Source organism: Meriones unguiculatus (assembly GCF_030254825.1).
Source record: "Meriones unguiculatus strain TT.TT164.6M chromosome 13 unlocalized genomic scaffold, Bangor_MerUng_6.1 Chr13_unordered_Scaffold_33, whole genome shotgun sequence".
Taxonomy (NCBI): Eukaryota; Metazoa; Chordata; class Mammalia; order Rodentia; family Muridae; genus Meriones; species Meriones unguiculatus.
In genome coordinates, this window is record NW_026843645.1 from 4,238,987 (window position 1) to 4,441,088 (window position 202,102).

The 202,102-nt window shown below is 39.9% G+C and overlaps 1 protein-coding gene across 1 annotated transcript; it reads right to left on the bottom strand.

The window, feature by feature from the left end:
• Positions 1–49,034: 49,034 nt before the first annotated feature.
• Positions 49,035–167,409, bottom strand: LOC132650778 (zinc finger protein ZFP2-like; the record flags this gene model as incomplete). The annotated part of the gene is made up of 3 exons (XM_060376098.1): positions 49,035–49,671; positions 154,063–154,073; positions 167,005–167,409. Coding segments are annotated over 3 exons (1,053 nt in total), but the record flags the coding sequence as incomplete, so codon positions are not given.
• Between the last annotated feature and the right edge of the window lie 34,693 nt (positions 167,410–202,102).

The following is a 202,102-nucleotide window of genomic DNA, read 5'->3' on the forward strand; positions in this document are numbered from 1 at the left end:
CTTACCACAGACATTCCCCACTAAGTTCATTGATACTCAAATAAACTTAATTGAAATATTACATCAGTAAAATATTGTCTTCTATCCAGATTATAAACCTGTTGTCATATAAGGATGGAAGAACATGAAATAATAATAATAATAATAATAATAAATACTATGTACAAATTTAAAATGATATAATGCTGTCTTTTTTTGGAATGTGTTAGTTCATTCTTAGGAGTAAAGATTTATTCATAACACTGTCTCAGATCTACAAGTGAATGTCAGAGAATTGTCTCAGTGGGAATAGTTGGTTGTTTCTAAGCCTGATGATTTGAGCTCAAATTCTAAGTAGCCAATAAAGTTTTCTAATATTTATATACTTGGGCCTTTGTATATACAAATTCACACACCAGTACATACATAAATAATTTTTAAACCTTTTGGCCAGTGAAAAAACTGGCCCTTATTTAGGTTTAAAAACACTCTTTGGGTTTCATGTCAAAAACTCATATATGGGATGTAAACAGATAGTAAATAGCAATAAGTTGTCCTCTCACTGGCACATACATACTCAAACATTTTTCAATGGATGAAATTAAAGCAAAGGAGAAAACCCACTTACTGACAACATCAGAAATGATTTTGCAATTGTAAATAAATATTTAATCTGAAGACTTATTACTGTTCATTAAAAGAAAAAATGTTACCTTTGTACATCTTATTTTATCCTTTCATTCCTTGATTCAAGAATAAGTAATTAAAAAAATATCTTAGCTTTGCTCAGAGGTGCATCCCTGTCATCCTAGACCTGGAAGTCCATGGCAACCTAATCTTTCTGAGATTATGGTCAGCTAGGTCCACAGAGTGATTTCTCTTTTCTGTTTGTTCGTTCATTTATTTTTTTGTTTTTTAGACAGAATTTTCTTCTGTAGTCTTGGCTGTCCTAGGCTTACTTTGTAGACCTGGCTTGCCTCAAATTCAGGTCTCTTCTTCCCTGAGTGCTGGGGTTACAGGTGTGTGCCACCATGCCCAGCTCCAAAGACTGAGTTCTAAAACAGGCATGGCTATGTAGAAATATCATGTATTTAAATGATTCCCCCAAAATGTACTCTGTATCTCAAATTATAGGGTTTTTTCCCCCTCAGGGATAGTGTCCACAGACCTGGGTCCTGGTACTGTTCCTGGTCCTGGTCCTCAGAGCCTAGGTCTTGGCCCAGCTGTGGCCCCAAAATTCTGCTCTCAAGCACTGGCCCTATTGGGCTTTTTTTTCTGGGGCTCAATCTATCCCAGTAGACCCCCTGCGCACCAACTACACACCTGGCACCATCTTTTATAGATGGATGCATGTGCCCAACTCGCAGGAAACTCTCGACAAAACAGGCTCCATACCCCTTGGCTCAGCCAGGACCACAGCCTAGGAATGGCTCCACCCACTGTGGGCAGATGGGAGGCCCCATCTCTGAATACAGCACTTAAGATGAGTAAGCAACACCCTTTTAATAATAATATGAAACCAACAACAATAACGCAAGAGTGAAAAACAGCAATTTAAAAATATACAAAATAAATGAATCTTTTCTCTAAGGGGAGCAGGTGCTGGGTGCAGCTCAACCAGTGATTGTACCAACTATATGTCTTCCTCGGGCAGCGAGGACAGAGGATTGGGTGCCCCCAAGTGCACCACAGTGGAGAGAAACAGTAGCTCATCCGCCAAGTCCACAAGGGCCTGTGTGTCCTCGGATGCTAAAGCCAGAGGTTGCATTGGTCCAGCTTCTGGCAAGACTGGGGGTCCCACAGCCATGGGATCCAAGAGCTCAGCTTCCTCTTGGGGCTTAGCATCTGCCCCCGAACCCAGGCTCCGTTTCTCCTGGGCCACCAAGGCCTCTTGCATGGGCAGCTCTGCAGTTGAGGCCCCAGGTAGCCCAGGATCTGAGCACAGAAAGGGGTGAGCCGTCATCCGGGATAGGGGAGCAGCCTGAAGGCACGCAGAATGGGATGAGCTAACCCAAGATGGCCTCTCCATGCCAGGGAAGGCACAGTCCCCTCTCCTACCTGCAGGACGGTCAAGTTGACAGGCGTCCTCCGCTGCTTAATTGGCCAGAGATTCAGGACACTTCCCCTGTGGGACACGGGGCTGGAATCAGCTGCTGTCTCACCAGGTGCCTCCCCAGGTCCTCATCCTCCTCCTAATCCTCCTCCTCCTTCTCGGGCTTCAGCTTATCCCAGGCTTATCCATTCCCCAGAGGATCTCCCCAGATTGGCAGTCCAACTCTGCAGTGGGCACGTGGATCCTGGCATAGTCCAGCAGCCTCCTCACGATGGCCAGGTCCGGGGCCCCAGAGAAATCCTGGGGCAATTTCTGTAGCCACTGAGAGAAGAACGAGAAGATGGCACTGTGGGTGAGAGAAGGGCAGAGGGTCACGGTGTCGGAAGCCTGGCCTCTCTTTGGGGCTGCGGGGGGGGGCATTGGTATCCCCCAGGGTCCTTCCTCTCCTGTTCCTCCCTCTGCTGCTCAAAACCCAGATGTCCAGTGGGAGACCTCTGTCCTCCACCAGCTGTCGAGGTTGCGGGGACAGTCCCTAGGGTGAGAACCCCAAAGCGAGGCTCCTGGCCATTACTGGTCCTCCACCCTGGCCGTCCCAAACCCCTTTCCCCGCTCATCTCCCCCTCGGCCTCAAGCCCACTCACATCGTTGTCTGCTTGTCCCCCTCACAGTTGGGCCTGAAGCATCTATACCTGTGACATTTCACGGGGGTGTCACCCCTAAGGCCCCGTGTCTCCAACCCACCGAGACACCCAGAAGGAACTATCAAAATCGTCCCAAGGAGGGGATTGAGGGTGCAGGGGCCTCCATTCATCTCAAACACCACAGATGGGGTCCAGAATCCTTTACACAAACAGGGAAAGGATGCTCAGGGTGTGAGAAAGGGTGGCGTGTGACACTCCCTGGGGAAGGGGAATAGCATCTGGTAGAGTCCCACCCTTGCCCAAATCGCCCATGCTCGGCCATATCATTTTAAAGGGCCAGGCCCGGGCCCAGGCTGCTGGGACTCAGTGGCCCCAGTTCTATGAGGACACAAGCCCTGGGAAACAGCATGAGGAGGTCTGTTTGGATCCCTGGGGGAGCCACTTGCCTGCCTTTTCAGAATCAATTCCAGAATCACCCCATTGGTCGCAAACTTTGGATAAAGGGCCAGAAAGAGCAGTGGGCAAATAGGGGATCATCTGCTCCACGAAGTTCATGCCATCTGAGCAATGGGAATACCGTGATGGAAGGCTCTCTTCCTTTCGCTCTGAGAAAGGACCAGGGCAGGAGGGAGGCTTGAAGTGTGCAAACCCCGAGGGGCACCAACGACCCCTTTCCCTACGCCGAAGCAGGCTTGAAAAGTGTTCCTCAGTGACCCAACAGGAACACTCTCCCAGGCCGCGACCGCGGTGGATGGGGAGTGGGAGTGGACCAGAAAGCTTCCCTGCTGCAGGACAGCCCTGGTTACCTTGGTCTCCCAGTGGGGAACAGGCCAGAAATGTGTCAGGGAGCACACCACATGTCTCCAGCAGCGGCACAGGCAACCACCGCTGTCTTCTCTGAGACCTGAGCCCGTGGAGGAAGCAGAACAGGAAGCACAGGAAGCAGAACAGACTCATCTCTCCAGCTCCTCTGGACCGGCTGGTCTGTCCAGGCTGCTGTTGCTGCTGCTCACCTCCCGTTACCTGGCAACCGGGGTTCCGAGTTCCATCCGGAACCTGGCTGAGGAAGCATGGTCACTTCCTGGAGTCACCCTGCCAGAGCCTCCCCTTCATGGGCTCTCCCTGGAGGCCACCAGCCCTGCAGGCTCTGCTGATCATCAACAGTTCCAGAGAGAAATGATGGAGCAGTTGCCTCCCGTCACCACTAGAGGGCATAGAGTCACATGAGAGGGTGCAAGGATGAAAATAACAGCAGCAGCAGAGAGGGATGGCTACCATCCTTTTTTAATCTTTTATTATTATTATTATTATCATCATCATCATCATCATCATCATCATCATCATCATCATCATCATCATCATAATCATTCCTTTCTTCTCCCCTAGTATACTAAAAATAAATTCACCTTTCATTTCATCTACTGAACTAAAATGTTCTCATCTCTCAGCCTTTGAATACGTATGTTCTTTATCTTTTCTGGGGTGTTAGGTACCTCTTGCTTTCCTTTAGGTTTCATAATGGAATTTATAGTGATGTATACATTTCTATGCATGGTCTATGGGTTTGTTTATGGTGGATTACCCCACAAGACTGTAAGCTTATAGAGAAAGAGTTGTGTTTACATCAATCATTATTGTGTGTTCAGGACTTAGCACAGTATTGGGTACCTACTTCACAATAACTATCTGTGGAAGGACAAATAACCTTTTAAAAAGTAAATTCCTTTAACAAAGTCTTCATAATCTGATAGTAATACAGAATTCCCACCTAAAGGATGGGAGCATGTAGCATTTTATTTGTTAATGCCAGCCATTGTGCCATCTGTAAAAACTTTTCCTGCAGTCTTTTTATCTTGTTCTGTTACTGCTGTTACTATGACAGCCTACTCTATGCCGGTTGCCTTCTCTGTGTTCTCTTTAATTTATCCCATAATGAGTTGCTTCCTTTAAGCTTTAGTGAGATTTAGCATCTGGCTTCATTATATCCAAAGACTATCTGTTTTTCCCTGTTTTGTACAGAAGGCAGGAATACAACTCAGAGGTAGAACATTTGCTTCACATATAGGAGGTAAGGAAGGAGGAGGAAGGGGAGGAGAAAAAAGAACAGGAGAATCAAAACATTGCTTTTCTTTATGCAGATGCACTTCCTTCAATACACTGGTTAACAGTCTTGTCTCTTCATTCCAAATAAGGTAGAAATTCCAGATACAGCAACAGTGATACTTATTTGGTGTTAGTTTTTAACCTGGTCCTTCTCCTGACATTTACCTGCTTTATATGTAGTTGGTTTTATGTATATGTTCATTTTCTGGGATGAATCAATTTTTTTCATTAGGTTTTATGAGAAGACATATAACAGAAATTGTCCTGAGCTTTGAATCCTACCATACTTATCCCTAGGAGGCCATATCTGCAAAGGTGATTATGTCCTCTCTGTGCATCATTTGATGTTATGACTTCAGGATGCATCTTGAACCTTGTTTTTAAGAGAACGTTGTAAACAAGCCTTAAGCTTTGCAGACATTTTGTGCCTCATGAAAAAAATTTCATCATAAAATGTTCTGTCTGAAAAGAGCATCTGAGATCATTGTACAATGCACTCAGTTATTTTCATTTTAGTCGTTAACATTATTAGTACTATTTACTGTTTTTCATTACTTTGTTAGAGACCCAAATATGATGACCCCGGTGTAAGGGACTGTGTATACACTGTTAACTAAGAAAATAAAACCACACATTCAAAACAAGTAAAACCTCCAAATATTGATAAGAATTGGGTTTAGATTTAGTGCCCAAAAATAATTCAGTTGAAATGTGGGAAAAACATTGAAACACCATTATTCAGCAAACGTTTAGAGTATATATGTAAATGTGATGAAAGGAATGTACACATAAACACAACTTAAAAATTCTTGGCACACGGTATATACTCACTCATATAGACATATAATATAGGATAAACCTACTAAAATCTGTACATCTAAAGAAACTAATCAAGAGGGAGGGTCCTGACTAAAACGCTTAATTCCTATCCTGTAAGGCAAAGAGGACAGACATCAGAAGAAGAAGAAAACAGGAAACAAGTTAGGAACCTGCCACAGAGGCCCTCTAAAAGGCTGTGCCCTGCAGACTATCAAAGAAGATACTGAGACTTATGGCCAACTGTTGGGCAGAGTGCATGGAATCTTATGAAAGGAGTGGGAAATAGTAAGATCTGGAGAGGACAGGAACTCCACAAGGAGAGCAACAGAATGAGAAAATTTGAACACTTGGGTCTTTCCAGAGAGTCATACTCCAACCAAGTACCATGCATAGAGATAACCTAGAACCCCTGCACAGATGTAGCCCGTGACAGTTAGTGTCCAAGTGGGTTACATAGTAATGGGAAGAGGGACTGCCTCTAACATAAACTGATTGGCCTGCTTTTTGATCACCACCCCATGTGGAGGAAGTAGCCTTACCAGGCCTCAAAGGAAGACAATGCAGCCACTCCTGATGAGATCTGATAGACTAAGATCAGAAGGAAGGAGGGGGGACCTCCCCTATCAGTGGATGTGGGGAGAGGCATGAGTGAAGAAAGGGAAAGGTAGGTGGGATTAGGAGGAGGGGCTTATGGGGGGATACAAAGTGAATAAAGTGTAATTAATAAAAGTTAAAAAATTAAAAATATTTAACACAAAAATTAAATAAATAATAATAATAAAAGAATTCTTGGGCACACACACAAAAGTTGGAAATTCATTAAGCAGGATTTTTTTTTTCCTTTTTGTTTTCTTGCCAGGAAAAGTTTGAACATGTCCCTCCCCTGTCCTCTTTTTATTCCCCTCCCCTCCCTATCCCTTCTCTGCTTTTCTTGCTCAGTGTTTGTTTACAAACATTGCATTTGAATGGATGCAATTCTTTGAAAGCATTGCCAAAAGGACCCCTGCAGCCTCACTTCTAAATCTTGAACCTCAAATGCATTCTAGCTATTTTTTTTCTTGCACTGGTGATTAAGTAAAGCAACTCATTTTCTGGGGGCGGAGGGATAGATACCCAGACATGGTGAATTCCTCATCTACCCCTCCCTTTACCCCATGCTTATGTCCTTTAGGACGTTGGGGAGCACATTGACAGAGGTTCCCCACCCATGCAAACCACAATCATACATGTGCTTTCTAAGATTTTCTAACAAAATTCTTTTAGTTGCTGGTATGAGACCTCAACTAAAAAAGAATTGGATTCATTCTCAGGTGACAATTTCATAAGTGCAGCCAGGCTAATAAGTGAGATGTCAAGGTACTCAGGTGGGTATTCTTGGCACAGTGCCAGTACACAGGCTCAGACCCAGGAGCTCAGTGGAGCCAAGCCTTCCCTATTTGAGTTCCGTTCACTTCCTTGTGAAAGCCACCTATGGCTCAAAAAAAGAAGGTTGTGGGATTGGGAGTGTAGCTCAGTTGATAAGAGGTGGAGCAGAAGGATCAGAAATTCAAGGTCATCTTATAGCTGTTTAGTTTAAGGCCAGGCTGGGCTACAGGGGATCCTAACCAAATAATAATAATAATAGTAATAACTACAATACTTTTCATCTAAGAACATTATTTGGCGGTCATTGTTCCAAGCCAGAGCTAACCTCAGGTCACTGACCTTCCTCATAGAGATAGCAAGGAGGCAACAAGGTCCAGCCCAGCAGGATTTTCTGCACACAGACCCCTCTCCAACTGAGCCTTCCTAGCCAAACCTGTGGAAATATGTGTTCCCACTGGTGACCAGAGGTGCCCCAGCTTGTAGTGCTGGGAGCATGAGGAAGGCAAAGTCACAATGGAGCACAGCTGTTTGATCACCGGACCACTGAGTCCATCACAAGCAAACAAAACCACAAAAGAACAACAAAGGAAAAAATGTACTGGGTACAATGCGCTCAAAGATAATGGAAGAAGAAAATACCAAAACTCAGAACAGTGGCCTGTCTCTCTATGGGCCCTCTATCATGTTCCATTAGTGGTGGCCTACCCCAAAATCAGGCTCCACCCATCTACACCAGAGTTTGGAACGGTGACCCATCTCAGCCAGAGCAGAGAATGGAGCAGCAACATATCTGTTAATCTCTACCAGACCAGAGGCCAAAGCACCAGCCAAACTCTGCCAGACCAGAGACCACAGCAGCAGCAAATCTCTATGAGATCAGAGTCCAGAGCAGGGGACACGCTCTGCCAGAACTGTGGTCAGAATATTGGATAAGCTCTGCCAGACCAGAGACCAGAGAACATTGGCAGAAGTGCCAAGCCTGGGGCTCCACATACTGTATCAATCCCTTGCCACCTCCTTGCCACTTTCACTGGAACCTGTGAAGCATGGCTCAAGCCTCCTGAAATGGAAAAGAATCAAGTCTAGGGGGATAGAAGGATTCTGTCCCATGTCCTCAGTCAGTCCCAGAGACAAAAAAAATGGCAGTGAGAGTCAAAACAGTTAAACAAGACACAGACTAGATCCTTGGCTTGTACAGCAGAAAAATACACAGAGCCAGACAGCAGATCCCACCACTCCTGCAGTGGAAAAAATGAAAGTAGGATATCAGTGAATCCCTGATGCAGGAGATACCTGCATTGTCCTTGTCCAAAGATCACAGAAAACTGGGTACTCTACCACTCTTTACAGATAGGGGCACATTCATCCTTTCTGAGGTTCAGAGAACAGAGAAAAGTGGATGCTCAACTCCCTTTACATATCTGACCCTTCAAGGGGGGTATAGAATATCTTCCAGGCCCCCTGTGACCCACAGTTTTCCAGAGCATCAGCTCTAACCTTTTTGACCACACAGATTACACATTTTACCTCAGGGCCCCCGAAAAGAAACTAGAGAAACACAGAGACAGACACAGACAGATACTGACAGAGTGCTTACTTACAGGCTGTTGTTCATCTCCATGTGTCGGGGGTGCTTGGGAGCCATGGTGATCCAATATGAGACCCCAAATATTATACCTAGATCTTAGGGTACCCAAAGATCATAAGGAGCTGGACCACATATGCAAGAGCAAAGATTTTTATTTGAACTTAAATAAAAATCTCCATCATCATCAACATAGTGGATCACAGAGGAGAGCCCTGAGCAGCTGCATGGTGGGGTTTTGATTGGGGTTTTAGGAAGAACCAGGAAGTTCCAGTTCAACAGTTACAGGATTAGGTGGCATTCAGCAAGGGCAAGTTTTTTACAAAGTGATTGGCTAGCTAACATAACTAACATTGAGCGTGCTATCTCTAGGCCTCAGGAATGTTAGGTATTTTCTGTGTCTTTGAATGTTCTACTACAAGGTTGGTAAGATGCTCAGCACAAATGCCCCACTTTGAGATGAGATACCTTCCCATCCTTGTGATTATCTTCAGGTTGTTCCTTGGGTAGGGAATCTTATGACCCTGTTTTTGGAATTGGTGACCCATGGCCTAGTTCCTGCTAACCTTAAGGTAGAGTCACTATTCTAGTGACCTTTAGGTGACCTTTTTTAGGCCTAGTTCCTGATGACTTTGGGGGGTGTCAGGTAGGTTCTCTCAGTTCTAAAAGATCCATTTGAATTTTGTAGGGGTTTATAAATGGTTTATGTCCTATGTCAGAGTGCACTCAAATATTAAACTGTGATATAGAAGAGTAGAACTGATGATGTGGAGGATTTACTATTGCTGAGAAACTAGCGGCACCAGTTAGAATTTAGCTGAGGGAAGACTGCCTGTAAAACAATCCACAGATAAGTATCCTGCTAACCTGGCCTATTAGAAAATAAGATCCTGAGATACACATGTTTGCTCACCAGGATTATCTAGAGATGTAGCAGGATGAGGTTTTCTAATCTGTAGTTTCCCAACATGTATTTATTATTTCATGAATGCAAATGAAAACAGACCAGATTTGTGGGTGTACAATTTGGGTCATATAACTTGACCTAGTGAATTTTGAATTTCAAATTAAGGGATTGTCCTATGCCCTTATGTACAATCCTCATTGACATAGTTCTGTCAGTTCAAATTTGAGACACAGGTAATTGGATAAAGCTGTGTCTGTCAGGTTACAGGTCTCAGCAGCTAATATTGTACACAGAGACAGCATCAAACAGTATCTTATTAATGGCTTTCCCTCTACAAGAGAATGGCCTGTGTTTTTCAAAGTCAGTATGCCTATGTGTATTTTTCAACTAATAGGTTAAGAGTACTCGCTGATCTTTCAGAGGTCACAAGTTTAATTCCCAACAACCACATGGTGGCTCACAACCATCTATAATGGGATCTGGTGCTCTCTCCTGGTGTGCAAGTGTACATGCATGCAGAATGTTGTATACATGATAAATAAATAATTTTTAAAAAGTCAGTTGTTGGTGTGATTAAATTTTATTTTGTTGATGCATCACTGTTCTATTCTCTTATTAGTTAATATTCTCTGATAATCCCTAGTCATTAAGAATTTTATTCCTTTTTCTTTAGTGCTTTGATATTTATGTTTAAAGTAATGTCTCCTGGAGATCAACCTTTCACATATTATGTAATTGAGACTTTCTTTGAACACAGAATGCTGCTCCTACTGACAGGTGCCTAGAACATAGTCCTGCAGCTCTTTTTAGGTGGGCCCTGTCTTGTGAATGTGAAGTAAAAGAGACCAGTGAATGAGTATCCACTGAACACCCTGAATTTGGAGGTGGGCATTTACAAATAAAGAGGAACCTGTGTAAGAACTGAGTTCACTGACCTACTTTGAAGAGGGTGTAGTCACAACACAGAAAGGGTGCAAGAGGAGGGAAGATGGCAATGCGTCAGGTAATCAATTGTGGATGGTTAATAAAAGTAAAAACTATATATTTGTGGGGGAATCATACAAAAAGGGAATAAAAAATATGGATTGGTTGCTGAACTTGTTTCTGGAAAGTAAATTTCTATAGTTGCACGAGTTCAAACAACACAGAAGTTCTGGACAAATTGCTGTGGTAGTATGTTTCCCCTCCCCCCATTTGAAAATGCACAACCTGAGAGAAAAGGTGTGAGTAATACTTTGTGTGCTCTAATATATACTTGAATTCCCTGAATAATATTGGACCATAAAGCCATTTTCAACTTTTAAATATAATTTTTGAGATTATAATGAAATTGCTTCAACCTTCTCATTCCTCTGTACTTTACATCTCAAATGCTGGGATGAATCGTTAAGGTGGCTACTTAACAATCAAAGCAGATGTGGCTGTCAGGTTCTCCCTGCATCCCTCAGTCCTTACCTGTTACAAGGTATGGGTGTCAAACACAGTTCTCTAGCCCAGGAGTTGAGCTGCCCTCCTACCTTCCTTATGTATTCTGTTTTGGTTACCTGGTCTTTTTCATTTATCATTTATCCTCCTGGACCTTTGTTCTGGCTCTCCACTTTCCTCTCTCTTCTCGTCTCACATAGCTCAGGGTTATGTCAACTCTAGATGGTCCCAAATTTCCCTGTGTCTGACTATGTTCTCTCTTCTATCTATAATAAACTTTCTTCTCCAACATTCCTAGGTACAGCCATTTCCTTTTTGTTTTATTTCTCATTTTCATTGAGCTCCCATTAATTACTCCTTGCTTCCAAATTCATGGCCATTTCTTTCTTTAATGGTTGTTACTGTTTGGTTTTGACTGCGGTTTTGCTGAAGGACTTCCCAAATATGAGGAAGAGATGACTGCACTGGACACTGATCGCGTAATGGGATGTGCAACATAAATGACCTGTATCTTGGAAGATGAACAGGTCCCCTGGGAGAATGGAAGATTGTATTTTAAAACATTTCCAAAATGAGGGTGTTGCAGGATAGTTGATCCCAGTGTGATCCCTTAGATTGTGAACTGTAAAAACCTGTGCTTTGTTTGGTGTGGGTGAGCTCTAACACAAACCTTAATTCCAAAAACTTACAATTTATTGTAAACAGGTGATTATAGCATGGTTCCATCAGCCCTAGAACATACGTTTAATTCAAAAGCTCTCTGTGCACAGAATGAAATAATGTTCACCCTAGATCAAGAGGCAAAGCAAGAAACCAGCTGACAGGGATTAAAGAGAAAGTGGAACTTTCAGCTGAAATGTATTTAAGACAGAGTGTAAAAGTGGAAGGAGTTTTAGCATGGTAGATTTTGGGCTTTTTGAGCTTTGAGCTAGAAAGCCTTTGGCCTAGGGTTCCTTTGGTCTATCCCCCCTGAGCTGTCATATGAGCTGGTGAGCTTTTGGGGCTTTTTCCTCTTGGAGGTGAAGTGAGTAGCAGGGTCAGATGGGTGCTTTCTCTGACTCTCTGCGCTAGCAAGTTTTAAAATCGAACAATTGGGATTTTCATTCTTTTATAACAACATTAGCATTCTGTGTGCCCATAGGGGATGGGGCAAAGCTAGAATGCCTCTGCTATCTGCATTTTTTTGATCTTTGATCCACTGGTAGAGGATCTACTACTCTCCTGAGACTCAGCTCTATTGTTCAAGCTAAGGAAGGACTCTGGGCCGGCCTAGCAGGCAGGAGCAACAGTGGGAGGTAGTTTATGAGTTTGTTCTGGGATTTTCCTCTGATGTAGCTCTAAAGAGCTGTGAGTGAGACCAGAGGCCATGTCATGCCATTGTCCCCAGGCAAGGAATAACAGGCTGCTGAGCTATCACAGCCTGATCTGCTTTGGCCAAGATGGACTGTGGTTCAGGCTGTGGTTTTGTTTGTCTCCATGTGGTGATCTTGTCAGAGACCTCTGACCCTTCCTGAGAGTTGATTGTCCAAAGAAGTGAGGATTTTGTGGCCTGGGCAGTATAAATTTGTGGTGCTTATAATATCAGGCATTGGTTTTGCAGTGGACAGATTGGAAAACTGAAGGTCTCATTTCTAGAAATGATGAATGCTGTATTCCTCACACACCTTTGTGTAACAAATTTTACAAGTCGTTTTGAAACTGGAAGAAAATAGGTGGTGGTGGTCATCTTTCAGCAATACTTGATTACGTTTTTTAAACCTTTGAACTGTCACCAGTCATAATGGCGTGGTTTAGGGAAATTCAATTCCAGGGTACAAAAGGAATTTCTGAGATGCAGAATTTTGTCAGGTGTGCCTGGTTTTAAATAAGTGGATAGGGCAGATTCCACATCTTGTTACATAATTCATGCAGCAGGAAACAGATACTAAATTATTCTCCAACATTTTTTTGTGTGTGAGTTTCAGAAAGGACTGGGCTGTGCCTTAACCCACAAGGGGACATGAGGGGCTGCAAGCCATAACCCATGTTTATGATCACCTCCATTTTCCAAAAGACTTCCAGAGCAAAAGGACTCTGTATAAAGGAGGTTAGCAGTAGCTGGGGGGTCATATATATAACAGATTAGGTGTCATTTTATGTTTGTCTCGTAACAATTGTGGAATCTGTGTTTAATTAATTTGTATTAGTTAGAAAAAAAATTTATCTCTGGTCCAGTGCACATTTTTCATACTAGAGTTTCCTTATGTCTTTTCATGTAAACTTGAATATAATTTAGGCTTCTTTTTTTGGCTTTTTCTCTCACCCCCTCATTCTTTCATAAACACTGTACACATTCTTGATTATTGAAGTTTGTGGTAAGTATAGAAGTCACATCATGCCAAAAGATTATGAGATTCGTGGCAATAGAATCATCACTTACTTTCCTGTTTTCCTCTGCTTCTTATCAGGTGGCTTTTCTGATATGAGATAGAGATTTTGGATTGTTCTTTAGCAATCACATAAAGACAATTTGCACTTATGTCTGTAGAAGGCAGAAGAGACCACATGAAGGTGAGTGATACCAGTTGGCCAGTTTACTCCTTCTCTTTTGACATTTTCTTTTGGTGATCTGTCATTTTCTTCAGAAGTTTCATGTGTCCAGTGGTCTCCATATTCTTTAGTTGGATGATTTTATTCTCCTGAAAAGATTAAATCAAAACCCTGCCCCATCCCTAATTCGGGGGTGAATGTTGTACCTTTTTAGGCATGTTATATCTTTTATAGGGCAAAATAACTTTTGAAAATAGAAAAAGTATAGTATCTTGATTAAAGTTAAAAAATCTTTGAAAGTTTACAAATATACCTTAAAGTGTATTTATTTCTAGATAATAAAGGGCATTCACTTTGATTTTCAGCCTGCCTATTACAAGCAGCTTTTAAATAAAATCACTGTAAATCCTATGTGCCTGCCTCTCCCTCCCACGTGGTATGTAAAAGTCATGTGCCTCCAAAATGCTGGGATTAGGGCTATGCTATAAACCACCAACACCCTGTCATTGTAACTCCTGAATTTAGAAAACAACTACTTAATAGAGAACTGCTTGTCTCTGCTGGGATTAAAGGCACTGTCTATCACCACGCTGCTCAAAAATTATATATTCACTCCAAATTATTCCATCTCAAACAAGATTATACCTTTGAATTTACTTCAAACATTTTAAACCTCTTAACTGTTTTTAATATGAAACAACAAAAGTATCCTTTTTTATTTAAGAAGAAAACGTTAGTCTTTATTAAGTTAATTCGGACTGAATTACCACACTGTTTGATGAACAGTTACCTCTGCTTATTTAGGAGATCTCTACTATTCAAATCTAATCATTATCAATTTTGATAGGATTCACCTTTCTTTTCCTGTGGAAACATTTGGTTTTACCAGTGAAGACACAGTTCAGTAGTTTCTAACTGTCTACTCCTTTTAGTTATGTTTACTTCTTTTTTTTCTAGAGTACTAAGGTGTGCTGTTAAGTTCCTACTAAGTGTTCTTTCTGAATATTTTTTCTGAATGTATTTAGTGCTATAAACTGTCTTCTGGTCAACACTTCCATTGTGTACTGTGAGTTTTGATATGTTGTGTATTCATTTCATTGACTTCTAGAAAGTCTTTAATTTCTTTATATCAGTCTTGATCCATTTTTTAATTCAGTAGAGAGCTGTTCAATTCCCATGAGTTTGTAAGCTTTCTCCTGTTTTTATTATCGATGATGTGCTGCTTTAAACCACAGTGGTCTCATAAGATGCAGGAGGTTATTTCTAGTTTCTTATATCTTTTGATACATCCACTGTTCAAGTATTTCATCAATTTTGGAGAACAGTATATGAGTTTCTGAGAAGAGGGAATAATCTTTTTGTTTGGGTGGAATGTTCTGTAAACATTATTTGGGTATATTTAGTTTTTGATGTTAGTTAGCTGGAATATTTCTCTGTTCAGTTTGGGCTGGAGGACCTGTCTTTGGTGTGAGTGGTGTACTGAAGTCTTCCCCTATCCGTTTATCAGGGCCAGGATGTGATGCAAGCTGCAGAAGTTTTTCTTTTATAAATTGGGTGCTCTTATGTTTGGGGCATAGATGTTAAGTATTGAAATGCTATCTTGCTGGATATCTTTGAATATGTATTGTACTTTGTCATCTTTTGATTAGTTTTTGTTTGAAGTCTGTTTTGTTAGATATTAAAATTGTTATACCAGCTTGATACTTCAGTCCATTAATTTGGAATATCTTTTTCCAACCCTTTACCTTCAGATACTGTCTATGATTGATGTGAAGCTGTTTTGGTTGTATTTAGCAGAAGGATGAATTCTGTTTTATTATCCATTTTGTGAACCTGTGTCTTCTTATTGGTGAATTTTGGTTAAAGGTATTAAGAGATATCAACAAACAGTGATTGTAAATCCCGGTATTTTGGTAGTGGTGTTAGTTGATTTAGCACCCTGTGTTGGGCTACATTTATAGATACATATGTTTAAATTTGACCTTATCATGAAGCATCTTATTTTCTCCATTTGCTGATTGAAAGTCTCTGGGCATGCTTAATAATTTGTGTTGGCTTCTGTAGTTTATTAAGAGTCAGAAGCACACTGTCTAAGCCCTTCAACTTCCAGCATCTTTACTGAGAATACAAGATTAATTTCAAAGGTCTGCCTTTATTTATTTCTTGGTTGTTTTTTGTTTGTCTATTTGATTGGTTGGTTAGTGTGGTCTGTTTTATTTTATTTTATTTTTTTTCTGTTGAAACTTTTCCAATCCTTTCCTTGTGCTATATGTATAGAGTTTTGATTAATCTCTGGTAAGAGTAATTTCTTTTCTGGTCCAGTCTCTTTGGTGTTTTGTATGCTTCTTTTGCCTTGATAAACATTTAGGTTAAGAAATTTTTCTTGTATGATTTTGTTGAAAATATCATGTGGACCTTTGATTTCATCCTTCTTCTGCTAATCTGATCATTAGCATGTTTTGTCTTTTCATAATGTCCCAGAGTTCCTGGATGTTTTGTGGTAGGGAACTTTTAGATTTAACATTTTCTTTGACACATGTAGCTATTTCATTTTTCTTTCTGTTTTTTATTTTCTATTATTTTATTTTATTTTCAGACAGGTTTGCTTTTTATAGGCTTTGCCTATGCTAAGCTCCCAAAATGATAGACTGTGATCTGACAGTACCAAACTAAATGAATAAACCCATTCATGAGCTGACATGCTTTTGGTTAGGGGATTTAGTCACAGCAACAAAGTGGCAAATTGGAACAAAAAATTACATGCAAAGACTAATTTCACTGCTGGACAGAACCTTGGAATGTTCTCTTTTTATGGAAAACATCATGATTTAAGATATCAAAAGCATTAGAAAACTGTATACAGAGCTTCATCAGCTGTTCTTGTAAGACCTAGAAAATCAGAGTGTTGAGAATAATGCAGACAGAGGAAGTCCATATCATAGGACAACAGACTCCATGGAAAATTAAGCTAGAGGTCATTTGTGTGATATTTAAACTGCAAATCATACTTACTCTATGTATGCCTTGAGAAATTGAGTAAGGCAGAATTAAAAAATAATAGGTTGGATTTCTTACTTGGAATACTAAATCTGTTGAATGGTTATTTTTAGTGAGACATTCAGGACCATGGTGAAAGAAAAAGACAAGTGGAGCAGAAATAAATGTAAAGTTTTTGGTTTGTTGAGAAAAGCATCACTAGGTAGGTTCAGATGGCAGTCGCATGCTGAAAAAGAGACAGTAATTTTCAAGGAGATTATCAACATCAAAGAAAAGGTCATAGGTCTGGATTTGAAATATGGTGTCCATACAGTAATACTCCTCACTGTTAATTCTTCTGTTAATGGAAAGAGTAGGCAGAGTGATTCCTTGTGTCAGGAAGGAACTTCATATAAAACCTGTTCCAAAAGTGGTCCAAGTGTGGTATGGTCCATCCCAATTTGTCCAACCCAATGTAGAATCCAACTTGACAGGCTCACCCATGTTGTGCTGGTTCTAAAAACAAAAAAATGCAAAATTTAAAGTAATAGATTCTTTCTTTGTAGCTTCAATTGAGCACAGTGCCAGCCATCTGCGTTTGGCAGAGTCAGATCCCCAGTGAAGATAATATAAAGGTTCATTGCATGAAGTGGTGAGGGTGAAGCCTGAGTTGCATCTTGACACTACAAGTTGTTGAGATACCTAAGTTAGGAGACACCTCCCATAGAGTGCTGCCTATAGGTAGTGGAAGTAACCAAACTGAGAGATGTATGAGATGTTGCAGGGATAGGACCATCTAAGCCTTTTGAAACAGCAACAGGATTTGTTGTTTTCCTTGCTGAACTTCTTTTCTTGGTCCAGTCTTCCCTCACTATATATGCATTCTCAATACTAGAATGGGAAGGGGTATTCTGTGCATCTATGTTGGAATGATGTAACTTACTTCTGATGTTACAAGATGTGGCACCCCAGAGATTCTCTTGTATATCAGAAGAGACTGTGAACATTTGAACAGTATATGAGCTATGGCAGAATTTTAGGATCATTGAAGTTAGACTACATTTTCATATGGAATGACAATAAGCCTATAGTGAATTTGGTCAGAACTTATTTGATTGAATCAAAAAAGCTCCCAGAGAAGATAATGTTTCTGTTTTTGACACTGAAGAAAAAGTTTCTTTGTAGCCTTGGCTGTCCTGAAAGTTGGTATGTAGACCAAAAAGGTTTTCAACTTACAGATATAACTCCAGGCTAGTGTTGGGCTTAAATTTAGTCCAACACGCCTGGCATCAACATCAATATCAACATTGGCTGCTGAGCCTTGTTTTTTTTTCTTTAATTTTAATTTTTTTTTAATTTTGTTTTTTTTATTTTAATTTTTAATTTTAATTTTTTTAATTTTGGTTTTTTTAATTTTGTTTTGTTTTGTATATGCAAGAATATGTTGTGCTGATTTTCATCCACATCTTACACTTGAAATTTGGCAGAGAGTATATTTAATTTCTTAGAATGGCATGTACTCATGACACTAACAGTGTTTGAGCTTTCTGAATTATTGAATTGCAGGTGTGTGACATTCTTTCTACCTGTTGTGTTTGTTTTTTTGACTTTATTTATTTATTTTATTCACACTTAACTTGTTTTAATTTAAATTTGTTTTTCTATAACTTATTTTCTGACATGAACTCAGCTCTTTGAACACCTCCTCCTGGGGGGTGCACCCTTTTGAGGGCACAGAGGAATATGGTGTAGCCATCCTTGATGAGACCTAATAAGCCTGGTTCAGATAGAAGGAAACGAGTTCCTCCCCTATCAGGAGAATATGGAAAAGGCATAGGGGGAGAAGAAAAAGAGTGGGTGAGACTGGGCAGAGATGAAGGAGGGGGCTACAGTGGGTATACAAAGTGAATAAATTGTAATAAATAAATAAATAAAATTTAAAAATAATTTATCCACTTAAGATCCCAATTTTAGCCCCCTCTCTTGTCTCTTCCTGGTTTCACCCCTCTGTTCCTCTTTCACCCTTATCCCATTTCTATTTCTCAGATAAGGGGAGCCCTCATCTCCTACCATCTGACTCCAGCTCATCAAGGCTCACTAGGACTGTTTGCATCCTCTTCCTTTGTGGTATAGCAGTGCCCCTTCTACCAGGGGAAAGTGATCAAAGAGCAGGCAACAGAGTCCATGTCAGAGCCAGCTCCTACTCTTCTTACTATGGATCCCCCATGAGACTGAGCTGTCTATCAGCTACATCTGAGCAGGGTAATGGTTCCTTTTCATGAATGGTCTTTGGTGGGTGCATCAATCTCTGCAAGTCCCCATGGGCCCAGATTTGTTGTCCTTGTTGGTCTTCTTATGTAAGTCCTGTCAGCTCTGTGTCTTTCTACTTTCTATCCCCCCACTCTTTCCTATGATTCCCTGTGCTCTACCCAAAGTTTAACTGTGAGTCTTAGCATCTGCTTCGAACCCCTGCTGGGTAGAGTCTTTCGGACAATATGTATGTTAGGCTCTCATCCTATTCCCTCTCCGCAGTCACTTCTGGTGATGATTCTATTTGCCCTTTTGAATAAGAATTGACCATCCTCCATAGGTTCCTCCTTTTTATTTAGCTCCTTTAGGTCTGCAGATTGTAGTATGTTTATCCTATAATATGGCCATTATCCATTTACAAATGAGTATATACTGTGCATGTCTTTCTGGTTTTGGAATAACTCACTTAGGATGGTCATTTCTAGTTCCATCACTTGCCTGAAAATTTCGTGGTTTCCTTTTTTTCTTTTTTAAATACCCGAGTAGCATTGCACTGTGTAAATGTACCACAATTTCTGTAAAACAATGGTTCGTTTGAGACATGTAGTTTGTTTCCCTATTCTGGCTATTATGAATATAGATGCTATGAACATAGTTGAGCAAATATCTTTGTTGAATGGTGGAGCATCTTTTTGATATATGCCCAGGAATGGTAGAGCTGGGTCTTGAAGTAACACTATTTCCAATTGTGTGAGAAAGCATCAGATTGATTTCTAAAGTGGTTGTATAAGTTTGCACTCCCACCAGCAATGGAGGAGTGTTCTTCTTTCTCCAAATTCTCATTAGCTTGCTTTCACTTCAGTATTTGACCTTAGCCATGATGGGTTTAAGATGGAATGTCATTTGCATTTCCATGATGACTACAGATATTGAGCATTTAATGTCCACCATTTGATATTCCTCTGTGGAGAAATCTCTGTTTAGTTCTGTACCCCGGTTTTAAATTGGATTATTTGGATTGTTGGAGTTTAATTTCTTGAGCTCTTTATATATATTGTTTATTAGCTCTTTCAGTTGTATGAAGGGTTGGTTAAGATCTTTTGTCAGTCGGTAGGCAGTCATTTTGTTCTATTGACAGAGTTCTTTGCTTCATAGAAGCTTTTTGTTTCATGAGATCCTATTCATTAATTCTTGATCTTAGAGCCAATGTTCTTGGTGTTCTGTTGAGGAAGTTACCTTTTATGCCAATGAGATCAAGACTCTTTCCCACTTTTTCTTCTAAGAGATTTAGTGTATCTGGTTTTATGTTGAGGTCTTTGAACAACTTGGACTGTAGTTTGATGCAGGGTGATAAATATGGATCTATTTTCATTTTTCTACATGTAGACTTCCAGTTAGACCAGCAACATTTGTTGAAGGTGCTGTCCTTTTTCCATTGCGTGGTTTTGGCTTCTTTGTCAAAAATCAAGTGTCCATAGGTGTGTGGGTTTATTTATGGGTCTTCACTTCAATTTCGTTCATCCACCATTCTGTTTTTATTTCAGTACTGTGCAGTTTTTTATTACTATTGATTTATATTAGAGCTTGAGATCAGGGATGGTGATACCTACTGAAGATCTGCTATAGTACAGGACTGTTTTAGCTATTCTGGCTTTTTTACTTTTCCATATGAAGCTGAGAATTTTTTTTTCAAATTCCTTAAGGAATTGTGTTGATATTTTGATGGAAATATCATTTAATCTATAGATTGTTTTTGGTATGATAACATTTTTTACTATGTTGATCCTTCTGACCCATCAGCATGAGAGATATTTCTATCTTCTTTTATCTTTTTCAATTTCTTTCTTCATAGGCTTAAAGTTTTTTTTTTTTTTTCATGCAGGTTTTTCACTTGCTTGTTGAGGATAACTCCAAGGTACATTACGTTTTTTTTTTCCTGCCTATTGTGAAGGGTGTTGTTCTCCTAATTCTTTCTCAGTCCATTCGTCTTTTGCATACAGGAGTGCTACTGATTTTTTTTTAGTTAACTTTATGTCCAACCACTTTGATAAAGTATTTTTCAACTTTAGGAGTTCCCTAAAGTAGAATATTTGGGGTCACTTTTATATACTGTCATATATGTGAACAGCAATACTTTGACTTCTTCCTTATCAATTTGTATCCCCTTGATCTCCTTTAGTTGTCTTATTGCCCTAGATAGGACTTTGAGTACTGTACTGAAGAGATTTGGAGAGAGTGTGTGGCCTTGTCTTGTCCTTGAGTTCAGTGGAATTGATTTAACTATCTTTCCATTTAGTTTGATGTTAGCTATAGGATTGCTGTATATTGTCTTTACTATTTTTAGATCTGTGCCTCTGTCCCCAGTCTCTCCAAGACTTTAAACAAGAATAACTGTTGGATATTGTCAAATGTTTTTTCAGCATCTAAGGAAATGATCCTGTTTTTTTTTTTCAATTTGTTTATATGACAGATTAAGATTCCCTATATTGAACTATCCCTGCATGCCTGGGATTAAGCCTACTTGGTAATGGTGGATGATATATTTGATATGTTCTTGGATTTGGTTTGCAATTATTTTATTGAGTATTTTTGCATCATTGTTCTTAAAAGAGATTGATCTGAAGTTCTCTTTCTTTTTGGGGGTCTTTGAGGATTTACCAAGGTGACTGTGGTCTTACAAAAGGAGTTTGGTCATGTTGCGTCCATTTCTATTTTGTGGAATAATTTGAAGAATATCGATATTGACTCTTCATTGACTGTCTTGTAGAATTCTGCTCTGAAATCATCTCACTCTTGGCTTTTTTGGTTGCAAGTATTTAGATGGCTGCTTCTATTCCCTTAGGCAGTAAAAGACTATTTAATATCCTTACCTGATTTTGATTCAACTTTGGTAAGTGGAATCTAACAAGAGAATTGTATATTTCATTTAGATTTTTAAATTTTGTGGCATATAGGTTTTTGACATAAGATCTAATGGTTCTTTGGATTTTCTCAGTGTCTGTTATCTCTCTCTCTCTTCCTTTCAGACTGTTGATTTGGATAGTGTCTTTCTGCCATTTACTTAGTTTGACTAAGAGTTTGTCTATGTATTTGATTTTCTCAAAGAACTAGCTCTTGGTTTTGTTGATTCATTGAATTATTCTCTTTGTTTCTAATTTATTGATTTCAGCCCTGAGTTTGGTTAGTCCTAGTAGTCTACTCCTGTTGAGTGGGTCTGCTTCTTTTTTTCTAGGGCTTTCAAGTGTGACATTCAGTTGCTTGTATGGAATGTCTCCAATAGCTTATCAAGGCCTTTAGTAGTATTAAAACTCCTCTTAGGACTGCTTTCATTGCATTTTGGGTATGATGTACCTTCATTTTTCATTGAATTGTAGGAAGTTCTTTCTGTATTTCTTCCCTGACCTAGATTTCATTGAGTAGAGAGTTGTTCAGTTCCCACATGTGTGTAGGCTTTTTGTTATTTCTGTTATTGTTGAGGTCCATCTTTAGTCCATCATGGTCTGATAGGATACAAAATATTATTTCAATCTTGTTGTATCTGTTGAGGCCTGGTTTGTGACCTACTGTATGTTCAGTTTTGGAGAAGGATCCGGGAGGTACTGAAAGAAGATAGATTCTTTTCTGTTTGGGTTAAAAAAATTCTCTAGATATCTGTTAGGTTCATTTGATTCATGACATCCATTAATGTCATTATTTCTCAGTTTAAGTCCTTTTCTATTGTTCTGTCCCTTGATGATAGTGACATATTGACCTCTCCCACTATTAATGTATGGTAATTGGTATGTTCTTTAAGCTTTATTAATGTTTCTTTTACAAATGTGGGTGTCTTTGTATTTGGGGCATTGTTGCTCAGAACACATATGCCATCTTGGTGGAATTTTCCTTTCATGAGTATGAAGTATCCTTCCTCATTTCTTATTTATTTATTATTTAGGAGCAATAACTGATATCGGGCAATATTTTCAAGGTTTGAAAGTATGTGTAACAGCATAGTTTTTTTAAAAAAAAACTTTCAACATTTTATTGTTTTCTTTTTTAATTTTTATTAATAATAGTTTATTCACTTTGTATCTCCCCTGTACCTCCCTCCTTCCTCCCCTCCCAATCCCACCCTCTACCTTTCCCACCTCTGTCCCTCTCCCAGTCCACTGATAAGGGAGGTCCTCCTCCCCTTCATTCTGATCCTAGTCTATCAGGTCTCATTAGGAGTGGCTGCATTGTCTTCTTCTGTGGCCTAGCAAAGCTGATCTTCCATTAAGGGGAGGTGATCAAAGAGAAGGGCAATGAGTTTCTGTCAGAGACAGTCCTTGTCCCATTACTATGAAGCCCACTTGGATACTGAACTGCCATACTGAACCTTTGTGCAGGAGATTCAGGCCATCTCCATGATCGGTCCTTGGCTGGAGTATCAGTTTCAAAAAAGACCCCTGTGTCCAGAATTTTTGGAACTGTTGCTGTCCTTGTGGAGCTAATTCTTTCATAAGATTCCCTGCACTCTGCCCAAAGTTTGGCTATGAGTCTCAGCATCTGCCTCGATACCCTGCAGGGTAGAGCCTTTCAAAGGCCCTCTGTGGTAGGCTCCTGTCCTGTTCCCTGTTTTCTCCCTCTTCTGATGACCATCCTTTTTGACTTTCTGCATGGGGTTTGAGCATCTTAGCCAGCATATTCCTTCCTGATTAACTTCCTTAGGTATACAGATTTTAGTGTTTTAATCCTATATTTTATATCTAATGTCCACTTATGAGTGATTATATACCCTGTGAGTCTTTCTGCTTCTGGGATACCTCACTCAGGATGATCTTTTCCACTTCCCACCATTTACCTGCAAATTTTATTTTTTCCTTGTTTTTCATTGCTGGGTAATATTCCATTGTATAGCTATACCACAATTTCTGTATCCATTCTTCAACTGAGGGGCAGCTGTGCGGTTTCCAGCTTCTGGCTATTACAAATAAAGCTACTACAAACATAGTTGAGCAGATGTCCTTGTTGTATACTTGAGCGCCTTTTGGATATATGCCTAGGAGTGGTACAGCTGGATCTTGAGGAAGCGCTATTCCTAACTGTCTGAGAAAGTGCCAGGTTGATTTGTACAGTGATTGTATAAGTTTACATTCCCACCAGCAATGAAGGAGGGTTCCTCTTTCTCCAAATCCTATCCAGCATGAGTTGTCACTTAAGTTATTCTTCTTAGTCATTTTGATGGGTGTAAGGTGAAATCTCAGGGTGGTTTTGATTTGCATTTCCCTGATGACTAAGAATGTTGAACATTTCTTTAAGTGTTTCTCTGCCATTCTATATTCCTCTACTGAGAATTATCTGTTTAGCACTGTACCCCATTTTTTAATTTGGGTTACTTGATTTGTTGGTGTTTAACTTCTTGAAATCTTTATAAATACTGGATATTAACCTTCTGTCAGATATAGGGTTGGTGAAGATCCTTTCCCAATCTGCAGGCAGTCATTTTGTTTTGACAACAGTTTCCTTTGACTTATAGAACTTTTTCCATTTCATGAGGTCCCATTTATTGATTGTTGCTCTTAGAGCCTGTACTGTTGAAGTTCTGTTCAGGAAGTTGTCTCCTGTTCCAATGACTTCAAGGCTCTTCCTCACTTTTTCTTCTAACAGGGTTAGTATGTCTGGTTTTATACTGAGGTCTTTGATCCACGTAAACTTTAGTTTTATGCAGAGTGATAAATATGGATCTATTTGCATTTTCCTACATGTAGACATCCATTTAGACCAGCAACTTTTGTTGAAGATGATATCTTTTTTCCATTGTATGGTTTTGGCATCTTTGTAAAAAATCAGAAGTCCATAGTGTGTGGGTGCATTTCTGGGACTTCTATCCGATTCTGTTGATCCACTAGTTGGTGTCTATGCAAGTACCATGCAGTTCTTACTCCTGTTGCTCTATAGTACAGCTTGAGATCAGGGATGGAGATACTCCCAGAAGATCTTTTATTATGGAAGATTGTTTTAGCAATTCTGGGTTTCTTGTTATTCCATATGAAGTTGGGAATTTTTCTTTCAAGGTCTGTAAAGAATTGTGTTGGTAATTTGATGGGAATTACATAAAATCTGTAAATTGCGTTTGGTAAGAGGACCATTTTTACTATGTTAATCCTGCCAAGCCATGAGCATGAGAGATCTTTCCATCTTCTGATATCTTCTTCTATTTCTTTCTTTAGAGACTTGAAATTTTTTTTATACAAGTCTTTGACTTGCTTGGTTAGGGTCACACCAAGGTACTTTATGTCCTTTTTGACTATTGTGAAGGGTGTTTTTTTTTACCTAATTTCGTTCTTAGCACTTTTGTCTTTTGTGTACAGGAGGGCTACTTATTTTTTGAGTTGATTTGTATCCAGCCACTTTGCTGAAAGTGTTTGTCAGATTTAGGAGTTCCCTGGTAGAATTTTTGGGGTCACTAAGATATACTAGCATATCATCTGCAAATAGTGATACTTTGATTTCTTTCTTTCCCATTTATATCCCCTTGATCTTCTTTAATTGTCTTATTACTCTAGCAAGGACTTTGAGAACTATGTTGAAGAGATATGGAGAGAGGGGCAGCCTTGCCTTGTCGCTGAATTCAGTGGGATTGCTTTAAATTTCTCTCCGTTTAGCTTGATGTTGGCTATAGGATTGCTGTATATCGCCCTTACTATGTTTAGTTATGTGCCCTGTATCCCTGATCTCTCCAATACTTTAAACATGAATGGATGCTGGATTTTTGCAAATGCTTTTTCAGCAACTAAGAAGATTATCATGAGTTTATTTTTCTTTCAATTTGTTAATATGGTAGATCATATGGATGGATTTTTGCATATTGAACCACCCCTGCACACCTGGCCTGAAGCCTACTTGGTTGTAGTGGATGATATCTTTGATGTGTTTTTGTATTGGGTTTGCAAAGTATTTTGTTGAGTATTTCTGCATCAATTATCATAAGGGAGATTGGCCTGAAATTGTCTTTATGCTGGGGTATCCAGGGCTGCTTGCTCCTGAATATCTGGGTTCTGGAGAAGCCATATTGCTTTGTCTTTTGTTGGTTGAGATTTTACACTGGCCTCTACCCATTGGGATATCCTAGGTGTTGCGTGTTAGTTTCTGGTACTTCCTGGAATCCTGTGGTGGGTCGAATCCCCTTGGCAGGAAGATGATTTTTCCCAAAGGATCTCTCCTCCGTTTTTTTAGGTATGGTCACTGAATGCCAGGTGTTTTTCAGGAATTGCCACAGCTCATCTCAGGCATACAGACCTGAGTAGTAATTGTTGCCTTTGTTAGTAAAAGGGGCTATCCTCTCACCCAGAGAAGTCCTGGAGACAGCTGCCCTGCCGATGGGTTTCTTGCTATAAATTTAGTGAGCTGCTGCTGTAACCTGGGTGCCTTGTGGTTTGGTCAGTTTAGTTAGGGAAAACTGGTTGTCCCTTGGAGCAGTATCTGGGGGTTGATCTTAGGGAACCCAACCTTCTTTAGGTCTATGTTTGGAGCTTTGTGCCCCAGTACCAAGTGGTAATCAGTGGCATGTGAGCAGCACTCTCATATGTGCAGCAGGAGGCTAGAGTCTGGAGCCTGTGGATAACCAGAAACTTTTCTGGAGCTAGGTGACCTGAGGTTGGGCCAGATATTTCCCCCAACTTTCAGTTTTCTCCAAACAGGAAGACCCAATCTGTACTGTTGTGTGTGTGTGTGTGTGTGTGTGTGTGTGTGTAGAGTGCATAGGCTCTTGTTTCAAGGGGTGGTTCCAAGGTGGTGACTGGACAGGAACCTGAGAACTTTTCCCGAGAACATTCCCGTATATGGTGGTGGTAGTGGGGGAGGGGTCATCTGAGTGCTGTAAGCTGGGACCTGCTGTTTCCCTCCCTGTGGGGATTTCTCCCAACAGGGAAACCCAGCCTCTATTTTCCTGGGACACACAGTTCTGTCTGTGATAGAGAGTCATGTGCGGGGGGGCTGGTGGCTAGAGCCCCACTCAGGGCTGGCTGCTGTGTGCCCACAGTTCTGCAGGATCTTTTCCAGGGATAGACTGGGTGAAATTCAGTCAGTCCCACTTGCTTCCTTCCCTGTAGGGTTTTCTTGAGACTGGGGCTCCCAGTCTCTGGCGCCCTGGGGTGCACAGTTCAGCCTGAGAAAGTGATCAGGACATGCTTCTTGGGTCTATTTGCTTAAAAACTTTACTCTTGCCACAACAGCCCAGGAAATTTTACAGGGATTAGCTGGGTACTCTGCAGTTGAACCCAATTGTTTTTCTCATCATTTGGGTTTGTTATCACCTGGTAAACACAGTCAATGGTGTGTGAAGGCCAACAGTTCCAACTATTTGTCACTGTGCAGTCTCTGCTACCCTGCTGAGCAGACACAGTGTGTGATCAGCTCTGCCATCTGGGATCTGTTTTTAATTTTTACTGAATATGAGTATTTTGGTTGTATGCATGAATATGAACATCTTGTGTGCCTGATCCTCACAGTAGTCCAAAGATGTGTTCAGAACTCATGAACTTATAGCAACTAATAGTAGTGGGTACCAGTTAAACACTGACAATTGAGCCCAATTATTTGCAAGAGCAGCAAGAGCTCCTCACTGCTGAGCCATCTCTCTTGCCTTATGTTGCTTATTTAAGAACATCATTTATATTGCTAATATTTCATCTTTCTGTTTTTAGCTGTTTAAACATGCATTCCCTTTTAGTAAAATCTTATTAAAGTTACAGTTTAAGCTAGGGCAGTGCAGATTTCTGGAAAATGAATACACAACTGGAGTGAATGTATAATTCCTTGTAGAAGCTTCAGTAAAGACCTCTCAGTTATTACAATATTTTGTGTTTGTTTGATTGACTTTTAGGGGAGGCTCTGTCTTACTTTATAGGTCTGGCTATTCTGGAACACTTTGCATAGAACATGCTGGCATCCAATTCAATAAGATGCACCTGCCTCTGCCTCCTAAGTGATGGAATTAAAGGCATGACAGAATACACCCAGCTTGTCCATCATTTTTCGTCGTTAGTAACTGTTCATAAATTTCTCTGATGTGTACTTAATACTGTTCATCTCTTAATTTCTCTCTCTGTGTCTCTGTCTCTCTCTTTCTATTTCGCTCTTTTCTCTTTGTTTGTCTTTGTCCCCATTAATTACCATGACTATTCCAAAGCTATATCCTATTCAAAAAGTTCAGATATGACACAGTTAAACTTTGTTATTGAGTTTTCTTTAAAATGACTTAGTGATAACTTCTTTTTTTAATAGAAAAGGTTTAATCTTTATTTTTAAATATAGACTATACATGATTTAGAAAGGAGAATATACAAAACAATGATCATATAGTAATCATGTGTTCTATGCCTTTTCTTTTCTCTGGTCACTCAAAATTTGATGTTATCAGCTATGATTATTGTTGCTTGCCACTCACATTATGTTTATCCATGTATTCACTGCAGTCCACTTTCCCTTCCACAAATATATGAGCTCCCCTTTTCAAATACTGATATGCCACATCTCTGATCCCTGGTCAAAACATGATATTCAGTGCCATGTTGTCTTTTGACTGATGTCACCCACCAGTTCACTGTCCCCTGATAGCCGCATCTCATTTGTTGCTAGATAAAATGTCATGATTTTGTTTTTTCCTTCCATCTGTCTTATGACAGGTCCTGTCCTACTCACCAACTGAGTAGTAACTGAAGATGATTCATAGATCAACCAAGAACCCAACTAATAGCTACTTCATACTCATGTCTTACAAACTAACGAAACACCTTTAACACAGGATTTCAAAGCACACCTTTGGATTTCCTTATAATCTAACCTTTAGGCTTTTTCTTTTTTTTGTTTTACCTTTAGGCTTTTTCTTCTCCCCTCCTTCATCTGATGCACAGAACCCAACTGTGTAACACTAGCACTTCTGTGTCAGAAAATAAATGGAAGAAGCACTAGAATTATATGACTATATTGCCAATGAAGCATAAATTTATATTGTTGCTACTCTTTCTGTTGTACAAACGTATGGCATATTTTAGAATTCCGTGACCTTCGATGATGTGCATGTGAAATTCAGCCAAGAAGAGTGGGCTTTTCTGGAATCTTCCCAGAAGCAACTCTACAAAGACGTGATGCTAGAGACTTGCAAAAACCTCACTGCTATAGGTAAGACTGGGAATTTTCTTCCACTTTTAAAATAAGGAGACAATTCTTCCTTTGTTATTGATCCTATTCTGTAATTCCAATTGAGAATGAGGAGGAATGAGGTGAATTAATCCGGCATGGTTCTCAGGGTCACAGAAGATAGTGATTTAAGTTTTCCTAAATAATGATGTGATATTTCCAATAATATATATTTTCTGGTACTATATTTTAGGGTACGATTGGGAAGACCATAATATTGAAGAACATTTTCAAAGTTCTACAAGTAATAAAAGGTAACTTTATGTGCAAGCTGATACATATATGAATCTTAAGAAATTTTAATGTGTCCTGGAAGTTTGTTTTTTTGGTTTGTTGGCGGCTTTTTATTTTCTGTTTTTGAAATTGTTTTTTTTTTTTGTGTGTAGCTGTGGCTTAACTTAGAATTGCTTGTTAGACCAGCCTGACCTCAAAATCACACAGATCTGCCTGATTCTGCCTCCACAAGTGCTAGGATTAAGGGCATGTACCAGCACACCTGGAAGTTTTAAAGAAAAGCAACAGTGTATAAACAGCACTGCTTTAAGTGTACTGATGATCATTAAAATCTCACAATTCCATGTACTTCAATGTCAGGTATCTGATTTGTATTTGCAAGGTACTCCCCTAAGATTGAAGAAAATAAATAATGTAACAGAAAATACCAATGGAATCATATGGACATTACAGCTACTGAGTTGAACTGCCAATCTGGTTATGTCATAGTACAACCAGTCTTACTCATATTCATACAGTAACATTGTAAAGTTTAGTGAAAGAATCAGCTTATGAAAGTCAAAATAATTGTTGTGGAGAAACCTTAATCCCTATATGACATGTCTATGATGAACAAAAAACAAACTGTGTTAATTCAATGTGGGAATCTTTTATTATTCTTGTAATTTAAATAGGTATATCATATATCACAATGTTTCTAAGACACATGAGCATAGGAATATTGAAAGAAGCAGTGTACCTGTCTTTCTCCAAGAACAATTGATTTTGTAGTAGTTTCCACTTTGAGTAGATTTTCTGAATGTGATAGATGGTTACTCTTAATTGGTTTTGCATCTTCACGGAGAATTCATCAGCAAACTCATACTGCTGAAAATACCTATGAATTTGGAACTTCTTCTGCTTTTTCTGCTCACTTCTTAAATGAAGTGTCATTCATATAGTACAAAAATTTGTGAATGGGATTGCTGTGGTAAAACTCTGAATTTTTACAATACTCTTCATATATTTGAGAAAAGCTCTTATAGAAAAATGATGCTATAAAATGAATCACATAACAAATGCTCTTAACATCACCGGGATCTTCAAAAATATCCATAATGAACGGGAATACCATGAATGTAAATAAAGTGATAAAACTTTAAAATTTGGTTCTTCTTTACCATTAGACTGAATTATAAAATTTATTCACATAGATAAATATATTTATTAGTGTAATTAAATGACTGTGGTAAATCATTCACATGTTCCAATTATCTTTGCAGGCATGAAAGCAGTCATACCAGAGAGAAACCCTTTAAGTGCACTCTATGTGGTAAAGCCTTCCCCTATACCACTGTTCTCATATGGCATAAAAGAACACACACAGGAGAGAAGCCTTATAAATGTAATCAGTGTGGTAAAACCTTTGCAAAAAACAGTCATGTTGTGTGGCATAAAAGAACACACACTGGAGAGAAACCTTATGAGTGTAACCAGTGTGGTAAAGCCTTTGCACAAAACAGTCATCTCATAATCCATAAAAGAACACACACTGGAGAGAAACCTTATGAATGTAATGAGTGTGGCAAAGCCTTTGCACAAAACAGTCATCTCATAAGCCATAAAAGAACACACACTGGAGAGAAACCTTATGAATGTAATGAGTGTGGCAAAGCCTTTGCAGAAAACAGTACTCTCTTAAGCCACAAAAGAACACACACTGGAGAGAAACCTTATGAGTGTAAGCAGTGTGGTAAAGCCTTTGCACAAAACAGTCATCTCTTAAGCCACAAAAGAACACACACTGGAGAGAAACGTTATGAATGTGACGAATGTGGTAAAGCCTTTGCACGAAACAGTAATCTCATAAGCCATAAAACAGTAATCTCATAAGCCATACTGGAAAGAAACCTTATAGATATACGCAATGTGATAAAGTGTTTGCACAGTAGAGTAGTCTCTGAAAACATGAAAAAAAAAAAACAATGGAGAGGAGCCTTGTGAGGGTAATTAGGGTGATAAAGCCTTTGCATTTAACAATCATCTCCTAAGACAACCACACATTCTGGAGGGAAACCACATGAATATACCTATGTGGCAAAGCCTTTGCACATAACATCTCCTAATACATAAAAGAACACATACTGGAAAGAAGCTGTCTGTCTGTAACCAATGTGAATAAAACTTTTGGATTTTAGAATCATCTTCACACTCATGAAAGCAATCCTAATGGAAAGAAATCCTGTGAGTGCTTTTAACATGGTGAAACCATTCCACATTTGTATAATCTTCATCATCATGAAAGGATTCATAATGGAGGAAAACTTATGAATGTGTTAAAATGGTGAGGCTTTTCACAAATCTAGAGTCATCATCATCATAAAAGAATCCTTACTGGAGAGGAATTCTGTGACTATAAGCAATATGGAAAGGCCTTTGTGTTCTTTGGTCTACTGAGATCCAACAGAACTGAAAAACTAGCTCAATGGAAATGACCTCCCTTTTCTAAAGGGTAAAGGGAATACGGGGAATAGGAATGGAGGGTAGTACTGGGGGAGAGAAAGGAGGGGGACTTCAATTGGATTTTAAAGTAAATAAACTTATTTTTAAAAAGAATACAATGAATGGTGAATATCAATTACCTGCAACAGTATTATATAATAAGGTGTTTATGGAAGACTTATTGATAATCCTGATTCTCAATATTTACTGTTTTCAATTGCCTCACTTTACACAAGAAACTTTGAGTCCAGTGGATGAATATGCAGGGAATGGTGAACTAACACCAACCAGGAAGTACTCTGAGAGTAACACAACAGTGGCAGCCTGTAGAAGTTTCTTTGTGTACACATACCTATTGTTCCAGGGGTTCTATTGAAAACCATCACAACTCAGACTGAATTTTGAGATGTGAGGGAGGAGGCTTTCTTTTCCACATATGACTCTGCTTCTGGCCTAGATGGGTAACCATGTCAATGGTGCGTTTTCTCTGCCTGACTTCATCTGGAGAGTATCTTTACACATGGACACCACCAATCAAATTTGATAGATGGCCTTTGACACAGATCCCTGATAATTCTCCCCTCCCTTCAAATATCGGATAATTTGGATCTGTGTCCTTGTTCTTATTCATATAATAGGAATGTGCTCTTTAATGCAAATCAAGCATCCTTGAATTGCCTAGCATTAAACAATTATCTACACCTATGCTTGGAGCATCCCAGGCACTCCCCAAGGGATATAAGCCTCTGTTTTCTGTTTTCTGGAATTAAAGTTGAACTTACTTTCTGAGGTGGTTCCCAGAGTGGCTGACCACAGTTATGCTTGCAGGCTTTCCAAGCTTTATGCTAATCATCTTCTGCCCATTTTGCCTTCCTGGGCTGGTGGGAAACAGCCCTAGAGGCAGCAAGAGAATCTCGATCTCTGAAATGCTTGTGATGAAATGTCTCAAACTTCATAGCATTTCAAATTTCACATGTTTCTGGATGTGAAATGGTCAATCAAACAGTGTCTTGGGGTGGGACTCTTTAAAATGAGTTATACTTAGTGTTTAGTTCATGGTAAGGTTGCAGGCAAGCTTCTTGGGATGAAATCTTCTGTGGTGAGTACAGTGGCCTATAAAAAGAAATAAGAGCAGAAATTTTATTTCTCTGTTTTTAATAGCTGAGCACTGTTCTGATAATGTATGGGTGGATGGCAGAGGAGAGGAACTCCCCTTTTGAGTGGTCTAGGGAAAGGAGATGGGGGAAGATGGAGGGAGGGTGAGACCAGTATGAGTTGAGGGATTGACCTTCAATCAGCATATATAATAAATAAATTGTGAAAAATAAAAACAATTAATGAAATGTAGTAAGAAAAACAAAAAAAAGCAAAAATTTGAGTCTAGTTTGGGTAACTGCCCTCCCTCAAAGAGAAGAAAGAAGATATATAGAAAGAAAAGAAAAACAGAATCTTTGTCTTTGTCACCTTTCTTCCCTGTGGGCTCACTTGAAGATCACTATCCAATGGAGACCATGCTTTTCTCTCTGAAGTTCATGTTACCATAGAAGTAGGATTCAAACCTGGAACTAATGGCAGAGGTTCCTAGTTAAAATACCAAATCAAATCTACCTGCTATTTTCTCCCAGCAATCCTTCACTCCTTCCATGTTATCTGGTCTTCCAGGCTAGTACAGCCCATGCAAAACCCTGAATTCTCCTTCCCAGGGCCTGAGATAACCTCACTCCCCCCCTTACCCATCTATAGGCAAACTATTTTGGCTTTCTGCCACTGTCAATAGCCATGCAGTAGCAACAGCAAAACAGCTGCAGAACTCATGGAATGTGGCTCCCCTGTTAGCATAATCATGATGAGTTTGTCTTGGAGAAGAATAATCCCAAAAACTGATTTTCCAGAGGACTTTGTGTTCTTATGTAGCATATCTCTGCTTGTTGCCCTTATGATGTCCATAATCCTTATAACATGAGTTGTATGAAAACTTTAAGAAGGCTTCTAGCTCTTCACTGGGAAATATCACTGACATTTAAAATTAACAATGCTTGATCTCTTTTCACATGTTAACTGGAGCAGATTAATGAATTAACCACTGTCCTTGAAAGGAGCCATAGATATAGATTGTTAGCAATGACCATTATACTTAAAAACAATTTGGAAAAATAGATTGTTTAACAAGGTCAGGGAAGATGTTTGGCTCTGATGTAAAAAATCTTAGAGAACAATTTAAAGTTAAGAAAAGTACACTATTAATAGTAAGCCATGGATGTTTTAAAGTTGATGAGCGGAAACAATAGCCCAAGGTAGCATTGGCTGTCTGGGCACCCTCAAACTGAGTTTAAAACTGAGACAGCAGTTGATTCCTCTACATTTGTTTTTCCCCTCAGCTTCTTGATATGATTTAATAAAAATGATTAATGAGTAGATGCACACCCCTTTAAGTTTTAAAATACAGGTGCCAATACCATGCCATTTTTTATTACTGTTGCGCTATAGTACTACTTGAGATCTCGGATAAAGATACCTCCAGAAACTCTTTTATTGTACAGGCACTTTTTAAATCAATTCTGTTTTTTTTTTTGTTTGTTTTGTTTTGTTTTGTTTTTTCCATATGAAACTGAGAATTGTTCTTTCAAGGTCTGTAATGAGTTGTGCTGGTATTTTGATTGGAATTGCATTGACTCTTTAGATTTCTTTTGGTAGAGTGACCATTTTTTCCTATGTTAATCCTACCAATCCTGCAGTACGGGAGATCTTCTGATATCTTCCTTGAAGTTCTTTTTTTCATGCAAATCATCCACTTGCTTGATTAGAGTCACACCAAGGTACTTTATGTTATTTGTGGCTTTTGTGAAGGAGTTTTGTTTCCATAATTTCCTTCTGAGCCCATTTGTCTTTTGTATACAGGAGGGCTTCAGATCTTTTTAAATTTAATTTTGTATCCAGCCATTTTGCCAAAGGTGTTTATCAGCTGTAGGAGTTCCCTGGTTGAATTTTTAGGGTTATTCATGTATACTCTCACATCATCTGCAACACATGCTGGACAGGATGTGGAGAAAAGGGAACCCTTATCCATTGCTGGTGGGAATATAAACTTGTACAACCACTTTGGTAATCAATCTGGTGCTTTATCAGAAAATTATGAATAGTGCCTTTTGCAAAGGGGTTTTGTTTCCCTAACTTTCTTCTGAGCCCATTTGTCTTCTGTATACAGGAGGGCTTCACGGTTTTTTAAATTTAATTTTGTATCTAGTCATTTTGCTGAAGTTGTTTATCAGCTGTAGGAGTTCCCTGGTTGAATTTTTAGTGTTATTCATGTGTACTATCACATAATCTGCAACACAAGCTGGACTGGATGTGGAGAAAAGTGAACCCTCCTCGATTGCTGGTGGGAATATAAACTTGTACAACCACTTTGGAAATCAATCTGGTGCTTAGAAAATTATGAATAGTGCTACTAGAATATTCAGTTATACCAACCCTGGGCATATATTCAGAAGATTATCAACCATACAACAAGGACATTTACTCAACTCTACTCATAACAGCTTTATTGACAATAGCCAGAATCTGGAAACAAATTAGATGTCCCCAAACCGAGGAATAGACACAGAAATTGTGGCACGTTTATACAATGCAATACTATTTAGCAATTAAAAACAAGGAAATCAGCAGGCAAATGGATGCAACTAGAAAAGATCACTCTGAGTGAGGTATCCAGAAATAGAAAGACACTCATGGTATATCCTCACTTATATGTGGATATTAGTCAAATAATGTAGGATTAAAATACTAAAAACTATAGTCCTAAAGGATCTAAACAACAGGAAGACCCCTAGTGAAGATGCTTAATCCTCATTTAGAAGGGCAAAAATGGGATAGACATCAGGAATGAGAGAAGACAGGGAACAGGGCAGGAACCTACCACAGAGGGCCTCTGAAAGAATCTACCTAGCAGGGTATTAAAGCAGATGATTAGACTCATAGCCAAACTTTGGGCAGAGAGCATGGACTAATATGGAGGATTCAGGAGATAGAAAGACCTGGATGAGAAGAGCCTGAAGAGCATATTCTGAGGTCTCTCACTGACTGTCTATTTTCTCTATGGGCCTCTGAATTTGTCTCCAGCAGATGCAGGATGACACTTTTTTGATGATGGCTGAACAAGATACTGGTCTATGAGTATAGCAGAATTGTGGCAAGGGTCATTTAATTACTTTTAGTAGAGCATAGTATTTGGTTTTTCCCTAGAACCATGGGCTATGTAATTTCTTTTTCTTGATCAATAAACCAGTGTCAGGTGTGGATTGCATCATGTGAAGTGTGCCTTAAGTCAAACTATAGATTGGTTATTTACTCCTACAACTGTTGCACTAATATTGTCTTACAGGTAGGACTTTATTATAGTTCAAAAGTTTGGTAGCTGGGTTAGTGTTTATATTTCTTTTCTTGTAGTTACAGAATACTTCCCATATCAAAGTTGCTAGAATGTAGGTGTGGAGGTTCTATGTAGGCACAAGCTCTATTTATCTATGTTCAATGTAAGTGTAAGTGTTGTCTCAAGCAATAGGATATTCCAGTCATTTTGTGGAGAGCAACCTATAGTCTTGACAAAAGCATGTATTGTTTTGGCATTACAATCACACTACTTTGGCCAATACCTCAGTTAAATATAAACCATTACCAGTACTGGATGCTTAATTTAGTGACAAGAGATTTCCAGTTGGGACTTTCTTCTTGTGTGGTGATTTCATTTATATTGGCTTCTTATATGTATATATTTTAGAAAGTATCTATTGCATTAGGTTTCCACTGCACCAAACAAATGACCCTTAATTTTACCTGTCTTTCCTCATGTTACCTTTTCATTGCCCTCTTCCTTTCCCAATCCCCTTCAATTCTATCTTTTTAGCCCACCTTCCATTTGTTCCAAGTATTTATTTCCCTTTCCTATGGAGAAATTTCTGCCTCCCCTAACCTCCAGTTCTTAATCTGTATGTATCCCCTGCAATATTATGTTCAGTTGCTTGCATATCATACATCTTGCAACTAATATATACGTAAAAAAAAATACATACCCTATTTCTCTTTTGAGGTCTAGGTTCTCTCACTCTCAGTTACCTGCAAATGTACATTTACCTTCATGTTTCATGATTTGATTTTTTAAATGTCTGAGTAATATTTGATTATGTAAATGCACTAGTACTATAACAAAACATAGAAATACACACTGGAAAGCTAGAAATACACACTGGAAAAACAGATAAAATCTTCATAAATGGTGCTGACCAAACTAGATGTATATATGTAGAAACAAAAAATAGGAGCTTATTTTCACTGAAAGTCACCTCCAAATGGATTAAAACCTCACCAAAGTTCATATACAGTTAAAGCCATGAAGTCAGCACAGCTATTTGACAAAGATCCAGCATAGCTGAGTTGCATGTTACAATAGCCTTCATGCTATCTTTCAGGCTTGGTCTTGATCTCCACTTGCTACATGCTTCGAGGGTTTTCAATACATGTACAACCTGAGGACATTGGAGCAATGGAAAATTTTTTAATGAATCATTTATGCCTTCAGCCTGGAGTACTGCTTCTAAGCTTCCCTAGAAAAATCCTGAGCATACTGCTACTCTAATTTTTAGGGGGAATATCAATTATCTGGCCCTACATGAATGTCTTCCTCATGGAAGTTGTAACTCACATAAAAATGGCAGAAAACTCCTTATGAGACTTCAGCTCCAAGATAGTCTTGCAAAATCTACCCTTGTGCTTCCTCAAGAAGAAAATAATCAGAACAACATACTCTTAAAATGGCAAAAAAAGTTTCTAGAGCTAGGAGAGTTGATAGTATTTGAGATTAAATACATTGTACTTCTGTGTCCACAGATGATTACTTGGCATATAAGAGTTATATATGTTAGGAGTTATATATGGTATGTTCTCAATGACTAGATAAAGATGTAAATGAATGGCTGGAGATATTTTCACATTACACTAGGGTCTATAATGATGGACAAAGAATATTTTATAAAAATCATTTTTAAAGTGAGGTATTAGGGCCTCCTTTTTCCAGAAATATCAGCTTTCACAGTATCACTGTGGTGTTATATGACCAAAATAATGAAAGAATACCTAGATTTAGCACATAAGTAAATTCTACAAAGATATGAGGTATAGACAATGCATTATGCCAGGAATTGAATAATAACTGTTGCTGCTTTGGCGTAAATTGTTTTTCTTGAGGCTGTCCATTAAAATATGATAATATACTTCTTGGGACAAAGCAATATGCCAAAGCTGGCTTGAAGATATTCTATCTACTGCCATTGAATCTGATAATGCTTCCAACCTGAGAATGGGCTTTCAGGCTATGGCAAATATGCCTTCAGATTCTCAAAAATATCAGGTTATGGGACTGATGAAGAAAAATGATAGTAAAAGATAAAGTTTATCAATGATGACTAAATTTATGACCAAGAGACAGTTAAATCACCTGTCTGGGGACAAAAAGGATATAATCTATGTTTTAGAACAATGTGAATCTATCTTTTATTATTAAAGCTATATAAATAAAGAAGTACTCTGACTACCAGTGAGTCGAGACTCTAAGTTTCTTTGGACAACCATGTCTGACTCATTTCTGCCCCACCTTATCCTTCCCTCCTCTATGGAAACTATCTACTGCTGGGGTTGGTCCCCAATCTTTCACAACAATCTTTCTTTTCTTTCACAGTAGGGTGAATACTCACAACTGAAGATCTAGAGCTACATGCTTCATAGTAGATAGGACATGTGATATCTGTTTTCTGGATCTGACTTACCTAAATCAATATCATCATTTATATTTCTATATACTTATGTGCATACCATTTCACTTATCTATATCAGCTGAAGGATATTTAGGCGTTCCCATTTTGTACCTATTGTGAACAGAACAGCAATGAGCAGCATGGTTGAGAAAATATTTTTGAAGGAATATGTTGAGTCCATTGTGCATATGTCAAGGAGAGTTATAAGTTGTTCATATGGCAGATTTATTTTTATCATTTTGATAATTCTACACACTGATTTCTGCTGTGGATGTACAATTTTGCAAGCTCCCTTTGCCAGAGATCCAGGTTTTTGCCTGTCCAACAGAAGATGTCAACTGTCAACCTAATTCCTGTTTCCTCCAGAAAAATAAAATACTAAGGGAAAATATATATAGTACCTGTATTATTCATCACAATTACTATTTTGTAATTAAAATTTGAATATTTATATTGCCCACAAATTAAAAAGTAACATGTATAACCTACTAAAATGTGTATTCTTTTATTTTTTAATTTTTTATTTAAATTTTATTAATTATACTTTATTCATTTTGTATCCCCCCGTAAGCCCCTCCCTCCTCCCCTCCTGATCCCACCCTCCCTCCCCTTTCTGCATGCATGCCCCTCCCCAAGTCCACTGATAGGGGAGGTCCTCCTCTCCTTTCTGATCTTAGTCTATTAGTTCTCATCAAAAGTGGCTGCATTGTCCTCTTCTGTGGCCTGGTAAGGCTGCTCCACCCTCAGGGGGAGGTGATCAAAGAGCAGGCCAAACAGATTATGTCAGAGGCAGCCCCTCTTCCCATTACTATGTAACCCACTTGGACACCATGGGCTACATCTGTGCAGGAGTTCTAGGTTATCTCCATGAATAGTCCTTGGTTGGAGTATGAGTCTCTGGGAGGTTCCATGTGTTCAAATTTTCTTGTTCTGTTGCTCTCTTTGTGGAGACCCTGTCCTCTCCAGCTCTTACTATTTCACACTGCTTACATAATATTCCCTGCACTATGCCCGACAGTTGGCCATCAGGCTCAGCATCTGCTTTGATAGTCTGCAGGGCAGAGGCTTTCAGAGGCCCTCAGTGGTAGGTTCCTAGTTTGTTTCCTGTTTTCTTCTTCTGGCTTTCAGAGGCCCTCTGTAGCAGGATCCTAGGTTGTTTCCTGATTTATTCTTTTTCTGATGTCCATCCTCTTTGCCTTTCAGGATGGGGATTGAGTGTTTTAGTTAGGGTCCTCTCTCTTGCTTAGTTTCTTTAGATGTACAGATTTTAGTGGGTTTCTCCTATGTTGTATGTCTATATGAGTGACTATATACCGTGTGTGTCTTTTTGCTTCTGGGACAACTCATTCAGGATGATCCAACCATTTACCTGCAAATTTCATGATTTCCTTATTTTTCATTGCTGAGTAATATTCCATTGAATAGATGTACCACCATTTCTGCATCCATTCTTCAGTTAAGGGGCATCTGGGCTGTTTCCAGCTTCTGACTATTACAAATAAAGCTGCTACAAACATGGTTGAGCAAATGTCCTTTTTGTGTACTTGAGCCTCTTTTGGATATATGCCAGGGAGCAGTATGGCTGGATCTTAAGGAAGCGCTATTCCTAGTTGTCTGAGAAAGTGCCAGATTGATTTCCAGAGTGGTTGTACAAGTTTACATTCCCACCAGCAGTGGAGAAGGGTTCCCCTTTCTCCACAACCTCTCCAGCATGTGTTGTCATTTGAGTTTTTGATCTTGGCCATTCTGATGGGTGTAAGGTGAAATCTCAGGGTTGTTTTGATTTGCATTTCCCTAATGGCTAATGAGGTTGAGCATTTCTTTAAATGCTTCTCTGCCATTCGATATTCCTCTACAGAGAGTTCTCTGTTTAGCTCTGTTCCCCATATTTTAAGTGGGTTACTTGGTTTGCTGCTTTTCAGCTTCTTTAGTTCTTTATATATACTGGATATGAGTCCTCTTTCAGATAAAGGGTTGGTGAAGATTCTTTCCCAATCTGTAGGAGGTCGCTTTGTTATGATGATGGTGTCCTTTGCTTTGCAGAAGCTTTTCAGTTTCATGAGGTCCCATTTATTGATTGTTGCTCTTAGACCCTATGCTGTTGGTGTTTTGTTCAGGAAATTGTCTCCTGTGCCAATGAGTTCTAGGGTATTCCCCACTTTTTTTTTCTAGCCGATTTAATATCTCTGGTTTTATGTTGAGGTCTTTGATCCACTTGGACTTCAGTTTTTTGCAGGGTGATAAGTTTGGATCTATTTTCATTTTTCTACATGTAGACATCCAGTTGGACCAGCACCATTTGTTGAAGATGCTATCTTTTTTCCATTGTATGGTTTTGGCATCTTTGTCAAATATCAGTTGTCCATAAGGGTGTGGGTTTATTTCTGGGTCTTCTGTTCAGCTCCATTGATCCACCATTCTGTTTCTATGCCAGTACCATGCAGGTTTTATAACTGTTGCTCTATAGTACAGCTTGAGATCAGGGATGGAGATACCTCCAGAAGATCTTTTATTGTAGAGGATTGTTTTAGCAATTCTGGGTTTGTTATTCCATACGAAGTTGAAAATTTTTCTTTCCAGGTCTGTAAAGAATTGTGTTGGCAATTTGATGGGAATTGCATTAAATCTATAGATTCCTTTTGGTAAGATAGCCATTTTTACAATGTTAATCCTGCCAAGCCATGAGCATGGGAGATCTTTCCATCTTCTCATATCTTCTTCTAGTTCTTTCTTCAGAGATTTGAATTTTTTTTCATACAAGTTTTTGACTTCCTTGGTTAGAGTTACTCCAAGGTACCTTATGTCATTTGTGGCTATTGTGAAGGGTGTTGTTTCCCTAATTTCTTTCTCAGCCCTTTTGTCTTTTGTATATAGGAGGGCTACTGATTTTTTTAGTTAATTTTGTATCCGGCCACTTTGCTGAAGGTGTTTATCAGCTGTAGGAGTTCCCTGGTAGAGTTTTTGGGGTCACTCACGTATACTATCATATCATCTGCAAATAGTGATAATTTGACTTCTTCCTTTCCAATTTGTATCCCCTTGATCTCCTTCAACTGTCTTATTGCTATAGCAAGGACTTCCAGAACTATGTTGAAGAGATATGGAGAGAGTGGGCAGCCTTGCCTTGTCCCTGAATTCAGTGGGAGTGCTTTATGTTTCTCTCCATTTAGCTTGATGTTGGCTATAGGTTTGCTGTATATTGCCTTAACTATGTTTAGATATGTGCCTTGTATCCCTGATCTCTCCAATACCTTAAACATGAATGGATGTTGGATTTTGTCAAAGGCTTTTTTAGCATCTAGGGAGATTATCATGTGGTTTTTTTCTTTCAGTTTGTTAATATGGTGGATCACATTGATGGATTTCCGTATATTGATCCACCCCTGCATACCTGGGATGAAGCCTACTTGGTCATGGTGGATGATATCTTTGATGTGTTCTTGGATTCAGTTTGCGAGTATTTTGTTGAGTATTTTTGCATCAATGTTCATAAGGGAGATTGGCCTGAAGTTCACTTTTTTGGTTAGGTTTTTGTGAGGTTTAGGTACCAAGGTGACTGTGGCTTCATAGAATGAGTTTGGTAATGTTGCTTCTGTTTTGATTTTGTGGAATAGTTTGAAGAGAACTGGAGTTAGCTCTTTTTTGAATGTCTGGTAGAATTCTGGGCTGAAACCATCAGGTCCTGGGCTTTTTTTGGATGGGAGACTTTCGATGACTGCTTCTATTTCCTTGGGGGATATGGGACTATTTAATTGATTTACCTGGTCCTCATTTAGCTTTGGTAAGTGGAATCGATCAAGAAAATTGTCCATTTCATTTAAATTTTCAAGTTTTGTTCCATATAGACTTTTGAAGTAAGTCCTAATGATTGCTTTCATTTCCTCAGTGTCTGTAGTTATGTCCCCCTTTTCATTTCTGATTTTGTTGATTTGGGTGGTGTCTCTCTGCCTTTTAGTTAGCCTGGCTAAGGGTTTGTCGATCTTGTTGATTTTCTCAAAGAACCAGCTCTTGGTTTCATTGATTCTTTAATTGTTCTATTTGTTTCCAATTGATTGATTTCAGCCCTGAGTTTGATTATTTCCAGCCATCTGCTCCTTCTTGGTGTGTCTGCTTCTTCTTTTTCTAGGGTTTTTAAGTGAGCCATTAAGTTGCTTGAATGAGCTGTCTCGAATTTCTTCTTGAAGGCACTTAGTGCTCTGAACTTTCCTCTTAGCACTGCCTTCATTGTGTCTCACAAGTTTGGGTATGTTGTGTCTTCATTTTCATTGATTTTTAGAAAGACTTTAATTTCTTTCTTTATTTCTTCCCTGACCCAGCTGTCATTTAGTAACAAGTTTTTCAGTTTCCATGTGTGTGTAGGGTTTTTGCTATTTCTGTTATTGTTGAGGTCCAGCTTTATTCCATGGTGATCAGACAAGATACAATGGATTATTTCAATCTTCTTGTATCTGTTGAGGCTTGCTTTGTGACCCACTATATGGTCTATTTTGGAGAAGGCTCCATGAGGTGCTGAGAAGAAGGTAAATTCTTTTGTGTTTGGGTGTAAAGTTCTGTGAATGTCTGTTAGGTCCATTTGATTCATGACCTCTGTCAGAGACATTGTTTCTTTGTTTAATTTCTGTTTTGTTGACCTGTCCTTTGTTGACAGTGGGGTGTTGAAGTCTCTCACTATTAATGTGTGGGGATCTATATGTGCTTGAAATTTTATCAATGTTTCTTTAACAAATGTGGGTGCTCTTGTATTTGGGGCATAGATGTTCAGGATTGTGATGTCTTCCTGGTGGAATTTTTTCTTGATGAGTATGAAGTGTCCTTCCCCATTGTTTTTATTAATTTTGGTTGAAAGTCTATTTTATCAGATATTAGAGTGGCTACTCTTGCTTGCTTCTTGGGTCCATTTGCTTGGAAAGTGGTCTTCCAACCCTTTACCCTCAGGTAATTTCTCTCTTTGTGCCTTAGGTGTGTTTCTTGTATGCAACAGATTGCTGGGTTTTGTTTACATATCCAACTGCCACAGAGGGCCTCTGAAAGCCTCTGCCCTGCAGACTATCAAAGCTGATGCTGAGCCTGATAGCCAACTGTCGGGCTGAGTGAATGGAATTTTATATAAGAAGTGGGAAATAGCAAGAGCTGGAGAGGACAGGAAGGAGAGCAACAGAACAAGAAAATCTGAACACAGGGAACTTCCCAGAGACTCATACTCCAACCAAGGACTATTCATGGAGATAACCTAGAACCCCTGTACAGATGTAGCCCATGGAAGTTAAGTGTCCAAGTGTGTTACATAGTAATGGGAAGAGGGACTGCCTCTGACACAATCTGATTGGCCTGCCCTTTGATCACCTCCCCCTGAGGGGGGAGCAGCCATACCAGGCCACAGAAGAAGACAATGCAGCCGTTCCTGATGTGATCTGATAGACTAAGATCAGAAGGAAGGAGAGGAGGACCTCCCCTATCAGTGGACTTGGGGAGGAGCATGCATGCAGATAGGGGAGGAAGGGTAGGATCGGGAGGGGAGGAGGGAGGGGCTCATGGGGGGATCCAAAATGAATAAAGTGTAATTAATAATAATAATAAAAAAGAAAGAAAAGTGTTCTGTCTATATTTTTAAGATCTCAATAAACAAAATGTTGTAATTTATGTAAGAGATATTAATTTATGTATATATTATTATTTATTCTTCCATCATTTTTTCTTCCAGTTTTTACCCTCTAGAGTTTTAAATAAATACTCTTTGCTCTTTTGAAAATTCAAGCCACTTTTTCATAAACTTTTTATATGCTTAACATGTCAAATTTTGATTTGTAATATGTTATGCTATATTATGATACCAGGAATATAAAACATACCACTGAATTTTATCAGGGGTATTTATTATAAATAGTATTACAGGAAAAGGAAAATGTGTAGAAATGAAATACTATTCTTTTCAGTTGTTGTTAGGAGACAGTTGCCTAAGTCCACTCATCCCAGGAAAAAAAAACACATTTTTATTGATTATTACAATTAATTCACTTTGTATACTGAATGTAGGCCCACCCCTCACCTTCTGCCTGTCACAACCTACCTCCTACTTCTCTCCCTATATCCCTTTCCTAGTCCACTTATAGGGGAAGTCCTCCTCCCCTATTATATTATACTAGCCTATGTTATCTAAACTGACTAGGAATGGCTGCACCCGCTTCTTCTATGGCCTGGCAAGGCTGCACCTCTCAGGAGTAGGTGATCAAAGAGCCAGCCACTGAGTTCATGTCAGAGAAAGCCCTTCCTACCCTTACTAGGAAATCCACATGGAGACTGAGATACTTATGGGCTACATCTGAACAGGGGCTCTAGTTGTTCTCCATGCATGGTCCTTGGTTGGAGCAGGAACCCCAGGGCCCATATTTATTTTTGCTCTTTTGGTCTCCTTGTGGAGTGCCTGGCCTATCCAGATCTTTATCTCCTGAATCTTCCAAATGATTCTGTGCTCTCTACCCAAAGTTTTGCTATCAGTCTAAGCATCTGCTTCAATACCCTCCTAGGTAGATTCTTTTAGAGGGCCTCTGTGCTAGGTTCCTGCCCTGTTCCCTGTCTTCTCACATTAACAATGTCTATCCCATTTGCCTTTCTGAATGAGGATTAAACATCTTCCCTGTGGTCCTCCCTGTTGGTTAGCTTCCTTAGGACTATAGATTTTCATATGCTTCATTCTATATTACATGACTAATATCCACTTAGAAGTGAGTATATACCATGTGTGTCTTTCTGAGTCTGATACCTCACTGAAGATGATCTTTCCTAGTTTTATCCATTTGCCTGCTGATTTCCTTGTTATTAAATACCGAGTAGTACTGCCCTGTGTAAATGTGCCACAATTTCTGTATCCACTCCTCAGTTGTGGGACATCATCTAGGTTGTTTCCAGATTCTGGCTATTATGAACAAAGCTGCTATGAGAATAGTTGAGCAAATGTCCTTGTTGTATGGTTCAGAATCTTCTGAATGTATGCCCAGGGGTTGTATAGCTGAATCTTGAAGTAGCATTATTCATAATTTTCTGAGAAAGCACCAGTCTGATTTCCAAAGTGGTTGTACAAGTTTACATTTCCATCAGCAATGGAGGAGGATTCCCTTTTCTCCATATCCAATCCAGCATGTGTTGCAGATGATGTGATAGTACAAATGAATAACCCTAAAAATTCAACCAGGGAACTCCTACAACTGATAAACACCTTCAGTACGGTGGCTGGATACAAAATTAAATAAAAATATATCTGAAGCCTTCCTGTATACAAAAGACAAAACTTTAAGGAAGATATCAGAAGATGGAAAGATCTCCCATGCTCCAAGATTGGTGGGATTAACATAGTAAAACATGGCCACTCTACCAAAAGAAATCTCCAGACTCAATGGAATTACAATCAAAATACCAACACAACTCTTTACAGACCTTGAAAGAACAATTCTCAGTTTCATATGGAAAACAAAAAACCCAGAATTGATAAAAAACATGCCTGTACAATAAGAGATTTCCTGGTGGTAATTTCATCATGGATCTCAAGTAGTACTATAGAGCAACAGTAATAAAAAGTGGCATGGCACTGGCACCTGTACTTTAAATCTTAAAGGGGTGTACATCTACTCATTAATTGTTTTTATTAAATCATCAAGAATCTGAGGGGAAAAAACAAATATAGGGGAATCTCAGTTTTAGAGATTCTCAGTTTTAGACCCAGTTTGAGAGTGCCCAGGCTGCCAATGCTACGTTGGACTATTGTTTCAGCTCAAACCTTAAAACATCCCTGGCTTTACTATTAATAGTGTACTTTTATTAACTGAAAATTGTTCTCTAAGATTTTTACACCAGAGACATCAGCAAAAACATCTTCCCTGACCTTGTTAAACAATCTATTTTTCCAAAATCTTTCTAAGTATAATTGTGATTGCTAACAATCTATATCCATGGTTCCTTTCAAAGGCAGTGGTTAATTCACTAATCTGCTCTAGTAAACATGTGAAAAGAGATCAAGCGTTGTTAATTTTAAATGCCAGTGATATTGCCCAGTGAAGGGCTAGAAGCCTCCTTATAGTTTTCATACACCTCATGTTTTGAGGAATATGGGCATCATAAGGACAACAAGCAGAGATATGCTACATAAGAACTCAAAGTCCTCAGGAAAGGCAGTTCTTGGGATTATGCTTCTCCAAGACAAACTCATCATGACTATGCTAACAGGAGAGCCATATTCCATGAATTCTACAGCTGTTCTGCTATTGTTCCTGCATGACTCTTGACAGGACCACGTAGCCAAAATAGTTTGCCTATATATGGGTGAGGGGGGAGTAAGGTTAGCTCAGGCCCTGGGAAGGAGAATTCAGGGTATTGCATGGGCTGTACTAGCCTGGATAACCAGATAACATGGAAGGAGTGAAGGATTGCTGGGAGAAAATGGCAGGTAGATGTGATTTGATGTGTTAACTAGGAACCTCTGCCATTAGTTCCAGGTTTGAATCCTACTTCTATGGTAACATAAACTTCATAGAGAAAAGCATAGTCTCCATTGGATAGTGATCTTCAAGTGAGCCCACAGAGAAGAAAAGTGACAAAGACAAAGATTCTGTTTTTCTTTTCTTTCTATATATCTTCTTTATTCTCTTTGAGGGAGGGCGGCTACCCAAACTAGACTCAAATTTTTGCTTTTTTGTTTTGTTTTACTTGCTATATTTTATTTTATTAATTGTTTTTATTTTTCACAATTTATTCATTATATATGCTGACTGAGGGTCATTCCCTCTACTTCTACTGGTCCCATCCTCCCTCCATATTCCCCCATTCCCTTTCTCTAGACCACTCAAAAGGGGAGTTTCTCTCCTCTGCCATCCACCCATACATTATCAGAACAGTACTCAGCTATTAAAAACAGAGAAATTAAATTTTCTGCTCTTATTTCTTTTCCATGGGCCACTGTACTCACCTCAGAAGATTTCATACCATGAAGCTTGCCTGCAACCTTACCTTGAACTAAACACTAAGTATAACTCATTTTAATGAGTCCCATCCCAAGATACTGTTTGATTGACCATCTCAAATCCAGAAACATGTGAAATTTGAAATGCTATGCAGTCTTAAATATTTTTTCACAGGCATTTCAGAGAATGTGATTCTCTTGCTGCCTGGAGGGCTGTTTCCCACCAGCCCAGGAAGGCATGAGGGGCACAAGATGAGTAGTATAAAGCTTGGAAAGCTCACGAGCATAACAATGGTTAGCCACTCTGGGAGCCACCTCAGAAAGTAAGTTCAACTTTAATTCCTGAAAACAGAACACAGTGGCTTATATCCCTTGGGGAGTACCTGGGATGCTCCAAGCATAGGTGTAGATAATTGTTTAATACTAGGAAATTCAAGAATGCTAGATTTGCATTAAACAGCACATTCCTATTATATGAATAAGAAGAACAGGAACACAGAACCAAATTATCCTATATTTGAAGGGAGGGGAGAGTTATCAGGGATCTGTGTCAAAGGCCATCTATCAAATTTGATTGGTGGTTTCCGTGTCTAAAGATACTCTCCAGATGAAGTCAGGCAGAGAAAACGCACCATTGACATGGTTACCCATCTAGGCCAGAAGCAGAGTCATACATGGAAAATAAAGCCTCCTCCCTCATATCTCAAAATTCAGTGTGGGTTGTGATGATTTTCAATAGAACCCCTGGAACAATAGGTATGTGTACACAAAGAACTTCTACAGGCTACCACTGTTGTGTTACTCTCAGAGAACTTCCTGGCTGGTGTTAGTTCAACATTCCCTACATATTCATCCACTGGACTAAAAGTTTCTTGTGTAAAGTGAGGCAATTGAAAACAGTAAATGTTGAGAATCAGGATTATCAATAAGTCTTCCATAAACACTTTATTATATAATACTGTTGCATTTAATTGATATTTACCATTCATTGTATTCTTTTTAAAAATAAGTTTATTTACTTTAAATTCCAATCATAGTCCCCCTCCCTTCTCTCCCCCAGAACTACCTTCCTTTCCTATTGCCCTTATTCCCTTTCCCCTCCAGAAATGGGAGGTCATTTCCATTGAGCTAGTTTTTCAGTTCTGTTGGATCTCATTGGACCAAAGAACACAAAGGTCTTTCTACATTGCTTATAGTCACAGAATTCCTCTCCAGTAAGGTAATTTTGATGATGATGATGACTCTAGATTTGTGCAAGGCCTCACCATTTTAACACATTCATAAGTTCTCGCCAGTATGAATCCTTTCATGAAGATGAAAATTATACAAATGTGGAATAGTTTCGCCTTGTTAAAAGCACTCATAGGCTTTTTGTCCATTAGGATTTCTTTCATGAGTTTGAAATTGATTATGAAGTGCAAAAGTTTATTCACATTGATTGCAGTCAGACAGCTTCTTTCCAGTATGTGTTCTTTTATTTATTAGGAGAAGTTATGTTCAAAGGCTTTGCCACATAGTTATATTCATATGGTTTCCCTCCACAATGTGTTGTTGTCTTAGGAGATGAATATTACATGCAAAGGCTTTATCACACTAATTACCCTCACCAGGCATCTCTCCACTGTGTGTCTTTTCTTGTTTGTGGATACCACTCTGCTGTTCAAAGGCTTTATCATACTGGGTATATTCATAAGGTTTCTTTATAATATGTGTTCTTTTATGGCTTATGACATGACTTTTTTGTGGAAAGGCTTTACTGCACTGGTTACATTCATAAGGTTTCTCTCCAGTGTGTGTTCTTTTATGTCTTAAGAGAGTACTGTTTTCTGCAAAGGCTTTACCACACTGGTTACATTCATAAGGTTTCTCTCCAGTATGTGTTCTTTTATGTCTTAAGAGAGTACTGTTTTCTGCAAAGGCTTTACCACACTGGTTACATTCATAAGGTTTCTCTCCAGTATGTGTTCTTTTATGGCTTATGAGATGACTTTTTTGTGCAAAGGCTTTACCACACTTGTCACATTCATAAGGTTTCTCTCCAGTGTGTGTTCTTTTATGTCTTATGAGATGACTGCTTTTTGCAAAGGCTTTACCACACTGGTTACATTCATAAGGTTTCTCTCCAGTGTGTGTTCTTTTATGGCTAAAGAGAGTAATGTTTTCTGCAAAGGCTTTACCACACTGGTTACATTCATAAGGTTTCTCTCCAGTGTGTGTTCTTTTATGTCTTAAGAGAGTACTGTTTTCTGCAAAGGCTTTACCACACTGGTTACATTCATAAGGTTTCTCTCCAGTATGTGTTTTTCTATGGCTTATGAGATGACTCTTTTGTGCAAACACTTTACCACATTGATTACATTTGAAAGGCTTCTCTCCAGTGTGTGCTCTTTTATGCCTTATGAGATCACTGGTATAGGAGAAGACTTTACCACATACAGTGCATTTAGAAGGTTTCTCTCCAGTACGACTGCTTGCATGCCTGCACAGATAATTACCACATGTGAAAGATTTACCACAATCAGTGCTTTACACTAATAAATATATTTATCTATATTAATTAATTTCATAATTTGATCTAATCGTAAAGGAGAATCAAATTTTAAAGTTTTATCATGTTATTTACATTAATGGTTTTTCCCTTTATTATGGGTATTTTTGAAGATCTCTGTGATGGTAAGAGCATTTGTTACGTGGTTCACTTTTATAGCTTCATTTTTCTATAAGAGTTATATATATATATATACATACATATATATTATTGTAAGAATACAGACCTTTACCACAGCAATCCCATTTGCATTGTTTTTACTGTATGAATGACACTTCCTTTGCAAAGTGAGCCACGAGAAGCAGAAGAAGTTCCAAATTCTTAGTATTCATAGGTATTTTCAGCAGTATTAGTTGCTGATGAATTCTCAGTGAAGTTGCAAAACCAATTAATAGTAACCGTTTATCACATTCAGAAAATCTACTCAAAGTGGGGACTACTACAAAATTAATTGTTCTTGGAGAAAGACAGGTACACTGCTTCTTTCAATATTCCTCTGCTCATGTGCCTTACAAACATTGTGACATATGATATACCTATTTAAATTACAAGAATAATAAAGGATTCCCTCACTGAATTAACACAGTTTGTTTTTTGTTAATCATAGACATGCCATATAGGGATTAAGGTTTCTCCACAACAATATTCTTGACTCTCATAAGCTGCTCCTTTCACTAAACTTTACAATATGACTGCATGAATATGAGTAACAGTGGTTGTTATTAGAAAGTTTTGGACACATACTGATCACCTATTCAATATGTATACCTCTTACAATATCTGAGTAGATAAAATGAGACTAAACAGATTGGCAGTTCAACTCAGTAGCTGTAATGTCTATATGATTTAAATGGTATTTTCTGTTACAACATTATTTTATTTTCTTCTATCTTAAGGAATGCCTTGCAAACACAAATCAGATACCTGACATTGAGGTAAATGGAATTGTGAGATCATAATGATGATCAGTATACTTAAAGCACTGCTGTTTTTACACTGTTGCTTTTCTTTAAAACCTACAGGACACAGCCAGGTGTGCTGCTACGTGCCTTTAATCCATGCATTCGTGGAGGCAGAAACAGGCAGGTATGTGTGATTTCGAGGTCAGGCTGGTTGAACAAGCAAGTCTAAGAAAGTCACAGATACCCAGAAAAAATTCTATTTCAAAAACAGAAAATAAAAAGCAGCCAATAAACAAACAAACAAACAAAAAAACACCAAACTTCCAGGACACATTAAAATTTAAGATTTATATCTGTATCAACATGCACATAAATTTACCTTTTATTACTTGTAGAACTTTGAAAATGTTCTTCAATATTATGGTCATCCCAATTGTAGCCTAAAATATAGTACCAGAAAATATATATTATTGGAAATATCATGTTATTATTAAGGCAAAACTTAAATCACTATCTTCTGTGACCCTTAGAACCATGCCTGTTTTATTTACCTCATTCCTCCTCATTCTCAATTGGAATTAAAGAAGAGGATCAATAACTAAGTAAGAGTTGTCTTTTTATTTTAAAAGTGAAAGAAAAATTGCAGTCTTACCTATAGCAGTGAGGTTTTCACAGGTCTCTAGCGTCACAACTTTGTAGAGTTGCTTCTGGGAAGGTTCCAGCAAGGCCCACTCTTCTTGGCTGAATTTCACATGGACATCATTAAATGTCACTGAATTCTAAAATATACCATACATTTGTAAAAAAGAAAGACTGGCAACAATATAAATTTATATTTCATTGGCAATATAATCATATAATTCTAATGCTTCTTCCATTTATTTTCTGACACAGAAGTGCTAGTGTTAGACAGTTGGGTGCTGTGCATCAGGTGAAGGATGGGAGAAGAAAAAGCCTAAAGGTTAGATTGTAAAGGAAAAAAAGGCTTGCTTTGAAAACCTGTGTTAAAGGTTTTGTATTGGTTTGTAAGACATTAATATGAAGTAGCCATTAGTTGGGTTCTTGAGTGATCTATGAATCATCTTCAGTTACTTGGGTGAGTAGGTCAGGACACTTTCATGAGACAGGTGGAAGGAAAAAACAGGCATATTTTATCTAGCAACAAATGATATGTGGCTATCAGGTGACAGTGAACAGATGGGTGGTGTCAGTCAAAAGACAACATGGCACTGGATATCATGTTTTGACCAGGGATCAGAGATGTGGCATACCAGTATATGAAAATGGGGGCTCATATATTTGTGGAAGGGAAATTGTACTACAGTGAACAGATGGATAAAAATAATGTGAGTGGCAAGCAACAATAATCATAGCTGATAACATCATATTTCTGAGTTCCCAGACAAAAGAAAAGGCATAGAACACATGATTATTCTTTGATCATTGTTTTGTTTATTCTCCTTTCTAAATCATGTATAGTCTATAGTTTAAAAATAAAGATTAAAACTTTTCTATTAAAACATAAGTGTTAATGTTATCACTAAGTCATTTTAGAAGAAAACTGAATAATGAAGTTTAACTATGTCATATCGGAACTCTTTTGAATAGGATATAGCTTTTGAATAGTCATGGTAATTAATGTGGACAAAGACAGACAGAAGAGAGAGAAATAGAAAGAGAGAGACAGAGAAACACAGAGAAATTAAGAGATGAGCAGTACTAAGTACACATCAGAGAAATTTATGAACAGTTACTAACTACAAAAATTATGGACAAGCTGGGTGTATTCTATTATGCCTTAATTCCATCACTCAGGAGGCAGACGCAAGTGTATCTTATTGAATTGGATGCCAGCATGATCTATGCAAAAAGTTCCAGGACAGCTAGACCTATATAGTAAGACAGAGCCTCCCCTAAAATTCAATCAAACAAACATAAAAGATTGAAAGAACTCAGAAGTCTTAACTGAAGCTTGTACAAGAAATTACACATCCACTCCAGTTGTGTATTCCTTTTCCAGAAATCTGCACTGCCCCAGCTTAAAATTTAACTCTAATAACATCTTACTAAAAGGGAATGCATGTTTAAACAGCTAAAAATAGAAAAATGAAAATATTAGCAATGTCAATGCTGATCATAAATAAGCAACATAAGGTAGAAGAGATGGCTCAGCAGTGAGGAGCTCTTGCTACTCCTCCAAATAAGTGGGCTCAATTGTCATTGTTTACCTGGAACCCACTACTATCAGTTCATGAGTTCTGAACACATCTTCAAACTATAGTGAAGATCAGGCACACAAGAGATGCATATTCCTGCATACATTCAAAATACTCATATTCAGTAAAAATTAAAAACAGATCCCAGCTGGAAGGGCTGAACTCACACTGTGTCTGATCAGCAGGGTAGCAGAGACTGCACAGTGACCAATAGTTGGAACTGTGGGCCTCCAAACACCACTGACTGTATTTACCAGGTGAAATGAGAAAAGCAATTGGGTTCAACCTCAGAGCACTCAGCTAATCCCTTGAAAATTTCTTGGGATGTTTTAGCAGGAATAAGGTTTTCAAGCAAATTGACCCAAGAAGCAAGCAGGAGTAACCATTCTAATATCTAATAAAACAGACTTTCACCAAAAATTAATTGAAAGAGATGAGAAAGGGGTAATCCAAGATGGCGGTGCTGGGATGACACTGTCTGAGGAGCAGGGCAGCAATATTGGTACAGTGACTAAGAGGCTGAACTCTAGACTCTAAAACAAAAGCAATTGTGTTTCCCAGGTGAGAGGAAACTCCACGGAGTGGGAATAAGTCGGGTCTACTCTCAGGTCACCCAGCAAGAACCCAGAAGAAACCCCAGGTCACACAGTCACTGGGTCACTTGACCAGAAGCACACTCTTGCATATCCTGATCACCTTCCCAGGCTGAACTGTGCACCCCAGGGCACAAGAGACTGGGAGTCCCAGTCTTGAGAAAACCCCAGAGAAGGAAGCAAGTAGGGCTGACCTCAGGTCAACCAGTCTATCCCTGGAAAAGTTCCTGCAGACCTGCAGGCACAAAGCAGCCAGCCCTGAGTGGGGCTCCAGCTGCCCACCCTAAAACTAACTCTCCATCACAGACAGAACTGTGTACCCCAGGGCACTAGAGGCTGGGTTTTCCTGTTGGGAGAAAACCCCACAGGGAGGGAAACAGCAGGTCCCAGCTTAGAGTACTCAGCTGACCCCCCACCACCACTAACACCACACATACGGGAATGTTCTCAGAAAAAGTTCTCAGGTTCCTCTCCAGTCACCAGCTTGGAGCCACCACTCGCAAGCAAGTGCCTACTCACTCCACACGCCCCCTCCCTAACAGTACAGACTGGCTTTTTCTGTTGAGAAAAAACCCAAAGGTGGCGGAAATATCTGGCCCTACCTCAGGACACCTAGCTCTAGAAAAGTTTCTGGTTATCCACAGGCTCCAGGCTCTAGCCTCCTGCTGCACACATGAGAGTAGTGCTCACATACCACTGATTACCACTTGGGTACTGGGGCAGAGAGCCCCAAACTCAGACCTCCAGAAGCCTGGGTTCCCTAAGATCAACCCCCAAATACTGCTCCAAGGGACAATGAGTTTTCCCTAATTAAACTGACCAAACCACAAGGCACCCAGGTTACAGCAGCAGCTCACTAAATTTACAGCAAGAGGGAAGCTGTCTCCAGGACTTCTCTGGATGAGAGGGTAGTTCCCTTTACTAATGAATACCACAATTACTACTCAGGTCTGCATGCCTGAGATGAGCTGTGGCAATTCCTGAAAAACACCTGCCATTCAGTGACCATACCTAAAAAATGGAGGAGAGCTCCTTTGGGAAAAAATCATCTTCCTGCCAAGGTGATTCCACCCACCACAGGATCCCAGGAAGTACCAGAAACTAACCCCCAACACCTAAGATAGCCTAATGGGTAGAGGCTAGCATAAAAGCTCAACCAACAAAAGACAGAGCAATATTGCATCCCTAGAACAAGTTATCCAGGAGCAAGCATCCCTGGAGCAAGCAGCCCTGGATAACCCAGCGTAAATGAAATTCAAGAAGATGACCTTACATCTGTGCTTATGAACAGGATAATAGAGGAAACAAATAAACTTCGTAAAGACCTAGATGCAGATAAAGTCAAACAGAATATTGCCATTTGCAAAGAAATAGAAGATGATAAAGACAAAGTGATTGTGGCTATCCTTAAAGAAATACAGGAAGTTGCAGCCAAACAATTTGTGGCCTTTAGAGAGGAAATACTTAAATCCCTGAAAGAAATTAAAGAAACAGAGGATTGTTCAAACAAACAGCTGAAGGAATTGAAGGAAAATAGTCAGAGAGGTGAAGGAAATCAATAAAATGGCTCAAGATCTGATGATAGAATTGGAAAAATTAAAGAAAACACAAATGGAGGAGATTGTGGAGAGAAAGAACTTAGGGAAGAAAACAGGAACTACAGAGTTAAGCATAATGAATAGACTATGAGAGGGAAGAAAGAATCTCAGGTGTGGAAGACACAATGGAAGAAATAGATGTAGCTATCAAAGAAAATGTTAAATCTAAAAAATTCCTGACATAGACCATCCAAGACAACATGAAAAGCAAAACCTAAAAATAATAGGAATAGAGGAAAAAGAAGATTCCCTCCTCCAAGGCCCAGAAAATATTTTCAACAAAATCATAGAAGAAAATTTCCCCAACTTAAAAGAGAGGTCTATAAGAATATAAGAGGCCTACAGAAAACCCAATAAATTAGACCAGAATAGAAAATCCTCCCACCACATAATAAATGGTAAGTATACAGAACAAAGAAAAAATACTAAAAGCTGCAAAGGAAAAAGGCCAAGTAACATATAATGGCAAACCCATTAGAATCACACCTGATTTCTCAACAGAGACTATGAAAGCCAGAAGGGCCTGAACAGATATCATGCAGACCCTAAGAGAACACAGTTGACCGCCCAGGCTACTATACCCAGCAAAAGTCTCAGTCATCATAGATGGAGCAAACAAGATATTTAATGACAAAAACAAATTTAAACAATACCTACGCACAAATCCAGAGGTACAGAAGCTCCTAGAAGGAAACCTACAACCCAGGAAAGCTAACTACATTCAGGAAAACACAGGAAATAAATAATGTCACTACAGCAAAACTAAAAGTAACCAAGCACACAAACACACTACCACAAGCAACATCAAAATAAATGGATCTAACAGCCACTGGTCATTAATTTCCCTCAACATCAATGGACTTAACACTCCAATAAAGACACAGACTAACAGAATGGATATGTAAACAAGACCCAACAATCTGTTGCATACAAGAAACACATCTAAGTCACAAAGATAGACATTGCCTGAGAGTAAAGAGCTGGAAGGAGGGTCCAAGCAAATGGACCCAAGAAACATGCAGGAGTTGCCATTCTAATGTCTAATAAAATAGACTTTAAGTATATGGAATCCATCAATGTAATCCACCATATAAACAAATTGAAAAAAAAAAAACAACCACAGAGGATCATTTTCTTAAATGGTGAAAAAACATTTGACAATATCCAACAGTTATTCTTGTTTAAAGTCTTGGAGAGACTGGGGACAAAGGCACATATCTAAAAATAGTAAAGACAGTGTAAAGAAACCCCATAGCTAACATCAAACTAAATGAAAAGAAAGTTAAATCAATTCCACTGAACTGAGGGACAAGACACGGCTACACACTCTCTCTCAATCTCTTCAATACAGTACTCAAAGTCCTATCTAGGACAATAAGACAACTAAAGGAGATCAAGGGGACACAAATTGTTAAGGAAGAAATCAAATATCACTATTCACAGATGATATGACAGTATACAAAAATGACCCCAAAAATTCTACTGTAGTGAACTCCTACAGTTGAAAAACACTTCAGCAAAGTGGCTGGATATAAAGTTAACTCAGAAAAAAATCAGTAGCACTCCTGTATCCAAATGACAAATGGACTGATAAAGAATTAGGAAAATAACACCCTTCACAATAGCCAGGAAAAAAAATATATTTTGATGTTATCCTCAACAAGCCAGTGAAAAACCTCTATGAAAAACAAAACAAAACAAAACAAAACAACTTCAAGTCTGTGAAGAAAGAAACTGAAAAAGATACCAGAAGATAGAAATATCTCTCATGCTCATGGATTAGTAGGGTCAACATAGTAAAAATTGCCATCCTATCAAAAACAATCTACAGATTCAATGATATTCCCATCAAAATATCAACACAATTCCTTAAGGAACTTGAAAAAACAATTCTCAGCTTCATATGGAAAAATAAACAAGCCAGAATAGCTAAAACAATCCTGTACAATAGGAGATCTTCAGTAGGTATAACCATCCCTGATCTCAAGCTCTACTATAAATTAATAGTAATAAAAACTGCACGGTACTGGAAAAAAAACAGAATGGTGGGTCAATGGAATTGAAGTGAAAACCCATAAATAAACCCATACACCTATGGACACTTGATATTTGACAAAGAAGTCAAAACCATGCAATGGAAAAAGGACAGCATCTTCAACAAAGTGGTGCTGTTCTAACTGGATGTCTACATCTGGAAAAATGAAACTAGATCCATATTTATCACCCTGCACTAAACTGCAGTCCAAGTTGTTCGAAGACCTCAACATAAAACCAGATACACTAAATCTCTTAGAAGAAAAAGTGGGAAAGATCCTCGATGTCATTGGCATAGAAGGTAATTTCCTCAACAGAACACCAAGAACACTTGCTCTAAGATCAAGAATTAATGAATAGGATCTCGTGAAACAAAAAGCTTCTATGAAGCAAAGAACTCTGTCAATAGAACAAATGACAGCCTACAGCCTGACAAAAGATCTTCACCAACCCTACATACAACAGAGAGGGCTAATAAACAAGATATATAAAAAGATCAAGAAATTTAACTCCAGCAATCCAAATAATCCACTTTAAATCTGGGGTACAGAACTAAACAGAGAATTCTCCACAGAGGAATATCAAATGGTGGAGATTAAATGCTCAATATCTGTAGTCATCATAGAAATGCAAATGACATTCCATCTTAATCCCATCATGGATAATGTCAAAAGCTGAAGTGACAGCAAGCTAGTGAGAATGTGGAGAAAGAGGAACACTCCTGCATTGCTAGTAGGAGTGCAAACTTATACAACCACTTTAGAAATCAATCTGATGCTTTCTCAGACAATTGAAAATAGTGTTACTTCAAGACCCAGCTCTACCATTCCTGGGAGTATATCAAAAAGATGCTCCACCATTCAACAAAGATATTTGCTCAACTATGTTCATAGCATCTATATTTATAATAGCCAGAATAGTGAAACAAACTACATGTCTCTCAACTGAACCACTGTTTTACAGAAATTGTGGTGCTTTTACACAATGGAATGCTATTTGGGTATTTTAAAAAAAGGAAACCATGAAATTTTCAGGCAAATGTATGGAACTACAAATGATCATCTTAAGTGAGTTATTCCAAAACCAGAAAGACATGCATGGTATGTACTCATTCATAAGTGGATAATGGCCATAATATAGGATAAACATACTACAATCCACAGACCTAAAGGAGCTAAATAAAAAGGAAGACCCTATGGAGGATGTTCGATTCATATTCAAAAGGGCAAATAGTACCTACACCAGAAGTGACTGAGGAGAGGGAACAGGATGAGAGCCTAACATACATATCCTTCAAAAAACTACCCAGCAGGGGATCAAAGCAGAGGCTAATACTCACAGCCAAACTTTGGGTAAAACACAAAGAATCATAGAAAAGACTAGGGGGTAGAAAGTAGAAAGAGCCAGATATGGCAGGACTGCCATAAGAAGACCAACAAGGACAACAAATCTGGGCTCATGGGGACTTGCAGAGATTGATGGACCCACCAAAGACCATTCATGAAGAGGAACCAGACCCCTGCTCAGTTATAGCTGATAGGCAGCTCAGTCTCATGTGGGATCCATAGTAAGAAGAGTAGGGGCTGGCTCTGACATGGACTCTGTTACCTGCTCTTTGATCACTCCCCCCTGGTAGAGGGGGCATTGCTACACCACAAAGGAAGAGAATGCAGGCAGTCTTAGTGAGCCTTGATAGGCTGGGGTCAGATGGTAGGAGAGGAGGGCTCCCCCTATCTGAGAATTGGAAATGGGATCAGGGTGAAAGAGGAACAGAGGGGTGAAACCAAGAAGAGACTAGGGAGGGGGCTAAAATTGGGATGTTAAGTGGATAAATTATTTTTAAATTTTATTTATTTATTTATTTATTACAGTTTATTCACTTTGTATACCCACTGTAGCCCCCTCCACCATCTCCTCCCTGTCCCAGCCATTCTCTTTCTCACCCTATGCCCCTTACATATTCTCCTGATAGCGGAGGAACTCGTCCCCTTCTGTCTGAACCTAGCTTATCAGGTCTCATCAAGGATGGCTGTAGTATATTCCTCTGTGGCCTCACAAGAGTGCACCCCCCAGCAGGAGGTGTTCAAAGAGCTGAGTTCATGTCAGAGAATAAATTATAGAAAAACAAATTTAAATTAAAATGAGTTAAGTTTGAATAAAATAAATAAATAAATAAAGTCTTAAAACACGAACACAACAGGTAGAAATAATGTCATACACATGAAATTCAATAACTCAGAAAGCTCAGACACTGTTAGTGTCATGAATACATGCCATCCTAAGAAATTAAATACTGTCTGCCAAATTTCAAATGCAAGATGTGGATGAAGATCAGCACAACAACCTATGCTTACATATACAAAACAAAAGAAACAAACAAAAAACCCAAAATGCTACATCCCAGGCTCAGCAGCCAATGTTGATGTTGATGTTGATGCCAGGCATGTTGTTCTAAATTTAAGCCCAACACTAAACTGGAGTTAGATCTGTAAGTTCAAAACCTTTTTGGTCTACATACCAACTTTCAGGACAGCCAAGGCTACAAAGAAACTTTCTTCAGTGTTAAAAACAGAAACATGATCTTCTCTGGGAGATTTTTTGATTCAATCAAATAAGTTCTGACCAAGTTTATTATAGGCTTATTGTCATCCCATGATGAAAATGTAGTCTAACTTCAATGATCTTAAAATTCGGCAATAGCTCATACACTGTTCAAATAAAAGTTCACAGTCTCTTCTAACACACAAGATAATCTCTTGGGTACCACATCTTGTAACATCAGAAGCAAGTTACATAATTCCAACATAGATGCACAGAATACCCCTTTCCCATTCTTGTAGAGAGGAATGTGTACATATTTTAGGAAGACTGGACCAAGGAAAGAAGATCAGCAAGGAAAACAATAAATCCTGATGCTGTTTGAAAGGCTTAGATGGTCCTATCCCTGAAACCTCTCATACATCCCCAAGATTGCTTAATTCCACTCCCTATAGGCAACACTATATGGTAGGTGTCTCCTAACTTAAGTTTCTCAACATCTTGTAGTGTCAAGGTGCAACTCAGTCTTCACCCTCACTGCTTCATGCAATGAAACTTTACAGTATCTTCACTGGTAATCTGACTCTGCTAAACACTGATGGCTGGCACCGGGCTGAACTGAAGCTACAAAGAAAGAATCTATTACCTTAAATTTTGCATCTTTCTTGTTTCTAGAACCAGCACAACATGGGTGAGCCTGTCAAGTTGGATTCTACATTGGGGTGGACAAATTGGGATGGACGGTGCCACATTTGGACCACTTTTGGAGCAGGTTTTATATGAAGTTCCTTTCTGGCACTAGGAAACACTTTGCCTACCCCTTCCATTAATAGAAGAATTAGCAGTGGGGAGTATTACTGTATGGACACCATCTTAGGCTTCAAATCCAGAACTAGGACCTTCTCTTTGATGATGATAACCTCCTTGAAATTTACTGTCTGTTTCAGCACGTGACTGCCATCTGAAACTACCTAATGATGCTTTTCTCAACAAACCAAAAACTATGTTTATTTCTGCTCCACTTGTCTCTTTCTTTCACTGTGGTCCTGAATGTCTCGCTAACAATAACCATTTAACAGATTTAGTATTCCAAGTAAGAAATGAAGCCTGATATTTTTTAATTCTAACTTACTCAATTGCTCAGGGCTTGGGCAGCATAAGTATGATTTTCAGTCAAAATATCACACAAATGTCCTCTAGCTTAATTTTTCATGGAGTCTATTGTCCACTGAAATCCTCCAACCTGAAATTACTCTGTCTGCATTACTCTCAACACTCTGATCTACTAGGTCCTACCAGAACAGTTGATGAAGCTCTGTATACAGCTTTCTAAAGCTTTTGCCATCTTAAATCCTGATGTTTTCCACATTCCTTAAAAAGAGAACACTCCTGATGCTCTTTAGGTGGATGACACCTAAATGAACATCAGTACAAAGTCCCAATTTATTTCTAATATCAGAGATTAGACCTCTACTCTTGCCTGATGCGTCTAAAACAAAAAGGGGGAACTGTAGAGAGCTGTGTAATGCTGCGCCTTAAAGATGGAGCTGGTTTCCACTTTCCACCTTCCCGGTCAGTGCTTTCTGTCATGAACAACTCCACATTTGGCTAAGGCTGAGGATCTGGCTTGCTTCCATGTATGTGGACCTATCGGCATTGCCCACGTGGCATGCTGGAGTTGGCTACCCAGAGGCTATTTAAGCTGTGGGCTGGCTTTCCCCAGGGTCAGATGATTGTTCAAGGTTCCTGAATAAACTGCATTGAAAAAAAAGAGAGAGAACATTCCAAGGTTTTGTCCAGCAGTGAAATCACTCTTCCCATATATATTTGTTCTAATTTCCTACTTTGTTCTGTGACTACATCCCCTAACCAAAAGACTGTCAGGTCATGAATGTGTTTATTCATTGAGTCTGGTACTGTCAGATCACAGTCCATCATTTTGGGAGCTTAGCATGGAAAGTCAAGCTTGAAGAAAATTAAGGCAAAAGCCATGGGCAAATGTTTTCTGGGTTGGTCTCTTGTTTAATCATTGTCTCATGCTCAGGTAGTTATCTTATGTGGGCCAGGCCTACTTGCTTAGGAATATTGCATCTCTCAGTAGAAGAGCCTTCCCACATCAACCATCTGTCAACACAACCTCTCACAGATATAGCACCCAGCTTCTCTGATGAGGGCATGCTGTTAATTGAGGCTCCCTAAGATGACTGTAGGCTTTGAAATCTTGACTATTGAAGCTAATAAGGATAAAGAGACAATATATGAGGAAGTTTTAAAAACTCAAAAGCAATGTGTTAATACTATCAGTCACTTACGTAGCAAAAATTGAGACATTGATGAGTGCAACTTGAAAACACAGATACACCAAGAAATGAGGAGAGGCAAGTCTTTAAGATCAATAAGAGTGAAGTAAAACTGTTTCTCTAAATTAAGTCTCCAAATCAACAAAAATTCAAGGAATTAAAACATAATATAAATTTTCAGAAGGCAAAAATATGTGAAGGTCTATGACTTTTGAGAGAAACATTATAGTTAGATTATAACTAATAAAATCACACAATATACATAGCATCCCTGCCAAAAGGAAACACAAAGATAGGCCTATAAATATAACACAGTCCTATAAGCAAATACAATAGGATTATAGTCAAAACCAAAATCAAAGAACTCACTGGCCATCACTCAACTTCTGCATTCCGGTTCTTTCCTTTGCCAACTATAAAAATGCATTGGAGGTTTAGGGATGTTCCAATTGAAGAGATTCCATTAAAGCATACAAATGTTTCAACATTAGAAAAACTAATTTTGACTACTAAAATTAACTCATATTTTTATGATAAAGAAAATGATGTCTGCTAGGATCACTCGAAAACCATATTGTATTCTATGACTCATGATTGGGTATATGTCTGCATCAGTGTGAGAATATATAACCTTTTAAAAGCCAAGTAGAAGAAAGCAGATTTTTAAAGAAACAGTGTGTTTGTATTATACACTTAAACACCACCTTTTGCACCAGTTGCTGTAATGACCAATATCATCTTCATGTACTTTGTTTCGAGATCTTTTTCTTGTGTTTTCAGCTATGTTTGTATATTCAGGATGTGCTGTGGTATGTGGTATGAATAAATTCCATAAAAAATCCAGGCAAATAATAATCAAGCAATTGGAGGAAACCAATAAATTCCTTAAATAAAGCCATGAAACAACAAACATTTGAGGGATATGAGGCTTTGCTGGATTAGGGTGAAGTCTGACATCTCTGGATAGCCACTTATTTCCATTCAGTCTGTGATGGTGAACTCTGTTTTCTCAGTGAAGGGCCTAAAAATCTGCCTCCTGATCTATATGACCATGGGTCATATAAAGAGCCTCACAGAGCCCTCAGGGTAGATTATTAGGCAAACCCTTTTCTGTGAAGAAAACTGCTCGAACAAACATCTGGGAATTCCTAGAAATGGATCATCCTGCTAAGGATCTTTGTCTTCAGCAGTGACTTTCAACTGTACTCAGAGATTTTTTTCCCACATATAGGATAATTGAGTACTGTGTTCTCCTTCTTGTGACAGGACCTTGCTACTTTATGGAAAATGAGGCATGGTAGCACTATATGTAAGTCAAGTATCCTTGACCCCTAAACCCCAGCAAATCATATATTTATCCTCAAAATCCTTCCCTTTGCACAAAGTTTATAAGTCCCTGACTTCAAATAAACAAGTTGCAGGTGCATGCATGCTGACTGGTTGTATGCCACCTGATACCATCAGCCTTCCATCATTGCCCCTGATATTCATCATTTATCTGCCTCTGGGCCTGCTCTCTGACCCACTGGGCCTAGGCCTCACTGGATCTGGGTCTCACCAGGCCTATTCTTGGTTGCAAGTCAACCAAACATGGACTTTCACCTGTAACTCTGAGGTGAAAGTCTTCAGAGCAAGGCACAGCAGCTTAACTGAGAATGGTAAGACTTTGGTATGGTCATAGGTTCTGGAACACCTGAATTTCCACTACCACTACTACAGGATAGCTGCCTGTAACAGTCAATAGAAATTTCATTCCTCACTCTGGCTTAGTGAACATGAGTGTTGCCCTAAAGTGGTCTAGCTGCACTTGAGAGAAATGGAACCACCATTCTCCATCTGGAAGCTGATCTCCAGGCCTCTCCCAAATGGAGAATGACAGAATGAAACACATTCTGGAAATATGGAAATAGAAGCAATAAAGAAAGCACAAACAACCTGGCCATGATGGTGCACACCATTGATCCCAGCACTTGAGTAGGCAGAGGCAGATAGATCTCTGTGACATTGAAATGGGCCTGGGCTAAAAAGCAAGTCCACCAGAGCCAATACTACACAGAGAATTCCAACTTCAAAAAAAAAAGAAATTTATTAAAAAAAAAAAAAAAACAGAAAGTTAGGGAATCCTGGAAATGAAAAATTTAAAGACTACAACAAGGAACTACAGAGGCAAGGTTCACACTCAAAACAGAGATCAAGAGAGAAATATATGCAGTGAAAACAAATAGAAGAAATGGAAGACAGCTGTGTTTGTACACTCCTTTAATACCAGAACTCAGGTAGGCAGAAACCAATGGACTGTTGGGAGTTCAAGGCCAGCCTGGTCTACAAAGTGACAGCAAAGGCTATAAAAACAAACCTGTCTGAAAATAAAATAAAACGACAGTAAAAAAGAATAGAAAAAAGACGAAATAGATACATGTGTCAAAGAAAATGTGAAATGTAAAAGTTCTCTACCACAAAACATCTAGGAACTCTGGGATATTATGAAAAGACAAAACATGCTCATGGTCAGATTAGCAGAAGAAGGATGAGATCGAAGGTAAAGAAGATATTTTCAGCAAAACCATATAAGAAAAAAAATTAACCTAAAGAAGAAGATGCCTATCAAGGCACAAGCAGCATACAAAACACCAAAGAGACCAGAAAAGAAAGTCCTCTTACCAGAATAATCAAAACTCTAAACATACAGCACAAGGAAAGAATATGAAAAGCTGCAACAGAAAAAAAAAATAAAACAGACCACACTAACCAACCAATCAAACAGACAAACCAAAACAAACAAAAAACAACCTAGAAATAAATAAAGGCAGATCTTTGAAATTAATCCTGTGTTCTCAGTAAAGATGCTAGAAGTTGAAAGGCTTAGACAGTGTGCTTCTGACTCTTAAAAAACTACAGAAGCCAAGACAAATTACTAACCATGCCCAGAAACTTTCAATCAGCAAATGGAGAAAATAAGATGTTTCATAAGGTCAAATTTAAACATATGTATCTATGAATGTAGCCCAACACAGGGTGCTAAAACAACCACCACCACCACCAAAATACCAGGATTTACAATCACTGTTTGTTGATATCTCTTAATACCATTGACCCAAATTCACCAATAAAGAGACACAGGCTCACAAAATGGATGATAAACAGAATCCACCCTTCATCTAAACACATCAAACACAGCTTCACATCAAGATAGACATTATCTCAAGGTAAAGTGTTGGAAAAGATATCCCAAATAAATGGACTAGAGTATAAAGCTCATATAGCAATTTTAATATCTAACAAAACAGACTTCAAAAGCAACTAATCAAAAGATGGCAAAGGAAATGACATTTTAACAAAAATCTAGCAATATAACATTTCAATACTTAACATCTATGGCCCAAACCTAAGATCACCTAAGTTATAAAAGAAACCCTTATGCAGCTTGCATCACATCCTGGCCCTCATAAGCCAATAGGGGAAGACTTCAATATATCACTTTCACCAATGGACAGGTCCTCCTGACCAAACGGAACAGAGAAATGCTCCAGATAACTAACATCAAAAAACTAAATATACCCAAATGATGTTTACAGAACATCCACCCAAGCACGAAAGATTATTCCCTCTTCTGAGCAACTCATATACTATGCTCCAAAATTGATGAAATACTTGAACAGTGGAAGTCTCAAAAGATATAAGAAAATTGCAATAAGTTCATGAAATGAATACATAACATATCAAAACTCGTAGTACATAACAGAAGTGTCGGCCAGAAGACAGTTCATAGCACTAAGTACATTCAGAAAAAGAAAAATCAGAGAGATCTCTACCCAGCAACTTAACAGCACACCTAAATACTGTAGAACAAAAAGAAGTAAACACAACTAAAAGGAGTAGATAGTGAGAAACTGTTGAACTGTGTCTTCACTGGTAAAACTGAATGTTTCTACAGGAAAAGAATGGTGGATCCTATCAAAATTGATAATGATTATATTTGAATAGTAGAGATCACCTGAATAAGCAGAGGTAACTTTTCATCAGACAGCTTGGTTATTGAGTCCAACCAAACTTATGAAGACTAGTGTTTTCTTCTTAAATAAAAAATATACTTTTGTTGTTTCATATTAAAAACAGTTAAGGGGTTTAAAATGTTTTAAGTAAATTCAAAGGTATAAACTTGTTTGCGTTGGAATACTTTGGAGTGAATATAAAATTTTTGAGCAGTGTGGGGATAGACAGTGCCTTTAATCCCAGCAGAGACAAGCAATTATCTATTAATTAGTTGTTTTCTAAATTCAGAAGTTACAATGACAGGGTGTTGGTGGTTCATAGCCTTAATCCCAGCATTTTGGAGGCACATGCCCTTTACATACCACCTGTGAGGCAGAGGCAGGCACATAGGATTTAAAGTGATTTTATTTAAAAGCTGCTTGTAATAGGCAGGCTGAAAATTAAAGTGAATGCCCTTTATTATCTAGAAATAAATACACTTTAAGGTATATTTGTAAACTTTCAAAGGTATTTTTTTAACTTTAATTGAGATACTATACTTTTTCTATTTTCAAAAAATCATTTGCCCTATAAAAGATATAACATGCCTAAAAAGGTACAACCCTCACCCCCAAATTAGGGATGGGGTATGGTTTTGATTTAATCTTCTCAGGAGAATAAAATCATCCAACTAAAGAATATGGAGACCACTGGACACATGAAACTTCTGAAGAAAATGACAGATCACCAAAAGAAAATGTCAAAAGCGAAGGAGTAAACTGGCCAACTGGTATCACTCACCTTCATGTTGTCTCTTCTGCCTTCTACAGACATAGTGCAAATTGTCTTTATGTGATTGCTAAAGAACAATCTAAAATCTCTATCTCATATCAGAAAAGCCACCTGGTAAGAAACAGAGGAAAACAGAAAAATAAGGGATGATTCTATTGTCATGAATCTCATAATCTTCTGGCATGATGTGACTTCTGTACTTACCACAAACTTCAATAATCAAGAATGTGTACAGTGTTTATGAAAGAATGAGGGGGTGAGAAAAAAAGTCAAAAACATAAGCCTAAAATAGAGACAAGTTTACATGAAAAGACCTAAGGAAACTCTAACATGAAAAATGTGCACTGCACCAGAGATACCTTTGATTTTCTAATTAATAAAAATTAAATAAACACAGATTTCACAACTGCTACAAGACAAACACAAAGTGACACCTAAATCTTTATATTTCTGACCCTCCAGCTACTACTAACCTCCTTTACAGAGAGTCCTTTTGCTCTGGAAGTCTCTTAGAAAATGGAGGTGATCTTAAGCTGGGCTATGGGTTGCAGTCCCTCATGTCCCCTTGTGGGTTCAGGCACATCCCAGCCCTTGCCAACAATCATACACAAAAAAATGATGGAGAATAATTTAGTTTCTGTTTCCTGCTGCATGATTTATGTCACAATATGTGTATCTTTCCTATCCACTTATTTAAAACCAGGCACACCTGACAAAATTCTGCATCTCAGAAATTCCTTTTGTACCGTGGATTTGAATTTCCCTAAATCATGCCATTGTGACTGGTGGTAGTTGAAAGGTTAAAAAAAATGTAATCAAGTATTGCTGAAAGATGACCATCACCCCTCTTTTCTTCCAGGTTCAAAACGAGTTGTAAAATTTGTTATGCAAATCTCTATGTGGAATACAACATTAATCATTTCTAGAAATGAGACCTTCAGTTTTCCAATCTGTCCACTGCAAAACTTATGCTTGCGTGTGTACACTAGATAGTGATATTATAAGCACCACAATTTTCTACTGCCCAGGCGGAAAAGTCCTCACTTCTCTGGACAATCAACACTCAGGAAGGGTCAGAGGCCAAGGGTCTCTGTCAAGATCACCACATGGAGACCAACAGAACCACAGCCTGAACCACAGTCCATCTCATTCAAAGCAGATCAGGCTGTGATAGCTCAGGAGCCTGCTATTCCTGGCCTGGGGACAATGGCCCCACACTCAGCATGACATGGCCTCTGGTCTCACTCACAGCTCTTTAGAGGTATATCAGAGGAAAATCCCAAAACAAACCCATAAATTACCTTCCACTATTGCTCCTGACTGCTAGGCCTACCCAGAATCCCTCATTAGCTTGAACAATACAGCTGAGTCTTAGGACAGTAGTAGCTCCTCTACCAGTGGATCAAAGATCAAATGATGCTGATAGCAGAGGCATTCTAGCTTTGCCCTAACCCCTATGGGCACACAGAATGCTAATGTTGTTATAAAAGAATGAAAATTCCAATTATTCTATTTTAAAACCTTCCAGTGAAGAGAGGCAGAGAAAGCACCCATCTGACCATCCTACTCACCTCAACTCCAAGAGTAAAAAGCCCCAAAAGCTCACCAGTTCAGATGACAGATCAGAGGAGATAGGCCAAAGGAACCCAAGGCCAAAGGCTTTCTAGCTCAAAGCTCAAAAAGCCCAAAATCTACTATGTTAAAACTCCTTCCACTTTTACACTCTTTCTTAAATACATTTCAGCTGAAAGTTCCACTTACTCTTTAATCCCTGTCAGCTGGCTTCTTGCTTTGCCTCTTAATCTAGGGTTAACATTATTAAATCCTGTGCACAGAGAGCTTTTGAATTAAAGGTATGTTCCAGGGCTGACGGAACCATACCATAATCACCTCTTTAGAATAAACAGAAAGTTGTTGGAATTAAGGTTTGTGTTAGGGCTCAACCATACCAAACAAAGCACAGGTTTTTACTGTTCACAATCTATGGGATCACACTGGGATCAAATATCCTGCAACATCCTCATCTTGGAAATGTTTTAAAATACAATCTTCTACTTTCCCAGGGCACCTGCTCATCTTCCAAGATACAGGTCATTTATGTTGCACATTCCATTACATGATCAGTGTCCAACGCAGTCATCTCTACCTCATATTTGGGAAGTCCTTCAGCCAAACTTTAGTCAAAGCCAAATAGTAACAACCATTAAAGAAACAAATGGCCATGAATTTGAAAGAAAGGAGTAGGTAATGAGAGCTCAATGAAAATGAGAAATAAAACAAAAAGGATATGGCTGTACCTAGGAATGTTGGAATAGAAAGTTTATTATAGATATATGAGAGAACATAGTCAGACACAGGAACATCTGGGACAGTCTAGGATTGACATGAACTTGAGCCATGTGAGAGGAGAAGAGAGCCAGATGAAAAGGGTGGGAAGGTAAATGATAAATGAAAAAGACCAGGTAACCAAAATGGTTGGAATACATAAGGAATGAGAGCTGGGAGGAGGGCAGCTCAACTTCTGAGGTAGAGATCTGTGTATGACACCCATACCTTGTAACAGGAAAAGATTGAGGGATGCTGGGAGAACCTGACAGCCAGGTCTGCTTTGATTGTTAAGTAGCCTCCTTAAAGATTCATCCCAGCATTTGAGACGTAAGAGCAGAGAGGAATGAAAAGGTTGAAATGATTTCATTATAACCTTAAAATTATTTTTAAAAGTTGAAAATGGCCTTATGGTCCAATATTCTTCAGAGACTTTGAATATGTATTAGAGAACACCAAGTATTACTCACAACTTCTTTTCTCAGGTTGTGCATTTTCAAATGTGGGGAGGGGAAACATCCCTGTTAGTCACTACCACAGCATTTTATCCAGAACTTCTGTTTTGTTTGAACTCATGCAACTATAGAAATTTGCTTCCCAGAAACAAGCTCAGCAACTAATCCATATTCTTGATTCCCTTTGTGTATGACTCCCCCCAAATGTACAGTTTTCACTTTTATTGACCATCTAAAATTGATTACATGACTCATTACCATCTTCCCTTCTCCCCCTCCCTTTCTGTGTTGTGACTACACCAGCTTCAAAGTAGGTTAGTGAACTCAATTCTTACACAGGTCCCTCTTTATTTGTAATTGCCCACCTCTAAAAATTTAGGGTCTTCAGGGGACATTAATTCACTGTTCTATTTTACTTCACACTCACTAGTCAGGGCCCACCTAAAAAGAGCTGCAGGACTATGTTCTAGGCACTAGGCAGTAGGGGCAGCATTCAGTGTTCCAATAAAGTGTAAACTACATAGCATGTGAAAGGCTGATCTACAGGAGACATTGCTTTAACAAAAACAAATATCAAAGCACTAGGGGAAAAGGAATGAAATTCTTAATGACTGGATTATCAAAGAATATTATCTAATAAGAGACTAGAGCAGTAATGCATCAACAAAATAAAATTTAATAATACCAACAACTGACTTATTTATTTATTTATTTATTTATTCATATATTTATTTATTATTGATACAGTGTTCTGCATGCATCTACACTTGCATGCCAGAAAAGAGCACCATATCTCATTATAGATGTTGTAAGCCACCATGTGGTTGGTGGGAATTGAACTCCTGACCTCTGGAAGAGCAGCCAGTGCTCTTAAACTCAGAGTTGAAAAAAAAAAACACATAGCATACTGACTTTGAAAAACACAGGCCATTCTCTTGTAGAGGGAAAGCCATTAATAAGATACTGTTTGATGATATCCTTGTGTACAATATTAGCTGCTGAGACCTGTAACCTGACAGACACAGCTTAAGCCCATAGCCTGTGTCTCAAATTTGAACTGACAGAACTGTGTCAATGAGGATTGTACATATGGGCATAGGACAGTCCCTTAATTTAAAATTCAATATTTACTGGAGCAAGATACCTGACCCAAATTGTACACCCACCAATCTTGTCTGCTTTCATTTGCATTCATGAATTAATAAATACACATTGGGAATTTACAAATTAAAAAGACATAACCCTGACACATTTCTACACAATCCTGGTGAGCAAACATGTGTATCCCGGGATCCTAAGCTCTAACAGGTCTGGCTAGCATACTGCTTATCTGTGGAATGTTTTACAGGCAGTCTTCCCTCAGCTAAATTCTAACTGGTACCACTAGTTTCTCAGCGATAGTAAATCATTTACGTCATCAGTTCTACTCTTCTATATCACAGCTTAATATTTGAGTGCTCTCTGACACAGGACATATAATTTATAACCCCCACAAAATCCAAATGGATCTTTTAGAATGGAGAGACATCTTCAAAGGTCACCAGGAACTAGGCCTAAAAAAGGGCACTTAAATTTCACCAGAATAGTGACTCTATTATAAAGCCACCAGGAATTGGACCATGGGTCACCAATTCCAAATACAAGGTCGTAAGATTCCTTACCCAAGGAACAGCCTGAGGATAACCACAAGAATGGGAAGGTATCTTATCTCAAAGTGGGGCATTTGTGCTGAGCAGTCTACCAACTTTGAAGTAGAACCTTCAGTGACAAAAAAAATACCCAACATTCCTGAGGCCTAGAGATAGCTCCCTCAATGTTAGTTATGTTAGCTAGCCAATCACTTTGTAAAAAGCTTGCCCTTGCTGAATGTCACCCAATCATGTAACTATTAAACCGGAACTTCCTGGTCCTTCCTAAAACCCCAATCAAAACCTTGCCATGCACCTGCTCAGGGCTCTCTCTGATCCACTGTGTTTGTGAAAATGGAGAGACCCAGCATAAGCCCAAATAAAACTCTTTGCTCTTGCATATGTGGTCTGGCTCCTGATGATCTTTGGTCACCCTAAGATCTGGCCATAACATATGGGTTCTTATATTGGATCCCCAAGTCTCCCAAGCACCCCAGGCACATGGAGCTGAACAACAGCCAGTAAATGAGCACTCTGTCTGTATCTGTCTGTGTCTTTCTCGGTGTTTCTCTAGTTTGTTTTTTTGGGACTCAAGGCAAAATGTGTAATATGTGTCATCAGAAAGGTTAGAGCTGATGCTCTGGACAGCTGTGGGCCACAGGGGGTCTGGAAGACTTTCCAGACCCCCCCCAAAAGGGCACATCTGTAAAGGGAGTTGAGCACCGAGTTTTCTTTGATCTCTGGATCTTTGGACAAGGATAATGCAGGTAGCTCCTGCAGCAGAGATTCACTGATATCCTACTTTCCTTTTCCACTGCAGGAGTGGTGGGATCTGCTGTCTGGCTCTGTGTATTTTTCTGCTGCACAAGCAATGGGATCTAGTCTGTGTCTTGTTTAACTGTTTTGACTCTCGCTGTCATTTTTTGTCTCTGGGACTGACTGAGGACATGGGACAAAATCCTTCTATCCCCCTAGACCTGATTTTTTTCCCATTTCAGGAGGCTTGAGCCATGCTTCACAGTCTCCAGTGAGAGTGGCAAGAATGTGGCAAGGGATTGATACAGTATGTGGAGCTCAGGATTGGCACCTCTGCCAATGTTCTCTGGTCTCTGGTCTGGCAGATCTTATCCACTACTCTGGCCTCGGGTCTGGCAGAGTGTGTCCCCTGCTCTGGCCTCTGATCTGGCAGAAATTTGCTGCTGCTGTGGTCTCTGGTCTGGCAGAGTTTGGCTGGTGCTTTGGGCTCTGGTCTGGTAGACAGAGATCAACAAATATGTTGCTGCTCCATTCTCTGGTCTGGCTGAATGCAGGTCATCATTCCAAACTCGGGTGTAGTTGGATGGAGCCTGATTTGGGGGTAGGTCACCACTAATGGAATAGGATAGAGGGCCCATAGAGAGACAGGCCACTGTTCTGAGTTTTTGGTATTTTTCTTCCATTCTCTTCGAGCGCATTATACCCAGTACATTTTTTTTCCTTTGTTGTACTTTTGTGATTTTGTTTGCTTGTGATGGTCTCAGTGGGCTGGTGATCAAACAGCTGTGCTCCATTGTGACTTTGCCTTCCCCATGCTCCCAACACTACAAGCTGGGGCACCTCTGGTCATCAGTGGAAACACATATTTCCACATATTTGGCAAGGAAGGCTCGGTTGGAGAGGGGTCTGTGTGCAGATAGTCTTTCTGGGCTTGACCTTGTTGCCTCCTTGCTATCTCTATGAGGAAGTTCGGTGACCTGAGGTTAGCTCTAGCTTGGAACAATGACCACCAAATAATGCTCTTAGTTGAAAGGTATTGTAGTTATTACTATTATTATTATTTGGTTAGGGTCCCCTGTAGCCCAGCCCGGCCTTAAACTAAACAGCTATAAGATGACCTTGAATTTCTGATCCTTCTGCTCCACCTCGTATCAAGTGAGGTACACTCCCAATCCCACAAACTTCTTTTTTTTTAGCCATAGGTGGCTTCAACAAGGAAGTGAACCAAACTCAAATAGGGAAGGCTTGGCTCCACTGAGTTCCTGGGTCTGAGCCTGTGTACTGGCACTGTACACAGAATACCCACCTGAGCATCTTGATATGTCACTTATTATCATGGCTGTACTTATGAGATTGTCACCTGAGAATGAAAACATTTCTTTTTTAGTTAAGGTCTCATACTGGCAACTAAAAGAATTTTATTAGAAAATCTTAGAAAGCACATGTATGATTGTGGATTGAATGGGTGGGGAACCTCTGTCAATGTGCTCCCCAAAGTGCTAAAGGTCGTAAGCATGGGGAATGGGGAGGAGTAGATGAGGAATTCACCATGTCTGAGTATCTACCCCTACCCCCCAGAAAATGAGTTGCTTTAATTAATCACCAATGCTAGAAAAAAAATAGCTAGAATGCATTTGAGGTTCAAGGTTTAGAAGTGAGGCTGCAGGGGTCCTTTTGGCAATGCTTTTGAAGAACTGCATCCATTCAAGTGCAATGTTTGTAAATTCACACTGAGCAAGGAAGGCAGGGAAGGGAAGGGGAGGGAGGAGAATAAAAAGGAGGATAGGGGAGAAACATGTTCAAACTTTTCCTGTCAAGAAAACGAAAAGAAAAAAAAATCTTAATGAAGTCCCACTTTTTGTATGTGTGCCCAAGAATTTTTTTATCATTATTTATTTAATCATTTGTGTCAAATATTTTTTTAATTTTTTAAACTTTTATTAATTACACTTTATTCACTTTGTATCCCCCCCATAAGCCCCTCCTTCCTCCCCTCCTAACCCCACCTACTTTTCCCTTTCTTCATGAATGATCCTCCCCAAGTCCACTGATAGGGGAGGTCTCCCTTTCCTTCCTTCTGATCTTAGTCTATTAGGTCTCATGAGGAGTGGCTGCATTGTCTTCCTCTGTGGCCTGAGATCAAAGAGCAGGCCAATCAGTTTATGTTACAGGCAGTCCCTCTTCCCATTACTATGTAACCCACTTGGACACTAACTGTCATGGGCTACATCTATGCAGGGGTTCTAGGTTATCTCCATGCATGGTACTTGGTTGGAGTATGAGTCTCTGGAAAGACCTTGGTGTTCAAATTTTCTCATTCTGTTGCTCTCCTTGTGGAGTTTCTGTCCCCTCCAGATCTTACTATTTCCCACTTCTTTCATAAGATTCCATGTACTCTGCCCAACACTTGGCCATAAGTCTCAGCATCTGCTTTGATAGTCTGCAGGGCAGAACCTTTTAGAGGGCCTCTGTGGCAGGTTCCGAACTTGTTTCCTGTTTTCTTCTTCTTCTGATGTCCATCCTCTTTGCCTTACAAGATAGGGATTGAGCGTTTTAGTCAGGATCCTCCCTCTTGATTAGTTTCTTTGGATGTACAGATTTTAGTAGGTTTATCCTATATTATATGTCTATATGAGTGAGTATATACCGTGTGCCAAGAATTTTTAAGTTGTGTTTATGTGTACATTCCTTTCATCATATTTACATATATACTCTAAACGTTTGCTGAATAATGGTGTTTCAATGTCGTTCCCACATTTCAGCTGAATTATTTTTGGGCACTAAATCTAAACCTAATTCTTATCCATATTTGGAGGTTTTACTTGTTTTGAATGTGTGGTTTTATTTTCTTAGTTAACAGTGTGTACACAGTCCCTTACACCAGGGTCATCATATTTGTGTCTCTAACAAAGTAATGAAAAACATTAAATAGTACTAATAATGTTAATCACTAAAATGAAAATAACTGAGTGCATTGTACAATGATCTCAGATGCTCTTTTCAGACAGGACATTTTATGATGAAATTTTTTTCATGAGGCACAAAATGCCTGCTAAGCTTAAGGCTTGTTTACAACATTCTCTTGAAAACAAGGTTCAAGATGAATCCTGAAGTCATAACATCAAATGATGTACAGAGAGGACATAATCACCTTTGCAGATATGGGCTCCTAGGGATAAGTATGGTAGGATTCAAAGCTCAGGACACCTTCTGAGAATATGACTTCTCATAAAACCTAATGAAAAAATTGATTCATCCCAGAAAATGAACATATACATAAAACCAAATACATATAAAGCAGGTAAATGTCAGGAGAAGGACCAGGTTAAAAACTAACACCAAATAAGTATCACTGTTGCTGTATCTGGAATTTCTACCTTATTTGGAATGCAGAGACAAGAAGACTGTTAACTCCTGTATTGAAGGAAGTGCATCTGCATAAAGAAAAGCAATGTTTCAATTCTCCTGTTCTTTTTTTCTTCTCCCCTTCCTCCTCCTTCCTTACCTCCTATATATGAAGCAAATGTTCTACCTCTTAGTTGTATTCCTGCCTTCTGTACAAAACAGGCAGAAACAGATAATCTTTGGATATAATGAAGCCAGATGCTAAATCTCACTAAAGCTTAAAGGAAGTAACTTGTTATGGGATAAATTAAAGAGAACACAGAGAAGGCAACAGGCATAGAGTAGGGTGTCCTAGTAACAGCAGTAACAGAACAAGATAAAAAGACTCCAGGAAAAGTTTTTTACAGATGGCACAATGGCTGGCATTAACAAATAAAATGCTACATGCTCCCATCCTTTAGGTGAGAATTCTGTTTTACTATCAGATTATGAAGACTTTGTTAAAGGAATTTACTTTTTAAAAGGTTATTTGTCCTTTCACAGAGAGTTATTGTGAATTAGGTACCCAATACTCTGCTAAGTCCTGAACACACAAAAATGATTGATGTAAACACCACTTTCTCTATAAGCTTACAGTCTTGTGGGGTAATCCACCATAAACAAACCCATAGACCATGCATAGAAATGTATACATCACTATAAATTCCACTATGAAACCTAAAGGAAAGCAAGAGGTACCTAACACCCCAGAAAAGATAAAGAACATACATATTCAAAGGCTGAGAGATGAGAACATTTTAGTTCAGTAGGTGAAATGAAAGAAGGTGAATTTGTTTTCAGTATACTAGGGAAGAAGAATGGAATGATGATGATGATGATGATGATGATGATGATGATGATGATGATGATGATGATGATGATAAAAAGATTAAAGAAGGATGGTAGCCATCCCTCTCTGCTGCTGCTGTTTTTTTCATCCTTGCACCCTCTCATGTGACTCTATGCCCTCTAGTGGTGACGGGAGGCAACTTCTCCATCATTTCTCACTGGAACTGTTGATGGTTTGTTTAATCAGCAGAGCCTGCAGGGCTGGTGGCCTCCAGGGAGAACCCATGAACTGGAGGCTCTGGCAGGGTGACTCCAGGAAGTGACCATGCTTCCTCAGCCCGGTTCTGGATGGAACTCGGAACCCTGGTTGCCAGGTAACGGGAGGCCAGCAGCAGCAACAGCAGCCTGGACAGACCAGCCGGTCCAGAGGAGCTGGAGAGATGAGTCTCTTCTGCTTTCAGACCTCCACGGGCTCAGGTCTCAGAGAAGACAGCGGTGGTCGCCTGTGCCGCTGCTGGAGACATGTGGTGCGCTCCCTGACACATTTCTGGCCTGTTCCCCACTGGGAGACCAAGGTAACCAGGGCCGTCCTGCAGCAGGGAAGCTTTCTGGTCCACCCCACCCCCCATCCACCGCGATCGCAGCCTGGAAGAGTGTTCCTGTTGGGACACTGAGGAACGCTTTTCATGCCTGCTTCCCGCTTAGGTGTAGGGAAATTGGTCATTGGTGCCCCTCGGGGTTTGCACACTTAAAGCCTCCCTCCTGCCCTGGTCCTTCCTCATAGCGAAAGGTAGTGAGCCTTACTGCATGGCATCCTCATGCTCAGCAATGATCGCATGGACTATGTGAAGCAGATGATTCCCTATTTGCCCACCTTCTGGCCCTTTATCCAAAGATTGCCACCATCTGGTTGGTTCTGGACCTGATGCTGAAAAGGCAGGAGAGTGGTTCCACCGGGGATCTAGCCAGCTCTCAGATCTTCTCCTGCTGTTTCCCAGGGCCAGTGCCCTGTGCCCTCACAGAACCGGACGTGTGAGTCCCAGCAGCCTGAGTCCCAGGCCAGACGCCTTAAAGTGACATGGCCAAACATGGGTGATTGTGGCAGGGTGGGGCTCTAACAGGTACCATTCACCTTCCCCAGGGAATCTCACACACCACCCTTTCTCATGCCCTGAGCGACCTTTCCCAGTTTGTGTAAAGGATTCTGGACCCCATTTGCGGTGTTTGTTATGGATGGAGCCCCTAGCACCCCCACACCCATCCCTGGGAAGATTCTAATAGTTCCTTCTAGATGTCTGGGTGGCTTGGGGACACGGGGCAGTAGGGGTAACACCCCCGTGGACTGTCACAGGTATAGATCCTTCAGGCGGAAAAGCAGACAAAGACATGAGTAAGCTTGGGGTGGAGGGGGAGGTGAGCAGGAAGGGGCGTTTAAGGCCAGGGTGGAGGGCCAATTTTGGCCAGGAGCCTCACCTTTGGGGTTCTCTACCTAGGGACTGTCCTCACGACCTAACCTGCTGGTAGAGGACAGAGGTTTCCCACTGGGCTCCTAGGTTTTGAGCAGCAGAGGGAGAGACAAAAAAGGAAAGGTCCTGGGGGATACCAATGCCCCCCCACAGTTCCAAAGAGAGGCCAGACTCCCGACACAGTGTCCCTTTGCCCTGCTCTCACCCACAGTGCCATCTTCTCGTTCTTGTCCCAGTGGCTGCAGAAATTCCCCCAGGATTTCTCTGGGCCCCCGGACCTGGCCATCGTGAGACGGCTGCTGGACTATGCAAGGATCCATGTGCCCACTGCAGAGTCGGACTGCCAATCTGGGGAGATCCTCCGGGCAATGGATAAGCCCTAGATAAGCTTAAGCCTGAGAAGGAGGAGGAGAATTAGGAGGAGGAGGAGGACCCGAGGGAGGCGCCTAGTGAGGTAGCAGCTGATTCCAACCCCGTGTCCCACAGGGGAAGTGTCCTGAAGCTCTGGCCAAGGAAGCAGAGGAGGAAGACTGTCAAATCGACTGTCCTGCGGGTAGGAGAGGGGACTGTGCCTTCCCTGGCATGGAGAGGCCATCTTGGGTTAGCTCACCCCATTCTGCGTGCCTTCAGGCTGCTCCCTTATCCCAGATGACGGCTCACCCCTTTCTTTGCCCAGATCCGGGGCTACTTGGGGCCTCAACTGCAGAGCTGTCCATGCAAGACACCTTGGTGGTACAGGAGAAACGGAGCCTGGTTTTGGAGGCAGATGCTAAGCCCAAAGAGGATGCTGAGATCCTGGATCCCATGGCTGCAGGATCCCCAGTCTTGCCAGAAGCTGGACCAGTGCAACCTCTGGCTTTAGCATCAGAGGACACATAGGCCCTTGTGGACTTGGCGGATGAGCTACTGTTTCTCTCCATTGTAGTGCACTTGGGGGCACCCATTCCCCTGTCCCCGCTGCCCGAGGTAGACATATAGTTCGTACAATTGCCGGCTGAGCTGCATCCAGCGCCTTCTCCCCTTAGAGAAAAGATTCCCTTAATTTTGTATATTTTTAAATTGCTGTTTTTCACTCTTGTGTTATTGTTGTTGGTTTCATATTATTATTATTTAAAACGTGTTGCTTACTCAACTTAAGTGATGTATTCAGAGATGGGGCCTCCCCATCGGCCCACAGTGGGTGGCTTAGCCAAGGGGTATGGAGCCTGTTTTTGTTGAGAGTTTCCTGCGAGTTGGGCATGTGCATCCATCTATAGAAGATGCTGCCAGGTGTGTAGTTGGTGCGCAGGGGGTCTACTGGGATAGATTGAGCCCCAGAAAAAAAAGCCCAACAGGGCCAGTGCTTGACAGCAGAATTTTGGGGCCACAGCTGGGCCAAGAGCTAGGCTCTGAGGACCAGGACCAGGACCAGGACCAGGAACAGTACCAGGACCCAGCTCTGTGGACACTATCCCTGAGGGGAAAAAAAACCCTATAATTTGAGATACAGAGTACATTTTGGGGGATCATTTAAATACATGATATTTCTACATAGCCATGCCTGTTTTAGAACTCAGTTTTGGAGCTGGGCATGGTGGCACACACCTGTAATCCCAGCACTCAGGGAAGAAGAGACTTGAATTTGAGGCCAGCCAGGTCTACAAAGTAGATCTAGGACAGCCAAGACTACACAAGGAAATTTTGTCTAAAAAACAAACAAATAAATGAACGAACAAACACAAAAGAGAGCTAATTGTGTGGACCAAGCTGACCATAATCTCAGAAAGATTAGGTTTCCATGGACTCCCAGGTCTACGATGACAGGGATGCATCTCTGAGCAAAGCTAAGATATTTTTAATGACTTATTCTTGAATCAAGGAATGAATGGATAAAATAAGATGTACACAGGTAACATTTTTTTCTTTTAATGAACAGTAATAAGTCTTCAAATTCTACATTTATTTACAATTGCAAAATCATTTCTGATGTTGTCAGTAAGTGGGTTTTCTCCTTTGCTTTAATTTCATCCATTGAAAAATGTTTGAGTATGTATGTGCCATGAGAGGACAACTTATTGCTGTTTACTATCTGTTTACATCCCATATATGAGTTTTCAACATGAAACCCAAAGAGTCTTTTGACCAGTGAAAGAACTGGCCCTTATTTAGGTTTAAAAATGATTTATGTATGTGCTGGTGTGTGAATTTGTACATACAAAGGCCCAAGTATAGAAATATTAGAAAAATTCTATAGGAGTAATATTGGCTACCCAGAAATTGAGCTCAAATCATCAGGCTTAGAAACAACCAAGTATTCCCACTGAGACAACTCTCTGACATTCACTTGTAGATCTGAGACAGTTTTATGAATAAGTCTTTACTCCTAAGAATGAATTAACACATTCCAAAAAAAATGACAGCATTATATCATTTTACTTTGTACATAGCATTTATTATTATTATTATTATTATTATTATTATTATTATTTCATGTTCTTCCATCCTTATAGGACAATAGGTTTATAATCTGGATAGAAGACAATGTTTTACTGATGTAATATTTCAATTAAGTTTATTTGAGTATCAATGAACTCAGTGGGGAATGTCTGTGGTAAGCAAAACTGGCAACATGACTTTGAACATATAATAATGACTAAAATAAACCCCACAAAGCTGTCACCAAGTCTTCATACATTTGTCATGGCCTAAGAACCCATAGTCAGATTACACATACACACACAACATGCTGTTTTGAAATAAATATCATTGCTGTTACATTATTCAGCACCTCTAGATAATTCTCTCAGAAGGCAGTACTTCAACATTATGTGTCATGTAGTAACTAATGGGAACATAAGAAGAATGGAACTTCAAATAACATATATATGTGTGTATATATATATTCATATATATTTATGCATATATACATACATACATATACACTATTAAGCATTTTAACATTAATGTTGGTAAAAATAGAACACATTGGGGGAACATCTTCCACCCTTGGACGTGTACTCAGAAAGCTGACATGAGAATCAAGACTTCAAATGCAGCTTTGCCTAATTACTGACATCCAAATCAGGCTTGAAAACAAACATCTTAAAGGAATTTGTGAAAATGAAAAACAAAAGCACCATGCTTTCTCAGAGGCCCTTCATTGAAAAGCATGATCACATACCACATGGTATAAATAAGCAATGGATCACATAGATGATGGGAATCCCATTCTATACTTTTCAGCAGAAAAATACCTATCAGCAAGTGGAAATGCATTAGATCAACAGCAGCCACAGAAAGAATAACAGATTTACCTAATAAACTTCTGTGATTGGATTTGATACACATACATCAAACTTCAATACCTACTCCAATGTTTCAAAATATAGAACACAACCACAATTGGTGACTTCCTCCTTTACGTTATAAGTGAACATGGTAAATAATTTACTTCCTCCAAGGCTATGATGAAAAACAGATTAAAAAAAATTTTTTAGTAGATTCTTAGGGAGTACAGATTTTAGTATGTTTATCCTGTATTATATGTCTAATACCCACTTATGAGTGAGTAAATACCCTGTGTGTCTTTCTGCTTTTGGGATACCTCACTCAGGATGATCTTTTCTAGATCCCACCATTTGCCTGCCAGTTTCATGATTTCCTTATTTTTAAATGCTTAGTAGTATTCCCATGTGTAAAAGTACCACAATTCCTATATCCATTCCTCAATGGAGTGGGACCTGGGTTGTTTCCAGCTTCTGGCTATTACAAATAAAGCAGCTACAAACATGGTCCAGCAAATGTCCTTGTTGTACACTTGATCAAATTTTGGATATATACCTAGGAGTGGTATAGCTGGATCTGGAGGTAGCACTATTCCTAATTTTCTGAGAAATTACCACATTGATTTCCAAAGTGGTTGTACAAGTTTACATCACGACCAGACATGGAGGAGTGTTCCCCTTTTCACACATCCTCTCCAGCATGTGTTGTCACTTGAGTTTTCGATCTTTTCTGTTCGGATAGGTGTAATGTGATATCCTGGGTTCATTTTGATTTGTATTTCCCTGATGACTAAGGAAGACTTTTGAGGGGGCAGGAGTTCCACAAGGAGAGCATTGGGACTGATACTCCAATCAAAGACCATGCATGGAGATAACCTTGAACCTCTTCAACTCCTGCCCAGATATATTCCATGGCAGCTCAGTCTCCAAGTGAGTTTCCTAATAATGGGAACAGGAACTGTCTTTGATATGAACTCAGTGTCTGGCTCTTTGGTCACCTCCCCTTGATGGGGGAGCAGGCCACAGTAGAGGACAATGCAGCCAGTTCTGATGAGATCTCATAGGCTAGGGTCAGATGAAAGTGGAGGAGGACCTCCCATATCAGTGGACTTTAGGACAGAAATAGGAGGAAGTTAGGAGGTTGAATAAAGGAGGGGATGAAGGATGGAGCCACAGCATGGATACAATGTGAATAAACTGTAATTTACAAAAACATAAATTTTTTAAAAGTTAAAAAAAAGAAACAACCTTCAGATACTAGAAGGTTTTTTTGTTTACATCCCAGGATATTGTTTTTTGAGAAAGAGATTTTCTGTATAGCCTTGACTGACCTGTCATACTTTCTAGACCAGGCAGGCCTTAAACTAACACAGATCCATTTCCTTCTGCCAGTCATAGTGCTAGTATTAGAGGCATTTGCCAACAATCCAGGCTTTGATTTTTTTAATTTAATTTAATGTTTTATTTTTGCGACATGGTATCTCAGTGCATCATTGTCAATCCAGGACTCTCTTTGTAAACCAGGCTGACCTTGAACTCACAGAGACCTACCTTCATCTGCCTCTCAAGTGCTGGGACTATGGATGTGTGTCTCCATGCCTCGTAAGACTTTCTTATAGCCTTGTCACACTATGTGATTTCAGATATATCTAGCCACACATCTAGCCTGCTTTTTTAGACAATGTTTCTCTCTAGCCATGCATGTCCTGGACTTGCTTTGTAGACCAGGGTGACACTGAACTTACACAGCAGCATGCTTGTGTCTCCTAGAGAGACAGGATTAGAGATATGTGCCACAAAGCCTGGCTCAGATTTTTTATTTCAATAATATATCTATATGATTAAAACATAAATTGAAACATATACATATGATTAAAACAAAATGTATATATTAATATATAACATATTTATTAAATATATTGGTTTATATTACTATATTTAGTGAGAATATATTAATTATACATATGAATATTTTGGTATTTTGAGAGAGGGTTTCTCCTTTTAGCCTTGGCTATCTTGGACTAGATCTGTAGACCAGCCTGACCTTGAACTCACAGAGACTGGCCTGCTTCTGCCTGGCAGAGTACTGGGATTAAAGGCCTATGCCAACTCTTAGTATTTAGGCACCTGTTTCTGGCTTTCCTAGCAACCTGTGATGTCATTACGTGTTGACTGCCAGGGAGGGCAGGTGTGGTTACTTTGCTCCTTAAAAGGATCTGCCTGCCCACTTTGTCTCTCTCTTGGCCTCTCGCCCTCTTGCTATTGCCTTCTTGCGCTCTCCCCCTTCTCTGTTGGGGTGCCCCCTTCTCTCTCTTCCGCTATCATGTCCTGCTGTCTCCTTCTCTCTCTCTCTTCATCTCCATCTGAGAGACCACCTGAGAATGCAAACAACTGTAAAATAAAAAACAGCTGTGACTATTCCCATCTTTGAATTAAAGCTAGAGCCACGTAGCTCTCAAAAGGCAGGATGAACTGCTCCGAGATAGGTTTTAAAAAATAACGGCAGGGTGAATTGTTTTGAGAAAACTCACAAATGGCCAAAAACTGCAAACAACTAGCTGTAAACTATCTTCATGCTATTCTTGCTGACCAATCAATGTATAGAGCAAAAGTGGCCAGATTTTTAAGTATAAAAATCCTGTGCTTTGCATGCTTGAGGTCGTCTCCTGTCTTTGGAGGGGTGACCGTATCACGATTGGAAAAACAAAAAAACAAACAAACAAACAAACAAAAAACTCTTGCTTTTGCATGGAGTCGTGGTCTGTGGGGATTTCTGGGAAGGGCGCAATCTTGAACTCCTGAGCTGTGAGACCCCAGGCCTTACATTTTTGGTGCGTTTGACCAGGAAAGGGCGTGCCCCTTCCCCAACCCTCATCAGACTGAGTTCGGAGGTTGAGCTCAAAACAGGTTAGTCTAATTTCTGTTTTGCTTTGCTTGTTTCTGTCTTACCAATCTGTTTCTGTTTAGGCGCCTATCTAGACCTTTTTTTAGTCATCTGATCATTCATTGTGATAGACAGACGTATCAGACTATCACTTGACTGGGAACTGGAGGACGCTCCGGTTTGGGAGGCTAGGATTGGGACGCTCCTCCTCCCATCTATTTCCTGTTAGAGATGGCTGCCGCCAGGCAGCCTTTCAATCAGAGTTCTGTGGTACCACCCTCAAGGGCGTCCTTGTCTAATTGTCTGTCTCGTTCTCTTTGTCTCTATCTGTGTTTCCTCTTTGACTTTCTTGACAGACGACTTTATTATGGGACAAACTGTGACTACACCCTTATCCCTCACCCTTGATCATTTCTCAGAGGTGAGATATAGGGCACATAACATTTCAGTTGAAGTTAAAAAGGGAAAATGGCAAACTTTCTGTTCCTCAGAGTGGCCTACTTTTCAGGTTGAATGGCCACACGAGGGCACCCTTCACCTTGACAAAATCCTTGCTGTCAAGATTAAGACCCTCCAGACTCCAGGAGGCCCTCTGTCTAAGGATCAGTGTGCATATTGCAAGGAGAAAGGACATTGGATCAAGGATTGTCCTAAAAGGACGAAAAAGCCAGAAAAACCGAATGCCCAAGCCCTGGAGACCCAGGTCCTAACCCTGGATGATGACAGTGATTAGGGGGGTAAAGAGTTTGACCCCTTACCCAGAGCCCAGGGTAACCCTTAAGATGGACGGGAAGCCAGTCGACTTCTTGGTGGACACTGGCTTCCAGCATTCTGTTCTGTTACAAGATTTTGAAGCTAAAAAAGAAGAAATCATCGGTCCAAGGAGCCACTGGATGTAAACAATACTCATGGACTACCCGAAGAATGGTGGACGTTGGAGTGGACCGGGTATACCACTCATTCTTAGTTCTCCCTGAATGCCCATACCCGCTGTTAGGGCGAGATATTCTAACTAAGATAGGAGCCCATATCCATTTTAGACCAGATGGCCCACATTTGACAGACAATAAAGGAGATCCCATTCATGTACTGACAATTCAACTGGAAGATGAATGCCGCCTTTCTGAAAAGGTGGTAAGTCCAGAAAAAGACATTGACTGGTGGCTACAGAGATTCCCCAGGCATGGGCTGAAACAGATGGCCTAGGAAAAGCAGAGAAACAGCTCCAGTTCTGATAGAGCTGAAGCCTCAGGCTACCCCAATCACGGTGTAACAATATCCAATGTCTAAGATAACCCGTGAGGATCCACCCTCACAAACAGAGGTTCCTTGATCTAGGGGTTCTCAGAAGGGGCTATTCTGCCTGGAATACTCTATTGCTGCCAATTCAGAAGCCTGGATGCAATGACTATTGACCCCTACAGGACTTGAGGGAAGTTAACAAACAGGTCATGGACTTACACCCTACCGCACCCAACACATATAACCTGTTGAGTTCCCCTCCCCCTGACAGGGTTTGGTATATGGTCCTGGACCTTAAGGACACATTTTATTTTTTTTTGTCTCCAACTCAGCCCTACCAGGCAAGACATTTTTGCTTTTGAATGGAAAGACCCAGACTCAGGGGACTCAGGTGAGCTTACATGGACTCAACTTCCTCAAGGTTTAAAAATTCTTCTACTATATTTGATGAAGCCCTACACTTGGACCTGGCACACTTCCGGGCCACCAATCCCCAGGTAACTTTTCCCCAATATGTGGATGACATTCTATTAGCTGCAAATTGTAAAGAAACCTGCCTTAAAGCCACCGACTAGCTGTTACAAGAGCTGGGTGACCTTGGATATAGAGCATCAGCAATAAAGGCCCAGCTCTGCAGGAAACAGGTCAGTTATCAGGGATATATATTAAGAGAGGAAAAGAAATGGCTATCAGAGGCTAGAAAAGAGACTGTATTTCATATTCCCCCTCCACGGACTACTAAACAACTGAGGGAAATTTTAGGTACAGCAGGGTTTTGCCAGCTGTGGATTGCAGGATTTGCCAAGATGGCAGCCCATCTGTATGCCCTTACAAAGGGCAAAGACTTTCATCTGGGGAAAGGATGAACAAGCCACATTCGATAATATCAAACAAGCCTTAATGTCGGCCCTAGCATTGGGACTCCCTGATGTAACCAAACCTTTCCATCTTTATGTGGCTGAGAAACAGGGAATGGCCAAGGAGTTGCTAACACAGATAATTGGACCCTGGAAGAGACCAGTAGCCTATCTATCCAAAACGCTTGATTCAGTAGTGGCAAGATGGCCAACCTGCCTTCGAATAATAGCAGTAGTAGTGGCACTAGTAAAAGATGCAGACAAACTGACTCTATGACAGGACCTCACTATCTATGCTCCTCATGCCCCTGAGAGTGTCATAAGGCAGCCACCTGATTGCTGGCTCACGAACACTTGCATGACACCTTACCAGGCTTTGCACTTGAATAATGATAGAGTCACCTTTGAACTGGCTATGGAGCTAAACCCTGCCACCTTATTTACGGATCTAGAAATCCAGCCCCTGTAGCATGATTGTTTGCACGTTCTAGCAAAGGAACAGGGATGGTGCAAGGACTTGAAAGATCACCCTCTTCATAAAGCTGAGGTGACATACTATATGGATAGGAGCAGTTTTTTTTCAGAATGGAAGAGAAAGGCAGAGGCAGTGGTGGTAGATGGACATAAGGTAATATGGGCCCAGGCATTGCCAGAGGGCACTTCTGTTCAGCAGGCTGAATTGATTGCTTTAACCCAGGATTTAACTCTGGAAAAGGGTAAAAAGATAAACATCTACACTGATAGTCAGTACGCCTCATAAACAGCCCATGTGCACGGGGCCATCTATCATCAGAGAGGCCTGCAAACATCAGCTGGTAAAGAGATAAAAAATAAAAAGAGATAAAAAATAAAAACAAGATTCTGACTTTGCTCAATGCACTGTTGCTGCCCAACAAGGTAAGCATTATTCAATTCCTAGGACAGCAGAAGGTCGAGACTTCCAGGGCACCAAAGGGGAATAACATGGCCGATCAGGAGGCTAAAGTAGCTGCTAGAGGAAACTCTGCCCCAGTGGTATTAACAGCTGAATTGCCCAGAGAAGAATGACTAAACTGCTCAGAAACTGACTTAAAGTTAATATGGCAAAAATGGGATATTTAACACCAATGTGGGGGCATGGATTGACTTTAAAGGTAAGATCATTCTACCCCAGGAAGATGCTGAGAGATTGATAACTCAGATGCATAAGTGGACTTACTTGGGGGCAAAGAAATTGGCTGAAGTTGCCCTCCAATACCCGTACCGAATACTAAACCTCACCATCCTAACTGAGAGAGTGACTAGGACATGTGAACCTTGCCAGAGAGTAAACATAGGTAAGAATTTCCAGAGCCCAGGAAAGCGGCTAAGAGGAAGTAGACCCAGAATGCATTGGGAGGTGGATTTCACTGAAATTAAACCAGACAGGTATGACAATAAATATCTCCTGGTTTTTGTGGACACTTTTTCAGGATGGGTGGAAGATTTTCCCACAAAGAAAGAAACCACAATGGTCGTGACCAAAAGATTCTGGAAGACATTTTTCCTCAGTAAGGTATTCCAAAGCTAATTGGGTCAGACAATGGGCCAGCCTTCCTTGCTCAGGTAAACCAGGAGGTGGCCAGATTTCTGGGACTTGATTGGAAGTTACATCATGCTTATAGTCCCCAAATCTCAGGACAAGTAGAGAGAATAAATAGAACTCTAAAAGAGACTCTCACAAAATTGACAATGGAGACTGGGGGTGACTGGGTGGTGCTTCTTCCCTTGGCCCTCTTTAGAGTCAGAAATACTCACTCCCTACTAGGCTTAACTCCCTTTGAATTACTATATGGGGTTCCTGCTCTCCTACCTTGACTCTTCTTGGGGACCCTCTTGACATAACTAGTGGTAACTCTGACTTGTCCAGGCTAAAAGGACTGCAGCTTATGCAGAAAGAAATATGGAGCAAGGTTGACAGTGCATATGCGCCCAGGTCCTTGGAGGTGCCCCATCAGTTCCAGGTGGGAGATCTGGTATATGTGCAGTGACATGGCAGCCAGAATCTGGAACCTCAGTTGAAGGGTCCTTATTACATCCTGCTCACCACCCCAACTGCCAAAGTAGAGAGCATCACAGCTTGGGTCCATGTGTCACACGTTAAGCCTGCTCTTCATCAACCTGCAACACCTGGAAAGTCCAAGCCTACAGCAACCCACTAAAACTGAAACTCATCAGGGACAATAAACTCTCAGACAAGAACACCCCTTTGTCAGGGAAAGTATAAGTGAAGTTCAGGTCCTGATGCTCCAGAAAGGGTATCAACCTCTCCATGAGGTTGATCTACAATTTTAGGGTTAAAATTGAGGCAAAAAGGGGGGGTGTGAGAGACCACCTGGGAATGAGAAAAACAACAGTGATTATTTGAATTGAAGTCAGGTGTAGATAACTCTTGAAGGAAAGGGTCAACTGTTCTGAGAACAACTATCTACAACCACCTGTAAACTATCTACAACCACCTGTAAACTATCTACAACCAGCTGTATACTACCTAAAACCAGGTGTAAACTATCTTCATGCTATTCTTGCTGAACAATCAATGTATAGAGCAAAAGTGGTTTCAATTTCAGGTATAAAACCCTGTCCTTTGCATATTTAGGGCTGTCTCCTGTCTTTGAAGGGGGGACCCTATAGAAATTGAAATAAAACGCTTGCTTTTGCCTCAAGTTGTGGTCTATGAGTGTTCCTGGGAAGGGCACAATCCTGAGCTCTTGAGCAGTGAGACTCCAGGTCTTACAACATGAAACTAAAATGCTTTTGCAATCCATTCTTTAGGTGGTGGAGCAGCTTATAAAATGGGAAACCTCTTTACAAGCTATACAACAGACAGGTTCAATTCTAGACCATTCAAAGAAGTCATAAAATGTAAACATGAACAACAACAAAAAAAAACAATCCAGAAAGATAATCCTCAGTGAGGTGTCCCAGAAGCAGAAAGATATACACGGTATACACTCACTTTCAAGTGGATGCTAGACCTATAAGATAGGATAAACAAACTAAAATCTGTACACCTAAAGAAGATAAATGAGAAAGAGGACCTAGGTAAGATGATCAATCCTCACTTAGAAAGACCAATGGGATGGATATAGGCAAAAACAAGAAACAGGACAGAAGCCTGCTCCAGAGGACCAATGAAAGACTCTACCTAGCAGTGTATCAAAGCAGATGCTGAGACTCATATCCAAACCTTGGGCAGAGCACAGGGAATCATATGAAAGAAGGGAGAGTTAGTGTGACCTGGAGAGGACAGGAACTATACAAGGACCAAATATATCAGCACAGGGGTCTTTTATGAGACTGTTTCTCCAACCAAGGACCTTGTATGCATATAACCTACCACCCCTGCTCAAATGTAGTCCATGTGAGCTCTGTATCCAAGTGGGTACCATACTAAGTGGAACAGGGACTATTTTAGACATGAATTCAGTGGCTCACTCTTTGAACTCCCCCCTCCCAAGAGAGAATCAGACTGCTAGGCCACAGAGGAGGATATTTCAGCTAGTCCTGATGATACCTGATAAGCTAGGGTCAGTTGGAATAGGAGGAGTCCCTCCCCTATCAGTGGACTTAGAAAGGGGTAGGAAAGAGATGAGGGAAGGAGGGTAGGATAGGGAGGGAATGAGGGACTGGGATACAGCTGGGATACAAAGTTAATAAACTGTATCTAATATTAAAAAAAATAAAAAGTAAAAAAGTGGAACATAAAACAAAGTTCCTAAAGATGAAACACAAAATGCTGACAGTTTTTTGTTTCTTTGAAAACAGAATTTTTTTTCTGAACAATTTTCCTGTCCCAGGCTCTCTTTATAGAACAACCTGTGCTTGAACGCACAGAGATCCACCTACCTTTAACTTCCTGAGTGCTAGGAATGCAGGCGCTCACCAACAGCCCTAGGTGCTGACAGTTTATTTAGTTTTAGCATTTTATTTTTGTTGTTGTTTCATGCACTACATCTGAACTGCAGTTTCCTCTTCCTCCACTCCTCCCAGACACAATCTATCCACCACTACTCTGCCCAACTCTGCCCAGCTCACCTCTCCTTCATCCACTGCTTTTTTTCCATTTATTTTATTTTCAATGAAAAAAAATGTGATGGCATAGCAAGTTATAATAAAACTAGGAACAATCCCTCACATCAGAGTTGGTCAAAGCAATACATGAGGAGAGAAAGTGTAGCTAAAGCAGGAAAAAGAGTCAGAGACACCCCCATTCTCACTGTTGGAAGTCCCTCAGCGAAATCAGGATAATAATCATAAGGTGTATGCCAACAACCTAGCTCACAAGACTCATAGAATGTTTATGTTTTTGTCCTTCAGTCTCTGATCCCCTATGAACTCAGTTGACTCAGTGGGCCATGTGCTTGTTGTGTCCTTAATATCTCTGGTTCCTACAATACATATTCCCTCATTTGTGGGGTTCCCCTGGATACATCATTGTGTTTGGATAAGGGTCTCTGCATCTGTTCCCATGAGATGCCTCGTGATGTCTCTCTGATGACAACTGGGCTAGGCACTCATCAATGATTATAGCATAGTATCTTTCATTGTCACTTTTTGTCTGTCATGTTTACAGATATCGTGTGTCTCTAGGTTATCTTGACTCTGGTTCATGGTCATCCAGGCAGTGTCAGGCATGGACTTGCCCTCATGGTGTGGGCCTCAATGTGTTTTCTGGAGTGTATTTCACATTATTGGGTTGGGGTTTTCCTTCTAGTATCTTCTGTAGGGCTGGATGGCTGCATATATACTGGGTATAGTAGTCTGGGTTGGCATCGGTGGTCTCTTCGTGTCTGCATGATATCCATCCAAGCCCTTCTGGCTTTCATAGTCTCTGCTGAGAATTCTAGTGTGATTCGGATAGGTCTACTCATTATTTGAATGCTATTTTGGTATTAGCAGTGTCATGCATAGAACAGTTAATTTTCATGGTGTCATCCCCATATAAAATAGAATCTCTGTAACCTGAGAAAATAAAAAATGAACACACTATAATGTGTGTTGAGTGAATTAAGACGAAGAAGGGACTAATTTGAGGTAAAAATAAACTATATATAAATGCTGCAAAAAATTAAAATACTTGTAATTCAATTATGATATTTTAGAATATAACTGCATCAAAAAATTTAATTCCTATGCCATCAATATACCCAAAAATGTAGGTAGCATTTTGCCTTTGCATGATGATGAATATTTTTCTATAACTCCTCATATGAAAAGTACTGTTGTTTAAGTGATTTCTGAATGAATTACATAACATTATTAAAAGCAGAAAATTTGGTAGTTCTATGTGAAAGATAATTATATGCATAGTTTATGTTCCCTCTAACTCTCTCTTTATGGGAAAGGATTTATGAAAATGATTTACAATCTGTGAGTCAATTAATTCAACATTGGATGCCTAAAAATGGAAAATCGAGGAATCTATCAGTGGCTTAGTCCATGAGGCTGGTTGGCTCAACTCACCTTCATATACACAGAAATCCTCAAGAAGAAGGTTCTATAGTAAATGAAGAAATAGACTTGCTCCCAAAGCGAAAAAGAACAGGCAAAGAGTAAAACATTCCTTCTTCCATGTCCTTGTATAGGTTTCCAGTAGAAGATGAGGCAAAGATGAGTGGTTGGTTTTGCAGTATGAAGATATGGATTAAAGTTATATTTTTCAGCTTTATAGATCCAGAAGAGAAGTAGAGAAGACTATTTCAAACAAGCACGAGTACTTTACAATTGTGTCCTTAATTTGGGTGTTTTGCTTAATTCCATATGCAGTCAAGTTAAAAACCAAGAGTCATGATCACACCTCTTTTCAGCTTGAAAGATAATCATATCTCCTCTTTACATTAACTTCCAAATGAAAAGAATAACAGGTCATAGTAATGCCTAAAAATAATTTAATGACGCAGAGTACAACAGCAGACAAATTACATATTTATCTTGATAATAACTGAAGCTAACATTATATAACTGTCCTTCAAAACCGTCCAGGTTAGAAACAACAAAGTCCAGGTTAGAAACAACTCTCCACCGCCGCTGGGCCACTCCACAACACCTCCCTCATAGGGCAACCCACATTAAGCACAAGGATTCACCTCCCACCTGCTATGTGTATATAGGGTCCCTAGGTCCAGACCGAGCATGCTCCTTATTTGATGGCTCAGTCTCTGCAAGCCCCCTGGGGGCTGGGGCAGCTGTTTCTGTTGGTCTTCTTGTGAGGTTCCTCGCACCTCCAGGGCCTTCCATCTTTTCCCCAACACTTACTCAGGATCGCTAGAGCTCTGCACCTTTCTTAGGTGCAAGTCTGAGCATCTGTCCAAGCTTATTTCTGGCTGGAGTCTCTGAGACAATGGTCAGGTTAGGGTCCAGGCAACCGGGTTTTACAGTCCCAATTCTGGGCGTTCTCAATGTGGTCAAATATCGTCCAACAGAGCCTGATATTCTTCTTCTGTGAGAGGAGCCTCGAGTGTTGGTTCGATCTGCTCCCATGGTACATCTGGGTCCAGAGCGGCTGGTCCCTGTTCCTCTTCCACTGTTCTCGCCAGTTGCTCCAGGAAGAGCTGGACAGGGCAGGAGTTGCTGGATTCTGGGTAGGCCTCTGTGAAGAAGGTGAGTTCGGGTCTTGACATCAACGCTTCTGCACACTGGCCTCCTGCAGAACCCGATGTCAACAAGCTGTCGCGGGAAGCCTCCTGCTCAATGCAACACGATGCTCCAGGAGCCCTTTCCGGGCCAGGAGAGGCAGGCAGGTCCTCACCTTTAGCTGTGCTGCCTCCAGCGCGGCCTTTCTGCCTGGCCTTTCTGTTCTGGAACCATATGTGGACGGTGTCCTCAGGCAAACCTGTGCTCAGGGCCAGTTGCACCCTCGTGGCATAGTCTGGGGATGGAGAGATCTCAAAAGCTTGCACTAGCATGCTGATCTGCGCTGGACTAAGCCGCGTTCGAGGCCTTCTCCGTTCTGAGGGCGGGCCTCTTGCTTGTTGTACCCTGGCGACAAGCTTTTCAGGAGGCTGTTGGGAGGCTTCATGGCTGGAGCCTGCGGTGGTCTGCTTTGAGGTCTTCCTCGACATGCCAGTTCTGTTTCTGCGGTTTTGAAACCACACGCGGATGGAGGACTCTGGAACTCCGAATTCCCTGGCCAGTTCCTGCCTGGTCCTGAAGCTCGGGTAAGGTGTCTTGGCGAAAACTGAGAGCAAGACCTCCTTCTGCTTGGCCTGCCAAACAGTCTTTTGACGCCGGGATGTCTTTGCCGTGCTGCAGCCACCCACATCTGCCTGATCTTCCATCCTGCTGAAGACACTTTGACAGGAGTTCTTCCTCTCCAGTGTGTACTCAGAACAACACCCAGGAAAGTGCAGACTATGGCAAATGCGTAAATTAGTCCGCTGCTCACCCTTAAATACCGACCTGAAGCACCACCCACTCCCTCGAGGCCTCCAATTACACGCCAAACCGTGGAACGCTCTTCTGCTTCCAAACTGTGAAACCCTTCCTTCCTCTTGCGAATATTCCCATATCTCACCCTAAAGCAGCCTTTCCAGAAACAGTTGGCCTTGTGTTCTACCCAAATTCCACTGCTTAGCTCACAGTACGCACCTGTGTTGGCCCACAAGGAGTTTGAGGGGAGAGTCTAAGGCACGGCTTCTGATGATCAGGCAAGGAGAAGAGGCATAAGCCAGGAGCAGTCTTTGCCTACTTTCACACGGTCATTCATTCAGCTCTGGCTGATGCTCAAGGAGGAATGTGGCTAGAACAGATCTTGCACTCTGCGTGTGCCGTCTGCCTTAAGTTCCTTTGAGCTCCAGTCACCCGGTGTATGATTTCAACAATCTAAATATGGTTAGGACCCTGCAAGTCTAAGCATTTGGGCAAAGAGTAGACTTATCCTGCAGAAAGACTCCTGGAATTATTTCTGAATTTCTCCTTCAGTGGCAGACTACAGAAGGTGTCAACTTCACTCTTGGACCCTCTGGTTCCACCTATTTAATCCACCATACACTTTGTGCGTGTAGAAGGCAATCTCCCACAGCCTTTCTTGAATGTCTGATGGAGGCATACAGCTGGTTTACAACCTATGACCCTACCTCAGATGAGTGTAAGCCAATGGTGACTATAATCTTTATAGACCAGTCAGCCAGAGATATTTGTAGAAAGCTCCAGAAAATAAAGGGTTTACAGGACAAGTCGTTGAAGGATTTAGTGCAGGTGGCAGAAAAGGTTTTAGACAGCTGGGATATGGAAGAAGAGAAAGAGGAAAGAAAGCAGAAAGAGCAGGAAGTGAGAGAAAGAGAAAGGAAAAGAGGCAAGACAGAAAGTTGACTAAGATCCTGGCCACTGTAGTGCAGTCATAATGATAGGGAGAGAGTTCCTGGAAATCAGAGGGGCCCTCTGTCTAAGGAATAGTATGCCTATTGCAAGGAGAAAGGACACTGGATCAAGAATTGTCCCAAAAGAAAATTGAAGCCCTACACCGGGACCTGGCACACTTCTGGGCCACCAATCCCCAGGTAACTCTTTTCTGATATGTGGATCATATACTATTAGCTGCAGATTATAAAGAAAAAATACTTGAAGCCACAGATCAGCTGTTGCAAGAGCTGGGTGACCTTGGCTATAGACTGTCGGCGAAAAATGCTCATCTCTGCAGGAAACAGGTCAGTTAAGAGGTGGCTATCGGAGGCTAGAAAAGAGACTGTATTTTATATTCCCCCTTCATGGACTACTGAACAACTGAGGGAAATTTTAAGTAAAGAAGTATTTGCCAAGATGGCAGCCCCTCTGTATCTCCTTACAAAGGGCATTGATTCTTGCATCTGGGGAAAGGATGAACAAGCTGCATTTGATAATATCAAACAAGCCTTAATGTCTGCCCCAGCTTTGGTACTCAGATTGTGACCAAAACCTTCCATCTCTATGTGGCCGAGAATCAGGGAATGGCCAACAGATGCTAACACAGTAAATTGGACCCTGGAAGAGACTAGTAGCCTACCTATCCAAAAACCTTGATTCAGCAGCGGCAGGATGGCCAACCTGCCTGTGAATAATAGCAGCAGTGGCGGCACTCGTAAACGATGCAGACAAACTGACTGTGGGACAGGACCTCACCATCTATGCTCGTCTTGCCCCTGAGAGTGTCATAAGGTAGCCAACTGATCGCTGGCTCACGAACACCTGTATGACATAATACCAGGCTTTGCTATTGAATAAAGGTAGAGTCACCCTTGCCCTGGCTATGGAGCTAAACCCTGCCACCTTATTGTAGATTCAGAAATCCAGACCATGGAGCATGATTTGCAGGTTCTAGCAAAGGAACAGGGATGGCGAAAGGACTTGAAAGAGCAACCAATTCCTGATGCGGAGGTGACATACTATATGGATGGGAGCAGTTTTTTGTAGAACGGAAAGAGAAAGGCAGAGGCAGTGGTGGTAAATGGACATAAGGTATTCTGGGCCCAGGCGTTGCCGGAGGGCACATCTGTTCAGGGAGCTGAATTGATTGTTTTAATCCAAGCATTAACTCTGGAAAAGGGTAAAAAGACAAACATCTACACTGATAGTTGGTTCACCTTACCAACAGCCCATGTACATGGGGCCATCTATCAGCAGAGAGGCCTGCTAACATCAGCCGGTAAAGAGATGAAAAATAAAAAATGAGATTCTGGCTTTGGTCAATGCCCTGTTGTTGCCCGACAAGGTAAGCATTATTCATTTCCCGGGACAGCAGAAGGGGACTTCCAGGGCAGCAAAGGGGGATAACATGGCCAATCGGGAGGCTAAAGCAGCTGCTAGAGGAAACTCTGTCCTGGTGGTACTAACTGCTGAACTGCCCAGAGAAGAATGACTAAACTACTCAGAAAGTGACTTAAAGTTAATATGCCAAAAAAAAAACAAAAAAAGGGGGATATTTGACACCGACGTGGGGGCATGGATTAACTCCAAAGGTAAGATCATTCTACCCCAGGAAGATGCTGAGAGATTAATAACTCAGATGTATAAATGGATTCACTTGAAGGCAAAGAAATTGGCTGAAGTTGTCCGCCAATCCCAGTCCCTAATACTAAACCTCACACCCTTGAGTGAGTGAGTGACTAGGGCGTGTGAACCTTGCCAGAGTGTAAACATACGTAAGAATTTCCAGAGCCCAGGGAAGTGGCTGAGAGGAACTGTGGCAGCCTTTTTGGAGTATATGGCAAATTTTGAGTTAATGGCCTCTGAGCAGTGGAACGCTGCCTATTGGCTTTGGCTATTTTCCAAAGTCCAGTTTCTTATAAACTGACCTTGGTGGTCCTACAGCAGACTGCTCTGACCCTGAGAAACTGTGTGCAACCATAGTAACCAGACAGCAGGCTCTGTGTAACCTTGAGTGAGCTCTCCTATGTTCTGACCAAGTAAAGCTCCTACATGAGAAACTGCTTGTACTTTTCTGCCTACTTAAGTGTTAACCTGACGTCCATTAAATCAACACCTGGATAAGCATGTAGACTTGGTGTCCTTCTCTGTGTCACCCTGTCTCTCTCTTTCTCCCAGCCCTCTCTCAGGTGGTATTCAGCTGTCACTGCTGGCCAGTGACAAGGAACTAGACCTGGAATGCATTGGGAAGTGGATTTCACTGAAAGTAAACCATCCAGGTACAGCAATAAATATCTCCTGGTTTTTGTAGACACTTTCTCAGGATGGGTGGAAGCTTTTCCCACAAAGAAAGAAACCTCCCTGGTCATGGCCAAAAAGATTCTGGAAGACATTTTTCCTCGGTTTGGTATTCCAAAGGTAATTGGGTCAGACAATGGGTCAACCTTCATTGCTCAGTTAAGCCAGGAGGTGGCCAGGTTTCTGGGGCTTGACTGTAAGTTACATTGTGCTTATAGACCCCAAAGTTCAGGACATTTAGAGAGAATGAATAGAACTCTCAAAGAGATTCTCACCAAATTGAACATGGAGACTGGCGGTGACAAGGCGGTGCTCCTTCCCTTGGCCCTCTTTAGGGTCAGAAATACTCTCTCCATATAGGTTTAACACCCTTCGAACTACTATATGGGTTTCTGTTCCCTGACTCTTCTTGGGTACCCCCTTGATAAAACTAGTGGTAAATCTGCTTGTACAGGCTGAAAGAATTGTAGCTTATTCAGAAAGAAATTTGGAGCAAGGTTGGCAGTGCATATGTGCCTGGGTCCTTTTAGGTGCCCCATCAGTTCCACGTAGAAGATCTGGTATATGTGCAGTGACATGGCAGCCAGAATCTGGAACCTCAGTTGAAGAGTCCTTATTACATCTTCCTCACCACGCCAACTGCCGTCAAAATAGAGGGCATCATAGCTTGAATCCACGTGTCACATGTTAAGCCGGCTTTTCATCAACCTGCAACACCTGGAAACTCCAAGCCTCCAGCTACCAGCTGAAACTGAAACTCATCAGGGACAATAAACTCTCAGACAAGAACTCCCCTTTTTCTGGGAAAGTATAAGTGCAGTTCAGGTCCTGATGCTCCAGAAAGAGTATCAACCTCTCCATGAGGTTGATCCACAATTTTAGGGTTAAAATTGAGGCAAAAAAGGGGGGGTGAGAGACCACCTGGGAATGAGAAAAACAACAGTGATTATTTGAATTGAAGTCAGGTGTAGATAACTCTTGAAGGAAAGCGTCAACTGTTCTGAGAACAACTATCTACAACCACCTGTAAACTATCTACAACCAGCTGTATACTACCTAAAACCAGGCGTAAACTATCTTCATGCTATTCTTGCTGAACAATCAATGTATAGAGCAAAAGTGGTTTCAATTTCAGGTATAAAGCCCTGTCCTTTGCATATTTAGGGCTGTCTCCTGTCTTTGTAGGGGGACCCTATAGAAATTGGAATAAAACTCTTGCTTTTGCCTCAAGTTGTGGTTTATGAGTGTTCCTGGGAAGTGCACAATCCTGAGCTCCTGAGCAGTGAGACTCCAGGTCTAACAACATGAAACTAAAACGCTTTTGCCATCCATTCTTTAGGTGGTGAAGCAGCTTATAAAATGGGAAACCACTGTTCCAGCTATGCAACAGACAGGTTTATATCTAGACCATTCAAAGAAGTCATAAAATGTAAACATGAAGAAACAAACAAACAAACAATCTAGAAAAGATCATCCTGAGTGAGGTATCTCAGAAGCAGAAAGACATACACGGTATATACTCGATTTTAAGTGGAGGCTAGACCTATAATATAGGATAAACATACTAAAATCTATAAGAAGATAAACAAAAAGATAAACAAGAAAGAGGACCTGGGTTAAGATGATCAATCCTCACGTAGAAAGACAAATGGGATGGACATAGGAGAAAACAAGAAACAGGACCCTAGCCTACCACAGAGGACCTGGGAAAGACTCTACCTAGTAGTATATCAAAGCAGGTGCTGAGACTCATAACCAAACCTTGGGCAGAGCACAGGGAATCATATAAAAAAAGGGGGAGTTAGTGTGACCTGGAGAGGGCAGGAACTCCACAAGGACCAAATATATCAGGGCACAGGGGTCTTTTATGAGACTGTATCTCCAACCAAGGACAATGTACGCATAGAACCTAGCACCCCTGCTCAAATATAGTCCATGTTAGCTCTGTCTCCAAGTGGGTACCATACTAAGTGGAACAGGGACTATTACAGACATGAACTCAATGGCTGGCTCTTTGACTTCCCCCCTCACAAGGCAGGATCAGATTTGCTAGGCCACAGAGGAGGACATTGCAGCAAACCTGATGATGCCTGATAATCTAGGGTCAGTTGGAACAGGCAGAAGCCCTCGCCTATCAGTAGACTTGGAAAGGTGTAGGTAGTAGATGAGGGAAGGAGGGTAGGATAGGGAGGGAATGAGGGGACTGGTCTACAGCTTGGATACAAAGTTAATAAACTGTATCTAATATTAAAAAAAATAAAAAGTAAAAAAGTGGAACATAAAACAAAGTTCCTAAAGATGAAACACAAAATGCTGACAGTTTTTTGTTTCTTTGAAAACAGAATTTTTTTTCTGAACAATTTTCCTGTCCCAGGCTCTCTTTATAGAACAACCTGTGCTTGAACGCACAGAGATCCACCTACCTTTAACTTCCTGAGTGCTAGGAATGCAGGCGCTCACCAACAGCCCTAGGTGCTGACAGTTTATTTAGTTTTAGCATTTTATTTTTGTTGTTGTTTCATGCACTACATCTGAACTGCAGTTTCCTCTTCCTCCACTCCTCCCAGACACAATCTATCCACCACTACTCTGCCCAACTCTGCCCAGCTCACCTCTCCTTCATCCACTGCTTTTTTTCCATTTATTTTATTTTCAATGAAAAAAAATGTGATGGCATAGCAAGTTATAATAAAACTAGGAACAATCCCTCACATCAGAGTTGGTCAAAGCAATACATGAGGAGAGAAAGTGTAGCTAAAGCAGGAAAAAGAGTCAGAGACACCCCCATTCTCACTGTTGGAAGTCCCTCAGCGAAATCAGGATAATAATCATAAGGTGTATGCCAACAACCTAGCTCACAAGACTCATAGAATGTTTATGTTTTTGTCCTTCAGTCTCTGATCCCCTATGAACTCAGTTGACTCAGTGGGCCATGTGCTTGTTGTGTCCTTAATATCTCTGGTTCCTACAATACATATTCCCTCATTTGTGGGGTTCCCCTGGATACATCATTGTGTTTGGATAAGGGTCTCTGCATCTGTTCCCATGAGATGCCTCGTGATGTCTCTCTGATGACAACTGGGCTAGGCACTCATCAATGATTATAGCATAGTATCTTTCATTGTCACTTTTTGTCTGTCATGTTTACAGATATCGTGTGTCTCTAGGTTATCTTGACTCTGGTTCATGGTCATCCAGGCAGTGTCAGGCATGGACTTGCCCTCATGGTGTGGGCCTCAATGTGTTTTCTGGAGTGTATTTCACATTATTGGGTTGGGGTTTTCCTTCTAGTATCTTCTGTAGGGCTGGATGGCTGCATATATACTGGGTATAGTAGTCTGGGTTGGCATCGGTGGTCTCTTCGTGTCTGCATGATATCCATCCAAGCCCTTCTGGCTTTCATAGTCTCTGCTGAGAATTCTAGTGTGATTCGGATAGGTCTACTCATTATTTGAATGCTATTTTGGTATTAGCAGTGTCATGCATAGAACAGTTAATTTTCATGGTGTCATCCCCATATAAAATAGAATCTCTGTAACCTGAGAAAATAAAAAATGAACACACTATAATGTGTGTTGAGTGAACTAAGACGAAGAAGGGACTAATTTGAGGTAAAAATAAACTATATATAAATGCTGCAAAAAATTAAAATACTTGTAATTCAATTATGATATTTTAGAATATAACTGCATCAAAAAATTTAATTCCTATGCCATCAATATACCCAAAAATGTATGTAGCATTTTGCCTTTGCATGATGATGAATATTTTTCTATAACTCCTCATATGAAAAGTACTGTTGTTTAAGTGATTTCTGAATGAATTACATATCATTATTAAAAGCAGAAAATTTGGTAGTTCTATGTGAAAGATAATTATATGCATAGTTTATGTTTCCCTCTAACTCTCTCTTTATAGGAAAGGATTTATGAAAATGATTTACAATCTGTGAGTCAATTAATTCAACAGTGGATGCCTAAAAATGGAAAATCGAGGAATCTATCAGTGGCTTAGTCCATGAGGCTGGTTGGCTCAACTCACCTTCATATACACAGAACTCCTCAAGAAGAAGGTTCTATAGTCAATGAAGAAATAGACTTGCTCCCAAAGCGAAAAAGAACAGGCAAAGAGTAAAACATTCCTTCTTCCATGTCCTTGTATAGGTTTCCAGTAGAAGATGAGGCAAAGATGAGTGGTTGGTTTTGCAGTATGAAGATATGGATTAAAGTTATATTTTTCAGCTTTATAGATCCAGAAGAGAAGTAGAGAAGACTATTTCAAACAAGCAAGAGTTCTTTACAATTGTGTCCTTAATTTGGGTGTTTTGCTTAATTCCATATGCAGTCAAGTTAAAATCCAAGAGTCATGATCACACCTCTTTTCAGCTTGAAAGATAATCATATCTCCTCTTTACATTAACTTCCAAATGAAAAGAATAACAGGTCATAGTAATGCCTAAAAATAATTTAATGACGCAGAGTACAACAGCAGACAAATTACATATTTATCTTGATAATAACTGAAGCTAACATTATATAACTGTCCTTCAAAACCGTCCAGGTTAGAAACAACAAAGTCCAGGTTAGAAACAACTCTCCACCGCCGCTGGGCCACTCCACAACACCTCCCTCATAGGGCAACCCACATTAAGCACAAGGATTCACCTCCCACCTGCTATGTGTATATAGGGTCCCTAGGTCCAGACCGAGCATGCTCCTTATTTGATGGCTCAGTCTCTGCAAGCCCCCTGGGGGCTGGGGCAGCTGTTTCTGTTGGTCTTCTTGTGAGGTTCCTCGCACCTCCAGGGCCTTCCATCTTTTCCCCAACACTTACTCAGGATCGCTAGAGCTCTGCACCTTTCTTAGGTGCAAGTCTGAGCATCTGTCCAAGCTTATTTCTGGCTGGAGTCTCTGAGACATTGGTCAGGTTAGGGTCCAGGCAACCGGGTTTTACAGTCCCAATTCTGGGCGTTCTCAATGTGGTCAAATATCGTCCAACAGAGCCTGATATTCTTCTTCTGTGAGAGGAGCCTCGAGTGTTGGTTCGATCGGCTCCCATGGTACATCTGGGTCCAGAGCGGCTGGTCCCTGTTCCTCTTCCACTGTTCTCGCCAGTTGCTCCAGGAAGAGCTGGACAGGGCAGGAGTTGCTGGATTCTGGGTAGGCCTCTGTGAAGAAGGTGAGTTCGGGTCTTGACATCAACGCTTCTGCACACTGGCCTCCTGCAGAACCCGATGTCAACAAGCTGTCGCGGGAAGCCTCCTGCTCAATGCAACACGATGCTCCAGGAGCCCTTTCCGGGCCAGGAGAGGCAGGCAGGTCCTCACCTTTAGCTGTGCTGCCTCCAGCGCGGCCTTTCTGCCTGGCCTTTCTGTTCTGGAACCATATGTGGACGGTGTCCTCAGGCAAACCTGTGCTCAGGGCCAGTTGCACCCTCGTGGCATAGTCTGGGGATGGAGAGATCTCAAAAGCTTGCACTAGCATGCTGATCTGCGCTGGACTAAGCCGCGTTCGAGGCCTTCTCCGTTCTGAGGGCGGGCCTCTTGCTTGTTGTACCCTGGCGACAAGCTTTTCAGGAGGCTGTTGGGAGGCTTCATGGCTGGAGCCTGCGGTGGTCTGCTTTGAGGTCTTCCTCGACATGCCAGTTCTGTTTCTGCGGTTTTGAAACCACACGCGGATGGAGGACTCTGGAACTCCGAATTCCCTGGCCAGTTCCTGCCTGGTCCTGAAGCTCGGGTAAGGTGTCTTGGCGAAAACTGAGAGCAAGACCTCCTTCTGCTTGGCCTGCCAAACAGTCTTTTGACGCCGGGATGTCTTTGCCGTGCTGCAGCCACCCACATCTGCCTGATCTTCCATCCTGCTCAAGACACTTTGACAGGAGTTCTTCCTCTCCAGTGTGTACTCAGAACAACACCCAGGAAAGTGCAGACTATGGCAAATGCGTAAAGTGTCCGCTGCTCACCCTTAAATACCGACCTGAAGCCCCACCCACTCCCTCGAGGCCTCCAATTACAGGCCAAACCGTGGAACGCTCTTCTGCTTCCAAACTGTGAAACCCTTCCTTCCTCTTGCGAATTTTCCCATATCCCACCCTAAAGCAGCCTTTCCAGAAACAGTTGGCCTTGTGTTCTACCCAAATTCCACTGCTTAGCTCACAGTACGCACCTGTGTTGGCCCACAAGGAGTTTGAGGGGAGAGTCTAAGGCACGGCTTCTGATGATCAGGCAAGGAGAAGAGGCATAAGCCAGGAGCAGTCTTTGCCTACTTTAACAAGGTCATTCATTCAGCTCTGGCTGATGCTCAAGGAGGAACGTGGCTAGAACAGATCTTGCACTCTGCGTGTGCCGTCTGCCTTAAGTTCCTTTGAGCTCCAGTCACCCGGTGTATGATTTCAACAATCTAAATATGGTTAGGACCCTGCAAGTCTAAGCATTTGGGCAAAGAGTAGACTTATCCTGCAGAAAGACTCCTGGAATTATTTCTGAATTTCTCCTTCAGTGGCAGACTACAGAAGGTGTCAACTTCACTCTTGGACCCTCTGGTTCCACCTATTTAATCCACCATACACTTTGTGCGTGTAGAAGGCAATCTCCCACAGCCTTTCTTGAATGTCTGATGGAGGCATACAGCTGGTTTACAACCTATGACCCTACCTCAGATGAGTGTAAGCCAATGGTGACTATAATCTTTATAGACCAGTCAGCCAGAGATATTTGTAGAAAGCTCCAGAAAATAAAGGGTTTACAGGACAAGTCGTTGAAGGATTTAGTGCAGGTGGCAGAAAAGGTTTTAGACAGCTGGGATATGGAAGAAGAGAAAGAGGAAAGAAAGCAGAAAGAGCAGGAAGTGAGAGAAAGAGAAAGGAAAAGAGGCAAGACAGAAAGTTGACTAAGATCCTGGCCACTGTAGTGCAGTCATAATGATAGGGAGAGAGTTCCTGGAAATCAGAGGGGCCCTCTGTCTAAGGAATAGTATGCCTATTGCAAGGAGAAAGGACACTGGATCAAGAATTGTCCCAAAAGAAAATTGAAGCCCTACACCGGGACCTGGCACACTTCTGGGCCACCAATCCCCAGGTAACTCTTTTCTGATATGTGGATCATATACTATTAGCTGCAGATTATAAAGAAAAAATACTTGAAGCCACAGATCAGCTGTTGCAAGAGCTGGGTGACCTTGGCTATAGACTGTCGGCGAAAAATGCTCATCTCTGCAGGAAACAGGTCAGTTAAGAGGTGGCTATCGGAGGCTAGAAAAGAGACTGTATTTTATATTCCCCCTTCATGGACTACTGAACAACTGAGGGAAATTTTAAGTAAAGAAGTATTTGCCAAGATGGCAGCCCCTCTGTATCCCCTTACAAAGGGCATTGATTCTTGCATCTGGGGAAAGGATGAACAAGCTGCATTTGATAATATCAAACAAGCCTTAATGTCTGCCCCAGCTTTGGTACTCAGATTGTGACCAAAACCTTCCATCTCTATGTGGCCGAGAATCAGGGAATGGCCAACAGATGCTAACACAGTAAATTGGACCCTGGAAGAGACTAGTAGCCTACCTATCCAAAAACCTTGATTCAGCAGCAGCAGGATGGCCAACCTGCCTGTGAATAATAGCAGCAGTGGCGGCACTCGTAAACGATGCAGACAAACTGACTGTGGGACAGGACCTCACCATCTATGCTCGTCTTGCCCCTGAGAGTGTCATAAGGCAGCCAACTGATCGCTGGCTCACGAACACCTGTATGACATAATACCAGGCTTTGCTATTGAATAAAGGTAGAGTCACCCTTGCCCTGGCTATGGAGCTAAACCCTGCCACCTTATTGTAGGATCCAGAAATCCAGACCATGGAGCATGATTTGCAGGTTCTAGCAAAGGAACAGGGATGGCGAAAGGACATGAAAGAGCAACCAATTCCTGATGCGGAGGTGACATACTATATGGATGGGAGCAGTTTTTTGTAGAACGGAAAGAGAAAGGCAGAGGCAGTGGTGGTAAATGGACATAAGGTATTCTGGGCCCAGGCGTTGCCGGAGGGCACATCTGTTCAGGGAGCTGAATTGATTGTTTTAATCCAAGCATTAACTCTGGAAAAGGGTAAAAAGACAAACATCTACACTGATAGTTGGTTCACCTTACCAACAGCCCAAGTACATGGGGCCATCTATCAGCAGAGAGGCCTGCTAACATCAGCCGGTAAAGAGATAAAAAATAAAAAAATGAAATTCTGGCTTTGGTCAAAGCCCTGTTGCTGCCCGACAAGGTAAGCATTATTCATTTCCCGGGACAGCAGAAGGGGACTTCCAGGGCAGCAAAGGGGGATAACATGGCTAATCGGGAGGCTAAAGCAGCTGCTAGAGGAAACTCTGTCCTGGTGGTACTAACTGCTGAACTGCCCAGAGAAGAATGACTAAACTACTCAGAAAGTGACTTAAAGTTAATATGGCAAAAAAAAAAGGGGGATATTTGACACCGACGTGGGGACATGGATTAACTCCAAAGGTAAGATCATTCTACCCCAGGAAGATGCTGAGAGATTAATAACTCAGATGTATAAATGGATTCACTTGAAGGCAAAGAAATTGGCTGAAGTTGTCCGCCAATCCCAGTCCCTAATACTAAACCTCATTCCCTTGAGTGAGTGAGTGACTAGGGCGTGTGAACCTTGTCAGAGTGTAAACATAGGTAAGAATTTCCAGAGCCCAGGGAAGTGGCTGAGAGGAACTGTGGCAGCCTTTTTGGAGTATATGGCAAATTTTGAGTTAATGGCCTCTGAGCAGTGGAACGCTGCCTATTGGCTTTGGCTATTTTCCAAAGTCCAGTTTCTTATAAACTGACCTTGGTGGTCCTACAGCAGACTGCTCTGACCCTGAGAAACTGTGTGCAACCATAGTAACCAGACAGCAGGCTCTGTGTAACCTTGAGTGAGCTCTCCTATGTTCTGACCAAGTAAAGCTCCTACATGAGAAACTGCTTGTACTTTTCTGCCTACTTAAGTGTTAACCTGACGTCCATTAAATCAACACCTGGATAAGCATGTAGACTTGGTGTCCTTCTCTGTGTCACCCTGTCTCTCTCTTTCTCCCAGCCCTCTCTCAGGTGGTATTCAGCTGTCACTGCTGGCCAGTGACAAGGAACTAGACCTGGAATGCATTGGGAAGTGGATTTCACTGAAAGTAAACCATCCAGGTACAGCAATAAATATCTCCTGGTTTTTGTAGACACTTTCTCAGGATGGGTGGAAGCTTTTCCCACAAAGAAAGAAACCTCCCTGGTCATGGCCAAAAAGATTCTGGAAGACATTTTTCCTCGGTTTGGTATTCCAAAGGTAATTGGGTCAGACAATGGGTCAACCTTCATTGCTCAGTTAAGCCAGGAGGTGGCCAGGTTTCTGGGGCTTGACTGTAAGTTACATTGTGCTTATAGACCCCAAAGTTCAGGACATTTAGAGAGAACGAATAGAACTCTCAAAGAGATTCTCACCAAGTTGAACATGGAGACTGGCGGTGACAGGGCGGTGCTCCTTCCCTTGGCCCTCTTTAGGGTCAGAAATACTCTCTCCATATAGGTTTAACACCCTTCGAACTACTATATGGGTTTCTGTTCCCTGACTCTTCTTGGGTACCCCCTTGATAAAACTAGTGGTAAATCTGACTTGTACAGGCTGAAAGAATTGCAGCTTATTCAGAAAGAAATTTGGAGCAAGGTTGGCAGTGCATATGTGCCTGGGTCCTTTTAGGTGCCCCATCAGTTCCACGTTGAAGATCTGGTATATGTGCAGTGACATGGCAGCCAGAATCTGGAACCTCAGTTGAAGGGTCCTTATTACATCTTCCTCACCACGCCAACTGCCGTCAAAATAGAGGGCATCATAGCTTGAATCCACGTGTCACATGTTAAGCCGGCTTTTCATCAACCTGCAACACCTGGAAACTCCAAGCCTCCAGCTACCGGCTGAAACTGAAACTCATCAGGGACAATAAACTCTCAGACAAGAACTCCCCTTTTTCTCGGAAAGTATAAGTGCAGTTCAGGTCCTGATGCTCCAGAAAGAGTATCAACCTCTCCATGAGGTTGATCCACAATTTTAGGGTTAAAATTGAGGCAAAAAAAGGGGGGTGAGAGACCACCTGGGAATGAGAAAAACAACAGTGATTATTTGAATTGAAGTCAGGTGTAGATAACTCTTGAAGGAAAGGGTCAACTGTTCTGAGAACAACTATCTACAACCACCTGTAAACTATCTACAACCAGCTGTATACTACCTAAAACCAGGTGTAAACTATCTTCATGCTATTCTTGCTGAACAATCAATGTATAGAGCAAAAGTGGTTTCAATTTCAGGTATAAAACCCTGTCCTTTGCATATTTAGGGCTGTCTCCTGTCTTTGTAGGGGGACCCTATAGAAATTGGAATAAAACTCTTGCTTTTGCCTCAAGTTGTGGTCTATGAGTGTTCCTGGGAAGTGCACAATCCTGAGCTCCTGAGCAGTGAGACTCCAGGTCTAACAACATGAAACTAAAACGCTTTTGCCATCCATTCTTTAGGTGGTGAAGCAGCTTATAAAATGGGAAACCACTGTTCCAGCTAGGCAACAGACAGGTTTATATCTAGACCATTCAAAGAAGTCATAAAATGTAAACATGAAGAAACAAACAAACAAACAATCTAGAAAAGATCATCCTGAGTGAGGTATCTCAGAAGCAGAAAGACATACACGGTATATACTCGATTTTAAGTGGAGGCTAGACCTATAATATAGGATAAACATACTAAAATCTATAAGAAGATAAACAAAAAGATAAACAAGAAAGAGGACCTGGGTTAAGATGATCAATCCTCACGTAGAAAGACAAATGGGATGGACATGGGAGAAAACAAGAAACAGGACCCTAGCCTACCACAGAGGACCTGGGAAAGACTCTACCTAGTAGTATATCAAAGCAGGTGCTGAGACTCATAACCAAACCTTGGACAGAGCACAGGGAATCATATAAAAAAAGGGGGAGTTAGTGTGACCTGGAGAGGGCAGGAACTCCACAAGGACCAAATATATCAGGGCACAGGGGTCTTTTATGAGACTGTATCTCCAACCAAGGACAATGTACGCATAGAACCTAGCACCCCTGCTCAAATATAGTCCATGTTAGCTCTGTCTCCAAGTGGGTACCATACTAAGTGGAACAGGGACTATTACAGACATGAACTCAATGGCTGTCTCTTTGACTTCCCCCCTCACAAGGCAGGATCAGATTTGCTAGGCCACAGAGGAGGACATTGCAGCAAACCTGATGATGCCTGATAATCTAGGGTCAGTTGGAACAGGCAGAAGCCCTCGCCTATCAGTAGACTTGGAAAGGTGTAGGTAGTAGATGAGGGAAGGAGGGTAGGAAAGGGAGGGAATGAGGGGACTGGTCTACAGCTTGGATACAAATTTAATAAACTGTATCTAATATTAAAAAAAATAAAAAGTAAAAAAGTGGAACATAAAACAAAGTTCCTAAAGATGAAACACAAAATGCTGACAGTTTTTTGTTTCTTTGAAAACAGAATTTTTTTTTCTGAACAATTTTCCTGTCCCAGGCTCTCTTTATAGAACAACCTGTGCTTGAACGCACAGAGATCCACCTACCTTTAACTTCCTGAGTGCTAGGAATGCAGGCGCTCACCAACAGCCCTAGGTGCTGACAGTTTATTTAGTTTTAGCATTTTATTTTTGTTGTTGTTTCATGCACTACATCTGAACTGCAGTTTCCTCTTCCTCCACTCCTCCCAGACACAATCTATCCACCACTACTCTGCCCAACTCTGCCCAGCTCACCTCTCCTTCATCCACTGCTTTTTTTCCATTTATTTTATTTTCAATGAAAAAAAATGTGATGGCATAGCAAGTTATAATAAAACTAGGAACAATCCCTCACATCAGAGTTGGTCAAAGCAATACATGAGGAGAGAAAGTGTAGCTAAAGCAGGAAAAAGAGTCAGAGACACCCCCATTCTCACTGTTGGAAGTCCGTCAGCGAAATCAGGATAATAATCATAAGGTGTATGCCAACAACCTAGCTCACAAGACTCATAGAATGTTTATGTTTTTGTCCTTCAGTCTCTGATCCCCTATGAACTCAGTTGACTCAGTGGGCCATGTGCTTGTTGTGTCCTTAATATCTCTGGTTCCTACAATACATATTCCCTCATTTGTGGGGTTCCCCTGGATACATCATTGTGTTTGGATAAGGGTCTCTGCATCTGTTCCCATGAGATGCCTCGTGATGTCTCTCTGATGACAACTGGGCTAGGCACTCATCAATGATTATAGCATAGTATCTTTCATTGTCACTTTTTGTCTGTCATGTTTACAGATATCGTGTGTCTCTAGGTTATCTTGACTCTGGTTCATGGTCATCCAGGCAGTGTCAGGCATGGACTTCCCCTCATGGTGTGGGCCTCAATGTGTTTTCTGGAGTGTATTTCACATTATTGGGTTGGGGTTTTCCTTCTAGTATCTTCTGTAGGGCTGGATGGCTGCATATATACTGGGTATAGTAGTCTGGGTTGGCATCGGTGGTCTCTTCGTGTCTGCATGATATCCATCCAAGCCCTTCTGGCTTTCATAGTCTCTGCTGAGAATTCTAGTGTGATTCGGATAGGTCTACTCATTATTTGAATGCTATTTTGGTATTAGCAGTGTCATGCATAGAACAGTTAATTTTCATGGTGTCATCCCCATATAAAATAGAATCTCTGTAACCTGAGAAAATAAAAAATGAACACACTATAATGTGTGTTGAGTGAACTAAGACGAAGAAGGGACTAATTTGAGGTAAAAATAAACTATATATAAATGCTGCAAAAAATTAAAATACTTGTAATTCAATTATGATATTTTAGAATATAACTGCATCAAAAAATTTAATTCCTATGCCATCAATATACCCAAAAATGTATGTAGCATTTTGCCTTTGCATGATGATGAATATTTTTCTATAACTCCTCATATGAAAAGTACTGTTGTTTAAGTGATTTCTGAATGAATTACATATCATTATTAAAAGCAGAAAATTTGGTAGTTCTATGTGAAAGATAATTATATGCATAGTTTATGTTTCCCTCTAACTCTCTCTTTATAGGAAAGGATTTATGAAAATGATTTACAATCTGTGAGTCAATTAATTCAACAGTGGATGCCTAAAAATGGAAAATCGAGGAATCTATCAGTGGCTTAGTCCATGAGGCTGGTTGGCTCAACTCACCTTCATATACACAGAACTCCTCAAGAAGAAGGTTCTATAGTCAATGAAGAAATAGACTTGCTCCCAAAGCGAAAAAGAACAGGCAAAGAGTAAAACATTCCTTCTTCCATGTCCTTGTATAGGTTTCCAGTAGAAGATGAGGCAAAGATGAGTGGTTGGTTTTGCAGTATGAAGATATGGATTAAAGTTATATTTTTCAGCTTTATAGATCCAGAAGAGAAGTAGAGAAGACTATTTCAAACAAGCAAGAGTTCTTTACAATTGTGTCCTTAATTTGGGTGTTTTGCTTAATTCCATATGCAGTCAAGTTAAAATCCAAGAGTCATGATCACACCTCTTTTCAGCTTGAAAGATAATCATATCTCCTCTTTACATTAACTTCCAAATGAAAAGAATAACAGGTCATAGTAATGCCTAAAAATATTTTAATGACGCAGAGTACAACAGCAGACAAATTACATATTTATCTTGATAATAACTGAAGCTAACATTATATAACTGTCCTTCAAAACCGTCCAGGTTAGAAACAACAAAGTCCAGGTGAGAAACAACTCTCCACCGCCGCTGGGCCACTCCACAACACCTCCCTCATAGGGCAACCCACATTAAGCACAAGGATTCACCTCCCACCTGCTATGTGTATATAGGGTCCCTAGGTCCAGACCGAGCATGCTCCTTATTTGATGGCTCAGTCTCTGCAAGCCCCCTGGGGGCTGGGGCAGCTGTTTCTGTTGGTCTTCTTGTGAGGTTCCTCGCACCTCCAGGGCCTTCCATCTTTTCCCCAACACTTACTCAGGATCGCTAGAGCTCTGCACCTTTCTTAGGTGCAAGTCTGAGCATCTGTCCAAGCTTATTTCTGGCTGGAGTCTCTGAGACAATGGTCAGGTTAGGGGCCAGGCAACCGGGTTTTACAGTCCCAATTCTGGGCGTTCTCAATGTGGTCAAATATCGTCCAACAGAGCCTGATATTCTTCTTCTGTGAGAGGAGCCTCGAGTGTTGGTTCGATCTGCTCCCATGGTACATCTGGGTTCAGAGCGGCTGGTCCCTGTTCCTCTTCCACTGTTCTCGCCAGTTGCTCCAGGAAGAGCTGGACAGGGCAGGAGTTGCTGGATTCTGGGTAGGCCTCTGTGAAGAAGGTGAGTTCGGGTCTTGACATCAACGCTTCTGCACACTGGCCTCCTGCAGAACCCTATGTCAACAAGCTGTCGCGGGAAGCCTCCTGCTCAATGCAACACGATGCTCCAGGAGCCCTTTCCGGGCCAGGAGAGGCAGGCAGGTCCTCACCTTTAGCTGTGCTGCCTCCAGCGCGGCCTTTCTGCCTGGCCTTTCTGTTCTGGAACCATATGTGGACGGTGTCCTCAGGCAAACCTGTGCTCAGGGCCAGTTGCACCCTCGTGGCATAGTCTGGGGATGGAGAGATCTCAAAAGCTTGCACTAGCATGCTGATCTGCGCTGGACTAAGCCGCGTTCGAGGCCTTCTCAGTTCTGAGGGCGGGCCTCTTGCTTGTTGTACCCTGGCGACAAGCTTTTCAGGAGGCTGTTGGGAGGCTTCATGGCTGGAGCCTGCGGTGGTCTGCTTTGAGGTCTTCCTCGACATGCCAGTTCTATTTCTGCGGTTTTGAAACCACACGCGGATGGAGGACTCTGGAACTCCGAATTCCCTGGCCAGTTCCTGCCTGGTCCTGAAGCTCGGGTAAGGTGTCTTGGCGAAAACTGAGAGGAAGACCTCCTTCTGCTTGGCCTGCCAAACAGTCTTTTGACGCCGGGATGTCTTTGCCGTGCTGCAGCCACCCACATCTGCCTGATCTTCCATCCTGCTGAAGACACTTTGACAGGAGTTCTTCCTCTCCAGTGTGTACTCAGAACAACACCCAGGAAAGTGCAGACTATGGCAAATGCGTAAATTAGTCCGCTGCTCACCCTTAAATACCGACCTGAAGCCCCACCCACTCCCTCGAGGCCTCCAATTACAGGCCAAACCGTGGAACGCTCTTCTGCTTCCAAACTGTGAAACCCTTCCTTCCTCTTGCGAATTTTCCCATATCCCACCCTAAAGCAGCCTTTCCAGAAACAGTTGGCCTTGTGTTCTACCCAAATTCCACTGCTTAGCTCACAGTACGCACCTGTGTTGGCCCACAAGGAGTTTGAGGGGAGAGTCTAAGGCACAGCTTCTGATGATCAGGCAAGGAGAAGAGGCATAAGCCAGGAGCAGTCTTTGCCTACTTTCACAAGGTCATTCATTCAGCTCTGGCTGATGCTCAAGGAGGAACGTGGCTAGAACAGATCTTGCACTCTGCGTGTGCCGTCTGCCTTAAGTTCCTTTGAGCTCCAGTCACCCGGTGTATGATTTCAACAATCTAAATATGGTTAGGACCCTGCAAGTCTAAGCATTTGGGCAAAGAGTAGACTTATCCTGCAGAAAGACTCCTGGAATTATTTCTGAATTTCTCCTTCAGTGGCAGACTACAGAAGGTGTCAACTTCACTCTTGGACCCTCTGGTTCCACCTATTTAATCCACCATACACTTTGTGCGTGTAGAAGGCAATCTCCCACAGCCTTTCTTGAATGTCTGATGGAGGCATACAGCTGGTTTACAACCTATGACCCTACCTCAGATGAGTGTAAGCCAATGGTGACTATAATCTTTATAGACCAGTCAGCCAGAGATATTTGTAGAAAGCTCCAGAAAATAAAGGGTTTACAGGACAAGTCGTTGAAGGATTTAGTGCAGGTGGCAGAAAAGGTTTTAGACAGCTGGGATATGGAAGAAGAGAAAGAGGAAAGAAAGCAGAAAGAGCAGGAAGTGAGAGAAAGAGAAAGGAAAAGAGGCAAGACAGAAAGTTGACTAAGATCCTGGCCACTGTAGTGCAGTCATAATGATAGGGAGAGAGTTCCTGGAAATCAGAGGGGCCCTCTGTCTAAGGAATAGTATGCCTATTGCAAGGAGAAAGGACACTGGATCAAGAATTGTCCCAAAAGAAAATTGAAGCCCTACACCGGGACCTGGCACACTTCTGGGCCACCAATCCCCAGGTAACTCTTTTCTGATATGTGGATCATATACTATTAGCTGCAGATTATAAAGAAACCTTACTTGAAGCCACAGATCAGCTGTTGCAAGAGCTGGGTGACCTTGGCTATAGACTGTCGGCGAAAAATGCTCATCTCTGCAGGAAACAGGTCAGTTAAGAGGTGGCTATCGGAGGCTAGAAAAGAGACTGTATTTTATATTCCCCCTTCATGGACTACTGAACAACTGAGGGAAATTTTAAGTAAAGAAGTATTTGCCAAGATGGCAGCCCCTCTGTATCCCCTTACAAAGGGCATTGATTCTTGCATCTGGGGAAAGGATGAACAAGCTGCATTTGATAATATCAAACAAGCCTTAATGTCTGCCCCAGCTTTGGTACTCAGATTGTGACCAAAACCTTCCATCTCTATGTGGCCGAGAATCAGGGAATGGCCAACAGATGCTAACACAGTAAATTGGACCCTGGAAGAGACTAGTAGCCTACCTATCCAAAAACCTTGATTCAGCAGCGGCAGGATGGCCAACCTGCCTGTGAATAATAGCAGCAGTGGCGGCACTAGTAAACGATGCAGACAAACTGACTGTGGGACAGGACCTCACCATCTATGCTCGTCTTGCCCCTGAGAGTGTCATAAGGCAGCCAACTGATCGCTGGCTCACGAACACCTGTATGACATAATACCAGGCTTTGCTATTGAATAAAGGTAGAGTCACCCTAGCCCTGGCTATGGAGCTAAACCCTGCCACCTTATTGTAGGATCCAGAAATCCAGACCATGGAGCATGATTTGCAGGTTCTAGCAAAGGAACAGGGATGGCGAAAGGACTTGAAAGAGCAACCAATTCCTGATGTGGAGGTGACATACTATATGGATGGGAGCAGTTTTTTGTAGAACGGAAAGAGAAAGGCAGAGGCAGTGGTGGTAAATGGACGTAAGGTATTCTGGGCCCAGGCGTTGCCGGAGGGCACATCTGTTCAGGGAGCTGAATTGATTGTTTTAATCCAAGCATTAACTCTGGAAAAGGGTAAAAAGACAAACATCTACACTGATAGTTGGTTCACCTTACCAACAGCCCATGTACATGGGGCCATCTATCAGCAGAGAGGCCTGCTAACATCAGCCGGTAAAGAGATAAAAAATAAAAAATGAGATTCTGGCTTTGGTCAATGCCCTGTTGCTGCCCGACAAGGTAAGCATTATTCATTTCCCGGGACAGCAGAAGGGGACTTCCAGGGCAGCAAAGGGGGATAACATGGCCAATCGGGAGGCTAAAGCAGCTGCTAGAGGAAACTCTGTCCTGGTGGTACTAACTGCTGAACTGCCCAGAGAAGAATGACTAAACTACTCAGAAAGTGACTTAAAGTTAATATGGCAAAAAAAAAAAAAACAAAAAAAAAAACCAAAAGGGGATATTTGACACCGACGTGGGGGCATGGATTAACTCCAAAGGTAAGATCATTCTACCCCAGGAAGATGCTGAGAGATTAATAACTCAGATGTATAAATGGATTCACTTGAAGGCAAAGAAATTGGCTGAAGTTGTCCGCCAATCCCAGTCCCTAATACTAAACCTCACACCCTTGAGTGAGTGAGTGACTAGGGCGTGTGAACCTTGCCAGAGTGTAAACATAGGTAAGAATTTCCAGAGCCCAGGGAGGTGGCTGAGAGGAACTGTGGCAGCCTTTTTGGAGTATATGGCAAATTTTGAGTTAATGGCCTCTGAGCAGTGGAACGCTGCCTATTGGCTTTGGCTATTTTCCAAAGTCCAGTTTCTTATAAACTCACCTTGGTGGTCCTACAGCAGACTGCTCTGACCCTGAGAAACTGTGTGCAACCATAGTAACCAGACAGCAGGCTCTGTGTAACCTTGAGTGAGCTCTCCTATGTTCTGACCAAGTAAAGCTCCTACATGAGAAACTTCTTGTACTTTTCTGCCTACTTAAGTGTTAACCTGACGTCCATTAAATCAACACCTAGATAAGCATGTAGACTTGGTGTCCTTCTCTGTGTCACCCTGTCTCTCTCTTTCTCCCAGCCCTCTCTCAGGTGGTATTCAGCTGTCACTGCTGGCCAGTGACAAGGAACTAGACCTGGAATGCATTGGGAAGTGGATTTCACTGAAAGTAAACCATCCAGGTACAGCAATAAATATCTCCTGGTTTTTGTAGACACTTTCTCAGGATGGGTGGAAGCTTTTCCCACAAAGAAAGAAACCTCCCTGGTCATGGCCAAAAAGATTCTGGAAGACATTTTTCCTCGGTTTGGTATTCCAAAGGTAATTGGGTCAGACAATGGGTCAACCTTCATTGCTCAGTTAAGCCAGGAGGTGGCCAGGTTTCTGGGGCTTGACTGTAAGTTACATTGTGCTTATAGACCCCAAAGTTCAGGACATTTAGAGAGAATGAATAGAACTCTCAAAGAGATTCTCACCAAATTGAACATGGAGACTGGCGGTGACAAGGCGGTGCTCCTTCCCTTGGCCCTCTTTAGGGTCAGAAATACTCTCTCCATATAGGTTTAACACCCTTCGAACTACTATATGGGTTTCTGTTCCCTGACTCTTCTTGGGTACCCCCTTGATAAAACTAGTGGTAAATCTGACTTGTACAGGCTGAAAGAATTGCAGCTTATTCAGAAAGAAATTTGGAGCAAGGATGGCAGTGCATATGTGCCTGGGTCCTTTTAGGTGCCCCATCAGTTCCCCGTTGAAGATCTGGTATATGTGCAGTGACATGGCAGCCAGAATCTGGAACCTCAGTTGAAGGGTCCTTATTACATCTTCCTCACCACGCCAACTGCCGTCAAAATAGAGGGCATCATAGCTTGAATCCACGTGTCACATGTTAAGCCGGCTTTTCATCAACCTGCAACACCTGGAAACTCCAAGCCTCCAGCTACCGGCTGAAACTGAAACTCATCAGGGACAATAAACTCTCAGACAAGAACTCCCCTTTTTCTGGGAAAGTATAAGTGCAGTTCAGGTCCTGATGCTCCAGAAAGAGTATCAACCTCTCCATGAGGTTGATCCACAATTTTAGGGTTAAAATTGAGGCAAAAAAAGGGGGGTGAGAGACCACCTGGGAATGAGAAAAACAACAGTGATTATTTGAATTGAAGTCAGGTGTAGATAACTCTTGAAGGAAAGGGTCAACTGTTCTGAGAACAACTATCTACAACCACCTGTAAACTATCTACAACCAGCTGTATACTACCTAAAAGCAGGTGTAAACTATCTCCATGCTATTCTTGCTGAACAATCAATGTATAGAGCAAAAGTGGCTCAAATTTCAGGTATAAAACCCTGTCCTTTGCATATTTAGGGCTGTCTCCTGTCTTTGTAGGGGGACCCTATAGAAATTGGAATAAAACTCTTGCTTTTGCCTCAAGTTATGGTCTATGAGTGTTCCTGGGAAGTGCACAATCCTGAGCTCCTAAGCAGTGAGACTCCAGGTCTAACAACATGAAACTAAAACGCTTTTGCCCTCCATTCTTTAGGTGGTGAAGCAGCTTATAAAATGGGAAACCACTGTTCCAGCTAGGCAACAGACAGGTTTATATCTAGACCATTCAAAGAAGTCATAAAATGTAAACATGAAGAAACAAACAAACAAACAATCTAGAAAAGATCATCCTGAGTGAGGTATCTCACAAGCAGAAAGACATACACGGTATATACTCGATTTTAAGTGGAGGCTAGACCTATAATATAGGATAAACATACTAAAATCTATAAAAAGATAAACAAGAAAGAGGACCTGGGATAAGATGATCAATCCTCACGTAGAAAGACAAATGGGATGGACATAGGAGAAAACAAGAAATAGGACCCTAGCCTACCACAGAGGACCTGGGAAAGACTCTACCTAGTAGTATATCAAAGCAGGTGCTGAGACTCATAACCAAACCTTGGGCAGAGCACAGGGAATCATATAAAAAAAGGGGGAGTTAGTGTGACCTGGAGAGGGCAGGAACTCCACAAGGACCAAATATATCAGGGCACAGGGGTCTTTTATGAGACTGTATCTCCAACCAAGGACAATGTACGCATAGAACCTAGCACCCCTGCTCAAATATAGTCCATGTTAGCTCTGTCTCCAAGTGGGTACCATACTAAGTGGAACAGGGACTATTACAGACATGAACTCAATGGCTGGCTCTTTGACTTCCCCCCTCACAAGGCAGGATCAATTTTGCTAGGCCACAGAGGAGGACATTGCAGCAAACCTGATGATGCCTGATAATCTAGGGTCAGTTGGAACAGGCAGAAGCCCTCGCCTATCAGTAGACTTGGAAAGGTGTAGGTAGTAGATGAGGGAAGGAGGGTAGGAAAGGGAGGGAATGAGGGGACTGGTCTACAGCTTGGATACAAAGTTAATAAACTGTATCTAATATTAAAAAAATAAAAAGTAAAAAAGTGGAACATAAAACAAAGTTCCTAAAGATGAAACACAAAATGCTGACAGTTTTTTGTTTCTTTGAAAACAGAAATTTTTTTCTGAACAATTTTCCTGTCCCAGGCTCTCTTTATAGAACAACCTGTGCTTGAACGCACAGAGATCCACCTACCTTTAACTTCCTGAGTGCTAGGAATGCAGGCGCTCACCAACAGCCCTAGGTGCTGACAGTTTATTTAGTTTTAGCATTTTATTTTTGTTGTTGTTTCATGCACTACATCTGAACTGCAGTTTCCTCTTCCTCCACTCCTCTCAGACACAATCTATCCACCACTACTCTGCCCAACTCTGCCCAGCTCACCTCTCCTTCATCCACTGCTTTTTTTCCATTTATTTTATTTTCAATGAAAAAAAATGTGATGGCATAGCAAGTTATAATAAAACTAGGAACAATCCCTCACATCAGAGTTGGTCAAAGCAATACATGAGGAGAGAAAGTGTAGCTAAAGCAGGAAAAAGAGTCAGAGACACCCCCATTCTCACTGTTGGAAGTCCCTCAGCGAAATCAGGATAATAATCATAAGGTGTATGCCAACAACCTAGCTCACAAGACTCATAGAATGTTTATGTTTTTGTCCTTCAGTCTCTGATCCCCTATGAACTCAGTTGACTCAGTGGGCCATGTGCTTGTTGTGTCCTTAATATCTCTGGTTCCTACAATACATATTCCCTCATTTGTGGGGTTCCCCTGGATACATCATTGTGTTTGGATAAGGGTCTCTGCATCTGTTCCCATGAGATGCCTCGTGATGTCTCTCTGATGACAACTGGGCTAGGCACTCATCAATGATTATAGCATAGTATCTTTCATTGTCACTTTTTGTCTGTCATGTTTACAGATATCGTGTGTGTCTAGGTTATCTTGACTCTGGTTCATGGTCATCCAGGCAGTGTCAGGCATGGACTTCCCCTCATGGTGTGGGCCTCAATGTGTTTTCTGGAGTGTATTTCACATTATTGGGTTGGGGTTTTCCTTCTAGTGTCTTCTGTAGGGCTGGATGGCTGCATATATACTGGGTATAGTAGTCTGGGTTGGCATCGGTGGTCTCTTCGTGTCTGCATGATATCCATCCAAGCCCTTCTGGCTTTCATAGTCTCTGCTGAGAATTCTAGTGTGATTCGGATAGGTCTACTCATTATTTGAATGCTATTTTGGTATTAGCAGTGTCATGCATAGAACAGTTAATTTTCATGGTGTCATCCCCATATAAAATAGAATCTCTGTAACCTGAGAAAATAAAAAATGAACACACTATAATGTGTGCTGAGTGAATTAAGACGAAGAAGGGACTAATTTGAGGTAAAAATAAACTATATATAAATGCTGCAAAAAATTAAAATACTTGTAATTCAATTATGATATTTTAGAATATAACTGCATCAAAAAATTTAATTCCTATGCCATCAATATACCCAAAAATGTATGTAGCATTTTGCCTTTGCATGATGATGAATATTTTTCTATAACTCCTCATATGAAAAGTACTGTTGTTTAAGTGATTTCTGAATTACATAATGAATTACATAACATTATTAAAAGCAGAAAATTTGGTAGTTCTATGTGAAAGATAATTATATGCATAGTTTATGTTTCCCTCTAACTCTCTCTTTATAGGAAAGGATTTATGAAAATGATTTACAATCTGTGAGTCAATTAATTCAACAGTGGATGCCTAAAAATGGAAAATCGAGGAATCTATCAGTGGCTTAGTCCATGAGGCTGGTTGGCTCAACTCACCTTCATATACACAGAACTCCTCAAGAAGAAGGTTCTATAGTCAATGAAGAAATAGACTTGCTACCAAAGCGAAAAAGAACAGGCAAAGAGTAAAACATTCCTTCTTCCATGTCCTTGTATAGGTTTCCAGTAGAAGATGAGGCAAAGATGAGTGGTTGGTTTTGCAGTATGAAGATATGGATTAAAGTTATATTTTTCAGCTTTATAGATCCAGAAGAGAAGTAGAGAAGACTATTTCAAACAAGCACGAGTACTTTACAATTGTGTCCTTAATTTGGGTGTTTTGCTTAATTCCATATGCAGTCAAGTTAAAAACCAAGAGTCATGATCACACCTCTTTTCAGCTTGAAAGATAATCATATCTCCTCTTTACATTAACTTCCAAATGAAAAGAATAACAGGTCATAGTAATGCCTAAAAATAATTTAATGACGCAGAGTACAACAGCAGACAAATTACATATTTATCTTGATAATAACTGAAGCTAACATTATATAACTGTCCTTCAAAACCGTCCAGGTTAGAAACAACAAAGTCCAGGTTAGAAACAAGTCTCTACCGCCGCTGGGCCACTCCACAACACCTCCCTCATAGGGCAACCCTACATTAAGCACAAGGATTCACCTCCCACCTGCTATGTGTATATAGGGTCCCTAGGTCCAGACCAAGCATGCTCCTTATTTGATGGCTCAGTCTCTGCAAGCCCCCTGGGGGCTGGGGCAGCTGTTTCTGTTGGTCTTCTTGTGAGGTTCCTCGCACCTCCAGGGCCTTCCATCTTTTCCCCAACACTTACTCAGGATCGCTAGAGCTCTGCACCTTTCTTAGGTGCAAGTCTGAGCATCTGTCCAAGCTTATTTCTGGCTGGAGTCTCTGAGACAATGGTCAGGTTAGGGTCCAGGCAACCGGGTTTTACAGTCCCAATTCTGGGCGTTCTCAATGTGGTCAAATATCGTCCAACAGAGCCTGATATTCTTCTTCTGTGAGAGGAGCCTCGAGTGTTGGTTCGATCTGCTCCCATGGTACATCTGGGTCCAGAGCGGCTGGTCCCTGTTCCTCTTCCACTGTTCTCGCCAGTTGCTCCAGGAAGAGCTGGATAGGGCAGGAGTTGCTGGATTCTGGGTAGGCCTCTGTGAAGAAGGTGAGTTCGGGTCTTGACATCAACGCTTCTGCACACTGGCCTCCTGCAGAACCCGATGTCAACAAGCTGTCGCGGGAAGCCTCCTGCTCAATGCAACACGATGCTCCAGGAGCCCTTTCCGGGCCAGGAGAGGCAGGCAGGTCCTCACCTTTAGCTGTGCTGCCTCCAGCGCGGCCTTTCTGCCTGGCCTTTCTGTTCTGGAACCATATGTGGACGGTGTCCTCAGGCAAACCTGTGCTCAGGGCCAGTTGCACCCTCGTGGCATAGTCTGGGGATGGAGAGATCTCAAAAGCTTGCACTAGCATGCTGATCTGCGCTGGACTAAGCCGCGTTCGAGGCCTTCTCCGTTCTGAGGGCGGGCCTCTTGCTTGTTGTACCCTGGCGACAAGCTTTTCAGGAGGCTGTTGGGAGGCTTCATGGCTGGAGCCTGTGGTGGTCTGCTTTGAGGTCTTCCTCGACATGCCAGTTCTGTTTCTGCGGTTTTGAAACCACACACGGATGGAGGACTCTGGAACTCCGAATTCCCTGGCCAGTTCCTGCCTGGTCCTGAAGCTCGGGTAAGGTGTCTTGGCGAAAACTGAGAGGAAGACCTCCTTCTGCTTGGCCTGCCAAACAGTCTTTTGACGCCGGGATGTCTTTGCCGTGCTGCAGCCACCCACATCTGCCTGATCTTCCATCCTGCTGAAGACACTTTGACAGGAGTTCTTCCTCTCCAGTGTGTACTCAGAACAACACCCAGGAAAGTGCAGACTATGGCAAATGCGTAAATTAGCCTGCTGCTCACCCTTAAATACCGACCTGAAGCCCCACCCACTCTCTCGAGGCCTCCAATTACAGGCCAAACCGTGGAACGCTCTTCTGCTTCCAAACTGTGAAACCCTTCCTTCCTCTTGCGAATTTTCCCATATCCCACCCTAAAGCAGCCTTTCCAGAAACAGTTGGCCTTGTGTTCTACCCAAATTCCACTGCTTAGCTCACAGTACGCACCTGTGTTGGCCCACAAGGAGTTTGAGGGGAGAGTCTAAGGCACGGCTTCTGATGATCAGGCAAGGAGAAGAGGCAGAAGCCAGGAGCAGTCTTTGCCTACTTTAACAAGGTCATTCATTCAGCTCTGGCTGATGCTCAAGGAGGAACGTGGCTAGAACAGATCTTGCACTCTGCGTGTGCCGTCTGCCTTAAGTTCCTTTGAGCTCCAGTCACCCGGTGTATGATTTCAACAATCTAAATATGGTTAGGACCCTGCAAGTCTAAGCATTTGGGCAAAGAGTAGACTTATCCTGCAGAAAGACTCCTGGAATTATTTCTGAATTTCTCCTTCAGTGGCAGACTACAGAAGGTGTCAACTTCACTCTTGGACCCTCTGGTTCCACCTATTTAATCCACCATACACTTTGTGCGTGTAGAAGGCAATCTCCCACAGCCTTTCTTGAATGTCTGATGGAGGCATACAGCTGGTTTACAACCTATGACCCTACCTCATATGAGTGTAAGCCAATGGTGACTATAATCTTTATAGACCAGTCAGCCAGAGATATTTGTAGAAAGCTCCAGAAAATAAAGGGTTTACAGGACAAGTCGTTGAAGGATTTAGTGCAGGTGGCAGAAAAGGTTTTAGACAGCTGGGATATGGAACAAGAGAAAGAGGAAAGAAAGCAGAAAGAGCAGGAAGTGAGAGAAAGAGAAAGGAAAAGAGGCAAGACAGAAAGTTGACTAAGATCCTGGCCACTGTAGTGCAGTCATAATGATAGGGAGAGAGTTCCTGGAAATCAGAGGGGCCCTCTGTCTAAGGAATAGTATGCCTATTGCAAGGAGAAAGGACACTGGATCAAGAATTGTCCCAAAAGAAAATTGAAGCCCTGCACCGGAACCTGGCACACTTCTGGGCCACCAATCCCCAGGTAACTCTTTTCTGATATGTGGATCATATACTATTAGCTGCAGATTATAAAGAAACCTTACTTGAAGCCACAGATCAGCTGTTGCAAGAGCTGGGTGACCTTGGCTATAGACTGTCGGCGAAAAATGCTCATCTCTGCAGGAAACAGGTCAGTTAAGAGGTGGCTATCGGAGGCTAGAAAAGAGACTGTATTTTATATTCCCCCTTCATGGACTACTGAACAACTGAGGGAAATTTTAAGTAAAGAAGTATTTGCCAAGATGGCAGCCCCTCTGTATCCCCTTACAAAGGGCATTGATTCTTGCATCTGGGGAAAGGATGAACAAGCTGCATTTGATAATATCAAACAAGCCTTAATGTCTGCCCCAGCTTTGGTACTCAGATTGTGACCAAAACCTTCCATCTCTATGTGGCCGAGAATCAGGGAATGGCCAACAGATGCTAACACAGTAAATTGGACCCTGGAAGAGACTAGTAGCCTATCTATCCAAAAACCTTGATTCAGCAGCGGCAGGATGGCCAACCTGCCTGTGAATAATAGCAGCAGTGGCGGCACTCGTAAACGATGCAGACAAACTGACTGTGGGACAGGACCTCACCATCTATGCTCGTCTTGCCCCTGAGAGTGTCATAAGGCAGCCAACTGATCGCTGGCTCACGAACACCTGTATGACATAATACCAGGCTTTGCTATTGAATAAAGGTAGAGTCACCCTTGCCCTGGCTATGGAGCTAAACCCTGCCACCTTATTGTAGGATCCAGAAACCAGACCATGGAGCATGATTTGCAGGTTCTAGCAAAGGAACAGGGATGGCGAAAGGACTTGAAAGAGCAACCAATTCCTGATGCGGAGGTGACATACTATATGGATGGGAGCAGTTTTTTGTAGAACGGAAAGAGAAAGGCAGAGGCAGTGGTGGTAAATGGACATAAGGTATTCTGGGCCCAGGCGTTGCCGGAGGGCACATCTGTTCAGGGAGCTGAATTGATTGTTTTAATCCAAGCATTAACTCTGGAAAAGGGTAAAAAGACAAACATCTACACTGATAGTTGGTTCACCTTACCAACAGCCCATGTACATGGGGCCATCTATCAGCAGAGAGGCCTGCTAACATCAGCCGGTAAAGAGATAAAAAATAAAAAATGAGATTCTGGCTTTGGTCAATGCCCTGTTGCTGCCCGACAAGGTAAGCATTATTCATTTCCCGGGACAGCAGAAGGGGACTTCCAGGGCAGCAAAGGGGGATAACATGGCCAATCGGGAGGATAAAGCAGCTGCTAGAGGAAATTCTGTCCTGGTGGTACTAACTGCTGAACTGCCCAGAGAAGAATGACTAAACTACTCAGAAAGTGACTTAAAGTTAATATGGCAAAAAAAAAAAAGGGGGGGATATTTGACACCAACGTGGGGGCATGGATTAACTCCAAAGGTAAGATCATTCTACCCCAGGAAGATGCTGAGAGATTAATAACTCAGATGTATAAATGGATTCACTTGAAGGCAAAGAAATTGGCTGAAGTTGTCTGCCAATCCCAGTCCCTAATACTAAACCTCACCCCCTTGAGTGAGTGAGTGACTAGGGCGTGTGAACCTTGCCAGAGTGTAAACATAGGTAAGAATTTCCAGAGCCCAGGGAGGTGGCTGAGAGGAACTGTGGCAGCCTTTTTGGAGTATATGGCAAATTTTGAGTTAATGGCCTCTGAGCAGTGGAACGCTGCCTATTGGCTTTGGCTATTTTCCAAAGTCCAGTTTCTTATAAACTCAACTTGGTGGTCCTACAGCAGACTGCTCTGACCCTGAGAAACTGTGTGCAACCATAGTAACCAGACAGCAGGCTCTGTGTAACCTTGAGTGAGCTTTCCTATGTTCTGACCAAGTAAAGCTCCTACATGAGAAACTGCTTGTACTTTTCTGCCTACTTAAGTGTTAACCTGATGTCCATTAAATCAACACCTAGATAAGCATGTAGACTTGGTGTCCTTCTCTGTGTCACCCTGTCTCTCTCTTTCTCCCAGCCCTCTCTCAGGTGGTATTCAGCTGTCACTGCTGGCCAGTGACAAGGAACTAGACCTGGAATGCATTGGGAAGTGGATTTCACTGAAAGTAAACCATCCAGGTACAGCAATAAATATCTCCTGGTTTTTGTAGACACTTTCTCAGGATGGGTGGAAGCTTTTCCCACAAAGAAAGAAACCTCCCTGGTCATGGCCAAAAAGATTCTGGAAGACATTTTTCCTCGGTTTGGTATTCCAAAGGTAATTGGGTCAGACAATGGGTCAACCTTCATTGCTCAGTTAAGCCAGGAGGTGGCCAGGTTTCTGGGGCTTGACTGTAAGTTACATTGTGCTTATAGACCCCAAAGTTCAGGACATTTAGAGAGAATGAATAGAACTCTCAAAGAGATTCTCACCAAATTGAACATGGAGACTGGCGGTGACAAGGCGGTGCTCCTTCCCTTGGCCCTCTTTAGGGTCAGAAATACTCTCTCCATATAGGTTTAACACCCTTCGAACTACTATATGGGTTTCTGTTCCCTGACTCTTCTTGGGTACCCCCTTGATAAAACTAGTGGTAAATCTGACTTGTACAGGCTGAAAGAATTGCAGCTTATTCAGAAAGAAATTTGGAGCAAGGTTGGCAGTGCATATGTGCCTGGGTCCTTTTAGGTGCCCCATCAGTTCCCCGTTGAAGATCTGGTATATGTGCAGTGACATGGCAGCCAGAATCTGGAACCTCAGTTGAAGGGTCCTTATTACATCTTCCTCACCACGCCAACTGCCGTCAAAATAGAGGGCATCATAGCTTGAATCTACGTGTCACATGTTAAGCCGGCTTTTCATCAACCTGCAACACCTGGAAACTCCAAGCCTCCAGCTACCGGCTGAAACTGAAACTCATCAGGGACAATAAACTCTCAGACAAGAACTCCCCTTTTTCTGGGAAAGTACAAGTGCAGTTCAGGTCCTGATGCTCCAGAAAGAGTATCAACCTCTCCATGAGGTTGATCCACAATTTTAGGGTTAAAATTGAGGCAAAAAAAGGGGGGTGAGAGACCACCTGGGAATGAGAAAAACAACAGTGATTATTTGAATTGAAGTCAGGTGTAGATAACTCTTGAAGGAAAGGGTCAACTGTTCTGAGAACAACTATCTACAACCACCTGTAAACTATCTACAACCAGCTGTATACTACCTAAAACCAGGTGTAAACTATCTTCATGCTATTCTTGCTGAACAATCAATGTATAGAGCAAAAGTGGTTTCAATTTCAGGTATAAAACCCTGTCCTTTGCATATTTAGGGCTGTCTCCTGTCTTTGTAGGGGGACCCTATAGAAATTGGAATAAAACTCTTGCTTTTGCCTCAAGTTGTGGTCTATGAGTGTTCCTGGGAAGTGCACAATCCTGAGCTCCTGAGCAGTGAGACTCCAGGTCTAACAACATGAAACTAAAACGCTTTTGCCATCCATTCTTTAGGTGGTGAAGCAGCTTATAAAATGGGAAACCACTGTTCCAGCTAGGCAACAGACAGGTTTATATCTAGACCATTCAAAGAAGTCATAAAATGTAAACATGAAGAAACAAACAAACAAACAATCTAGAAAAGATCATCCTGAGTGAGGTATCTCAGAAGCAGAAAGACATACACGGTATATACTCGATTTTAAGTGGAGGCTAGACCTATAATATAGGATAAACATACTAAAATCTATAAGAAGATAAACAAAAAGATAAACAAGAAAGAGGACCTGGGTTAAGATGATCAATCCTCACGTAGAAAGACAAATGGGATGGACATAGGAGAAAACAAGAAACAGGACCCTAGCCTACCACAGAGGACCTGGGAAAGACTCTACCTAGTAGTATATCAAAGCAGGTGCTGAGACTCATAACCAAACCTTGGGCAGTGCACAGGGAATCATATAAAAAAAGGGGGAGTTAGTGTGACCTGGAGAGGGCAGGAACTCCACAAGGACCAAATATATCAGGGCACAGGGGTCTTTTATGAGACTGTATCTCCAACCAAGGACAATGTACGCATAGAACCTAGCACCCCTGCTCAAATATAGTCCATGTTAGCTCTGTCTCCAAGTGGGTACCATACTAAGTGGAACAGGGACTATTACAGACATGAACTCAATGGCTGGCTCTTTGACTTCCCCCCTCACAAGGCAGGATCAGATTTGCTAGGCCACAGAGGAGGACATTGCAGCAAACCTGATGATGCCTGATAATCTAGGGTCAGTTGGAACAGGCAGAAGCCCTCGCCTATCAGTAGACTTGGAAAGGTGTAGGTAGTAGATGAGGGAAGGAGGGTAGGAAAGGGAGGGAATGAGGGGACTGGTCTACAGCTTGGATACAAAGTTAATAAACTGTATCTAATATTAAAAAAATAAAAAGTAAAAAAGTGGAACATAAAACAAAGTTCCTAAAGATGAAACACAAAATGCTGACAGTTTTTTGTTTCTTTGAAAACAGAATTTTTTTTCTGAACAATTTTCCTGTCCCAGGCTCTCTTTATAGAACAACCTGTGCTTGAACGCACAGAGATCCACCTACCTTTAACTTCCTGAGTGCTAGGAATGCAGGCGCTCACCAACAGCCCTAGGTGCTGACAGTTTATTTAGTTTTAGCATTTTATTTTTGTTGTTGTTTCATGCACTACATCTGAACTGCAGTTTCCTCTTCCTCCACTCCTCCCAGACACAATCTATCCACCACTACTCTGCCCAACTCTGCCCAGCTCACCTCTCCTTCATCCACTGCTTTTTTTCCATTTATTTTATTTTCAATGAAAAAAAAATGTGATGGCATAGCAAGTTATAATAAAACTAGGAACAATCCCTCACATCAGAGTTGGTCAAAGCAATACATGAGGAGAGAAAGTGTAGCTAAAGCGGGAAAAAGAGTCAGAGACACCCCCATTCTCACTGTTGGAAGTCCCTCAGCGAAGTCAGGATAATAATCATAAGGTGTATGCCAACAACCTAGCTCACAAGACTCATAGAATGTTTATGTTTTTGTCCTTCAGTCTCTGATCCCCTATGAACTCAGTTGACTCAGTGGGCCATGTGCTTGTTGCGTCCTTAATATCTCTGGTTCCTACAATACATATTCCCTCATTTGTGGGGTTCCCCTGGATACATCATTGTGTTTGGATAAGGGTCTCTGCATCTGTTCCCATGAGATGCCTCGTGATGTCTCTCTGATGACAACTGGGCTAGGCACTCATCAATGATTATAGCATAGTATCTTTCATTGTCATTTTTTGTCTGTCATGTTTACAGATATCGTGTGTCTCTAGGTTATCTTCACTCTGGTTCATGGTCATCCAGGCAGTGTCAGGCATGAACTTCCCCTCATGGTGTGGGCCTCAATGTGTTTTCTGGAGTGTATTTCACATTACTGGGTTGGGGTTTTCCTTCTAGTATCTTCTGTAGGGCTGGATGGCTGCATATATACTGGGTATAGTAGTCTGGGTTGGCATCGGTGGTCTCTTCGTGTCTGCATGATATCCATCCAAGCCCTTCTGGCTTTCATAGTCTCTGCTGAGAATTCTAGTGTGATTCGGATAGGTCTACTCATTATTTGAATGCTATTTTGGTATTAGCAGTGTCATGCATAGAACAGTTAATTTTCATGGTGTCATCCCCATATAAAATAGAATCTCTGTAACCTGAGAAAATAAAAAATGAACACACTATAATGTATGTTGAGTGAATTAAGACGAAGAAGGGACTAATTTGAGGTAAAAATAAACTATATATAAATGCTGCAAAAAATTAAAATACTTGTAATTCAATTATGATATTTTAGAATATAACTGCATCAAAAAATTTAATTCCTATGCCATCAATATACCCAAAAATGTAGGTAGCATTTTGCCTTTGCATGATGATGAATATTTTTCTATAACTCCTCATGTGAAAAGTACTGTTGTTTAAGTGATTTCTGAATGAATTACATAACATTATTAAAAGCAGAAAATTTGGTAGTTCTATGTGAAAGATAATTATATGCATAGTTTATGTTCCCTCTAACTCTCTCTTTATAGGAAAGGATTTATGAAAATGATTTACAATCTGTGAGTCAATTAATTCAACAGTGGATGCCTAAAAATGGAAAATCGAGGAATCTATCAGTGGCTTAGTCCATGAGGCTGGTTGGCTCAACTCACGTTCATATACACAGAACTCCTCGAGAAGAAGGTTCTATAGTCAATGAAGAAATAGACTTGATCCCAAAGCGAAAAAGAACAGGCAAAGAGTAAAACATTCCTTCTTCCATGTCCTTGTATAGGTTTCCAGTAAAAGATGAGGCAAAGATGAGTGGTTGGTTTTGCAGTATGAAGATATGGATTAAAGTTATATTTTTCAGCTTTATAGATCCAGAAGAGAAGTAGAGAAGACTATTTCAAACAAGCAAGAGTACTTTACAATTGTGTCCTTAATTTGGGTGTTTTGCTTAATTCCATATGCAGTCAAGTTAAAAACCAAGAGTCATGATCACACCTCTTTTCAGCTTGAAAGATAATCATATCTCCTCTTTACATTAACTTCCAAATGAAAAGAATAACAGGTCATAGTAATGCCTAAAAATAATTTAATGACGCAGAGTACAACAGCAGACAAATTACATATTTATCTTGATAATAACTGAAGCTAACATTATATAACTGTCCTTCAAAACCGTCCAGGTTAGAAACAACAAAGTCCAGGTTAGAAACAAGTCTCCACCGCCGCTGGGCCACTCCACAACACCTCCCTCATAGGGCAACCCACATTAAGCACAAGGATTCACCTCCCACCTGCTAGGTGTATGTAGGGTCCCTAGGTCCAGACCAAGCATGCTCCTTATTTGATGGCTCAGTCTCTGCAAGCCCCCTGGGGGCTGGGGCAGCTGTTTCTGTTGGTCTTCTTGTGAGGTTCCTCGCACCTCCAGGGCCTTCCATCTTTTCCCCAACACTTACTCAGGATCGCTAGAGCTCTGCACCTTTCTTAGGTGCAAGTCTGAGCATCTGTCCAAGCTTATTTCTGGCTGGAGTCTCTGAGACAATGGTCAGGTTAGGGTCCAGGCAACCGGGTTTTACAGTCCCAATTCTGGGCGTTCTCAATGTGGTCAAATATCGTCCAACAGAGGCTGATATTCTTCTTCTGTGAGAGGAACCTCGAGTGTTGGTTCGATCTGCTCCCATGGTACATCTGGGTCCAGAGCGGCTGGTCCCTGTTCCTCTTCCACTGTTCTCGCCAGTTGCTCCAGGAAGAGCTGGACAGGGCAGGAGTTGCTGGATTCTGGGTAGGCCTCTGTGAAGAAGGTGAGTTCGGGTCTTGACATCAACGCTTCTGCACACTGGCCTCCTGCAGAACCCGATGTCAACAAGCTGTCGCGGGAAGCCTCCTGCTCAATGCAACACGATGCTCCAGGAGCCCTTTCCGGGCCAGGAGAGGCAGGCAGGTCCTCACCTTTAGCTGTGCTGCCTCCAGCGTGGCCTTTCTGCCTGGCCTTTCTGTTCTGGAACCATATGTGGACGGTGTCCTCAGGCAAACCTGTGCTCAGGGCCAGTTGCACCCTCGTGGCATAGTCTGGGGATGGAGAGATCTCAAAAGCTTGCACTAGCACGCTGATCTGCGCTGGACTAAGCCGCGTTCGAGGTCTTCTCCGTTCTGAGGACGGGCCTCTTGCTTGTTGTACCCTGGCGACAAGCTTTTCAGGAGGCTGTTGGGAGGCTTCATGGCTGGAGCCTGCGGTGGTCTGCTTTGAGGTCTTCCTCGACATGCCAGTTCTGTTTCTGCGGTTTTGAAACCACACGCGGATGGAGGACTCTGGAACTCCGAATTCCCTGGCCAGTTCCTGCCTGGTCCTGAAGCTCGGGTAAGGTGTCTTGGCGAAAACTGAGAGCAAGACCTCCTTCTGCTTGGCCTGCCAAACAGTCTTTTGACGCCGGGATGTCTTTGCCGTGCTGCAGCCACCCACATCTGCCTGATCTTCCATCCTGCTGAAGACACTTTGACAGGAGTTCTTCCTCTCCAGTGTGTACTCAGAACAACACCCAGGAAAGTGCAGACTATGGCAAATGCCTAAAGTGTCCGCTGCTCACCCTTAAATACCGACCTGAAGCCCCACCCACTCCCTCGAGGCCTCCAATTACAGGCCAAACCGTGGAACGCTCTTCTGCTTCCAAACTGTGAAACCCTTCCTTCATCTTGCGAATTTTCCCATATCCCACCCTAAAGCAGCCTTTCCAGAAACAGTTGGCCTTGTGTTCTACCCAAATTCCACTGCTTAGCTCACAGTACGCACCTGTGTTGGCCCACAAGGAGTTTGAGGGGAGAGTCTAAGGCACGGCTTCTGATGATCAGGCAAGGAGAAGAGGCATAAGCCAGGAGCAGTCTTTGCCTACTTTAACAAGGTCATTCATTCAGCTCTGGCTGATGCTCAAGGAGGAACGTGGCTAGAACAGATCTTGCACTCTGCGTGTGCCGTCTGCCTTAAGTTCCTTTGAGCTCCAGTCACCCGGTGTATGATTTCAACAATCTAAATATGGTTAGGACCCTGCAAGTCTAAGCATTTGGGCAAAGAGTAGACTTATCCTGCAGAAAGACTCCTGGAATTATTTCTGAATTTCTCCTTCAGTGGCAGACTACAGAAGGTGTCAACTTCACTCTTGGACCCTCTGGTTCCACCTATTTAATCCACCATACACTTTGTGCGTGTAGAAGGCAATCTCCCACAGCCTTTCTTGAATGTCTGATGGAGGCATACAGCTGGTTTACAACCTATGACCCTACCTCAGATGAGTGTAAGCCAATGGTGACTATAATCTTTATAGACCAGTCAGCCAGAGATATTTGTAGAAAGCTCCAGAAAATAAAGGGTTTACAGGACAAGTCGTTGAAGGATTTAGTGCAGGTGGCAGAAAAGGTTTTAGACAGCTGGGATATGGAAGAAGAGAAAGAGGAAAGAAAGCAGAAAGAGCAGGAAGTGAGAGAAAGAGAAAGGAAAAGAGGCAAGACAGAAAGTTGACTAAGATCCTGGCCACTGTAGTGCAGTCATAATGATAGGGAGAGAGTTCCTGGAAATCAGAGGGGCCCTCTGTCTAAGGAATAGTATGCCTATTGCAAGGAGAAAGGACACTGGATCAAGAATTGTCCCAAAAGAAAATTGAAGCCCTACACCGGGACCTGGCACACTTCTGGGCCACCAATCCCCAGGTAACTCTTTTCTGATATGTGGATCATATACTATTAGCTGCAGATTATAAAGAAACCTTACTTGAAGCCACAGATCAGCTGTTGCAAGAGCTGGGTGACCTTGGCTATAGACTGTCGGCGAAAAATGCTCATCTCTGCAGGAAACAGGTCAGTTAAGAGGTGGCTATCGGAGGCTAGAAAAGAGACTGTATTTTATATTCCCCCTTCATGGACTACTGAACAACTGAGGGAAATTTTAAGTAAAGAAGTATTTGCCAAGATGGCAGCCCCTCTGTATCCCCTTACAAAGGGCATTGATTCTTGCATCTGGGGAAAGGATGAACAAGCTGCATTTGATAATATCAAACAAGCCTTAATGTCTGCCCCAGCTTTGGTACTCAGATTGTGACCAAAACCTTCCATCTCTATGTGGCCGAGAATCAGGGAATGGCCAACAGATGCTAACACAGTAAATTGGACCCTGGAAGAGACTAGTAGCCTATCTATCCAAAAAGCTTGATTCAGCAGCGGCAGGATGGCCAACCTGCCTGTGAATAATAGCAGCAGTGGCGGCACTAGTAAACGATGCAGACAAACTGACTGTGGGACAGGACCTCACCATCTATGCTCGTCTTGCCCCTGAGAGTGTCATAAGGCAGCCAACTGATCGCTGGCTCACGAACACCTGTATGACATAATACCAGGCTTTGCTATTGAATAAAGGTAGAGTCACCCTTGCCCTGGCTATGGAGCTAAACCCTGCCACCTTATTGTAGGATCCAGAAATCCAGACCATGGAGCATGATTTGCAGGTTCTAGCAAAGGAACAGGGATGGCGAAAGGACTTGAAAGAGCAACCAATTCCTGATGCGGAGGTGACATACTATATGGATGGGAGCAGTTTTTTGTAGAACGGAAAGAGAAAGGCAGAGGCAGTGGTGGTAAATGGACATAAGGTATTCTGGGCCCAGGTGTTGCCGGAGGGCACATCTGTTCAGGGAGCTGAATTGATTGTTTTAATCCAAGCATTAACTCTGGAAAAGGGTAAAAAGACAAACATCTACACTGATAGTTGGTTCACCTTACCAACAGCCCATGTACATGGGGCCATCTATCAGCAGAGAGGCCTGCTAACATCAGCCGGTAAAGAGATAAAAAATAAAAAATGAGATTCTGGCTTTGGTCAATGCCCTGTTGCTGCCCGACAAGGTAAGCATTATTCATTTCCCGGGACAGCAGAAGGGGACTTCCAGGGCAGCAAAGGGGGATAACATGGCCAATCGGGAGGCTAAAGAAGCTGCTAGAGGAAACTCTGTCCTGGTGATACTAACTGATGAACTGCCCAGAGAAGAATGACTAAACTACTCAGAAAGTGACTTAAAGTTAATATGGCAAAAAAAGGGGGGGGGGGGATATTTGACACCGACGTGGGGGCATGGATTAACTCCAAAGGTAAGATCATTCTACCCCAGGAAGATGCTGAGAGATTAATAACTCAGATGTATAAATGGATTCACTTGAAGGCAAAGAAATTGGCTGAAGTTGTCCGCCAATCCCAGTCCCTAATACTAAACCTCACCACCTTGAGTGAGTGAGTGACTAGGGCGTGTGAACCTTGCCAGAGTGTAAACATAGGTAAGAATTTCCAGAGCCCAGGGAAGTGGCTGAGAGGAACTGTGGCAGCCTTTTTGGAGTATATGGCAAATTTTGAGTTAATGGCCTCTGAGCAGTGGAACCCTGCCTATTGGCTTTGGCTATTTTCCAAAGTCCAGTTTCTTATAAACTGACCTTGGTGGTCCTACTGCTCTGACCCTGAGAAACTGTGTGCAACCATAGTAACCAGACAGCAGGCTCTGTGTAACCTTGAGTGAGCTCTGCTATGTTCTGACCAAGTAAAGCTCCTAGATGAGAAACTGATTGTACTTTTCTGCCTACTTAAGTGTTAACCTGACGTCCATTAAATCAACACCTGGATAAGCATGTAGACTTAGTGTCCTTCTCTGTGTCACCCTGTCTCTCTCTTTCTCCCAGCCCTCTCTCAGGTGGTATTCAGCTGTCACTGCTGGCCAGTGACAAGGAACTAGACCTGGAATGCATTGGGAAGTGGATTTCACTGAAAGTAAACCATCCAGGTACAGCAATAAATATCTCCTGGTTTTTGTAGACACTTTCTCAGGATGGGTGGAAGCTTTTCCCACAAAGAAAGAAACCTCCCTGGTCATGGCCAAAAAGATTCTGGAAGACATTTTTCCTCGGTTTGGTATTCCAAAGGTAATTGGGTCAGACAATGGGTCAACCTTCATTGCTCAGTTAAGCCAGGAGGTGGCCAGGTTTCTGGGGCTTGACTGTAAGTTACATTGTGCTTATAGACCCCAAAGTTCAGGACATTTAGAGAGAATGAATAGAACTCTCAAAGAGATTCTCACCAAATTGAACATGGAGACTGGCGGTGACAAGGCGGTGCTCCTTCCCTTGGCCCTCTTTAGGGTCAGAAATACTCTCTCCATATAGGTTTAACACCCTTCGAACTACTATATGGGTTTCTGTTCCCTGACTCTTCTCGGGTACTGCCTTGATAAAACTAGTCGTAAATCTGACTTGTACAGGCTGAAAGAATTGCAGCTTATTCAGAAAGAAATTTGGAGCAAGGTTGGCAGCGCATATGTGCCTGGGTCCTTTTAGGTTCCCCATCAGTTCCACGTTGAAGATCTGGTATATGTGCAGTGACATGGCAGCCAGAATCTGGAACCTCAGTTGAAAGGTCCTTATTACATCTTCCTCACCATGCCAACTGCCGTCAAAATAGAGGGCATCATAGCTTGAATCCACGTGTCACATGTTAAGCCGGCTTTTCATCAACCTGCAACACCTGGAAACTCCAAGCCTCCAGCTACCGGCTGAAACTGAAACTCATCAGGGACAATAAACTCTCAGACAAGAACTCCCCTTTTTCTGGGAAAGTATAAGTGCAGTTCAGGTCCTGATGCTCCAGAAAGAGTATCAACCTCTCCATGAGGTTGATCCACAATTTTAGGGTTAAAATTGAGGCAAAAAGGGGGGGTGAGAGACCACCTGGGAATGAGAAAAACAACAGTGATTATTTGAATTGAAGTCAGGTGTAGATAACTCTTGAAGGAAAGGGTCAACTGTTCTGAGAACAACTATCTACAACCACCTGTAAACTATCTACAACCAGCTGTATACTACCTAAAACCAGGTGTAAAGTATCTTCATGCTATTCTTGCTGAACAATCAATGTATAGAGCAAAAGTGGTTTCAATTTCAGGTATAAAACCCTGTCCTTTGCATATTTAGGGCTGTCTCCTGTCTTTGTAGGGGGACCTTATAGAAATTGGAATAAAACTCTTGCTTTTGCCTCAAGTTGTGGTCTATGAGTGTTCCTGGAAGGGCACAATCCTGAGCTCGTGAAAAGATAATCCTGAGTGAGGTATCCCAGTAGCAGAAAGACATACCCGGTATACACTCACTTTTAAGTGGATGCTAGACCTATAACATAGGATAAACATACTAAAATCTGTACAACTAAAGAACATAAATAAAAAAGAGAACCTGGGTTAAGATGATCAATCCTCACTTAAAAAGACCAATGGGATGGATATAGGCAAAAACAAGAAACAGGACAGAAGCCTACCCCAGAGGACCTGTGAAGGACTCTCCCTAGCAGTATATCAAAGCAGATGCTGAGACTCATAACCAAACCTTGGGCAGAGCACAGAGAATCATATGACAGAAGGGGGAGTTAGTGTGACCTGGAGAGGACATGAACTCTACAAGGACCAAATATATCAGAGCACAGGGGTCTTTTATGAGACTGTTTCTCCAACCAAGGACCATGTATGCCTATAACCTAGCACCTCTGCTAAACCCTGACACCTTATTGCCAGATCCAGAAATCCAGCCCCCGGAGCATGATTGTTTGCAGGTTGTAGCAGAGGAACAGGGATAGCTAAAGGATATGAAAGATCAGCCTCTGCCCTACGCTGAGATGACATACTATATGGATGGGAGCAGTTTTGGGAGAACAGGAAGAGAAAGGCAATGGCAGCAGCAGTAGATGGACATAAGGTAATATGGGTCCAGGCATTGCTCCAGGGCACTTCTGTTCAGCGAGCTGTATTGATTGCTTTAACCCAGGCATTAACTCTGGAAAAGGTTAAAAAGAAACATCTACTCTGATAGTCAGTACACCTTTGCAACAGCCCATGTAAGGGACCATCTATCAGCAGAGAGGCCTGCTAACATCAGCCGGTAAAGAGATAAAAAATAAAAACAAGATTCTGACTTTGCTCAATGCCTTGTTGCTGCCCGACAAGGTAAGCATTATTCATTGCCCGGGACAGCAGAAGGGGACTTCTGAGGCAACAAAGGGGAATAACATGGCCTATCAGGAGGCTAAAGTAGCTGCTAGAGGAAACTCCGTCCCAGTGGTACTAACCGCTGAACTTTCCTGAGAAGAATGACTAAACTACTCAGAACGTGACTTAAAGTTAATACAGCAAAACACAGGGGATATTTGACACCTATGTGGGGGCATGGATTGACTCTCAAGGTAAGATCATTCTACCACAGGAAGACGCTGAGAGATTAATTACTCAGATGCATAAGTGGACTCACTTGTGGGCAAAGAAATTGGCCTAAGTTGCCGGCCAATCCCAGTACTGAACAGTAAACCTCATTGCCCTGAGAGTGACTAGGGCATGTGAACCTTGCCAGAGAATAAACATAGGTTAGAGTTCCAGAGCCCAGGGAAGTGGCTGAGAGGAACTGTGGCAGCCTTTTGGAGTTAATGGCAAATTTGGAGTTAATGGCATCTGAGCAGGGGAATCCAGCTTTGGCTATTTTCCAAAGTCCAGTTTCTTATAAACTGACCTTGGTGGTCCTACAGCAGACTGCTCTGACCCTGAGAAAGTGTGTGTGTGCAACCATAGTAACCAGACAGCAGGCTCTGTGTAACCTTATGTGAGCTCTCCTATGTTTTGACCAAGTAAAGCTCCTACATGAGAAACTGCTTGTACTTTTCTGCCTACTTAAGTGTTAACCTGACATCCATTAAATCGACACCTGGATCAGCATGGAGATTCGGTGTCCTTCTCTGTGTCACCCTGTCTCTCTCTCTCTCCCAGCCCTCTCTCAGGTGGTATTCATGTGTTACTGCTGGCCAGTGACAAGGAACTAGACCAGGAATGCATTGGGAAGTGGATTTCACTGAAAGTAAACCATCCAGGTACGGCAATAAATATCTCCTGGTTTTTGTGGACACTTTCTCAGGATGGGTAGAAGCTTTTCCCACAAAGAAAGAAACCTCCCTGGTCATGGCCAAAACAATTCTGGAAGACATTTTCCCTCAGTTTGGTATTCCAAAGGTAATTGGTCAGACAATGGGACAACCTTTGTTGTTCAGGTAAGCCAGGAGGCGGTCAGGTTTCTGGGGCTTGATTGGAAGTTACATTGTTCCTATAGGCTTCAAAGTTCAGGACAGGTAGAGAGAATGAATAGAACTCTCAAAGAGAATCTCACCAAATTGACCATGGAGACTTATGGTGACTGGGCAGTGATCCTTCCCTTGGCCCTCTTTAGAGTCAGAAATACTCCCTCCATACTAGGCTTAACTCCCTTCAAACTACTATGTGGGGTTCCTGCTACCCTGACTCTTCTTGGGGACCCCCTTGACATAACTAGTGGTAACTCTGACTTGTTGTCCATACTGAATGGACTGCAACATATTCAGAAAGAGAATTTGAGCAAGGTTGGCAGTGCAAATGCGCCCAGGTCCTTGGAGGTGCCCCATCAGTTCCAGGTTGGATATGGTGTACTTGTTATGACACCACAGCCAGAATCTGGAACCTCGGTGGAAGGTTCATTATTGTGTCCTGCTACAACACCCTAACAGCTGTCAAAGTAGAGAGCATTGCAGCTTGGATCCATGGGTCACATGTCAAGCCTGCTCTTCATCAACCTGCTGACACCTGGAAAGTCCAAGCTTCCAGCAACCTGTTAAAACTGAAACTCATAAGGGACAATGACAGACAATGGTACCTCTGGGTGGTGCTTTTTGTACTCAATTGGGTAACTATTGGTGGGAGCTTTGGTGATCCTCACCAGGCTCGCAAGGCCCTGGAAGCAATATATGGTAAACCCTGTGATTGCAAGGGTGGGGTGATGAATGGCAGAGTCTTACTAAATGGTGAGATTTGCGGGCCCAACAAGGCCTATGCTCAAGTTGAGTGTGGTGATACATGGGCATATAGAACCCTACAACCTTCAGAGAGCACTCCAAGTTTAGAATGGCATTGTGTAACCAAGCCTAAAATGATTATTTATGTAAATTTGTGCCCCATGCCTTACCCTTGTGATACCTACCAACAGGCTGTGCATAGGAGTTGCTATAGGGTTGTGCAACAATGTACTGGAAAAGATAACATCACCTATTTCACTGCCATATTAAACCAAGTCAGGGAGGAGATGAGGATAGACGATTGGTTCCACAGTGTGCCAACAGGAGTCCATGGATCTTAATTACTCCAAGCCCCTTGTTCGGAGATGGTAGGAAAGCCTGTATGCTGAAGAAAGGTACCTCCCATTCACCTCTCAGATGGAGGAGGGGTGCAGGATCAGGCCAGACAAGAACAGATTAAACAATGCATTGAAGAGTTAATAGAAAAAAGAATACTCGTCCCTCAATTACCACCCTCTGGTTCTTCCTGATAGTAGAGGAAACTTTATTTTAGACCCCCAGACTGTAGATGTTATTACTGCCACTCATAGCCTCCTAAATGACACCAACCCTTCGCTTGCAAGTGACTTCTGGCTCCGCCTCTGACAAGGGCAGCCTGTTCCTCTGGAGCTCCCCCCAATGCCACTTATTCCACTGCTGAGGGGTCCTGACACTCAGCACCCCCTATGAGAGTGCAGCCTCTCTCCAAGCAAAATGTTACCTGTTTGACAAAACCCTACAAAAATGATAGCTCAGATCTACCTTTAGGGGATGCTACCTTTGCCATTTGTGATTCAGCAATTGACATCTCCACAGCTCTCTGCCCTGACAATAACACTGTTTTCTTATGCAGGAATAATAAAGCCTATACGTTCTTGCCCACGGATTGGACTGGGACCTGTGTACAGGCAACTCCCTGATATTAGAATCATTCCAGGGGATGAGCCAGTCCCAATCCCCAGCTTTGACTTAATGGCTGGAAGAACGAAGAAAGCCATTCAGTTCATTCCTCTGTTAGTGGGAATTGGGCTGACTGCTTCCATAGGCGCTGGGTCAGCTGGTTTGGGTGTTTTATTATATAAATACAATAATCTGTCCCAGCAGTAAATTAGTGGTGTACAATTGCTTTCGAGCACCATCAATGACCTCGAGGACAAGCTCAATTCCTTAGCAGAAGTAGTTCTCCAGACCCAGAGGGGATTGGACCTCCTTGCAGCTGAAAAAGAAGGAATCTGCTTAGCCCTACAGGAGAAATACTGTTTTTAGACTAATAAATCAGGCATTCTTAAAGGAAAGATTAAAAAAATTACAAAAAGATCTTGAAAAAAGGAGATGAGAATCAATAGAATCTCTCTTTTGGAATGGGTTTAATGGTATGCTCCCCTATGTGCTTCTCTTACTGGGACCTTTTGCTACCCTTTTGCTCCTTGTCACAATAGTACCCTGTATTGTTAACCGATTACTCACCTTCGTCAGGGAATGTGTAAGTGTGGTTCAGGTCCTGATGCTCCAGAGGCAGTATCAATCTCTCCCTGAGATTGATCCACCATTTTATGGTTAAAATTGGAGCACAAAGAAAAGGGGGGATGAGAGCCCACCTGAGAATGAAAACAACTCTAAAAGAAAAACAGCTGTTACTATTCCCCCATCCTTGAATTTAAAGCCAGAGGCATATGGCTCTCAAATGTGAAGATAAACTGCTCTGAGATAGCCTTGAATTGAAGCCAGAGGCAGGTAGCTCTTGAAGGGCAGGGTGAGTTGTTTTGAGAAAAATCACAAATGGCCAAAAACTGCAAACAACTAGGCATAAACTATCTTCATGCTATTTTTGCTGACCAATCAATTTATAGAGCAAAATTGGCCAGATTTTTAAGTATAAAAACCCTGTGCTTTGCATGCTTGGGGTCATCTCCTGCCTTTTGAGGGGTGACCCTATCGTGATTAAAATAAAAAAAAATGCTCTTGATTTTGCATCGAGTTGTGGTCTGTGGGAATTCCTGAGAAGGGTGCGATATTGAACTCCTGAGCTGTAAGACCCCAGGTCTTTTACAGGATAAATATAAAAGAGGGAAGTGGGTGAAATAACAGTAAATTTTTGAAAGAGTTTTAAGCAATCATACTGTGAATTATCTATATAAATCCCTATAATACATGTAAGTACATGCATGAATATAAACATGTTGCAACCTAAATACTTTTAATAATGCACATAGATACGTATAGTTCAACACTGACCAAGGAAGCTTTTCCTTGAACCACAATCATGACTGAAAACCACAACCAATCACAAGACAGAATTCTGGAGAACAGTCACATCTGATACATCTACAAAACAATTCCCAGATCTAAGACTCAGTGATCATGCATAACAGGAGGTAAAAAAAAAATTATATAAGGCAGAGGATCAGAGTATTGTCTGGTAATGTGTCTCTTAATAATACCAGAAGCTACACCCATAAGATGGACCAATATAAAAAATAAAGAAAAAAAGGCTTACCAATATACCTGTATAAAAACGAACTAAAAGTTGAAAATGCTAATAGACATGCAAAAGTGGTCTAGGAAGAAACCATTGTCCTTAATCCTATAATCCTATGCAAAAATCTGCATGGAACTAATAAATGCTGAGAGAATGAGAAAAAAAAAATCTTTCCAGGAAAGAGCATAAAATCATTTAGTTATCCAATACCAAGCAATCAACCCTGAAAACATGCATGGAAGTAACATTATTAAACTGAGCAACTTATATTAAGAACATAATACCAATTTGAAAAAAAGAAAATGAATTTGAAAGAGAAATAGGAGAGGTCTGTGGGAAGGTTTGGAGGGAAGAAAAGAGAAGGCACAAAATGTTGTAATTATTAAATAACCTTAAAATGAATTAAATATTAGCTCTTTAGGTCATGATTTTAAAATGAATCACTATTGAGTAGTATAAAAACATAAAACTTGCAGGTAGATAGATAGAACTAGAAAAAAATCATGTAATCCAAACACAGAAAGACAAACTTCACATATTCTCTCTTCTAAGTTTCCCAGCTCTAAACTGAATATGTGTGTACTCATATGTGAGTCTATATTCGGCAATAATTAAAAAACCAAGAATGAAATAGTGACCATTTCCAAGGTGAGAATGGAAGTGTGGGGGTTGCAGTAGAAAGTAGAAGGGTATAGAGATTTGAAAAAGTAAATGGGAAAAACTTGAAGGGGGTATAATAATTTTGGAGGTAAGACAGAAAGAAATACAAAAGGGAAGATGGTAAAATAACAGTAAGGATGTCTGAAAAAGTATTATGGAATCATACTAGTAACTATGTATAATCCATGTAAGCTGTTATATAAAACTAAAATTTAGTTTAAATGAAATTTTGCCATCTGTGATGACAATTGTCCCTCCATTTAACAAAAAACTCCAACACCAGGCATGAGAAGTCAACTTTTGAGTTACTGGGAAGGGTTTTCTAAGAGAATCCTCAAAAATTATATGCTACTACCTATCTGAACTTAAAACTACAGTCCATTTCCAGCCTGAAAAGATGCTGTTTGATCGGTCTGAAATACCTGAAAATAACAGGATGCAGAATGAGGAACTAGGAAAATGAAGAGGTGCTGTGCTAACTCTTGAACTTTGAATTTACACCAACTGCCAGCTTCTTGGAATATAAACTTATAGTTGTCCTCAAGCGCCTGCTTTTTCAACAGTACATAACACATTGAAGACATGGCATGTATGCTTGTGGGTGCTCGCGTTCCACTTAACATCCAGCACAGTCCTGTCCAAAAGCTCCAATACCCCATCCACCCTCTTAGGAGCTGTCCAGGCTTTAAATCAATCTTAAATCTATCTACCGCATTTCAGCTCCACTTCCAGCCACTCACATTGTATTATAGGTGTCTCATAGACAAAAAAAAAAAAAAAAAAAAAAAAAAAATCTGTTTTATCTTTTACGATTGTGAACATCCTTACTGAATTCATGATGAAATGTCCCAGACACGGAAATTCTTAAAGCCAAGCACTCCATAGCCAGGGAACTACAAATAATCCCAGAGTGCATTGTGCCTGCTGGGAGCCTCAGTGAGAACTGTCTCAGAGCAAGGACTTCTGGGATTGTTTGTAGTAACATAGCCAGGTCTCACTATATCGTCGCTTTGCCGAGTTGCAGACGCAAAAATACAATTCCCAGAATGCTGTATTTATCGCATTACACCCTCACAAGCTATCCTCCTCCTCCCTACTTAGCCTAGAGCTCTGTCAGGACCCAGAAGTATCCCCCGGAAGCGCTTTCCCCGTCGTCACAAACCGCACAGTGTTTTCCCTGGTCCCTGGTGTTCTGTCAATGTCCCCGCCCTGTGCCCCTCGCAGTCTTCAGGTTCAGGAGCCTTTCGGAGCCAATTTGTGATGCCATCGCCCCGCCCCCTGGTACCGGAAGTAAACACACAGGGCTGCTGCACTTGTGTGCAGGAAAAATGAGCGCTTTGAATTCTCCTGATCAGAGGAAGTCCCTCTGGTCCCTGGTCCCTGGAGAAGGGATCCTGAGGTCCCTCCCCCTTTTTAAAATTAATTTTGAGTCGCCCAGTCAAAGGAAGACTAGTCTTGGGAAGGCAGAAACGCGCTCACATGGAAAATAAATGTCTTTTAAATATTAAAAAATAACTGGAGGCGGGAGAGATGGCTCAGAGGTTAACAACGCTGGCTGCTCTTCTAGAGTTCCTGAGTTCAATTCCCAGCAACCACATGGTGGCTCACAGCCAGCTGTAATGGGATCTGGTGCCCTCTTCTGGTGCACAAGCAGAATGAATGAATGGATGAATGAATACATGGATGGATGAATCTTAAAAAAAAAAAGCCGACCTTTGTCATCGCAACAGCCATCAGACACAGAGAATCCCTCTCTTATCAAGGTGCCAGGTTCCATCCCAGGGACCACACGGTGGCGCTCCAACCATCTGTCAAGGAATCTGGTGCCCTCTGGTGGAGCACACGTGTCACTTAATAACTAGCTTTATATATATGATGTTTTCATTTAATACTATGTATTTATTTCAATTTAATAAGAACAGACAAGGGCGTGTCTTGAGAGCAGGCTTCCCAGAGTCCTGTGGAGTCGGTACGCAGGAGGTCTCTGTGCTAGATCAAAGCAGGGCCTGGGGCCCCCCACCTGTGTCCATCCTCCAGTGCTCTCCCCAACCTGATGGTAAGATTCTGTTGCTGAGGACAACACCTTCACAAGTCATTGGACACAGCGAATCCCAGCTGGCCCCTACCGAGAACCTTCACCCTTATAGACTGCTGTTTGCGATACAGGAACATACGCTGCATGCCACCAGAAGAGAAAAGTACACACCAACCCAGCCATACACCCTTCACTCTTCAACAGTGACCTTCCTACAAGATTTGCTGGTGCACTTGTGGTATAAAGGTCACAGAAGAGACCAACTAATATCTAGTTGGGTTTCAGGAGGCCCACTCCATGAGAAGGAACCTTGATCCAATACTGCTTGATTGGCCAGGAACCTGAGTCTACAGAGGCCAAGGACATAAGAGAAATCTAAATGCTACAGTTGTGCTAAAGGAGCACAGCCATACTCACAGATTAGTGCCTTGCTAGGCCATCATTGGAAATTCCTCCTGCAGGAGATGGGAATAAATACAGAGACCCACATCCAGTCGATATGCAAACAGTGAGAAGCCTTGGACCATTCCACCCTAAATGAGATGTCTGCAAGAAACCCTAAGCCCCTAAGGGCTCAAGAAACTCTGTGTGCAGAGTGTAAGCGCCAGAGTGGATGAAGGACACAAGGGTAACAAGGCCTTGTAAACACAGCAGGACCAACACACATATCAATGCACCCTGACCCACAAGCTATCTTTTCTTTCACTTTCCCCTGTTGGGGTTGCCTCGACAGGCAAAGAGTATGTGTTCGGTCCTGATGCCACTTGATATGCTGGGGTGGGTGGGTATGCACAGGAGAGGCAGGGTGATCCTCTTTTCTGAAGAGCCAGGTGAGGGATGATAGTGGAAAAAAAGGGAGGGTATGACTGGAAGGAGAAGAAGGGGAGGTCTAAGACAGGGATGCAAAATGAATAAATTAAAATTTAAAAAATAAAAATAAGAAATAAGGGGGCAGGAGAGATAGCACAGAGTTTAAGATCACAGGCTGCTCTTCCAGAGTTTCTGAGCTCAATTCCCAGCACCCACATGATCATATCAATCTATAGTGAGACCTGGTGCACTCCTCTGGTATGCAGACAGAATAGTGTACAAATAATAAAAAAATCTTCCATAATAAAGAGAACTACACTATGAATCATAAATAAAGTGTCCATCCCTCCAAAAAGAACACTCATTCCCTATTTAATAATAATAATAACAATAATAATAACAATGATAATAAATGAAAATCTTATTTTTCTCCAAGGGACTCTCATTGAGGCAACAAACCAGACTAATGTGTAGGTCCTATGAGAAGCAATAGATGGCAAAAGAAAAACTCAAGGGTATACTTGTGGGTTGTCAATGCTGCCTCTTCAGGCACCAGGCATCCACCTGGTACACAGGCACACCTATCCATGCAGGCAAAACAGTCATACGTGTAAAAATAAACAAATAGATGGGATTTACACTTCTTAGAAGAAGGGAAAAAAGCACAAGGGTCCATTAGTAAGTAAAGCTAGTTTATTGCACACACAGCCCCAGCTTAAATTTATGTATTCCCAGTTTAAATGTGTCCAGTTTAAATTCCCTGCTCAACCAGGGCCCAGCCAGTCCCTGCTCACTGCAGAAGGAATCCTGGGGTCCCTGCCCCCCTTTCTTTTAGTGATTGCAAACTCTCCCAGTCAAAACAGAGCTGGTCCCAGGAAGGCAGACAGAGATTATAAATCATTCTTAAAGACTATAACAAGAAGCCAGGTGTGGTGTCGCATGCCTGTGGCAGTCAGTGGGGCAAGCAGAGGCTGGTGTGAGTTCCAGGCCATCTGGGTTTGCAAAACGAATTCAGGACATGCAAGGCCACAAGAGAAACCCTCTCTCCAAAAGGAAGGGTTTGCACCCCTGCCAGCTCTTCACACTCACATGTCCTAAGTCATAAAGTATGACTTCAACCAGGCTATAAGAAAGTCCTGCCAAGCACAGTGCACACACCTTTAATCCCAACACTCGGGAGGCAGAGGCAGGTAGATGTCTGTGAGTATGTCTGGGAGTTCGAGGCCAGCCTGGTATACAATGAGGCCTGGAAAGCCAGGGCTACACAGAGAAAACCTGTCTCAAAACCCCAAATTAATAATAATAATGATAATAATAATAAGATTGAAATAAAAAAAAAATCAGAGCCAGGCCTGCTGGCACATTGTCAGAACCAGGTTCCTTTCCCAAGGAAGGCACACAGTAGAGTTTATGGGAAAAATAGCAGATGGAAGAAAGGTTTGAAACTTCATTTTATTTCATTTTTAAAATCTCAATTACATTAATTCTTAGTGGATTTGAGAGAGCAAAGACTTAAAATCAGTGGGTATTGTTTTAAAGTTTAAAGCATAAGCATGAATAAAGCCTAGATAGTTGGAAACATGTCCAGCCTCCTTTGGGGAAGAACTAGGCTTAAGGGGACAAATTAACCTTACTGCATTCTTTCCTGCCCACTAATTATACAGTTGCTAGGAAACTGGCCCATAGGACCAGGCCAGAACTGTTTGTGGTCTTGATGCCCAAAGTAACCAATCATTTCAAACTCAGTTTCCATTACACAATCATGTAAAGCCAAAGCATGTAAGTCCCTGCTTGCAGTTTTGCCCCATAAAAACCTTGCTTCCCTAGATCTCAGAGCTACATTCCTGTCCTGTGTCCACAGGAAGTTTGTGTCCCATGTCTGAATACGTATACAATTTTAAAAACCTCATGTATTTACAGCAGAGTGTATCCCAGTTCTTTTGGGGTTCCCAAAATGACATAACAGTTTCACTCTGAATAATACCATTAGTAATTTATAAACATCTCCCAATGACAATAAACACTTGTAGCCACAGAAAACAACCAAAAACCTACCCAATCCCCCTTAAGGAAAATATGACATCATTCTCATTGATTTCTTCTAGCTGACATTTTGGACATGCAGAAATCCTGTTGGGGGCCCAAAGAAAATTGGAAAAATGTTTAATTAAGTAAGCAATATTTGTGGTCCAGTCTTTGAATGTTGAGAAAATAATAAAATTCCTGTTTAGTACAGTTTAAAATGCTGGACCAATTAAGATTTGTAGCTTTCTTCAAAGCTCTCTTGGGAGCAGGCCGTGATGAGAAACAGCAATTGAAGTTGTTGAGGCAGGAACAAGCACAATTCTGGAACATGCAAGATACAAACAGATGTGTCAATGTCTCAGCATGCTGGAAGAAAAATTCTGTCAGGTTTGGTCCAGCATCTCCAGTATTCACTCCTTTTGTTCTAAACACATATAATTTCTCACAAGCATTACACAGTTCTAAAATTATAAATATATGAGATGTTCAGAATAAAATTGAACTGTGAACGAATTTTGTCAATGCCAATTAAAAGAATGGCATAATAAATTTTGAGGATATTATAGCCAAGGATTTATTGGCCATGTACTGCTGAAGTTCTGGTTAGAGACTTTTTTTATGTCTCAGTCAGTTTTAGAGTTGTTCCCATGTGAAGGGATAATCAATTTATATTACCTGTTCTGTTTCGTTTTCTTGATTTCTCTCTTCTTGTGTGTGGCCAAGGTCTTCAGGTGGTCTTCCTCTGTGATAGCTGATTTTTATTAGTTTTGAAGGAACCCATAATTTCTATTCTCCCATGTGAACATATGCAAAACCTCTTCCCCACTGTAACACATTCCCTACTGTCTATTGTGAAGTTGGGGTATCTTTGAAATATATAGGCTGAAATGATTCAGCAGGTTTTTTTTTTCTATAACCCAGTGTTTTTGTGCAGCTGTTGTTTGTTGTTTATTAACATTTAAGAAATTTAAGGTCAATAAAGCATTATGTAATATATCTCTGTGGTGTTTTAATACCCTTCTCCGTTGGTTAAGCATGTCCCTTAAAGTACGTTTCGATTTTTCAATGACTGCTTGACTGGCAGGATTGTGATGTATACCTGCTACATGCTTTATCTTATAATATGTAAAAAAAATCTTTCCATTTTATTAGAGACATATGCTGTAGCATTATCAGTCTTAAATTGTGTAGGCATAACCATAACTTCCATCATTTCTAATAAATGTGTAATAACTGAATCAGCCTTCTCAGAACTTATGGCTTTTGCTCATTGGAACCCTGAATATGTGTCTATAGTATGGTGCACATATTTCAGTTTACCAAACTCTATAAAATAAAATACGTGATTTGCCAAATTTCATTTTTTTGGTTACCATTAGGGTTACTTTCTGCAGTTAGTGGAGTTTAGTTACATAATGAACAAGTGGGACATTTTCACACAATTTCTTTGGCTTGTTGCCAAGTGTTAGAAAACTCTCTTTTGAAACCTTTGCTGTTAACATGGTGTTTTAATGAAATTCTGAGGCCTCTAACACACTTCCTATCAATAGTTGATCAATTTCATCATTGTCTTGTGCTAGAGGGACTTGTGGACCCATATCATATCTGATCTATGTTATATACAGTGGATTATTACTATTTCTGATTACTCTTTGTAATTGAAGAAACAGTGAAGTTAAGTCCAAATTATCCTGAATTAGATCAGAAGTTTCTATTTGCAGAAAAACTCTTTCTGCATATTGTGAGTCAGTGACTATATTAAGAGATTCTTTTTTTTTTTTACTTTATTTTTTTTTACTTTATTTTTATTTATACATTTTTTTTTCAATGCAGTTTATTCAGGAACATTTGAACAATCCTCGGACCCCGGGGAAAGTCAGCCCACAACTTAAATAGCCTCTGGGTAGCCAACCCAGGCGTGCCACGGGGGCAATGCAGATAGGTCCACCTACATGGAAGCAAGCCAGATCCTCGGCCTTAGCCAAATGTGGAGTTGTTCGTGACAGATGACACCTAAATGAACATCTGTACAAAGTCCCAATTTATTTCTAATATCAGAGATCAGACCTCTACTCTTGCCTGATGCGTCTAAAACAAAAAGGGGGAACTGTAGAGAACTGCGGAATGCTATGCCTTAAAGATGGAGCTGGTTTCTGCCTTCCACCTTCCCGATGGTGAGTGCTCTCTGTCAAGAGATTCTTGAAAATTTGATAACACCAAGAGAATTGTATATAATTTTGATTTTTGAACTGAATCATAAGGATTCAGTTTTTAAGTTTTTATTTTGTTTGTGTGTCAAAATATCCATTCTAAGACAGTCCTCCCTCTGCATAAGAATTCCTGTGGGTGAATGAGTAGAAAACAAGATAACCAAAATACAGGCCCTCTTTGGATTAATATGGTCTATATATTCATCTTGTAATTTCCTTTCTGCCTGAGCCAATTCATTTTCATCTTCAGTTGATAACATTCTTGGACTTTTAAAGTCCTTATCATCCTGTAAGTTTTGAAATAAGTTATTTAGCTCTTGAGTAGCTAAATCAAATGTAGGTTATAGCCAGTTAATATCTCACAGCAATTTTTGAAAATCATTGAGAGTTTTAATTGGGTTCTTCTAATTTATACTTTTTGTGGTCGAGTTTTCTGTAGACCCATTTTGCATCCTAGTTAATTAATAGAATCTCATTTTTTACTTTTTTGGGCGTAATCTCTAAACCCCAACAAGGCAAAGTTCTATTTATTTCATGAAAAATATTTTCTAATGTTTTTCTATCTGAATCAGCTAATAAGATATCATCCATATAGTGGTAAATTATGGATTGAGGAAACTGCTTATGAATTATCTCCAACATATGTTGTACAAAATATTGGCACAAAGTAGGACTATTCAACATCCCCTGTGCTAAGACCCTTGAGTGATATCTTTTTATTGGACAGCTTCTATTCAAAGTGGGTGCTGAGAAAGCAAACCTTTCCCTATCATGCTCTTGTAAAGGAATTGTGAAAAAGCAATCCTTTAAATCAATCACTATAATAGGCCATTCTTTAGGTAACACGGAAGGCAATGGGATTCCGGATTGTAATGACCCCATTGCCGGAATAATTTTGTTAATGGCTCTGAGATCTGTTAACATCCTCCATTTGACAGATTTCTTTTTGATGACAAATATAGGAGAATTCCAAGGGCTGTTGGACTCCTCTATATGTTGAGCATCCAGCTGTTCCAGGACTAACTGTTCTAGTGCCAGTAATTTTTCTTTACTCGTAGACCATTGTTCAATCCAAATAGGTTGGTCAGCCAACCACCTTGGTAAGGTTGTGGGATTTTTACTAGCAGTGGCTTCCCAACATGAAGTTGAAAAGACAGCCTCTGTTGTATTTTGTTTATGGACAGCCTATAACTGTTTTTGATGGCATTTTTAAATAATTTTAACTTGTTTATCAGGAGTATTACCTGTTTTGCCTCTGAAATTGGGGGTTGTTAATTTGGGTCTCCCATTGTTGTAACAGATCTCTTCCCCATAAGTTTATGGCTATCTCAGCCACATATGGTCTTAGTTTTCTAATTTGACCTTCTGGTCCTGTACATTTAAACCATCTAACACTTTATTTCACTTTAGATAAAGTTACAACTCCTTGGAATTGGATATCCACCTCTTGAATTGGCTAATTTGGGGGTCAGAATTTAGGAGTGATAACTGTGAATTCAGCCCCAGTATCCACCATGCCTACAATTTCAATATTATTTAAAATTATCTTTAACTTTGGCCTATGATCATTTATAGAGGTTTGCCAATATATTTGTTTTTTTTGTTCCCTTCCTGTTTTTTTTTTTTTTTTATCTATAAAACCTGCCCTGGCCTCACTGTTGAAGTTTTTAATGTTTATTCCCAGAGCAGTGGTGTTTAACTTTCTTGTGTAGGAGGATCCTGTTCTGCATTGGGGCCTGAGAAAGACCCCTCAGGCATTTTTGATAAAGGATTACCCCTTTTATCTGTGCTATACATTCACTAATCCAATGTCAACTCTTGCCACATCTTCTGCATATTCTAGAAAGTATAGACTCCCTTTTTGAATTATATTGTTCTTTCTCATGACTCCGTTTGCAGCAACCTTGTCCATCAAAATTAAGACATTTCCCAATGTATTTATGGGTAGCTTCTCCTATCAAGGCCAAATTGGGTGATTGAGGTCTGATGTCAATCGTATTCATAACCCATTCATCTATTTGTGCACACCTTGCTTTTAATGTCTGTATTACCTCTTTGCATTCAAAATCTTTGCATTTTCAAAAGCTTTTCTAGCTAGTGGATCTGATATATTTGTATCCCCAGCTGAAGTCAATCTTTGCAAAACATTAATGAATGTTTCACATGGAGCTTGTATGACCTGAGAGAATGGCTCAAGCCGTTTTCCTGATTCCTCAACCTTGTCCAAGGTATTTAAGGCTGCTAGATGACATAATGCTAAGGTTTCTTCATTATATACAGCTTGTATCTCTGTGTCAGCCTATTGGCCATCACTAAGCAGCTGTTCCTTAGAAACACCAACAGCCCTGGCTCTATTTTTGTATGCTATCTCTCTAGTCTCTTCTCCTCATCATGATAGCCATTGTAAATATGGCTCAGGTTCTTTTATTGCCTTTGCCATATCCTCCTAGTCCTTTGGGATTACTCTACTGATTGACCAGAAACTCAGCATTTGTTTAAAAAAATGGTGAATGCATTCCAAAATTGGTGACACTTTCTTTAAATTTTCTCAAGTCTAGCACTTCCACAGGGTGCCATTCAGCCTCATTGTAATCATGTGGGTGATCATCATCTGCTGGTCTCTGTTGTACACTGAATGGATAAGCTAACATTTGTTTTCTAACTGTCTTTGTTTGGCTTTCTTTATTATTATATTTTGCCTCTGCCTGAGCATTTTCTTTACTTAGTATTCTAAACTCTTCTTTTAAGATCTGTACCCATATTTCACACCTATCTCTCTGTTGTTTGTTTTGTTCAATAATCTTTTGAATTTCTTGTTTTATGCCTCCCTTCTAACTTTTATTTTTTTATAGCATTCTAGTTATTCTTTGTGTTTTCCAGTATCTTTTCTAAAACCTCTGCCCTATTTTCCTGTTGTTTATTATGTTCTGTAAGATCTCTTGTTTTATGTCCTGTTTCCAACCTTCATTTTCTTTTTCATTGTGTTGTTACGGTATCTTTTCTAAAGCCTTTGCCTTTGAGAATACATAAAAGGATTACTCAATTATTAAAGTTAAATTGAGGAATATGAATGTAACCATAGTCATAATTTCTAAACTTTCCTTTATTTCTGTCTTAAAACCATAAAAGAGATTATCAGCCAAGCTCAGAGAAGTCTGTTTTAATGTTTCTCTCATCCTGTTACACTGTAGGGGCAACCAATTTTGTTCAGTCTCAGGTCTGTCCACAGTAGGCTTTCTTTTGCTCTGACTCTTAAGAGTCTCTCTTAAAGAGCCAGTAATGTATGTGGGAGTTTTTAGTTTTAAATTTTGGGTTGTATCCCTGGGAGCTTATTCCTCTCCCCCACCAAATTATATTAAAGTTGGATTTAAAGGGTATAGATACTTAGATTAGTTGGGTGCCATTTGTTGTAGGTTATTAATATTTACTATTGATAAATCTTTTAGTTAAGCAGTAGTTATTCCTAAATAGCAGTATAACCAAATCACCACACAGAGACTAGGATTTTAATTAACCTAGAGCACAATGCTGGCCAACAGTTACTCCATCCTAAACCTCTAAACCCACAGTTTCCTACCATTCAGATTCACCCATCATACTTGCTTTAAGTGATATCTTAGTTCCAGTTCATTTCAGCATGTGGTGCCAAGACTTCTCTTGCAGATTCTCCTCCTATCTTCTTCTGCCTCCTTCCTCTTTCTCTCACTCTGGACCAGGATGTCTCACCCTATCCTCTCCATTGCTCATTATTGTGGCTGGTTGTTTTAATTGAAAATATAGAGAACAAACGGTGGCATGTTTATGCAAACTTGAGACAGGTGATGCTTATAAAAAGTATTTGGATTGAAACCAGGCAATGAAGGAGAGAAATCATCATTTGAATAACAAAGGTAAATTGTATACATTCAAAAAATTTTATACCAATATAATCTCTTGTATCACATTAGAACAACATGGTCAAAAACTAGACCTCAATAATAACAAAAAAATAGTAAATAGCCTGCATACACATGGAAACTGAACTCTACTCAATGACAGCTGGATTATGGAAGAAATAAACTAATTACACTTTCTAGAATTTAACAAAAATGAAGGAACCAACTTACCCAAACTAATGAGACACAATGAAAGTAATTTTTAAAGGAAAGTTCGTAGAACTAAGTGCCTTCATAAAGAAATCTGAGTCATCTCAAATCAACATAACAACAGACGTAAAAGACCTAGTCAAAAGGAAGCAGACATATACAAGAGGAGTAGATGGCTACAAATAAGCGAACTTAGGGCAGAAATCAATAAATTAGAAACAATGAAAACAATTCAAAAAATAAACAAAAGCAAGAGCTGGTTCTTGGAGAAAATGACAAAGATAGATAAACCTTTATCATAACTAAAACACAGGGAGATACTATACAAATCAGCAAAATCAGAAAATAAAAGGGGGTATAATTACAGACACTGAGGAAATTCAAAGAATCATTAAGTTTCACCTTACAAGTCTATATGCCACAAAATTTGAAAATCTAAATGAAATGAAATATTTTCTTGCTAGATTCCACTAATCAAAGTTGAATCTGGATCATGTACCTAAGTAATAGACCTACATGCCCTAATGAACTAGAAGCATTCCTCAAAAGTCTCCCTACCAAACAAAGCCCAGGGCCTGATGGTTTCAGCGAAGAATTCTACCAGACCTTCAAAGAAGAGGTAACGCCAATACTCTTTAAACTATTTCACAAAACAGAAAAAAGGAACATTACCAAACTCATTTTATGAAGCCACATTCACCTTGATATATAAACCTCACAAAGGCTAACTAAAACACAGGGATACACTGTGTTTTAAAAAGTATTTGGATTGAAATACTTGTATTTCAATTTTAAAAAAGTATTTGGACTGAAAGATTATTTCAGACCAGTCTCTCTTATGAATATTGAAAAAAATACTCAATAAAATACTTGTAAAATGAATCCAAGAAAACATCAAAAATCTCATCTACCATGACCAAGTGGCTTCATCCTAGGCATGCAGGGGAGATACAATATACAGAAAACCATCAGTGTAATCCACCACATAAGCAAACTGAAAAAGAAAAACCACATGATCATCTCAATAGATGCTGAAAAGCATTTAATAAAATCGAACCTCCATTAATGTTTAAAATCTTAGAGATATCAGAGATAAAAGGCACATGCCTAAACACAGTAAAGATAATGTACAACAAGCATACAGCAAATATCAAACTAAATGGAAAGCAATTTAACTCAGTCACAGTGAAATCAGAGACAAGTCAAGTTTACTCACTCTCTCCTTTCTCTTCAACATAGTACTGGAAATTCTAGCTAGAGCAGTAAAACAACTAAAGGAAATCATGGGGATACAAAGCAGAAAGGAAGAAGTCAAACTATCACTATTCATGGTTGATATGATAGTATGATATGGTTACATGAGTAACCCTAAAAATTCTACCAGAGAACTACTACAGCTGATAAACACCTTCAGCAAAGTGGCTGGATACAAAGTTGCTAAAATATATCTGAAGCCCTCTTGTATAGAAAAGACAAGAGGGCTGAGAAAGAAATTAGGGAAAAAACAATCTTGCAATAGCCACAAATAACATAAAGTGCACTTATGTGATTCTAATCAATCAAGTGAAAAATCTGTATAAAAAACTTCAAGTATTTGAAGAAAGAAATTGAAGAAGATATCATAAGATGGAACAATCTCCCATACTCATGGATCAGTAGGAATAACAGCAAAATGGACATCCTACCAAAAGAAATATAGAGATTCAATGCAATTCCCATCAAGATATGAACACAATTCTTTAAAGACCTTGAAAGAACAATTCTCAACATCACATAAAAAAAAAAACACAAAAAAATCCAGAATAGTTAAAAGAATCAAGTACAATAAAAAAAAAAACTTCTGGAGGTATCTCCATCCTGAATCGCAAGCTGTACTATAGAGAAACAGTAAAACAGTGTGGTACTGGCATAGAAACATACTGGTGGATCAGTGGAATTGAATCAAAGACCCAGAAATAAACCCACACACCTACAACACCTGATTTTTGACAAAGAAGCCAAAACCATTCAATGGAAAAAAGAATATCTTCAACCAATGGTGCTTCTCTAACTGGATGTCCATATATAGAAAGATACAAATAGATCCATAATTATCACCCTGCACAAAAGTAAAGTCCTTGTGAATCAAATACCTCAATATAAAACTAACACTCTTAATCTGTTATTAAAAAAAGTGAGGAAGATCTTGAACACATTGGCACAGGAGACAACTTCGTGAACAGAACACCAGCAGCACAGGCTCTAAGATCAAAAATCAATAAATGGGACCTCATGAAACTGAAAAGCTTCTCTAAAGCAAAGGACATTGTCTGCAGAAAAAAATGATGGCTTACAGACTGGGAAAGGATCTTCACTAATTCTGCATCTGACAGAAAGCTAATACCAGAATATAAAAAGAACCCAACAAATCAAATAATCCAATTAAAAATTGGATACAGAGTTAAAGAGAAATTCTCAACAGAAAAATATTGAATGGTGTAGAAACACTTAAAAATGCTCAACGTCCTTAAAAGTCTGAGAAATGAAAATCAAATTGACTCTGAGATTCCCCCTCACACCCATCAGAATGGCTAAGATCAAAAATTCAGGGGACAACACATGCTGGAGAAGATGCGCAAGAAGGAGAACCCTCCTCCATTGCTGGTGAGAATCTAAACTTGTACAGCTGCTTCGGAAATCAGTCTGGTGATTTCTCAGAAAACTGGGAATATTGCTACCCCAAGAATCAGCTAAAAAACTCCTAGGCATATATCAGAAAGATGCTCAACCATACAACAAGGGCATTTGCTCAACTATGACTGTAACAGCTTTATTCATAATAGCCAGAAACTGGAATCAAACTAGATGTCCCTCAATGGGGGAATGGATACAGAAATTGTGGTAGATTTACACAAGGAAATAATACTGAGGTATTAAAAACAAGAAAATCATGAAATTTGCAGGCAAATGGATGGAACTAAAAAAGATCACCCTGAGTGATGTATCCCAGAAGCAGAAATACATGTCTGGTATATATTCACTTACAAGTGTATATTACCCATACAATATAGATTGGACATACTAAAATCTACAGACTTTAAAAAGCTAAAGTACAGGGAGAAACATAGGGAAGATGCTTAATTCTCATTCAGGAAAGAAAACAGGATAGATGCCAGAGCACATAGAAGAGAGAGAACGGGATAGGAGCCTTCCAAGGATGAGCACTAAGTGACTCCACTTAACAGGTGATTGAAACAGATGGAGAGACCCACAGCAAAATTTTGTATAGAGCACAAAAAGTCTTATTGAAGAAGTGGGAGATTGAAGGACCTAAAGGGGACAGGAGTCACTCAATTAGACCAACAAAGCCAAAAAAATCTGGGTCCTGGGGCCCTGCAGAGACTGATACATCAACCAAAGAGCATGAGAGGACTTACATCCCCTGCTCAGATGTAGCCCATGGACAGCTCAGTCTCCATATGGGATTCCTAGTAAGGGGAGAAGAGACAGTCTCTGAAATCGGTTGCCTGCTTCTTGATCACTTCTCCCTGGTGGGACCACCTAGACAGCCTACAGATGAATAGGATACAGGGAGTCTTAATGGAACCTGATAGGCTAGGGTCTGATAGGACCTTCCCTATCAGAGGACTACAGGAGAAGGATATGGGAGGAAGAGGGAGGGATAGTGGGACATAGAGGAGATGAGGGAGGGGGGCTACAATTGGGATACAAAGTGAATAAATTGTAAAAATTAATGATAAACCAGGGTGACTGAATGAAGCATAAATAAGACACAGTTGACTGAGAAACACAAAAATATTCAACATCTTTAATCATAGATCTAGGTAAAAAAAAGTACTTAGGCAACCATTACCTCAAATGAAAAATAATGTATGTTCAGTGTCCTTCTTGACACTATAGTAAAAGAGAATGTGATAGGATGCACACAATATCATTGAAAAATCTTTCTTTATGCACTTAGCATGGAGTGACTTGTAGGAGTTGAGATGTTGATTTACTTTCTCCCCACAGATCAGCAGGAATGTATCCCTTGCTGAATTCAAGAGTACCCAAACCTTGAGAGAAACAAGTGTCTGCCCATGGCAGTGAACTTCCTGCCATTTGAGGATCCTCTGTGCTTGGCCATGGCCTGCATGGCTTTGTGCTTATCTGTCAGCACAACTATAGTTTTGGGGATCTTTCTCAAGCACCATGACTCACCCATCATTAAGTTCAATAACTGGACTATAATAAAATACATTAGTGTCTTCAAATGAAATCATTTACTTCTACTTTTAGTAAGTTTATATAAAATGTATATCTAACCATAACTATAGAGCCCTTCATTTAAGCAATGTTATATAGATACACTCTATTTCAGAGTAGAAACTACTTCTGAAAACACATTTCAGTAAGTTATGCATGTTACTTTTTAATTTGTGGACAATATAAATATTCAAATTTTAATTAAATAATAGTAATTGTGATAAATAATACAGGCACTATATATTTTTCCCTTAGTATTTTATTTTTCTGGAGGAAACAGGAATTAAGTTGACAGTTGACATCTTCTGTTGGACAGGCAAAAATATGGATCTGTGGAAAAGGGTGCTTGCAAAATTCTACATCCACAGCGGAAATCAGTGTGCAGAATTTTCAAAATGATAAAATTAAATCTACCATATAAGCCACTAATAACTTTCCTTGACATACAATGGACTTAACCTGCTCCATCAAAAATATTTTTTCAACCATGCTTGTTGCTATTCTACTGAAATTAAGTACAAATTGGGAACACATAAATATTCTTCAACTGATAGATAACTGAAATGATATGTACATAAATAAGTAGAAATATAAACGATGATATTGTTTTAGGTAACTCAGATCCAGAAAACAGATATCACATGCCCTGTCTACTCTAAACCATGTAGCTCTAGATATTTAGTTGTGAATATTCAACCAACCATGAAAGAAAAGAAAGAGTGTGGTGAAAGACTGGGGACCAACCCCAGAAGTTGATAGTTTCCAGAGAGGAAGGAAGAATAAGGCAAGGCAGAAATGAATCAGGCATGGTTGTCCAAAGAAACTTAGAGTCTTGACTGACTGGCAGTCAGAGTACTTTCTTATTTAGACAGATTTCAATAATAAAAGATAGATTCACATTGTTCTAAAGCATAGATGATATCCTTTTTGTTCCCAGACAGGAGTTTTAACTGTTTCTTGGTCATAAATTTAGTCATCATTGATAAACCTTATCGTTTACTATCATTTTTCTTCATCAATCCCATAACCTGACATTTTTTGAGAATCTGGAGGCATATTTGCCACAGCCTGAAAGCCCATTCTCAGGTTGGAAGAATTCTCAGATTCAATGGCAATAGATAGAAAATATTCAAGCCAGCTTGGGCATATTGTTTTGTCCTAAGAAGTATATTATATTTTAATGGACAGCCTCAAGAAAAACAATTTAGGCCAAAGCAGCAACAGTTATTATTAAATTTCTGGCATAATGCATTGTCTATACCTCATATTTTTGTAGAATTTACTTATGTGCTAAATCTAAGTATTCTTTCATTATTTGGTCATACAACACCACAGTGATACTGTGAAAGCTGATATTTCTAGGAAAAGGAGGTCCTAATACCTTACTTTAAAAATCATTTTTAGAAAACATTCTTTGTCCATCATTATAGACCCTAGTGTAAGGTGAACATATCTCCCGCCATTCATTTACATCTTTATCTAATCATTGAGGGCATACCATATGTAACTCCTAATTTTATATGCCAAGTAATCATCTGAGGATACAACAGTACAAGGTATTTAATCTCAAATACTATCAACTCTCCTGGCTATAGAAAATTTGTTTGCCTTTTTAAGAGTATGTTGTTCTGATTATTTTCTTCTTGAGGAAGCACAGGGGTAGGTTTTGCAAGACTATCTTGGAGATGAAGTCTCATAAGGAGTTTTCTGCCATATTTATGTGAGTAAAAACTTCCATGAGAAAGACATTCTTGTAGGGCCAGATAATTGATATTTCTCCTAAAAATGAGAGGAGCAGTATGCTCAGGATTTTTCTGGGGAAGCTTAGAAGCAGTACTCCAGGGTGAAGGCATAAATGATTCATGAAAAAATTTCCCATTGCTCCAATGGCCCCAGGTTGTACATGTATTGAAAACCCTCTAAGCATGTAGCAAGTGGAGATCAAGAACAAGCCTGAAAGATAGTATGAAGGCTATTGTAACATGCAACTCAGCTATGCTGGATCTTTGGTCAAATAGCTGTGCTAACTTTGAGACTTTAACTTTATATAAACTTTGGTGAGGTTTTAATCCATTTGGAGGTGACTTTTGAGTGAAAATAAGCATCTATTTCCATGTTTCTACATATAGGCATCTAGTTTGTTCAGCACCATTTATGAAGATTTTATCTGTTTTTCCAATGTGTTTTTCTTGCTTTCCAGTCTGTATTTCTATTTCTTTGTTATAGTACTAATGCATTTACATAATCAAATATTACTCAGACATTTAAAAAATCAAATCATGAAACATGAAGGTAAATGCAGATTTGCAGGTAACTGAGACTGAGAGAACCTAGACCCCAAAAGAGAAATAGGGTATCTATTTGCTTTACATATATATTAGTTGCAAGATGTATGATATGGAAGCAACTGAACATAATACTACAGGGGATACATACAGATTAAGAACTGGAGGTTAGGGGAGGCAGAGATGTTTCCAAAGGGAAATAAAATACTTGGAATAAATGGAAGGTGGGCTAAAAGGATAGAATTGAAGGGCATTGGGAAAGTAAGAGGACAATGAAAAGGTAACATGAGGAAGGACAGGTAAAATTAAGGGTCATTTGTTTAGTACAGTGGAAACCTACTGCAATAGAAACTTTCTAAAATATCTAAAATATATACATATAAGAAGCCAATATAAATGAAATCACCACACAAGAAGAAAGTCCCAACTGGAAATCTCTTGTCACTAAGTAAAGCATCCAGTACTGGTAATAGTTTATATTTAACTGAGGTATTGGCCAAAGTAGTGTGATTGTAATGCCAAAACAATACAGGCTTTTGCCAAGACTATAGGCTGCTCTCCATGAATTGACTGCAATGCTGTATTGCTGGAGACAACACTTACACTTACACTTACATGGAACATAGATAAATAGAGCTTGTGCCTACATAGAACCTTCACACTTACATTCTAGCAACTTTGATATGGGAAGTACTCTGCAACTACAAGAGGAGAAATATAAACACTAACCTAGCTACCAAACTTTTGAACTATAACAATGTCCTACCTGTAAGACATATTAGTGCAAGAGTTATTGGAGTAAATAACCAATCTATAGTTTGACTTGAGGCCCACTTCACATGATGCAATCCACACCTGATACTGGATTATTGATCAAGAAAAAGAAATTACATAGCTCAGGGTTGTAGGGAAAAAGCAAATACTATGCTCTACTAAAAGTAATAAAATGACCCTTGCCAAAATTCTGCTATACTCACAGACCAGCATCTTGTTCATCCATCATCAAAGAAGCTTCCTCCTGCAGCTGATGGAAACAAAATCAGAGACCCATAGAGAAAGTAGACAGTTAGTCAGAGACCTCAGAATATGCCCTCCAGGCTCTTCAGTAATTCAGCCAGAAGAGTGTAAGAGCCAGAAAGGATAGAGCATATCAAAGAACAAAGCACTATAAATTAAGAGGACTGAAGAATAGATAAACTGTGATAGACTGAGGCAGCATGCACAAGGCCTTTAGTGTTCTCTCCCTAGCCCTATCTCTAATTGATAAGTGCTTGCAAATGTAAATGTAGTTTTCTCCAAGGGACACTCATTTTCTCCAAGGGACTACTCTTAATTGTACATTTAAGAGTACATTCCAAAAGGTAGATGGCCAAAAATTTCCCTCACTGGCAAATTTGGATTCTTATGCACTAGAATTCTGGCATTGATTTAAAATGTTTTTATCATAGTTCTCATTTTAATTTGTTAAAGATTTTTTTTTCTATTTTTAAAGCTACATGTCCTCTGTGTGTATACCATTGTTTCAAGTTTAATATTTTATGAGATTCCTGCATGTAAGAACAAGTCTGCATCATTTCCCAACTTGGTCTCTTTTTGTTTTTTTTTCCTACTCAGATGTGTTTGCTTTTGTCTTTTTACTATTTTATTTTCTTATTATAAATTATATCCCTCCTTTTTTTAATATGAGGGTGAATTTAGACAGGATAGAAGGGGAGATGGGAAAGAGTTGCCAGGATTAGAGGAAGGGAAAACTTTAATCCGGATGAACATATAAGTAAAGTGACTATTTTTAAAAGAAAAAAAGGAGAAGGAGGAGAATGAAGAGAAAGAAAAAGAAGAAGGAAGATTCGGAGAAAGAAGAAAAGCAGGAGGAGGAGAAGATGAGAAGATGAAGAAGAAGAAGAAGAAGAAGAAGAAGAAGAAGAAGAAGAAGAAGAAGAAAAATTGTGTCAAAAGAAATGTTAAATAGCTATGCACAAAAGATCCAGAAAATCTAAAAAGTGCAAAAAAGTAATTTATAAATAATAAAAATAGAAAAAGAAGACAAAACTCACATCAAAATCCTAGAAAATATTTTCAGCAAAATAATAGAAGAATGTATCCTTAGCCTAATGAAGAAGGGGTAGCCTATAAAAGTACAAAAAGTATATAGAACAACAACAGAAAAGAAATTGTGCTCAGCACATAAAATCAAAACATTAAATGTAAAGAAAAGTATGTTAAACAAAGAAGGGATATTAAAAGTTGCAAGTTGAAAATATTAAGTTGCATATAAATTCAGGCTCTTTAGAGTAACTCTTGATCTCTCAAGAGAGATTCTAAACCTAGAATGTTTGAAACAAATTATATATAATCTTTAAGGGACCCTTATTCCTATATCCAGTAAACTTTAAATAATAAATGATGAATAAAGATATATTGCATAATAAAACCAAATATGAGTAATATCTCTGTAAAACTTCACTACAGAAGCCAATCAATGGAACACTCCAATCTAAAGTGTTAACCATACCCAAGGCAACAAAAAGAATGAATAATCCCAAGCATCAAATCAGAAGGTAAAAACCCCACACCATAACTACAAAATAAAGGGAAATAATAAACATTGCTCATTGAAAACTCTCAACTTGGATGTTTAATTCTCAAAAAGAAAGACAGGAACTAACAGAATGGACTAGAAAACAATATCCATTCTTCTGCTGCATCTACTGAACACTCTTTATCATCCAGATTGGACAGCATCTCTGTGTAAAAGGATGAAAGGAGACAGTAGAAGAAAGTGGACCAAAAAAGAAGTTTAGTGGAACTTTATTTTATAAAGTTCACACAAACAAATACTAAAATTCTTGAGTCAATTTAAAAGAGAGTATGGACTGTACACACTGAATGAGGAGTTCCACCATTATCCATATGAAAACAACAGATGACTTGGACTGGTCCAGCACACATCTACACTCATGTTTACTGAAGCACAGCTTACCATGTGCTAAGATAGAATGGACTTGATTGTCCTGAATCACATGAATGCAAAATATAATATTATTCAATTTTTTTTCATGGAAAACATGTACTTTTGTTTTTTGAGATTTTTAATATAATCACATTATTTCTTGTTTATTTGTCTTCCCTACAAAATCTCTCATATAACCCTCTTTTGGCTCTTTCAATTTCAAGTCTTTTGTTGCCAATAAATGCTGTTACACGTGTCATACTTGTGTGTGTGTGTGTGTGTGTGTGTGTGTGTCTATGTGTATATGCAAGAGTGAGAGAGAACATTTAACATTTCAAGAAAGGCAATCATTTTACTTTGAAATTGTGGATGAACTCAAAATGTATCATCAAAAGTTATGACCTGAGCTAGACACAGAAATCAAATATTGTATGACTTCAGTCCTAATTGGGCTAAAAGCAGTCAGTCCTCTGAAATAAGAACTGATTAGTCAGTATTAGAGCCTGAACATCAGGGTGTAGTGGTATGACTTGTCAAAGAACACATTTCAGTGACAAGAGGAATAATATAAAGAAATATTTCAGGGTGCGTGCATAAGAGATATTAATCATAGCTTACATTGTTTACTTGAGAAATATTCTGTGTATGTTTTTAAATCTCAATAACCAAAATGTTATAATTACTGTGTAAGAGATATTAATTTGTTTATATATTATTTATTCTTCCATTAATTTCCTTCCATTTTCATCCTCCCGAATTTTAAATAATCATTCTTTGCTCTTCTTCAAGCCACTTTTTACATAAACTATTTTTACACACTTAACATACCAAAATTTGATTTGTACAATATTTTACAATATTATAATACTAGGAATATATGACAAACCACTGAATTTTACCAAGGGTATTTATTATATATAGTATTACAGGAAAAAGGAAAATGAGTAGAGATGAAATACTATTCTTTCTAGTTGTTTTTAAGAGACAGTTGCCTGAGTCCAGCCATCTCAGGACAAACAAAACAAAACAACAAAAAAAAAACCTCATTTTTTTTCTTTTTTATTATTACAACTTATTCACTTTGTTTTCTGGCTGTAAGCCCATCCTTCATCTTCCACCAGTTACAAACTATCTCCCTCTTCTACCCCTATGCCCCTCTCCTAGTCCAATGATAAAGGAAGTCTTCCTTTCCTACTATCTTCTCAAGTCTTACCAAGAATGGCTGCACCTTCTTCCTCCTTGGCCTGGCAAGGGTGCACCTTCCAGGAGTAGGTGATCAAGTAGCCTGCCACTGAGTTCATGTCAGAGACAGATGCTGTTACCCTTAATAGGGAACTGACATGGAAACTGAGATACTTATGAGCTCCATCTGAGCAGGGGTTCTAGGTGTTCTTCATGCGTGGTCCTTGATTGGAACAGGACACTCAGGGCCCACATTTTTTGGCTCAATTGGCCTCCTTGTGGAGGGCCTCTCCTATCCAGATCTAACTATCTCCTGAATCTTTCATATTATTCCACGCTCTCTGCCCAAAGTTTGGCTATGAGTCTAACCATCTGCTTCAATACCCTGCTAGGTAGATTCTTTCAGAGGCTGTCTGTGGTAGGTTCCTGCCCTGTTCTCTGTCTTCTCCCATTACCGATGTCTATCCTGTTTGCCCTTTTAAATGAGGATTAACCATCTTCCCTAGGTTTCTTCCTGTTGTTTAGATCCTTTAGTTCTCTAGATTTTAGTATTTTAATCCTATATTATATGACTAATATGCACATATGAGTGAGTATATACCATGAGCGTATTTCTGCTTCTGGATACCTCACTCAGAGTGATCTTTTTTAGTTGCATCCATTTGCTTGCTGATTTTCTTGTTTTTAATTGCTAAATAGTATTGCATTGTATAACTATGCCACAATTTCTGTGTCCATTTCTCGGTTTTGGGACATCTAGGTTGTTTCCAGATTCTGGCTATTATCAATAAATCTGTTATGAATAAAGTTGAGAAAATGTCCTTATTGTATGGTTGATAATCTTCTGAATATATGCCCAGGGTTGGTATAACTGAATATTCTAGTAGAACTATTCATTATTTTCTGAGAAAGCACCAGATTGATTCCCAAAGTAGTTGTACAAGTTTACATTCCTACCAGCAATGGAGAAGGGTTCCCTTTTCTCCATATCCAGTCCAGCTTGTGTTGCAGATGATGTGATAGTATATATGAATAACCCTAAAAATTCAACCAGGGAAATTCTACAGTTGATAAACACCTTCAGCAAAATGGCTGGATACAAAAGACAAATGGGCTCAGAAAGAAATTAGGAAAACAAAACCCCTTTGCAAAAGCCACAAATAACATAAAGTACCTTGGTGTTACTCTAATCAAGCAAGTGAATGACTTGTATGAACAAAAAAAATAACTTCAAGGAAGATATCAGAAGATCTCCTATGCTCCAGGATTGGTAGGATTAACATAGTAAAAATGGCCACTCTACCAAAAGAAATCTAAAGACTCAACGCAATTCCAATCAAAACACCAGCACAAGTCATTATAGACCTTTAAAGAACAATTCTCAGTTTCATATGGAAAAACAAAACAAACAAACAAAAAAACCCAGAATTGATTAAAAAAATATGACTGTACAATAAAAGATTTTTTGGAGGTATCTTCATCTGAAATCTCAAGTAGTACTATAGTGCAACAGAAATAAAAAAATGGCATGGGACTGGCACCTGTACTTTAAATCTTAAAGGGGTGAGCATGTACACATTAATCATTTTTATTAAATCATATCAAGAAGCTGATGGGAAAAAACAAATATAGGTGAATCAACTGCTGTCTCAGTTTTAGTCCCAGTTTGAGGGTGCCCAGATAGCCCATGCTACCTTGAGCTATAATCTCAGCTCATCAATCGTAAAACATCCCTGGCTTTACTATTAATAGTGTACTTTTCTTAACATTAAATTGTTCTCTAAGAGTTTTTACATCAGAGCCGTTAGCAAAAACATCTTCCCTGACCTTATTAAACAATCTATTTTTTTTCCAAATTCTTTCTAAGTATAATGTTCATTGGTAACAATCTACATCTATGGCTCCTTTCATGGGCAGTGGTTAATTCATTAATCTGCTCCAGTAAACATGTGAAAAGAGATCAAGCATTGTTAATTTTAAATGCCAGTGATATTGCCCAGTGACGAGCTAGAAGGCTTCTTAGAGTTCTCATACAACTCATGTTATAAGGATTATGGACATCATAACAGCAACATGCAGAGATAAGAACACAAAATCCGTCAGAATATCAGTTCTTGGGATTATGCTTCTCTGAAACAAACTCACCGTGACTATGCTAACAGGGGAACCACATTCCATGAGATCTACAGCTGTTTTGCTGTTGCTACTGCATGGCTCTTGACAGTGGCAGGAAGCCAAAATAGTTTGCCTATAGATGGGTAAGGGGGGGAGTGAGGTTAGCTCAGGCCCTGGGAAGGAGAATTCAGGGTATTGCATGGGCTGTACTAGCCTGGAAGACCAGATAACTTGGAAGGAGTGAAGGATTGCTTGGAGAAAATAGCAGGTAGATTTGATTTAGTATGTTAACTAGGAACCACTGCCATTAGTTCCAGGTTTGAATCCTACTTCTGTGGTAACATAAACTTCAGAGAGAGAAGCATGGTCTCCATTGGATAATGATCTTCAAGTGAGCCCACAGGGAAGAAAGGTGACAAAGACAAAGATTCTGTTTTTCTTTTCTTTCTATATATATTCTTTCTTCTCTTTGAGGGAGGGCGGTTATCCAAACTAGACTCAATTTTTTGCTTTTTTGTTTTGTTTTTCTTACTATATTTTATTTTATTTTATTAATAGTTTTTATTTTTCACCATTTATTCATTATATATGCTGATTGAAGGTCACTCCCTCAACTCCTACTGGCCCCACCCTCCCTCCATCTTCCCCATCCCCTTTCCCTACACCACTCAAAAGGGGAGTTCCTCTCCTCTGCCATCCACCTATACATTATCAGAACAGTACTCAGCTATTAAAAACAGAGAAATAAAATTTCTGCTCTTATTTCTTTTTATGGGCCACTGTACTCACCTCAGAAGATTTCATACCATGAAGCTTGCCTGCAACCTTACCATGAGCTAAACACTAAGTATAACTCATTTTAAAGAGTCCCACCCCAAGACACTGTTTGATTGACCATTTCACATCCAGAAACATGTGAAATTTGAAATTCTATGAAGTCTGAGACATTTCATCACAAGCATTTCAGAGATCGTGATTCTCTTGATGCCTGGAGGGCTGTTTCCCACCAGCCCAGGAAGGCAAAAGGGGCAGAAGATGATTAGCATAAAGCTTGGAAAGCCCGCAAGCATAACAGTGGTCAGCCACTCTGGGAACCACCTCATAAAGTAAGTTCAACTTTAATTCCAGAAAACAGAAAACAGAGGCTTATATCCCTTGGGGAGTGCCTGGGATGCTCCAAGCATAGGTGTACATAATTGTTTAATGCTAGGCAATTCAAGGATGCTTGATTTGCATTAAACAGCACATTCCTATTATATGAAGGAACAAGGACACAGATCCAAATTATCTGATATTTGAAGGGAGGGGAGAGTTATCAGGGATCTGTGTCAAAGGCCATCTATCAAATTTGATTGGTGGTGTCCATGTCTAAAGATACTCTCCAGATGAAGTCAGGCAGAGAAAACTCACCCTTAACATGGTTACCCATCTAGGCCAGAAGCAGAGTCATACATGGAAAAGAAAGCCTCCTCCCTCACATCTCAAAATTCAGTCTGAGTTGTGATGGTTTTAAATAGAACCCCTGGAACAATAGGTATGTGTACACAAAGAAACTTCTACAGGCTGCCACTGTTGTGTTACTCTCAGAGAACTTCCTGGCTGGTGTTAGTTCACCATTCCCTACATATTCATCCCCCGGACTAAAAGTTTCTTGTGTAAAGTGAGGCAACTGAAAATAGTAAATGTTGAGAATCAGGATTATCAATAAGTCTTCCGTAAACACATTATATAATACTGTTGCATGTAATTGATATTCACCATTCATTGTATTCTTTTTAAAAATAAGTTTATTTACTTTAAATTCCAATAGTAATCCCCCTCCCTTTTCTGCCCATGATTACCCTCCATTCCTATTGCCCCATCCCCTTTCCCCTTCAGAAAAGCGAGTTCATTTCCTTTGAGCTAGATTTACAATTCTGTTGCACCTCAGTGGACCAAAGTACACAACGGCCTTTCCACCTTGCTTATACTCACAGAATTCCTCTCCAGTAAGGATACTTTTATGATGATGATGACTCTGGATTTGTGCAAGGCCTCACCATTTTAACACATTCATAAGTTTTTCCTCTATTATGAATCCTTTCATGATGATGAAGATTATACAAATGTGGAATGGTTTCACCATGTTAAAAACACTCACAGGCTTTCTGTCCATTAGGATTTCTTTCATGAGTGTGGAGATTATTCTGAAGTCCAAAAGTTTGTTCACATTGGTTACAGTCAGACATCTTTCCAGTATGTGTTATTTTATGTATTAGGAGATGTTATGTGCAAAGGCTTTGCCACATAGTTATATTCATATGGTTTCCCTCCAGAATGTATTGTTGTCTTAGGAGATGATTGATACATGCAAAGGATTTATCACACTAATTACCCTCACAAGGCTTCCCTCCACTGTGTGTCTTTTCCTGTTTTCGGAGACTACTCTGCTGTGCAAAGGCTTTATCCCGTTGGGTATATTCATAAGGTTTCTTTCCAGTATGTGTTCTTTTATGGCTTAGGAGATGACTGTTTTGTGCAAAGGCTTTACCACACTGGTTACATTCATAAGGTTTCTCTCCAGTGTGTGTTCTTTTATGTCTTATGAGAGCACTGTTTTGTGCAAAGGCTTTACCACACTCATTACATTCATAAGGTTTCTCTCCAGTGTGTGTTCTTTTATGGTTTAAGAGAGTACTGTTTTCTGCAAAGGCTTTGCCACACTCATTACATTCATAAGGTTTCTCTCCAGTGTGTGTTCTTTTATGGCTTAGGAGATGACTGTTTTGTGCAAAGACTTTACCACACTCATTACATTCATAAGGTTTCTCTCCAGTGTGTGTTCTTTTATGGCTTAAGAGAGTACTGTTTTGTGCAAAGGCTTTACCACACTCATTACATTCATAAGGTTTCTCTCCAGTGTGTGTTCTTTTATGGCTTAAGAGAGTACTGTTTCGTGCAAAGGATTTACCACACTGGTTACATTCATAAGATTTCTCTCCAGTATGTGTTCTTTTATGCCGTATGAGCTGACTGCTTTTTGCAAAGGCTTTACCACATTGATTACATTTGTAAGGCTTCTCTCCAGTGTGTGTTCTTTTATGCCATAGGAGAACAGTGATATAGGGGAAGGCTTTACAACATAGAGTGCATTTAAAGGGTTTCTCTCTAGTATGACTGCTTTCATGCCTGCAAAGTAAATTGGCACATGTGAAAGATTTACCATAGTCATTTCATTACACTAATAAATATATTTATCTGTATGAATTAATTTCATAATTTGGTCTAATTGTAAAGAAGAATCAAATTTTAAAGTTTTATCACTTTATTCACATTCACGTTATTCCCCTTCATTATGGGTATTTTTGAAGATCCCTGTGATGGTAAGAGCATTTGTTATGTGGATCACTTATATAGCATCATTTTTCTATAAGACGTTTTCTCCTATATATGAAGAGTATTGTAAGAATTCAGAGTTTTACCACAGCAATCCCATTCACAAATTTTTGTACTGTATGAATGATACTTCATTTACAAAGTGAGCCAAGACAAGCAGAAGTTCCAAATTCCTTGTATTCATGGATATTTTCTGCAATATGAGTTTGCTGATGAATTCTCAGTGAAGTCGCAAAACCAATTAACAGTAACCATTTATCACATTCAGAAAATTTACTCACAGTGGGGACTACTACCAAATCAATTGTTCTTGGAGAAAGACAGGGACACTGCTTCTTTCAATAACTCTATGCTCATGTGTCTTAGAATCATTTTGACATATGATATACTAGTTTAATTTACAAAAATAATAAAGATTACCACATTGAATTAACACAGTTTGTTTTTGTTCATCATAAACATGTCATATAGGGATTAAGGTTTCTCCACAACAATATTCTTGATTCTCATAAGCTGCTCCTTTCACTAAACTTTACAATGTTACTGCACAAAAATTAGTAACACTGGTTCTACTGTGTAATTTTTGCTTATTAGAAGGTTTTGGACCCATACTGATCACCAATTCAGTGTGTATACCTCTTACAATATCTGAGTAGATAGAATGAGACTAAACAGATTGGCAGTTCAAGTCAGTAGCTGTAATGTCCATATGATTCAAATGGTATTTTTGTTACAATATTATTTTATTTTCTTCTATCTTAGGGGAGTGCCTTGTAAACACAAATCAGATACCTGACATTGAAGTACATGGAATTATGAGATTTTAATTATCATCAGTACACTTAAAGCAGTGCTCTTTTTACACTGTTGCTTTTCTTTAAAACTTCCAGGACACAGCCATGTGTGCTGGTACATGCCTTCAATTCCAGCACTTGTGGAGGCAGAAGCAGACAGATCTGTGTGATTTTGAGGTCAGGCTGGTCTAACAAGCAAGTCTAAGAAAGTCACAGATACCCAGAAAAAAATCTATTTGAAAAACAGAAAATAAAAAGCAGCCAATAAACAAACAAACAAACAAAAAACACCAGACTTCCAGGACACATCAACATGCACATAAAGTTACCTTTTATTAGTTGTAGAACTTTGAAAATGTTCTTCAATATTATGGTCATCCCAATTGTAGCCTAAAATATAGTACGAGAAAATATATATTATTGGAAACATCATGTTATTATTAAGGCAAAACTTGAATCACTATCTTCTGTGACCCTTAGAACCATGCCTGATTTATTTACCTCATTCCTCCTCATTCTCAATTGGAATTACAGAAGAGGATCAATAACAAAGTAAAAGTTGTCTCTTTATTTTAAAAGTGAAAGAAAAATTGCAGTCTTACCTATAGCAGTGAGGTTTTCACAGGTCTCTAGCATCACATCTTTGTAGAGTTGCTTCTGGGAAGGTTCCAGCAAGGCCCACTCTTCTTGGCTGAATTTCACATGCACATCATTGAAGGTCACCGAATTCTAAAATATGCCATACATTTGTACAACAGAAACAGTGGCAACAATATAATTTATATGTCTTTGTCAATATAATCATATAAATCTACTGCTTCTTCAATTTATTTTCTGACACAGAAGTGCGAATGTTATACAGTTGGGTGCTGTGTGTGATGTGAAGTAGGGGAGATGAAAAAGCCTAAAGGTTAGATTGAAAAAAAAACACAAAGGCGTGCTTCAAAAACTTGTGTTTCATCAGATTGTAAGACATGAATATAAAGTAGCCATTAGTTGGGTTCTTGAGCAATCTATGAATCATCTTCAGTTACTTGGGTGAGTAGGTCAGCACCCTGTCATGAGACAGGTGGAAGGACAAAACACAGTCATGATATTTTATATAGCAACAAATGAGATGTGTTGATCAGGGGACACTGAACAGATGGGTAACATCAGTCAAAAGACAACATGGTACTGAATATTATGTTTTGACCAGGGCTTAGGGATATGGCATATCAGTATGTGAAGAGGGGGGGCTCATATATTTGTGGAAGGGAAAGTGGACTACAGTGAATACATGGATAAAAATAATGTGAGTAGCAAGCAACAACAATCATAGCCAATAACATCATATTTCTGAGTGACCAGACAAAAGAAAAGGAATATAACACATGATTATTCTCTGATCATTGTTTTGTATATCCTCCTCACTAAATAATGTAGTCTATAGATTAAAAATAAAGATTAAAACTTTTCTATTAAAAAAGAAATGTTAATGTTATCACTAAGTCATTTTAGAAGAAAACGGAATAACAAGTTTTAACTGTATCATATCTGAATTTTTTGAAGATGATATCGCTTTGGAATAGACATGGAAATTAATGTGGACAAAGACAAACAGAGAGAAGAGTGTGAAATAGAGAGACAGAGACATAGAGACAGAGACACACACAGAGAGAAATTAACAGATGAACAATACTAAGTACAAATCAGAGAATTTTATTAAAAGTTACTAACTACAAAAAATGGTGGACAAGCTGGGTGTATTCTGTCATGCCTTCAATTCCATCACTCAGGAGGAAGATGCAGGTGTATCTTATTGAACTGGATGTCAGCATTATGTATTCAAAGAGTTCTAGGACAGCCAGACGTATATAGTAAGACAGAGCCTCCCCTAGAAGTCAATCAAACAAACACAAAATATTGAAAAAACTCAGAGGTCTTTACTGAAGCTTCTACAAGGAATTATACATTCACTCCTGTTGTATATTTATTTTCCAGAAATCTGCACTGCCCCAGCTTAAATTGTAACTTCAATGATATCTTACTAAAAGGGAATGCATGTTTAAACAGGTAAAAATAGAAGACAAAAATATTAGCAGTGTAAATGCTGATCATAAAGCAACATAAGATAGGAGAGATGGCTCAGCAGTGAGGAGCTCTTACTGCTCTTGCAAATAATTGGGCTCAATTGTTAGTGTTTACCTGGGACCTGCTACTTTCAATTGCTATATGTTCATCAGTTCTGAAGACATCTTCAGACTACTGTGAGGATTAGGCACACAAGAGGTGCATATTCATGCATACAATCAAAATTCAGTAAAAACTAAAAATAGATCCCAGATGGCTGGGCTGATTGCACACTGTGTCTGATAAGCTGGGTAGCAGAGACTGCAAAGTGACCAATAGTTGGATCAGTGGGCCCCCAAACACCACTGACTGTGTTTCCAAGGTAAGAAGAAAACCAATGTGTAGGGAAACAATTGGGTCCAACCTCAGAGCACCCTGCTAATCTCTGGGAAAATTCCTTGGATGTTGCAACAGGAATAAGGTTTTCAAGCAAATGGATCCAGGAAACAAGCAGGAGTAGCTATTCTAATATCTAATAAAACAGACTTTCAACCAAAATTAATTGAAAGGGATGAGGAAGAGGGAATCCAAGATGGCATTGCCAGGAGGACCAGGACAGGAACAGGACAGCAATGTTGGTACAGCAACTAAAAGACTGAACTCTGGGCCCTAAAACAACAGCAATCGTGTTTCCCAGGTGAGAGGAAACTCCGTGGTGTGGGGATCACTCAGTTCCACTCTCAGGTTACTCAGTGAGAACCTGGAAAATATCCCAGGTGCAGGATACACCTGTGTGTCCTGATCACCTTTCCAGGCCAAACCGTGTGCTCTAGGGCACAAGAGACTGGGATCTCCAGTCTCAAAAAAAAAAAAAACAGGGAATAAGAAAGTGGGACTGACCTCAGGTCACCCAGTCTATCCCTGGAAAAGGTCCTGCAGACCTCCAGTCGCTAGACCTGCATGCCCTACTCTCCATCACAGACAGAACTGTGTGCCCCAGGACACTAGAGGCTGGGTTTCCTTGTCTGGAGAAAACCCCACAGGCAGGAAAAGGGCAGGTCCCAGCTTAGAACACTCAGCCAACTCCACACACACACACTACCACCAGCACACATGGGAACATTCTTGGAAATGCTCTCAGGTTCTTTCCCAGTCACCAGCTTGGTAGCCATCTGGCAAGTGCCTACCCATTCTACACACCATGTCAAACACCACAGACTAGGTCTTCATGTTGGGAGAAAACCCAAAGGTGGGAAAAACATCTGGCCCTACCTCAGAACACCTAACTCTGGAAAAGTTTCTGGTTATTCACAGGCTCCAGACTCTAGCCTCCTGCTGCACATGTGAGAGCAGTGCTCAGCTGCCACGGATTACTGCTTGGGTACTGGGGCACAGAGCTCTAACCTCAGACCTATAGAAGCCTGGGATTCCCGAGATCAACCCCTAGATACTGCTCCAAGGGAGAACAAGTTATCCCTAACTAAACTGACCAAATCATGGGGTACCCAGGTTACATCTGCAACTTACTAAATTTACAGCAAGAAAGCCAGAAGTCTCCAGGACTTCTCTGGGTGAGAGGAGAGCCCCATTGACTAACAAACACCACAGTTACCGCTCAAGTCTCTATGCCTGTGGTGATTTTTGACAATTCCTGAAAAATACCTGCTATTCAGTGACTGTACCCCAAAAGCTTAGGAGGCCTCCTTCAGGAAAAATCATCTTCCTGTCGAGGGGATTATCCCCACCATAGGATTCCAGGAAGCACCAGAAACTAACACCCAACAACTAAGATAGCCAAATGGGTAGAGGCAAGTGTAAAAGCTCAAAAAGACAGAGCAATATGGCATCTCCAGAACCCAGTTATCCAGGAGCAAGCAGCCCTGTACACACCAGGATAAATGAAATTCAAGAAGATGACCTTACATCTGTGCTTATGAACAGGATAATAGAGGAAAAAAATAAACTGCATAAAGACCAAGATGAAGATAAAGTCAAACAGATTATTGCCATTTGCAAAGAAATGGAGGAAGATAAAGTCAAACAGATTATGGACATCCTTAAAGAAATACAGGAAGTTGCAGCCAAACAATTTTTGGCCTTTAGAGAGGAAATACTTAAATCACTGAAAGATATTAAAGAAACAGAGGATTGTTCAAACAAACAGCTGAAGGAATTGAAGGAAAATACAGTCAGAGAAGTGAAGAAAAGCAATAAAATGGCTCAAGATCTGATAAGAGAATTGGAAAAAATTAAAGAAAACACAAGTGGAGGAAACTGTGGAGAGAAAGAACTTAGGGAGGAAAAGAGGAACTACAGAGGTAAGCATAAGCAATAGAGTACGAGAGATGGAAGAAAGAATCTTAGGTGTGGAAGACACAATGGAAGAAATAGTTGTAGCTATCAAAGAAAATGTTGAATCTAAAAAATTCCTGACACAGACCATCCAAGAAATCCAAGACAACATGAAAAGCAAAACCTAAAAATAATAGGAATAGAGGAAAAAGAAGATTCCCTCCTCCAAGGCCCAGAAATTATTTTCAACAAAATCATAGAAGAAAATTTCCCCAACTTAAAAGAGTGGTCTATAAGAATACAAGAGGCCTACAGAACACCCAATAAATTAGACCAGAATAGAAAATCCTCCCACCACATAATAAACAGTAAGTATACAGAACAAAGAAAAAATACTAAAAGCTTCAAGGGAAAAAAGGCCTAGTAAGACATAATGTCAAACCAATCAGAATCACACCTGACTTCTCAACAGAGACTATGAAAGCCAGAAGTATCTGAACAGTTATCATGCAGACCCTAAGAGAACACAGATGTCCGCCCAGGCTACTATACCCAGCAAAAGTCTCAGTCATCGTAATGGAGCAAACAAGATATTTAATAACAAAAACAAATTTAAACAATACCTACCCACAGAGGTACAGAAGCTCCTAGAAAGAAAACTATAACCCAGGAAAGCTAACTACATTCAGGAAAAGACAGGGAATAAATAATGTCATTACAGGAAAACTAAAAGTAACCAAGCACACAAACACAGTACCACAAACAATATCAAAATAAAAGGAACTAACAGCCACTGCTCGTTAATTTCCCTCAACATCAAATCACTTAACTCTCCAATAAAGACACAGACTATCAGAATGGATATGTAAACAAGACCCAACAATCTGTTGGATACAAGAAACACATCTAAGTCACAAAGGTAGATACTACATAAGAGTAAAGAGCTGGAAGGGTCCAAGAAAATGGACCTAAGAAACAAGCAGGAGTAGCCATTCTAATATCAAATAAAATATATTTTCAACCAAAATTAATCAAAAGACATGAGGAAGGTCATTTCATACTCATCAAAGGAAAATTCTGCCAAGAAGAAATCACAGTTCTGAACATCCATGCCTCAAATACAAAGGTACCCACGATTGTAAAAGAAACATTAGTAAAACCTATACCACACACAGATCCCCATACATTACTAGTGGGAGGCTTCAACACCCCACTCTCAACAAAGTACAGGTCAACAAAACAGAAATTAAAAAATATATATATCTCTAACAGAGGTCATGAATCAAATGGACCTAACAGATATCTACAAAACCTTACACCCAAACACAAAAGAATTTACTTCTCAGCACCTCATGGAACCTTCTCCAAAATAGACCATATTGTTGGTCACAAAGTGAGCCTCAGCAGATACAAGAAGATTGAAATGATCCCTTGTATCCTATCTAATTACCATGGACTAAAGCTGGACCTCAACAACAACAGAAATAGTAAAAAGCCTACACACACATGGAAACTGAACACCTCACTACTAAACGACAGCTGGGTAAGGGAAGAAATAAAGAAAAATCAAAGTCTTTCTAGAATTCAATGAAAATGAAGACACAACATACACAAACATATGGGACATGATGAAAACAGTACTAAGAGGAAAGTTCATAGCACGAAGTGTCTTCAAGAAGAAATTTGTAACATCTCATATAATCAACTTAATGGCTCACCTAAAAGCCCTAGAAAAAAAGAAGCAGACACAGCAAAAATGAATAGACACCTGGAAATAATCAAACTCAGGAGTGAAATCAGTAAATTAGAAACAAATAAAACATTTCAAAGAATCAATATAGCCAAGAGCTGGTTCTTTGAGAAAATCAAGAAAATAGACAAACCCTTAGCCAAACTAACGAAATGGCAGAGAGACACTATCCAAATTAACAAAATCAGAAATGAAAACAGGGACAAAACAAAAGACACTGAGGAAATCCAAACAATCGTTAGGATTTACTTCAAAAGTCTTTATGCCACACAATTTGAAAATCTATGAAATGGACAATTTTCTTGGTTGATTCAACTTACCAAGGCTGAATCAAGACCAGGTAAATCAATAAAATATTTCTGTAGCCACTAAGGAAATAGAAACATTCATCAAATGTTTCCAATCCACAAAAAGGTCAGGGCCAGATGGTTTCAGTGAAGAATTCTACCAGACCTTCAAATAAGAGGTAACTCCAGCTCTTTTCAATATATTCCACAAAATAGAAACAAAAGGAACACTACCAAACTCATTCACTGAAGCCACAGTCACCTTGTAACCTAAACCTCACAAAGACACAACCATGAAAGATGATTTCAGGCCAATCTCCCTTATAAACTTTGATGCAAAAATACTCAACAAAATACTTTGAAAACCCAATACAAGAACACATCAAATATATCATCCACTATGACCATATAGGCTTCATGCCAGGTATGCCGGGGTGGTTCACTATACAAAAATCCAACAATGTAATCTACCATATTAAAAAATTGAAAGAAAAAAAAAACACATGATAATCTCCTTAGATGCTGAAAAAGCATTTGAAAAAATCCAGCATCCATTCATGTTTAAAGTCTTGGAGAGATCAGGGATACAAGGCACATACCTAAACATAGTAAAGGCAATATACAGCAAGCCTATAGCCAATATCAAGCTAAATGGAGAGAAACTTAAATCAATCCCACTGAAATCAGGGACAAGACAAGGCTGCCCACTCTCTCCATATCTCTTCAACATAGTTCTGGAAGTCCTTGCTAGAGCAATAAGACAGTTGAAGGAGATCAAGGGGATACAAATTGGAAAGGAAGAAGTAAAATTATCACTATTTGCAGATGATATGATAGTATACCCAAGTAATTCCAAAAATTCTACCAGAGAACTCCTACCGGTGATAAACACCTTTGGCAAAGGGGCTGGATAAAAAATTAACTCAAAAAAAAATCAGTAGCCCTCCTGTATACAAAAGACAAAAGAGCTGAGAAAGAATTTAGGGAACCAACACCCTTCACAATAGCCCCAAAGGACATAAAGTATCTTGGTGTGGCCATAACCAAGCAAGTCAAAGACTTGTATGAAAAAAATTCAAGTCTCTGAAGAAAGAATTAGAAGATTTCAGAAGATGGAACTATCTTCCATGTTCATAGTTTGGCAGGATTAACATAGTAAAATTGGACATCTTACCAAAAGCAATCAACAGATTCAATGCAATTTCCATCAAAATACCAACAGAATACTTTGCAGACCTTGATAGAAGATTTCTCAACTTCATATGGGATGCAATGAAAGCAGTCCTTAGAGGAGTTTTAACAGCACTAAAGGCCTTCATAAGCTATTGGAGACATCCCATACAAGCAACTTAATGGCACACCTAAAAGTCCTAGGAAAAAAGAAGCAGGCACACCCAACAGGAGTAGACCACTAGGAAAAACCAAACTCAGGACTGAAATCAATAAATTAGAAACAAAGATAATAATTCAAAGAATCGAAGAAACCAAGAGGTAGTTCTTTGAGAAAATAAAAAACACAGACAAACTCTTAGCCAAACTAAGTAAATGGCAGAAAGATACTATCCAAATCCACAAAGTCTGAAAGAAAGATCTAACAGACACTGAGAAAATTCAAAGAACCATTAACTCTTATGCCAAAAGCCTATATGACACAAAATTTGAAAATCTACAATTCTCTTTAGATTCCACTTACCAAAGTTGAATCAATTCAGGTAAAGATATTAAATTGTCTTATAGTACTTAAGAAAATAGAGGCAGCCACCAAAATACTCCCAACCAAAAAGTTCGAAGGGCCAGATCATTTCAGAGCAGAATTCTACACCTTCAAAGAAGACCAAATACTGATATTCTCCAAATTATTCCACAAAATAGAAATGTATGCAACATGAACAAATTCCTTTTGTAAGACCACAGTCACCTTGATGAATCCTCAAAGCTCCCCAAAAAGAAAGAGAATTTCAGACCAATCTCTTTTATGAACAATGATGTAAAAATACTCAATAAAATACTCGCAAATCAAATCCAAGAACATATCAAAGATATCATCCACCATAACCAAGTAATCTTCATCCCAGGCATGCAGGGGTGGTTAAGTCTATGGAATCCATCAATGGAATCCACATATAAACAAATTGAAAAAAAAACCCACAACAACACAGGACCAGTTTCTTAGATGCTGAAAAAGCATTTGACAACATACAACAGTTATTCTTTTTAACAGTCCTGGAGAGACCAGGGACAAAGGCACATATCTAAAAATAGTAAAGACAGTATACAGAAATCCTATAGCTAACATCAAACTAAATGAAAAGAAGGTTAAATCAATTCTAGTGGACTCAAAGACAAGACAAGGTTACACACTCTCTCCAAATCTCTTCAATATAGTACTCAAAGTCCTATCTAGGGCAATAAGACAACTAACAGAGATCAAGGGGACACAAATTGATAAGGAAGAAGTCAAATATCACTATTCACAGATGATATGACAGTATACAAAAATGACCCCAAAATTCTACTGTAGGAAATGCCTACAGTTGAAAAACACTTCAGCAAAGTAGCTGGATATAAATTTAACTACAAAATAAAAATCAGTATCACTCTTGTATACAAAAGACAAATGGACTGAGAAAGAATTAGGAAAATAACACAGTTTACAATAGCCAGGAAAAAAAAAACAATATAATGTATCTTGATGTTATCCTCACAAGCCAGTGAAAACCTATATGAAAAAAAAAAAAAAAAAAAAAAAAAAAACTTCAAGTCTCTGAAGAAAGAAATTGAAAAAGATACCAGAAGATAGAAATATCTCTCATGCTCATGGATCAGTAGGATCAACATAGCAAAAATTGCCATGGTACCAAAAAAATATACAGATTCAATGATATTCCCATCAAAATATCAAAACAATTCCTTAAGGAACTCGAGAAAAACAATTCTCAGTTTTATATGGAAAAATAAAAAAGCCAGAATAGCTAAAACAATCCTGTACAATAGCAGGTCTTCAGTAGGTATCACCATTCTTCATCTCAAGCTCTACTATAAATCAATAGTAATAAAAACTGCACAGTACTGGAATAAAGACAGAATGGTGGATCAATGGAATTGAAGTGAAGATCCATAAATAAACCCACACACCATCTTCAACAAATGGTGCTGGTCTAACTGGAAGTCCACACGTGGAAAAATAAAAGTAGATCCGTATTTATCACCCTGCAGTAAACTAAAGTTCAAGTTGATCAAAGACTTTCAACATAAAACCAGATATGCAAAATCTGTTAGAAGAAAAAGTGGGAAAGAGCCTTGATGTCATTGGCATAGAGGATAACTTCCTATACAGAATACCAAGAACACTGGCTCTAAAATCAACAATTAATAAATAGGATCTCATGAAATGAAAAGATTCTATGAAGCAAAGAACTTTGCCAATAGAACAAAATGACAATCTACAGCCTGAGAAAGACATTCTCCAACCCTACAAACAACAGAGAGCCCTCTAAAGAGCTCTATAAATAACAAACAAAATATATAAAGAGCTCTATAAATTAAACTCCAACAAACCAAATAATGCACTTTCAAACTGGGGTATAGAACTAAACAGAGAATTCTCTAGAGAGGAATATCAAATGGTGGAAAACACTTAAATAAATGCTCAATATCCATAGTCATCATGGAAATGCAAATCAAAACTACACTGACATTCCATCTTAAACCCATCATGGCTAAGAAAAAAACCTGAAATGACAGCATGTGCTAGTTAGAATGCGAAGAAAGAGGAACACTCCTCCATTGCTGGTGGGAGTGCAACTTATACAACCAGTTTAGGAATCAATCTGATACTTTCTCAGACAATTGGAAATAGTAATACTTCAAGACCCAGCTATACCATTCCTGGGCATATAACAAAAAGATGCTCCACCATTTAACAAAGACATTTGTTCAACTATGTTCATAGCATCTATATTCATAATAGCCAGAATTGTGAAACAACCTACATGTCTCTCAACTGAACAATGGTGACAGAAATTGTGGTATATTTACATAATGCTCATGTATTTAAAATAGGAAACCATGAAATTTTCAGGCAAGTGGATAGAACTACAAATGATCATCCTAACTGAGGTAACCCTGAAGCAGAAAGACATGCATGGTATATAATCTTTTGTAAGTGGATAATAGCCAGAATACAGGATAAATGTACTACAATCCACAGACGTAAAGGAGCTAAATAAAAAGGAGGACCCTATGAAGGATGCTCAATTCTCATTCAAAAGGGCAAATAGAATAGACACCAGAAGTGACTAAAGAGAGAAAACAGAGTGAGAGCTTAACATACATGTCCTCTGAAAGTCTCTACCCAGTAGGGGATCAAAGCAAATGCTAAGACTCACAGCCAAACTTTGAGCAGAGCACAGGGGGGTCATAGGAAAGTCTTGGGGGATAGAAAGACCCATAGCTGACAGGACCTCCATAAGAAGACCAACAAGGACAACAAATCTGGGGCCGTTGGGACTTGCAGAGATTGATGGACCCACCAAAGACCATTCATGAAGAGGAACCAGACCTCTGCTCAGATGTAGCTGATAGGCAGCTTAGTCTCCATGTTCAATCCATAGTAAGGGGAGAAGGTGCTGGCTTTGACATGTACTCTGTTGTCTGCTATTTGATCATTTCCCCTTGGTGGAGGGGGCATTGCTATGACACAGAGGAAGAGGATGCAGGAAGTCCTAGTGAGACTTGATAGGCTGGGTTCAGATGGTAGGAGAGGAGGGTTCCCTGTATCTGAGATATAGGAAGTGGGATAAGGAGGGAAGAAGAATGGAGGGTGAGACAAGGAAGAGTCAAGGGAGAAGATTAAAATTGGGATGTTAAGTGGATAAATTATTTTTTAATTTAATTAATTTATTTATTACAATGTGTTCACTTTGTATCCTTGCCATAGCTCCCTCCCTCATCTCCTCCCAGTCCCACCCACCCTCCTTCTTCTGCCCCTATGCCCTTTCTCTAGTCTCCTAATTGGGGAGGAATTCCTCCCCTTCTAACTTATCAGGTCTCATCAAGGATGGCTGCATCATCTTCCTCTGTGGCCTTGCAAAGCTGCATCACCAAGGAGGAGGTGATCAAACACTTGAGTTCATGTCAGAGACTAAATAAAAAAAAACAAATTTAAATTAAAAATAAATTAAATGTGAATAAACCAAAGAAATAAAATTAAAAAAAAACAAATACAACAGGTAAGAAGAGCATCACACACACTTACAATTCAATGACTCAGAAAGCTCAGATAGTGTTAGTGTCATGAACAAATGGCATTCTAAGAAATTAAATATACACTCTGCCAAATTTCAAATGCAAGATGTTGATGAAGATCAACACAAAAACCTATGCTTACATATACAAAACAAAAGAAAATAAATACCTAAAACTCTATATTCCATGCTCAGCACTCAATGATGGTGATGTTGATGACAGGCATGTTGGCCTAGATTTAAACCCAACACTCGACTGGAGTTAGAGCTGTAAGTTCAAAACCAGCCTGGTCTACATACAAACTTTCAGGAAACATCCAGGAACTCTGGGACATTATGACAACACAAAACTTGCTGATAATCAGATTAGAAGAAGAAGGATGAGATCAAAGGTCCAGAAGATATTTTCAACAAAATCATACAAGAAAAATTTCTTAACCTAAAGAAGATGTCTATGAAGGCACAAGAAGCATACAAAATACCAAAGAGACTGGACCAGAAAAGAAAGTCCACTTAGCACAGAATAATCAAAATACAAAACATGCAGAACAAAGAAAGAATATGAAAAGCTGCAAGAGAAAACAAAAAACAAAAAAACAAAGCAAACTAACTAACCAATCAGACAAACAAACAAAAAAAAAACAAACAAAAAAATAAACAACCAAAAAACAAAAAAGGCAGATCTATTGGAATTAATCCTGTATTCTCAGTAAAAATTCTAGAAGTTGAACGGCTTAGACAGAGTGCTTCTCACTCTAAAAAACTACAGAATCCAACACAATTTACTAACCATGCCCAAAGTTTCAATCAGCAAAAGAAGAAAATAAGATGTTTCATGATAAGGTCAAATTTAAACAATATGTATCTATAAATATAGCCCAACACAGGGTGCTAAAACCACCACCACCACCATCACCACCAAAATACCAGGATTTACAATCACTGTTTGTTGATATCTCTTAATACCATTGGCCCAAATTCACCAATAAAAAGACACAGGCTCACAAAAGTGGATGATACAACAAAATCCACCCTTCTTCTAAATACATCAAACACAGCTTCACATCAAGATAGACATTATCTCAAGGTAAAGGGTTGGAGAAGATATTCCAAATAAATGAATTAGAGTATCAAGCTTGTAAAGCAATTTTAATATCTAACAAAACAGACTTCAAAAACAACTAATGAAAAGATGGCAAAAGACATGACATAAAAAAAAAACATCCAACAATATAACATTTCAATACTTAACATCTCTGTCCCAAACATAAGAGCACCCAAGTTATAAAAGGAACCCTTCTGCAGGTTACATCACTTCCTGGCCCTCATAAACTGATAGGGGAAGACTTCAATATATTACTCTCAGCAATGGACAGGTCCTCCTGACCAAACTGAACAGAGAAATGCTCCAGTTAACTAACATCAAAAAACTAAATATACCCAAATGATGTTTACAGAACATCCACCCAAGCACAAAAGATTGTTCCCTCTTCTCAGCAACACATATATTGTTCTCCAAAATTGATGATATACTTGAACAGTGGAAGTCTCAAAAGATATAAGAAACTTTCAATAACCTCCTGCATCTTATCAGACCACTAAGGTTTAAAGCAGCACATCACAAATAACAAAAACAATAGAAAGTTACAAACACATAGAAATTGAACAACTCTCTACCGAATAAAATATGGATCAAAACTGAAATAAAGAAATTAAAGACTATCTAAAAGTCAATGAAATGAATACACAACATATCAAAAGTCATAGTACACAATGGAATTGTTGACCAGAAGACAGTTCATACCACTAAGTACATTCAGAAAAAATAATCAGAAAGATCTCTTAGTAGCAACTTAACAGCACTCCTACATACTCTAGAACAAAAAGAAGTAAACAAAACTAAAAAGAGTAGACAGTGAGAAATTACTGAACTGTGTCTTCACTGGTAAAACCGAATGTTTCCACAGGAAAAGAAAGGTGGATCCTATCAAAATTGATAATGATTAAATTTGAATAGTAGAGATCTTCTGAATAAACAGACGTGACAGTTCATCAGACAGTGTGGTCGTTCAGTGCAAACTACCTTAATAAACACTAAAGTTTTCTTCTTAAATAAAAAAGGATACTTTTGTTGTTTCATATTAAAAAACAGTTAAGAGGTTTAAAATGTTTTAAGTAAATTCAAAGGAATAAACTTGTTTGAGTTGGAATAATTTGGACTGAATATAAAATATTTGAACAGCGTGGTGATAGACCATGCATTTAATCCCAGCAGAGACAAGCAGTTCCCTATTAATTAGTTGTTTTCTAAATAAAGGCGTAACACTGACAGGGTGTTGGTTCATAGCCTTAATCCCAGCATTTGGGAGGCACGTGACTTTTACATACCACCTGGGAGGCAGAAGCAGGCACATAGGATATACAGTGATTTTATTTAAAAGCTGCTTGTAATAGGCAGGCTGAAAATCAAAGTGAATGCCCTTTTTTATCTAGAAATAAATACACTTTAAGGTATATTTGTAAACTTTCAAAGATTTTTTTTAACTTTAATTAAGATAATATACTTTTTCTATTTTCAAAAAATCATTTGCCCTATAAAAGATATAACGTGCCTAAAAAGGTACAACCCTCATCCCCGTATTAGGGATGGGGTAGGGTTTTGATTTAATCTTTTCAGGAGAATAAAATCATCCAACTAAAGAATATGGAGACCACTGGACACATGAAACTTCTGAAGAAAATGACAGATCACCAAAAGAAAATGTCAAAAGTGAAGGAGTAAACTGGCCAACTGGTATCACTCACCTTCATGTTGTCTCTTCTGTCTTCTACAGACATAAGTGCAAATTGTCTTTATGTGATTGCTAAAGAACATTCCAAAATCTCTATCTCATATCAGAAAAGCCACCTGGTAAGAAACAGAGGAAAACAGAAAAATAAGGGATGATTCTATTGTCATGAATCTCATAATCTTCTGGCATGATGTGACTTCTGTACTTACCACAAAGTTCAATAATCAAGAATGTGTACAGTGTTTATGAAAGAATGAGGGGGTAAGAGAAAAAGTCAAAAACATAAGCCTAAAATAGAGACAAGTTTACATGAAAAGACCTAAGGAAACTCTAACATGAAAAATGTGCACAACTGCTACAAGACAAACACAAAGTGACACCTAAACCATTATATTTCTGACCCTCCAGCTACTACTAACCTCCTTTACAGAGAGTCATTTTGCTCTGGAAGTCTCTTAGAAAATGGAGGTGATCATAAGCTGGGCTGTGGCTTGCAGTCCCTCATGTCCCCTTGTGGGTTCAGGCACAGCCCAGCCCTTGCCAACAATCATACACAAAAAATGATGGAGAATAATTTAGTTTCTGTTTTTTGCTGCATGATTTATGTCACAATATGTGGTATCTTTCCTATCCACTTATTTAAAACCAGGCACACCTGACAAAATTCTGCATCTCAGAAATTCTTTTTGTACCCTGGAATTGAATTTCCCTAAATCATGCCATTGTGACTGGTGGTAGTTGAAAGGTTAAAAAAAAAAAAACATAATCAAATATTGCTGAAAGATGAACACCACCACCTCTTTTCTTCCAGTTTCAATATGAGTTGTAAAATTTGTAATGCAAAGCTCTATGTGAAATACAACATTCATCATTTCTAGAAATGAGACCTTCAGTTTTCCAATCTGTCCACTGCAAAACCAATACCTGTGTGTGCACACTAGATAAGTGATATTATAAGCACCATGACTTTCTACTGCCCAGGATGCAAAGTCCTCACTTCTTTGGGCAATCAACTCTCAGGAAGGGTTGGAGGCCAAGGGTCTCTGCTGAGATTCACATGGAGACCAACAGAAACACAGCCTGATCCATAGTCTGAACAACCATCCATCTCATTCAAAGCAGATCAGGCTGTGATAGCTCAGAAGCCTGCTCTTCCAGGCCTGGGGACAATAGCCCCACACTCAGCATGACATGGCCTCTGGTCTCACTCACAGCTCTTTAGAGCTACATCAGAAGAAAATCCCAGAACAAACCCATAAACTACCTCCCACTGTTGCTCCTGACTTCTAGGCCCGCCCAGAGTCCCTCATTAGCTTGAACAATAGAGCTGAGTCTCAGGACAGTAGTAACTCCTCTACCAGTGCATCAAAGATCAAATGATGCAGATAGCAGAGGCATCCTAGCTTTGCCCTAACCCCTATGGGCACACAGAACCCTAGTTTTGTTCTAAAAGAATGAAAATCCCAATTATTCGATTTTGAAACCTGCTAGCGCAGAGAGGCAAAGAAAGCACCCATCTGACCCTGCTACTCACCTCTACTCCAAGAGGAAAAATCCCCAAAAGCTCACCAGTTCAGATAACAGCTCAGGGGGGATAGGCCAAAGGAACCCAAGGCTAAAGCCTTCTAGCTCAAAGTTAAAAAATCCCAAAATTTACCAAGCTAAAACTCCTTCCACTTTTACACTCTGTCTTAAATTCATTTCAGCTGAAACTTCCACTTACTCTTTAATCCCTGTCAGCTGGTTTCTTGCTTTGCCTCTTGACCTAGGGTTAACATTATTTCATCCTGTGCACAGAGAGCTTTTGAATTAAAGGTATGTTCCAGGGCTGACAGAATCATCCCATAATCACCTTTTTAGAATAAACAGAAAATTCTTGGAAATAAGGTTTGTGTTAGGGCCCAATCATACCAAACAAAGCACAGGTTTTTACAGTTCACAATCTAAGGGATCACCCTGGGATCAAATATCCTGCAACACCCTCATCTTGGAAATGATTTAAAATTCAATCTTCCACTCTCCCAGGGCACTTGTTCATTTTCCAAGATACAGGTAATTTATGTTACACACTCAGTGTCCAGTGAATTCATCTCCACCTCATAGTTAGGAAGTCCTTCAGCCAAACTTCGGTCAAAGCCAAACAGTAACAACCATTAAAGAAACAAATGGCCATGAATTTGAAAGCAAGGAGTAGTTAAGCTCATTGAAAATGAGATATAAAACAAAAAGGATGTGGCTGTTCCTAGGTATGTTGGACTAGAAAGTTTATTATAGATAGAAGAGAGAACATAGACACAGGGAAATGTGGGACAGTCTAGAGCTGACATGACCCTGAACTATGTGAGAAGAGAGGACAGAGGGAAGTAGAGAGCCAGAACAAAGGGCCAGGAGGATAAATGATAAATGAAAAATTTATCATTTTAAATTTAAATAAAAATTTAAATTTAATTTAAATTTAAATATCATTTAATTTATTATTTAAATTAAGTGATAAATTTAAATGAAAAATTTATCATAAAGGAAAAATGATAAATGAAAAAGACCAGGTAACCAAAACGGTTAGAATACATAAGGAAGGACAGCTGGGAGGAGGGCAGCTCAACTCCTGGGCTAGAGAACAGTGTTTGACACCCATACCTTGTAACAGGTAAGGAATGAGGGATGCTGGGAGAACCTGACAGTCACGTTTATTTGATTTTTAAGTAGCCACCATAACCATTCATCTGAGCATTTGAGACATAAGTGTAGAGAGGAATGAGAAGTTTGAAACAATATCATTATAATCTCAAAAATTATTTTTAAAACTTGAAAATTGCTTTATGGTCCAATATTCTTCAGGGAATCCAAGCATATATTAGAGACCACAAAGTATTACTCATACCTTTTCTCTCAGGTTGTGCATTTTCAAATGGGGGGGAGGGGAAAGCATTCCTGTTAGGCACTACCACACCACTTTGTCCAGATTTTCTGTGTGTTTGAACTAGTGTAAGTGTAGAAATTAGCTTTCCAGAAACAGGTTCAGCAACTAATCAATATTCTTGATTCTCTTTGTGTATGACTCCCAGCTCTAAGTGTACACCTTTCACTTTTACTGACAATCTAAAATTGATTACCTGACTCAGTGCCATCTTCACTCCTCCCCCTCCCTTTCTGTGTTGTGACAACACCAGCTTCAAAGTAGGTCAATGAACTCAATTCTTACACAGGTCCCTCTTTATTTGTATTCACCAACCTCCAAACAAACAAACAAACAAACAAAACCCGGGGAGGTCAGTGGACACTCATTCACTGATCTGTTTTACTTCACACTGACCAGTCAGGGCCCACCTGAAAAGAATTGCAGGATTATGTTTAGGCATTGGGCAGTAGAGTTAGCATTCTGTATTTAAATAAAGTGTAAACTACATAACATGTGAAAGACTGATCTATAGGAGACATTCATTTAAACAAAAACAAAAATCAAAGTACTAGAGAAAAAGGAATGAAATTATTAAAGACTGGGATTATCAGAGAATATTAACTAATAAGAGACTAGAGCAGTGATGCATCAACAAAGTAAAATTTAATAATACCAACAACTGACTTATTTACTATTTGTTTATTTATTTATTATGTATACAGTATTCGGCATGCATGTACACTTGCACACCAGAAGAGAGCACCAGATCTCATTATAGATGTTGTGAGCCACCATGTGGTTGGTGGTAATTGAACTCCTGACCTCTGAAAGAGCATCCAGTGCTCTTAACCTCAGAGTTGAAAAAGAAAACACACAGGCATACTGAATTTGAAAAACGCAGGCCATTCTCTTGTAGAGAGAAAGCCATTAATAAGATACTGTTTGATGTTGTCCCTGTGTACAATATTAGCTGCTGAGACCTGTAACCTGACAGACACAGCTTTAGCCAATAGCCTGTGTCTCATATTTGAACTGACAGAACTGTGTCAATGAGGATTGTACATATGGGCCCAGGACAGTCCCTTAATTCAAAATTCAATATTCACTGGATCAAGCTACCTGACCCAAATTGAACACCCACCAATCTGGTCTTTTTTCATTCACATTCATGAATTAATAAATACATGTTTGAAAATTACAAATTAAAAAATCCTCATCCTGCCACATTTCTAGATAATCCTGGTGAGCAAACATGTGTATCCCCAGATCCTAATCTCTAACAGGCCTGGCTGACAACCATCTATAATGAAATCTGGCACCCTCTTCAGCATGTAGGTATAAATGCAAATACAACATTGTATACATAATAAATATTAAAACAAAACAAAACATTCTGTGCTTTTTTTTTTTTGCAGACTTCCTAGCATGTCCATGGTGGTTGACAATCTTCTGTAGCTCCTGTTTCGGGAAATTTGATACTATATGACCTCGTGGGATATAATGCACACATGTGGTATCCATATATATATATATATATATGCAAGTAAAATACTCTTATCAGTCATCTATGCAAAAGATTAAAATACCCCCTCAAAAAAAGAAAAGGTGAGTGGGCATAGTGGCACACACTGGATCTCTGTGATTTTCAGGTCATCCAGTCTGCAGAGCTAGTCCAGTCCAGGCAAAGCTACACAGGGAAACCATATCTTGAAAAGCAAAACAAAAACAACAACAAAACAAATACAAACAAGCAAACAAACAAAAAAGATCATAAAGCAAGTGTGTTGAAACATGCCTGTAAATGGAGCATTAGGAAAGTCAGGAAGGAAGGTCAACCTGGACTATATTAAACTATGTCTCAAAAATAAAACAGCAGCAACAACAACAAAACTGCACAAGACTCTGAGTGACTGGGATGCTTTGGGACATTGACATTTTTTATCTTAATTCCTGGCTACATAGGAAGCTATTGAGGAGTGTATTTGTTTGAATGAAAATGACACCTATAGTCTCATATGTTTGAAAATATGGTACCCTGTTGTTGGAACTGTTTTGGAAAAAATATGAACTGTGATCTTGTTGAAGAGGTGTGTTACTGTGGGTGGGCTTTGAGGTTTTAAAATCCCATATTATTCTCAGTTAGCCCTTTGCCTCATACTTGTAGATTAGGATATAAGCTCTTAACCACTGTTCTCTCTGGTGCTCTGCCTGCCATACCTGTCTGCCTCCATAGTCCCTTCCATAATGGTCATGGACTTACCCTTTGAAACTCTAGATACCCAAACAACTGTTTCTTCTATAAGCAGCCTTGGTCATGATATCTTAGAACATTGATAGAAAAGTAGCTAAGACAAGGGGTTTGAAAACAGGAGAGAAATGCTTTGAGGTACACTTATCTCAAAGATCCTTTTGTCCTGTCAAATTAATAGTAAGATTTCAGAAATTTCAGGTCTCACAGCGCCCTAACCCAGAAGGCTGAGCCCTCTCGGGTGGGGCTGGGGAAGAGCTTTCGAGAGCCTCCATTGTCAAGTGTGATGGAAGCGCCGGTGCTATGGCTACAGACGCTGAAGGGAAATCGCTGAGCTCGTCCAGGGCCTGTTGGGCAGTGGTGGCTAGGGCGGCGATGGGAACTCTCTTCCTGGGCGCAGTGGCAGCGGTCATGGTTTGGCTACCGGAGTACTTCATAGTGGTAGGTTGAGACCAGGAGAAGCCAGGTAAGGGTGTGGGGCAGTCGCCGCCTGAGCTCTGCCTCCGTCCCCAGGCTCCACCTCCGCCCCTGGGCTCTGCTTCCCCCTGCCCCCTGGCTCTGCCTCCGCCCCGGGCTCCGCCTCCTCCTCAGGCTCCGCCTCTGCCTGTGTTCCTCCTCTGCCCTGGGCTCCTGCCTCTGCCCCAGGGCTCTGCCTCCGCCCCGGGCTCCGGGTTCTTCTTCCCTGTCCCGGGAGATAATTCAGCCCATCCAGTTGAAATTTCAAACTTTTCTGGAATAACTTCAACCATCACAACAGAAACATCAACCATGGCAGGTGAAATTTCAGCCACCTCAAAGTTCAGTCTTTGTAGGCAAAAATTCAACCATTGGAGATCAAATTTCATTGCAGGTAACATTTCAACCATCGCAAGAGAGACATCAAACATCACAGGTGACATTTCAGTCACCTCCCAGGAAAGTTCAACCATCACAGGAGATAATTCACCCTGCGTAGGTGAAATTGGAAATTTGCTGGAAATACTGCAACCATCTCAATGGAAACGTCAACCATCGCAGGTGAAATTTCAGCCACCTCAAAGGAAACTTCAACTATCAAGTGTGTAAATTTTATCTTTACAAGAAAAACATCAACAATCCTGGGTGAAAATTCAAACATTACAGGGGTTATTTCAGCGATGGCACAGGAAAGTTCAGTGTTTGCAGGTAAAAATTTAACAATCTCAGGTGAAACTTCAATCTTCACAGGAAAACCTCAACCACTGGTAGTGACAAGTGAACCATCACAAGAGAGACTTCAAACATCACAGGTGACATTTCAGTCACATCACAGGAAAATCCAAATATCACAGGCGATAAGCCAGGCAAGCCAGGTGAAATTTCAAATGTTGCAGGAAAGGTATCAACCATCACAAAGGAAACTTCAACCATCACAGGTGAAGTTTCAGCCACCTCTTGGAAACTAACTATCAAGGGTTCAAATTTTATTTTAAGAAAAAAAATGTCAACAATCCTAGGTGAAACTTCAACCATCACAATTGAATTTTCAGCCACCTCAAGGGAAACTTCAACTATCGAAGGTGCAATTTTAAACTTTGCAGGAAAAAATAGTCAACCATCCTAAGTGAAACATCAACCATTACAGGCAAAATTTCAGCGATGGCTCAGGAAAGTTCATGCTTTGCAGGCAAAATTTCAACCATATCAGGCAAAACTTCACCTTTCACAGGTAAGAGGTCAACCACCGCAGGTGACATTTCACCCATCGCAAGAGAGACCTCAAACATCACAGGCGACATTTCAGTCACCTCCCTAGAAAGTTCAACCATCACAGGCGATTATTCACCCTACATAGGTGTACTTTCAAACTTAGAGGAAAAACTTCAAACATCACAATGGAAACTTCTACCATCGCAGGTGAAATTTCAGCCACCTAAAGGTAACTTCAAATATCAAGGGTGCAAAATTTACCTTTACAGGAAATCTTTAACTATCCAAGGTGAAACTTCAGCCATTACAGGGAAAATTTCACCGATGGCACAAGAAAGTTCAGTCTTTGCAGGCGAAAATTCAACAATCTGAGGTCAAAGTTGAATCTTTACATGAAAAAGGTCATCCATTGCAGGTGAAATTTCAACCATCCCAAGAGAGACTTCAAAGATCACAGGCAACATTTCAGTCACATCACAAGAAAATAGAAATAGCACAGGTGATAAGACAGGCAAGCCACAATTGAATAATTTTGAGCTTCATAGAGAATTATGACATTACAATTGACTTGTGACATCACAACGGTACTATTGGTATATCACAAACACATTGTGACATCACAATGCTACTATTGTGATATCGCAAGGGAATTATGACATCACAATTCTACCAGTAGGACATTACAATCTCATTGTAACACCACACTGGTTTTACTGTGACATCCCTGGAGAATTATAACATTACAATTGAATGGTTACATCACAATAGTAACTATGATATCATAATTGTATTATGATATTTCAGTGTACTATTCTCTATTCACAATGGCATTCTGATATGAGAAAGGTATTATTAGGACCACAATGGAGTGATTGTGACTTTTCAATTGACTTGTGACATGAAAATATTAGTATTGTGACATCACAATAATACTTTGATATCACATTGGTACTATCCCCTAGTCATAATGGAATTATGACATCACAATGGTGCTATTGGGATAACAGAAACACACTGTGACAACACAATGCTAAAATTGTGATATCAAAAGAGTATTATGTCATCACAATGGTACTAGTAGGACATCAGAATGGTTTGACATCACAATAGTTCGAATGTGACTTCACTAGAAAATTATGACTTTACAATTGAATTGCGATATCACAATGGTATGATTGTGACATCACAATTGTACTGTAAAATCAAAATGGTACTATTCTGTAGTCAGAATGGCATTATGACTTCAAATGGTGCAATTAGGTTATCACAAAAATATTGTGACATCACAATGCTACTATTGTGACATTGCAAGGTAATTAGGACATCACAAAGGTACTAGTAGAATTTCAGAATTGTATTGTGAAAATAGTACAAGTAGGACATCACGATCTATTGTGAAAGCATAATTTTGTGTTTGTGACAATACTAGAGCATTTTGACATTACCATTGACTTGAGACATCACAATGGTACTATTATGACATCACAATGCTACTATTGTAACATCTGAAGGGTGTTATGACATAACAATGGTACCCTTAATACTCTTGTGATATTATGACATAACAATGGTACTAGTAGGACTTCACGTTCCTATTGTGACATCATAATGCTGTGATTGTGACAGCCCTAGAAAATTATGACATTACAATCTTATTGTGCAATCCCAATGGTACTATTGTGACATTAAAATTGTACTACGGCATAACAATTATAATATTCTCTAGTCACAATGGTATTATGACATCACAATATTACTATTAGTATAAAACAAAGTCTTTGTGACATCGCAATGTTACTATTGTGATATCACAGGAGTATTATGACACAACAATGCTATTAGTAGGATATCATAATCGTATTGTGACATCACAATGGTTCGATATTGACAGCAATAGAGAATAATGATATTACAGTTGACTGGTGACACCACAATGGCAGTATTGTAACATCACAAGTGTACCATGACATCACAATGGTTTGACTGTGACTTCACTAGAAAATTATGACTTTACAATTGAATTTTGATATCACAATGGTATGATTGTGACATCACAATTGTACTATGACATCACAATGGTACTCTTCTATACTCAGAATTGCATTATGACTTCAAGTGGTACAATTAGTTGTGACATCACAATGCTACTATTGTGACATCGCAATGTAATTATGACATCACAAAGGTACTAGTAGAATATCAGAATCATATTGTGAACTCACCATTGGGCAGTTTTGAGCTTTGTAGAGAATTATGACTTTACAATTGACTTGACTTGTGACATCACAACGGTACATTTGGTATATCACAAACACATTGTGACATCACAATGCTACTATTGTGACATTGCAAGGTAATTATGACATCACAACTCTACCGGAAGGACATCACAATATGATTGTGATATCACAATGGTTTTATTGTGACATCCCTGGAGAATTATAACATTACAATTAAATGGTTACATCACAATAATAACCAGGACATCATGATTGTATTATAATATTACAATGTACGATTCTCTATTCACAATGGCATTCTGATAGGAGAAAGGTAGTATTGGGACCACAATGGAGTGATTGTGACATTCCTAGGGAATTATGACATTACAGTTGACTTGTGACATGAAAATGGTAGTATTGTGACATCACAAGGTTATTATGTCATAACAATGATACTAGTAGGACATCACATTCGTATTGTGACATCATAATTGTGTGATTGTGAAATCCCTAGAGAATTATGACATTACAATCTTATTGTGACATTCCAATGGTACTATTGTGACTTCAAAATTGTACTATGACATAACAATTGTACTATTCTCTAGTCATAATGATATTATGACATCACAATGGTACTATTAGTATAAAACAAAGTCGTAGTGACATCGCAATGTTACTATTGTGATATCGCAAGGGTATTATGACATAACAATGTGACTAGTAGGACATCACAATTGTATTGTGACATCACAATGGTTCGATTTTGACAATAATGGAGAATTATGACATTACAATTGAATGGTGACATCACCATGGTAGTATTGTGACATCACAAGTGTACTATGACATAACAATGGTACTATTCTCTAGTCACAATTCATTATGACATCACAGTGTTACAATGAGGATGTCACAAAGACATTGAATTGTGATATCACAATATGATTGTGACATCACAATTGTACTATGACCTCACAATGATACTATTCTGTAGTCAGAATGGCATTATGACTTCACAATTGTACAATTCAGACATCACAAAGACATTGTGACTTCACAAAGCTACTATTGTGACATCGCAAGGTTATTATGACATCACAATGGCACTATTAGGACATCACAATCGTATTGTGACATCACAATGGTTCGATTGTGATGATAGGGATTTATGACATCATAATTGACCTGTGATATCACAGTATGACATCACAATGGTAACATTCGCTGGTCATAATGGCATTTTGACAAGACAATGCTCCTATTGTGATATCCAATGGTGCTAGAAGGACTTCACAATCTCATTGTGACATCACACTGGTTTTACTGTGACATCGCTGGAGAATTATGACATTACAATTGAATGGTTACATCATAGTAGGACTGTTGTGACATCAAAATTGTATTATGATATCACAATGTACAACTGCCTAGTCATAATGGCATTATGATATCACGATGATACGATTAGGATGTTACAACACTATTGTGACATTGCAATGCTATTATTGTGAAATCAGAAGGGAATTATGACATCACAATTGTTCCACCAGTATGTCACAATCATTGTGACATCACAATGATACTAATGTGACATCGATAGAGAATTATGAACAATAGAATTGTGACATTACAATGGTAGACTTGTGACATCACAATTGTACTATGACAACACAATGGTACTATTCTCTAGTCATAATAGCATTATAACATCACAGTGGTACTATTAGGATATCACAAAGACATTGTGACATCACAATGATACTATTGTGACATTACAAGATGTCACATAATGGTACTAGTAGGACCTCACAAACGTATTGTGACATCACAGTTGTTTGATTCTTATATCACTCTAGAACTATGACATAATTGAATTGTGACATCACAATGGTACTATACTCTAGTCACAATGGCATTATGACATCTTAATGCTAATATTAGGACATCACAAAGACAATGTGACTTCAGAAAGCTACTATTGTGAAATCACTAAGCTATTATGACATACTATCACTAGGAGGATAACACGATCATATTCTGACAACACCATTTAGTGATTTTGACATTACTAGAGAATTATGATATAACAAATGACTTGTGACATCACAATGGTACACTTGTGGCACCAAGAGTGTACAATGACATCACAATGGTATTAGTAGGATATCACAAAGACTTTGTGACTTCATAGAGCTACTATTGTGACATCTCAATTATACTATGACATCACAATTGTACTAGCAGGACATCACAATCATAGTTTTATATCATAATCATAGTTTTATATCACTAGAGAATTATGATATTTCAATTGAATGGTGACATCACAATTGTACTCTTGTGACATCACAATTGTACTATGACATCACAATGGTACTATTCTGTAGTCACAATGGCATGATGACATCCCAATGGTACTAGTAGGATATCACAAAGACATTGTGACATAACAATTTTATGATTGTGGCATTGCAAATATATTATTACATGAAAATGGTACTAGTAGGACATCACAATCCTATTGGTATGTCACAATGGCATGATTTTGACATGATTAGAGAATTATGACATTACAATTGACTTGTGACATTAGAATGCTACAATTATGACTTCAAAATTGTACTATGACATCTCAATGGAACTATTGTCTAATCACAGTGGCATTTTGACATCACAATGGTACCATGAGGATATCACAAACACATTGTCACATCACAATGCTACTATTGTGATATCATAATTGTACTATGACATAACAATGGTAGTAGTAGGACATCACAAGCTAATTATGACATCACTAGAGAAATATAACATTACTATTGAATTGTGACATCACTATGGTACAATTTTGACATCATAATTGTACTATGATATCACAATGTTACTATGCTCTAGTTACAATGGCATTATGACTTCACAATGATACAATTAGAACATCAGAAAGACATGTGACATTACAAAGCTAGTATTGTGACATCACAAGTATATTATGATATAACAATGATACTAGTATTACATCAAAATTGTATTGTGATGTCACAATTTTGTGATTGTGAAATTACGAGAGTACTATGACATTACCATCGTACTATTGTGATGTCACAATTGAGCTATGACCTCACAATGTTACTCTTATCTAGTCAAAGTGGCATTATGCCATCACAATGGTACTATTAGGACATCACAAATTCATTGTGACTACACAAAGCTACTATTGTGACATCACAAGGATATTATGACATCACAATGGTACTAGCAGGACATCACAATCATATTGTGACATCACTAGGAAATTATGACATTTCAATTGAACTGTGACATCACAATGGTACTCTTGTGAAATCATAATTGTAGTATAACATCACTATGGTACAATTCTCTAGTCATAATGCCATTATGACATCTCAATGGTACTAGTAGGATATCTCAAAGATATTGTGACATCATAATGTTACTATCATGGCGTCGCAAGTGCATTATGACATGAAAATGGTACTAGCAGGAGAACAGAATTATATTGTGACATCACAATGTTACAATTGTGACCTCACCAGAGAATTATGTCATTACAATTGAATTGTACTATGATATCACAATGGTACTATTCTCTAGTCACAATGGCATTATGACATCTCAATGGTACTAGTACGATATCACAAATACATTGTAACATCAAAATGTTTCTATTGTGGCATCACATATGTAGTATGACATGATAATGGTTCTAACAGGAGGTCCCAATCACATTGTGACACCACAATGGTTCGTTTGTGACGTCACTAGAGAATTATTTCATTACAATTGAATTGTCCCATCACAATGGTACTATTGTGACATCAAAATTGTACTATGATTTCTCTAAGGAACTATTCTCTAGTCACAATGGCATTATGACATCACAATGCTACTATTGTGACATCACTAGGGTATCATGACATAACAATGGTACTAGTGGGACATTACAATCTTACTGGGACATCTAAATGGTTCGATAATGACATCACTAGAGAATTATGACATTACCATTGACTTTAGACATCACAATGGTACTATTGTTTTGTCACAATGGTATTATGACACCTCAATGGTAATATTAGGACATCACAAAGACAATGTGATTTCAGAAAGCTACTATTGTGAAACCACAATGCTATTATTACATAACAATGGTACTAGGAGAACATCACAATCTTATTGTGACATCACAATTTAGTGATTTTGACATTACTAGAGAATTATAACAATTGACTTGTGACATCACAATGGTACTCTTGTAACATCCAATGACATCACAATGATACTATTCTCTACTCACAATGGCATTATGACATAAGAATGGTACTAGTGGGATATCACAAAGACATTGTGACATCACAAAGCTACTATTGTGACATTGCACTAGAATATTATGACATTACCATTGACTTGAGACATCACAATGGTACTATTGTGACATCACAATTTTACTATGACATCACAATGGTAATATTCTGTAGTCACAATGGAATTATGATATCAAATGATACTATAAGTATATCACAAAGACATTGTGACATCACAATGCTATTATTGTGATATCGCAAGTGTATTATGCCATCACAATGGTACTCGTAGGACATCACAATCGTATTGTGACATCACAATGGTAGTACTGTGAAATGACAGTTGAAACATGATATCACAATGACACTTTGTCACAATGGCATTATGGCATCATAATGGTACTATTAGGATATCACAAAGGAATATTCTGACACCACAATAGTACTAGTAGGACATCACAATTGTATTGTGACAATACATTGTGACCTTATGACATCACATTGTTACAATTGTGACATCACAATTTTTTATGACCTCACAATGGTACTACTAGGATATCACAATCATACTGCGAAATCACAGTGGTATTAATAGGATATCATAATCGTATTTTGACATCATAATGGTTCAACTGTGACATCACTAGTGAATTATGGCATTACAATTGAATTGTGACATCAAATGTTTACTATTGTGACATCACAATTGTGCTATGATGTAACAATGGAATTATGATATTAGTAAGGTATTAATAGATCACAAAGATATTTTGACATTACAATGCTACTTTTGAGACATCAAAGGGAATTATGATATCACAGTGTACTAGTAGGACATAACAATTTTATTGTGAAATCACTATGGTCCGATTGTAACATCACAATTGTGCTATGAACTCACAATGGTACATTTCTCTAGTCAAAATGGCATTCTGATATCACAATTATGATATCACAGAGACTATTGTAACATCATAAGGGAATTATGACATCACAATTGTAAACTAGTAGGACATAACATTCATATTTTGAAATCAGAATGATACGATTGTGACGTCACAATATCATGATATTACAATTCTACCAAGACATCATAATGGTATTGTGACCTCACAATGTTACTAGTAGCACATCACAATTGTAATATCACATTGCAATGTGGCTATTGGGCCATCACTACAGAATCATGACATTAAAATTGAATTGTGACTTCACAATGGTTCTATTAGGATATCACAAAGCAATTTTGACATCTCAGTGCTATTATTTTCACATTGCAAGGGATTCATGACATCACAGTAGAATTTTGGACTCATTTTTGTATACTGTCATATCACCTGTGAATAGAGATACTTTGACTTCTTCCTTATCAATTTGTATCCTCTTAATCTCCTTTAGTTGTCTTATTGCCCTAGATAGGACTTTGAGTACTGTATTGAAGAGATTTGGAGAGAGTGTGTAGCCTTGTCTTGTCCCCAAGTCCAGTGGAATTGACTTAACATTTTCTCATTTAGATTGATGTTAGCTATCTACTATTCTGTATATATTCTGTATATTCTGTATACTATCTTTACTATTTTTAGATATGTGCCTTTGTCCCTGGTCTCTCCAAGACTTTAAACAAGAATAACAGTTGGATATTGTCAAATGCTTTTTCAGCATCTAAGAAAATGGTCTTTTTTTTAAATTTGTTTATACAGTGGATTACATTGATGGATTCCATATACTTAACCACCCTTGCATGCCTGGGATGAAGCCTACTTGGTCATGGTGGATGATATCTTTGATATGTTCTTGGATTTGGTTTGCAAGTATTTTATTGAGTATTTTTACATCATTGTTCATAAAAGAGATTGGTCTGAAGTTCTCTTTCTTTTTGGGGATCTTTGAGGATTTATCAAGGTGACTGTGGTCTCACCAAAGGAATTTGGTCATGTTGCATCCATTTCTATTTTGTGAAATAATTTGGAGAATATCAGTATTCGCTCTTCTTTGAAGGTCTTGTAGAATTCTGCTCTGAAATCACCTTGGATTTTTTTTGGTTGGGAGTATTTTGATGGATGCCTCTATTGCCTTATTCACTATAAGACTATTTAATATCTTTACCTGATGGTGATTCAACTTTGCTAAGTGGATTTTAAAGAGAATTGTATATTTCATTTAGATTTTCAAATTTTGGGGCATATAGGCTTTTGACATAAAAGGTAATGGTTCTTTGGATTTTCTCAGTGTCTATTACATCTTTTTCTTTCAGATTTTGTTGGTTTGGATAGTATCTTTCTGCCATTTACTTAGTTTGGCTAAGAATTTGTCTGTGTTTTTTATTTTCTCAAAGAACTAGCTCTTGGTTTCGTTGATTCTTTGAATTATTATCTTTGTTTCTAATTTATTGATATCAGCCCTGAGTTTGGTTTTTCCTAGTGGTCTCGTCTTGCTGGGTGTGTCTGCTTCTTTTTTTCCTAGGTCTTTCAGGTATGCCATTAAGTTGCTTGTATGGGATGTCTCCAATAGCTTATGATGGCCTTTGTTGCTATTCAAACTCCTCTTTGGACTGCTTTCATTGCATCCCATATGAAGTTGAGAAATCTTCTATCAAGGTTTGTAAAGTATTCTGTTGGTATTTTGATGGAAATTTCATTGAATCTGTAGATTGCTTTTGGTAAGATGTCCATTTTTACTATGTTAACCCTGCCAAGCCATGAGTATTGGACATAGTTCCATATTCTGATATCTTCTTCTAATTCTTTCTTCAGAGACTTGAAGTTTTTTTTTTTTTTTTTCATACAAGTCTTTGACTTGCTTGGATATGGTCACACCAAGGTACTTTATGTCCTTTGTGGCTATTTTGAAGGGTGTTGTTTCCCTAATTTCTTTCTCAGCCCTTTTGTCTTTTGTATACAGGAAGACTACTGATTTTTTTGAGTTAATTTTGTATCCAGCCACTTTGCTGATGGTGTTTATCATCTGTAAGAGTTCCCTGGTAGAAGTTTTGGAGTTACTCAGGTATACTATCATATAATCTGCAAATAGTGATACTTTGACCTCTTCCTTTCCAATTTGTATCCTTTTGGTCTCCTTTAATTTTCTTCTTGTTCTAGCAAGGACTTCAAGAACTATGTTGAAGAGATATGGAGAGAGTGAGCGGCCTTGCCTTGTCCATGAATTCAGTGGGATTGCTGTAAGTTTCTCTCCGTTTAGTTTGATGTTAGCTACAGGCTTGCTGTATATTGCTTTTACTATGTTTAGGTATGTGCCTTGTATCCCTGATCTCTCCAATAGTTTAAACATGAATGGATGCTGGATTTTATTTCAAATGCTTTTTCAGCATCTAAGGAGATTATCATTTGTTTTTTTTTTCTTTCAATTTTTTAATATTGTGGATCACATTGATGGATTTTTGTATAGCGAACCACCCCTGCATACTTGGCATGAAGCCTACATGGTCATAGTGGATGATATATTTGATGTGTTCTTGTATTGGGTTTGCAAAGTATTTTGTTGAGTATTTTTGCATCAATGTTCATAAGGGAGATTGGCCTGAAATTCTCTTTCTTTGTTGGGTCTTTGTGAGGTTTAGGTTACAAGGTGACTGTGGTTTCAATGAATGAGTTTCGTAGTGTTCCTTCTGTTCCTATTTTGTGGAATAAATTGAAGATAGCTGGAGTTACCTCTTCTTTGAAGGTGTGGTAGAATTCTGCACTGAAACCATCTGGTCCTGAGCTTTTTGTGGATTGGAGTCTTGAGGAATGCTATTTCCTTAGTGGATAAAGGACTATTTTATTGATTTACCTGCTCTTGATTCAGCTTTGGTAAGTGTAATTGATTAAGAAAATTGTCCATTTCATTTAGGTTTTCAAATTTTGTGGCATATAGACTTTTGAAGTAAGTCCTAACGATTGTTTGGATTTCCCTAGTGTCTTTTGTTTTGTCCCATTTTCATTTCTGATTTTTTAAATTTGGATAATCTCTCTCTGCCTTTTAGTTAGTTTGGCTAAGGATCTGTCTATCTTGTTAATTTTCTCAAAGAACCAGCTCTTAGTTTCATTGATTCTTTGAAATGTTTTATTTGTTTCTAATTTATTGATTTCAGTCCTGAGTTTGATTATTTCCAGGTGTCTATTCTTTTTGGTGTGTCTGCTTCTATTTTTCTAGGGCCTTTAGATGAGCTATTAAGTTGATTGTGTGAGATGTTGCAAATTTCTTCTTGAAGGCACTTAGTGCTATGAACTTTCCTCTTAGCACTGCTTTCATTGTCTCCCATAAGTTTGGTTGTGTTGTGTCTTCATTTCCATTAAATTCTAGGAAGACTTTAATTTCTTTCTTTATTTCTTCCCTGACCCAGCTGTCATTTAGTAGTGAGTTGTTCAGTTTCTATGTGAGTGTAGGCTTTTTGCTATTTCTGTTGTTCTTGAGGTCCAGCTTTAGTCCATGGTAATTAGATAGGTTACAAGGTATTATTTCAATCTTCTTATATCTGTTGAGACTCACTTGTGGCCAACGATATGGTCTATTTTGGAGAAGGTTCCATGAGGTGCTGAGAAGAAGGTAAATTCTTTTGTCTTTGGGTGTAAGATTCTGTAGATATCATTTAGGTCCATTTGATACATGACCTCTATTAGAGATATTGTTTCTTTGTTTAATTTCTGTTGTTTACCTGTCCTTTGTTGAGAGTGGGGTGATGAAGTCTCCCAGTAGTAATGTATGGGGATCTGTGTACAGTTTAGGTTTTATTAATGTTTCATTTACAAAAGTGGGTACCTTTGTATTGGGGGCATAGATGTTCAGAATTTTGATTTCTTCTTGGTGGAATTTTCCTTTGATGAGTATGGAATGATCTTCCTCATGTCTTTTGATTAATTTTGGTTGAAAATCTATTTTATTAGATATTAGAATGGCTACTCCTGCATGTTTCTTGGGTCCATTTGCTTGGACCCTTCCAGCTCTTTACTCTCAGGTAATGTCTATCTTTGTGACTTAGATGTGTTTCTTGTATGCAACAGTTTGTTGGGTCTTGTTTAAGTATTCATTCTGTTAGTCTGTGTCTTTATTGGAGAGTTAACTCCATTGATTTTGAGGGAAATTAATGACCAGTAGCTGTTAGTTCCATTTATTTATTTATTTATTTATTTATTTATTTATTTATTTATTTTTTAGTTCCTTTTATTTTGATGTTGCTTGTGGTAGTGTGTTTGTGTGCTTGGTTACTTTTAGTTTTGCTGTAGTGACATTATTTATTTCCTGTGTTTTCCTGAATGTAGTTAGCTTTCCTGGGTTGTAGTTTTCCTTCTAGGAGCTTCTGTACCTCTGGATTTGTGGGTAGGTGTTGTTTAAATTTGTTTTTGTCATTAAATATCTTGTTTGCTCCATCTCTAATGACTGAGACTTTTGCTGGGTATAGTAGCCTAGGCAGACATCTATGTTCTCTTAGGGTCTGCATGATATCTGTTCAGGGCCTTATGGCTTTCATAGTCTCTGTTGAGAAGTCAGGTGTTATTCTGATGGGTTTGCCATTATATGTTACTTGATCTTTTTCCTTTGCAGCTTTTAGTATTTTTTCTTTGTTCTGTATACTTACTGTTTATTATATGGTGGGAGAATTTTCTTTTCTGATCCAATTTATTGGGTGTTCTGTAGGCCTCTTGTATTCGTATAGACCTCTCTTTTAAA